This window comes from Salmo salar, chromosome ssa16, assembly GCF_905237065.1.
Source record: "Salmo salar chromosome ssa16, Ssal_v3.1, whole genome shotgun sequence".
Taxonomy (NCBI): Eukaryota; Metazoa; Chordata; class Actinopteri; order Salmoniformes; family Salmonidae; genus Salmo; species Salmo salar.
In genome coordinates this window covers 7,366,520-7,654,877 of record NC_059457.1, presented here as the reverse complement: position 1 = coordinate 7,654,877, position 288,358 = coordinate 7,366,520, and the positions used below count along the sequence as shown (strand labels likewise).

Sequence of the window (288,358 nt, the reverse complement as noted above, 5' to 3'; positions counted from 1 at the left end):
CTGGTCTAGAGAGCACCACATATCTGAGGAGACGAGAGAGAGAGACAAAGGGATGTCAGAACATTGCACTAAATCACACACAACGAAAGTGTGTGCAAAAAAACCCACAAGCATAACATACAGAGCGTGCGGACTCAAAGTAGACTCATATACACAAAACGTATATCCTGCACAACACCAGGGTCGCGTTAGCTTTCAAAAGTCTGCATTTTCAAAACGTAGACACTAAAAATCTGTTTTAATACACTGAACAAAAATATAAACGCAACATGTAAAGTGTTGGTCCCATGTTTCATGAGCTGAAATAAAAGATCACAGACATTTTCCATATGCTCAAAAAGCGAATTTCTCAAATGTTTTTGTGTTTACGTTACTGTTAGTGAGCGTTTTTTCTTTACCAAGCTAATCCATCCACCTTACAAGTGTGGCATATCAAGAAGCTGATTAAACAGCATGATCATTACACAAGTTCACCTTGTGTTGGGGACAATAAAAGGCCACTCTAAAATCTGCAGTTGGCATGCTGACTACAGGAATGTTCACCAGAGAATTGAATGTTCATTTCTCAACTGAATTTTTCAGTATGTACAACCGGCCTAACAACCACAGACCATGTGTATGGTTTGTGGGTGAGCGGTTTGCTGATGTCAACATTGTGAACAGAGTGCCCCATGGTGGCGGTGGGGTTGTTATAGGCAGGCATAAGCTATGAACAATGAACACAATTGCACTTTATCTATGGCAATTTCAATGCACAGAGATACCTGATAAGACAATTATCTGATAAAGGTAAATGAATCAATAATCCATTATGAATTAGTAGTTATGTAGCATGGATAATGAATAATCAATGTACTAAAGTCTCATAAAGTCTAGACATGTGTGTGTGAGATACCGGGAGTAGCCTTCAAGGTTCTCCTAATCTATGGGGGAAAGGAACAGGCAGTGCTGGAACAGTGATGGGAGGTCAAGGAAGAGATACTGTTCACCTACTGTCTGTGCGCATGTGTGTGCATAGGTTATCTACTGTTGGTGTGGAGGTGTGTGCGTAAGCGGAGAGAGAGGATTAAATGAACATCTTTGTGCATGTTGGGCAGAACGTTCTCTGAAGAAAGCCGAATGAACCTTTTGCAGAAAGCTGAGTCCTTGCCTAATTATTAACCCGGTGTCTTACAAAACCTGGGGATTAGTCAAGGCTTATTGATTGTTAATTATTATCATTAGGATATAAAATTCCTTTGACAATACCGGAATGAGATCCTGAGGCCTGTTGTCGTACCATTCATCCGCTGCATCACCTTATCTTTCCGAACGATAATGCACGACCCCATGTCACAAGGATCTGTACACAATTCCTGAAAGTTGAAAATGTCCCAGTTCTTCCATTTGCCTGCTTATTCACTAGACATGTCACCCATTGAGCATGTTTGGGATGCTCTGGATTGACATACGACAGCGTGGTCCAGTTCCCGCCAATATACAGCAATGCTGTAATATTAGCCAATGCACTCAAATAATAGCATGAAACCAGCTCATTTACAACCACACCTCAATACCAAGCATCTTTCCTGTGTGGGTAAGACAGCAGAGTTTTTCTATTGAAAGCTGTCAGAATTTAAGGGAAGTAATGAGAAATGAAAGAAAGTGACACAGTCAACCAAATCATTGGATGCTTCATATGCTGTGTTGCTACTTGCGGCTAAGTCAAAAAGCCATTCATAAAGAAGGTAAACCCCGTCATTGAATGGAATCCCTATCAATCATAGGGAGTTCCATGTTTTGAATGACGCAGTGAAAGTGATTAATTTTATGCTGTCCAGGCAGACCTCTGTAGCACTGACTGTTTGTAAGGCTCTGTGATGACAGTAGGACTGAGTATCAGCAACTACTGCTTCACACCGATGTCAGTTGGCTATCCAGAGGGAAAACACTTCAGAGGTGTTTTGAGCTGTGCGCTGAAGTAAGGGATTTTCTGTCTGAGCACTCACACGCCTTGTGGATGTGTTCGAGGACACAGACTGTGAATCCTGCCTTGCCTTTCTTGCTGATGTGTTCAGCAAACTGCACAACCAGAATCTAACTCTGCAAGGTAAAGACACACATTCTAAACATGTATGACAAAGTGTGTGGATTCATGAAGAAGATCAAACTCTGGGGGAGGAAATGTGAAGCTGAGGATATAAGTTATTTCCTGCAGCAGCACCTACCTTTCTACAGCTGATGCTGTAAGGGCTCCTATGGTGAAAATAGTAAGCTCACATTTATCCAAACTCAACAGTGAGTTACAGCTCCTACTTCCCTGGCATTGAAAACAAGTCTGCCAAACTTGACTAGGTGCATAATTTTTGTCATGATTGACAGTACCAACAACAACACACAGAAGTGTTAGTGCAAAAAGGGTCAATGCAGATAGTTAAATAGTTAACCAATAGCTACCCAGACTATTTAGCATTCTTGGAGGTAGAAGCTGTTCAGGGTCCTGTTGGTTGCAGACTTGGTGCATGGGTACCGCTTGCCATGCGGTAGCAGAGAGAGCAGTCTGACTTGGGTGGCTGGAGTCTTTAACAATTTTTAGGGCCTCTGATACCGCCTGGTATAGAGGTCCTAGATGGCAGAGAGCTTGGCCCCAGTGATGTACTGTCACAGTTCTGGTGTGATGTGGAGAAGGAATATCCTGATTTGGGGTTTACATGCACTGAATGAACTGCTGCCCATTGGATCTTCATACTTCATAACATTTTCATTCATGACCCTAATCAAGATCAAGCACAGTAACAGACTCGACATTGAGAAAAGCCTGATCACTGCTGTTGCCACACTTCCCCCAAGACTAACAGAGCTTATGAGTGAGAGACCGAGCCAAGTTTCTCATTGATTGGTGAGTTATAATGTTTCATAAATATTGATTACACGTATTGGGCAGTGGTGTAAAGTACTTAAGTAAAAATACTTTAAAGTACTACTTGAGTAGTTTTTTGGGGTATCTGTACTTTACTATTGATATTTTTGACAACTTTAACTTTTATTCCACTACATTCCTAAAGAAAATAATGTACTTTTTACTCCATTCATTTTCCCTGACACCCAAAAGTACAGGAAAATGGTCCAATTCACGCACTTATCAAGAGAACATCCCTGCCCATCCCTACTGCCTCTGATTTGGCAGACTCACTAAACACAAATGCTTCATTTGTAAATTGTCTGTGTTGGAGTGTGACCCTTACTATTCGTAAATCTAAAAAAAAATATAATATAAGGAATTTGAAATTATTTGATACTTAAGTATATATTTGAAATTACATTTACTTTTGATACTTAAGTATATTTAAAATGAAATACTTTTAGACTTTTGCTGAAGTATTTTACTGGGTGACATTCACTTTTACTTGTGTCATTTTCTGTTAATGTATCTTGACTTTTTATGACAATTGGGTACCGTATGTCTATAAAATGTGATCTTTGTTTTTGTATAATTTGTCTTGACACTTGAAGATGTGAACAAATCCTATAAAAAAAGATTCAACTGATGTTAAGAGTACACAAGTATTATTATAGTAGTACATTATAATTATTAACAGTTAAATGACAGGCATAAACAAATAATATTGATATTAAACCTAATTTTGTCCAATTTACACCTAATCTAGGAATCACATACTTCAGGCAGGCCAAAGTGTTTTAGAGGTACAGTACCCACTGGTATAGATGTCTGGCTATTGGGCCTATGTTATGAGGCCCTGTTGGTGGCTTGCTTGCTTCATTATGAATTTGTCCATCTGTCTTTGTCAAGACTAAACATACAAAAAAAAGTACATATTACTTTGGAAAACATCCATGAATTGTGACTATAGCATCATTCTTACTTTTGCACATCAAGCCACCTTATTCATCTTTTATTTTCACACATCTTTATAGAAAAACATGTTTGTGCTCTCGTGTGTTGAAAAAGGCTCCATAATTCATAGTTTCTTTCAATATTCTAAAAGCAAAAACCCCAGTGAGAGTGAAAAAGCAACAATGACCTTTAACGTTTACACTGTATGAAAAGAGCGGGTACTGAATGGTTAGCTAGCTACTGAATCCAGAGCAGCGTTATTCCCCTGGCCACCTTATGTGGTTGTTTACATGTGGATTATGTACACTTCAGAGTCACAAAGTAGCTATATGCTGGGTACTTAGTGGTGGCTACCACATTTAAATGGCCTCATCAAGTCCCTATAGAGTCAGTTATTATTAGTGGTTTACCGGTATATTCTTGGCTTGTAGTATGGTCTTAGCCTGTTTGTAGGTGGCTCTGCTCAAGACTCTCTGTCTCCCGCCCTTGTCATTCTGTGGGAAGCATAAAAGAGCTTTGCATTTCTCCTGTTGATGCCAGCAATTCATCATTGCTAAGCAGCTGTTCCCAGTAAAATGACTGCTATTAAAGCTATAATCAGCTGTTGAAACAGTAACAAAGCGTACTTACTGCCCCTGTTTTGTGTGTGGATTCTTTGTTTGTTTACATTTACTTTGTTTACAAACATTGGAGTAAAACAAGCTTTTATTTTGTGTTCTGATGGGATATGACAGTTGAACTGAGCTCATGAGGCATTTAGAAGTTATATTCTTCAAGAATCAATGGGTACATATCATTAATTTAAAGTCCAAAGATGGATGTAGCAACAGCAGATTACCACATTAAATTAATTATTATTTTATAATGCACATCATGTTGTTTTTTATGGTTGCTTTTACTGCTCTCTGAATGAGAATGGCAGTAAAATGTACTGTATATGCTTCAACATATGTCTACTAATTACCGCCTAACGTTAGTGGATTCATTGTTCCTTAGATGATTCATGTCTAAAAGAGATGTCTACTCTCTTTGTCTCTCTGACTGAATTCTGCAGGAGATAGTCTCCTTTTGTCACAGTCAGACACTAATATGATCATATTCCACATACAGTGCCTTCAGAAAGTATTCATACTCCATTACCTTTTCTACATTTTGTTGTCAAAGTAGGATTTAAATGGATGTAATTGTAATTTTATGTCAACAATCTACACTAAATACTCTAATGTAAATGTGGAAGAACATTTCTAACATTTGTCAAAAAAATATGAAAAATAAACACTAATATCTTGATTAGATAAGTATTCAACCCTGTGTCAATACATGTTAGAATATCCTTTGCAAGCGATTACAGCTGGGAGTCTTTCTGTGTACATCTCTAAGAGCTTTCCACACCTGGATTGTGTAACATTTGCCCATTTATTATTTTTAAAATTCTTCAATCTGTCAAATTGTTTGTTAATCATTTCTAGACTGCCATTTTCAGTTTTTGCCATGGATTTTCAATCAGATATAAGTCAAAACTGTAACTTCGCCACTCAGGAACATTCACTGTCTTCTTGGTAAGCAACTCCAGTTTAGATTTGGCCTTGTGTTTTAGGTTATTGTCCTGCTGAAAGGTGAATTCATCTCCCAGTGTCTTGTGGAAAGCAGACTGAATCAGATTTTCCTCTAGGAGTATGCCTGTGCCTACAGTTGAAGTCGAAAGTTTACATAAACTTAGGTTGAAGTCATTGAATCTCGTTTTTCAACCACTCCACACATTTCTTGTTTACAAACTATAGTTTTGGCAGGTCGGTTAGGACATCTACTTTGTGCATGACACAAGTAATTTTTCCAACAATTGTTTACAGACAGATTACTTCACTTATAATTCACTGTATCACAGTTCCAGTGGGTCAGAAGTTTACATACACTAAGTTGACTGTGGATTAGGACCTGCGCCGCTTCCTGTGTGAGGCAGGGTCGTACTCTGCGAATGTTGTGGAGCATGAACCTACAGGATCGGGTCACCGCCATGATGTTAGTGGAGAACGACAGGGTGTTGTCCAGGATCACGCCAAGGTTCTTAGCACTCTGGGAGGAGGACACAAGGGAGTTGTCAACCGTGATGGCGAGATCATGGAACGGGCAGTCCTTCCCCGGGAGGAAGAGCAGCTCCGTCTTGCCGAGGTTCAGCTTGAGCTGGTGATCCGTCATCCACACTGATATGTCTGACAGACATGCAGAGATGCGATTCGCCGCCTGGTTATCAGAAGGGGGAAAGGAGAAGATTAATTGTGTGTCGTCTGCATAGCAATGATAGGAGAGACCATGTGAGGATATGACAGAGCCAAGTGACTTGGTGTATAGCGAGAATAGGAGAGGGCCTAGAACAGAGCCCTGGGGGACACCAGTGGTGAGAGCGCATGGTGCGGAGACAGATTCTCGCCACGCCACCTGGTAGGAGCGACCTGTCAGGTAGGACGCGCCGGAGATGCCCAACTCGGAGAGGGTGGAGAGGAGGATCTGATGGTTCACAGTATCAAAGGCAGCAGATAGGTCTAGAAGTATGAGAGCAGAGGAGAGAGAGTTAGCTTTAGCAGTGCGGAGAGCCTCCGTGACACAGAGAAGAGCAGTCTCAGTTGAATGCCCAGTCTTGAAACCTGACTGATTAGGATCAAGAAGGTCATTCTGAGAGAGATAGCAGGAGAGCTGGCCAAGGACGGCACGTTCAAGAGTTTTGGAGAGAAAACGAAAGAAGGGATACTGGTCTGTAGTTGTTGACATCGGAGGGATCGAGTGTAGGTTTTTTCAGAAGGGGTGCAACTCTCGCTCTCTTGAAGACGGAAGGGACGTAGCCAGCGGTCAAGGATGAGTTGATGAGCGAGGTGAGGAAGGGGAGAAGGTCTCCGGAAATGGTCTGGAGAAGAGAGGAGGGGATAGGGTCAAGTGGGCAGGTTGTTGGGCGGCCGGCCGTCACAAGACGCGAGATTTCATCTGGAGAGAGAGGGGAGAAAGAGGTCAAAGCACAGGGTAGGGCAGTGTGAGCAGGACCAGCGGTGTCGTTTGACTTAGCAAACGAGGATCGGATATCGTCAACCTTCTTTTCAAAATGGTTGACGAAGTCATCCGCAGAGAGGGAGGAGGGGGGGAGGGGGAGGAGGATTCAGGAGGGAGGAGAAGGTAGCAAAGAGCTTCCTAGGGTTAGAGGCAGATGCTTGGAATTTAGAGTGGTAGAAAGTGGCTTTAGCAGCAGAGACAGAAGAGGAGAATGTAGAGAGGAGTGAGTGAAAGGATGCCAGGTCCGCAGGGGAGGCGAGTTTTCCTCCATTTCCGCTCGGCTGCCCGGAGCCCTGTTCTGTGAGCTCGTAGTGAGTCGTCGAGCCACGGAGCAGGAGGGGAGGACCGAGCCGGCCTGGAGGATAGGGGACAGAGAAAATCAAAGGATGCAGAAAGGGAGGAGAGGAGGGTTGAGGAGGCAGAATCAGGAGATAGGTTGGAGAAGGTTTGAGCAGAGGGAAGAGATGATAGGATGGAAGAGGAGAGAGTAGCGGGAGAGAGAGAGCGAAGGTTGGGACGGCGCAATACCATCCGAGTAGGGGCAGAGTGAGAAGTGTTGGATGAGAGCAAGAGGGAAAAGGATACAAGGTAGTGGTCGGAGATTTGGAGGGGAGTTGCAATGAGATTAGTGGAAGAACAGCATCTAGTAAAGATGAGGTCAAGCGTATTGCCTGCCTTGTGAGTAGGGGGGGAAGGTGAGAGGGTGAGGTCAAAAGAGGAGAGGAGTGGAAAGAAGGAGGCAGAGAGGAATGAGTCAAAGGTAGACTTATCCAGAGCGAATTAAATAATACAAATTGACAAGTCTCCAAATTGACAAATAAGACAATAAATTGACCAATACAAATATTTTTCTAATGAAGAGTAGACCTAGTAAAACTCACTTTTCTCTAACGAAGCCTTGCAGCCCCACTGTCCTGAATGATGGCTCTATAACCCAGGTTTTATCATGGCTTTGCCTGGTGAGCGCTCAACGCTGCAGCTCAGCCTCTGATACAAATTCGCCTCCTCTCAGCCATGTCACTGCCTTGGTCAGTGGTTTGTTTTGTGAGCATGCATATCATGATAAGCCTATAATGTACACAATCTTTCTACAGTCCACAAAATGCATTTTTATGCCTCTCAATATTGGAGCACCTCCAAATAAAATTACACAATAAACTAGGGCTGGGCGATATGGCCAAAATATTATATCACGGTATTTGAAAGTATTTTATGTTTTTTAATAATAAACGTTCAAAATTTGCTTCATGAGTAGTGCGTGACCCTAGGGTGGCAGCACATACATTCTAAGTGATTTCAATGTGTCTTTCTCCATTCTGATTGTTTTATACTGTTCAATTCAACTTCAACCCAAAAAGTCATAATTTTCATCAATTTCTGCATTTGTGATCATTTCTACACTGCCACGTACGGCTGCACGATATGGGCAAGTCATCTGGGCCTTATTTTTAACCAAATGTTGCAATTTGACTTGTGATTTAGAGCAAAACACTTGGGTTAACTGTTGGAATCATGGGAATAGAATGTCTATTCTAATTATATAGTTAGAATATAATAGTGGGCACTTTTAATACAGTGTTGTTTTGACATGACAACAAATGAAAATGCCAGGGAGGAGTTATTGTGACAGGGTAGGAACTAATGTGTTGATCGGTGTTTCCTAGGAGACCCTATAATTGGCTTCATTGAATGTTTTCTCTTAGCTACTTCATGTAGCTGACATATTCTTGCTTTGCGTTTACCTCTTTAATTTAGAAGACACTGTTGCACAAACAACATGCTGATTTAGGTCTACACAATCTCTGGTATTATCAGGCTTTATAGCGAATTACGCTTGCTCTTATTCGGTACATTTATTAGCTAGCTAGTGATTAGCATTAGCGGCTAACAAGATTTAGGAACAACTTGCTAAGAAAAGACAAACTAGCTGTTTGCAGATGTAAGAAACACAAGCTAATAGTGTAATTATAGAATGCTAGTATATTTATATTAAGAAGCAAAGTGACAACTGCATCGTTGTCATCAACAGTGTTGCATATGCTGCATTGACCATGCAGACTGAACGGAAGTGTCACGTGGTTGAGGACAGGGGGCGTGGCTAGGTCTGTGTGGAAAACGGCATAGAGAGAGTGGAGAGAGATGACTCAAGTAGGGAAGTAAACTAGAAAAATGGACGTTACACACTGCGTATCACATTCAAATACCGGTATAGAAGGTAAAGTAAAAACCCAAACCGGTTGGTGCATCAATACCGGTATATCGCAAAAAACGGTATTCCCGCCCAACCCTACAATCAACCACTTATATAGCTTATTCCTGGAGTTGGCCCAGATTGTTTGGCCGAGGGTAAGGCTCGATATGGAATGTATCGTGAGAATGCAGGAGCTGAGCAGAATGAATGGAAGGTAGTATGGGTGAGCTAGCTAACCGAGCACAGAGGTGGACCTGAGAGATTAGCTGGGAAGTTGACATTGACACATCTCATACATTAACAATAGAACTGCCATAGGCCAATGGCCACTTAAGTTTGATTTTGTAAATAAAAAAACTCAGCCCACAAAAAAAGCTATGTCCTGTTCATTCCCTGACTAAATGTTTGTATTTTACACTGCTCATTTGTCAAAATTTTGAAATCACAAACAGAAAAGTATTTAGAGCCTTTTACCTTTTCACACCTATTCCTAACTTAACCCGCCAAGACAATGTGCTGTAGGACGTTGGTACCCAGCCAGGCGCTAATGCGTCTCCCTGTCCTCACTGATTATTGTGCACCTTACTTCACAATTGAAGAGGTTGATATAATTTAGAAAGACAGTACTGTAATGATGAGTCTAGTCTGTATTTCGTGATGGTGCCGACAGAGATGGTTGCCTCGCTTCGCGTTCTTAGGAAACTATGCAGTTGTCGTGTCTTTGGGGTACCATTAAACTGAAGACATGTTTATCAATTAACTCCCTGTAATTATTATCATGCGATTAAACTGATTAATCGTTTAATTGTAATTAACTAGGAGATCGGGGCACCAAGGAAAATATTCAGATTACAAAGCTATAATTTTCCTAAAATAACTTTCCTATATTATAACATTATATATTATATTCTGTTATAGTATAGGCCGATTATCTTCTGGTTTAAATGGTGTATTTTACCTCGCGTCCAGTCTCATTCCAAACGTCGTAAATTGTTGTATCTGCACGAACCCAGTCTTTACTAAAATCATCCATACATCAATTGTCTTAAAATCATTTATTTACTAAACTAAGTAATTCACAGGAAGTATACAAACAGTAATTATCATCACAAAGAATTGGTAGAGTAATGTGCCCTAGTGGGCTAAAACAGGCATGGCTGGTGTCTTGTTGAACAATGGGTCATAAAGGGCAGCTGAGAAGGTACACAGAGTTCATTAATATTAACAATTGACAATTGAACGCTCACTCAATCGGGAACAATTGCAATCAATATATATTTACGCTCAGTGTGTCGTCGGGATCCTTGTTGGAGCGTCTTTCGGTTGGAGAGTTTTGTCCACGTTCTCTCTCTCTCTCTCTCTCTCTCGGTTAGAATGTATCTTTCAAAGCGACATTCATTAATGTCGTCATAGAATGGATGTTTCGTTGGTCTTCGCGTTCAATGATATAATTTACTTAGCTGCAGACTAATAATTAATATCAAAGACTTGTTCTTATTCTGTCAGTATCGATAGTCTAAAAGTTTCAGTAGATGGATTGGATGGTCAAACCTATTGGCCAACTTCTCGCAATGGAGTGGAGGCCTGGTCTGTTAGACTAGTAAGTCAGGGGGGGTTTTATAGTGAACATAGAACATGACGCCTGGTCCTGTCTGTGTCCCTGGGGGCGTGCCGATGACTGAGTTAAGCTTGGTACAGGAATACAACTCCATCACATTAACATCAGTACATAGCATCTCAATGTATTACAAAAGCTTTATCCTTATTAATACATTCTATACAACCATGTGGATGCAATTCTCATCACTGAGGCTATTATATAAACCGTTTTATGGTAATATGGCTATATTGTCTCTTCTGAGTATCACAAAATTGTACCAAGCGGACCAGTTCGTAGCTGGATTCTTCACCAATCTTCCATACCTTCTCCAGAACACAAAGGTCGCTTGGCTCCCCAATTCTGTGAGTTGGAAGAATTTCCTGTGTCTCTCTATGGGCCAAGTGGCAAGAGATTCTCCTCTTAGAGTTTTTACAACCCTTTCACACAGGGCCTGGGTGGGGGAAGGTAGGTTGGGGGATGGTGCGAGGGGGAGGGGGAGGGGGTCAACTGTCCTCCCTGTACTCAAAGAGGCCAACGTCATGACACAGTATTTTTATTTTTTTATGTATTATTTCTTACATTGTTACCCCAGGGAATCTTAAGTCTTATTACATACAGCCGGAAGGAAGTATTGGATATAAGAGCAACGTCAACTTACCAACATTATGACCAGGAATACGACTTTCCCGAAGCGGATCCTCTGTTTGGACCACCACCCAGGACAATGGATCAGATCCCAGTAGGCGACCCAAAACAAAGGCGCCGCAGAAGGGGTAGACTCTACATTTATTGTAGCTGGGGATTTTAACAAGGCTAATCTGAAAACCAGGCTCCCTAAATTGTATCAGCATATCGAATGCGTGACCTGGGCTGGCAAAATTCTGGATCATTGTTACTCCTACTTCCGCGGCGCATACAAAGCCCTCCCTCGCTCTCCTTTCGGCAAATCTGACCATGACTCCATTTTGTTTCTCCCAGCCTATAGACAGAAACTAAAACGGGAAAAGGCCGTGCTCAGGTCTGTTCAACGCTGGTCCAACCAATCTGATTTCATGCTTCAAGATTGCTTCGATCACGTGGACTGGGATATGTTCTGGATAACTTCCGACAACAACATTGATATATACGCTGATTCGGTGAACGAGTTTATTAGCAAGTGCATCGGTGATGTTATACCCACGGTGACTATTAAAACCTTCCCCAACCAGAAACCGTGGATTGATGGCAGCATTCGTGCAAAACTGAAAGCACGAACCACTGCTTTTAATCAAGGCGACCGGAAACATGACCGAATATGAACAGTGTAGCTATTCCCTCCGCAAGGCAATCAAACAAGCTAAGCGTCAGTATAGAGACAAAGTAAAGTCGCAATTCGACGGCTCAGACACGAGACGTATGTGGCAGGGTCTACAGTCAATCACGGATTACAAAAAGAAAACCAGCCCCGTTGCGGACACCGATGTCTTGCTTCCAGACAAACTGAAAAACTTCTTTGCTCGCTTTGAGGACAAAACAGTGCCACCAACACGGCCCTTTTAACCTCTTACATCTAGACGTTCCGCTAGCGGAACACCTGCTCCAATATCCAATGATGGGCGTGGCGCGAAATACAAACTCCTCTAAAATCCGAAAACTTCAATTTTTCAAACATATGACTATTTTACAGCATTTTAAAGACAAGACTCTCGTTAATCTAACCACACTGTCCGATTTCAAAAAGGCTTTACAGCGAAAGCAAAACATTCGATTATGTCAGCAGAGTACCCAGCCAGAAATAATCAGACACCCATTTTTCAAGCTAGCATATAATGTCACAAAAAACAAAACCACAGCTAAATGCAGCACTAACCTTTGATGATCTTCATCAGATGACAACCCTAGGACATTATGTTATACAATGCATGCATGTTTTGTTCAATCAAGTTCATATTTATATCAAAAAACAGCTTTTTTACATTAGCATATTGACGTTCAGAACTAGCATACCCCCGCAAACCTCCAGTGAATTTACTAAATTAGTCACGATAAACGTTCACAAAAAACATAACAATTATTTTAAGAATTATAGATACAGAACTCCTCTATGCACTCGATATGTCCGATTTTAAAATAGCTTTTCGGTGAAAGCACATTTTGCAATATTCTCAGTAGATAGCTCAGCCATCACGGCTAGCCATTTAGACACCGACCAAGTTTAGCCCTGACCAAACTCCGATTTACTATTACAGAAGTTTGATTACCTTTGGTGGTCTTCGTCAGAATGCACTCCCAGGACTGCTACTTCAATAACAAATGTTGGTTTGGTTCAAAATAATCCATCGTTGTATCCAAATAGCGGCGTTTTGTTCGTGCGTTCAAGACACTATCCGAAGGGTGACGAAGGGTGACGCGCCCGACGCGTTTCGTGACAAAACATTTCTAAATATTCCATTACCGTACTTCAAAGCATGTCAACCGCTGTTTAAAATAAAGTTTTATGCGATTTTTCTCGTAAAAAAGCGATAATATTCCGACCGGGAAACCCTGTTTTAGTTCAAAGACGAAAAAATAAAAACATGGTGTCGCCTTGTGCACGCGCCTCAGTCTCATTGTTCTCTGATCGACCATTATCCAAATGCGCTAGTGTTTTTCAGCCAGGGCATGCAAAGACATCATTCCGAGTTTTGCCGCCTTCTGAGAGCCTATGGGAGCCGTAGGAAGTGTCACGTTACAGCAGAGATCCTCAGTTTTCAATAAAGAGAGTGTAGAAGCCCAAGAAATGGTCAGACAGGCCACTTCCTGTAAGGAATCTTCTCAGGTTTTTGCCTGCCATATGAGTTCTGTTATACTCACAGACACCATTCAAACAGTTTTAGAAACTTTAGGGTGTTTTCTATCCAAAGCCAATAATTATATGCATATTCTAGTTTCTGGGCAGTAGTAATAACAAGATTAAATCGGGTACGTTTTTTATCCGGCCGTGCAAATACTGCCCCCTACCCTAGAGAGGTTAACCCTCGCAAGGCTGCCGGCCCAGACGGCATTCCTAGCCGCATCCTCAGAGCATACGCAGACCAGCTGTCTGGTGTGTTTACGGACATATTCAATCAATCCCTAACCCAGTCTGCGGTTTCCACATGCTTTAAGACGGCCACCATTGTTCCTGTTCCCAAGAAAGCTAAGGTAACTGAGATAAACGACTATCGTCCCGTAGCACTCACTTCCGTCATCATGAAGTGCTTTGAGAGACTAGTCAAGGATCATATCACCTCCACCCTACCTGACACCCTAGACCCACTCCAATTTTCTTACCGCCCCAATAGGTTCACAGACGACGCAATCGCAATCACACTGTACACTGCCCTAACTCATCTGGACAAGAGGAATACCTATGTAAGAATGCTGTTCATACTACAGCTCAGCATTTAACACCATAGTACCCTCCAAACTCGTCATTAAGCTTGAGACCCTGGGTCTCGACCCCAACCTGTGCAACTGGGTCCTGGACTTTCTGACGGGCCACCCCCAGGTGGTGAGTGTAGGAAACAACATCTCCACCCCGCTGATCCTCAACACTGGTGCCCCACAAGGGTGTGTTCTCAGCCCTCTCCTGTACTCCCTGTTCACCCATGACTGCCTCCAACTCAATCATCAAGTTTGCAGACGACAGTGGTAGGCTTGATTACCAACAATGACGAGTTGGCCTACGGTGAGAAGGTGTGGGCCCTCGGAGTGTGGTGTCAGGAAAATAACCTCACATTTAACGTCAACAAACAAAGGAGATGATTGTGGATTCCAGGAAACAGCAGAGGGAGCACCCCCCTATCCACATCGACGGGACAGTAGTGGAGAAGGTGGAAAGTTTTAAGTTCCTCGGCATACACATCACAGACAAACTGAAATGGTCCACCCACACAGACAGCGTGGTGAAGAAGGCGCAACAGCGCCTCGTCAACCTCAGGAGGCTGAAGAAATTTGGTTTGTCACCAAAAACACTCAAACTTTTACAGATGCACAGTCGAGAGCATCCTGTCGGGCTTGTACGGCAACTGCTCCGCCCACAACTGTAAGGCTCTCCAGAGGGTGGTGAGGTCTGCACAACACATCACCGGGTGCAAACTACCTGCCCTCCAGGACACCTACACCTCCCGATGTCACAGGAAGGCTAAAAAGATCATCAAAGGACAACAACCACCCGAGCCACTGCCTGTTCACCCCGCTATCATCCAGAAGGCGAGGTCAGTACAGGTGCATCAAAGCTGTGACCAACCGAGAGACTGAAAAACAGCTTCTATCTCAAGAGCATCAGACTGTTAAACAGCCATCACTAACATTGAGTGGCTGCTGCCAACTTTCTGACTCAAATCTATAGCCACTTTAATAATTAAAAATTGAATGTAGTAAATGTATCACTAGTCACTTTGAATAGTGCCACTTTATATAATGTTTACATACCCAACATTTCTCATCTCATATGTGTATACTGTGCTCTATACCATCTACTGCATCTTGCTTATGCTTTTCGGCCATCGCTCATCCATATATTTATATGTACATATCCTTATTCATTCCTTTACACTTGTGTGTACAAGGTAGTTGTTGTGAAATTGTTAGATTATTTGTTAGATTTTACTGCACGGTTGGAACTAGAAGCACAAGCATTTCGCTACACTCACATTAACATCTGCTAACCATGGGTATGTGACCAATAAAATTTGATTTGATTTATGCCTATTTATCAGCAGAAAATAATTTGACCTTGGCCTTTGGGGGTTGATACCATTCTCTTTTAGGTTTTATTTACTATAACTCTATTACTAATTGAATTTATTGCAAGGGAAATGATAACATGCTCCATGTTGCAGTATGCTTTTAGAATAATGCAAAACATATATTTTACTCTATCCAGCGAAGCAAATGATGCCAGCCCACTGAATGAATGACAAATGGATGGAATGGGCAATAATTATGCAAGTTAATTCCCATTTTAATTTAAATTAGGCCTAATGGAATGATGAGGGTGAATAGGTTCATTATGTTTAGAACAACAATAGTGTAAAGATGAGTTTGTGTTATTCCTATTTATCAGCGTTGGCGCTCATGTTAATACCACGTACCTTGCAGGTTGATACCATTCTCTATTCAGAAAGAGCATGTTCTGCAGTTTCTATTACACTTACCTTTGTAAAGTAACTTTCATAATTCAAGAGTGCATCTCTATTTCCAAAGGCACCATTGCTCTGGCTACTAAGCAAAACTAGTAACATAATAAACTTAAAATGTAAATATGCTGTTTATTTATACAATTCATCCTTAATCAATTGGCACTGCTGCTTTTCTTTAGGAATACAGGAAATTATTTCATCTGTGCACCTGGCAGGTTCTATTATTATTAATACACTGCTCAAAAAAATAAAGGGAACACTTAAACAACACAATGTAACTCCAAGTCAATCACACTTCTGTGAAATCAAACTGTCCACTTAGGAAGCAACATTGATTGACAATACATTTCACATGCTGTTGTGCAAATGGAATAGACAACAGGTGGAAATTATAGGCAATTAGCAAGACACCCCCAATAAAGGAGTGGTTCTGCAGGTGGGGACCACAGACCACTTCTCAGTTCCTATGCTTCCTGGCTGATGTTTTGGTCACTTTTGAATGCTGGCGGTGCTTTCACTCTAGTGGTAGCATGAGACGGAGTCTACAACCCACACAAGTGGCTCATCCAGGATGGCACATCAATGCGAGCTGTGGTAAGAAGTTTTGCTGTGTCTGTCAGCGTAGTGTCCAGAGCATGGAGGCGCTACCAGGAGACAGGCCAGTACATCAGGAGACGTGGAGGAGGCCGTAGGAGGGCAACAACCCAGCAGCAGGACCGCTACCTCCGCCTTTGTGCAAGGAGGAGCAGGAGAAGCACTGCCAGAGCCCTGCAAAATGACCTCCAGCAGGCCACAAATGTGCATGTGTCTGCTCAAACGGTCAGAAACAGACTCCATGAGGGTGGTATGAGGGCCCGACGTCCACAGGTGGGGGTTGTGCTTACAGCCCAACACCGTGCAGGGCGTTTGGCATTTGCCAGAGAACACCAAGATTGGCAAATTCGCCACTGGCGCCCTGTGCTCTTCACAGATGAAAGCAGGTTCACACTGAGCACGTGACAGACATGACAGAGTCTGGAGACGCCGTGGAGAACGTTCTGCTGCCTGCAACATCCTCCAGCATGACCGGTTTGGTGGTGGGTCAGTCATGGTGTGGGGTGGCATTTCTTTGGGGGGCCGCACAGCCCTCCATGTGCTCGCCAGAGGTAGCCTGACTGCCATTAGGTACCGAGATGAGATCCTCAGACCCCTTGTGAGACCATATGCTGGTGCGGTTGGCCCTGGGTTCCTCCTAATGCAAGACAATGCTAGACCTCGTGGCTGGAGTGTGTCGGCAGTTCCTGCAAGAGGAAGGCATTGATGCTATGGACTGGCCCGCCCGTTCCCCAGACCTGAATCCAATTGAGCACATCTGGGACATCATGTCTCGCTCCATCCACCAACGCCACGTTGCACCACAGACTGTCCAGGAGTTGGCGGATGCTTTAGTCCAGGTCTGGGAGGAGATCCCTCAGGAGACCATCCGCCACCTCATCAGGAGCATGCCCAGGCGTTGTAGGGAGGTCATACAGGCACGTGGAGGCCACACACACTACTGAGCCTCATTTTGACTTGTTTTAAGGACATTACATCAAAGTTGGATCAGCCTGTAGTGTGGTTTTCCACTTTAATGTTGAGTGTGACTCCAAATCCAGACCTCCATGGGTTGATAAATTGGATTTCCATTGATTATTTTTGTGTGATTTTGTTGTCAGCACATTCAACTATGTAAAGAAAAAAATATTTAATAAGATTATTTCTTTCATTCAGATGTAGGATGTGTTCCCTTTATTTTCTTGAGCAGTATATTTTTCTTCGTTTATACTTTGTCAAAAGAAGCTCTAACTGGAATTTATTAATCGCTATAACTCTATTACTAATCAAATCTACAAATAAAGTTGATCAAATCAATTAAACTGTAATGTTTTAATTGTAAAGTAAACTAAAACAGGCCTATGCTTTTTCTAAGACTTTGTAGAATTAAACGAAACATTTTCTTGACTCTATCTAAACAAATATCTATTGTTTTTTTGTTTTTTTATTGATATATTTCCACAAATATTTATTTATGCAAGTAATCATTTATAATAGTTTATGCACTATTTATCAAGCATTGGTGCTTATGTTGACTACACCTTGCGGGTTGACATGCATCTGATGCATATCCTAAATGGGACGCCTAGCAACGTCCTCTAGCGGGTACTTATAGTGCCTTCGGAAAGTATTCAGACTCCTTGACTTTTTCCACATTACATTACAGCCTTATTCTAAATTTGATTAAATATGTTTTTTTCCCCTCAGCAATCTACACATAATGACAAAGCGAAAACAGGTTTTTAGACATTTTTGCAAATTTATAAAAAATTTAAATACCTTATTTACATAAGTATTCAGACCCTTTGCTATGAGACTTGAAATTGAGCTCAGGTGCATCCTGTTTCCATTGATCATCCTTGAGATGTTTCTACAACTTGATTGGAGTCCACCTGACGTGGGGATAGGATTGTGTCGAGGGACAGATCTGGGGAAGGGTACCAAACCATTTCTGCAGCATTGAAGATCCCCAAGGACGCAATGGCCTCCATCATTCATAAATGGAAGAAGTTTGGAACCACCAAGACTCTTCCTAGAGCTGGCCGCTCGGCCAAACTGAGCAATCGGGGGAGAAGGGCCTTGGTCAGAGAGATAACCAAGAATTCGATGGTCACTCTGACAGAGCTCTAGAGTTCCTCTGTGGAGATGGGAGAACCTTCCAGAAGGACAACCTTCTCTGCAGCATTCCACCAATCAGGCCTTTATGGTACAGTTTTACTGAATAGCCATTATTCAGTAAAAGGCACATGACAGCCCGCTTGGAGTTTGCCAAAAGGCACCTAAAGACTCTCAGACCATGAGAAACATGGTCTGATGACACCAAGTTTGAACTCTTTGGCCTAAATAGTCCCGTGTGGCTCAGTTGGTAGAGCATGGTGTTTGCAATGCCAGGGTTGTGGGTTCGATTCCCACGGAACCAGTACGGGGGGAAAAATTTATGAAATGTATGCATTCACTACTGTAAGTTGCTCTGGATAAGAGCGTCTGCTAAATTACTAAAATGTAAATGAATGCCAAGCGTCACGTCTGGAGGAAACCTGGCACCATCCCTACGGTGAAGCATGGTGGCGTCAGCATCATGCTGTGGCGATTGAGGTGAAGATGAACAGAGCAAAGTACATAGAGATCTTTCATGAAAACCTGCTACAGAGCGCTCAGTACCTGACTGGGGCGAAGGTTTACCTTCCAACAGGACAACGACCCTAAGCACACATCCAAGACAACGCAGGAGTGGCTTCGAGACAAGTCTCAATGTCCTTTAGTGGCCCAGCCAGAGCCCGGACTTGAACCTGATCGAACATCTCTGGAGAGACCTGAAAATAGCTGTGCAGCAACGTTCCCCATCCAACCTGACAGAACTTGAGAGGATCTGCAGAGAAGAGTGGGAGAAACTCCCCAAATACAGGTGTGCCAATCTTGTAGCGTCATACCCAAGAAGACTCAATGCTGTAATCGCTGCCAAAGGTGCTTCAACAAAGTACTTAGTAAAGGGTCTGAATACTTCTGTAAATGTGTATTTTAATTTTTCTATCTTTAATAAATTTGCAAAAGTTTCGAAAAACCAATTTTATAATAAGGCTGTAACGTAACAAAATGTGGAAAAAGTCAAGGGGTCTGAATACTTTCCAAAGGCACTGTATAGGCTGAATGGCGGTTCTGGTGTTAAGGCTTCCTGGGCGGCCAGCAGCTATCACTAGAGGAGGCGAAGGAATAGGAGCAGGAGGGGGAGGAGGGGGAGGAAGGTAGCCTATTACTGCACCACATCCCATGAATGGCACTGTTTCTGTTTCTTTAATACTCTGCCAACCAGCAGGATATTAGAAAGCAAAGTGAAGAAAGGCACCACAGTGACAAGAAAGAAATGAAGTCAGGTTTGCTCAGAGACTCTTCATTTGACTAATGTGTTTATAGCCAGAGTAATGAATCAAGTTAAGGAAACAACAGAATAATTAATGTGAGCTGTTCATGCTAAATAACAAAGCAAATACAGGCAAAACTGTTTTATTTCCCGTTGGAGTGAGCTGGTAGAGTTTTTCTCCTCTCAACTAATTTAATTTGCTAAAACCAGACATCTTCGGTCAGGAGACCTACTTATTGTTCTGTTCTGCATTATGCTTATTTTTTGTTTGTTGTTGTTAAGTTTTCTGAGGGTGTTTGCTCTAAAATGTTGTTAATTATATTTTAACATAATCAAATAAGAGAGTGGAAGTACTGTAAAGTAAACAGGATTTGTAAACTAAACTTAATTCCCTAAATTTAATGACCCCCTCTCAGTATTAATGCTGCTACTCAAAGGGAGTTATTGGAAGAGAGCGTCAAGTTGCTTGCTTCTCATGAACTCAATACTAATGCAACATCCCTGAATAGATACCATTACACAATATATGAAAAATAGTTCCTAATAGACCTGGGGAATCATGATAGGCACTTTGGAGCAGTTGCATTGACACACATTTCTCCTGAAATAAAAGTCCCTTTCAACATAAACTATCTATTTTTCCACTTAACTTGCTTCTTAGTTCAGAAGTAGGCTTATAAACTTAATCTTGGTCTGTGTACAAATGCCCTTTTGGGTTGCGTCGTGTGATAGTGTTTTGGAAATGCTGTCGTCCTGTGCTGTGCCATTAGTTCACAAGGTTAGACTTGCATTTCGTTTTCAACAATGGAGGTATGTATAAACCTTGCTGTCTGTCTCTACGACATTTGAAACATTTTGTCAATATACAAATTCAATCTCCAGCTGTCCCATAGTAATGAATGTGTCGGGTGTCGGAACGAGGTAGTGTTTTATGGATATAAACAAAGAAATGTCAGTTGAAAAAAGGTAAAACGAAACAAAGTGCAGCTAGTTTGCAGTCTTTCCCGCTTCAGTTTGAAGTGATTGTGTTAGCTATGTTGTTAAATTATGGCCTTCCACGTCGTTCATTATTTTCCATAGAACGCATATCCACTTGTTGATTATCCCTTACTTATTTGTTTTGGACACTGAAGTTGTTTCCCTGAAAGAAACATGGTTGCCACGCTCACTGTTGCCAAGCAATGTAGGTTTGCTCCATGTAACTTGCCGATCCAAGATCCACATACCAGCTGCCTTGGAAAAATGTCCACCATACACATGTTTGTCTTAATAGAGAGTCCAATAGAGTTCAGGGCAATTGAAAAGCAATAAAGTCATGCACAAAAACACATTTGTTTTCTATCTGTGAATAAATTCATTACATGTGTTGGCATGTCTTTGTTTATGATGATGGTGGTGGTGATTGTGTGTGTGTGTGTGTGTGTGTGTGTGTGTGTGTGTGTGTGTGTTTAGTCAACGCTGTTTTGACTACATGGAGGAATTGGGATAAATCCACTGAAACATAAAGAATGCATTACACTTTTAAAAACATTTTTTACACACACCATTAAATTCATCAGATTTATTTTTGGTGGTTCATCAAGGAGCCGAGCTGTTGAATATTTATCATGGCTGCTGCCTAGCTCGTGTTCTTAAAATAAGGCTCATTAGCACTCCCAGCCTCTCTCTCTCATTCTCTCTCTCTCTCTCTCTCGCTCTCTCTCGCAAAAGTTCTTCTTCAGAGCTGTTGTCACACTCTGAAGAGAAACACAAACTTGTTATTCATTTGAATTCACTGTCTGTATATCAGGGAGCTTCTTCTGTTGTTGTATCTTTTCAACATAGTTATTGTTTGTTGTGCATAGGCTATTGCGTGTTGTGTACCTATTACCATATTTACATGAATAATGAAGATATTTAATTAATTAAAATATATACAGTACCAGTCAAAAGTTTGGACACGCCTACTCATTCAAGGGTTTTTCTTTATTTTTACTACTTTCTACATTGTAGAATTATAGTGACATCAAAACTGTGAAATAACACATATGGAATCATGTAGTAACCAAAAAAGTGTTAAACAACTTCTTCAAAGTAGCCACCCTTTGCCTTGATGACAGCTTTGCACACTTGCATTCTCTCAACCAGCTTCATGAGGTAGTTACCTGGAATGCATTTCCAACTACTTGAAGGAGTTCCCACATATGCTAAGCACTTGTTGGCTGCTTTTGCTTCACTCTGTGGTCCAACTCATCCCAAACCATCTCAATTGGGTTGAGGTCGGTTGATTGTGGAAGCCAGGTCGTTTGATGCAGCACTCCATCACTCTCCTTCTTGGTCAAATAGCCCTTACACAGCCTGGAGGTGTGTTTTGGGTCATAAAAAAACAAATGATAGTCCCACTAAGCGCAAACCAGATGGGATGGCGTATCGCTGCAGAATGCTGTGGTAGCCATGCTGGTTAAGTGTGCCTTGAATTCTAAATAAATCACAGACAGTGTCACCAGCAAAGCACCCCCATAGCATCACACCTCCTCTTCTGTGCTTCGCGGGGGGGAACCACACATGTGGAGATAATCCATTCACCTACTCTGCATCTCACAAAGACATGGCGGTTGGAACCAAAACCTCACATTTGGACTCATCAGAGCAATGGACAGATTTTGACCGGTCTAATGTCCATTGCTCATGTTTCTTGGCCCAAGTAAGTCTCTTCTTATTATTGGTGTCCTTTAGTAGTGGTTTCTTTGCAGCAACTCAACCACGAAGGCCTGATTTCACGCAGTCTCCTCTGAAAAGTTGATATTGAGATGTGTCTGTTAATTGAACTATGTGAAGCATTTATTTCGGCTGCAATCTGTAGTGCAGTTAATTGCCGGTTTCTGAGGCTGGTAACTGTAATGAACTTATCCTTTGCAGCAGCGGTAACTCTGTGTCTTCCTTTCCTGTGGCGGTCCTCATGAGAGCCAGTTTCATCATAGCGCTTGATGGTCTTTGCGACTGCACTTGGAGAAACTTTCAAAGTTCTTGACAATTTCCTAATTGAATTTCCTGACCTCCTGACCTTCATGTCTTAAAGTAATGATGGACTGTCATTTCTCTTTGATTATTTGAGCTGTTGTTGCCTTAATATATATACATATATATACAGTGCCTTGCGAAAGTATTCGGCCCCCTTGAACTTTTCGAACTTTTGCCACATTTCAGGCTTCAAACATAAAGATATAAAACTGTAATTTTTTGTGAAGAATCAACAACAAGTGGGACACAATTATGAAGTGGAACGAAATTTTTTGGATATTTCAAACTTTTTTAACAAATAAAAAACTGAAAAATTGGCCGTGCAAAATTATTCAGCCCCTTTACTTTCAGTGCAGCAAAGATCTCTGAATGATCCAATGTTGACCTAAATGACTAATGATGATAAATAGAATCCACCTGTGTGTAATCAAGTCTCCGTATAAATGCACCTGCTCTGTGATAGTCTCAGAGGTCCGTTTAAAGCGCAGAGAGCATCATGAAGAACAAGGAACACACCAGGCAGGTCCGAGATACTGTTGTGGAGAAGTTTAAAGCTGGATTTGGATACAAAAAGATTTACCAAGCTTTAAAGATCCCAAGGAGCACTGTGCAAGTGATAATATTGAAATGGAAGGAGTATCAGACCACTGCAAATCTACGAAGACCCGGCCGTTCTTCTAAACTTTCAGCTCATACAAGGAGAAGACTGATCAGAGATGCAGCCAAGAGGCCCATGATCACTCTGGATGAACTGCAGAGATCTACAGCTGAGGTGGGAGACTCTGTCCATAGGACAACAATCTGTCGTATACTGCACAAATCTGGCCTTTATGGAAGAGTGGCAAGAAGAAAGCCATTTCTTAAAGATATCCATAAAAAGTGTCGTTTAAAGTTTGCCACTAACCACCTGGGAGACACACCAAACATGTGGAAGAAGGTGCTCTGGTCAGATGAAACCAAAATCTAACTTTTTGGCAACAATGCAAAACGTTATGTTTGGCGTAAAAGCAACACAGCTCATCACCCTGAACACACTATCCCCACTGTCAAACATGGTGGTGGCAGCATCATGGTTTGGGCCTGCTTTTCTTCAGCAGGGGCAGGGAAGATGGTTAAAATTGATGGGAAGATGGATGGAGCCAAATACAGGACCATTCTGGAAGAAAACCTGATGGAGTCTGCAAAAGACCTGAGACTGGGATGGAGATTTGTCTTCCAACAAGACAATGATCCAAAACATAAAGCAAAATCTACAATGGAATGGTTCACAAATAAACATATACAGGTGTTATAATGGCCAAGTCAAAGTCCAGACCTGAATCCAATCGAGAATCTGTGGAAAGAACTGAAAACTGCTGTTCACAAACGCTCTCCATCCAACCTCACTGAGCTCGAGCTGTTTTGCAAGGAGGAATGGGCAAAAATGTCAGTCTCTCGATGTGCAAAACTGATAGAGACATACCCCAAGCGACTTACAGCTGTAATCGCAGCAAAAGGTGGCGCTACAAAGTATTAACTTAAGGGGGCTGAATAATTTTGCACGCCCAATTTCAGTTTTTTATTTGTTAAAAAAGTTTGAAATATCCAATAAATTCCGTTCCACTTCATGATTGTGTCCCACTTGTTGTTGATTCTTCACAAAAAATTACAGTTTTATATCTTTATGTTTGAAGCCTGAAATGTGGCAAAAGGTCGAAAAGTTCAAGGGGGCCGAATACTTTCGCAAGGCATTGTATTTGTGTGTGTATGTCTTACAATATATACATTGTGAGACATACTCTGTGGGATATAGATATGTTTTCAACAATTGTTATGTAGCCTACATTACATACAAAACAGATAAATATAAATAATTCATATCACTGTGAATAAATACATGTACATTTTAATATCAGTAACATTACATTTTAATGCAACGTACATACTTGAATTGTGTACATATTTATTTTGGGTATGAGGAGTTTTAATGTAGTACTCTGCTCTACTCACTCCATTCCCTCCATTCCCGAAATCTTGTGTTCAGCACAGCAGGTAGTTTCACCTCATCACAGCCTCTGCATGGTGGGGTCTACCCATGGGCAACCCATTAATGTCCACTTCATAACGGCCTCCATATTTTATGACCTACTTCATCAAAGTTTCATAGAAGACTTCACTTGGCACTTCAACATTTTTAGAGCAAAATCATGTCCAAATTGAAAGCTTTACCTGCATGTGACTCTTTGCTGTTGGTTGATGGTTGGACAGTCACAGGAAACTATCTTTACCACTGCCTTAGGCGGAGTTACTGGAGTAGTACTGTACTGTATGTGATTCATCATCATTGATTTGAAGAGAGGGATTTTTTAGTATATAAATGGTCTTTCCATATACTGTACATCAGTGGAGGCTGGTGACCTGAAACATGGAGGAGGATGGGAGACCCACGGTATAGGCGCGGAACACACGGAGATGACAAAGTGTGTTTCAAAAATCGTCAAAGACTGACTATTTTAACCTACAACATTTAATAAAGACATTTATAGTACAATATTATGTGGAATGAGAATGAGAGGGCTACTTACATAGTGTTGGGAAGGGATCACAGCAGTAATTGAATGAGGGTGTGAGGCGTGTTCAGGGCAGGACAGGATTTGACTGAGGAGAAAACAAACAATGACACAACACACTACACAGTTAGACAAAAGAGCTAAGAATTAGTTAGTCCAAGCAAGGAGTAAAATCATTGATGTGTAATAATGTGATTGCGTATGTAATTCACTCGACAATTGATAGGGGAACTCACAGTGATGGAGAGGAAACATTCATTGTGCCAGTGGATGTGCGGGTACATGAGACGTGGCTTCAGTTCATGTCAGGAGAGAGTTGACAATGGTAGTGGAGTGGAGTGGTCCTCACCTCTTAATCAGGGAACAGGAGGGGATTTAGCTGTAAACACAAATAGCAGATACATTCCATTACAGCTGTGCCATTGTAGGTTTGAACTACAAGTTTCTCCATGAAGTTAAACTCAAAATTCACAAAGTCAAACACAGACTGCGCATGTCACCCACTTGACACATCAAAGTAGCCCAATAAACGTTCCTGAATGAAGCCCTGATCATCCACATATCTGACCATAACTGAAAACTGCAAGCAGACTGGTGGTACCATAGGTCCCGGAGTGGTGGGGCTATTTTTTACCCCCTGTGGCCTGGAGTTTTATCTTATCTGTTAACCTAACCAGGACAACCCTGGACCCTATAAGGTACGACAGTGATTAATCAGTTGTAAAAAGGTTTTATAAGGGCTATGATGTGACCAGTTTTTCCTAATCGGGTCATATGGTTTAAAAAAACTCCTGAACAAAAACTCCTGGCCCTGGGGGGATGAAAACCCTGTCAAACTGCAACTGCCTGCATATACATATATTTAGACTAGATTAGGAGGGGGATTTCCTCTACCCAGACCTAGAGACAGCAACTGATAGACAGTAGAACTCACAGGGCTGAGCTTGCTTTATGCATGTTTACATCATGCAGGCCTGTGCAACTTTAGGTTTTATAAAAAATGTACTAACATCAGTCATCACTGTTATGTCGATTGATTAATTCCAGTTAATCATTTTGGATTGAAAACATATAGGCAGCCTAGCCAGCCCAATTTTGAATATAAACCAAATTTGATCCCATTCACATTTTCTCCTGACACACAAATGGACTATAAATACATAACGTTACCAATTAGTTTACCCTGACCAGACGGACAGGGTGCATAGGCCGTATGCAGCTGCTCTTATTAGTAGCCTACAGTTGATCAGAATGAGAAATAGTCTCGTTTTCATCCCATACAGTATGTCAGATCTCTCATGTTTAGGTGTAGCCTAGGCTGCTGCAACATGTATGTCATCGTCTTTGCTAAATAAATACAGGAGCAAAGTGGAAAGCCTACTTGAACGCGCACGAAAAAAATGTCCTGTGTCAACCTCTCTCTTTAATCTAACTTTCAACGGATGATGCGATGGAAGCTATCAAATCCTTCTGAATTGATTTCGACATCCCAGAAAAGACAGTCGAAAGTTCCATATGTTCAGCAAGTAAAGCATCGTAACATGCAACTACCGCTGCAAGCTCCTTGTAGTTGCCCATGTTAGCGGAACTTTCTCTCTTGGCATGTCCTCTTAAAGCCAATACTTGCATGCACCAAAACGCAGTGGTGGGGATAAGCTGCTTGAGAACATCACTGTTTCTTCTTACTTTCTCGTTGTGTTGCGCAGTTTGAATGCACAGATCTTCATCATGATCGATGCGTCTTTTACCCAGAAGCTTGAATCTGATGTGGGCATCTATATGCTCCCTGCTTTTGTTTTTTTTTCCTGAACAATTTTTGTTCTTCATGTCACTGTACCCCCCTTTCACCCAAGGCTCAGACTTTCCAAAAAGCAGGCAAGGCCAGAAATACAAGCGGCTTGATGAAAGATTCCCTGTTAACCAGCTATACTTTTGATACCAGTTGGTATTGAACTCTCTCACCTTTTCATCCTTCTTCATGAAACTGATCTCAGGCAGAGGTCGACCCTCGGTTTTAATTTGCACCTTTTCCATGTACCCCAGAGAATGAAATCTGTTCTTCAATAAAAAGTCAACAACATTTTCAGTAGTGTTGCAGCGAAAACTGCACATTTGAGCTGGTAGTTAGCTACTGCTACTGAAGTTAGCAAGGCAAATTAAAATAAATTGAGCTAATTGGACACAAAAATAAAGTTCTAAAACTAAAACTATTTATCTACCTCTTCCATCTCCTGTAATTTGAAGAAACTAATTTGAATTGAATAATATCCCAAAAATTCTCAACTATCACTTTTCAATCTCTATCCAATAATGACACCAACTCACCAAGCTTATCAACACATAGAACCCCCCCATAATGCTCTGCGTCACAACCCCAATACAACACATTAGGTTCATTCTCTGATTCTAATCCTATCATTGGATGGACAACATGTCAGTTCATACTGCAAAAGCTTTGATTGGAGGTCGTCCTCCAAAAGTGGTCATAATTACCATGTAGATCTATGGAAGGGGTTGAGGCCTACAAGCATCCTAGCTTTTGTATTGAACTCAATGTACCCAGATGAGGACAGAAGCTAGCTGTCCTCCGGCTACACCATGGTGCTTTCCCAGATAGTGCTGTTGAAGTTACTATAGACCTTCCTTGCAAAACTGTGTTTTAATCAATTATTTGGTGATCATTTATGAAAATATTTAGTATAGTTTTATCTAAAAAGCGATAACTTTTTTTCATGTTTCACTATTTTTATTTTCAGTAAATTTCACTGAGTAGGATGGTCCTCCCCTTCCTCTTCTGAGGAGCCTCCACTGCTCTTCATCCAGTTTTACAAGAACAAACAGAAATCATAACATGGCACATTTACAGTAGATGAAAGAAAATCATCAATGCCTTCAAAATCTTTTATGTATAGTTGAAATCAATCAATAAATCAATTAAATTATATTTGTCACATGCGGCGAGTACAACAGGTGTAGACTTTGCCGTGAAATGCCATACTTATGAGCCCTTTCCCAACAATGCAGAGTAAAAGAAAGAAATACAATTTTAAAAAGGAAATAGTAACACAATAAAATAACAATAACGAGGCTATACACAGTGACTATTTTGCTAGCTAGGGCTATCTACTTTAAGGGCTGCCTGTCTTCCCAGTAGCCTACATGGTGTGTGAACTGCAGACTGCTCATAACTTGCAGATGTTTGATGACACATCAACCAGGATCAAGAGGCAGGGCAATTTGTGACTTGTTTTGGTAATCAGTAGCTGTATTGGAGGGGGAGTGGTTTCTCCTGTCCTAAGCATTCAGCAATTAGTACAGGGAGGTGTGCTCTTCACCTCTGCTAGCATTTAACGTTAGTACTTCAGTCACCCCTGGCTTCTCAGTGGCAGCTGTAAGTGGAGGTTGTGCCAGTGGCGGTCTCGTCGGCAAAACTAATACCGTTGCCAAAACAAAGATGCTTCTCCTGAGTTGTTCTGCGAAATTGTTCGAGGAAGTAAGATAGGAAGGCTCCACACCACTCTCTCACTTGAGTATCTTACCCAGTTATTTTCTGATGATCTAATTTTGCTCTTTTGTAACTTTGGCATCTATATGTGTGTTTTCTATACCTGTTCACTCCTCTCCCTGTAGGCTTTACAGATGCTTCCCACCCCTTGGCTGCAACCCTTCTAATTTAATGTACCCTGCATACACAATTCATTTGGAATTCCGGGTCTCTGGTAGTGTTTGTAACTGCCGAACTGCAGTCAAGAATGCCAAGTTAATTTCAGCCTATGCTGCCCTTCAGTCCCTTGACATTTTGGCCCTGACAGAGACATGGATCACCCCAGAGAACACTGCTACTCCAGCTGCTCTCTCTTCATCTGACCACGTTTTCACTCATAGTCCGGAGCATCCGTTCGTCCCATTGGTGGCACAGCGCTACTCATTTGTCCTAACTGGAGATTTTCTCTTTTCTCTCTCTCTCACCTGTCAATCTGCTCATTTGAATTCCATGCTGTCCACTCAAGCTTAACATTGTTGTCATCTATCACCCACCAGGTGCCCTTGGAGAGTCCCTTAATGAGCTTGACACCTTGATAAGCTTATTTCCTGATAAGGGCTCACCGCTCTTCGTACTTGGCGACTTCAACCTCCCGACATCGGCCTTTGATTAATTTCTTTCCAACTTTCTCTTTCCCCTCCTTACCTCTTTTCCCCTCATCCTTTCCAAATCCCCTCCAACTCATTTTTTACATTTAAGTCAGTTAGCAGACGCTCTTATCCAGAGTTAGAAGGATTACTTTATCCTATCCTAGGTATTCCTTAAAAAGGTGGGGTTTCAGGTGTCTCCGGAAGGTGGTGATTGACTCCGCTGTCCTGGCGTCGTGAGGGAGCTTGTTCCACCATTGGGGTGCCAGAGCAGCGAACAGTTTTGACTGGGCTGAGCAGGAACTGCGCTTCCTCAGAGGTAGGGAGGCGAGCAGGCCAGAGGTGGATGAGCGCAGTGCCCTTGTTTGGGTGTAGGGCCTGATCAGAGCCTGAAGGTACGGAGGTGCCATTCCCCTCACAGCTCCGTAGGCAATCACCATGGTCTTGTAGTGGATGCGAGCTTCAACTGGAAGCCAGTGGAGAGAGCGGAGGAGCGGGGTGACGTGAGAGAACTTGGGAAGGTTGAACACCAGATGGGCTGCGGCGTTTTGGATGAGTTGTAGGGGTTTAATGGCACAGGCAGGGAGCCCAGCCAACTGTGAGTTGCAGTAATCCAGATGGGAGATGACAAGTGCCTGGATTAGGACCTGCGCCGCTTCCTGTGTGAGGCAGGGTCGTACTCTGCGAATGTTGTAGAGCATGAACCTACAGGATCGGGTCACCGCCTTGATGTTAGTGGAGAACGACAGGGTGTTGTCCAGGGTCACGCCAAGGTTCTTAGCACTCTGGGAGGAGGACACAATGGAGTTGTCAACGGTGATGGCAAGATCATGGAACGGGCAGTCCTTCCCCGGGAGGAAGAGCAGCTCCGTCTTGCCGAGGTTCAGCTTGAGGTGGTGATCCGTCATCCACACTGATATGTCTGCCAGACATGCAGAGATGCGATTCGCCACCTGGTTATCAGAAGGGGGAAAGGAGAAGATTAATTGTGTGTCGTCTGCATAGCAATGATAGGAGAGACCATGTGAGGATATGACAGAGCCAAGTGACTTGGTGTGTAGCGAGAATAGGAGAGGGCCTAGAACAGAGCCCTGGGGGACACCAGTGATGAGAGCACGTGGTGCGGAGACAGATTCTCGCCACGCCACCTGGTAGGAGCGACCTGTCAGGTAGGACGCAATCCAAGCGTGGGCCGCGCCGGAGATGCCCAACTCGGAGAGGGTGGAGAGGAGGATCTGATGGTTCACAGTATCAAAGGCAGCAGATAGGTCTAGAAGGATGAGAGCAGAGGAGAGAGAGTTAGCTTTAGCAGTGCGGAGAGCCTCCGTGACACAGAGAAGAGCAGTCTCAGTTGAACGACCAGTCTTGAAACCTGACTGATTTGGATCAAGAAGGTCATTCTGAGAGAGATAGCAGGAGAGCTGGCCAAGGACGGCACGTTCAAGAGTTTTGGAGAGAAAAGAAAGAAGGGATACGGAAGGGACGTAGCCAGCGGTCAGCGGTCAAGGATGAGTTGATGAGCGAGGTGAGGTAAGGGAGAAGGTCTCCGGAAATGGTCTGGAGAAGAGAGGAGGGGATAGGGTCAAGCGGGCAGGTTGTTGGGCGGCCGGCCGTCACAAGACGCAAGATTTCATCTGGAGAGAGAGGGGAGAAAGAGGTCAAAGCACAGGGTAGGGCAGTGTGAGCAGGACCAGCGGTGTCGTTTGACTTAGCAAACGAGGATCGGATGTCGTCGACCTTCTTTTCAAAATCGTTGACAAAGTCATCCGCAGAGAGGGAGAAGGGGGGGTGAGGGGGAGGAGGATTCAGGAGGGAGGAGAAGGTGGCGAAGAGCTTCCTAGGGTTTGAGGCAGATGCTTGGAATTTAGAGTGGTAGAAAGTGGCTTTAGCAGCAGAGACAGAAGAGGAAAATGTAGAGAGGAGGGAGTGAAAGGATGCCAGGTCCGCAGGGAGGCGAGTTTTCCTCCATTTCCGCTCGGCTGCCCGGAGCCCTGTTCTGTGAGCTCGCAATGAGTCGTTGAGCCACAGAGCACGAGGGGAGGACCGAGCCGGCCTGGAGGATAGGGGACATAGAGAGTCAAAGGATGCAGAAAGGGAGGAGATGAGGGTTGAGGAGGCAGAATCAGGAGATAGGTTGGAGAAGGTTTGAGCAGAGGGAAGAGATGATAGGATGGAAGAGGAGAGAGTAGCGTGAGAGAGAGAGCGAAGCTTGGGACGGCGCAATACCATCCGAGTAGGGGCAGAGTGAGAAGTGTTGGATGAGAGCGAGAGGGAAAAGGATACAAGGTAGTGGTCGGAGACTTGGAGGGGAGTTGCAATGAGATTAGTGGAAGAACAGCATCTAGTAAAGATGAGGTCAAGCGTATTGCCTGCTTTGTGAGTAGGGGGGGAAGGTGAGAGGGTGAGGTCAAAAGAGGAGAGGAGTGGAAAGGAGGCAGAGAGGAATGAGTCAAAGGTAGACGTGGGGAGGTTAAAGTCACCCAGAACTGTGAGAGGTGAGCCATCCTCAGGAAAGGAACTTATCAAGGCGTCAAGCTCAATGATGAACTCTCCAAGGGAACCTGGAGGGCGATAAATGATAAGGATGTTAAGCTTGAAAGGGCTGGTAACTGTGACAGCATGGAATTCAAAGGAGGCGATAGACAGATGGGTCAGGGGAGAAAGAGAGAATGTCCACTTGGGAGAGATGAGGATCCCAGTGCCACCACCCCGCTGACCAGAAGCTCTCGGGTTATGCGAGAACACGTGGGCAGACGAGGAGAGAGCAGTAGGAGTAGCAGTGTTATCTGTGGTAATCAATGTTTCCGTCAGCGCCAAGAAGTCGAGGGACTGGAGGGTAGCATAGGCTGAGATGAACTCTGCCTTGTTGGCCGCAGACCGGCAGTTCCAGAGGCTGCCGGAGACCTTCAAGACGTTCCTTTGTAATGTATTTAGTTTCTTCAATGCTGCTCGTCGGTAATAGTTGGCTAGGTTTGGAAATGGCGTCGCGGGGGACGAAAATAGCTTGCCAGATAACCCTCGATAATTACTCTAAACTACGACAAAGACAACTTATTGACTAAAATGACTAAAATGATACAGTACTGCTGGCTGGTAAAGTAGGCTAGCTAGCAGTGGCTGCGTTGTTGACTTTGTTTGAAAGTGTAGCTGGCTAGGTAACCTCGATAGTTTCAGTGCTACACCTTATCATGATACAAAGGCAACTATGTAGCTAGCTAACACTAGCTAACCTGGCTAGCTAACCTCGATAATTACTCTAAACTACACAATTATCTTAGATACAAAGACAGCTAAGTAGCTAGCTAAAAAATTGCTCAGATCAAACCGTTGTAATGTAATGAGATGTAATATTACCTGCGGAGCGGAGTGCAACACGACTACTCGCTCGCTACTCGCTCCAAGCTCACAATGCAGGCAATATGCTTTACCTCAACTTTACTAGAGGCTGTTCTCATTGCAATCCCCCTCCAGGCCTCTGATCACTACTTTGTTTCTTTCTGTCTCATTTTCCTCCAACCCTAGTCATTCAGCCCAGATGGCCATGCGCGTCACAATCTTCGCTCTCTCTCTCCCACTATTCTCTCCTCTTCTTATTATGCCTCTTCGACCCTACTCTCCTCGCTTGACTCGCACTGTCCCCTCTCAGCCCTCCTCTCCTGTTCCGTGGCTGAGTGACTTATCGCGAGCTTACAGAACAGGGCTGCGGACAGCTGAACGAAAATGGTGGAAAACTAAACTTCTGGAGGACCTATCATCCTTTCACTGTCTACCTTCTCTTCTTCTGTATCCACTGCTAAAGCCACTTTATATCACTCTAAATTTCAAGTTTCTGCCTCTAACCCTAGGAAACTCTTTTCCACCTTCTCCTCAACCCTCCACCCCCTCCCCCTCCCTCCTCTCTCTCTGTGGACGACTTTGTCAACCACTTTGAAAATTGTTCAGCCTATTGAGTCCACACATAACTACCAGACCTCTTTCTCCCCTTTCTTTCCAGATGAAATCCTGCAACCAGTGAGGTCTGGCTGCCCGAGAACCTGCCCATTCGACCCCATCCCTCCTCCCTTCTCCAGACCATCTCTGGAGACCTTCTCCCATATCTCATTTCCTTCATCAACTCATCCCTTACCACTGGTTGCGTCCCCTCTGACTTCAAAATGGCCCGTGTCGCTCCCCTCCTCAAGAAACCAACACTTGACTCATCTGACGTCAAAAACTATAGACCGGTACCTTTTTCTTTTCTTTCCAAAACACTTCAATGTGCTGTCTCTGATCAACTCTCTCGTTATCTATCTCAGACTGATCTTCTTGACCCTAACCAGTCAGGCTTCAAGACAGGTCAATCAACCGAGACTGCTCTTCTCTGTGTTATGGAGGTTCTCCACACTGCCAAAGCTGAGTCTCTCTCTGTTATCATCCTCCCTAGATCTATCTGCTGCCTTTGATACCGTGAACCATCAGATCCTCCTCTCCACCTTCTCAGGGCTGGGATCTCAGGCTCTGCACACTCTTATATTGCATCCTACCTGGCAGGCCGCTCCTACCAGGTGATGTGAAGAGGATCAATGTCTGCACCACATACTCTCACTACTGGTGTCCCCCAGGGCTCGGTTATAGGCCCTCTCCTCTCTATACACCAAATCACTCGGCTCCATCATATCCTCACATGGTCTCTCCTATCATTGCTATGCGGATGACACTCAACTTCTTTTTTCATTCTCCCCTTCTGACACCGAGGTGGCAACACACATCTCTGCGTGCCTGGCAGATATCTCAAATTGGATGTTGGCCCACCACCTCAAGCTCAAACTCGATAAGATGGAGCTGCTCTTCCTTCCGGTAAGGCCTGCCCACTCAAAGACCTATCCATCATGGTTGACCACTCCACAGTGTCATGCTCCCAGAATGCAAGTAACCTTGGCTTGACCCTGGACAACACACTGTCATTCTCTGCAAACATCACAGCAGTATCTCACTCCTGCAGGTTCATGCTCTACAACATCCGTATAATACGACCCTAACTAATACAGGAAAAGGTGCATGTCGTAATCCAGGGACTTGTCATCTCCCATATGGACTACTGCATCTCACTGTTGGCTGGGCTACCAGCTTGTGCCATCAAACCCCTGTAACTTATCCAGAATGCTGCAGCCTGCCTGGTTTTAAACCTTCCCAAGTCACCCCACTCCTCCACACACTCCTCCACACACCTTCAGGCTATGCTCAAACCCTACACCCCAACCCGAGCACTCTGTTCTGCCACCTCTGGTCTCTTGGCCACTCTGTCCTGGCACCCCAATGGTGGAACCAGCTTCCCCCAGAAGACAGGACAGCAGAGTCCCCGCCCATCTTCCGAAAGCACTTGGAACTCTACCTGTTTAAAGAGTATATTAAATAATCCCCCTCCACGAGCGTTGCAAAGGAGTGACGCGATCTGACGTAAGATCTGACCTAAGAACACTATTTGAACCCAAGTCATGGACTTGGCCTGCGAACTGCTGTTCTGTGAGGAGCTACAGATGGGCCCGTTGCCAGCCGTCTCTTTCTGTGGGCATGGCGGTCAGGTAGGCAGGCTGCAGTGTGTGCCAGACGACAGTATGTCTGGGGTAATGGGTCTGCTGGCCAGCCTCAGATTGCTGCTGGAGCCCGGTTGGGGCTCTGGGACAGGAGATTAGCCCGGTGCCCAGACCTGATATGCAGCTAACGGCTAGGGCCAAGCACTGATAGATAAATGGACAGAGAAGGAATGGAGGGATATTGAACCGGTAGAACTGCCTGGATATCCACATTATCTGAGAAGGAGGACACTGATATACAGTATGCATGAATCTTTTGGGAATTATTTATTGGAGGGAAAACTGGCGCAGCACTTGCCTTTTAGTCATCTTGGCATTCATCAGAATCAGTTTTCTTACATTTGGCAGAGGAAGCAACGTATACTGACTCAAGCAGTGACGTCACATTCAGATGAGGGGAAAGTAAATCTTGTTTACATCACAAGAGAGTGCTGGTAGAATTCTAAGAGTGAAACTCATGTTTTGTTGGTCTATATTGAAGCGGCTTTCAAAAGAAGGGGATTGGCGTGTGTTAAAATAATTTGGATTACTGCCCTACACTACTGTCTGTTGTTGTAAAAATTGTGCTGTGGTCCCCCATACAACAAATAATCTGTCTATCCTTTTCCCCAGCAATATATTCACTTAATGCCCTCCTGTATTTCTTACTGTCACTCTGTCCTTGTCAGAGTCCTGTGACTTGTGTGGCATGTTTGCGTTATCATCACAACATCCCCGAGTAGGGTCGCCCATAAATCATAATAACACTTCTGAAATAGAATGAGGCCTTATAGGTAACGCAGGGCACATAAAAAGAGAGTTCCCTCAGGGATCTCAGGGGAATGGCTGTTAAATGATGTGGCCTCCTCCAGGACATGCCTCTGCTCATTCACTCCAGACATAACAGCCTGGAGGGAAGAAGGAAATATGCAACGTTGTTGAGGAGAGAGAAAGAGAGAGAGAACATGAAGAAAGAGAGGTGGAAATACAGAACAAGGGGCTTGACAAACAAGGTTTTCCCCTCAGACCCGGGCTCAAATACTATTTTAAACGATGTTGTGCTTGATTGAGCTTGCATGGCTTGGTGGACCATTATAATCTTTCTGTAACCATAAACCCCACCAATCAGGTATTCTAGGCAGGCTAGAGCAAACACTCAAAAATGTCAAATAGTATTTGAACCCAGGTCGGATCCCACATTACCCCATTTGGTATGCTCCTATCCCTCCTATCCCCTGCTCATTAATTATCCATGTGAAGTCATAACATGCCTGATTACTGCCTTAAATGATCTGTACAGCTGAACGGCTATAGACAAAGGCTCTTTTTCATGGGGAAATGATGAACCCAATGAAAAGCCTGGCAATCATGATGATTGAATGTGTTTGTTTTATTAGTCTAGAGCTTCATCCCTAGTCGGTGTACTGGCAGCAAGGCCCTGAGAGAGTGGAGTGGCGATCAGTGTGATGGGTACAGTGCGCTGTGCACTGTACTCTCTTAACATGAGTCAGCCCAAAAGCACTCATTGAGAGTGTACTTGTGCAGTACAGATAATGACACAGTAATGATAGTTTGTTATGTAAGACTCTGACGTATCGCTCTCTGTGGTTTTTGCCTTTGACATAAAACCCATGCCTGATAATGCCTGGTTCTTCGTGTTTATTGTTTCTATTGAACCATTGATTAAACCCCTAACCTCTGAAGACTGCACCAAATAAACTCCAAAGAAACTCTGTCAATAAATGTTGAAACTCCTAGAAAAAGAATCAATAACTCTTATGCATCCCTTTGTTTCCCTTCTATTCACATACCAATCCTCTGTTCTCTTCTGCTTTACTCTAGTCTACTCTATTGCACTATTGTGATCTCCAGGCCTAGCCTAGCTCTGTTTGCTGCCACTGAGACAGACCAGACCTGAACTGCTGATGGGAGTGATTGGGTAGGCTTCTGCTCCCGCTGGTACCTCTCTGCCACCACCGTGCCCCCTCTTGGTGCTACTGCATGGCTCATTGACCTATCACACAGCAACTGGCTGGCCTGGCCCACTGTGAACACAGAGGCTGCGTGCCAAATGGCACCTTATGCTCTACATAGTGCACCAGGGACCTCTGGGCTTTGGTAAAAAGTAGTGCACTATATAGGGAATTTGGGACACATCCAGGGACTCTTCTGGGCCGCCACTTTTCTGCCTCCTGGTATCCAGCTGTGGGGTGATTGAAACAAGAGTGAGCTCTTGTCAGGGAGTCTCGCCACCATGTAATTGAATTCGGCCATGTTTCACAGGGTGCACCAAAGCATATCCCCATGGAAAGAGCTAGGGTACACTCAGCACTTTACTGACAAAGTCCTGGCCTCACACACATTGCACAACAAGCAAACAAACACATGGAAGCACACACACACATACAAACAAGCACAGGTAGTGGTGCTACTGAGTGTATCGCTAACAGATACAAACCCTGACTATAGTAGAATGGGCAATGACTCGATCAGTTTACGTTTGGAGTGCGTTGAAGAAATGTCCTATTAAAATGTTTCAAGCAGGTATGGTAGTACTTACTTTTAAATGTGCTAGTTTGGCAATTGTCCCAGGACCAATCAACCAGATACATATTTTCCAATTTGTGCTAAAAAGCTCATTTTTGTGTAAGCTTTGTAAATGTTAGCTAACAAATAGAGGCAAAATCATTTAAGAAGATATTGTTTAAGGAGCAGTATTGAGGTACGCTGCAATTAAAAACCGTAATGAGCCAAGATAGTAATATACTGCACTGTACTGTTTCTTTTTAAAAATAGATTTTATTTTTTTGGACTGCCTGCCTCTGAGTCACTATCCTAACACACCGTAGTGGTGCACTCAGTCCCTTTCCTAGCCCAGCGGTCGCACACCATGTGAATACTGGCACCCATTGTTTGGTGCCGCAGTTTGGCGGTGGCAGAGGCTCACCAAGCTACAGATGAGATGCTCCAAAAAGTAGCTGCCTGCCTGGCTGTGAGAAGTGTACTGAAGTGTAACTTTTACACTTTATTTATTTTTTACATTTACCTAATTTTAACATTCTGTCATGAATAACTTAATAAAAAACATGTTTTCTCATCTCAAGAGTTTAAATAAAAAAAGACTGTAGTATGTGCCTATTAAGTGCCAAATAAAGTAACAGGGTTGACCGTAACAGGGTTGATGATTTCATCGTAAATCAGCCATAAATCCCCGTGTGATAGGGGGAATGGGAGCTTGTTTTGTTCAACAGGGAGTGGCAATTGAATGCAAGACTCACAAAAAAAATGAAATTGTTAAAACATTTCTAACTCAGTTTTCCACCACAAAACACCAGAAAATTGCCAAAAGAGTGAAACCAGCTGCCTTTACACTATGATTTGACTCTTAGATGTTTTAAAAAAATATATATTTTATTGAACCTTTATTTAACTAGGCTAGTCAGTTAAGAACCAATTCTTATTTACAATGACGGCCTACTAAAAGGAAAAAGGAAAATGTTTTCTAATATTCCTTTCTGGTGGAGGAGCTTCAGCATGGAGCAGGTTCATGTGTCTGTGTGTGTGTCTGATATGTGGTGTGCTGTGATGGAGGGTTGGCTGTCTGATGAAGAACGGGCTGTCTTACCATGATGACATCATGGGCTGGAAAGAAGCAGTCTACCGTCTTCAGAACTGAATAATAACTTTATTTGCCTCATAAAATAATTTGAAAAAAATATTGTTTGATCAATCTACTGTATCTAGCATAAAACTGCGATTGAGAATAGCCTATGCCTAGGCTATAGACTTTCATTTTTGTTATTTTTGAAAGCTTGAACTTTAGGACAACACCTTCGTAGGCTAGAATATTTGGGAAATAAGCTACTCTTAATAACTTTAATTTGTCTTAAAGCTTTTATGATAGGCTAGTGGGAGGAATGAGGATAGGTTATTGGCCATTTGGTTTTCAACCTCACTTGAAGGGATTTTCTCGGCCCACATGGATCATTTATTTCTTAATAAGCTTAAACTTGTAATTCGATTGTTCAATAGGCTATTGATATTCTTCTCTCTCTCTCTCTCTCTCTCTCTCTCTCTCTTCAAAAAACGTTTTGATCAAATGATCATGGGAGAAGGCCATGCGAAAAAGGTTTGATGCCCACCTGTGATGGCATCAAAAGTCCAAATACAAAGTTACACCTCACTTTTCTGTTTTTCAAATTATTACATAAAACTGACTGATCAGAATTCAGAAGAATGCCGAAGTCATTGCGGGGTGTGACATAATATCGAGGACCCGGCAAACCAGCCTATTCCCTATAATGTTAACTCCAACAGAAATAACTTAAAATGTATAACTTCCAATTAAACCAAATTGTTTGCACTCATGACTACTGGTATTCAATAACATTTTCAACCAACTTACAATCAAATACTTTATGAATATATTGTTACAAATCAGCTTGCAAGGTTGTTAGCCAACTAGCCTGCAAACATTAGCCCTTCTAGCCTGCTAACGTTAGCCTACCAGCCTGCTGACGTTACATTAGCACTTCATGAGTCAGCCAGTTGCTATCAATGCCTAGCTTACAGCTATATAAAAGTAAAACAACGTTTTTGAAATACATCTAACCACTTATCGAAGAATGTTATATGCCGTCAACATTATCTTAGCCTGCTATCTAGCCAGCCAGTTGGGAAGGGGGCAGTATTTTCACGCCCGGATGAAAAGCGTGCCCAAAGTAAACTGCCTGTTACTCAGGCCCAGAAGCATGGATATGCATATAATTAGTAGATTTGGATAGAAAACACTCCAAAGTTTCTAAAACTGTTAGAATTATGTCTGTGAGTATAACAGAACTGATATGGCAGGCGAACCCCGAGGACAAAATGTTCAGCCTACCACTGTTTTCAATGGCTTTCATGTTTATTATGAGGCGAAGTCCTCCCAGATTGCAGTTCCTAGGGCTTCCACTAGATGTCAACAGTCTTTTGAAAGAGTTTCATGCTGGTTTTTGGAAAAATGAGCCAGAAATTGTAGTTTTTCTAGGTGGCTCCAATTTTGGCAGTAGTGTTTCCAAGCGCGTGGAAGAGAGCACTTTCTTTGGTATTTTTCTCCGGTAAAGACAATAATGATTCTCCGTCTTAAATGTGATTGTTTATTTACGTATTAGGGTACCTAAGGTTTGATTATAATTGGTGTTTGACTTGTTTGGAAAAGTTTATTAGTAACGTTTGGGATTCATTTTGTATGTATTTTGATGGAGGGAAACTGGGTGGATTATTGACTGAAGCGCGCCAGCTAAACTGAGTTTTTATGGATATAAAGAAGGACATTATCGAACAAAATGACCATTTGTGATGTCACTGGGACCCTTTGGAGTGCCAACAGAAGAAGATCATCAAAAGTAAGGTATTTATTATATCACTATTTCTGACTTTCGTGGTGATCCTGCCTGGTTGAAATATGTTTTTCATGCTTTTGTATGCGGGGGGCTGTCCCCAGATAATCGCATGGTGTGCTTTCGCCGTAAAGCCTTTTTGAAATCTGACACAGCGGCTGGATTAACAAGAAGTTAAGCTTTATTTTGATGTATTACACTTGTGATTTTATGAAAGTTACATATTTGTAATTCTGTAGTTTGAATTTCGCGCTCTGCAATTTCACCGGATGTTGGCCAGGTGGGATGCTAACGTCCCACCTGCACATAAGAAGTTAACAATAGCTATTTTAGCCAGCTATCTAGCCTCGCCAGCTAACGCTAGAAATCAAATCAAATGTTATTTGTCACATGTGCCGAATACAACAGTAGCGGGGATATATATGGGGGTACCGGTACAGAGTCAATGTGCGGGGCCACCGGTGTCGAGGTAATTATGTACATGTAGGTTGAGTTATTAAAGTGGCTATGCATAGATAATAACAGAGAGTAGCAGCAGTGTGGGGGGGGGGGGGCAATGCAAATAGTCTGGGTAGCCATTTCTTTAGCTGTTCAGGAGTTTTATGGCTTGGGGGTAGAAGCTGTTTAGAAGCTTCTTGGACCTAGACTTGTTTACATCCCTGTTAGTGACGGCAAGCACTCCGGTACTTGCCGTGCGGTAGCAGAGAGAACAGTCTATGACTAGGGTGGCTGGAGTCTTTGACAATTTTAATGGCCTTCCTCTGACACCGCCTGGTATAGACGTCCTGAATGGCAGGAAGCTTGGCCCCGGTGATGTACTGGGCTGTACACACTACCCTCTTTGGTGCTTTGCGGTCAGAGGCCGAGCAGTTGCCATACCAGGCAGTGATGCAACCCGTCAGGATGCTCTCGATGGTGCAGCTGTAAAATCTTTTAAGGATCTGAGGACCCAAGCCAATATTTTCTGTCTCCTGAGGGGGAATAGGTTTTGTTGTGCCCTATTCACCACTGTCTTGGTGTGCTTGGACCATGTTAGTTTGTTGGTGATGTGGAAGCCACGGAGTTTGAAGCTCTCAACCTGCTCCACTACAGCCCTGTCGATGAGAATGGGGGCGTGCTCGGTCCTCCTTTTCCTGTAGTCCACAATCATCTCCTTTGTCTTGATCACGTTGAGGGAGGGGTTGGTGACCTGGCACCACACGGTCAGGTCTCTGACCTCCTCCCTATAAGCTGTTGTCGGTGATCGTGCCTGGCATGAGTGAACAGGGGGTACAGGAGGGGACTGAGCACGCACCCCTGAAGGGCCCCCGTGTTGAGGATTAGCGTGGCGGATGTCTTGTTACCTACCCTTACCACCTGGGGGTGGCCCATGAGTAAGTCCAGGATCCAGTTGCAGAGGGAGGTGTTTAGTCCCAGGGTCCTTAGCTTATTGATGAGCTTTGAGGGCACTATGGTGTTGAACGCTGAGCTGTAGTCAATGAATAGCATTTTCACATAGGTGTTCCTTTTGTCCAGGTGTGAAAGGGCAGTGTGGAGTGCAATAGAGATTGCATCATCTGTGGCTCTGTTGGTGGGGAATGGGAGTGGGTCTGGGGTTTCTGGGATAATGATGTTGATGTGAGCCATGACCAGCCTTTCAAAGTATTTCATGGCTACCAACGTGAGTGCTACGGGTTGGTCATCATTTAGGCTGATTACCGTTGCTTTCTTGGGCACAGGGACTATGGTGGTTTCCTTGAAACATGTTGGTATTACAGACTCAGACAGGGAGAGGTTGAAAATGTCAGTGAAGACACTTGCCAGTTGGTCAGTGCATGCTCAGAGTACATGTCCTGGTAATCCGCCTGACCCAGCGGCTTTGTGAATGTTGACCTGTTTAAAGGACTTACTCACATCGGCTGCGAAGAGCGTGATCACACAGTTGTCTGGAACAGCTGATGCTCTCATGCATTTTTCAGTTTTACTTGCCTCGAAGCGAGAGTAGAAGTTATTTAGCTCGTCTGGTAGGCTCGTGTCACTGGGCAGCTCTCGGGTGTGCTTCCCTTTGTAGTCTGTAATAGTTTGCAAGCCCTGCCACATTCGACGAGCGTCAGAGCCCGTGTAGTACGATTCGATCTTAGTCCTGTATTGATGCTTTGCCTGTTTGATGGTTCGTCGGAGGGCATAGTGGGATTTCTTATAGGCTTCCGTTTTAGAGTCCCGCTCCTTGAAAGCGGCAGCTCTACCCTTTAGCACTGTGCGAATGTTGCCTGTAATCCGTGGCTTCTGGTTGTGGCATGTACGTACAGTCACTGTGGGGATAACGTCCTCAATGCACTTATTGATAAAGCCAGTGACTGTTGTGGTGTACTCCTCAATGCCATCGGAAGAATCCACGAACATATTCCCGTCTGTGCTAGCAAAACAATTCTGTAGTTTAGCATCTGCTTCATCTTTTTTATTGACTTGAGTCACTGGTGCTTCCTGCTTTAATTTTGGCTTGTAAGCAGGAATCAGGAGGATGGAGTTATGGTCAGATTTGCCAAATGGAGGACGAGGGAGAGCTTTGTATGCATATGTGTGTGGAGTAAATGTGGTCTAGATTTTCTTCCCCCTCTGGTTTCACATTTAACATGCTGATAGAATTTTGGTAAAACTGATTTAAGAGTCCCAGCATTAACTTCTTCGGGATCGGTATCTCATCCATGTCCCGTGTGGCTCAGTTGGTAGAGCATGGTGTTTGCAATGCCAGGGTTGTGGGTTCGATTCCCACGGGGGACCAGTATGGAGAAAAAATGTATGAAATGTATGCATTCACTACTGTAAGTCGCTCTGGATAAGAGCGTCTGCTAAATGACTAAAATGTAAATGTAATGGTTGAGCTAATGTGATTACCATGAGGTTGTAAGTAACAAGAACATTTCCCAGGACATAGACAAATCTGATATTGGCAGAAAGCGTACATTCTTGTTAATCTAACTGCACTGTACAATTTACAGTAGCTATTACAGTGAAATAATTCCATGCTATTGTTTGAGGAGAATGCACAGTTTTGAACACGAAAAATTATTAACAAACAAATTATGCACATTTGGCCAGTCTTGATACAACATTTTGAACAGAAATGCAATGGTTCATTGGATCAGTCTAAAACTTGGCACAGGCAGTGCTGCCATCTAGTGGCCAAAATCTAAATTGCAGCTGGGCTGGAATAATACATTATGGCTTTTCTCTTGCATTTCGAAGATGATGGTCCAAAAAAAATACAAAAGAACCGTTGTTTTTTTCTTTGACCAGATCTATTGTGTTATATTCTCCTTTCACATTTCCACAAACTTCAACGTGTTTCCTTTCAAATGGTACCAAGAATATGCATATCCTTGCTTCATGTCCTGAGTTACAGGCAGTTAGATTTGGGTATGACATTTTAGGCAAACATTTTTAAAAAGGCGTGCCGCCTCTGGATGAGCATTTTCCTGTTTGCTTATGGCGGAATACTGCTCATTGAGTGTGGTTTTAGTGCCAGCCTGAATGAAGACCAGTGAGCACAGGCAGTAACCCACAGAACATAATTAAAACAAAACTGCATTCCCCACGGTCTGCCTAGATGTCAATGTGCTGCTCACGGCCTACAATACCTACCGGTAGGACTACGAACAGGATGCTGACAGAGTCAAAGAGTTAGTTACTCTATACATAGAATCCTCACTAATCGAATGCAATAATGAAATCCAATAATGTTACCCTCCAGCAGATAAAAAAAAGCTAAGAAAGAGGAGTGACTTACATATTGACGGCTGGGGCACATCATGGTAAGGTCTGTAGGCTGAGTTAGCTACTAAGCAAAGCGAGAGCCAAGGCCTTTCCTTGTGATCAAATGTTTATTTCATTTCATTTACATTGACAGAGTAGTTCAAAGAAAACAATAAGGAGTCACATTAACCTTCTTTCCCCCCACCCTCCCCCCACCCACACTCAGTCATGAACGTAAACAAAAAATAAAAGAGTAGGGTGCTAGACCTTTACCCTCAGGTCCCCGCTCCCTCCTTTCCTTCTTCCCTCTCTCCTTCAGATCGAGCCCCCTGGCACACAAATTCAATGCAAGAGAAAAAGTGTAAAGCTCAGTAGATGCTCGTGCAGCAGGTGTATTCCCATGCCGACAGCCATGGAGTCTGTTTGCTGTCAGGAATACCAGCAGACAACGTCCACGATGACAGAGGAAGGAGTGAGTTGTACAGTACCAGTCAAAAGTTTGGACACACCTACTCATTCAAAGGTTTTTCTTTATTTTAACTATTTTCTACATTGTAGAATAATAGTGAAGACATCAAAACTATGAAGTAACCAAAAAAGTGTTAAACAGATCAAAATATATTTTATATTTGAGATTCTTAAAAGTAGCCACCCTTTGCCTTGATTTGACAGCTTTGCACACTCTTGGCATTCTCTCAACTAGCTTCATGAGGTAGTCACATGGAATGCATTTCAATTAACAGGTGTGCCTAGTTAAAAGTTCATTTGTGGAATTTCTTTCTACATGAGTACTGTCTCAAGCTGTTCCAGAGCAGGCCGGAGATGCTGAGGCACAAAGAGAGCCACCAGCATGTATTAAAGCCCATACATTCTTCAGGATCAAGGCCCCATGTAGCATCTTCTACAACCCCACTGATATACCAGTCTGGAATTAAATTGAAAAACACAATCAACCAATATATTCTAAGATTGGATGTTCTGTAAAAACAAATGTACTACATTTTACATTTACATTTTAGTCGTTTAGCAGACACTCTTATCCAGAGCGACTTACAGTAGTGAATGCATACATTTCATACATTTTTTTTTATTTCGTTCTGGTCCCCTGTGGGAATCGAACCCACAACCCTGGCGTTGCAAACACCATGCTCTACCAACTGAGCCAACTGAGCCACGTAGGGTATGGACACTTACTTGGTTCCAGCCACTCCTTTCTTTGTTTCTCTGCTTGCAGTTGCGTATGAGGACATGAAGGCATGGGTGGGATCGGTAGGTTGGTGTGTTGGTTCTGTATGTGGCACAGTGCAGCTTTCCATTTTTCCACAATCATTTCTCTGCTTTCCTCAGGAGTCCTTGCATATGACTGGTAGAAGTGGTTGATAATGGAGTTCCGCCACAGCCCAACATCAGCACACCCTCTCTTGGAGTTCCGCCACAGCCCAACACCAGCACAACCTCTTTTGATCGTGTCGATTTTCTTGCTTAAAGCTGATCACAGTAGAAAACAGCTAATACAAATGTACACATAGATAATTAGAATAATTATACACAGTTACATAATGACACAAAGTTAAATATTTCTTACATGTAGCCAAATGCCAAATATCAAAGTGATGCTGTTCTCCTGGATCCATTTAGCGATCTTCGGTCAGTGATGAGGGTTCCAATCACCAGCTCAGCACTGTCAACGAACAGCTTAGTCCTCTTCAACCCCTCCACACAATGTGTCGCTCTTCACTTCGTTGCTCTAAGATACAAACCAAAAAGAATACAAGTTAATGCAATTAAGCAAATCAGATTTGATACATCAATACAACAAATTGTTGAGTACTGAAAGTGAATAAAATACTGTATATGCCAGACATTATTATAACGTCAGACATTTTAGCAGACGCTGTAGGGCAAACCAAGTTGTGTTCACAATTCAAAATATGTACAACACTACTCACCCAAGGATCACGTCATTTTCCTCATCCTCAGCTGGGATGTAGTTCTCATCCTCCACATCTTCTCCATCACCATAGATTTCCTTTTTCTCCTTCTCCAAACCCAGGTCCATCTCTTCATCTTCACAAATGTATGTGCATTGCACAAATTTGGGTTGCACCATAGCGTTGATTGTTTGACTGGTCGAACTCAAGGTGTCATAAAAAAATTCACCCCCCCAACGTTTAAATTATTTTCACATGACCCTCCCCTTGTACTGTAAAATACATTTACGTTTATAAATGACGAGCTCAGAGACAGCAGGGGTTCAAACTGTAGAACCTAGTTCCTACATTTGAATATAAATGTATTTTATCAAACAAAACAATGCTACATTTTATCTCTGGGACCCTCAGGATGACTGAATGTAAGTACATTATTTACCTTCAGGGGTGAATGTATCAAACCAGTTGCTGTGATAAGTGTTTTGTTGTTTTGCACGCTCCTCAAACAATAGCATGATCTTTTTTCACTGTAATAGCTACTGTAAATTGGACAGTGCAGTTAGATGAACAATAATTGAAGCTTTCTGCCCATATAAGATGTGTCTATGTCCTGGAACGTTTGCTGTTACTTCAACATCATTCTAGTCACATTAGCAACAACCTTCCCGGTATAGTGACACCGATCCCGTAGATCCTTAACCTCTTAACACAAACTTGTGCGCCTGGCACCTACTACCATAACCCGTTTAAAGGCACTTCCATTTTTTGTCTTGCCCATTCACCCTCTGAATGGCACACATACAAAATCCATGTCTCAATTGTCTCAAGGCTTAAAAATTCTTATTTAACCTGTCTCCTACCCTTCATCTACACTGATTGAAGTGACATCAATAAAGGATTATAGCTTTCACCTGGATTCACCTGGTCAGTCTATGTCATAGAAAGAGCAGGTTTTTGTAATGTTTTGTACACTCAGTGTATAGGATCCTGAGCTAAACCATTGTCTGTCGTCAATCATCGTCAATAGACAATGCTATTCTAATATCGCCCAACCCTTATTGGCAGAGAGGTTTGGAACTCTCTTATTTGTCTATTAACTAATTTACCACCTGGTCACCAGGCAGGCCAAAACTCCATCCCACCAAAACCGACTGAAATTTCAGGCGGTCTTTTAAACAGCTCTTACACAAAAAGCATTTATAATTTCACAGTATTATTCCAACGTCATATTGTGGAAATATATATAAAACACAGGAAAATGTATTTTTTTTTACTGCACTGGGCCTTTAATATAGCAGACTTTTAAAAGTCAATATTGGTGAACAATTTCTACTTAAAATATCAAAGGCACTTATTTCGTGGAACGACCCCTGTAATTTATCGAAGGGATTTATTGCGCAGCATATTTTTTGTTGTTTGAGCAGCGAACCATTAAATTGGCGCTTTCATTGAGAGCGGGTTGTATGCAGGGGACATCAAAGCAGTAGCTCAAGCAGTTGTTGCGGGGAAGCTTGGTCTGTAATAAGTGTCGGCTGTAGCAGTCAGAACACCTTGAGTCGTCATGGGTTGTCTTTTGTCCCATAACATGTCATTTTCTGATATAAAGTATTATATTATATAAGCTAGTGGTTACACGCCATGTGAAAAACGGTGACACTGAAAAATGAGAGTGCACAAGAAAATGATTAAATTGGTATGTGAGAGAGAGAGAAGGAGAAAGAGAGATAGTGACAATGTAGTACAGGGCTGTGAAGTCCCATGTACAGTGAGGGAAAAAAGTATTTGATCCCCTGCTGATTTTGTACGTTTGCCCACTGACAAAGAAATGATCAGCCTATAATTTTAATGGTAGGTTTATTTGAACAGTGAGAGACAGAATAACAACCAAAAAATGCAGAAAAACGCATGTCAAAAATGTTATAAATTTATTTGCATTTTAATGAGTATTATGCGTTGTCAGACTTGTCTAGTTTCTCCACTTGCTGACTTAAGGAAGGCTCTGCTGCCACTTGGGCTTTCAGTGCTGTGCAGCCTCTCCCCGTACAGTGCCTTTTCTCTCATACTGTAGCCCGCAGACCTGGGTTCATTGGCCACTTTTATAAGTGAACCAATAATGCACAGTAATCTCTTTCCTCAGACAATAATCTTCTCCATTACTGCCTTGTGTATTACAAAGACATATGTGTGTGGGTGTGTTGGGTGAGTGAGTGTATGATCGACAAAAAAGTGGAGATTTAAAGTAATAATGTATTTATTGAAGGTTTGATTGAGTCATGGGCTAATGAAATGAAATTGTAGAACACCATTGGCACTCTGGCAGGCTGAGCAAAAAAATTCGGATTGGGCATAGACTCACTCAGGTCCCAAGACTGTAAAGCCACACATTAGGGCAGTGTGTCTTTTTCCAATATTTGACACAAGGCAGTACAGTACATGGAGAGAGATTTGTCTGAGGACTGCAAGAGATTAACTGTGCATTATTGGTTCAAATTATCCACAAGAGAGGACCAATGTACAGTACATCAGTGGGCACCTCTCTGGATCTGTCCCAAAACATGTTGATTTTAACAGTTTGGAGAATATCATAGAAGCTATTTAGGAAGAGGACTATATATTTTTCATTCCTAATCTGGATTGCAGTATTCTTACAGATAAAACTGAAGAAATGCAGAATAATACTAAAGTACATAGGAATACACCCATTTAATACCTAACACCTGATATTATTCACAATATATATTTTAGTTTTTATAATTAATTTTAATTATGTTTTAGCTAAGCTTAGCCAGGAGTAATTATGGGAAGGGATTTAAAACACTATACAGTATTTTGAGAGCATTACATTGTATTAACATGAGGTGCTCACATAAAGCATTTACACATCAAATTCACAAGTGATTTTCAAATGAAATGCAATCAGTAGATAATGGAGAGCTATTTTTTTTTTTCGATCATACACTCACTCACCCAACACACCCACACACATATGTCTTTGTAATACACAAGGCAGTAATGGAGAAGATAATTGTCTGAGGAAAGAGATTACTGTGCATTATTGGTTCACTTATAAAAGTGGCCAATGTACCCAGGTCTGCGGGCTACAGTATGGGAGAGAAAAGGCACCGTACGGGGAGAGGCTGCACAGCACGACCCAAGTGGCAGTAGAGCCTTAAGTCAGCAAGTGGAGAAACTAGATGTCTGACAACGCATAATATCATTAAAATGCAAATAAAATTTATACAATTTTGAATGCTTCTGCATTTTTGGTTGTATTTGTTTCACTGTTCAAATAAACCTACCATTAAAAATTATAGTAGCTGATCATTTCTTTGTCAGTGGGCAAACGTACAAAATCAGCAGGGGATCAAATATTTTTTTTCCTCATTATGCCACTGTACATGGGACTTTGCACAGCCCTGTACCATTGTCACTATCCCTCCTTCTCTCTCACATACCAATTTAATCATTTTCTTGTGACTCCATTTTTCAGTGTACTGTTTTTCACATGGCGTGTAACCACTAGCTTATATAATATAATACTTTATACTTTAGAAAATGACATGTTATGTGGACAAAAGACAACCTATGACGACACAAGGCGTTTGATCTGCTACAATGCATTAATTTCCCATTACAACTGCTTCCCCCGCAACAACTGCTTGAGCCACTGCTTTGATGTTCCCCTGCATACAAACCCGGCCTCAATGAAAGCGCCAATTTAATGGTTCGCCGCTCAAACAATGAAAATATGCTGCGCACAAATCCCTTCGATAAATTACAGGGGTGTTCACGAAATAAGTGGTTTGATACGCTTTAAGAGAATGGGTTCACCAATATTGACTTTTTAAAAAGTCTGCTATATTAAAGGCCCAATAGAAAAATAATTTTCAAATATATATATTTCCACAATATGACGTTGAAATAATACCGTAATGCAATGCTTTTGTGTAAGAGCTGGCTTAGTAAAGACCCGAAATTTCAGTTTGTGGATGGAGTTTTGGGCTGTTTGGTGACCAGGTGGGTAAATTAATTAATAGACAAATAAGAGAGATCCAAAACCCTCTGCCAATAAGGGTTGGGCGATATTTAGCATTGTCTATTGAGACGAAGATTGACGACAGACAATAATTGACAGATCCTATACACTGAGGGTACAAAACATTACAAAAACCTGCTCTTTCTATGAGTAGACTGACCAGGTGAATCTAGGTGAAAGCTATAGTCCTTTATTGATGTACTCAATCAGTGTAGATGAAGGGTAGAGACAGAAGAATAATTTTCCTTAAGCCTTGGAGACAATTGAGTATATGGAATTTTGTATAAAGTATTAGAGGGGTGAATGAAGACAAAAAAATGGAAGTGCCATAAACGGGTTATGGTAGTAGTGCCAGGCATAAGTTTGTGTTAAGAGGTTAAGATCTACATGGATCGTACATACCAAAGGTTGCTAATGTGACTAGAATGATGCTGAAGTAACAAATTATTCCAGAATAGACACATCTATATGGGTGTATTTCAAATTATTGTACTAACTGCACTTGTCCAATTTATGCAGAAGAGGTGAAAAAGATCATGCTAGTTGTTTGAGGAGAGTGCAAACAAAAATATTATCACAACTGTGGATAATTCACCCCTGAAGTTGCAATAATGTACTTACATTCAGTCATCCTGAGGGTCCCAGAGAGACAAACAGCATTGTTTTGGTTGATAAAATATATTAGCATTCAAATGTAGAATAAAATCAACAGTTTGAACTCCTCAAGGCCCTGAGATCATTAATTTATAAATAAATGCATTATATAATTGAGGGAAATAATTTGAATGGGGTGAATTTTATGACACCTTGAGTCTGACAAACAATCAACGCTATATAACCTAAATTTGTGTAATGCACATACATTTGTGAAGACAGATGGAGTGAAGGAGAAAGCGAAATCGAGATGGAGAAGATGGAGATGAGAACTACATCCCAGCTGAGGATGAGGAAAACACGGGATTTGCAAGAGAAAGGTAAGATAGTTTTGAATTGTGAACAATAATCATTACTCACACTACCACAAAATGTTCACGTTATAATAATGTTCATATGGGTAGTATTTTATTCACTTTCAGTACTAAACAATTTGTTGAAATAATGTATCAAATTCGATTTGCTTAATTGCATTAACTTGGCCTTTTTTGGTTTGTGTTTAGAGCAACTGGCAGAAGAGCGTATCAGTAGAGGGGTTGAAGAGACACAGTTGTTTTGCTGACAGTGCTGAGTTGGTGATTGGAACCCCATCACCAATCAAGATCGCCAAATTGATCCAGAGAACAGCATCACTTTGATATTTGGCATTTGATACATGTAAGAAAGACTTAATCTTAAATATTATAAATCAGCAATTATTCTAATTATCTATGTGTACATTTGTATTAGCAGTTTTACTGTGATCAGCTTTAAGCAAGAAACTGACACGACTGGTGGAGGTTGTGCTGGTGTTGGGCTGTATGAACTCCAAGAGAGGGGTGTGTTGATGTTGGGGGGAACTCCATTATCAACCACCTCTACCAATGCTGCAAGACTTGAGGAAAGCAGAGAAATGATTGTGGAAAAATGGAAGCTGCACTGTGCCACATAGAACCAACACAATTAACCTACCGATCCCACCCATGCCTTCATGTCCTCATACGCAACTGCAAGCAGAGAAACAAAGAAAGGAGTGGCTGGAACCAAGTAAGTGTCCATACCCTACGTGGGTCAGCGCTGGCTGTGTAGGCTAGAAAGAGGCTGCGTTTGCAACGCCAGGGTTGTGTCCGGCCACAGGGACAGAAACGAAATAGTAATGTATGAAATGTATGCATTGTTCACTGTAAGTCGATTGCAGTGTCTGCTAGTCTACTAAAGCTGTAAAATAAAGTAGTAAATTTGTTTTTAAGGTGAACATCCAAATCTTAGAATATATTGGTTAATTGTGTTTTTAATCTGAATTCAGACTGGTATATCAGTAATATAAGAAGAGCTAATGGGGCCTGATCCTGCGAATGTATGGGTTTTAACACATGCTGGTATTACATCTCCGCGTTTCAACAGCTTGAGACAGTATCACAGAAAGAAATTTCACAATGAACTTTTTAACTAGGCACACCTGTTAATTGAAATGCATTCCATGTGACTACTCCTCATGAAGCTAGTTGAGAATGCCAAGAGTGTGGCAGCTGTCAAACCAAGGCAAAGGGTGGCTACTTTTAAGAATCCAAATACAAAAATATTTTGATCTGTTTAACACGCTTTTGGCTACCGGTTTGATGTTTCACCATATTTACAATGAAAATAGCGTAAAATAAAGAAAAACCTTTCTGAATGAGTAGGTTGTGAACTTTTGATGGTATAAACCACTCCCTTCCTCTGTCATCGACGTTATTCACAGGCCTCCCGGCATAGCAAACAGACTCCATGGCTGTCGGCAATGGGAACACACCTGCTGCACGGCATTCACTGAGCTTTACACATTCTTCTCTTGCATTGAATTTAAACAGGCCTTGGATCTGTTGAGAGGGAAGAAGGGAAAGGAGGAGGGACTGAGTGGGTAAAGGTCTAGCACCCACTATTTTATTTGGTTTGAGCTCATGAGTGGGGGGGGAGGGGGAAAGAAGGTTAATGTGATCCTTATTGTTTGTTTGAAGACTCTGTCAATGTAATGAAATGAAGAACATTCGATCACAAGGCAGTGGTTAGGGAATTTATGATGTGTTGCGTGTTATTATCACGTAAGTACTCTTACATTTACATTTTAGTCGTTTAGCAGACACTCTTATCCAGAGCGACTTACAGTAGTGAATGCATACATTTCATACATTTTTTTTTATTTCGTTCTGGTCCCCTGTGGGAATCGAACCCACAACCCTGGCGTTGCAAACACCATGCTCTACCAACTGAGCCAACTGAGCCACGTAGGGTATGGACACTTACTTGGTTCCAGCCACTCCTTTCTTTGTTTCTCTGCTTGCAGTTGCGTATGAGGACATGAAGGCATGGGTGGGATCGGTAGGTTGGTGTGTTGGTTCTGTATGTGGCACAGTGCAGCTTTCCATTTTTCCACAATCATTTCTCTGCTTTCCTCAGGAGTCCTTGCATATGACTGGTAGAAGTGGTTGATAATGGAGTTCCGCCACAGCCCAACATCAGCACACCCTCTCTTGGAGTTCCGCCACAGCCCAACACCAGCACAACCTCTTTTGATCGTGTCGATTTTCTTGCTTAAAGCTGATCACAGTAGAAAACAGCTAATACAAATGTACACATAGATAATTAGAATAATTATACACAGTTACATAATGACACAAAGTTAAATATTTCTTACATGTAGCCAAATGCCAAATATCAAAGTGATGCTGTTCTCCTGGATCCATTTAGCGATCTTCGGTCAGTGATGAGGGTTCCAATCACCAGCTCAGCACTGTCAACGAACAGCTTAGTCCTCTTCAACCCCTCCACACAATGTGTCGCTCTTCACTTCGTTGCTCTAAGATACAAACCAAAAAAGAATACAAGTTAATGCAATTAAGCAAATCAGATTTGATACATCAATACAACAAATTGTTGAGTACTGAAAGTGAATAAAATACTGTATATGCCAGACATTATTATAACGTCAGACATTTTAGCAGACGCTGTAGGGCAAACCAAGTTGTGTTCACAATTCAAAATATGTACAACACTACTCACCCAAGGATCACGTCATTTTCCTCATCCTCAGCTGGGATGTAGTTCTCATCCTCCACATCTTCTCCATCACCATAGATTTCCTTTTTCTCCTTCTCCAAACCCAGGTCCATCTCTTCATCTTCACAAATGTATGTGCATTGCACAAATTTGGGTTGCACCATAGCGTTGATTGTTTGACTGGTCGAACTCAAGGTGTCATAAAAAAATTCACCCCCCCAACGTTTAAATTATTTTCACATGACCCTCCCCTTGTACTGTAAAATACATTTACGTTTATAAATGACGAGCTCAGAGACAGCAGGGGTTCAAACTGTAGAACCTAGTTCCTACATTTGAATATAAATGTATTTTATCAAACAAAACAATGCTACATTTTATCTCTGGGACCCTCAGGATGACTGAATGTAAGTACATTATTTACCTTCAGGGGTGAATGTATCAAACCAGTTGCTGTGATAAGTGTTTTGTTGTTTTGCACTCTCCTCAAACAATAGCATGATCTTTTTCACTGTAATAGCTACTGTAAATTGGACAGTGCAGTTAGATGAACAATAATTGAAGCTTTCTGCCCATATAAGATGTGTCTATGTCCTGGAACGTTTGCTGTTACTTCAACATCATTCTAGTCACATTAGCAACAACCTTCCCGGTATAGTGACACCGATCCCGTAGATCCTTAACCTCTTAACACAAACTTGTGCGCCTGGCACCTACTACCATAACCCGTTTAAAGGCACTTCCATTTTTTGTCTTGCCCATTCACCCTCTGAATGGCACACATACAAAATCCATGTCTCAATTGTCTCAAGGCTTAAAAATTCTTATTTAACCTGTCTCCTACCCTTCATCTACACTGATTGAAGTGACATCAATAAAGGATTATAGCTTTCACCTGGATTCACCTGGTCAGTCTATGTCATAGAAAGAGCAGGTTTTTGTAATGTTTTGTACACTCAGTGTATAGGATCCTGAGCTAAACCATTGTCTGTCGTCAATCATCGTCAATAGACAATGCTATTCTAATATCGCCCAACCCTTATTGGCAGAGAGGTTTGGAACTCTCTTATTTGTCTATTAACTAATTTACCACCTGGTCACCAGGCAGGCCAAAACTCCATCCCACCAAAACCGACTGAAATTTCAGGCGGTCTTTTAAACAGCTCTTACACAAAAAGCATTTATAATTTCACAGTATTATTCCAACGTCATATTGTGGAAATATATATAAAACACAGGAAAATGTATTTTTTTTTACTGCACTGGGCCTTTAATATAGCAGACTTTTAAAAGTCAATATTGGTGAACAATTTCTACTTAAAATATCAAAGGCACTTATTTCGTGGAACGACCCCTGTAATTTATCGAAGGGATTTATTGCGCAGCATATTTTTTGTTGTTTGAGCAGCGAACCATTAAATTGGCGCTTTCATTGAGAGCGGGTTGTATGCAGGGGACATCAAAGCAGTAGCTCAAGCAGTTGTTGCGGGGAAGCTTGGTCTGTAATAAGTGTCGGCTGTAGCAGTCAGAACACCTTGAGTCGTCATGGGTTGTCTTTTGTCCCATAACATGTCATTTTCTGATATAAAGTATTATATTATATAAGCTAGTGGTTACACGCCATGTGAAAAACGGTGACACTGAAAAATGAGAGTGCACAAGAAAATGATTAAATTGGTATGTGAGAGAGAGAGAAGGAGAAAGAGAGATAGTGACAATGTAGTACAGGGCTGTGAAGTCCCATGTACAGTGAGGGAAAAAAAGTATTTGATCCCCTGCTGATTTTGTACGTTTGCCCACTGACAAAGAAATGATCAGCCTATAATTTTAATGGTAGGTTTATTTGAACAGTGAGAGACAGAATAACAACCAAAAAATGCAGAAAAACGCATGTCAAAAATGTTATAAATTTATTTGCATTTTAATGAGTATTATGCGTTGTCAGACTTGTCTAGTTTCTCCACTTGCTGACTTAAGGAAGGCTCTGCTGCCACTTGGGCTTTCAGTGCTGTGCAGCCTCTCCCCGTACAGTGCCTTTTCTCTCATACTGTAGCCCGCAGACCTGGGTTCATTGGCCACTTTTATAAGTGAACCAATAATGCACAGTAATCTCTTTCCTCAGACAATAATCTTCTCCATTACTGCCTTGTGTATTACAAAGACATATGTGTGTGGGTGTGTTGGGTGAGTGAGTGTATGATCGACAAAAATAGTGGCCAATGTACTGTATTTATTTGAAATCATGTCAAATACTTTATCTGGGCTTGATTGAGCTTCCATGGGCTAATGGACCAATAGAATTGTCCCAAAACTGTAAAACCCACCCATTTGGCACTCTGGCAGGCTAGAGCAAAGATTTAAAATAATATTTGAACCCAGGTCTGGTATTGTGCATCTCCTACTGTACTGTATAGCACGTAGTGGTTTCACTGAGAGACTGCAACAGATTAGAGCAGTGTGTCTTACTTTCCAAATAGCTCTCCAAATTATCCATTGGGACAGAAGAGAGGAGCCCAGTACAGTACATCAGTGGGCACTGGAGAGCACTTTTTTGCTCTGTGGATAGTCTGACTCTAAAACATGTTTTATTTTCAAACAGTTTTGAAGAACATCAATAGACAGAAGATGTCGGTTATCGCTTTTCAATAAAAAAAAACAAGAGAGCGAAAGAGGACTATATATTTTTTTACAATTCCCTTTACTATGGTTTAGTTTTAGTTTATTCTTGCTCACAGATAAAACTGAAGAAATGCAGAATTTACATTACTAATAATAGGAAAACACTCATTTAAAATACATAATAAGTGACATAAAAAGAATACTCCTTATTCCTTACATCTGTCATTCCATTATTCACAATATATATTTTTAGTTTTTATAATTAATTTTAATTATGTTTTAGCTAAGCTTAGCAAAAAATCTATGACAGGGAAGGGATTTCAAAACACTCATACTGTATTGCAGTGGATGGATATGGAGCATTACATTGTATTACAAGAGGTGCTCACATAAAGCATTTATACATCACATTCACAAGTGCGTTTTCAAAATGAAGTGCAATCAAGGGGAGATGGGAGAGCATTTTTTTTTTTTTTTCGATCATACACTCACTCACCCAACACACCCACACACATATGTCTTTGTAATACACAAGGCAGTAATGGAGAAGATAATTGTCTGAGGAAAGAGATTACTGTGCATTATTGGTTCACTTATAAAAGTGGCCAATGTACTGTATTTATCAGTCTTGTAGCAGACAGCTCTCCCACACATGTCTTAATGGAGAGTTGTGACCTTCATAATGAGATGTGAGAGGGGCTGTGTGAAGTTGAAACACTGTTTGTCCTAAATGGAATTCTATTCACAATTTGTGGCATTACTTTTGCGCAGGGCCCATAGAACTCTAGTAAAAAGTGGTGCACTATATAGGGAATAGGATTTCATTTGGGACACAATCACTGTCAACCATTCAAATCAAGGCTTTTCTTTCATATTGTCATAAATGCTTTGAAACAGTTGTGTCAAATCGTTGTTGGATTTATGCATCCATCCATTGTAAAGTGAACTGCAATTTTAACTGCCATAACATATGAAAATTGGGGTTGGGATGCAATATCTAGATGGGTGAAGGTGGATTGACTGTGGTTTGTACCACGTTCACATTGGCAATGTAGATGGCATTTAGTGTTGTTTGAAGGAGAGGAAAATTGATGGTTGTGTGAATTGTGTCTTACAAATAAAACGCTGAAACTTGTTCTACATTTGTAGGTATGGGACTAGTTTATAGCCTGTTATAGCAATGTATTTCTCAGCTTGTGTAACATCGGACAATTCCTGAAAGCAACACTCTTAGAAGTGTCTAGAACCCTATTTTTTACTCAAGCCTTTTCTTTGGAAAGAGGCCTCTGAACTACCTACCTGGCCTCCCTCAGTTCTCCTTCTCACCACCACTGGAGTAGAATAGAATAGAACAGATAGTGGTTCTGTGTAGAATAGAATAGATACTAGTACCTTGTGGGTCCTGATCCTGAAGACATGATGAGACATGTTATTATTTGCCTCCTCCATTTTAATGAGTTATTGCCCTGTGTGAAACAAACAGATGGTGCATTAGCCGTAATAAACCTGAGCTGACTTCAGTCGTTTTGAGTCTGAATACTGAATTAATACAGAATTGAGCTGTTAAAGCCGTTGCTGTTTTACATTGAGATTTAGAGGTCGAAGATGTGTAATGTGCAACACAGTGCATTCGCTTGGCTGAGTTGGCTCATGCATACCAAAAAATAACAGATCCTTTTTATGACTTTGGTCAGGTTTTCATTGCCCCAGAGAAGCTGTGAATATCGATGCGGAGAAGTGAAATTTCTGTAAGCTCTGACCCCTTTGTTCGCGGCGCCAGCATTAAAGTTGCTGAGTGAGTGCTTCACATTGAGCTACTCTTTATTGTTACTCTCAGCAGAAGTGTTGTTCCAACACACACACACAACCACAAGCATAGTACACTCACACACAGTACACACACACACACATGTCCGTACACACACACACACACACACACACACACATGGGTGCACACATGCACACACAATCAGACACAATTTGCACAGTGCGGCTACTACCAGTGCTCAAAACATGACAGTTAATGGGGGGAAAAAATTGTCAAAAAATACATTCTAAACTGAAAGCACTCAAATCAAATAAAGCAATGTGCTCTTTGGTAACTAAGACAGAACGACGTTTGAACAACATTTCCAATAATACCCCAATCTGTTTATACACATTAATTCCCCAGATTTAGCAGCATTGCGTTAAGAAATTATTCAGATTTCTTACCCCTCAGCTGAGGGTTTGGCTGGGGGTTTGGGACAGAGGAGCGGAGTGTGTGGTGTGTCTGATGCTCCGTGTCCTACACCCAACCCTCTCTCTCTCTGGAGCCCCAGCAGAAGGTGGCAGCTGTTTGTGGCATGCCGTGTTTGCTGCATTGTGTAGTGGCTGCTCTGTGCTAGTTGTGTGTCAGTGGAGGCTGGTGACTTGAAAATGTAGTAGGTTGGGAGACCCACGGTATAGGCGCGGAACACACGGAGACGACAAAGTGTGTTTCAAAAATAGTACAATATTATGGGGAATGGGAACAAGAGGGATACTTACACAGTGTTGGAAAGGGATGAGGTATAAGTTGAGGTGTTCAGAGGCTTGACCAGTGTAGGACAGGATTTGACTTGGAAGACAAAAACAATAACACAACACACTACACAGTTAGACAAAAGAGCTAAGAATTAGTTAGTCCAAGCAAGGAGTAAAATTATTGATGTGTAATAATATGATTGTGTTTGTGTATGCGATTGACTCTACATATAGTAATGAGAAAAAATTGATAGGCGTACTCACAGTGCTTGGAAGGAAAACATTTGTGGCTTGAACGTGGCTTCAATTCATTTCAGGAGTAAATTGACAATGGTAGTGGAGTGGAGTAGTCCTCACCTCTTAATCAGGGAACAAGAGGGGACATACTGTAGCTGTAAATACAAATAGCAGATACATTCCATTAAAGCTGTGCCATCGTAGGTTTGGACAACAAGTTTATCTATGAAGTTAAACTCAGACATCTCAAAATTCATAAAGACAAACACAGACTGCGCATCTCGCCCACTTGACACATCAAAGTAGCCCAAGAAACGTTCCTGAATAAAGCCCTGATCATCCACATATCTGACCATAACTGACAACTGCAAGCAGACTGGTGGCACAGTAGGTCCCAAAGTGGTGGGGCAATTTGGAGTTTGCCTTATATGTTAACCTAACTAGGAAAATTCTGGATCCTATAAGGTATGACAGTGATTAATCAGTTGTAAAAAGGTTTTATAAGGGCTATGATGGAATCAGTTTTTCCTAATCAGGTCACATGGTTTTTAAGAAAACCTGAAAAAAAACTCCTGGCCCTGGGGGGGATTGAAACCCTGTCAAACTGCAGCTACCTTATACGTGTTCATATAAATTATATGTCAATTAGATTAGGAGGGGGATTTCCTCTACCCAGACACATAGACAAAAACTGATAGACAATAGAACTCACAGGGCTGAGCTTGCTTTAACCATGTTTACATCATGCAGGCCTACAGTGAGGGAAAAAAGTATTTTATCCCCTGTGGATTTTGTACGTTTGCCCACTGACAAAGAAATGATCAGTCTATAATTTTAATAGTAGGTTTATTTGAACAGTGAGAGACAGAATAACAACAAAAAAATCCAGAAAAACGCATGTAAAAAATGTTATAAAATGATTTGCATTTTAATGAGGAAAATAAGAATTTGACCCCTCTGCAAAACATGACTTAGTACTTGGTGGCAAAACCCTTGTTGGCAATCACAGTGGCCAGACGTTTCTTGTAGTTGGCCACCAGGTTTGCACACATCTCAGGAGGGATTTTGTCCCACTCCTCTTTGCAGATCTTCTCCAAGTCATTAAGGTTTTGAGACTGACGTTTGGCAACTCGAACCTTCAGCTCCATCCACAGATTTTCTATGGGATTAAGGTCTGGAGACTGGCTAGGCCACTCCAGGACCTTAATGTGTATCTTCTTGAGCCACTCCTTTGTTAACTTTACCGTGTGTTTTGGGTCATTGTCATGCTGGAATACCCATCCACAACCCATTTTCAATGCCCTGGCTGAGGGAAGGAGGTTCTCACCCACGATTTGACGGTACATGGCCCCGTCCATCGTCCTTTTGATGCGGTGAAGTTGTCCTACCCCCTTAGCAGAAAAACACCCCCAAAGCATAATGTTTCCACCTCCATGTTTGACGGTGGGAATGGTGTTCTTGGGGTCATAGGCAGCATTCCCCCTCCTCCAAACACGGCGAGTTGAGTTGATGCCAAAGAGCTCCATTTTGGTCTCATCTGACCACAACACTTTCACCCAGTTGTCCTCTGAATCATTCAGATGTTCATTGGCAAACTTCAGACGGGCATGTATATGTGCTTTCTTGAGCAGAGGAACCTTGCGGGCGCTGCAGGATTTCAGTCCTTCACGGCGTAGTGTGTTACCAATTGTTTTCTTGGTGACTATGGTTCCAGCTGCCTTGAGATCATTGGCAAGATTCTCCCGTGTAGTTCTGGGCTGATTCCTCACCGTTCTCATGATCATTGCAACTCCACGAGGTGAGATCTTGCATGGAGCCCCAGGCCGAGGGAGATTGACAGTTCTTTTGTGTTTCTTCCATTTGCGAATAATCGCACCAACTGTTGTCACCTTCTCACCAAGATGCTTGGCGATGGTCTTGTAGCCCATTCCAGTCTTGTGTAGGTCTACAATCTTGTCCCTGACATCCTTGGAGAACTCTTTGGTCTTGGCCATGGTGGAGAGTTTGGAATCTGATTGATTGATTGCTTCTGTGGACAGGTGTCTTTTTTACAGGTTACAAACTGAGATTAGGAACACTCCCTTTAAGAGTGTGCTCCTAATCTCAGCTCGTTACCTGTATAAAAGACACCTGGGAGCCAGAAATCTTTCTGATTGAGAGGGGGTCAAATACTTATTTCCCTCATCAAAATGCAAATCAATTTATAACATCTTTGACATGCGTTTTTCTGGATTTTTTTGTTGTTATTCTGTCTCTAACTGTTCAAATAAACCTACCATTAAAATTATAGACTGATCATTTCTTTGTCAGTGGGCAAACGTACAAAATCATCAGGGGATCAAATACATTTTTCCCCTCACTGTATGCAACTGAAGGCCTTATAAAACATTTACTCACATCTGTCATTACTATTATGTTGATTGATTAATGCCAGTTAATAATTTGGGATTGAAAACATATAGGCAGACTAGCCAGCCCAATTTTGAATATAAACTAAATTTGATCAAATTCACATTTTCTCCTGACACACAAATGGATTAAATGCATAATTAGTTACCAATTAGTTTACCCTGACCAGATGCACAGGGCGCAGAGGCCGTATGCAGCTGCTCTTATTAGCAGCCTACAGTTGATCAGACTGAAAAATAGTCTTGTTTTCATCTCGTACAGCATGTCAGATTTCTCATTTTCAGGTGTAGCCTAGGCTGATGCAACATTTATGTCATGAGTTTATGCTTGTGTCTGTCCGGAGCGATAATGTGTTATCATCTTTGCTAAATAAATACAGGAGGAAGGTGGAAGCCTACTTGAGCGTATGTGAAAAAATGCGCTGTGTCAACCTCTCTCTTTAATCTAACTTTTAATGGATCATGCGGTGGATACTATCAAATCATTCAGAATTGCTTTAGAAGAAAACTGTCTTTCCAGAAACGACAGTCGAAAGTTCCATATGTTCAGCAAGTAAAGCATCGTAATGTGCAATTACCTCTGCAAGCTCCTTGTAGTTGCCCTTGTTGGCGGAACTGTCCCTCTCGTCGTGATCTCTAAAAGCACATTCTTGCGTGCCCAAACAAGGCTCAGACTCTTCAAAAAGCAGGCAAGGCCAGCAATGCAGGCGGCTTGATGAAAGGCTCTCTGTTAACCAAATCAAATTGTATTTGTCACATACACATGGTTAGCAGATGTTAATGCGAGTGTAGCGAAATGCTTGTGCTTCTAGTTCTGACCATGCAGTAATATCTAACAATTTCACAACAACTACCTTATACACACAAGTGTAAAGGAATTAATAAGAATATGTACATAAAAATATATGGATGAGCGATGGCCGAACGGCATAGGCAAGATGCAGTAGATGGTATAGAGCACAGTATATACATATGAGATGAGTAATGTAGGGTATGTAAACATTATATAAAGTGGCATTGTTTAAAGTGGCTAGTGATACATTTATTACATCTCATTTTTAATTATTAAAGTGGCTAGAGATTTGAGTCAGTATGTTGGCAGCAGCCACTCAATGTTAGTGATGGCTGTTTAACAGTCTGATGGTCCTGAGATAGAAGCTGTTTTTCAGTCTCTCGGTCCCAGCTTTGATGCACCTCTTCTGACCTCGCCTTCTGGATGATAGCGGGGTGAACAGACAGTGGCTCGGGTGGTTGTTTTCCTTGATGATCTTTTTGGCCTTCCTGTGACATCGAGTGGTGTAGGTGTCCTGGAGGGCAGGTAGTTTTCCCCGGGTGATGCATTGTGCAGACCTCACTACTATCTGGAGAGCCTTACGGTTGTGGGCGGCTCCGTATCAGTTGCCGTATCAGGCGGTGATGCAGCCCGACAGAATGCTCTCGATTGTGCATCTGTAAAAGTTTGTGAGTGTTTTTGATGACAAGCCAAATTTCTTCAGCGCCCTGTGGTTGAAGACGCGCGGCTGCGCCTTCTTCACCACGCTGTCTGTGTGGGTGGACCATTTCAGTTTGTCCGTGATGTGTACGCCGAGGAACTTAAAACTTTTCACCTTCTCCACTACTGTCCCGTCGATGTGGATTTGGGGCTGCTCCCTCTGCTCTTTCCTGTCCACAATCATCTCCTTTGTTTTGTTGACATTGAATGTGAGGTTATTTTCCCGACACCACACTCCGAGGGCCCTCACCTCCTCCCTGTAGGCCGTCTTGATGATTGAGTTGGAGGCGTACATGGCCACGCAGTCATGGGTGAACAGGGAATACAGGAGAGGGCTGAGAATGCACCCTTGTGGGGCCCCAGTGTTGAGGACCAGCGGGGTGGAGATGTTGTTTCCTACCCTCACCACCTGGGGGCGGCCCGTCAGGAAGTCCAGGACCCAGTTACACAGGGTGGGGTCGAGACCCAGGGTCTGGGTCTAATAACAAGTTTGGAGGGTACTATGATGTTAAATGCTGAGCTGTAGTCTATGAACAGCATTCTTACATAGGTATTCCTCTTGTCCAGATGGGTTAGGGCAGTGTGCAGTGTGATTGTGATTGCGTTGTCTGTGGACCTATTGGGGCGGTAAGCAAATTGGAGTGGGTCTTGGGTGTCAGGTAGGGTGGAGGTGATATGGTCCTTGACTAGTCTCTCAAAGCACTTCATGATGACGGAAGTGAGTGCTACGGGGCGATAGTCATTTAGCTCAGTTACCTTAGCTTTCTTGGGAACAGGAACAATGGTGGCTCTCTTGAAGCATGTGGGAACAGCAGACTGGGATAAGGATTTATTGAATATGTCCGTAAACACACCAGCCAGCTGGTCTGCGCATGCTCTGAGGTCATGGCTAGGGATGCCGTCTGGGCCGGCAGCCTTGCGAGGGTTAACACGTTTAAATGTTTTACTCACGTTGGCTGCAGTGAAGGAGAGCCCACAGGTTTTCGTAGTGGGCCGTGTCGGTGGCACTGTATTGTCCTCAAAGCGAGCAAAGAAGTTGTTCAGTTTGTCTGGGAGCAAGACATTGGTGTCCGCGACGGGGCTGGTTTTCTTTTTGTAGTCCGTGATTGACTGTAGACCCTGCCACATACCTCTCGTGTCTGAGCCGTTGAATTGCGACACTACTTTGTCTCTATACTGACGCTTAGCTTGTTTGATTGCCTTGCAGAGGGAATAGCTACACTGTTTGTATTCGGTCATGTTTCCGGTCGCCTTGCCCTGATTAAAAGCAGTGGTTCGCGCTTTCAGTTTTGCGCAAATGCTGCCATCAATCCATGGTTTCTGGTTGGGGAAGGTTTTAATAGTCGCTGTGGGAACAACATCACCGATGCACTTGCTAATAAACTCGCTCACCGAATCTGGGTATTCATCAATGTTATTGTCCGACCCTATGCGGAACATATCCTAGTCCACGTGATCAAAGCAATATTGAAGCGCTGATTCCGATTTGTCAGACTAGCTTTGAACAGACCTGAGCACGGGCGTTTCCTGTTTTAGTTTCTGTCTATAGGCAACAAAATGGAGTCGTGGTCAGATTTTCCGAAAGAAGGGCAGGGGAGGGCTTTGTATGCATCTCGGAAGTTAGAGTAACAATGATCCAGGGTTTTGCCAGCCCGGGTGAAGCATTCGATATGCTGATAAAATTTAGTGAGCTTTGTTTTCAGGTTAGCTTTGTTAAAATCCCCAGCTACAATAAATGCAGCCTCAGGATATGTGGTTTCCAGTTTACATAGAGTCCAATGAAGTTCTTTCAGGGCCGTCGATGTGTCTGCTTGGGGGGGATATACACGACTGATTATAATCGAAGAGAATTCTCTTGGTAGATAATGCAGTCGGCATTTGATTGTATGTTGTTATGATCACACCATGTCTCGTTAATCATAAGGTATACACCCATGCCCTTCTTACCAGAGAGATGTTTGTTTCTGTCGGCGTGATGCGTGAAGAAAGCAGATGGCTGTACTGAATCTGATAATATATCCCGAGTGAGCCATGTTTCCGTGAAACAGAGAACGTTACAATCTCTGATGTCTCTCTACCTTGTTGTCAAGAGACTGGACATTGGCGAGTAGTATACTCGGGAGCGGTGCTTAATGTGCCCGTCTACGGAGCCTGACCAGAAGACCGCTCCGTCTGCCCCTTTTGCGGCGCCGTTGTTTTGGGTCGCCGGCTGGGATCCGATCCATTGTCCTGGGTGGTGGACCAAACAGAGGATCCACTTCGGGAAAGTTGTTTTGCTGGTCGTAATGTTGGTAAGTTGACGTTGCCTTTATATCCAATAGTTCCTCCCGGCTGAATGTAATAAGACTTAAGATTTCCTGGAGTAACAATGTAAGAAATAATACATTAAAAAAACAAAGTACTTCATAGTTTCCTAGGAACGCGAAGCGAGGCAGCCATCTCTGTGGGCGCTATACTTTTGATTCCAGTTGGTATTGAATGCCCTTACCTTTTCATCCTTCTGGAATGAAACTGATCTCAGGCAGAGGTCGACACTCGCTTTTAATTCGCTCTTTTTCCGTGTATCCAGAGAATGAAAGGGGTTCTTCGACAAAAAGTCCACTACATTTTCGGCAGCGTTGGCCATTCTACCATTCTGGCGGAGAAAACTGCACACTCATGCTGGGAGATATCTACCTACTGAAGTTAGCAAGAAAAATGTAAATACATTGCACTAACTGGACACAAAACAATTTATATTATACCTTCTCCGTACCCTGTAATTTGAAAAAAAACTATTTTGAATTGAATAATTTTATAAGTGCACAAAGTGAGACCCAAATGCAGACACAGGATGGTTGAGCTCTGATATTTGTTATAACATAGGGAGTAGGCAAAGGCAGGTCGGGACAGGCGTGAGTTCATAAACCAGGTCAGTCCAAACAGTACCAGGCGATAGGCAGTCTTGAGATCAGGCCAGGCAGGGGTCAGAAACCAGATCCGAGTCCAAAACAGTACAAGGGGTTAGGCAGGCTGGTAGTCCGAACAGTCAGAGTGGTCAGGCAGGCGGGTTCGAAGTCAGGACAGGCAAGGGTCAAAACCAGGAGGACTAGAAACAAACAGAGACTGGGAAAAATAGGAGCAAGGAAAAACGCTGGTTGACTTTGCAAACAAGACGAACTTGCACAGAGAGACAGTAAACACAGGGATAATCACACCGGGGATAATAAGCGACACCTGGAGGGGGTGGAGACAATCACATGGACAGGTGAACCAGATCAGGGTGTGACAAATATCCAAAAAATGCTTATCTATCACACTTCACTGTTAATCTCTATCCAACAATGTCACCAAGCTTCTCAACACATAGACCCCCATAATTGTCTGTGGCTCAATCCCAATACAACACTCTAGGTTCATTCTCTGATCCTCATTCTTTGATTGGATGGACAATATGTCAGTTCATACTTCAAAAGCTTTGATTGGTTGGAGGACGTCCTCCGGAAGTGGTCATAATTACCATGTATGTCTATGGAAGCGGGTGAGGCCTAGGAGATTTTGTATTGAAGTCAATGTAGCCAGAGGAGGACGGATGCTAGCTGTCCTCTGGCTACACCATGGCGCTACTGTAGACCTTCATTGCAAAACAGTTTATTTTAATCAATTACATATTATATTTAGTATAGTTTTATCTAAAAATTATAACTTTTTTAATTTTTCACTATTTTTATTTTTATGAAATTTCACTGAGGAGAATGGTCCTCCCCTTCCTCCTCTGAAGAGTGTCCACTGGTGTGTGTGTCAGTGTGAGGGCACAGTGATTGTGCTATGTGTGTGGATATGTGAGTGCAAAACACAGTGGATGGAGCGCAGCTGAGTTCCAGGGGACCGATGTGATAAAACAGCAGCAGGGGATGACATGGAAATAATTGTTCTCATTTCGACTGTGCATTATTTGTTTACATAGTTAATGTAACAGTTACACTGCCCTTGTACATTTACCTAGCTCTAGAAGTTAACCTCTCTAGGGTATGTGGGACGAAATCGTCCCACCTACTCAACAGCCAGTGGAATCCCGTGGCGCGTTATTCAAATACCTTAGAAATGCTATTACTTCAATTTCTCAAACATATGACTATTTTACACCATTTTAAAGACAAGACTCTCATTAATCTAACCACACTGTCCGATTTCAAAAAGGCTTTACAACGAAAGCAAAACATTAGATTATGTCAGCAGAGTACCCAGCCAGAAATAATCAGACACCCATTTTTCAAGCTAGCATATAATGTCACATAAAACCAAACCACAGCTAAATGCAGCACTAACCTTTGATGATCTTCATCAGATGACACTTCTAGGACATTATGTTATACAATACATGCATGTTTTGTTCAATCAAGTTCATATTTATATCAAAAAACAGCTTTTTACATTAGCATGTGACGTTCAGAACTAGCATACCCACCGCAAACTTCCGGTGTATTTACTAAATTACTCACGATAAACGTTCACAAAAAACATAACAATTATTTTAAGAATTATAGATACAGAACTCCTTTATGCAATCGCTATGTCCGATTTTAAAATAGCTTTTCGGCAAAAGCACATTTTGCAATATTCTGAGTAGATAGCTCGCCATCACGGGCTAGCTAATTTGACACCCACCAAGTTTGGCCCTCACCAAACTCCGATTTACTATTAGAAAAATTTGATAACCTTTGCTGTTCTTCATCAGAATGCACTCCCAGGACTTCTACTTCAATAACAAATGTTGGTTTGGTTCAAAATAATCCATAGTTATGTTCAAATATCCTCTGTTTGTTCGTGCGTTCAAGACACTATCCGAAGGGTGACGAAGGGTGACGCGCCCGACGCGTTTCGTGACAAATAATTTCTAAATATTGCATTACCGTACTTCGAAGCATGTCAACCGCTGTTTAAAATCCATTTTTATGCGATTTTTCTCATAAAAAAGCGATAATATTCAGACCGGGAAACCCTGTTTACGTTCAAAGACGAAAAAATAAAAACATGGTGTCGCCTCGTGCACGCGCCTCAGTCTCATTGTTCTCTGATCGACCATTATCCAAATGTGCTACTGTTTTTCAGCCAGGGCCTGCAAAGACATCATTCAGTGTTTTGCCGCCTTCTGAGAGCCTATGGGAGCCGTAGGAAGTGTCACGTTACAGCAGAGATCCTCAGTTTTCAATAAAGAGAGTGTAGAAGGCCAAGAAATGGTCAGAGAGGGCACTTCCTGTAAGGAATCTTCTCAAGTTTTTGCCTGCCATATGAGTTCAGTTATACTCACAGACACCATTCAAACAGTTTTAGAAACTTTAGGGTGTTTTCTATCCAAAGCCAATAATTATATGCATATTCTAGTTTCTGGGCAGTAGTAATAACCAGATTAAATCGGGTACGTTTTTTATCCGGCCGTGCAGATACTGCCCCCTACCCTAGAGAGGTTAAACTACACGTAATGATGATGCAATGACCTGTTCAGATATCAGCATGCTTCCAGACCTCTGCTCTGTCCACCAGTGGAAGTTCCTCAGAAGAGGAAGTGGAGGACCATCATCAGTGAATTTCATAAAAATAAAAATTGTGAAACATTAACAAAGTATATTCACGTCACCAAATAATTGATTCAAAACACACTGTTTTGCAATGACGGTCTACAGTAGCCTCTACATAACTCTCCGGAGTAGCACCATGGTGTAGCTGGAGGACAGCTAGTTTCCGTCCTCCTCTGGGTACATTGTCTAGGAGGTGCATGGTACTCACCCCCTTCCATAGATTTACACAGTAATTTTGACAACTACCGGAGGACGTCCTCCAACCTATCAGAGCTCTTGCAGCATGAACTGACATGTTGTTCAACTAATCAAAGGATCAGAGATTGAATCAAGTACTGAAAGCATTAGCTACAGCTTGCTAGCAATGCAGTGCACAACATTTGGTGAGTAGCTGACTCAAAGAGAGAGAAAGACAATAGTTAAACAGTAAAAAAAAAAAGGAAGGAAAGCGACAGAGAGAGAGAGCTATTTCATTGTATTTTTTTCACTTTCACTTATCTAGCTACAGTACCAGTCAAACGTTTGGACACACCTACTCATTCCAGAGTTTTTCATTTTTTTACTATTTTCTACATTGTAGAATAATAGTAAAGATATCAAACTAAATCGCTGTGAATCAGCGATTTCGTTTCTGAAGGAGTGGGGCGCAGCACATCCCCAAAGCTCCTTATCTGCAGGGATGGAAACAGCAGAGAATGAAAACGGAGATGCTAATCTCCATAGATAACCAGAGAAATGGAGTAGGGCACACTGTTGTTGCTTGTGTGCTATTCTCATGAAAAGCAAGAGGCCAACATAACTTTTTTAGGGACTGAACTTGCAGTGGGTATCAGGACATTTTACATTCTAATGGGCTGGATGGTGGGTAAACTAACACATTAGTTATAGTAGCTTTGCTGACTATGACGATAGCTAATATGGTGACAACAATGTAGGCTGTGTGTAGCGGTTTTGGGTTGAAGGTTTGGCTTGAAATGTTTTTTTTTTCACCTGGTCACAGACAACTGTACACTGAAGTCCACAAGTGAAGGGAATTCCACCGATTCTGTTGAAAATCGTTCTTAAACGGAACGAAACGGGGATAAACGTACCTGAATTTGTCCAATAGAACACTTTAGATCAGCTAGATGTAGTTAAGTGTGCAAGGTGGTTTGAAATTTCTCACGTTCTGTAACCTCGATTACTTAAATTTTTCTCTCGACCTGTCCACCTATGTTGTAAACTTTAATCTGTTGACTAGGTTGTAGCAAACTCATGATGGGTATTGGGAACATTTGAGTATCATGTAGTAGCCTAAACCTATCGATGTTACATTGAGCTGTGTGAATGGAATATTGATGACAGTCATCCAATATGGTATAATAGAAATAAAGCCATGCTCATAAAAACAAAACAAAAAATCGTCCTCCATAATCTTAAACAACACCGACCGTCACTGCTGTTCACTTGTTTCCAGGCACAAGTCGAGCTCCTAGGTTAGAGAGATCTTAACTAAGGTCGATGTCCACACCCCGCTGAAATCCAATTAGCATAATACAAACATCCCCATTACAAATCTGTCAGTTTAAGCTAGAGATATCAATCCACCGCATCTGCCTATATCACACTTCTGCATCTACGGTGAAAGGTGACAGAGCTAGAGAGGTGTTTGTCAACCATGAGACACAAAATCGTCTGTAGTGTCCGAACGGTTTGACTTACAAAAATAGGGCCAACAATTATTTTTCATCAAATACATTTTTAAAATATATTTTTATACTTTAAGGGGTCTTAAAATTCCAAATGAAATAGCTAAATGATCCTTGGTATGACCTTCTTATAACAATTCCATATAGCTTTGTAGAATCCCCTTCCCCCCGTCCCCCATCTTAGACAGGGCTTAGACTGTTTGTGTCAAAATAAGAAGTTAAAATCAAATAATAAAGTAAGTATTATACTTCAAGGGGTATTAAAAATCAAATAGTTAATTGATCCTTTGTATGACCTTAAAGCAACTCCATATAGCTTAGTAGAACCCCCCCATCCCCCAGTTTATACTGGGCTTAGACTCTGATGGGTTAACAAGCTAAAGAGACTCCTGAGAGGTAGACAGAGAAAGAGAGAGTAAACAGTAGATCACTGCAGTGTTTTAATTTGGGAATGAATTAATAAATTGGAGGTGATATCGATGCTGGTGAATCTCACAGCACTGAGAGATTATTGAGTAATAAAGAGAAAACATTCTTTATGTGCCCCAGGAGCTTCTCTCTCTCTATCTATCCATCTTTCTCTCTCTGTTTCTCCCTCTCTTCCTTTCTCTTCATCCCGCTCTCTCCCTCTCTCTAAGGCAGCTGGAAAAGAGGCAGAAGAACAGAGGTTAAACCTGAACTGCAACAAATGCCTAGACTAGCCCTGCTCAGCACAGCAGCAGTGCCGGTGGTCTAGCGGGGGCCAGTCAACAACACTGGTTGGGGAGTCAAAGGCATGTGTCCACCATCTGCTTCTTTTGACAGAAAGCTGTGAATCAGCGATTTAGTTTCTGAAGGAGTGGGGCGCAGCACATCCCCAAAGCTCCTTATCTACAGGCATGGAAACAGCAGAGAATCAAAACGGAGATGCTAATCTCCATAGATAACCTGAGAAATGGAGTGGGGCACACTGTCGTTGCTTGTGTGCTATTCTCATTAACAGGCCAACATAACTTTTTTGAGGACTGAACTTGCATCAGGACATTTTACATTCTAATTGGCTGGGTGCAATATTTTGCAAGGTTGGACAAGGTTTTATTAATCTAAATTCTTAGCACCATCTGTAAAATATTTACCTGCAATATTGAATGCAGTAATGTAGTCAGTGTGTGTGTGTGTTTCCTTGTTCGCGTGGGCGTGTTTGTGTGCTTGTGTGTGAGTGCAAGTGTGTGAATTAAGGTGAAGCTGCCGACTTGGAAGAGTTTGTGTGAGTATGTGTCGCCTGCCACGGTGCTGAGTGATGGCGCTGAAAAATTATCAGCTCTTCATTTCTGGGCTGACACTGTGGGTGAAAGATTTGGAGGTGAGGTGGGGAGCTCTGGATTAAAGATCATATCAAAGCCAGGAATAGGAATAAAGATTCAGAAGGAATGATGGGGAAGATAGGGGGTGAAGCTGCAGTTCCTGGAGATGGGGGGAGAGAGAGTACCAAGTTGCCTAGTTGATCAGAGAGTTGCAGGATGGCAGAGATTGTGATCAACATCGTTGCAACGTGTGTGGTACTGTATGTGCATCAGAGAAGTTGAATGAATGACTTTTACATCCAAGGACATTGAGAAACACTGCTTTACTTTACTGAGGTGAGTTGCTGTTGTTGGGGGTATATAACAACAAAACAGCAAAATCTCGTCTTCTAAAAAATGTGAGGGAGTTTTTGGAGGGAGTGCATTGTATTGCATCTTTGGTGCCACAGAAGAAATCCCTTTCATGTTTTAGAGCTTTACAGGGTTTAGAGAAGGAAGAAATGTGTTGAATAGTCATATCCAAGAATTGCTTAGCAATGAAAAGATTAAGTGCACACATTAATCCAGGAGTCAGAGCAATCATGTAATCCACTCAGTATGCTAATTGCCTGTTATTTTCCAGCAAAGGGGTTTACAGGCCATTAAATGGCACTGAGCAGTTGACAAAGGATAGCCAACAGGTTTCACCACCCACACCCTCTCTCTCTCTCTCTCAATTCAATTCAATTCAAGGGGCTGTATTGGCATGGGACACATTATGTTAACATTGCCAAAGCAAGTGAAGTAGATAATAAACAAAAGTGAAATAAACAATAAAAATAAACAGTTAACATTACACTCACAAAAGTTCCAAAAGAATAAAGACATTTCAAATGTCATATTATGTAATTATACAGTGTTGTAACAATGTGCAAATGATTAAAGTACAAAAGGGAAAAGAAATAAACATACATATGGGTTGTATTTACAATGGTGTTTGTTCTTCACTGGTTGCCCTTTTCTGATGTGATGGCACACTGTGGTATTTCACCAAGTAGATATGGGAGTTTATCAAAATTGGGTTTGGTTTCAAATTCTTTGTGGATCTGTGTAATCTGATGGAAATATGTGTCTCTAATATGGTTATACATTTGGCAGGAAGTTAGGAAGTGCAGCTCAGTTTCCACCTAATTTTGTTGGCAGTGTGCCCATAGCCTGTCTTCTCCTGAGAGCCAGGTCTGCCTATGGCGGACTTTCTCAATAGCAAGGCTATGCTCACTGAGTCTGTACATAGTGAAAGCTTTCCTTAAGTTTGGGTCAGTCACATTGGTCAGGTATTCTGCCACTGTGTATTCTCAGTTTAGGGCCAAATAGCATTCTAGTTTGCTCTGTTTCTTTGTGAATTCTTTCAAATGTGTCAAGTAATTATCTTTTTGTTTTCTCATGATTTGGTTGGGTCTAATTATGTTGCTGTCCTGGGGCTCTGTGGGGTTTGTTTGTGTTTGTGAACAGAGCCCCAGGACCAGCTTGCTTAGGGGACCTTCTCCAGGTTCATCTCTCTGTAGGTGATGGCTTTGTTATGGAAGGTTTGGGAATTGCTTTCTTTTAGGTGGTTGTACGGCCCTTTTCTGGATTTTGATAATTAGCGGTATTGGCCTAATTCTGCTCTGAATGCATTATTTGGTGTTTTACGTTGTACATAGAGGATATTTTTCCATAATTCTGCATGCAGTCTCAATTTGGTATTTGTCCCATTTTGTGAATTATTGGTTGGTGAACGGACCCCAGACCTCACAACCATAAAGGGCAATGGGTTCTATAACGGATTCAAGTATTTTTAGCCAGATCCTAGTTGGTATGTCAGATTTTATGTTCCTTTTGATGGCATAGAAGGCCCTTCTTGCCTTGTCTCTCAGATCGTTCACAGCTTTGTGGAAGTTACCTGTGGCGCTGATGTTTAGGCCAAGGCATGTATTGTTTATTGTGTGCTCTAGGGCAATGGTGTCTAGATGGAATTTGTATTTGTGGTCCTGGCGACTGGACCTTTTTTGGAACACCATTGTTTTGGTCTTACTGAGATTTACTGTCAGGGCCCAGGTCTGGCAGAATCTGTGCAGAAAATCTAGGTGCTGCTGTAGGCCCTCCTTGGTTGTTGACAGAAGCACCAGATCATCAGCAAACAGTTGACATTTGACTTCAGATTTTAGTAGGGTGAGGCCGGGTGCTGCAGACTGTTCTAGTGCCCTCGCCAATTCGTTGATATATATGTTGAAGAGGGTGGGGCTTAAGCTGCATCCCTGTCTCACCCCACGGCCCTGTGGAAAGAAATGCGTTTTTTGCCAATTTTAACCGCAGACTTGTTTGTGTACATGGATTTTATAATGACGTATGTTTTTCCCCCAACACCACTTTCCATCAATTTGTATAGCAGACCCTCATGCCAAATTGAGTCAAAGGCTTTATTGAAATCAACAAAGCATTAGAAGACTTTGCCTTTGTTTTGGTTTGTTTGTTTGTCATTTAGGGTGTGCAGGGTGAATATGTGGTCTGTCGTATGATAATTTGGTAAAAAGCCAATTTGACATTTTCTCAGTACATTGTTTTCACTGAGGAAAAGCCTGCTGTTAATGATAATGCAGAGGATTTTCCCAAGGTTGCTGTTGACGCGTATCCTACGGTAGTTATTGGGGTCAAATTTGTCTCCACTTTTGTGGCTTGGGGTGATCAGTCCTTGGTTCCAAATATTGGGTAAGATGCCAGAGCTAAGGATGATGCTAAAGAGTTTAAGCCAATTGGAATTTATTGTCTGTATATTTGATCATTTCATTGAGGATACCATCAACACCACAGGCCTTTTTTGGGTTGGAGGGTTTTTATTTTGTGCTGTAGTTCATTCAAGGTAATTGGAGAATCCAGTGGGTTCTGGTAGTCTTTAATAGTTGATTCTAAGATTTGTATTTGATCATGTATACATTTTTGCTGTTTGTTCGTTGTTATAGAGCCAAAAAGATTGGAGAAGTGGTTTACCCATACATCTCCATTATGGATAGATAACTCTTCAGGTTGTTGTTTGTTTAGTGTTTTCCAATTTTCTCAGAAGTGGTTAGAGTCTATGGATTCTTCAATTACATTGAGCTGATTTCTGACGTGCCATTCCTTCTTTTTCCGTAGTGTATTTCTGTATTGTTTTAGTGATTCACCTTAGTGAAAGCGTAGACTCAGGTTTTCTGGGTCTCTATGTTTTTGGTTGGACAGGCACACACTTGCTCTCTCTATCTCTTATTCAGATGGAAGCTGCACTATTCTAAGGCAATTACAGAATTGGTTTTAAGTAAGTCAGAATCATATAGTTTTGTATCCTATTTCTGGCTCTAATAGCATGGTAGCACTTATGGTTGACATTTCTCTTTAGAAAGCACTTTAAGGCTTTAAGTACTCGGTAGGTTTCTGTGGAGTGTGGACAGTATTTCCTTCAGTTCTGATATTGTAACATTGGTCCATATCTGACAGCAGCACAAGTAAATAATGAAAGAGAAAGAGAGCTGAGTGCTATTGTGTCTCACACCATCCCCCTTTAACTTTCTTCCACTATCCCACTCTTTCTCTCATTCTATGTCTTGCTCTCTCTTAATACTACATGTTTATGCCAAAGTAAATAATGAAAGGGAAAGAGAGCCCACTGTCCAGTGGGGCTATTGTCTCAGACTATCCTACTCCACCCCCCCACTATCCCAGTCTCTCTCAGTCCTTCTCTCTTCTACTCTCCTACTTTTCTCTCCAACTCTCTCCATACACTAGAGGTTTACAAAGTAAAGTGCACCATTCTTAGCACTGCACCACTGCCTGCCTACTAGTATGTGGTCCTCAAGTGGCCTCCCTCAGCAGCAACGTCGACATGATGGATGTAATTTCAAACCAGGTTTCTTGCTACGCTGATAAATCAGCCATGTCAAAACAAGCGGGCTGGCATTGTAAGCTGATAACAATAGTAACAGATAATTAGAAGATTTGGGCTTTTGCGTCATTTATGGTGCCAACTGCCAAGGAACAGGCCTGTGACAGATGACTCAAAATGATAATGCCGGCATGAAGCCTAGACTGCAAATGTGCCCATTAATGACCAGAGTGTGTTTTGGAAATGCAGCTAATGAGTGTGGCCATTAAGTACAAATTACAGGTATGGCTGTTAGGGCTGGGAGAAGTGGCAGAGGTTGGAATGCTGAAGGCAACAAAATGGTAGCCACAATTTGGACCCTGGGTTTTACACTTCTTCATTGACATCCATGGTCATAAACTAGTTGTCTCTCAAATTCATCAGAAACTTGCATTTTCAATACAGGCCTAGATAGAGAGAGATACTGAAGCTAGCAGCAGCCAATGATTGTATTTGTTGGGTTCTCCTGTGCAAGGAGCTTCCTTCCCTTTGTGATCTCCATACTGTAATCTAAGAATCAGAATCACCTTTATTCGCCAAATACATTTACACATACCCAGAATTTGCCTTAGTGAGAAGGTGCTGCCAGCAATAGAAAATAAAACCAACTCCATACTCTGTGACAACCAACCCTGTGATGGGGCTGATTGTCACAACCAACCCTGTGATGGGGCTGATTGTCACAAGTGGACAGAGTGTGTTTAGTGGCTTATAACTCAATGTTGGAATAAGATACACTACATGCTTGGCATTGCGCATGGTGATCTTAGGTTTGTGTGAGGCTGCTCGGCCATGGAAAGCCATTTCATGAAGCTTTCAACCAACAGTTATTATCCTGAAGTTACTTCCAGGCAGTTTTAAACTCAGTAGTGAGTGTTGATTTTTACGCGCTACGTGCTTCAGCACTTGGCGGTCCCGTTCTGTGAGCTTGTGTGGCCTACCACTTCACAGCCTAGACGTTGTTTCTCCTAGACATTTCCACTTCACAATAACAGGACTTACAGTTGACCGGGGCAGCTCTAGCAGGGCAAAAATTTGACGCACTGATTTGTTGGAAAGGTGAAAAGTGGCTGAGCTCTTCATGTACGGGCTATTCTACTACCAATGCTTGTCTATGGAGATTACATGGCTGCGTGCTCGATTTTATACACCTGTCAGCAACAAGTGCCAAATCCACTAATTTGAAGGGATGTCTACATACTTTTGGCTGTGTAGTGTAAGTCCACATAGACATCATACAGAATATACAACATCGGAACAGTAAACATATAACAATGGGGTATAGGCTGATTAAAGTGGCATTATAAACTGGGTGGTTTGAACCCTGAATGCTGATTGGCTGACAGCCATGGTATATCAGACAGTATACCACATGTATGACAAAACATTTTTTTTTTCTGCTCTAATTACGTTAGTGACCAGTTTAAAATAGCAATAAGGCACCTCAAGGGTTTGTGATATATGGCCAATATACCACGGCTAAGGAATGTGTCCAGGCACTCCACGTTGCTTCGTGCGTAAGAACAGCCCTTAGCCGTGGTATATTGGCCATATACCACACCCCCTCTGGCCTTATTGCTTAAATATATAGATGTACATACATTCTTTGGTTGTGCAAACCCACAGTTTCATCAGCTGTCCATCTCAGATGATCCCGCAGGTGAAGAAGCCGGATATGGAGGTCCTGGTCTGGCATGGCTACATGTGGTCTGCAGTTGTGAGGCTGAATGGACGTACTGCCAAATTCTCTAAAACGACGTCTGAGGCTGATTATAGTAGAGAAATGAACATTGCATTCTCTGGCAACAGCTCTGGTTGACATTCATGCAGTCAGCATGCCAATTGTACACAATTGCACACAAAACTTGAGACATATGGGACATTGCATTGTGTGACAAAACTGCACATTTTGGAGTGGTCTTTTATTGTCCCAAGCACAAGTTGCACCTGTGTAATGATAATGCCATTTAATCAGCTCCTTGATATGCCACACCTGTTAGGTAGATGGATTATAGTGGCATAGAAGAAATGCTCACAAAGAAGAATGTAAAGAAATTTGGGGGCAAAATCTGAACTAAATAAGCTTTTTGTGCGTATGGAAATTTTTGGGTATCTTTTATTTCAGCTCAGGACCAACACTTTGCATGTTGCGTTTGTATTTATGTTCAGTGTATTTTGTAACAACAATATCATGGAATAAAAGTGAATAAATGATAGTTACCCCAAATGTTATTTTTACACGTGCATATAGGCCTACCTGATGATATGTGGCTGCTGTGTTAAACAAGGAATAGCTTTGTTACTGGGATTTACCTTCTTAAAACCACTCCCTTTTCCCAGGATAAATAACCAGTAAATTATAATACATTATTTATATGTTCAGCATGGCGTGAAATGTAACTGTTAAATTATATGCGATGTCTGGCTTCTCTACGGCCTCTGCATGATTAATCAATGCTCAGGATAGGGACAGACCATCTCAGTATGGCGCGCAGTTGACAATGTATGTAGACCTATCATCTCATCATGGTAACTTTTGTTCTTGTGACAGGTAGGCCTACATTTGCTGCAGTATGGCCTATGCTAGAGTAATATAAAAACAGAATGTGCATCTAATTTACCCATCTCCATCTGGCTTTCGTGGGGGTTACCTTGTTTTTTAATTGTAAAGATTATAATATTTTTAATTGCAGCTGCAGAGTTTTTACACAGCCTGTCACTCGAATCTCGTTGCTTGAAATCAGTGCACGCACGAGCACTCTCTCGCAGTCTTTCTTTCTCTCCATCAAATCCATTCAAATTGCATCCAAAATAGATAATCCTGTTGACGTTGACACCAGTCTCAACGTCAACAGTGAAGAGGCGACTCCGGGATGCTGGCCTTCTGTGCAGAGTTGCAAAGAAAAATACATATCTCAGACTGGCCAATAAAAAGAAAAGATTAAGATGGGCGAAAGAACACAGAGGAACTCTGCCTAAAAGGCTAGCATCCCGGAGTCGCCTCTTCACTGTTGACGTTGAGACTGTCTTAACCGACTTGCCAAAACTGGAGTTTGTTTAACAAGAAATTTGGGCAGTGGTTGAAAAGCGAGTTTTAATGACTCCAAACTGAGTGTATGTAAACTTCCGACTTCAACTGTATATGCTTTATAATGCTTTTAAATGACACTTCCGGTTTTGACAGGAAATATCAGGTTACCCGGGAGAAAACTGATTTATTCTCGGGGATGGAACATTTGTAAAATACCGTGGAAATATTCAACCCTAGTATACACTCCAGGGTCCAAAAGGAGAACCCTTTCTTGGATCCAGGTAGAAGCCATTTTATTAACAGGCAGATCCATCTGTGGAAAGGGTTCTGCATGGAACCAAAAAGGCTTCTTCAAAGGGTTCTCCTATGGGGTTCTAGATATCACCTTTTATTCCAAGAGTGTAGGCATGCACTTACAGTTGTATTTCGCAAAGAGGATCATCATTTTCTTCAGCATGTATAGTCTGACTCATTCTGCCTGTGTTATAACCAGCGGTTAAGTTTCTCACTGAGCAAAAACACAGAGAGATCTATCATGGCGACCAGCTTTGAGCCCCCAAAATTACAAACAAACTAAAGGCAAGGGATTGATAGTTAGTGTTTCTGTGTCCACGTTTCTTACTACACTGATTTAACAGCCTGTTTTTTTTTCAATTTTCCAGCCCGGCCCTGACCAGCCCTGCCACTTTGATCTGTGAGAGCGAGGAGAGAGCCCTCAGATAATGGCCCATAGGATAAGCAGTAGAAGTAAGTTCATTAGAATGGATTCATTATCTTCTTGACCCCCTCCCATGTCTCCATACTGTGGTTCATTAAATGTAGGTTTTCAACTATATATGTTGATCAATACTGCATTAACATCTCTAAATCACCTAATTTAACAGACAAGATACATATAAAAGGAAACAGAATTTCCTGTAATGTAAAGAAATTGCTGACTGGGAGACAGGAACATATACTGTATTATCTTGTAGGATCTCCCTTGCTACTATGATCACATTATGATCAGCCATGTGTAGTGGCTGATGGTAGAGGAAACAGCTAGTAGTTCCATGAGTATTTGTGTTTCCAGTAAGATATGTAACACTTTATCCTTGACACCTGTCAGAAGGCACATCCCAGTTAGCACATTTGGTTACTTGGAAGATGTGGGAACGAAGCCATACGTTTCCTAACCGGTAAAACTGAATGTTTTTTAAACGTTCTGAGAATGGAATTTAATGTTTAGGTTGCTGGGAGGTTCTGAGATCCTTTTATCATGGTTCCCTGAGTTATCCTGGGAGGTTTTATTGACATTCAGAGAATGGAAATTATAGGTTATTTGAAGGTAATTAAAGAATATTCTGAGAACATTCAGTAAATGTTGTGAACAAACTCTAAAGATTATTTGGATGTTTTTGAATAACTTCCTTAAAAACGTTCACTGAATGTTTCAATAAGACTTTAATAACACTGCTAGCTTAGTTTGGGTTAAGAACATGCAGTTGAAGTTGTAAGTTTTCATACACTTAGGTTGGAGTCATTAAAACTCGTTTTTCAACCACTCCAGAAATGTCTTATTAACAAACTATAGTTTTGGAAAGTTGGTTAGGATATATACTTTGTGCATGACACAAGTAATTTTTCCAACAATTGTTTACAGACAGATTATTTCACTTATAATGCACTGTATCACAATTCCAGTAGGTCAGAAGTTTACATACACTAAGTTGACTGTGCCTTTAAACAGCTTGGAAAATTCCAGAAAATGATGTCATGGCTTTAGAACCTTCTGATAGGCTAATTGACATAATTAGAGTCAATTGGAGGTGTACCTGTGGATGTATTTCAAGCCCTACCTTCAAACTCAGTGCCTCTTTGCTTGACATCATGGGAAAATCCAAAGAAATCATCCAAGACCTCAGAAAAAATGGAAGACCTCCACAAGTCTGGTTCATCCTTGGGAGTAATTTCCAAACGGCTGAAGGTACCACGTTCATCTGTACAAACAATAGAACGCAAGTATAAACACCATGGGACCACGCAGCTGTCATACCTCTCAGGAAGGAGACACATTCTGTCTCCTAGAGATGAACGTACTTTGGTGCGAAAAGTGCAAATCAATCCCAGAACAACAGCAAAGGACCTTGTGAAGATGCTGGAGGAAACAGGTACAAAAGTATCTATATCCACAGTAAAACGAGTCATATATCGACATAACCTGAAAGACCGCTCAGCAAGGAAGAAGCCACTGCTCCAAAACCACCATAAAAAAGCCAGACTACGGTTTGCAACTGCACATGGGGACAAAGATCGTACTTTTTGGTGAAATGTCCTCTGGTCTGATGAAACAAAAATAGAACTGTTTGGCCATAATGACCATTGTTATGTTTGGAGGAAAAAGGGGGAGGTTTGCAAGCCGAAGAACACCATCCCAACCGTGAAGCACGGGGGTGGCAGCATCATGTTGTGGGGGTGCTTTGCTGCAGGAGGACTGGTGCACTTCACAAAATAGATGGCATCATGAGGAAGAAAAATGAAATGGATATATTGAAGCAACATCTCAAGACATCAGTCAGGAAGTTAAAGCTTGGTCGCAAATTGGTCTTCCAAATGGACAATGACCCCAAGCATACTTCCAAACTTGTGGCAAAATGGCTTAATAAGGACAACAAAGTCAAGGTATTAGTGGCCATCACAAAGCCCTGATCCACCAAGAAAGTGGTTTAACATTCTCTGAATTATTTGAGAACATTTCCAATGTCAAACTAGTTGGAGAACGTTCATAGAACATTACCAACATTTTTATGAAATGTTACCATTTTTGAACTTTTAGGAAACGTGCTGTTAAAGTAATGAAATACCAAGAAAATAATGTTTTTTTTGTTAAGTTCATTAAATGTGCTGAGAATGTTCCAAGCCAAGCAACTATCCTGCATTATTCCCAGAAAGTTATGGTGGGGTTGTATGCAAAATAACCATAGGACAACGACGCTCTCACCAAGCTCTAAGAAACATATTGTTCTCAGAACATTATGTGCTAGCTGGGATTATACAAGAAGCTACTCCCCTCTGTTGTGTGTGTGTGTGTGTGTGTTGTTATTTCTGTTTGTTGGATGTTTGTGTGTGGAATGTGTGCTGCTCTGTATTTGTGTGGTATTTATGTGTGCTTGGTGCTTGTGTGCCTGTACGTGCGTGGTACTCTGTGTTTGTGTTGTATATTTGTGTGCCTACTGTATGTAAGCTGGGTCTTTGTGTGCATGTACTCATATGTGTGTGTATTTGTCATGTGCGTAGCCTGGTGCCTGGCAGCAGTATGATGTGGGAGGCTGTGTGACAGCTCCAGTTCCCCCGTAAGGCAGCGCTGTCAGCAGCGGAGAGCACCTCCTGTCATCCTTGCCATCTGAAAATCGGGCTGTAAGATGAAGCAGGAGACAGGTATATGTCATGGGGCCTCTCTCTTCTCTGAGCCAAGGGGAACAAGGGAAGGAGGGGTGGAGTGTGTGTGTGGGTATTTCTGTGTGTATGTGTGTGATGCTAGTAAAATATTAATACATGAGTGGGGTTTGAAGAGGTCCACTTGACACTTCTGTACTCTAGGGTCATCTCTTACTGTTCATTACAACACTCGAATGTAGCTTACTGTACTCTTGACATGTATAGTAGCTGTTGGTTGCCTAATTGTTACGTCAAGTGTATCTGTAATCTTGACAGTTTAACGTCGGTTCGGTTGCCTACAGTTTGTTGCATGTCGTTACAGTACGTTGTCATAACTATAATCATAGCTGTGATGTGTGAAGTAAGAGATGGTAAGTTGTACCACCTTCATGATCACAATGCTTCTGTCCCCCCCCCCCCAGAAAAAAACTGACGCCTAAAATATCATGACAAAGGCAAATTGCACCATTAAATCCAAATTAGATTCCACTCTCCAAATGGGGCTGAAGGTCTCAGAACACTTAATCAATTTATATCAGATTAGCTGTGGAATATTCTCAAATGTCAATAACAGAAATGCTGCTATTCTGACAGCAGGGCTCTTTAAATCCGAGCTACTTGCAGTGAAACAGCATTGATTTCTGCCACGCTCTGCATAATTCAGCCAGGCTGTTCAGCCTCATAGAGCAATAAAAATATTAGCCTCAGTGGAAAAAGTAAACAGGAGAGAGTACTCTTTTTAAAAATCATCACTTCATCCCCTTCTTTCTGCAGTAGCGTCTCTGTAGCTGATCATGAGGACAAGGCCCTATCTCCGCATTCTGCAGAAATATCAATATGGATTTAGAAGTCTCCCTCAAGCAAGGTCCTCAGCTAATTAAATCTGTAATCACAGTGGGGGGTAGTCTGCATGTTGAAATGACGGCCAGTGGAGTTTTATTTAACAAAGAAAAGATAATTGGGTTCATGGCCTTTTGTTCTCCTCATAAAACACGTAGGTTCCTGCTTCCCATCAGGCTGCTGATATCACTGCTCTGTCTGTGCTGCTCAGGTAGAGCACTACTTCCCTTGAAGAACAAGACACCAGTGCCAAGGGTACAGAGAATCACTCATTTTGTCTTTAGGGTTTTAAGTCAGTAGTTGGATGGAGAAGGTACTGGTCTTCAGGTGAGCGCCAGACAGAACTGGAATTCTAAAGGAGGATGGAGGGAGATACTCTCTCTAGGACTGCATGTACTCCTTTTAGGGCTGCACGATCAAATTCAGATCAAAATTGCGATATTGACATGTGTAATATCCATATTGCAAGAGGCTGCAATTTTCTCCTTTCTTTAATACAAGAAAAACTAGACTACGGTACCTCCTCCAATGAGATGCGCTAGACTCTGTTCATTCACTCCCTGCATGCATAAGAGGGTGCTGACCAATCACAAGCGGGCTCTCTCACTCTGTGTGGCATGCACATGCTGGCCAATCACAATTGTCCTGGTGAGAAAAAAAAGGCTTCACAGTGTTGGGAACATGAGTGTTGCTAGTGCTAATGGGAATGTTGATTTGGTGCTAAAGAAGGGTGCACCTTCCGTCGTATGGCAATATTTCAGCTACAGGCAAACTGATGTCAAAAAAAAAAAAAAAAAGTACCTCGGAGTTGTGGCGACAACAAGAGGCAACACGACACATTTATTCAATCATTTGAAGAAGTACCATCCCCTACTTTACGATGATTGCATGGTGAAACAAGTGCCAAACAGCAGCAAAGACACTCAGCCATAGCCAGCCAGTGTCACGTCCTGACCAGTAAAGGGGTTATTTGTTATTGTAGTTTGGTCAGGACGTGGCAGGGGGTGTTTGTTTTATGTGGTTCGGGGTTTGTTGGGATATGTTCTTTTGTAAGAGGGGTGTTTGTTTTAGGGTATTGTTCTGGTTTTGTATTTCTATGATTTTCTAGGTTGTGTATGTCTTTGTTGGCCTGGTATGGCTCTCAATCAGGAACAGCTGTACATCGTTGTTGCTGATTGGGAGTCATACTTAGGTAGCCCTTTTTTCACCTGTGGTTTGTGGGAAGTTGTTTTTGCACTGCTGTGTTTAGCCTGCAAGACTGTCAAGCTGTCGTTCGTTTTCTTGTTTTGTTATTTAAGTGTTCAATAAAAGTTTAATATGAGCACTCAACCCGCTGTGCCTTGGTCTACTACATACGACGACCGTTACAGCCAGCTACGTTAAGCAGGTATTGATTGCCGATGCGTTTTCAAGTGTAACGCCCTACTAAAAAACATCCCGCAGAAACAGAGAAATCACTGAGGCTATCGCCTATCTATCGCATAGCCAAAGACATGATTCATATATACACTGTCAGCAAAGGCGGCTTCAAGAAGATAATAAACAATCTGGACAGGAGATAAAAGATTCACCCATATTTTTCCCAAGTCACCATCCCAACACAGTATAACAAAATTAAGGGAAGAAGTTGGAAACAGAGCTTACACATGTTGATTTGTGACTACAACGTACCTTTTGTCTAGCAGAACAACCAACAGTCAAACATTCGTTTGACAGTACACTTTATTGATGAGGAGTTTCAATTGAATGGTCGGTGCTTGCAGACATAGGCTACATCCCGGAGATCACAGGGGTTGAGAGAAGCTTTAGCCGCCTAAATGAGGAGCAGCAAGTGTGCGTAACGATAACGGCGCAAAAGTGCTAAAGGCCATCACATTGAATTACCGGACCAGACTCCAATGTTTTGGAAACAGGCTACACTTTGCAATCTATAGCTTACGTGTCACATGTTAAGGCACTTTGAATTATAATAATCATTGAGCCTCCTTATACATAATTAAACCTACAGTATGGCTGGCGAAATAAATAAAACTTAAATAAATAAAATGTATATTACATAGGAATTCATAATGTAATTAATTAATTAGTGCTGCGTTTATAGCACACTGTATTTTGATGATCATGTGAAAAATGAATGTTTGTTAATATGTAGGTGTAATAATATTATCATATTTATAAATGTGGGAAAATATTGGTTTAATTTGGTTTTGTATCCAGTTAGCACAGTATGTATTCATTACTACGATTTCATTTTAGAAGTGATGTTCTCTACCCATGTCTGATGGAATTACCAAGTTTTCACCCAAGTGTTTGAAAAATCACAATTCATATTCGCAAAATCATCCCCAAAAAAATCACATTTAGACATTTTTTGCAAGTCGTGTAGCCCTAGCCCCTTTCATCTTTGATATCTCGAGTCTTGCTCAGTCTAACAAGGTGCTCCACATTATAGTTCTGCCAGCCACTCTCATATGACCCAAGACATGCTCACACGTCCCACTTTGCCTTTCACATACACACTGCCTTGGACACACCCAAACTCTAGAATTAAAATGGGTATATTCCCATTTTAAGCATTCATGCATGCTAGGTGGACTGGCAGCCATATTGGGTGAGCCATTCGGAATGTTTGATTGGTGACACCATAAAGATGTGTACAAAGGGGTACTATCTCATGGTCCTTCGAGCCATAAAGGAACAGTACAAACTATCTCAAGACGTCATCAAGATAAGGTCATTATTTGTTATTTTTCATTGGGGTCACATGACAAGAAGAAAGCCTTAATTCTGAAAATGCTATGTTCATCTGTGAGCTGATCTCTAAGGTTGTGCCATCCTCCTCTTTTTCCATCCATGTCATTATCTGTCTTACGTTTGTGCCTGTTCCCAGGGCACAACATTTAAAGGGTTCTGACTGGGAGGGAGAGAGGAAAGGCAGGCCAATCACAGTATGTCGGGGTTATCCATGCCCTGTAGCAATCGCCATAGTGACCTGATTTTTTTCCTGTTATGTTCCACATTTCCTATGCCATTCACTCCGATTCTCCAATCCACCTGATCCTGACCACTGCCATTTTTGTTAGGAAAAATAATTATATTACAGAAATCTGGAACTCTCATGAGAAATCTAAGAATGAAATCCAACTCCCTGATCTTATTTTGTATTATACTCATAATCCATTTTACATTTAATTATAATTATCAGGTCATTTGAGATATGATTTTTTGAATTACATTGATAATGATATTGCTTGTTGTTTCCAACATCAGCAGAGTGTTTTTGGAGAGCCGTTCTCCTCGGTCACATTTATTACTCAGATTTGAGTTATGGTCTTTTGATTCATTGTCCAGTCACGTTTGTCCGTGTCTTTCATTTCAGCATCTGGGTTTAATTGGTGCGATGTTGTAAAGCCACAGCTGCGCTGCCTGTTAGGACAATAAATTACCCCAATTAGGAGAAAACCAAAAGGCTCAGCTGTCTGACCGATGCTGTAGCCACTCTCCTCTCACACCCATAGATAGGGCCTTAGTCCATATGCGCCCTGGTCAAAAGTAGTGCACTATGAAGGGAATATGGTGCCATTTGGTACACAGACAGGGAAGGACGTGCTAGAATGAGGCTCCATCGACACGGAGCTTATCCCAAACACCTGTGTCCCACTTTGGCCTGGATTTCAACCGCCACCTGCATCGTCGGCATCATCTGCATAATCTGCGTCACAAGTTATCTGACCTAAATAACTTGTATGTATGTGTATACTGATATGTAAACTCAGCAAAAAAAGAAATGTCCTCACTGTCAACTGCGTTTATTTTCAGCAAACCTAACATGTGTAAATATTTGTATGAACATAACAAGATTCAACAACAGACATAAACTGAACAAGTTCCACAGACATGTGACTAACAGAAATGGAATAATGTGTCCCTGAACATAGGGGGGTTCAAAATCAAAAGTAACAGTCAGTATCTGGTGTGGCCACCAGCTGCATTAAGTACTGCAGTGCATCTCCTCCTCATGGACTGCACCAGATTTGCCAGTTCTTGCTGTGAGATGTTACCCCACTCTTCCACCAAGGCACCTGCAATTCCCGGACATTTCTTGGGGAATGGCCCTAGCCGTCACCCTCCGATCCAACAGGTCTCAGACATGCTCAATGAGATTGAGATTCGGCTCTTCCCTGGCCATGGCAGAACACTGACATTCCTGTCTTGCAGGAAATCACGCACAGAACGAGCAGTATGGCTGGTGGCATTGTCATGCTGGAGGATCATGTCAGGATGAACCTGCAGGAAGGGTACCACATGAGGGAGGAGGATGTATTCCCTGTAACGCACAGCATTGAGATTGCCTGCAATGACAACAACCTCCGTCCTAAGTTCCACCTCCAAAACGATCCCGCTCCAGAGTACAGGCCTTGGCTCATTCCTTCGACGATAAACGCGAATCCGACCGTCACTGCTGGTGAGACAAAACCGCGTCTTGTCAGTGAAGAGCACTTTTTGCCAGTGAATGAAAAAGAGTCCAGCGAGAATATGGATGGGAAAAGGGTTGCCCATATTTTCAGGACCTGAGCTATTTAATTTATTTGTTTTATTTATGAAATTGCCTATTTTATTTAGGCAATTACATTTATTTGTTTGGGCTTGGCCTATTTAGTAGGCTGTTTTGCAGCATAAAGCTATATTTGTCAGCATAAAGCTGAGTTACTCACTCATTTTTGGCTTTGGATCAAAATAAAAAAGTACCAACATCCGTTCAGATAGTCTTTAATAAAGAAATGTTTTGACCAAGTTAATCTGCTCATGTCGCATGTGTGTGTGTGTTCAATTATTTGTGCCATTGTGGTTACAATGAAGCATGTAAACAAAATAAATAAAAAACACCTTATTCATAATGAATAATCAGATTTGCGTTGCAAGCTGTCATTTTTCCTTTAATTTTGTTTTAAACATGTCAAAACATACAAATGAAAACATCACACAAACATCAACTACATCACACCTGCTCAGACCCATATGCTCACACCCCCATCTCCAGGTCCTGCATCTCTCTCCACCAACTTCACCATTTTGTTTCTCTCTGTCACCCACACACTTTAAACATTTAGACAATAAAGAATTTTACCTGTCCATTATGTTAACGACGGAGGATTGGTTGAGTTCCAGTTTAAGTATTTGTTTTTTCAAGATGATTGACGAGGAAAGTATCGTCCAACCCATTGGGTATCTCACAGCACCCTTGTATGCCATGTCTTGAAATATGCAGAGAGACGGATTAAAAGTACATTTCCATTGTAAATCTTCTGACAGCCAATTTTCTAACTGCCCATAACTTTTGGACTTTATAACATTCCCAGAATGCATGGATTATTATAACAATGAAAAATGAACCTGGTAATCTAATTTAATTTACTGTGGGGCTGCAGGAAGCCTAGTGGTTAGAGCGTTGGGCCAGTAACCGAGAGGTTGCTAGATCGAATCCCCGAGCTGACAAGGTTAAAAGCTGTCGTTTTGCCTCTGATCAAGGCAGTTAACCCACTATTCCTAAACTGTCATTGTAAATAAAAAATTGTTCTTAGCTGACTTGCCTAGTTAAATAAATGTTCAATAAAAAAAAAGACCAATGGGTTTAATCTTCTGAATGGTTATATTGAAGAAAGAAGCCGGCTCTTATGAGCCGTGAGCCGATCCATTACCCAACAAAATGACAAATGTATTTAGCCTAATTGTTTTATGATTACAGACAGTTGGTTATTATTGCTTTTTACCTGCATGTCTATTCAACATTTGGCTAAAAATAATCCATGCCAGGAATTAAAAACAATATACAGTGGGGGGGAAAAGTATTTGATCCCCTGCTGATTTTGTACGTTTGCCCACTGACAAAGAAAGGATCAGTCTATCATTTTAATGGTAGGTTTATTTGAACAGTGAGAGACAGAATAACAACAAAAATATCCAGAAAAACGCATGTCAAAAATGTTATAAATTGATTTGCATTTTAATGAGGGAAATAAGTATTTGACCCCCTCTCAATCAGAAAGATTTCTGGCTCCCAGGTGTCTTTTATACAGGTAACGAGCACACTCTTAAGGGGAGTGTTCCTAACCGCAGCTTGTTACCTGTAAAAAAGACACCTGTCCACAGAAGCAATCAATCAATCAGATTCCAAACTCTCCACCTTGGCCAAGACCAAAGAGCTCTCCAAGGATGTCAGGGACAAGATTGTAGACTTACACAAGGCTGGAATGGGCTACAAGACCATCGCCAAGCAGCTTGGTGAGAAGGTGACAACATTTGGTGCGATTATTCGCAAATGGAAGAAACGCAAAAGAACTGTCAATATTCCTCAGCCTGGGGCTCCATGCAAGATCTCACCTCGTGGAGTTGCAATGATCATGAGAACGGTGAGGAATCAGCCCAGAACTACACGGGAGGATCTTGCCAATGATCTCAAGGCAGCTGGGACCATAGTCAACAAGAAAACAATTGGTAACACACTACGCCGTGAAGGACTGAAATCCTGCAGCGCCCGCAAGGTCCCCCTGCTCAAGAAAGCACATATACATGCCCGTCTGAAGTTTGCCAATGAACATCTGAATGACTCAGAGGACAACTGGTGAAAGTGTTGTGGTCAGATGAGACCAAAATGGAGCTCTTTGACTTCAACTCGCTGTGTTTGGAGGAGGAGGAATGCTGCCTATGACCCCAAGAACACCATCAAACATGAAGGTGGAAACATTAAGCTTTGGGGGTGTTTTTCTGCTAAGGGGACAGGACAACTTCACTGCATCAAAGGGACGATGGATGGGGCCATGTACCATCAAATCTTGGGTGAGAACCTCCTTCCCTCAGCCAGGGCATTGAAAATGGGTTGTGGATGGGTATTCCAGTATGACAATGACCCAAAACACACGGCCAAGACAACAAAGGAGTGGCTCCAAGAAGAAGCACATTAAGGTCCTGGAGTGGCCTAGCCAGTCTCCAGACCTTAATCCCATAGAAAATCTGTGGAGGGAGTTGAAGGTTCGAGTTGCAAAACGTCAGCCTCGAAACCTTAACGACTTGGAGAAGATCTGCAAAGAGGAGTGGGACAAAATCCCTCCTGAGATGTGTGCAAACCTGGTGGCCAACTACAAGAAACATCTGACCTCTGTGATTGCCAACAAGGGTTTTGCCATCAAGTACTACGTCATGTTTTGCAGAGGGGTCAAATACTTATTTCCCTCATTAAAATGCAAATAATTTTATAGCGTTTTTTTTGTTGTTATTCTGTCTCTCACTGTTCAAATAAACCTACTATTAAAATTATAGACTGATCATTTCTTTGTAAGTGGGCAAACGTACAAATCAGCAGGGGATCAAATATTTTTCTCCCCCACTGTATATATTCTGCTCAAAAAATTAAAGTGAACACAAACAACACATCCTAGATCTGAATGAAAGAAGTAATCTTATTAAAGACTTTTTTCTTTACATAGTTGAATGTGCTGACAACAAAATCACACAAAAATAATAAATGGAAATCCAATTTATCAACCCATGGAGGTCTGGATTTGGAGTCACACTCAAAATTTAAGTGGAAAACCACACTACAGGCTGATCCAACTTTGATGTAATGTCCTTAAAACAAGTCAAAATGAGGCTCAGTAGTGTGTGTGGCCTCCACGTGCCTGTATGACCTCCCTACAACGCCTGGGCATGCTCCTGATGAGGTGGCGGATGGTCTCCTGAGGGATCTCCTCCCAGACCTGGACTAAAGCATCCGCCAACCCCTGGACAGTCTGTGGTGCAACGTGGCGTTGGTGGATGGAGCGAGACATGATGTCCCAGATGTTCTCAATTGGATTCAGGTCTGGGGAACGGGCGGGCCAGTCCATAGCATCAATGCCTTCCTCTTGCAGGAACTGCTGACACACTCCAGCCACATGAGGTCTAGCATTGTCTTGCATTAGGAGGAACCCAGGGCCAACCGCACCAGCATATGGTCTCACAAGGGGTCTGAGGATCTCATCTCGGTACCTAATGGCAGTCAGGCTACCTTTGGCGAGCACATGGAGGTCTGTGCGGCCCCCCAAAGAAATGCCACCCCACACCATGACTGACCCAACGCCAAACCGGTCATGCTGGAGGATGTTGCAGGCAGCAGAACGTTCTCCACGGCGTCTCCAGACTCTGTCACGTCTGTCACGTGCTCAGTGTGAACCTGCTTTCATCTGTGAAGAGCACAGGGCGCCAGTGGCGAATTTGCCAATCTTGGTGTTCTCTGGCAAATGACAAACATCCTGCACGGTGTTGGGCTGTAAGCACAACCCCCACCTGTGGACGTCGGGCCCTCATACCACCCTCATGGAGTCTGTTTCTGACCATTTGAGCAGACACATGCACATTTGTGGCCTGCTGGAGGTCATTTTGCATGGCTCTGGCAGTGCTTCTCCTGCTCCTGCTAGCACAAAGGCGGAGGTAGCGGTCCTGCTGCTGGGTTGTTGCCCTCCTACGGCCTCCTCCACGTCTCCTGATGTACTGGCCTGTCTCCTGGTAGCGCCTCCATGCTCTGGACACTACGCTGACAGACACAGCAAACCTTCTTGCCACAGCTCGCATTGATGTGCCATCCTGGATGAGCTGCACTACCTGAGCCACTTGTGTGGGTTGTAGACTCCGTCTCATGCTACCACTAGAGTGAAAGCACCGCCAGCATTCAAAAGTGACCAAAACATCAGCCAGGAAGCATAAGAACTGAGAAGTGGTCTGTGGTTACCACCTGCAGAACCACTCCTTTATTGGGGGTGTCTTGCTAATTGCCTATAATTTCCACCTGTTGTCTATTCCATTTGCACAACAGCATGTGAAATTTATTGTCAATCAGTGTTGCTTCCTAAGTGGACAGTTTGATTTCACAGAAGTGTGATTGACTTGGAGTTACATTGTGTTGTTTAAGTGTTCCCTTTATTTTTTTGAGCAGTGTATTTTTTTTACAATGCAAAGCTGCACATTGACAACTCAAATCACTTTGAAAGAGTCTTCTAATATTAGCCAACCAGTAAAACTACTAAAACAGTCCATTTATCAATCAGATTTCCTCAAATTGCTGTGCAGGAAAAGGATGTCATCCACCATACCTTGTCGCAGGCCCGCAGCTGGCTTCTCTCTGACACCACAAATCCATCTGAAGGTGACAATTTATCCTTTGGAACCACACAATTACCAGGTGAAGAGTAGGCTGTTTACTTGCCTCCAAGGCGAGTGTGGCCTCTTTGAAGCAATAGAGGAAATCAACAAGATCCAGAAGTATTTTTTCACAATAGCTAGCCTTATGTTATCTGCAGGTTTGAGCTGGGAACAATCCCACTCTGTGGTGGATAGCGCCCTCTCCATGAGCACCCACTCTTTGTTTATGTAATGGGCTATAAGGCACAAGTATCCTATTTAAAAACAAATGTCAGTCCACATGTGAAGTGTAATTGTGCCATTGTATTTACCAAAGTTTTCTCTCAACTCCGGGACCACCTGTCAGCTGATTTTGCCCGATGCAGTACTCCAGTGTGAGAGGAGACTCTGGGACAGAAACATTCACACCTCCATTAATTTACAGAAAGATAGTCTAATAGCTCGGCTAGGTGTGGAAAATCCCCCAGTTTGTGCCACATTTTAGACTACTGATGGATGCTGCAGTCAGAGTTGAGTCCTATTGTAAAGTATTGCCTTATGGCCAAAAAGTGCAAACTTGCAATGCATTCGAGGCTTAAGTCCTCTAAAGTTTTCCATTTTTAACTCAATATCACAGACCTGATTTACCTATACAAAAAATGCATCAACCTCTACAAATATGTGAATTTATTATAATCCATGTAATAATTCTAACAAAATGAGCTGCGTATGCTAAAGACGATCAGAAAGAATGTCTTTAACCCTTCATTATAGTATAACCTATTTTGAACAAACGCCATGAAGGAGTGAGTCACTCAACCCTATGCTAAAAAAAATTTCTGAGGTTCTGAAACATAATCATCAGGGCACCGTTGAATTGGTGCATAGCTGTCATCAAGGCAAAGGGTGGCTACTTTAAAATATAAAAAACACTTTTTTGGTTACTACATGATTCCATGTATTATTTAATAGTTTTGATGTCTTCGCTATTATTCTACATTCCAATGCTGAGGCTTTGGAGTAATTTGATCTCGGCCACATATATCCGATTCAACCTCCCCAGGCAACGGCATTAACTACGCAGGATTCAAAGCACCAATCTTATGGAATTGTAGATTTTCCCCATTTAACTTTAACTCCCACTTTGTCCATCTCACACTCGTGACATGTTGTGGTGTTAACTATTGTTGGTACTGCGTGTGGAACATACAGATACACTTTTTCACTCATTGTAATCGAAGCTGTGTTATACGACACCATTTCTGTCGCTTGTACCGCCCTCAGGCACGGGGGCATTCCTTTCACCACCGAGTCAAACGATTTACATTACTGGTCTCTCAAATCAAATCACATTTTAAGCAGATGTTAATGCGAGTGTAGCGAAATGCTTGCACTTCTAGTTCTGACCATGCAGTAATATCTAACAAGTAATCTAACAATTTTTCACAACTACTACCATTTACACACAAGTGTAAAGGAATGAATAAGAATATGTACATATAAATATATGGATGAGCGAAGACCGAATGGCATAGGCAAGATGCAGTAGATGTATAGAGTACAGTATATACATATGAGATGAGTAATGTAGGGTATGTAAACATTATATAAAGTGACATTGTTTAAAGTGGTTAGTGATACATTTATTACATCACATTTTTTATTATTAAAGTGGCTAGAGATTTGAGTCAGTATGTTGGCAGCAGCCACTCAGTGTTAGTGATGGCTGTTTAATAGTCTGATGGCCTTGAAATAGAAGCTGTTTTTCAGTCTCTCGGTCCCAGCTTTGATGCAACTGTACTGACCTCGCCTTCTGGATGATAGCGGGGTGAACAGGCAGTGGCTCGGGTGGTTGTTGTCCTTTGATGATCTTTTTGGCCTTCCTGTGACATCGGGTGGTGTAGATGTCCTGGAGGGTAGGTAGTTTGCCGCCGGTGATGCGTTGTGCAGACCTCACAAACCCTTACGGTTGTGGGCGGAGCAGTTGCTGTACCAGGCAGTGATGCAGCCCGACAGAATGCCCTCAATTGTGCATCTGTAAAGGTTTGTGAGTGTTTTTGGTGACAAGCCAAATTTCTTCAGCCTCCTGTGGTTGAAGAGACTCTGCTGCGCCTTCTTCACCACGCTGTCTGTGTGGGAGGACCATTTCAGTCTGTCCGTGATGTGTACGCAAAGGAACTTAAACCGTTCCAACTTCTACACTACTGTCCCGTCGATGTGGATAGGGGGCTGCTCCCTCTGCTGTTTCCTGAAGTCCACAATCATCTCCTTTGTTTTGTTAACGTTGAGTGTGAGGTTATATTCCTGACACCACACTCTGAGGGCCCTCACCTCCTCCCTGTAGGCCGTCTCGTCATTGTTGGTATTCAAGCCTACCACTGTAGTGTCGTCTGCAAACTTGATGATTGAGTTGAAGGCGTGCATGGCCACGCAGTCATGGGTGAACAGGGAGTACAGGAGAGGGCTGAGAACGCGCCCTTGTGGGGCCCCAATGTTGAGGATCAGTGGGGTGGAGATGTTGTTTCCTACCCTCACCACCTGGGGACGTCCCGTCAAAGTCCAGGACCCAGTTGCACAGGGCGGGGTTGAAACCCAGGGTCTCGAGTTTATTGACGAGTTTGGAGGGTACTATGGTGTTAAATGCTGAGCTGTAGTCGATGAACAGCATTCTTACCTAGGTACAGTGCCTTGCGAAAGTATTCGGCCCCCTTGAACTTTTCGACCTTTTGCCACATTTCAGGCTTCAAACAAAGATATAAAACTGTATTTTTTTGTGAAGAATCAACAAGTGGGACACAATCATGAAGTGGAACGAAATTTATTGGATATTTCAAACTTTTTTAACAAATAAAAAACTGAAAAATTGGGCGTGCAAAATTATTCAGCCCCCTTAAGTTAATACTTTGTAGCGCCACCTTTTGCTGCGATTACAGCTGTAAGTCACTTGGGGTATGTCTCTATCAGTTTTGCACATCGAGAGACTGACATTTTTGCCCATTCCTCCTTGCAAAACAGCTCGAGCTCAGTGAGGTTGGATGGAGAGCGTTTGTGAACAGCAGTTTTCAGTTCTTTCCACAGATTCTCGATTGGATTCAGGTCTGGACTTTGACTTGGCCATTCTAACACCTGGATATGTTTATTTGTGAACCATTCCATTGTAGATTTTGCTTTATGTTTTGGATCATTGTCTTGTTGGAAGACAAATCTCCATCCCAGTCTCAGGTCTTTTGCAGACTCCATCAGGTTTTCTTCCAGAATGGTCCTGTATTATGCTCCATCCATCTTCCCATCAATTTTAACCATCTTCCCTGCCCCTGCTGAAGAATAGCAGGCCCAAACCATGATGCTGCCACCACCATGTTTGACAGTGGGGATGGTGTGTTCAGGGTGATGAGCTGTGTTGCTTTTACGCCAAACATAACGTTTTGCATTGTTGCCAAAAAGTTCGATTTTGGTTTCATCTGACCAGAGCACCTTCTTCCACATGTTTGGTGTGTCTCCCAGGTGGCTAGTGGCAAACTTTAAACAACACTTTTTATGGATATCTTTAAGAAATGGCTTTCTTCTTGCCACTCTTCCATAAAGGCCAGATTTGTGCAGTATACGACTGGTTGTTGTCCTATGGACAGAGTCTCCCACCTCAGCTGTAGATCTCTGCAGTTCATCCAGAGTGATCATGGGCCTCTTGGCTGCATCTCTGATCAGTCTTCTCCTTGTATGAGCTGAAAGTTTAGAGGGACGGCCGGGTCTTCGTAGATTTGCAGTGGTCTGATACTCCTTCCAGTTCAATATTATCGCTTGCACAGTGCTCCTTGGGATGTTTAAAGCTTGGGAAATCTTTTTGTATCCAAATCCGGCTTTAAACTTCTCCACAACAGTATCTCGGACCTGCCTGGTGTGTTCCTTGTTCTTCATGATGCTCTCTGCGCTTTAAACGGACCTCTGAGACTATCACAGAGCAGGTGCATTTATACGGAGACTTGATTACACACAGGTGGATTCTATTTATCATCATTAGTCATTTAGGTCAACATTGGATCATTCAGAGATCCTCACTGAACTTCTGGAGAGAGTTTGCTGCACTGAAAGTAAAGGGGCTGAATAATTTTGCACGGCCAATTTTTCAGTTTTTTATTTGTTTGAAATATCCAATACATTTCGTTCCACTTCATAATTGTGTCCCACTTGTTGTTGATTCTTCACAAAAAAATACAGTTTTATATCTTTATGCTTGAAGCCTGAAATGTGGCAAAAGGTCGAAAAGTTCAAGGGGGCCGAATACTTTCGCAAGGCACTGTATTCCTCTTGTCCAGATGGGTTAGGGCAGTGTGCAGTGTTATTGCGATTGCGTCGCCTGTGGACCTATTGGGGCGGTAAGCAAATTGGAGTGGGTCTAGGGTCTCTTTCCCCCCTTGATTTTGCATAACCACTGCATTACAATGTCCATCATGTTCATGAACAAAAATTTGAATAAGTCATTTTAAATTTGGCATCCCCAATGCTGGCGCTTGACACAATTGCTTCTTTAGCTCGACAAACGCTTCCTCACACTCTTGACTCCATTTTGTTTGTTCATCTGGACCCTTCCCACCTTTTGTCAAGTGGCTCAGCAATTTCAGAAAACAACAGAATAAAATGTCTCAGAAATTTTAAAACACCTAGGATTTTCCTGTGTGCGCGAGGAGTGTTTGGTCTTGCCAAAGAACGCATTTTTTCTACTCGATCACGTGCTTCGTGCCTTTTGAAATCAAAACCCCCAAATATGTTACCTCTTGTTTCGCTAGTTGTGCTTTCTCATATGATGCTTTGTGACCCTGCTCTGCCAAATAGTTTACTAATGTGGTGATGTCTCGCATCTGAGTTTCTTCGTCTTTTGACACCAATTACAAATCATCTACATACTGTACCAACACAGAACCCTCAAATGTACACCCTTTTAGCGATTGTTTCAATGTGGCGTGATACAAAGTTGGAATATTTGTAAATCCCATTGGTGCCGTCGCCCACGTTTACTGCTCCCCCTGGCAACAAAACTCAAACCAGTGTCGTGACTCCTCAGCCACCGGCACTGACCAAAATCCATTTTTCATGTCTAGCACAGTGTACCATTCTGAGTCTGAGGGAATAGATGCCAATAGGTCTGCCAAATCCGCTACCACTGGTGTGATTTTCACTGCATGTTTGTTTATGCCGAGAAAATCCATAGTCATATGCCATTTTAGTCTCTTTTTCACTGGGAATAAAGGGCTATTGCATCGAGCTGGTCCGAGTACCACTATGCTGCAATCAAGTAGTATTGCAAGATCCTCTGCCACCGATTTCTCAGCCTCCGGTTTAATAGGGTATTGCTTCATTGGTGGCGGCGGCTTTCCCTCCACCACAACAGGCTTGCAGCCTTTGATTAGACCACAATGGTCCTGAAACAACAATTGCTTGGCTTTCGTTATTCCTACTGCCAATTTGAATTTGTTACCTTTTAGAATCCACTCTCCTGGCATCTCGCAAAGATTATCCAACCCCAAAATCGGTTCTACTCCCGTCGCCATGTAAAATGATCTAGGTATTGTTCCTGAACCTATGTTCAAAGACATAGGTAGAAGCTGTATCGCCTTAGATTCTGCCCCTCTTACCCTGCTAAATGTGATTATTTTTCCTGGGCCATTGTAACTGTTAGTGACTTTCACTGTGGCTAACCACTCGTATGGCTGTGGAGTAAGCGGAATTAGATTCCTCTCTCAATGCCGCCTGTACTATTTCATCCCAGTGAGAATGTTGGTCCACTACACACACAATAGCCATTTTGATAACAGGTTTCCATCCTGCTATCAAAGCAGACGTACAAATTCCTGCATTTCCTACTAATTTTACTCAATTTCAAAATTTGCTGTCGCTGGATCACACGCATCGCATCCCGAGGACCAAGCCGATGTTCAATATCCCTGTGTGAGTGTTGGCAACATGGCCCTTGGCAAAGGCGAGCGTACAATATGATCGTAATCACCAGCATGGAACCCAAAAATTATACCCTGTTTCCTCAGGAAACTGATAAATTCCTGTCCCTCCCTTAAGGGATCTGTGCCTTTTTCATAATACTACACATTTCGCTCACACTCAGTGACTGATGGTGATGCTGAATTTGGATCCGTACTTGGGGATGCCCGTCATCAGGAATAGGGTTGTCTTCTCCTGGTACTATTTGTCCCGGATAATATGTAACCGGGGTCACGTGTGTTCGTACTGGTCGCACATCTCTATGATTACCTGGATCATGCTGATCCACTATCCAGTACGGGACTACTATATACGGACTCGTAATGTCCTTGTCTCGCAACCCATATCTTTTTCCTTTGTAAGAGACGGGTATAATGGTGGCCCACCAGTTGTGAAGTGTTTCACCTTATAGCATTGGGCGAACGGCAGAGTGGCAATTGCATGTACTCCTCCACACATGTTTTGATACTGTTGTTTAATTTGTTTTTGTCTATCCGCAAGGGCTCCCTCTAATTCCTGGTTTAGGTTTTTACTCTTTGGTAGCGCAATAGCCAATTCCTGCTTCTGTTGATCTAATCTATGTGCGTGCCCTTCGGATATGCCTAGTTTTTTATGCGTTGCCTCGTTCTTATCTACTGCCTGCTCCATTTTAACTTGCAGGTGTCTGTTTTTCTCTTTTTCAAGTTTTATCCGCTACTGATAAAATGCCGTGGTTAGGATGCCTGCGTATTGTGGTCTCGACCATTATCTGATTTCAGTGTTCCACACTACGATTGCATCCATACCCTCTTGGCTGGTTTTAAACTTTCCATCTACGGGATAATGTGTACCAATTTTGTCAAATTTGGCTAATTTCCCCCACCATTTATTTTGTTCTTGGTGCTGGTTATATGCCTTTTTTAGTGCCTCTAAGGCTTTAGTAGCATTGTCCCTTTCTACACCTCCCTCTCCCGGAGTAACCTGGCATCTAGAAGCCATCTTAGTTATAATTGACTCAGCATCACCCCCCAACGGCATTAAGTAGTAACAGCTTAGTCTATCAATAATTTGGTCACTACTCCATACACCATTTGGTGCTGGACGATACTGTTGTGTCTGCCAATTCAGCTAATATGTCACGTTTCCCCCGCCCCAATAGGGTATTAACCAATCTATCTTTATTGCTACTGCTACTATACTCAAATCATTTTTAAACATTCATACACACGCACACGGCCTCACGGCCATCGCGGCTATGGTTTCACCCTCCTTACGGGTCTGGCCGATAAACCACTACACTAGGGATTTACCCTTCACAGGACCACCCTGTTCGGGATTTACCCTCCACAGGGACTACCCTGCTAAGGACTTACCCTTATCTACGACCAGTCATAATGCAATGGGACTTCTGAATAAGCTCAGGCTTTCTAGGTCCGTATTCTATTATTGTTCAGCCTACGATTCTCATCTACCCCAAGATGTCAAAATGAGTGGTAACAGGTGCCTAGCTTGTTTTTTTGTGCCGGCTCCTGCTCCACTGATTCAGACTCTCCGGTTCGACTATATATCGTGGTGAATCCTGTCGACAACGCCAACTGTTCGTTTTTACTCTGTTTATTTAGAAACTTACAGACAACTAGGAAAACCTCAAACCAAGTTTATTCACCCAATTGGTCAGACAGCTGAAAAGAAAAAGACATGTTCCCACCAGCACAAGTATTTATACCCCACTTTAGGTGGTCTCCTCCTTTTCTCTAAACATTACATCTTTGCTGCTAGGCAGGAAGTTAAGTGATGTGTGTAATAAACTGTTCCTTCTCCCTTCATGTGACCTGACCTGACCTTGGCCACCATTCCTCACAAATCCACATCTATTCACCCTTATCAGTGATCGCAACCACATGATTGCCTTTTGCCTCACTTAGTAACTCTCCAAGCCCATGGCTCATATCCACCCTTAATTGACCCCACCATATACATTCCTCCTAAATATAAACATTAACTTCTGATGTATTAAGTATTTCAAATTACAACCCAACTCACTGTACACTGTAGGTCCATGCATCATCTAGGCCAATATTATGAATGGAAGACCTTAACATTTTTAAATATTTGCCATTTCACACTTCATATTGTCAGACATAAACTGCTAAGACCACTAATGACAGGAACATCTGTTTATTATACCTTAGGGCGTGATCAAACTGTAAAGGTAATTTCCTATTGAGTTGACATATGCAGCGTTTACCGTGAATGCAGTCTCCGCTAATGCAGGAACATTGCCTTTAAATTTCAATCACGCTATAAAGCTGAACTTTAGCGATACAGATTGAATCCAGCCCTAAGTCACCTCAGTCAACATCCTCCTCCACACTGGGACCACGTTCTGCGACATGAGGGATGATATTAAACATTGCAGTGGCATGGCTTTCCCTTGGTATGTAACTTTACTGCTCACATCCGCCCCAGCAGTGATATTCCAGAACAGAGAAGCTAGAGAAGTTGGTACCCGTCTCTCTCTGCTACCATTTTAATGCCATTTTTAAACTAATCCTTGTTATGTTGATGACAGTGGATGCATGTAGCCGTTATGACCAAGCGTCCAAGTACAGTGTTACTGTATAACTTTATGTTTGTATGACAACATTGCTCTCTACCACAGGAGCATGCAACCACGGGGCCCAGGGCTTGTTGCCCATATGTATTCTGTGTTTATCATTGGGCTTGCCCTACCTCCAGCTGGTCTCTTGCTGAAGGGGATTCCCAGTGTGGTGGATCTCTATGAGAACTGGACATCCCTCCAGGCTCTCACACAGGTTCTGCAGCTCTACAACACACAGACAGGCAGAGCAACACAGGCCTGAGCTTCAGGTTTTACAACACACAGACGTAGTGTAGCGTCCTGGGCTTTAAGCAGAGCAGTGCCCTACACTTATGGTTTTCACTGCCTATATCTCACTATCAGGGGTGTCTGATCTTGTTGTGGAGACTGTATCTGTATCTACTGCCTGGATCCCCTGACATTTACTGGATGAAGGTAGAGTAGAGTACCAGATACCGGCTAGTGACAGTGTCTAGTGATGACTGTTTAGCATTCTGATGGCCTGGAGATATAAGCTGTTTAACAGTCTCTCAGACCCAGCTTTGAAGCACCTGTACAGTTGCCATACCAGGCGGTGATACATTCCGACAGAATGCTCTTGATGGTGCATCTGAGGGTTTTAGTGGCCGTCACAAATATATTCAGCCTCCTGAGGTTGAAAAGAGCGCTTCACCACGCTGTCAGTGTGGAGGGACCATTTCATGTCCTCAGTGATGTGCACGTCGAGGAACTTGAAGCTTTTGACCCTCTTCACTGCGGCCCCATCTATGTGGATGGGGGTGTGCTCGTAGTCCATGATCATCTTGTCCAGGTGGGATAGGGCAATATTCAGCGCAATGGTGATTGTGTTGTCTGTGAATCTGTCATATCACCTCCAGGTAAAGTGGAGATGATATGATCTTTAACTAGCCTGTCAAAGGACTTCACAATGACAGGAGTGCTACATGGCGATATGTTTAGTTTTAACCGGGAACAAGGCATCGGTGTCCAGATCATGGCTGACTTTCCCTTTATTATCCATTCTTGTCTGGAGTCTCTGCCACACGTCTCATATCTGAGCCGTTGAACTGTGACTCAACTTTGTCCCTCTATTGTCATTTTGCATCTCTGGTTTCCTTACAGAGGTCATAGCTGGTCTGTTTGTACACGTTCATGTTCCCAGTCACCTTGCCATGGTTAAATGTGTTTGTTCGTGTTTCAGTTTTGCACAAATGCTGCCATCTATCCATATTTTTGTGGTTGGGATCTATTTCTAATCGTCACAGTGGGAACAACATCCTCTATGCACTTCCCGATGAACCTAGTCGCCGAGTCAGTGTATACGTCGATAACATTTTCAGAGGCGACCTGTCTGCGTGATGGACAGAGAACCCCGCTGGCTGAATGGACGGGCACAATATATCCGGAGAGAGACATGATTCCGTAAAACAGTATGTTACCGTCCCTGATGTCTCTCTGGAAGGAGGTCCTCGCCCTGAGCTCATCTACTTTATTATCCAGGGACTGAACGTTAGCGAGTAATATACTCAGAAGCGGTGGAATGGTACGCACGCCGCTTCAGTCTGACTAGGACCCCACTTCTTCTTCCTCTTCTTCATTTTGCTGCAGACCCTGGGATGAATGGAGCTCCCTCAGTAAGTACAAACAAAGGATCCAGTTCAGGGAAGTCAAATATATGGTCGAAACGCTGGCGAGTGACCGCCAATCTAATATCCAAAAGTTATTTTCGGCTGTAGGTACTAATATGAGACATTCTAAGCAAATAATGTAAGAAATGATTAAATAAATGATAAATACTGCAAAGTTGGCTAAAAGTTAGAAACAGGGTGACCCTGTATGTCGGTGCCATATTGTGTGTATATGGGTATGTTTGTGTGCACGTACATTCAAGTGTGTGTGTGCATGTGTGTATCATTGGGGTGTGTGTGTGTATATGTGTCTCTTTGTGTGTAAGAAGCAGAGAGAGCGAGAAGCGTAGTTAGCTGTCTGCTTGGCACTCCACTGCCCTTGTGATGTATGTTTATGACCTATCATGGTGAGCCAATTACAGTGCTTCTGTGTGGGAGAACCACAACATCCCATCTCGACCATCAGTGTCTCTGCACAGCCTCAGAGAGAGACAGTCAGTGACAGTTAGACTAGATAGAGAGCATGAGAGAGAGACAAGTGACAGTTAGACTAGAGCGAGAACGAGTTCCTGGACACTGTAGCCAGCTTTTTTTTCTCTCCTAGGGGAAACTGGAAAGGAGAGTAATCTTCAAATGTAAGGCAGAGTACTAGGCAGGAGGCACAGGAGTTGGAAGCCGGGGGAGTTGGGGCCTTATTGTTCGCTGTACTGTACATTACAGTAATTTGTATGCAGAAAATGAGGGACTCTCTCACATGCACACTCATATGCACACACACTGTACAATACATTTTGTGTGCACCACACACGCACTCACACACGCGTTACATACAGCACATTGATGTGCACCTCACATACACAAGGCTACATAGCGGAACAATGGCACACTGATGTGTATAATGAATTACGTTCCCGGGGTTGGGCTGACTGTCTCTCTCTTTGTCTTTGTTTTGACAGAAACTACTGAGGAGCATCTGTTTGTGGATCCAGTCCATGTCAACCTTCAGAGCAACCAGAACTCCTCTCAAAAAGACATCTGACTTCTGCTGAAAGGTACTATAACATTTCATACAACACTCTCATGAGCTTGACTCTGTTAGACCTGGATAGTTATTTGTTTAATTGAATGGCAATACTCTGTAGAACCAAGTGAGCAGCAAAACAGTAAGCAAACGTCTTTTATTCTATATAGTTGTTCCCTTTATTTTTCTGCATACTGTACTTCTCCTTACTTCAGAGAAGCTACAATACTATAACATTCAGTGTGACAGAGCAAATTATGCCTGTCGTTGTGATCTGACATTATAAAAGGTGAACACACTGAGAAAGTTCTGTCTCACAGCCGCTCGTTTATATATCCCAATTAGCATTTGCAAATGAGTCATCTCCTTTCCTCCTGACTGGCAGCGGTACAGACACAGAATGTGCTTACCCACTTGGTCATTTTATAAATATATATTATTTTCTGTAACTACTATATGTACCCATCTCATTGTTATTAAATGATTAGAGATACACACATTGTTTTTTCACCCACCATACGTCATGTCCGCAATGGTCATGTCAGGTGAAATGTGTATATTTTGGTATATGAGCACTCAGTTTGTTTGACACGACAAAGATCTGTTTCGGATCGTAACGTTGTGAATTGGGAGCTTTAACAGTGTGTGGGACTTCTTGTTCTATACTAGTATTCTTTATTAGCCCAGCACCTATGTTTTTAAGGATGTGCGTATAACCACAAACTTTTCTATAGACACAGAATGTGACATTATCTCTGTGTCTCGATCTGTCTGGTAATTCGTTCCATCAGTTCCTCGCATGAATCTGGGAGGTGAGGCTGAGGACAATGTATTTTTTATTTTTAAGGACGGCAGTTTCATCCTCCATAAATGTTTTATTGTTGTTTTTTACATAGAGCGATAGACTGTGTCAGAGATTAATAATCGGATGCAGATTTTAGAAGAGGTGGCTTGTGGGATCTAAACCTGGTCTCCAGGGGCAGTATGTGTGACCGCTAGAGTGCTAGACCAACCTCAGACATAGACTGAAGACATTGAGCCTTGGAGTAGAGGGTCTATATTTTCAGCCTATCCATACTCTGTTGACAGGATCAAACAACGACAAAGCTTTGTTTTTGTTGGCTGGCTGAAGAAGGGCACTTGCCCATAGGGTTTATCAAGAGGGAAAATATTGACATCAAAGCCACTGTTATTGCTTTTCACACTTCTGTGATAAAGACGGTAGAGTCGCCATGTAGAGCAATTTAAACCAACAGCCAGAGTAGATGTTTTGCCATTGACAGTGGCACAGCCTAGTCTGTTCTCAGTGCCGTGTGCAACTTTTTAGTGCTGTATGTGCACAAACAGTAAAGAAGCTTAAGTGTTCTCATAGATTGTAATTTTTAAGTTGATTCTATATCTTTAAACTTAACAGGCTGCTTACTATACAGTTTGAATAGCTTCTGGTTTTGGTTGGTGTCCAGATCTTCTCATTCTCCAGTAAAAAGCCAATGTAGTTGATTTTCAGACTGGTGGTGGGCTTCATTTATTGACAGAAGCAAATGTGATATGTTGATTGCTGTCGACTCCTGATATATGCAATAGCTTAGGAAGCTTGTGAATGTGGCGAGATTCATATTTATTTCCACAATCCGGCTGTGAGCTAACTGCCCCATGGTGCATTTCAAACTGTGTTCGCTACTTTCCTATAGGAAGCGAGACACTTGAATGAATGAGATTTAACATTCTCTAAGTGAAGGCGACTTGAAACAGTTTAAAGTGAGAGGATCCAGATCTACATCTGCCAGAATGAAGCAACAATGATGTGGCCGATGTGCATTAAAGATTCATGCGAACAGCTGTTCTTCCTACAGGACAGACAGCATAAACCAAAGCCTGTGTGCTTGATAAAACATCACAGGCCTGTGTGCGTTGCCTTGGAGCTAGAGATCCTATCCCAGCTGCCCAAACTGTGCATATAGCGATGAGAGCGTCCGTCAAAGACAGCTCACGCTAACCAGCCCTGTCACAATCGTTTTAGTTCACATGGACCTCAACTCAACTCCACAAGCAGTTTACGTGATGGAGTGAGTGGTTGTTTTAGTGGTCGTTAGTTTTGAGCATCTGGAATATGGTGGTCACTGGACGGTAAAGTCGTTGTCTTAGACTAGGCTATGTGCAATCATTCATCTATACAAACGTTAAAATGCAGGTCTAGTAAAAGGTTTAAACTGAGAGACAAAAGGCGATTTTCAGATTCAAAATCCAGAGTAAGACTAGAACACACTACCTTCGCTCTCTTTCTCTCTCTCACTATACAACTCGCTCTCTCCCCCCTCTCTCATCCCGACACTCATGCATTGCGGTTGGGCTATATCCAGATTTTCATACCATACCGGGGTATACAGTATTACCGAATGTGCCCACGAGGAGTGATTCAAAAAACACATTCAGGAAAACATGGATCTTGATAAGGTTTGAATTACGGGAACCCAGTTACCGAGATTTACCGCTCAAAACCACTCCCGGTGTAACGAAGGTCATCTAATGGGGACCAAGATGCGGCGTGTAAAGTGCTCATGTTTATTTTAAACTTAAACACACAAAACAACAAAACGACCAAAAACAGTCCCGTCAGGTGCAACATACACAAAACAGGAAACCACAAAACACAGGAAAAAACACCCCTACTAAATAGGACCTTCAATTAGAGGCAATGAGGAACAGCTGCCTCCAATTGAAGGTCAACCCAAGAAACTTAAACATAGAAATATACTAACATAAACCAAAAACCCCAAAACACATGAAACAAACACCCCCTGACCAAACAACCCCCTTTACTGGTCAGGACGTGACACCCGGGATAAATGGCGGCGAGAAACCGGCAAATGATAATAAATGATTTATATGAACAGCATGACGTGAAATAGAACTGTTAAACTATATGCAATGTCTAAATCTGGCTTCTCTACACGCTCAGGGTGGGGACACACAGCCCATCTCAGTATGGAGGGCAGTTCACAATGCATGTAGACCTATCATGTCATCATGGCAACTTTTTTTCTTGTGACGGGTAGGCCCTACATTTGCTGGGGGGGTCAATGTAAATAGTCTGGGTGGGCATTTGATTAATTGTTCAGCAGTCTTATGGCTTGGGGGTAGAAGTTGTTAAGGAGACTTTTGCTCCTAGACTTGGTCCTAGACTAATCAAATCCAGACATAGGCCTATTCATGTGCTTTATATGCTGGGATCACCTTCTTTTTAACAAAGTCCATTAAAACTGCTGTTTCTCCACAATTGCAAGAATTGTTGTGCATTGACTGCTTGTCAGAATGCTGGTTTCCCTCCCAATGTCACTCGTAACTTGAATGTGTCTCGGTAAATTCTATTCTACTATGGGATTGTCGGATTTTTCTATTCATTACTCATTTTGTTTGCAGAGAAAAAGTAAATATGGACTTTTCTAGCATCTTCAAAGTGCACCTTGACAGAAATATTTGTTCATGTTTCATACAGTATTATTTGGGTGTGGTGGGAATGATTTTGCGGTGGGTGGTGCAGCGCCACAGTTAAATGACTGCAGCGGAAACACTGACACACAAAATAACCACAAACAATATGGTCACTCATAAACCAACTGCCACTTTGCATTTAAATTCAATCCAATCCAAATGAGTACTTCCAATTATAATGGTGAAATTATGAAATGGATAATTGCTCCTTCCTAAGTAGAGCAGGTCTGGAGATAGAAGAAAAGACAATGGGTGCCTCTGCAATAGCAGTCTATTGACTATATAATGCACTATAAAGAGAATAGGGTGCTATTTGGGATCCAACCACTGTTCTGTCATCAACACAACAAAGTCACACCTCGCATGACGCATGCACCCACACATCTGCCTGTCATGCTGAATAACGCCCGCCACTGCTAAGCAGCAGTCGCTGAGGCACTGAGCTGAGTTATTCCTGCTGGAAATCACGGTAATAAGCAGATGATCCCCTTTAGAAATAACATCTGGTTGTGTTTTTCTAATGGAGGAGCCCCATCACATGCCGTCAGTCCTCGTTCATCAGCAGCTGTTAGCCAAGATACCATACGGTGGAATATGTCTTTCTTTGCTTTTGTGGTGGACTAGCTAGATTTCACCAGTTTATACAGTACATTCTATTTTAGAGACTCTAAAATACCTTTACATTGTATAGGTTAAGTGTGTACTAGTGTATAAGTGTTTGTCTGTATATTTGTAAGAATGATGACCCGTAAACCATGGTAGTCGCCCTCACATTTGATCTTGCAATTATTTTGCAGAAAATAATAGGTTAAATTGCTACTGACCCAACTTACTTTCTAAGTGTCACTATTAATCTGTGTTGGAGAGTGTTTCTGTGGTTTGTAGTGATTAGCTACTAAAGAGGATCTCTACTTCTATAAAAGTGGATTTTTATTTTCGGAAACTCAATTACAGTGTTTGTGAAGCCTTTCACCTTCCAATTAATCCTAACAGTACCAGTGGGATCTGTCTGAATCCAATTACCAGAGCAGCAAAATACAAAATACAGCATCTCCTCAGCTCTAATCAGCAGGTTGAAGTTTATTGTCATGCATATTGCCCTGGTGGCAGAACTGACAACCTAGATGGGCCAGCTGCAAAGTCCAAATTGGCTATATCATAAAAATGTTATGCATTTTGGACTTAATGTTAGGGTTAGGCATTTGGGTGTGATTAGGGTTAGGTTTAAAATCATATTTTATGACTTTGTGGCTGTGCCAGGTAGTGACCACTCTGCAGAGCTGCCTCCAGGGCAAGATTCATGACAATAAATGCCAACCTGCCTCTAATCATGGAAAGCCCAAACCACTTCCAGCTCCACAATAGTGCAGCTTCTTCCATAGGGACTTATGTGCTTTTTAATGCCTAGCTGTGGCAGGTTCAGAGTGCAGGACAAAGATCAAAGTGAGAGAGTATACTTAGTGTATCTCTCATCTGTGCTTATATTGTGTGCTTTCAACCTAATGTCAGCCTAACACGCACAGACATATACACACACACACACGTTGTGCATTTTCCTATTCCTAGGTTGTTATATTATAGAGGGAGTTGTTTCTACTTGCTATTTGTCATTGCAGTATGGGATGTTTGTTCTTGTGTCAGGAGGCTTGTGCCTGGCTGGAGCTTCAGCTATACTGACCCTTCTATTCAGAGTCAGTGGGCTGCAACGGGCCAGAGTGGCTTATCGTAACCGATGGCCTCTGGCAGTTGGCTGCTGGCTTTACCTCCATGGAGCAGGCCAATTGGGCCGAGAGCCTGAAAGGAGTGAACCTATCTGTGGCTCAGAGTGTCCTCAGCCCCCATGCTGAGACAGAGGGCCCGAGGGCCAGATTATCCACCCCACTCCAGAAACATGAGGTCAATGTGGGATAGAGGTACTTAGTTTTGGTCAATGCCATTTCAATTCAGTCAATTCAGGAAGTAAACTGCAATTCCAATTTCATTTACCTCAATGACAAAAATGGAATCTAATCTCCAAAGGGCTCAAACTCCTCTAAGTACAGTGCCTTCAGAAAGTATTCACACACCTTGACTTTTTCCACATTTTGTTGTGTTACAAAGTGGGATTGAAATGGGTTTAATTGTCCTTTTTTGTCAATGATCTACAAAAATACTCTAATGTCAAAGCGGAAGAAAAATTCAAAATATTCTAACATTTGGAAAACAGAGGCGGCAGGTAGCCTAGTGGTTAGAGCGTTGGACTAGTAACTGGAAGGTTGCAAGATCGAATCCCTGAGCTGACAAGGGAAAAATATGTCTGCCCCTGAACAAGGCCACTGTTCCTAGGCCGTCATTGAAAATAAGAATTTGTTCTTAATTAACTGACTTGCCTAGTAAAATAAAGATACAAAAATAAAAGTGCTAATCAGTATCAAAAATATCAAACACTAATCAAAACCTTGATAAAATAAGTATTCAACCCCCTTAGTCAATACATGATAACCTTTGGCAGTGATTACAGCTGTGAGTCTTTGTGTACTGTAAGTCTCTAAGAGCTTTCCACACCTGGATTGTGCAACATTTGCCCATTATTCTTTTCAAAATTATTCAAGCTCTGTCAAAATGGTTGTTGATCATTGCTAGAGAAGTATTTTCAAGTCTTGCCATATATTTTCAAGCAGATTTAAGTCAAAACTGAAACTCGGCCACTCAGGGACACTGTCTTCTTGGTAAGCAACTCCAGTGTAGATTTGGCTTTGTGTTTTAGGTTATTGTCCTGCTGAAAGGTGAATTAATCTCCAAGTGTCTGGTGGAAAACAGACTGAACCAAGTTTTCCTCTAGGATTTTGTCTGTGCTTAGCTCCATTTTATTTATTTTTTATTCGGAAAAACTCCCCAGTCCTTAATGATTACAAGCATACCCATAACATGATGCAGCCACCACTATGCTTGAAAATATGGAGAGTGGTACTCAGTATTGTGTTATGTTTGGGGAAAATCCTATACAACACTTTGTAGTCAGGACGAAAAGTGAATTGCTTAGCCACATTTTTTACCGTATTACTTTAGTGTCTTGTTGCAAACAGGATGCATGCTTTTGAATATTTTTATTATTCACAGGTTTCCTTCTTTCCACTCTGTCAATTAGGTTTTTATGGTAGAAGTTAGGAACGACGCCTTTATCTTTGTAGTGACTGGGTGTATTGATACACCATCCAAAGTGTAATTAATAACTTCACCATGCTCAAAGGGATATTCCATGTCTACTTTTTCAAAAAAAATACACATCTACCAATAAGTGAGCTTCTTTGCGAGGCATTGGAAAACCTCAGTTTTTTTTGTGGTTGAAACTGTATATGAAATTCACTACTTGACTGTGGGGTACAGAGATGAGGTAGTCATTCAAAAATAATGTATAACATTATTGCACATAGAGTGAGTCCATGCAACTTATTATGTGACTTGTTAAGCACATTTTTACCACTGAACTTATTTAGGTTTGCCAAAACAAAGGGATTGAATACTTATTGACCTAAGATATTTCAGCTTTTCATTTTTTATTAGTTCGTAAACATTTCGAACAACAGAATTTCACTTCAACATTATTGGGTATTGTGTGTAAGGCCACTGACAACATTTTTATACATTTTAACTGTAGGCTGTATCACAACAAGGGGTGTCAATACTTTCTGAAGGCTCTGCAAGTGTACCTCCCAAGGAATAAATACAACTCTTGTAACACAACCGCATTGTGAGTAGTCACAAGGAAAGGATTTTTTTTAGCAAGAAGTTTGTAAAAAAACAATATAGCTTGCATCATTCAAATAGAGAGTAAAAATGAAGATGAGCAATTAACTACTGCAGAGAGAGGAATGACAAAAAACACATTCATTATGGTGAAATATGGCCACCATCAGGAGATGAAGCCTCTTGAGTTCTAATGAAATAGGCCCCCTGATATCCATGAAGTCAGCAATATGGGTCTCATAACATTTAAAGTATGTGCTTTTTCATCACTGGTTTATATTGCAAAAATAATTTTCCTGATGGTTTCAAGGTACCTTCCTAATTGTACAGCTCATTCGGAAAGTATTCAGAGCGCTTGACTTTTTTCACATTTTGTTACGTTACAGCCTTATTGTAAAATTATTTAAATAGTTTTTCCCCTCATCAATCTACATACAATACCCAATAATACCCAAACATTTTGCTAATTTATTTAAAATAAAAACTGAAATATAATATTTACATAAGTATTCAGACCTTTACTCAGTACTTTGTTGAATCACCTTTGACAGCGATTACAGCCTTGAGTCTTTTTGGGTATGATGCTACAAGCTTGGCAAACCTGTATTTGATGAGTTTCTACCCCCCTCTCAAGCTCTGTCAGGTTGGATGGGGATCGTTGCTGCACAGATATTTTCTGGTCTCTCCAGAGACCTTCGATCAGGTTTAAGTCCGGGCTCTGGCTGGGCCACTCAAGAACATACACAGGCTTGTCCCTAAGACAGTCCTGCGTTGTCTTGGCTGTGTAGTTAGGGTTGTTGTCCTATTGGAAGGTGAACCTTCCCCAGTCTGAGGTCCTGAGCGCTCTGGAGCAGGTTTTTATCAATGATCTCTATGTACTTTTCTCTGTTCATCTTTCCCTCGATCCTGACTAGTCTCCCAGTCTCATGTGCATTTAACTGAGGAGTGGCTTCCGTCTGGCCACTCTACCATTAAGGACTAGTTGTTGGAGTGCTACAAAGATGGTTGTCCTTCTGGAAGTTTCCCCCATCTCCGCAGAGGAACTCTGAAGCTCTGTCAGAGTGACCATCGGGTTCTTAGTTACCTCCCTGACTAAGGCCCTTCTCCCCCGATTGCTCAGTTTGGCAGGGTGGCCAGCTCTAGGAAGAGTCTTGGTGGTTCAAGACTTCTTCCATTTAAGAATGATGGAGGCCACTGTGTTCTTGGGGACCTTCAATGCTGCAGAATCTTTTTGGTACCCTTCCCCAGATCTGTGCCTCGACACATTCCTGTTTTGGAGCACTACGGACAATTCCTTCGACCTCATGGCTTGGTTTTTGCTCTGATGTGCACTGTCAACTGTGGGATTTTAAATAGACAGGTTTGTGCCTTTCCAAAGCATGTCCAATCAATTGAATTGACCACAGGTGGACCTCAATCAAGTTGTTGAAACAGCTCAAGGATGATCACTGGAAATAGGATGCATCTGAGCTCAATTTCGAGTCTTATAGCAAAGGGTCTGAATACTTATGTAAATGTTTAATTATTGGCGGCAAGTAGCCTAGTGGTTAGAGCATTGGGCCGGTAACCGAAAGGTTGCTAGATTTAATCCCCGCGCAGACAAGGTAAAGATCTGTTGTTCTGCCCCTGAACAAGGCAGTTAACCCACTGTTCCTAGGCCGTCATTGTAAATAAGAATTTGTTCTTAACTAACTTGCCTGGTTAAATAAAAAATGTTTAATACATTTGCCAAAATATCGAAAAATGTGTTTTCGCTTTGTCATCATAGGGTAGATTGATGTGAAAAAAATGAAGGGGTCTGAATACTTTCCGAATGCACTGTACATGCAATGGTAATTACGATAATTAAGGCTTTGATGTTCCCCATAAAATCTAATTCTTGGCAATGGAATAATGTATGCAGAAAGAAAGGCCCTGTCCTTGTCTCATATTGCATTAAAAATGTAGTTATGTTAGCTCCGTTTTTGAAAGGTGCCACTTATGTTTTTGTGAAACAGTACCTCACGCTCCAGGTCCTCACACTCCAGATCTTATGAGCTTGTAGACTTTTCACAATATCAAACTGAGCCAAGCCAAACTGTATCATGTTTGCCTAGTAACCAGTGGTGTAGTGGAGGGTTAACACAGTTTACCAAACCTGTGCTGAAAAATGCATTTAAAAAATTGGGAGTGTTACTTTTTTCACCGGGACTGGCGATCATAGTTTACCCCAGGGGTTGGAACCTAAATAATTTTCCCATCGTTTTGTTCTGAACAGAACCATCATTTTTTTCCTTCCGTTCCACTGATCTGACCAGCAAAATACATTTAAATTAAAATACATTTGTATTTGTCACATGCGCTGAATACAACAGGTGTAGACTTTACCGTGAAATGCCTACCTATGAGCCCTTTCCCAACAATTCAGAGTTAAAAAGTTGGAAACATTTTCTAAAAATAAAAAAGGAAATATACTGAACTAAAATATAAACACAACATGTAAAGTGTTGGTCCCATGTTTCATGTGCTGAAAAAAGATCCCAGAAATGTTCTACATGCACAAAAAGCTTATTTCTCAAAAATTGTGTTCACAAATTTGTTTACATCCCTGTTGATTAGCAATTTTCCTTTGCCAAGATAATCGATCCATCTGACAGCTGTAGCATGTCAATATGCTTATTAAACAGCATGATCATTACACAGGTGCAACTTGTGCTGAGGATAATCAAAGGCTACTCTAAAATGTGCAGTTTTATCACACAACACAATGCCACAGATGTCTCAAGTTTTGAAAGAGCATGTTGACTGCGGGAATGTCCACCATAGCGGTTGGCAGAGAATTGAATATTTATTTCTCTACTATTAGCCGCCTACAACGTCATTTTAGGAAATGTATCAGTACATCCAAACAGCCTCACAACAGCAGACCACGTGGAACAACGCCAGCCCAGGACAGCCACATCCGGCTTCTTCACCTGCGGGATCGTCTGAGACCAGCCACCCGGACAGCTGATGAAACCGTGGGTTTACACAACCGAAGAAGTTTGCAAAAAGAAAAACGGCGTGCACGTCGTCCTCACCAGGGTCTTGACCTGACTGCAGTTCGGTGTCGTAAACAACTTCAGTGGGCAAATGCTCACCTTCAGTGGCCAGTGGCACGCTGGAGAAGTGTGATCTTCACAGATTAATCCCGGGTTTCAACTGTTATGGGCAGATGACAGACAGCGTGTATGGCGTTGTGTGGTCGAGCGGTTTGCTGATGTCAACGTTGTGAACAGAGTGTCCCATGGTGGTGGTGGGGTTATGCTATGGAGAGGCCTAAGCTACGGACAACAAACACTTTGATTGCACAGAGGTACCGTGACAAGATCCTGAGGCCCATTGTCGTACCATTCATCCACCATCATCTTATGTTTCAGCATGATAATGCACAATTCCTGGAAGCTGAAAATACTCACCAGACACCAGGCAATTTTGGATGCTCTGGATCGACGTACGACAGCGTGTTCCAGTTCCTACCAATATCCAGCAACTTCGCATAGAGGAGTGGGACAACATTCCACAGGCCACAATCAACAGCCTGATCAACTCTTTGCGAAGGAGATGTTTCACGCTGCATGAGGCAAATGGTGGTTACACAAGATACTGACTGATATTCTGATCAACGCCCCAACCTTTTCTTTAAGGTATGTGACCAACAGATGCATATCTGTATTCCCAGTCATGTGAAATCCAGATTATGGCCTAATTAATTTATTTCAATTGACTGATTTCCTTATTTGAACTGTAACTCAGTAAAATCACAGAGAGACAAAATATAAATTATTGAATATGTTTTTTTCTTGGTGAAATTTGGGGGGAAGCCTGGCTTCCCTTGGCATCCATAAATACACGCCACTGATACCAAGTGGTGATGCAGCCAGTCAAGATGCTCTCAATGGTGCAGCTGTAGAACTTTTTGAGGATCTGAGGGCCCGTGCCAAATATTTTCAGCCTCCTGAGGGGGAAGAGGCATTGTCGTGTGACTGTGTTGGTATGTTTGGACTAGGGGTGCGCCAACATGGCCACACTCGTATTTGTAAACTTATCTGTAAATTGACAGTTGATAGTCGAATTGGATTGGATGATACTCGTGATCGGAAAACAGTTAAGTGTTTTAATATGCCTAAATAGATTTTGGCAAAATACCTCACTGTACGTTCTCACTGCTAAAAAGCTGCAGATTTGGAGCAGCTTGCAGAGGTTTGGGTCTAAGTGTCCTCAGCAGGCTGCCAAGTTTGCTGTCACTCAGTCAGAATGCGCATCAGCGTTTGATCTTTTTCCCCTACCATTGCCCCGCTTGTTAAATATTATGCACATTGATAGCTTCATAGAAAATGTCCTCGCCATGTGATTTATCATAGTAGCAAGCAACAGCAATCTAAAGGATCAGACTGAAAACATGCCAGGAAAAGTGATCGTGAAATTATGAATCGAGTGGACGGAGAAATACAATTTCACTCTATCCAAGCAGAACAGCAGGATCAACATACATCCCGCCCTTCTCTTTACAGACAGGCAAACTTGTTGAGGTATTTTGACCACTTAGAGCCTCGCACATGAAGACAGTACAGTATGGTCTTCATTTTTTTCCCAATCACGGATAATTACCAAAAATACTCGGATCCTAATTGTATCCAGAAAATTGCCCATATCCGTTACGATACTCGTTTTGTCCGGCTACTCGGCACACCCCTAGTTTGCACCATGATTGTTCCTTTGGAACTTGAAGCTCTCGACCCGCTCCACTACAGCCCCATTGATGTGAATAGGGGCATGCTTGGCCCTCTGTTTCCTGTATTCCACAATCAGCTTCTTTGCCTTTCTGACATTGAGTGAGAGGTTGTTATCCTGGGATCACACTGCCAGGTCTCTGACCTTCTCTCTATAGACATCATCGTCAATCATCAGGCCTACCACCGTCGTGTCATCAGCAAACTTAATGAGGGTTTTGGAGTCGTGTGCTGCTATGCAGTCGTGGGTGAACAGGGAGTACAGGACGGGACTAAGCACGCATCCGTGTTGAGGTTCTGTGTGGCGGATGTGTTGTTGCCTACCCTCACCACCTGGGGGTGGCCTGTCACAACCTGGGGGTGGCCTGTCGGATTCAGTTGCAGAGTGAGGTTTTAGCTTAGTGATGAGCTTGAAAGGGCACTATGCTGTTGAGGACTGAGCTGTAGTCAATGAACAGCATTCTCATGTAGGTATTCCTATTGTCCTGGTGGGAAAGGGCAGTGTGGATTGCAATAGCGATTGTGTCATCTGTGCCTCTATTGGGGCGGTATGCGAATTGGAGTGGGTCCAGGGTGTCTGGGATGATGGTGTTGATGAGAGCCATGATCAGCATTTCATGGCTACAGATGTGGGGGCTACAGGGTGATAACCTGTCTAAATGATTATCTTGGCATTCTTGGGCGTAGGGACCTTGGTGGTCTGCTTGAAACATGTAGGTTTTACAGACGGTCAGGGAGAGATTGAAAATGTAATTGAAGACACTTGCCAGCTGGTCAGCATATGCTCTGAGTACACGTCCTGGTTATCCGTCTGCCTTGTGAATGTTATTAACTTGTTTAAAGGTCTTACTAAATCAGCTACGGAGAGCCTGATCAAACAGTAGTCCCGAACAGCTCTCATGTATGGTTCGGTGTTGCTTGCCTCGAAGCGAGCATACTAGGCATTTAGCTCATCTGGTAGGCTTGCGTCACAGGGCAGCTCGCGACTGGGTTTCCTTTTGTAATATTTGATAGTTTGCGAGCCCTGCCACACCCGACGAGCTTTAGAGCCGGTGTAGTAGGATTTTGTCTTAGCCCTATATTGATGCTTTCTTGTTTGACGGTTCATCAGAGGGCATAGCAGGATTTCTTATAAGTGCCCAGATTAGTGTCCCGCCCCTTGAAAGCTGCAGCTCTAGCGTGGATGTTGCTTGTAATCCATGGCTTCTGGTTGGGATATGTATGGTCACCAACAAAAATGTGCTTGTTATCGCATTGTCACTATGGGGTATTGTGTGTAGATTGCTGATGTTTTTATTTATGTTTAATCCATTTTAGAATACGGGTGTAACATACTTTCTCGAAGGCACTGTATATATGGTCACTGATGTCGTCGATGCACTTATTATTGAAGCTGATGTGGTAAACTCCTCAATGCCATCGGATGAATTCCGGAGCATATTCCTGTTGCTTAGCATCCACTTCATCGGATCACTTCCGTATTGAGCGCATCACTGGTATTTCCTCTGAGTTTTTGCTTGTAAGCAGGAATCAGGAGGATAGAGTTATAGACAGATTTGCCAAATGGAGGGCGAATGAGAGCTTTGCATGGGTATCTGTGTGTGGAGTAAAGGTGATCTATAGTTTTTTCACCTCTAGTTGCACAGGTGACATGCTGGTAGAACTGAGGTAAGAAGTATTTCAGTTTTCCTAAAATCAACGGCTACTAGGAATGCGGTCTTAGTGCCAGCATCGGTGGTAAGTAGACAACTACAAAAAATATAGATGAAAACTCTCTTGGTAAATAGGTCTACAGCAGTAGCCACCAAACTTTTCTGAGTCAAGATCACTTCCTGAGTCAAAATACAAGCTGAGATCTACCACTCAGATAAAAAGAACATGACTTAAAAAACGTATTAAGCCTATGCAACATTTACCAATTAAAAACTGTTCTGTAGAAATTAGGTTTGTTTAGTAGTGTCACGTCCTGACCAGTAATGGGGGTTATTTGTTAATGTAGTTTGGTCAGGACGTGGCAGAGGGTATTTGTTTTATGTGGTTCGGGGTGGTGGTTTGTTTAGTAGGGTATTTGATTTATGTATTCCGGGGGTTTTGGGCACTGTTCTATGTTAGTGTATTTCTATGTTCTGTCTAGTCTTTTGTATTTCTATGTTTTGTTAATTGGGGTTGGACTCTCAATTGGAGGCAGGTGTTTTCTAGTTGCCTCTGATTGAGAGTCCTATATATAGGTGTGTGTTTGTTGAGTACTTTGTGGGAGATTGTTCTGTGTATAGCCTTGTGCCTTACCAGCATGTGATTAGTCGTTGTGGTTTCCTTTGTGTTTGTTTTGGTTCTCCTTCTTGTCCGTTTATAATAAAGAAGATGAGTGCACATTTCCCCGCTGCATTTTGGTCTATATCCGACGACAACCGTTACAAGTAGGCTATAGGCCTAATACATTCTCACTGCATATCGGCTATGCTTGAATACACCGCCAATGTTGTTGTTCTCAGACCATTTAGAAATTATATACACTGCTCAAAAAAATAAAGGGAACACTAAAATAACACATCCTAGATCTGAATGAATGAAATAATCTTATTAAATACTTTTTTCTTTGCATAGTTGAATGTTTTGACATCAAAATCACATAACAATAATCAATGGAAATCCAATTTATCAACCCATGGAGGTCTGGATTTGGAGTCACACTCAAAATTAAAGTGGAAAACCACACTACAGGCTGATCCAACTTTGATGAAATGTCCTTAAAACAAGTCAAAATGAGGCTCAGTAGTGTGTGTGGCCTCCACGTGCCTGTATGACCTCCCTACAATGCCTGGGCATGCTCCTGATGAGGTGACGGATGGTCTCCTGAGGGATCTGCTCCCAGACCTGGACTAAAGCATCCGCCAACTCCTGGACAGTCTGTGGTGCAACGTGACGTTGGTGGATGGAGCGAGACATGAGGTCCCAGATGTGCTCAATTGGATTCAGGTCTGGGGAACGGGTGGGCCAGTCCATAGCATCAATGCCTTCCTCTTGCAGGAACTGCTGACACACTCCAGCCACATGAGGTCTAGCATTGTCTTGCATTAGGAGGAACCCAGGGCCAACCGCACCAGCATATGGTCTCACAAGGGGTCTGAGGATCTCATCTCGGTACCTAATGGCAGTCAGGCTACCTCTGGCGAGCACATGGAGGGCTGTGCGGTCCCCAAAGAAATGCCACCCCACACCATGACTGACCCACCGCCAAACCGGTCATGCTGGAGGATGTTGCAGGCAGCAGAACGTTCTCCACGGCATCTCCAGACTGTCACGTCTGTCACATGTGCTCAGTGTGAACCTGCTTTCATCTGTGAAGAGCACAGGGCGCCAGTGGTGAATTTGCCAATCTTGGTGTTCTCTGGCAAATGCCGAACGTCCTGCACGGTGTTGGGCTGTAAGCACAACCCCCACCTGTGGACGTCGGGCCCTCATACCACCCTCATGGAGTCTGTTTCTGACCGTTTGAGCAGACACATGCACATTTGTGGCCTGCTGGAGGTCATTTTGCAGGGCTCTGGCAGTGCTCCTCCTGCTCCTCCTTGCACAAAGGGGAGGTAGCGGTCCTGCTGCTGGGTTGCTGCCCTCCTACGGCCTCCTCCACATCTGATGTACTGGCCTGTCTCCTGGTAGCACCTCCATATGCTCTGGACACTACGCTGACAGACACAGCAATCCTTCTTGCCACAGCTCGCATTGATGTGCCATCCTGGATGAGCTGCACTACCTGAGCCACTTGTGTGGGTTGTAGACTCCGTCTCATGCTACCACTAGAGTGAAAGCACCGCCAGCATTCAAAAGTGACCAAAACATCAGCCAGGAAGCATAGGAACTGAGAAGTGGTCTGTGGTCACCACCTGCACAACCACTCCTTTATTGGGGGTGTCTTGCTAATTGCCTATAATTTCCACCTGTTGTCTATTCCATTTGCACAACAGCATGTGAAATTTATTGTCAATCAGTGTTGCTTCCTAAGTGGACAGTTTGATTTCACAGAAGTGTGATTGACTTGGAGTTACATTGTGTTGTTTAAGTGTTCCCTTTATTTTTTTGAGCAGTATATTTTAAATTAGGTAAATGATCTCACTTGTAATAGACCATTTGTTGTTTTACTTGTGAGGCACCTCTGAGAGGGCATAATAATTCGCTTTTTTTACAAGACTGGCCTGCATCTGATTATCAGTCTGAGTGGAGGGAGCAGCGGTGAGGTAGCCTCTCACCCGACTTACTGTCCCTCTGCTCTCCCTCCCTCCGCTGAGAAAAGGGGACACAGTTTTCCAGATGGCGAAACCCATGTTGCACTGCATTATGTCTGCCTTATGCACCAATTCATGTTGTTAGTCCTATGAGCAGAGAAAGTTAAATATTTATGAATATTAAAAAAATCCACTAAGAACACACAAGAACACTTTGCTATACTCATTCGTTGTAGCATAAGTGGAAGTAGGGAGAACGCACATTTATGGCTTAACAAAGTGTTGACAGTGCTGAATAACAACTTACATTCTTTGCTGTATTCGTTCTCTCTCTCTAGGCACGATTTTAAAAGTTTTTAAATCTCACAGCATCAACTTTGCTGTGCATTCAAGGTTTCTTTTTACATTCTATGACTCGAGGAAACTGATTGGCCAGCAGTAGGCCTATAGGTGCACTTGATTCTCTCTCTGGACCTTCCGGGTAGGTTGAGTTCTACCTTCAGACACATGAAATGTTACAAAATGGGAACACTTTGCCTTCCCGGCGCTATGGCTGCTGAATCAATGTTATCTACCACCAACAGCTTGAAAACAAATAAAATAGGAACGCAAGGCTTTATCGTTGGGTTTTTTACAGAAATGTTTGGTGATCGACTTGGAATGCCTTGGAGATCGACGAGGCTCCCTTAATATTAGAGATTGAGCACTAGCTGTTGTTAACAAAGAGACACACACCATCCCCCCTGAGTTTGCCCGACGCTGTATAGAAAAACCAGCTAGATTCATATTTTCCATGTCCTTGTTCAGCCACGACTCGGAGAAACATGTGTGTCAGGGATTTGGGCCTGGTCCAGGATGAGCTGTATACAAATCGCCTCTGGCTCATTTAAGTAGAAATCTTCTTCCAAATCGAGGTTAGTGATCACTGTTTATGTCCAGAAGCTCTTTTCGGTCATAAGACATGATGACGGAAACATTATGTACCAAAAACGTTAAAATCAGCGAAGAAAAAAACACAAAGTAGCACAATTGGTCAGGGGCCCATAAAACGGCTGCTATTCCCTCCAGCTCCATTATTATTCTGAACCGGTTCGAACCCCTAAAAAGTTAATGTTTATTGTTCCTCTTTAAACCTCTGATATCAATACCTTTTTTTACATTTAGCTCGATAGTAAATTGCTTCGCCAATCAGTGCGGATAGAGCAGCTTGCTATAGAGCGGGCAAGCTATTTACGTGCATTGGACAGACGTGTAGGGCACAAGATGCAACTGAAATTCTGCGGATGGGGAGAGACGAGAGATGGTGGTGGAGGAGGAGGCTTGACTTGAAGTGCTGGGCATCATGTTGTTATGACATGCATTATCTGAACTGTGCCACAGAATTATACTTACGAAGGAGCTTCTTCTATGAAGGAACTTTGAATGTCTTTGATCTTCAGAGAGTTGGCTTAACGTTGGACCAGCTAGCTAGCTAACAAGTTTGTGTGCAGAGCAACATCAGAATTGAAATAAAAACACATTTTACCTTTGTGTAGTTAATAAATCCAATGTGAAACGTGATAACTATAGCATCCTTAACTAGCACTGAAAAGGTTAATCCATTCTTCTTTAATTACAAATCTCTCTCCCTAATTGCTTATAATGTCAGTACCTGCCCCTCCCACTATGTTTATTACCCGATCCCAAGCTTTTACAATTATGGTTCTGTTTCCGTAACAGTATAGATCACTTTCGTTCTCAGTTCTGATTCTGCCCCTCAAAAAATTACGTTATTTTCCGGTACTTTCTGTTCTCTGAACCGGTTCCAATCCCTGGTTTACCCACCTATTTTTAGACCACTACATTACTGCCAGTAGCATACTTTAACACTACTCTTTCCAGCATGGTTCAGTTCACTAAAATTGGACAATTTTTGATCTACTATTGCCCATTCATAAGCAGCCCAATGGGCAGAGATGATGAAGCCAAAAATATGGACCACCCGTTTGTCACCTCACTCATCAACATCGGTCAGCTTTGAATTTAAAAGACCAACCACATTTTCCTGCATTGGAATTACAATCCCACATTCGCCCTGTTGTAACATCACATTTTCTGACAGCGCAACAATGTTCTATAAAAACAGGTAACGTAGTTAGACCTAGTATTCAAACTATAGGGGTGCTTCTTCTCATACATTTGTTCAGAAAATGTTCTCATTTCCATTTATACTCTCCATTAAACACTTCGGGGAAAAGGAAGCTATGTGACTTTAAGAATGAATAAACCTGCCTCATTTGGATGTGTCTAGTATCACAGGCAGCCTCTGGAAGCCCCAGTTTCACATTTTCTTGACAGTGTCTTTGATGATCACTGATTTATGTTGCGAATCATCCAACAATGCAGAGAGGGTCAGTGGAGACCAGCTCTACTGATCCTGACTGAGCTTTATTGTCTGGCCCCTCCCCAGCATCGTGGGCCCATCAATGCCTTGGCTTAGCTCTCTCATAACCTCTCTGGGCTAGGTGGGACGTTTGCGTCCCACACTAGTCAACAGCCAGTGGAATCCCGTGGCGCGAAATACAAATACCTCAAATGCTATAACTTCAATTTCTCAAACATATGACTATTTTACACCATTTTAAAGACAAGACTCTCCTTTATCTAACCACACTGTCCGATTTCAAAAAGGCTTTACAACGAAAGCAAAACATTAGATTATGTCAGCAGAGTATCCAGCCAGAAATAATCAGACACCCATTTTTCAAGCTAGCATATAATGTCACAAAAACCAAAACCACAGCTAAATGCAGCATTAACCTTTGATGATCTTCATCAGATGACACTCCTAGGACATTATGTTATACAATACATGCATGTTTTGTTCAATCAAGTTCATATTTATCAAAAACCAGCTTTTTACATTAGCATGTGACGTTCAGAACTAGCATTCCCACCGAACACTTCCGGTGAATTTACTAAATTACTCACGATAAACGTTCACAAAAAACATAACAATTATTTTAAGAATTATAGATACAGAACTCCTTTATGCAATCGCGGTGTCCGATTTTAAAATAGCTTTTCGGTGAAAGCACATTTTGCAATATTCTGAGTAGATAGCCCGGCCATCACAGGCTAGCTATTTTGACACTCACCAAACTCAGATTTACTATAAGAAAAATTGGATTACCTTTGCTGTTCTTCGTCAGAATGCACTCCCAGAACAAATGTTGGTTTGGTTCCAAATAATCCATAGTTATATCCAAATAGCAGCGTTTTGTTTGTGCGTTCAAGACACTATCCGAAGGGTGACGCGCCGGCACATATCGTGAAAACATTTTTCAAAATATTCCATTACCGTACTTCGAAGCATGTCAAACGCTGTTTAAAATAACTTTTTATGCGATTTTTCTCGTAAAATAGCGATAATATTCCAACCGGGAGAAGTTGTTTTCGTTCAAAGAAGAAAATGGACTCTTCACGTGCATGCGCGCGCACCCGTCTCATTGTTCTCAGATCGACCACTTACCAAATGCGCTACTGTTTTTCAGCCAGTAACTGCAGAGTCATCATTCAACGTTCTGGCGCCTTTTGAGAGCCTATGGGAGCCTTAGAAAGTGTCACGTTACAGCAGAGATCCTCTGTTTTGGATAGAGATGACAAAGAAGGCCAAGAAATGGTCAGAGAGGGTGCTTCCTGTTTGGAATCTTCTCAGGTTTTGGCCTGCCATATGAGTTCTGTTATACTCACAGACACCATTCAAACAGTTTTAGAAACTTTAGGGTGTTTTCTATCCAAATCAAACAATTGTATGCATATTCTAGTTACTGGGCAGGAGTAGTAACCAGATTAAATCGGGTACATTTTTTATCCGGCCGTGCAAATACTGCCCCCTATCCCCAAGACATTCCATTCTCACAACATCAGTAGCAGTGAGTACACGTATGGCATGTTTCTCTTTTCTGCTTACATGGAAAATTGGTTAGGCTATTTGATGAAGGTCAGTGGCTTTTCTGAGCATGCAGGCATTGTAACAGAAACTCAACAGGGTCATTTTTTACCTATCTTTGCTCAGTTACCAAAAATGCCCATTGCGGTTAACACATTTCTCACAGTGCTCCAAGTGCAAATACTCTGAACTGCACTTAGATCTTTGTTGGAGTTCTAGGCGAAGGATAGCGTTCTCAATTACATTTCTGTTTTAAAGGTATTCTGAAATGTCTCCACATTGCACACATTCTATTTAAATACATTGTCACGTACAGTAGGGCAGCGATCATCAACTAGATTCAGCTGCGGGTCTGTTTTTTTCTTGAGTGGATGGTCAAGGGGCTGGAACATAATTACAAATCATTTGTAGACTATAAATTGATTGTAAGAAGCCCAAACAGATATAACATGTGACTAAAACAAACATTTCAAACCTTGCTTACATTTGTATACGATCATATACCTGTATATCTCTCTCCTAATATTTCTTAATTTCATTATTTTACTTTTAGATGTGTGTATTGTTGTGAATAGATACTACTGCTCTGTTGGAGCTAGGAACACAAGCATTTCGCTACACTCGCAATAACATCTGCTAAATATGTGTATGGGACCAATAACATTTGATTTGATATTATGCGTGAGAATACTTTGGAACAGATTTCCAAATAAAATCACCCGAGGGCCTCCAGTGCGGGAAACAACCTGCCCTTGTTTGTTGAAAATTACGGTAATGAATTTATTGAAGAAATTAGATTTCCTCCAAGTAATATCATAATACAATGCAGGTTGTCTCTATTCTGGCTCCTAAATCAATGCACAGGATGCTACCTGGACCACACTTGTCATATCAATATGAAATGTTGACAGGGAGAACTGTAGAGAGCTAGCCTGTGACCCTGTTTTAATGTGTTGCCTCAGGGCCTTTCCTGGGCTGCAATAACATCACTACTTACTCACTGGCATTGGGACCTTAATGATAGGGTAGATACTGAGACAAAAAAAGATACAGAGACAGACGATAGAGGCAGAAAAGATACAGAGGTAGAAAGGTTGGCAGAACACCAGGGGAATGCAATGAGGCTTCCACATAAGCAAGTTATTCCACACTGTTTATACATACTCCAATTGCACGAAATTTAGCAACCCGCGAAACTCACTGTCATTTAGCCTTGTGTCACATAAGTCATTACAGATGATGATAAAGCTCTACTGTTGCTACATGTAGCAATTCAGGTGTCACGTTCACTGTCCTCAAACTCTCTGTCATAAATCAGCCAAGGTGCAGCGTGCTGATAATTCCACATTCTTTATTGAAGATAACCGAACAAAAACAAGAAACAGGTAAACAGACATAAACGTGACACAACTGTGGCGCACACAAAACACTCACAGAAATAATAATTACCCACAAACACAGGTGGGGAAAAGGCTGCCTAAGTATGATTCCCAATCAGAGACAACGATAGACAGCTGCCTCTGATTAGGAACCATACTCGGCTAAACACAAAGAAATAGAAAACATAGGAGGCCCACCCCGACCTAACCAAACAGTGAAAAACGGCTCTCTCAGGTCAGGACGTGACATCAGGTCTAAATTATCTAAATGTGATTGGACTACCTAATTTAGTCTAGATGGAAATGCAGAACGAAGAATCTGTGTGTAGGCTCGTCACGTAGTTGTCCAGTACTGCATGAGCTTTTTTTTAATGGTTTGTTGTTTGTGGAAATGAGTCTGATTTTTTTAGCTGATTTTAATGATGTTGTGCCAACAGACAGGGCAGTGATGGTAAATGAATAACCATGTAACTGACGTTTACGGATGATGACCTTCATGAAAATACAAAAACTGTCAAAACCGTTTCAGTAGGCCTACATTAATTATTTGAAAAACATATGGTTTTATTAACTTTATTTTCATGTAGATTTTACCTCATAGCGGGAGTATTCACTAATGATTATAAGCAATTGTTTTTCTAATTTAGTCTGCCTATTAAACTGTCTACATTTCCTCTTTCCAACTGTTGTTTGATGCTCCAGCAGCTAAACCGCTAGAAGTGCGGGGGTGTATGGGCTATGGCACGTTATGTGTGGACTTTCTTTTATACAATGCATGTTTTCATTACTTGCTAGTAAATAAATAAATCGGTCTTCTTTTTAAAAGGTTGGATGTGTCTGACTATTCATTAATTATTCAACAGCAGTCGACAAGGTTGTTCTGTCTCTGAGGCCTATAATGCGCTAATGTTGTGTCAAATGGACAATGTGCCAATCCTCTCCAACCTGGCATGGTATAATTTGATACGGAATCTTTTCTTAATTTATAGACTAATCAACTCTGATAAATAGGCTATGGACATGTTGAGTGTATTTTCTTACTATTTTAATAATTGTCAATTTCATACTGTCACATAGCTGTCTCTCCCCTTCATACTTTCCTCATCAATTCATTATCTTATAGCCTACTTCCAGAAAGCCTAATGTAGGCCTAGGTTTTTTAATACATTTTAATTAAATATTTGCTCGTGTCTGACAAGCTGGTGGATTTGATTGGTGTGTGTGTGAGTTCACTGATTATATCTATTGTCCTACAGTGCCTCCATTCACTTATTCCACATTTTGTTGTGTTACAGCCTGGATTAAAATATGTTTTTCTCACCCATCTACACCAATGGGGGCTCCTCAGAGGAGGACCATCCTCAGTGAATTTCATAACAATAGAAATTGTAAAACATTTTAAAAGTTATCCTTTTTAGATAAAATTATACTAAATATAATCATGTCACCAAATAATTGATTAGAACACACTGTTATGCAATTAAGGTCTACAGTAGCGTCAACAGCACTCTGTAGGGTAGCACCATGGTGTAGCCGAAGGACAGCTAGCTTCCATCCTCAATACAAAACCTAGGAGGCTCATGGTTCTCATCCCCTTCCATAGACTTACACAGTAATTATGACCACTTCCAGGGGACGTCCTCCAATCTGTCAGAGCTCTTGCAGCATGAACTGATATATTGTCCACCCAATCTGTCACACCCTGATCTGTTTCACCTGTATTTGTGATTGTCCCCACCCCCCTCCAGGTGTCGCCCAACTTCCCCATTATCCCCTGTGTATGTATTTTTACCTGTGTTCTCTGTTTGTCTTGTTTGTCATATGCATGCAACACCCTTCCCTGCTCTGCCACGGGCCTATCGCCCTTTGAGTGTTCCATGGGGTATTAGCCCCCGCTCTTCCCCGAGCAGATGTTTATCTGCCGTTGTCATTGTACCTGGACGAGAGCCCGGTCGGCCCTCCTCAAGACCACCTCCAGGTATCGACGACAAGCGGATCAACATCGGACCCCGGCTCCACTGTATCGTCTCGGGCAGAAGGTATGGCTATCCACCCAGGATCTGCCTCTCTGGGTGGAATCCAGAAAACTCTCCCCCAGGTTTATTGGCCAGTTTTCCATCTTTAAAATTATTAGTTCCTCTGCTGTTCGTCTTCTGTTGCCCCACACCCTGATCTGTTTCACCTGTCTTTGATTGTCTCCACCGCCCATTATCCCCTGTGTATTTATACATGTGTTCTCTGTGGCCAGTTCGTCTTGTTGGTCAGGTCAACCAGCATTTTTTGCTACAGCTCCTGCTTTTCCCCAGTCTCTTTTGTCATCCTCCTGGTTTTGACCCTTGCCTGTCCTGACCCTGAGCCTGCCCGCCTAACCACTCTGCCTGACCTGACCCTGAGCCTGCCTGCCGTTCTGTACCTTTGCTCCTGTTGCTGTAATTAACATTATTACTTCGACACGGTCTGCATCTGGGTCTTACTTTTATTGTGATACAATCAAAGGATCAGAGAATGAATCTTGTACTGAAAGCATAAGCTACAGCTAGGTAGTACTGCAGTGCATAAAATGTGGTGAGTTGTTTACATTTACATTTTAGTCATTTAGCAGACGCTCTTATCCAGAGCGACTTACAGTAGTGACTGTATACATTTCATTTCATGCATTTTTTTTGTTGACTCAAAGATAGTGAAAGACAGTAGTTGAACACTTTTGAACAATTACATTTCTTCCAAAATGAAAAAAGCAAGAGAAAAATAGAGGATGTCATTTTTTTTCTCTTTCAGTTTCACTCCCTTAGCTAGCAAATTCAGCTAGCTAGTTTAGCCTATTGAAACACCCTCCTCAAACAGAGGGATGCTATGTTAGCTAGCTGGCTATGACATTCCAACACAACACTGGAACTCTTTCAAGTCAAGGTAAGCTTTGGTTTTACAAATGTATTGCCACCGGGGCCCGCCTGTGTAACTGCTTACTGACTGTACACTGTAACATTACTGCATGATTGTAGCGGGTTTACTAACGTGCTAGTTCTATTAGCTATGCTGATTATGATGGTGACAACGATGTAGCCTGTGTGTAGCGGTTTGGCTTGGAAAGGTTTTTTCACCTGGGCACATACAGCTGATGTGTTGTACAATGAAGTCCACAAGCAAAGGGAAGAGGTGAGAGCAGAGTGTATAGAGAATGAATACACTGTGGTTGCTATGAAAGTGAACTGTTTACGCATGATCAGGGGTGTATTCATCTGTTGAAAAATGTTTCTTAAATGGAAGCAAACGGGGATAAACATACCTGAATTTGTCCAATAGAAATGCTTGTTTGCAACTGTTGAACTAATTATTACACACTATATCAGCTAGATGCAGGCAAGAGTGTGCAAGGCTGCACTCTCTCTCCATGTGTCACTGTCACCTCAAATGTGTCTCTCGACCTGTGTGCACCTATGTTGTAAACTTTCATTCATAGGCTAGGTTGTAGCAACCTCATGATGGGTATAGGGAAAATTTGAGTATCATGTAGTAGCCTAAACCTATCACTGTTACATTAAACTGGGTGAGGTGACTGGAATATGAATGACAATCATCCAATATGCTGTAATAGAAGTAGAAGGCCAGGATCATGAAGGAAAAAAAAATGTCCATCATCTTAAACGGAACTGACTGCCACTGATCTACACACAGTACCACATAATGACAAAGCAAACATTTATCATAAATATCTCATTTACATAAGTATTCACACCCCTACATTGATTACAGTTGTGAGTCTTTCTGATTTAAGTCTCTAAGAGCTTTGCACACCTGGATTGTACAATATTTGCACATTCTTAAAAAAAAGATTCAAGCTCTGTCAAGTTGGTTGTTGATCATTGCCAGTCAGCCATTTTCAAATCTTGACGCTGATTTAAGTCAAAATTGTAACTAGGTCACTCAGGAATATTCATTGTCCTCTTGGTAAGCAACTTCAGTGTAGTTTTGGCCTTGTGTTTTTTGGTTATTGCAGGGATGCAAACTGGTGAGGGTCCAAAAAGGTGACACTTTTTTTGCACTGAAACATGCAAAAAAATCCTGCTAGGGGGAAATTCAGGTTAACTAAATAAACAACAAAGAATATGATGTACATAAAGTAAAAAGTGGTTTATGTAAACTTAACTCAGCTAAAAATGTAAAGAAAGCAATCCAATGTTATTTCTTGCGTAGACTTTACTGCAAATGACACTCAAGTCTTGAGAAAAACAATACACTAATATTGCAGTTAGCTATGACAGCCTTTATGATCGAACGCTTGTGACCACACATCTAAATATTGCACTTGGGGAAAAAAACATCTCAAAGTAGAAATAGAATGAAACAAACAGGCATTCTATTGTAGTGGCCACTATAGTAGACATTGATTAAGTGCACAAGGCTATATGTGTGCAAAAATAACGTTCACTAAGTAAAAAATTGAATAATCCCCCCTCACTCACACACAAGTGTTACTGTCAAGTTCAACACAACAAAAGCAATATCTTTGGGCTACACTGCACATTATTACATTGTACACTTTCTGCCTGTGGACATCTGTTCTACAATGTGCCAGCAGAGTATGATACCCTTTGTAGGCATAATTGGTCTCTTTCGGGCAGAGAGTACACCTGGTATACCCCTTTTTATCCACTGTATTGAAAAAGTGAGAAAGAGGGATGTGTGTGGTGATCCTTTCACCTCTATAGTGGCATCCAGCTTAAGCCAGGCCCAGCTACACTTGATCCCTGAATCCAGTTGTTTAACAAGCAATGCTTAATTTTCTCTCATTCTGAAAATTAACCACATACTGTAGTGGTAAAACATTAGTTCACAGATAGTAGTTAGTTCGTTAGCTATTAAACTAGTTAACATTTCACACAGATTGCCAGGGTCCAGTAAGCAACTAATGCATTATAACTTGAGGAACAGCAAAGAGTTAGCTCATCTGATGTTGTAATGTTAGCTGTCTGACTTAATTAGCAAGCTAAGTTTCACACCATAAACTCAATTATTTGATCAGTTGAGTTGGCTAATGTTGCTCAACATTTCTCTGGCTAGCTAACAGATAATTTGATCCAGCTAGCAAGAAACTTAACAATGCTATACTTGTTCCACCACACTTTCTCCCTCACCTCAAACTTTCCAAATGCCAGTTGTTTTTCAGGTACAGCTTCATCACCTTCTCAACCCCGTCTCCGTGGTCAGGCTTCTCTCCTACCTTTTCGTAATCGTTCAGGGGACGCGCTGCTGTAACTGGCTAACTGCTTTTCCATTCTCTACGGTCTTTCCAGAGCGCGCACTGATGCTGTAACTGGCAAATTGGTTGTGCATTCTGTTGTTATGTGAACGATTGGCTGAGCCTTGGATACAGCCAGTATTGCTCCAAACACGCATCACTCGTTCGCTTACAGCCAGTAGTGATCCAAAACCCCCCTCCCAAACTTTTGTCATCAGATCTACACGAATCACGTAGGTCACCTATTTTGTATTCAAAACGGCGAATTTTGCCGAAAATGGGACTAGTTTTCATCGATGTTTATTGTCATGCTGAAAGATGAATTTATCTCCCAGTGTATGTTGGAAAGCAGACAACCAGGTTTTCCTCTAGGATTTTGCCTGTGCTTAGCTCTATTCCCTTTACTTTTATCCCCCAAAAAACTCCCTAGTCCTTGCCGATGAAAAGCATATACCCATAACATGATGCAGCCACCACCATGCTTGAAAATATGAAGAGTGGTACTCAGTGACGTGTTGGATTTGCCCCAGGCATAACACTTTGTATTCAGGATATAAAGTTAATTTCTTTGCCACATTTTTTGCAATTTTACTGTAGTGCCTTATTGCAGAGAGGGTGCATGTAATATAATAAAATACCAAAATATCTTCACCATGCTCAAATCGTTTTTCAATGTCTGCTCTTTTTTGTATTTTTCACATCTACCAATATGTGTTCATCTTTGCGAGGCATTGGAAAACCTCCCTGGTCTTTGATTGAATCTGTGTTGGAAATTCACTGCTCGACTGAAGGACCTTACAGATAATTGTATGTGTGGGGTACAGAGGTTAGGTAATCAAAACATCTAAACTCATGTTAAACACTATTATTGCACGCAGAGTGCAACTTTTAGCTTTTCATTTGTAATGTATTTGTAAGAACATTTTAAAAATGTTATTCAGTTCGGTGCAGCTAGCGACTGGAACGACCTGCCAAAAACGTTTTATCTCCATCTCTTCATTCAAAGACTCAGTCATGGACACACTTACTGACAGTTGTGGCTGCTTCGCGTGATGTATTGTTGTCTCTCCCTTCTTTCCCTTTGTGCTGTAGTCTGTGCCCAACAATGTTTGTACCATGTTTTGCGCTGCTGCCATGTTGTGTTGCTACCATGTTGTGTTTCTACCATGCTGTGTTTTCATGTGTTGCTGCCATGCTATGTGGTTGTCTTAGGTCTCTCATGTAGTGTTGTGGTGTCTCTTTTGTCGTGATGTGTGTTTTGTCGTATACTTTTATTTTATTTTTAATCCCAGCCCCCGTTCCCGCAGGAGGCCTTTTGCCTTTTGGTAGGCCATCATTGTAAATAAGAATTTGTTCTTAACTGACTTGCCTAGTTAAATAAAGGTTCAAATAAAGTTATTAACTTTTGGCTATGTTTAGTTCCAGAAAAAAGCCTGTTCACTCACCAATACCCTTTTTGGATTCCTGCTGAGGTTACCTGCCTATTAGCAAGTTTAACCACACAACAGGGCTGAAGAATTGGATGAAAGGGGCTTGCAAATAAGCTTGAATGAAACAGAGCCATGAGCAGTTTATCGACTGAAAGAACAAAATTAGAATTGATTTGCTGGGAAAAAGAGGTTAGCTGCCTTCCTTGTGAGCCAGTGACTGCTGCAGTGAATTTGTAATCCAGCAGCCTTTGAGGAAATCTCTGTGGCAGAACTGGCCTCTCATTTATCTTTCAGACAGACCTGCAAAGGAGCAGATTGGAAACTAGACAGACATCAGGCTGTATTAAGATTCAGCCTCTCCTCAATGCCCCCAACAGACAGCTGGGTTGAAGAGAGAGGGATTCTTGTACAAAGCCCTGTCTTTGTGTCCTCCAGGGAATCAAAGGCATATGACCATTACAGGTAAAGAAAATCAAACCACTGTGTGCCATCGAGATAATCTGTTTTATTCTCAATAATTTGTTTTGGCTTTTCCTCCAAGATGGCGTGGCAGTCAGACGTCTTTGTCCTGTCGTGTCCCTTGTATATATCTTTTTCTTCGCATATCTTTTTTAAATATTTTCCTAAACCTCAACTTCTAAATACTCTCCTGCAACCCGCCTCACCCAATGTGGCGTGGATCTGTTATTTTTTTCAAAAGTATTTCTATTTACAGATCTGGAATCCCTTAATTGAAGCTAGCCAGCTAACAGTCAGCTAACCTTTAGCTCGGAAAGCTCTCGCCAGTTCGAACAACGTGACTCAAACCAGAGCATAACGGACAAATTATTATTATTATTTTTTTTCCCCCATATCCACGGATTCTTACCGCAAACTCTGAACATTTTCATCTGGATCTTCGCAACTAGCTAACCGCAATCCCGGGTGACTACTCCTGGCTAGCGTTTCCATCCCGGAGCAAGCACCAATTAGCCTGAAGCTAGCCCAGCCAGGGCTCCTGTGCTACCACCGAAGCCCACTCCTGGGCTACATTATCCGGACCCCTTCTACTGCCGGTACGGGGCACGGAACCCCACCGATCCTCTACGACTGGAATATACAGGCAGTCAGAGCCAAGGCTAGCTTTTTCAAACAGAAATTTGCATCCTGTAGTACTAACTCAAAGTTCTGGGACACTGTAAAGTCCATGGAGAATAAGAGCACCTCCTCCCAGCTACCCACCGCTCTGAGGCTAGGAAACACTGTTACCACTGATAAATCCACTATAATTGAGAATTTCAATAAGCATTTCTCTACGGCTTTCCACCTGGCTATCCCTTGCCCAGCACCCTCCACAGCAACGCGCCAATGCCCCCACCATTTCTCCTTCACCCAAATCCAGATAGCTGATGTTCTGTAAGAGCTGCAAAATGTGGACCCATAAAAATTAGCCGGGCTAGACAATCTGGAACCTCTCTTTCTAAAATGATCTGCCGAAATTCTTGCAACCCCTATTACTAGCCTGTTCAACCTCTCTTTCGTATCGTCTGAGATTCCCAAAGATTGGAAAGCTGCCGGGGGGTGACACTCTAGACCCAAACTGCTACAGACCTATATCTATCCTACCCTGTCTTTCTAAGGTCTTCGAAAGCCAAGTTAACAAACAGATTACTGACCATTTCGAATCCCACCGTACCTCTCCGCTATGCAATCTGGTTTCAGAGCTGGTCATGGGTGCACCTCAACGACATCATAACCGCCATCGATAAGAAACATTACTGTGCAGCCGTATTCATCGACCTGGCCAAGGTTTTCGACTCTGTCAATCACTACATTCTTATTTACCAACTACTTCTCTGATAGAGTTCAGTGTGTCAAACCGGAGGGCCTGTTGTCCGGACCTCTGGCAGTCTCTATGGGTGTGCCACAGGGTTCAATTCTCGGGCCGACTCTCTTCTCTTTATACATTTACATTTTAGTCATTTAGCAGACGCTCTTATCCAGAGCGACTTACAAATTGGTGCATTCACCTATAATATCCAGTGGAACAACCACTTTACAATAGTGCATCTAAATCTTTTAAGGGGGGGGGGTTAGAAGGATTACCTTATCCTATCCCAGGTATTCCTTGAAGAGGTGGGGTTTCAGGTGTCTCCGGAAGGTGGTGATTGACTCCGCTGTCCTGGCGTCGTGAGGGAGCTTGTTCCACCATTGGGGTGCCAGAGCAGCGAACAGTTTTGACTGGGCTGAGCGGGAACTGTGCTTCCTCAGAGGTAGGGAGGCGAGCAGGCCAGAGGTGGATGAACGCAGTGCCCTTGTTTGGGTGTAGGGCCTGATCAGAGCCTGAAGGTACAGAGGTGCCGTTCCCCTCACAGCTCCGTAGGCAAGCACCATGGTCTTGTAGCGGATGCGAGCTTCGACTGGAAGCCAGTGGAGAGAGCGGAGGAGCGGGGTGACGTGAGAGAACTTGGGAAGGTTGAACACCAGACGGGCTGCGGCGTTCTGGATGAGTTGTAGGGGTTTAATGGCACAGGCAGGGAGCCCAGCCAACAGCGAGTTGCAGTAATCCAGACGGGAGATGACAAGTGCCTGGATTAGGACCTGCGCCGCTTCCTGTGTGAGGCAGGGTCGTACTCTGCGAATGTTGTAGAGCATGAACCTACAGGATCGGGTCACCGCCTTGATGTTGGTGGAGAACGACAGGGTGTTGTCCAGGGTCACGCCAAGGCTCTTAGCACTCTGGGAGGAGGACACAAGGGAGTTGTCAACCGTGATGGCGAGATCATGGAACGGGCAGTCCTTCCCCGGGAGGAAGAGCAGCTCCGTCTTGCCGAGGTTCAGCTTGAGGTGGTGATCCGTCATCCACACTGATATGTCTGCCAGACATGCAGAGATGCGATTCGCCACCTGGTTGTCAGAAGGGGGAAAGGAGAAGATTAATTGTGTGTCATCTGCATAGCAATGATATGAGAGACCATGTGAGGATATGACAGAGCCAAGTGACTTGGTGTATAGCGAGAATAGGAGTGGGCCAAGAACAGAGCCCTGGGGGACACCAGTGGTGAGAGCACGTGGTGCGGAGACAGATTCTCGCCACGCCACCTGGTAGGAGCGACCTGTCAGGTAGGACGCAATCCAAGCGTGCGCGGTGCCAGAGATGCCCAGCTCGGAGAGGGTGGAGAGGAGGATCTGATGGTTCACGGTATCAAAGGCAGCAGATAGGTCTAGAAGGATGAGAGCAGAGGAGAGAGAGTTAGCTTTAGCAGTGCGGAGAGCCTCCGTGACACAGAGAAGAGCAGTCTCAGTTGAATGCCCAGTCTTGAAACCTGACTGATTAGGATCAAGAAGGTCATTCTGAGAGAGATAGCAAGAGAGCTGGCCAAGCACGGCGCGTTCAAGAGTTTTGGAGAGAAAGGAAAGAAGGGATACTGGCCTGTAGTTGTTGACATCGGAGGGATCGAGTGTAGGTTTTTTTCAGAAGGGGTGCAACTCTCGCTCTCTTGAAGACGGAAGGGACGTAGCCAGCGGTCAAGGATGCGTTGATGAGCGAGGTGAGGTAGGGGAGAAGGTCTCCGGAAATGGTCTGGAGAAGAGAGGAGGGGATAGGGTCAAGTGGGCAGGTTGTTGGGCGGCCGGCCGTCACAAGACGCGAGATTTCATCTGGAGAGAGAGGGGAGAAAGAGGTCAAAGCACAGGGTAGGGCAGTGTGAGCAGGACCAGCAGTGTCGTTTGACTTAGCAAACGAGGATCGGATGTCGTCAACGTTCTTTTCAAAATGGTTGACGAAGTCATCCGCAGAGAGGGAGGAGGGGGGGAGGGGGAGGAGGATTCAGGAGGGAGGAGAAGGTAGCAAAGAGCTTCCTAGGGTTAGAGGCAGATGCTTGGAGTTTAGAGTGGTAGAAAGTGGCTTTAGCAGCAGAGACAGAAGAGGAAAATGTAGAGAGGAGGGAGTGAAAGGATGCCAGGTCCGCAGGGGAGGCGAGTTTTCCTCCATTTCCGCTCGGCTGCCCGGAGCCCTGTTCTGTGAGCTCGCAGTGAGTCGTCGAGCCACGGAGCAGGAGGGGAGGACCGAGCCGGCCTGGAGGATAGGGGACAGAGGAGATCAAAGGATGCAGAGAGGGAGGAGAGGAGGGTTGAGGAGGCAGAATCAGGAGATAGGTTGGAGAAGGTTCGAGCAGAGGGAAGAGATGATAGGATGGAAGAGGAGAGAGTAGCGGGAGAGAGAGAGCGAAGGTTGGGACGGCGCAATACCATCCGAGTAGGGGGAGAGTGAGAAGTGTTGGATGAGAGCGAGAGGGAAAAGGATACAAGGTAGTGGTCGGAGACTTGGAGGGGAGTTGCAATGAGATTAGTGGAAGAACAGTAAAGATGAGGTCAAGCGTATTGCCTGCCTTGTGAGTAGGGGGGGAAGGTGAGAGGGTGAGGTCGAAAGAGGAGAGGAGTGGAAAGAAGGAGGCAGAGAGGAATGAGTCGAAGGTAGACGTGGGGAGGTTGAAGTCACCCAGAACTGTGAGAGGTGAGCCATCCTCAGGAAAGGAACTTATCAAGGCGTCAAGCTCATTGATGAACTCTCCAAGGGAACCTGGAGGGCGATAAATGATAAGGATGTTAAGCTTGAAAGGGCTGGTAACTGTGACAGCATGGAATTCAAATGAGGAGATAGACAGATGGGTCAGGGGAGAAAGAGAGAATGTCCACTTGGGAGAGATGAGGATTCCAGTGCCACCACCCCGCTGGCTCGATGCTCTAGGGGTATGCGAGAACACGTAGTCAGACGAGGAGAGAGCAGTAGGAGTAGCAGTGTTATCTGTGGTGATCCATGTTTCCGTCAGCGCCAGGAAGTCTAGGGACTGGAGGGTAGCATAGGCTGAGATGAACTCAGCCTTGTTGGCCGCAGACCGGCAGTTCCAGAGGCTGCCGGAGACCTGGAACTCCACGTGGGTCGTGCGCGCTGGGACCACCAGGTTAGAGTGGCAGCGGCCACGCGGTGTGGAGCGTTTGTATGGCCTGTGCAGAGGAGAGAGAACAGGGATAGGCAGACACATAGTAGACAAGCTACAGAAGAGGCTACGCTAATGCAAATGAGATTGGAGTGACAAGTGGACTACACGTCTCGAATGTTCAGGAAGTTAAGCTTACGTTGCAAAAATGTTATTGACTAAAATGATACAGTACTGCTGGCTGGTGGAGTAGGCTAGCTAGCAGTGGCTGCGTTGTTGACTTTGAACGTGTAGCTGGCTAGGTAACCTCGGTAGTTTCAGTACTACACCTTGTCATGATACAAAGCAACTTTGTAGCTAGCTAGCTAACATAACACTAATCAAGACGTTCCTTGTAGTGTATTTAGTTTCAACAATGCTGCTCGTCGGTAATAGTTGGCTAGGTTAGGAAAAATGGCGTCGCGGGGGACGGAAATAGCTGGCTAGCTAACCTCGATGGCTGGCTAGCTAACAATTATCAATTAACAATTATCAAGTTATGACAAAGACAACTAGGTAGCTAGCTAGGTAACACTGCACTAGTCAAATCGTTTCGTTGTTTAGTATTAGTAACTACAGCGCTGCTAGTCGGTAACGGATGGCTAGCTGGCAGTGGGTTAATGATGACTAGGTGTGTTGAGTAAGTCTGGCGCCGCGTCGCGGCTGGCTAGCACACCTCGATAATACTCAAACTCAAACTACACAATTATCTTAGATACAGAGACAGCACAGACAACTATGTAGCTGGCTAACTAACACTAACACCACACTAATCAAGTCGTTGCGTTGTAATGTAATAGTTTCTGCGGTGCTGCTAGTCGGTAGAAGTTGGCTAGCTAACGGTGATGACTAGCTAGCTAGCAGCTAGCAGTGTTGACTACGTTAGGAGGACGAAGATAGCTAGCCTCGATAATTACTCAGTTACTCTAAACTACACAATTATCTTTGATACAAAGACGGCTATGTAGCTAGCTAAGAAGAATTGCTCAGATCAAACAAATCAAGCCGTTGTAATGTAGCGAAGTGGAATATTACCTGTGGAGCGAAGCGTGGTGCGACTGCTCGCTCCAAACCGGAAGTGCTTGCAAGCGGTTGGAACCAAAAATCTCAGTCTATACATCAATGATGTTGCTCTTGCTGCTGGTGATTCTCTGATCCACCTCTATGCAACGACACCATTCTGTATACTTCTGGCCCCTCTTTGGACACTGTGTTAACTAACCTCCAGACGAGCTTCAATGCCATACAACTCTCCTTCCGTGGCCTCCAACTGCTCTTAAATGCAGTAAAACTAAATGCATGCTATTCAATCGATCACTGCCCGCACCTGCATCACTACTCTGGACGGCTCTGACTTAGAATACTTGGACAACTACAAATACTTGGGTGTCTGGTTAGACTGTAAACTCTCCTTCCAGACTCGCATTAAGCATCTCCAATCCTATATCGCAACAAAGCATCCTTCACTCATGCTGCCAAACATACCCTCGTAAAACTGACCATCCTACCGATCCTCGACTTCGGTGATGTCATCTATAAAATACCATCCAGCACTCTACTCAACAAACTGGATGCAGTCGATCACAGTGCCATCCGTTTTGTCAACAAAGCCCCATACACTACCCACCATTGCGACCTGTACGCTCTCGTTGGTTGGCCCTCGCTTCATACTCGTCACCAAACCCACTGGCTACAGGTTATCTACAAGTCTCTGCTCGGTAAAGCCCCGCCTTATCTCAGCTCACTGGTCACCATAGCAGCACGCGCTCCAGCAGGTATATCTCACTGGTCACCCCCAAAGCCAATTCCTCCTTTGGTCATTTTTCCTTCCAGTTCTCTGCTGCCAATGACTGGAACGGGACTGCAAAAATCTCTGAAGCTGGAGACTCATATCTCCCTCACTAGCTTTAAGCACCAGCTGTCAGAGCAGCTCACAGATCACTGCACCTGTACATAGCCCATCTACCTACCTCATCCCCATACTGTATTTATCTTGCTCCTTTGCACCCCAGTATCTCTACTTGCACATTCATCTTCCTCACATCTACCATTCCAGTGTCTAATTGCTATATTGTAATTACTTCGCCACCATGGCCTATTTATTGCCTTAACTTACCTCATTTGCACTCACTGTATATAGACTTTTTGTTTTATGTTGTTCTACTGTATTATTGACTGTATGTTTTGTTTATTCCATGTGTAACTCTGTGTTGTATGTGTCGAATTGCTATGCTTTATCTTGGCCAGGTCACAGTTGCAAATGAGAACTTGTTCTCAACTAGCCTACCTGGTTAAATAAAGGTAAAATAAATAAAATACATTTGTAGAACCCTTTGACATCTCGACTGGGCACATTATGTTTAATGTTCACACTGAAACACCTCTTCACCACACCATAATGTCACAGCATGGAGTTTGGTCTCACACCACCACCCATTTAGACAAATCTGATATGTAGGTATATTCAATATAATGCTGGGTTGTTTTGAATGAAAGCCTGGACGCCCCTACAATGTTAACAGGACAGCCTAAGTCCTTCAGTAAATTTAAGGGATATGACCACTCCACAGAATAAATTATTTGTTGGTTTTCTAACGGTATGGTAGATACTGAGGCAGAAGGATACCGAGGCAAAAATTGACAGACTAAATCCCTCTATGGAATCGCTGTAGTGTAAGGCAGCAGGGTGGAGGTAAAACCTAAACTGAAGTGACACTTAGTGACTGGGCCGACGGTGAGGCAAAATTAGCTTTGAATAGGCAGATTGACAGGTTGAGGAGGAGATGGAAAACACTTGTAATTCTTTATGTAACGTTGAGAGGTCAGAAGCGGAGGGTGGCAGCTCTGCCGGGCGAGCTCTGCCGGCGGTTTGTCGTTGTGACACCCTGTCAAGCATTTTGTGATGGGGTCTCCACGCAAGCAGAGCCAACACAGCAGGGTCCTTGTGGTTGGGCAAATTTTCAAGGAACCCAATCATGTTCTCCTCTGGGGGTTATTGTGTCTCGACAACATGTTTTGCCTAAAATGGTGATGTACAAACAAGCTTGGTGTTAATCACTTGACAGACTGGAGATTTCACCTGTGCTACTTCTTGGTATTTCTGGAGGTAACACTTTCACTTTTCGGGAGTGTGAATTGCACATTTTAGGATTGGAGGTAGTTAGTGCTTAGATACACAAGTTGACAGAAATGATTTTAAACTTCTGTGGTGATTTAGTATTTTTGTTTAACTTCACTGCTTTCTTTCAACACAGTCTGAAAGTAAACCGCTTCCTAATACTGGGATGCTGTTTCTATTCTCTGAAATAACCTGTAATTTTTATTGACATTTGAAGGAATTAAGCCTGCCTCTGCTTGAGCAGGATATATTGTCACTTCCCACCAACAATAAAAGGTAATTCAGCTGACCCTCGAAGCCTGGACACAGTCGGAACATAAACAAGATAATTGTGCTTTAGTTAATCGGCACTGCGTGTTGTTGAAATCCGGTAAACCCTTAAACAGGATGTGTGTGTTGTGTTTATCTGATATACTTCTTGCGCACCTGCCTAGCTGCCTTCACTTTGAAACGAGATGATAACAGGCAGGATGTTGTCCTCATTATTTATAAAGCCTTCCATTAAGGTTCTGCTCTTGACAGGCAGGATGTGCCTTTAAATTATTCCATTTTATATTGCTCAGTAAACACTTCATGTATTTTTTGTATATTTTCGGCTGTACACAGTCAGTGTAAGGTGGTTGGTTTATATTCTCTATCTGTCGAGGGAGTGTCAACTCCCTATGCTGTAGATATTGCTGACTTGTATACATGTACAAACTCAGAGCTCATAGATGAACAGGAGGAGGAGGACGCAATCAGAGGTTGCATAATTAGAAAGTGAATGAAGGTTTGCAAAATGTCTTAGCTAAGTTCTCCCATCTTTGTGAAATACAGGTTAGCTTATCATGGTCTCGTAGAGAACTCATCAGTGAATTGACACATTAATTTCTCTGTGTCTTAATTCAGCATGTATAGAAAGTGAATGAAGGTTTGCAAAGTGTGTGTGGGCTGCTTTCTCCCAAAACAGGTTAGCTTATCATGGTTTCGTACAGAACCCATCAGTGAATTGGGACATTAATTCTCCTCTGACTTATTTCTACTTGGCTCTTGTCTTATACAAATTGATTGCAACTTTTAATGGCTGTTTGGAAACTAAATAGGCGTTTCCATTTGCGTGAAATCGAAGGAGCCATTACAGAAAAGGGCCATGGCTGAGGCATTTAACAGCACAATTAAATTCCAATGGTCTGGTATCTATTGAGCAATTAACCTTTGGTAAACCAATTATTATTTAGCACTTGATGACAAAAGTGAGGTCCTGGAGGAGCCATGTTCTGGTTTAATAGATGGTTCTTATGCAGCAATAAAGGGTGGAAATGTGAGGCTGTTTCAGTCAGCTGGTCTATTAGCTCAGCCTCACTGAAACTGGATCTCTGCCAACCAATGTGCTAGTCTCCCCACATGTCACTCACTAGTATTGATTCATTGGAGCTGAACCGCCCATAACACTGCCTGGGATGAAGAAGGAAGAGAAAAATAGAGAAAATTATCAATGGATCTGATGATGAAATAGGAGAAAAGAGAAGTGGTGGTGTCCAGTGCAGTGCTGAGAGCTAGGTAATAAATGGGAGAGAGGCAATATGGGCACTAGGTCCTCAGACGGTGCACCAGCTAGATGATGGACGGTGCTTACGGAAAGACCTTGAGACCCCAGATGCCAGTGATGTCTGTGAACCAGATGTTCTATTGTTGGGAATCTGGAACCTGGTGTGACATCCTGTTGCTTAGCGCTCATTCTTCTCAACCACCGTCAAATTCCGAGAACCCTCTCCATGGTGCATCGTATTTCTTGCTCAGTCATCTGGAATATTGACATGATCTCTGGCCTCAAATAAATGTAAGCTTAATTGATGGCATTGTGGTATTAAATGTATAATGCATTTAACATCATCAGAACACACTTTGTCATCGAAACAACATTGTTAATGCCATTGTTGACTTGTCTTGCGGAGTGCCGTTTGTCGTTGGAGATGTGACTCAAAACTAGCTGAATGATGCCTCCATTCGGTACATGGAAGACTTCAGCCATACATTTACCTCAGGCTAGTCTCGAGCACTACCATTTCCCTCTAGCAACGGGAGCAATGGATGGGAATCCAATAATATAATAGATTTGATCCTACATAGAACACAGAATGCAGACAGTTCCCTGTGATTTATTTCCTCCTCTAGTCTCTGTGATACAAAAGAAGGGCTGTGTTAAAGGGTTGCCGTAATGAAAGGATCCATATAAATAGATCTCTATACACCTAGAAGTGCTCAGGGCAAGTCTGGATGTCAGGTTCTGGAGTTATAATCAAGAGCCAACCCAAACACTAACTTTTACTCATTCTTAACTGAGGGAAAGAAAGCAGAGAATCCCACCAAATGCAATGTTCTGTTTCTCTGTATAGTCTAAAAGTATTGTGTTTTGGTCCATAAAGGCATGCCCAGAACAAGGAGGGAAGACAAAGTTATTATTGTGTGAACAGCCAAAACGCTATACATCCATTTTCAGAAATGTTGGTAAATTAGATTTTATTGTTTAACACTAGAACTGCTAAAGCAGTCATCTTGACTGCTCATGATTGAAAAAAAAATATTACTCATGCCCCCCTCTGTCTTTGACTTTTCCTAAATTAGTCTAATAACACACTGTCGGTGTTAGATTCTTAAATTAGTTATAACCAGTTTTATGCATGTCATTTTTGTTATGGTTTTCCCCCGTTGACCCTTCTTCCAACAGTTGAAAGTGCAGTGCCCAGCTGATAATCACTAATAATTGCCTCAACTGTACCTAAACTATACCGAAAACCCAATTTCACACATTTAACAACAGATTAAATAAATTAAGTAAAATATGATGTGGAGACTGGGGAATGGTGAGTGAGGGGACGCGAACGATTAATAGTTACGGGACGGGCCATTCTATTGTATTGATCCATTCTAAGTATAATCTTAAAATGGTATGTACCCTATATTAGTCAACAGAATCAAAGCAGTCTTATCAGTCTACTCTGGCCTATTTCAAGTAGGCTACACAGTGAGAGCATGCGTAATTGTACATGCTGAACATATTTCAATTTCCGGGAAAATATCCACATCGGGCAGCAGGTGAGCTAGTGTCGGAGAATGTGGTGATGAGGCTTGTGGAACCATGCGTTGACAAGGAGAGAAATGTCACCACGGACAATTTCCTCACTTCACTGTCATTGGCGAACAAGTTGCTTTCAAAGAAAACAAGTCTGGCCGGCACCATGAACAAAGTGAGACGAGAACTCCTAACCTTTGTGCAAAATAAGGTACCTGCACAGCCTTTGTTACAATGGTGCTGAAGAATGACAAGATGACGGGACACAATAAAGAGACTATTATGCAAGACAACCAAACAAAGGTACACTACATGACCAAACGGCTCGTGATCATTCCAAAATCATGGGATATAACAACATCCACTGTTATAGCTATAACAGCCTCCACTGTTCTGGGAAGGCTTTCCACTAGTGAGGTGAAGCACTAATGTTGGGTGATTAGGCCTGGCTCGCAGTCGGCGTTCCAATTCATCCCAAAGGTGTTTGATGGGGTTGAGGTCAGGGCTCTGTGCAGGCCAGTCAAGTTCTTCCATACTGATCTCTTCAAACCATTTCTGTATGGACCTCGCTTTGTGCACGGGGGCATTGTCATTCTGAAACAGGAAAGGGCCTTCCCCAAACTGTTGCCACAAAGTTGGAAGCACAGAATTGTCTAGAATATCATTCTATGCTATAGCGTTAAGATTTCCCTTCACTGGAACTAAGGGACCTAGCCCGAACTATGAAAAACAGCCGCAGACCATTATTTCTCCTTCACCAAACTTTACAGTTAGCACTATGCATTGGGGCAGGTAGCGTTCTGCTGGCATTTGCCAAACCCAGATTTGTCCGTCGGACTGCCAGATGGTGAAGCGTGAATAAGTACTCCAGAGAACGCGTTTCCACTGCTCCAGAGTCCAATTGCGGCAAGCTTTACACCACTCCAGCCGACACCACTCGGTCATGGAAACCCTTTTCATGAAGCTCCCAACGAAGTTATTGTGCTACATTGCTTCCAGAGGCAGTTTGAAACTTGCAACCGAGGACAGACAATTTTTATGCGATACACACTTCAGCACTCAACGGCCCCGTTCTGTGAGCGTGTGTGGCCTACCCCTGAGCCATTGTTGCTCCTAGATGTTTCCACTTCACAATAAGAACACTTAGAGTTGAACGGGGCAGCTCTAGCAGGGAAGAAATTTGACGACCTGACTTGTTGGTTAAGGTGGCATGCTATGACGGTGCCATGTTGAAATTCACTGAGCTCTTCAGTAAGGCCACTCTACTGCCGATCTTTGTCTATGGTGATTTCATACACTTGTCAGCAACGGTGTGGCTGAAATAGCCGAATGTGTCACACCCTATATATACAAAAGTATATGTCAAAGTGTGACAAGCAAGTGAAAGTTACGAAAATTGTGTCAACTGTTAGGACAAGGGATAAGAGAAGAAGACAAGCACAAGCTGACAATAATTCTAATATTCATTAGAATGCCATTATTGCTTTTGTGCTGAGTTTCACAATTTCTAAAAGCCACTTGGAGCTTATAATGTTGTTTAGGCTACTGAAGTTTTCATTATTTGACCGCTCATCTTGACAATGCGTCTTGATGTTTGGGGTATTTTGTCATTATAAAAAGAAGCTGTTACTGTGTTCCAACACATATGCTTTCTGTTTCATAGTTGTAACAAAGCCACTCCCACGATTACAATTGATTGAATATTTTCATATGTGTTTATTTTTTTTGCCTAAAGTAACATGTGTTATTAGATTAATATTTTGGGTTTCAAATGTTACCCAAGGCCTTCATAAACACAAGCATATGATTATTTTTGCAATAGCATAAATTAAATGTATTAATTACACTGTTAGAATGTTGCAGTCAGAATGACTGCTCATTAGCTTGAAGGGGGGTCTGTCAATGTCACGCCCTGACCATAGAGATCCTTATTATTCTCTTTTTGGTTAGGTCAGGGCGTGACTCGGCTGGGAAAATCTATGTTTTCTGTTTCTTTGTTTTTGGGCCGAGTGTGGTTCCCAATCAGAGGCAGCTGTCTATTGTTGTCTCTGATTGGGAATCATACTTAGGCAGCCTGTTTTCTTCCTGTCTTTGTGGGAGGTTATTTTCTGTTTAGCATTCTGTCGCCTGACAGAACTGTGCTTTTTCGTTTTTTCGCCTTTTGTTTGAGTGTGTTGTGAAAATAAAGAATCATGAACACTTACCACGCTGCGCTTTGGTCCACTTTTCCTTCAGACGACCGTTACAGTCAAGGCCCAACAGTTCTAGTGTTAAGGATACATTTGTGACATCAATATTTTTTTAAGAAAAAAAACTTTAAAAATGAATCAATATAGTAATATGAGATCTGTATGTATAATATTTACATTTAGAAATGTATGTCATTTAGCAGATGTTCTTATCCAGAGCGACTTATTTAGTCCATTCATCTTAACATAGCCACATACATTGCCTTCAGAAAGTATGAATCAATCAATCACATTTATTTATAAAGACCTTTTTACAAAGTGCTATACAGAAACCCAGCCTAAAACCTTAAACGGCAAGAAAGTACTCACACCCCTTGACTTTTTCCACTACTTCACAGGAGAGGCACTTCAACAGAATTAATTATATATTTTCAAAATGTGTTTTTTCTTTCAGATATTATTGTGTCTTGGCTATCATTAATGTGATGACGATTGTTTTATCAAATCAATGAACTATGTTTAATTATTACAATGATTAAATTAATCCTGTAACAATGAACTATTTAGCCATCTTGGGGCATCACGGAAAAAGTTTATTTATTGTTTTCCGAATTAACTCTTAAAGATATCTTACATTTCAGTCATTACCTTCTATCAGTCTCATTCTGAATGTCGCAAAATCCTTGGATATCTGCACAAACCCTAGCATAAATGATGAATCAGCGATATACAAATTGGCTTAATTATTTATTTACTAACTAACTAAATAATTACACAGAATTACATAAACACACAGTTGGTTATTGGTTACTAACACAATGCAATGAAAGGTCCCTAGTGAACTAAACCGATATGACGGCTTGTTAGACAATGGAAAGGGGTGGGGACAGATAAAGAGTGGGAAAGACAGAATAGAACCGACTACACACATTTGATAACTAGGCTCATTGAAATGCTAATACTTGGCACATGAACAGCCGCTCATTCGAAAGGGATTGCAATTTATATATTTACGCCTGTGTGTCCTGTTATCTCTGTTGAAAGCGCCGGTCCATCTGCTGGAGAGTCAGTCGACAGAAAGTCTCTGGTTTGTCCACCAGAGATCAAAGTATTTCGTAGTTGTAGCTCTGTTATAATGGCTCATCAGGCGTACCCAATGGTCGCTGGATAGAGAAATGTTCTTTAGAATGGATCTTTTCAAAGTACCACCCGGTGGTTCTCGGGCTCGGACTATTTTACATATACAGCTGCACAACTGTCAATGTGTAGTCTTGTAGTTTTCTTAACCATTTCAACTTGTAAAGCTGGTGCTGCACGTAGCTGTTCTGGTGGAGTCTAACCGTTCGTGACATCCGGTTCAACACTGTCCGGTCTAATGCACATTTTGTCAGAAGTGGGTTTTATCCACGCTGGGAAAGGGGCGTTCCATGGGTGTGGCCACTGACTTGGTTAAGACTTCATATGAAAACAATTCTCTCATTTAGAAGGCTAACATCACATTACATCTTCAATCATATCAGTTCCCCAACATTTGGGTGTGATCATGATCACTGGGAAATATACACATTCAGATACAGTTATGTTGTTATACCGTCCTTCATGGGATAACACAACTAATCTGACATAATTGTTCTTTAAGTGCCCACGGACCACTCCAACCACTTGGTTTTACAGATATTGTTTAATTCCCCACTTTTGGATGATGGAGTTTTGGCTGGAAGAATGCCATTGTTCTTCATAGATTTCTTTCCCCTCAATCCCGCCAAATCCAAAGTTTCTACACAGTAAATCTGGTGGGGGGGGATCTAGCGTCTATGATCCTCACCCAACAGGGCAAGTCATGATAATACGTTCCAATGTTTGTCAGAAAGTCGTTTTTATTGCAAGTTAAAGTGTACTGTTAGCTGGCTTGCCAGCTAGCTAACATTACGTGTATGATCTGTGAAGTAATATTATTAGTATCTCAGAAAACCATTTGCATTGCTAGTTATAGACTAATGTTAGCTAGCTAACATTGAACCTAGTTGGTTAGCTTTAGCTAACTGTAGATTCATACTACAGCATTTCATGCATGGTGATAAGCTATGACAATATGTTTGTACTGTAGATATGAGTTGAGATTATGGTTTGTTTAGCTAGCTAGTCATAACAAAAGACTCAACTTTTCCAGAATCATCAAGTTAGCCGGGTGTGTCTGGGGGTGATTATGGCCATCTATTGTATTTCATGAACATGTTTACATATCTAGACAATAGTGACCCATCCACTTAGCTACATGTGGCTGTGGAGTGGTTATAGTGTGTCTGGGTAAGCATAATTTCATATTTATATTTATGTATTAAATATACAGTGCATTTTCCCACATTTTGTGACGTTACAGCCTTATTCTAAAATAAACAGCTTTTTACATTAGCATGTGACGTTCAGAACTAGCAAACTTCCGGGGAATTTGCTAACAATTTACTAAATTACTCACGATAAACGTTCACAAAAAGCATAACAATTATTTTAAGAATTATAGATACAGAACTCCTCTATGCACTCGATATGTCCGATTTTAAAATAGCTTTTTGGTGAAAGCACATTTTGCAATATTCTAAGTACATAGCCCAGCCATCACGGGCTAGCTATTTAGACACCCGGCAAGTTTAGCACTCACCAATATCAGATTTACTATTATAAAAGTTTGATTACCTTTTGTTGTCTTCGTCAGAATGCACTCCCAGGACTGCTACTTCAATAACAAATGTTGGTTTGGTCCAAAATAATCCATCGTTATATCCGAATAGCGGCGTTTTGTTCGTGCGTCCCAGACACTATCCAAAATGGTAAATCAGGGTCACGCGCATGGCGCAATTCGTGACAAAAAAAATCTAAATATTCCATTACCGTACTTCGAAGCATGTCAACCGCTGTTTAAAATCCATTTTTATGCCATTTTTCTAGTAAAAAAGCGATAATATTCCGACCGGGAATGTCCATTTAGCTAAACAGAGGAAAGAAAACAAAGCTTTCGGTCGACGCGGGCACGAGCCTGAGTCTCACAGTACTGTAACCAGCCACTACCCAAACGCGCTACTTTTTTTCAGCCAGAGCCTGCAAAGCCACGATTCAGCGTTTTGCCGCCTTCTGAGAGCCTATGGCAGCCGTAGGAAGTGTCACGGGACAGCTAAGATCCTCACTCTTCAATAAACAGAGACAAGAAGAACGACACCTTGTCAGACAGGCCACTTCCTGCATGAAATCTTCTCAGTTTTTGCCTGCCATATGAGTTCTGTTATACTCACAGACACCATTCAAACAGTTTTAGAAACTTTAGGGTGTTTTCTATCCAAAGCCAATAATTATATGCATATTCTAGTTACTGGGCAGGAGTAGTAACCAGATTAAATCGGGTACGTTTTTTTATCCAGCCGTGAAAATACTGCCCCCTAGCCATAACAGGTTAAAATGGTGTGAAAAATTGAAGTTTTTGCATTTTTGAGGTTTTTGAATAACGCGCCACAGGATTACACTGGCTGTTACGTAGGTGGGACGATTTGGTGCCACCTACCCTAGAGAGGTTAATTGAGTCGCCGCCTTCTTACAGAAGGTGAGAGCCAAATCAGCATATTCTGAGGGGATGCACACGGTGGAGACCTGGTCTGGACTTTCCACCGTAGTCGCACCGATGAAAACTCCCACACACCTCCCTGAGCACTCTCGTGACCACCCCTTGAGAGCCCTCTGTTGCCACGAAATAGTGGGGTCATGACAGGCCAACCAGGGTAGGCCCAGCACCACGGGAAACACAGGAGAATCAATAAGGAAGAGACTGATTCTCTCCTTGTGACCCTCCTGCGTAACCATGCTAGTGGAGCGGTGGCCTCCCTAATCAGCCCTGACCCTAATGGTCGACTATCTAGGGCGTGCACAGGGAAGGAGTTATCTACAGGAACAAGGGGGATCCCTAACTATGAGCAAATGAATGGTCAAAACTCCTAGCTGCGCCTGAGTCTACGAGCACCTTATACTGGGAATGCGGGGAAAACTCAGGAAATGTAATAAACACATACATGTGAGCAACAGGGGGCTCTGGGTGAGCCTGGTGCCGACTCACCTGGGGTGATACGATAGTGCCCTGCCTGCTACCTTGACTCCCTGAGGAACCTCCCCAGCACCGACCAGCAGTGTGCCCTCTGCGGCCACAGATGTGCAGGGAATGGCCCCTCCTTCGGTCGCCCTAAGCGCAGCACTTCCCAGCTCCATGGGTGTCGGAGCGGAGGTGCTGGGGGAAAGAACTGACGGGCCCCGATCCGGACGTCCGCGGGTGGCCAGCAGGTTGTCCAGCCGGATGGACAGGTCCACGAGCTGGTCCAACGTGAGGGTGGTGTCTCGGCAGGCCACCTCCCAACGGATGTCCTCGCGCAGACTGCACCGGTAGTGATCGATCAGGGCCCTGCCATTCCATCCCGCGCTGGCGGCCAGGGTCTGGAAGTCCAAAGCAAAATCCGTCGCGCTCCTCGTCCCCTGCCTCAGGTGGAACAGGTGTTCACCCGCAGCTCGACCCTCAGGCGGGTGGTCGAACACTGCCCGAAAGCGCGGGTGAACTTTGCGTAATGATCCACCGCGTCTCCCTCACTCCATACGGCGTTGGCCCACTCAAGGGCTTTGGCTGAGAGGCAGGAGACGAGGGTGGACGGTCGCCAGGTAGAGCTCCAGCTGGAGTTGGAACCCCTGGCATCCGGCAGCCGTCCCATCATACTCCCTCGGGAGTGCGAGCCAAATCTCGCTGGGACCAGGTGAAGGAGGGGTGGACCGTGGAGCCTGCTGTAGTGAGGCTGGTGGAGGCGTTGGAAAACCTCCTCTCCCTTCTATCCATCGTCTGCAGCACGCAATCCATGGAGGTGCCCAGACGTTGTAACAAGGTCGCGTGCTGCTGGACGCGCTCTTCGACCGAGAAAGGGGGGCCGTCTGCTCCTGCTGACTCCATTTCTGGTGAGTAATTCTTTAATGAGTCCTGTGTGTAGCTGGTGTAGAGAGTCAGGCGTAGGACAGCAGATATGAGTAATCAATGTACTTTACTCAAAAATACACAAATACAAAGCAATAATGCAAGCCCACAATAACGGATCGATATACAATGAACAATTACTCACAAACAAACATGGGGGAACAGAGGGTTAACCTCTATGGGCTAGGTGGGACGCTTGCAGCCTGTGGCGCGATTTTCAAAACCTTAAAAATCCTATTACTTAAATTTCTCAAACATATGACTATTTTACAGCTATTTAAAGACAAGACTCTCGTTAATCTAACCACACTGTCCGATTTCAAAAAGGCTTTACAACGAAAGCAAAACATTAGATTGTCAGCAGAGTACCAAGCCAGAAATAATCAGACACCCATTTTTCAAGCCAGCATATAATGTCACCAAAACGTAGAAGACAGCTAAATGCAGCACTCACCTTTGATGATCTTCATCAGATGACAACCCTAGGACATTATGTTATACAATACATGCATGTTTTGTTCAATCAAGTTCATATTTATATCAAAAACCAGCTTTTTACATTAGCATGTGACGTTCAGAACTAGCATACCCCCGCAAACTTCCGGGAATTCGCTAACATTTTACTAAATTACTCACGATAAACGTTCACAAAAAGCATAACAATTATTTTAAGAATTATAGATACAGACCTCCTCTATGCACTCGATATGTCCGATTTTAAAATAGCTTTTTGGTGAAAGCACATTTTGCAATATTCTAAGTACATAGCCCAGGCATCACGGGCTCGCTATTTAGACACCCGGCAAGTTTAGCACTCACCATAATCATATTTACTATTATAAAAGTTTGATTACCTTTTGTTGTCTTCGTCAGAATGCACACCCAGGACTGCTACTTCAATAACAAATGTTGGTTTGGTCCAAAATAATCCATCGTTATATCCGAATAGCGGCGTTTTGTTCGTATGCGTTCCAGACACTATCCGAAATGGTAAAGAAGTGTCGTGCGCATGGCGCAATTCGTGACAATAAAATTCTAAATATTCCATTACCGTACTTGAAGCATGTCAACCGCTGTTTAAAATCAATTTTTACGCCATTTTTCTCGTGAAAAGCGATAATATTCCGACAGGGAATCTCCTTTTCGGCAAACAGAGGAAAAAAATCACAAAGGCGGGGGCGGTCGGGTCACGCGCATAAGCCCAGAGTCCCTTGATCGGCCACTTGAGAAAGGCGATAATGTGTTTCAGCCTGGGGCTGGAATGACGACATTCTGTTTTTTCCCGGGCTCTGAGCGCCTATGGAAGACGTGGGAAGTGTCACGTTAGAGCAGAGATCCTTAGTAAAAGATAGAGATGGAAAAGAAGTTCAAGAAATGGTCAGACAGGCCACTTCCTGTAAAGGAATCTCTCAGGTTTTGACCTGCCATTTGAGTTCTGTTATACTCACAGACACCATTCAAACAGTTTTAGAAACTTTAGGGTGTTTTCTATCCATATGTAATAAGTATATGCATATTCTAGTTACTGGGTAGGAGTGGTAACCAGATTAAATCGGGTATGTTTTTTATCCAGCCGTGTCAATACTGCCCCCTAGCCCTAACAGGTTAAATAATGAACAAGTAATTGGGGGATTGAAACCAGGTGTGTAAGACAAAACAAATGGAAAATGAAAAGTGGATCGGCGATGGCTAGAAGGCCGGTGACGTCGACCGCCAAACGCCGCCCGAACAAGGAGAGGGACCGAACTGTGTAACCGCTAAAACCAGCCTGGTTGGTCTCAAATATCCCTATCAGCGCGAATTTTAAGGACACACCTAAAATAATTCCACCCTGCCCATCTGAGCATAAGCGAGCTGATATAAAACAGGTAAACTGCCGAACCTGGCGTTAGTGCTGGAAAATGCCAGTGCAACAGTTTTTGCATTACAAAATTGCTAGCAAACGTGCATTTGACACTAGCGCCGCCTTAACGCCAGCACAGCGTGTACGATACAGCAGACGCTGGGACTCCGAACAAACGCACCTCAGTGCCAGTGGCGGATTTAGGTATAGGCGACATAGGCAGCCACCCTGGGCGACATCTTGCCGGGGACGGCACTAGGCGCCCGCACAGAAAAATCAGAATGGTGACATTTGCACGTCATGTCAATGATATCATGTCACTGTGTGGGACTGTGGGTCAATTAACCTTGTCGGAGCCTGATTCTAGTTTGTGAGCTAGGCAGGCTACTGCCTGGGAAGGTCTCCCACTCAGAAGTACGAGATGGGGCAGGGGTAGGTTGACCTCAGGCCTCCCCACTGGAAGCCCGAGGTAGGGGGAGCGGGGGAATCTATCATATAGTGCACCTCTAACTTTGTACGGTACTAATGCAATTATTACAAGCAGTCACACTACGAAATTAACCACAATTCATTCATAATAATGTGAATATGTAGTTTCACAGACATATTGTTGCATTTTTTTCTGGTTTGTGCGAAATCGTTAAGAATAATATAAAACCAGTCTGAACACCACCATGGTGAATTGGTTTAGTCTTGACCCTTGGTTGACAGTGTTGGGGGATGGGTAATGTATTGATGCTCGAGTGCCAAATCAACGCAAATTTGTCACGGATTAGTCTTATTTTTGTATATAATTGTATATTTATATAGTTTTAAATGTTATGATTATTTATGTGTTGTTCCTAATGTTTGAATAAAACATTACAGTTAGTGCAGAAGGGTGCTATTTTTTTGTTTGGGGGGGGGGGGGGATGGTGAAGGGGGTGTTCGCCCAGGGAGCCATACAAGCTAGAACCCCCACTGCTCAGCGCCATGTCGCAAAGCTGCGACCCCACTTTCATGTTTGTCTATTCTTTCCCCGCGTTCTCTCTCCCAATTATCTGGTGAACAAATAGTCAGCAAACGCCAGCATGCTTTTCTCTGCTCCTGCCCAGGAGCTCCTGCCCATGCTTTTCTCTGCTCCTGCCCTTCTCTGCCCAGCCGCTCGACCGCCAGAACGAAAAGAGTTACACTCCCCCTGTCACATTTCTGGGAACTTTAGCGTAAGCTCATTTCTACCTTATTAGTTATGCATTAATGTCAGCGTTTATGCTGCCTGTAATGGTGGCAAGGTCAAGGCGTCGGTTTACAGATTTCAGAGACAATAGGAAGAAGAATTTCAGAGGAACACCTAGGAGAATCAAGATGAAATTCAAATTATCCCCACACTTTGCAATTCTAAGAAAAGGTAACACTACTCTTTTTCATACCTCTGACTCCCTTGTACACACACACCACAGACATTATCTTTTTTTTGTCTCCGGTCTTGTGCTTTTGCTCTAAGCTCCATGCAGTCTCAGAGCAGTGGGATTTCTCTCAGCTCTGAACCTCCAGACCATCATTATCGACCACCATCTGCCCGACCTGAGCTTCACATCGGCCCTCTCCTCTCCCCTCCACTCAGCAGGTCCACATAGGCCCCCTCTCTCCCACCCTGCTGCCAGATCTTGGCTCGCACATCTCCAACTACTGCCATGTGTTATTGACTGTACCCTTGTTTATTCCATGTGTAACTCTGTGTTGTTGTTTCTGTCGCACTGCTTTGCTTTATCTTGGCCAAGTCGCAGTTGTAAATGAGAACTTGTTCTCAACTAGCTTACCTGGTTAAATAAAGGTGAAATAAAACATTTTAAATAAAAAAATCTTGGCTCTCCACTGAGTGTCGCATTTGGCCATCCCAGGCTACTCTTTATGCCCCATCATCCCTCCGTGTGAGTTTTTGCTACATAGACATGTAAGCCACTCTACCAGAAACACTGGTCACTGACCCGTTCAAAGGAGCTTTGTGAACACTGCCCGGTTTTTCGCTGGGAACTGACAGACAGTGTGGATGTTTCCCATCAGTACAAAAAAAATCACCAGAGGCAAAATATACAGTGCCTTCAGAAAGTATGTATTTTTCTCAACCATCTACACACAATACCCCATAATGATGAAGTGAAAACATGTTTTTAGAAGTTTTAGCAAATTTATTGAAAATTAAATATTTAATGTAGGTAAGTATTCACACCCCTGAGTCAATACATGTTAGAATAACCATTACTAGCAATTAGAGCTGTGAGTCTTTCTGGGTAAGTCTCTGAGCTTTGCACACCTGGATTGTACAATATTTACACATTATATTTGTTTTAATTCTCCAAGCTCTGTCAAATGGTTTGTTGATCATTGCAAGACAAACATTTTCAGGTTTAGCCATAGATTTTCAAGCCGGTTTAGGGTAAAACTGTAACTAGGCCACTCAGGAAAAAACATTCTTAAACTTTTTATGGGTCGCCTTGACAAATAAACAGGACTTTGGTTCTGGCAAGTTGAAAATTGTCAGGTCCAATCTCTAAGAAATTACAACTAGCAGTCAATGCCATTCTGTGTGGGGATGAATGTTGGGGCCGAGCCCTGACTCTCCATCACGATAGCACGGCACTGATTCATCAGGGCGGACGTCTTTGACTGTCAAGAAGCCAAATTGTCTGATCTGTAGAGAAATGACCAAATCGTGAAAGATTGACTAAATTAAGCCATCTAAAAACTTACTCATCCAGTTCAGAGGTGAATTTTCAGAAGGGGGGAATTAGTGTAATGCAGGGGTTCCCAAGCTCGGTCCTGGGGCGTTTTTGTTTTTGCCCTAGCACTACACAGCTGATTCAAATAATCAAGCTTTGATTATTTTAATCAGCTATGTAGTGCTAGGGTAGGGGGGGGCAGGACAGAGTTTGGGAAACCCTAGTGTAATTGGTACTACGTATCTGATTGATTGGTCTCATTAATGTACCCTACTATTTCACCTTTTCAACCGTCAACAACAGTGTTATTATTTACTTGTTTGTGCTTCAAGCTTAAGCATTAGCCAGGGGAGCTAACACAAGCCTTCACTGAACTCTATTACTGTCACGACTTCCGCCGAAGTCAGTCCCTCTCCTTGTTCGTTTGGTGGTCGACGTCACCGACCTTCTAGCCATCGCCGATTCACTTTTCATTGGTTTTGTCTTGTCTTCCATCACACCTGGTTCCAATTCCATGTTGTGTATTTAACCCTCTGTTCCCCCCCCATGTCCTTGTCCGTAATTGCTTGTTGTCAGTGCTTGTGCATGTTATGTTCTGGTGTGCGTCGGGTTATGTACCCATTTATTTTCAGTGTTCTGTATCCGGTGGGTTTTGATGATTAAACTGAGCCGTTGGAAACACAGTTTTGCTCTCCTGCGTCTGACTTCTCTGCCGCCAGTACGCACCCCTGACAATTACACTCAACTATCTTCAGCGGAACATGTAGCAAACATGTAATTTCTTATGAGACTAGGGCTCCTTTTGCTTAGTCTCATGATATAACCAAAGTCTGGCAGTATATGGAATGTAGACATTTATCTGTGTTGTTTTCAGCTAACATTTCATGTTAAATCAATTGGGTTCTAGTTTTCAACTGTAATTTTTGCCTGAATGTGTTTAATGATGTGTGACAACGTGTGCAATGATGTGCCCAATCTGTGATTTAGTGCATTATTATTGGGTAAACATAATAAGCCACCTCAATACCCTATTTGCAGCCATACAGTGTATTCGGGAAGTGTTCAGATCCCCTGACTTTATCAACATTTTGTTATGCTACAGCCTTATTCTAAAATGTATTTTTCCCTCAATCTACACAAAATACCCCATGATGACAAAGTGAAAACAGGCTTTTACAAATGTTTGCAAATGTATTAAAAAAGTCCAACTGGCAGCTGTATTAAATAGTACCCACAAAATACCAATCTTAACGTCAACAGTGAAGCGGCGACTCCGGGATGCTGGCCTTCTAGGCGGAGTTCCTCTGTCCAGTGTCTGTTCTTTTTCCATCTTAATCTTTTCTTTTAATTGGCCAGTCTGAGCTTTTTCTTTGCAATTCTGCCTAGAAGGCCAGCATCCCGGAGTCGCCTCTTCACTGTTGATGTTGAGACTGGTGTTTTGCAGGTATAATGGAACTCTGTACGCCTATGTAGATATTCCATTAAAAAAAATCATCTGTTTCCAGGTACAATGGTCATTTACAACTAACAATGTCTACACTGTATTTCTGATAAATGTTGTTGTTTTATTTAAAAAACAAGGACATTTTTAAATGACCCCAAACTTTTGAATGGTAGTGTAGGTATTCAGACCCTTTACTTTCACTTGTTGAAGAATCTTTGGCAGTGATTACTGTTTTTGCTTTGTCATTATGCGGTATTTAATCAATTTTAAAATAAGTCTGTAACGTAACAAAATGTGAAAAGGTTTAGGGGTCTGAATACTTTCCCGAATGCACTGTAGGTGGTAATATCTCTCTAGGAGCAGATCCGTCGTCAGTATTGTGGAATAATTCTCATGTTAAGGTAAGATTTGAATGAAGAAAGCTGATCAGAGAGCAGCGCTGCTTTTCTTTTGATCTTATCAGTATCGATACATGGTCGAATGACGCACTTAGCGAACATTCTCTCTACGTGCTTGTTTGGAAAACACTGTTAAAAATTTGGCTCGTAAAATAACGATGCATCTGGTATGATCATCATAATGCTTAAGTTACATCGCAACTGGGAAACGAGACCCAGGTTGGTTGATGCTCTTTAAAATCAATTTAAACAATTTGGCTGGTTTTGAGACCCTTTCACATTGAGCGGCATTACCCTTGCTGTGTCTAAAATTGCACCCTATTCCCAACATAATACACTATATAGGGTGCCATTTGAGACACATCCCTTGAAACCCAGCAGTTTATATGTGATGAGCTGCATTAACTGCATTCAGGTCTCAGGATGGTGGGATTGTGAGTGAATGTTCGTTGGCCTGCAGCAGCCAAGAGCCCACAAACTCTAATTAAATGCTTTCGGTAGGGTTTGAAAGTCTATAATTCCACCACGAAAACCATATCACCATGAATCACCCATCACCACTGGTATGTTCTGTGTCAAGGCATCGATAAAACATAATTCCTTTCCCACACAGTGAGACAATCTTCTATCTATCAGAGAGGCTTTGTGAAAGAATGCATTGGGGGAAAAAATGGATCAATGTCCATTTCTCTCAGCCAGCCTAAAGCCCAAAGCCAAGATTTAAATCTAATTTTATGTCTGGGGGGGATGTACGCAAAAGAAGAGAATGAATTACAAGAGATGTCAAGGGGAACGTAGCTAAATAATTTAATTACCTAAATGTAGACTGGCATTTATCTGATTGTGCTAATTAATGGCATAGAGGTCAAGCCAAAAGAAAGTGGGGCTAGTTAATAGCAATGGCCTGTACAGGTAACTGCCAAAATAATGGAAACACTGTGAACGAGGGATACAAAGTGTATGAAAGCAGGTGCTTCCACACAGGTGTGGTTCCTGAGTTAATTAAGCAATTAACATCCCATCATGCTTAGGGTCATGTATAAAAATGCTGGGCAGGCCATTATTTTGGCTATTATTTTGGATAACATGGCTGTCATCCTATGGAGGCATAATGTCCCCATCCACTGGGCAAGAGTGGTCACTGAATGGTTTGATGAGCATGAAAACGATGTAAACCAAATGCAGAAGCTGTCTCAGTCACCAGATCTTCACCCAATTGAACACTTATGGGATATTCTGGAGTGGTGCCCGAGACAGTGTTTTCCACCACCATCAACAAAACACCAAATCATGGAATTTCTGATGGGAGAGTGGTGTCACATTCCTCCAATAGAGTTGCAGATACTTGTAGAATCTATGCCAAGGTGCATTGAAGCTGTTTTGATTCGTGGTGACCCAACGCCCTATGTTGGTGTTTCCTTTATTTTGGTAGTTTTCTGTAAATCTTGAATGTCTGTGAGAAAGAGGGAGAGAAACAGAGAGAAAGAGCGAGAGAGAGAGAGGAAAATACTTTGATTAATTTGAGGAATGAAAGCTGATAACAGAATAATCTGTGTTTTTTGTTGAACCAACCTGCATTACCTTTGAGACATCAGTGAAGGATATTTCAAATAAGTTTTGCTGAGGAGAATAAACACTTCAGGAATATTAAAACATAAAAGAGTAATAACCCATGTAATAACCCCTTTTAGGTTGCAGGTAGAACCCTTTTGGGTTCTACACAGGGTTCTACATGCAACCAAAAAGGGTTCTCCTATTGGGACAGCCGAAGAACTCTTTTGGAAACCTTTTTTTCTAAGAGTTTTGAAACCTTGCCAGCATGTACAGTATGGCTATTTCACTATTATGCAGTCATAGTTAACTTCACATATTGCCATTTTACAGTCCGTTGCTGTAATTCATATTAAGCATTTAATTAACCCAATTTACTTAACATCAAAACGCCATCTCTTGCAACCCAAAAGTGACAAACTGAGACAGAAAAGTAAAGTTGTGATATATTTGTGCCGCCTCCTCTCCCATATGGTGTATTCCATTCCCTCCTTGAAGAACCTGCCCATGAGTGTTATTGTCTTCTATTTTAAGAGACTCCCTACTGTGTGACGTGTGGAGTGAAATGGAGGGAGTTAACCAATGCCAGTCCCCAGCAGAGACTGCCCAAATAGAGACTTTGACTGATACAAGGGATTTGTTCGTTCTCACAACCAGACCTGGGTTCAAATACTATCTGAAATCGTTCAAATACCTTTTGCATTTGCTCTATTCTGCCTAGAGTGCCAGATGGGTGGGGTTAGAACTATTTTATTTGTTTGATTGTGCCAGGTAAGCTCAATCAAACACAGATAAAGTATTAGAAATGATTTCAAATAGTATTTTGACCCAGATCTGCTTACTTGTCCTCACAACACAAAAACCCTCTCTTCTCATTTTGTCTCCCAACCCACGATTCCCTTCCTGCCCCTAAGGCAAGAGCATCCAACTTCTAAATGCCAACTGCAGTCTGGATTTATCGCAGCTACTTCCCCAGTGAGAAATGTCAGATGGATCATGATTTCACAGATTTCACAGAGGGAGAGAAGATAAACTATTATCTTAGTTTGATAAGTGGGACATAGTTGTCGGGAAATAGTTGTCGGTAATATAAGGTTTTTATAGTTATTGTTTTTACCGTAAACTGTAACTGAAATTGACAAGTTTTCAACTGTAATTGTAATTTGTTAACACTAATGACCTTGACATTATTATTGTTATTCAGTTAGAGTACTGCAGAGCCCTTTATAGTTTACAGACTATTCTCCTCTGATGTAAATCCAATCATTGAGGATTGAAGTGTGAATGGTAACAATAACTGTCCCCATATCCACTGTATTAGTTTCCTGAGTTTCATAGTTCGAGTCACACAAACGAGAGGAGCGAAAGAGTAGGCCGGGCTAGACTCAGTGCCATCTTCACTCATCCTGAACACAAGGAAATAATCGCCCATGAATTTCCAATCTGAGACAGAAATAAAATGGTGACAAAATGGACGCTGCCACAGTCACAACCCAGCAGCATAGAGCTAGGGGGAGAAATGTGAGAGGACACTCAATGACACTGTATCCACTTTCAGCATCCCTGCTGCCATATCAAAAGACATCGAGGCTGAGGTGTCTTGAGTTGATGGACATCCATGGCTAAGCAAATCGAAGAGATAGCACTGTGGAGAACAACAATATAATCACTTTGGAGGGCTGTGGAAACTCAAGTTGTCTCTGTGTCAAGAGATCATGGTAGTGAGTGGATTGATAGAACAGAGTGGTGACACATGATGGCATTGTGTATGTCTCTTATAGCTTGTTACACAGAGATTTGTGCCATGTGTCATATTTTCTTTTGAGTTAAAGCATAAAGCAGGGGCTGATAATGGATATTTTTAGACTCCCTTTGATGGATTATTAGCCGGACTGCAACGCCTTGGCTCTCATAGAACCCAAATATAAATGTATCACAAAGATGACAGAGAACCAAGAATAAACCAACATTTCTATGAATAGCAATCGTAACATTGAAATAATAAACTCAGCAAAAAAGAAACGTCCCTTTTTCAGGACCCTGTCTTTCAAAGATAATTCGTAAAAATCCAAATAACTTCACAGATCTTCATTGTAAAGGGCTTAAACACTGTTTCCCATGCTTGTTCAATGAACCATAAACAATTAATGAACATGCACCTGTGGAACGGTCATTAAGAGTTTACGGACGGTAGGCAATTAAGGTCACAGTTATGAAAACTTAGGACACTAAAGAGGCCTTTCTACTGACTCTGAAAAACACCAAAAGAAAGCTGCCTAGGGTCCCTGCCCATCTGCGTGAACGTGCCTTATGCATGCTGCAAGCAGGCATGAGGACTGCAGATGTGGCCAGGGCAATTAATTGCAATGTCCGTACTGTGAGACGCCTAAGACAGCGCTACAGGGAGACAATATGGACAGCTGATCGTCCTTGCAGTGGCAGACCACGTGTAACAACACCTGCACAGGATCGGTACATCCAAACATCACACCTGCGGGACAGGTACAGGATGGCAACAACAACTGCTCGAGTTACACCAGGAACGCACAGTCCCTCCATCAGTGCTCAGACTGTCCACAATAGGCTGAGAGAGGCTGGACTGAGTGCTTGTAGGCCTGTTGTAAGGCAGGACATCACCGGCAACAACGTCGCCTATGGCCACAAACCCACCGTCGCTGGACCAGACAGGACTGGCAAAAAGTGCTCTTCACTGACGAGTCGCGGTTTTGTCTCACCAGGGGTGATGGTTGGATTCGCTTTTATTGTCGAAGGAATGAGCGTTACACCAAGGCCTGTACTCCGGAGTGGGATTGATTTGGAGGTGGAGGGTACGTCATGGTCTGGGGCGGTGTGTCACAGCATTATCAGACGGAGCTTGTTGTCATTGCAGGCAATCTCAACGCTATGCGTTACAGGGAAGACATCCTCCTCCCTCATGTGGTACCCTTCCTGCAGGCTCATCCTGACATGATCCTCCAGCATGACAATGCCACCAGCCATACTGCTCGTTCTGTGCATGATTTCCTGCAAGACAGGTCTGTCAGTGTTCTGCCATGGCCAGCGAAGAGCCCAGATCTTAATCCCATTGAGCACTTCTGGGACCTGTTGGATCGGCAGGTGAGGGCTAGGGCCATTCCCCCCAGAAATGTCCGGGAACTTGCAGGTGCCTTGGTGGAAGAGTGGGGTAACATCTGACATCAAGAACTGGCAAATATGGTGCAGTCCATGAGGAAGACATGCACAGCAGTACTTAATGCAGCTGGTGGCCACACCAGATACTGACTGTCACTTTTGATTTTGACCCCCCCTTTGTTCAGGGACACATTATTCCATTTCTGTTAGTCACATGTCTGTGGAACTTGTTCAGTTTATGTCTCAGTTGTTCAATCTTGTTATGTTCATACAAAGATTTACACGTTAAGTTTTCTGAAAAAAAAGGCGGTTGACAATGAGAGGACGTTTCTTTTTTTATATATTTGAATGATCATTCTTGGAATATGAAATTCCTCAAATGTATTCTATGTCTCTTCAATTTACTTTATAATGACATGCATATTTATTTTATTACTTCTTACAGACAATTTTGACGGTGCAGTCTGATTTGTACTATACTTCTTCAATTTTTTCTCAATCTTAAACCTCCCTGGAGAAAAGTTGAATGGAGCCTGAACTGGAGAACTGGCATTGTCTCCTCCTTCTGATTCCATCCATTATGACTTGCACCTGATCAAATGGGCTCAATACCACCTTATCATATCTCCTCTCAGTCCCCTAGTCTCCCCAGGAATAGCAAACCAGCTAGAAGTCCAGGTAGGTTTTGAACAAGTTAATAAAAGTGAGTCATACCTCTTTCATTAGCATTGTTTCCACTCCCATGCTCTCTCTGCTAGCACCAGAGATGTTTGAAACCAAAAGACTCAAAATGTGATTACTTCCTGCAAATACCTTGTGGAGAGATGGGCGGTTAGGGGGGGTGGGATGATAGAAATATTCTGCATTTACAAAATGTTATGTTGTTTTCAAATGAAGTGTGTCCCTCTCTGCCACTGAACCCAATACTGCCCACCTATTCTCAATTGCAGTGCTTCCGTCACCTCTACATCAGGGCACGAATATTTGAAGAGGCCGGTATAAAGCTTGGAGAACTTTAAACTCAACTCACTGGTCCCCATGCATCTTTAATGAGGTCTGCCCTTCTTGTCCAGATGCAGGATAGGGTTATAATTGCTGGGACCCAGTGTCCGAGAACTAGCAGCCTTCTTCCTTTATTAATACTTTAAGTAAACACAGTCAACCAGGCAGAGATGCAGTCTTTAAACTTCCAGTAAATAACAAGCAGATTTGTTTTCTTCTGAAAGTTTGCTGTTTATCGCGTTTCAGGTAAGACCCAAATGCAGACTGTGTTGAAGTAACAAAGTTTATTACAGAAACAGGAGCAGGAAAACGACAGGTCAGGTCAGGCAGGTCAGGCAGAGCTTGGTAATCGAGAGTAGGGGCAAAGGACGGCAGGCAGGCTCAGGCAGAGTGGTCAGGCAGGCAAGGGTCAAAAGCAGGAGGGTGAGAAAAAGAGCGACTGGGGAAAAGCAGGCGCTGAGACAAGCCACTGCTGGTTGACTTGACAAACAAGACAAACTGGCACAGACAAACAAAGAACACAGGTATAAGTACCCAGGGGATAATGGGGAAGATGGGTGACACCTGGAGGGGGGTGGAGACAAGCACAAGGACAGGTGAAACATATCAGGGCTTGACAACCGATTACTCCTCAAAATGTCATCCATCTTGCTACAATTTCCACTGAGGCCTGACATGTTCAGTAGCTCTAGGTTTGACCACATACTTTTCCTTCTCTGCTTCTAAAGGAATGTACCTTTTGGGAATGTACTGCACCATAAGCACGCCCATAGGATTCATAACACAATACCCACTTGACACAAACTGGTTGAATCAACGTTATTTCAATAACGTATTGTGACGTGGAATCTGTGGAAAATACATTGGATTTGAAAAAAGTAATCACCTGTTGTTTTGAGGATGTAATTTCAACCACAGGATTATGTCATCATGGTAACCACATTTGTACATAATAAACCTTGTATAAAATATGTTGAATTTGTACCTTTTAACAAAGTCAGATCTTCAACATTATATCCACTATCAGAAAAGAAACTATGGGCAGTACCTGCTACTGGAGAATGTATTTATCTATAGCTACCCTCTGGTCTTCAATCCAAGTTTTTAACCAAGCCCAGCTACGATATTTGTCACTGACTGTTACCAATGTGCTATTGTGAAAATGATTGTTCAGAGAGTTCTACTAAAAACTAAATAGATTCACTCTGGCTATCGAAGTCATTCCAAAGGGTAGGTTTAACAGAGCAAATGAAATGTGACCATACTTTATCACTAATATACTGCTCAAAAAAATAAAGGGAACACTTAAACAACACAATGTAACTCCAAGTCAATCACACTTCTGTGAAATCAAACTGTCCACTTAGGAAGCAACACTGATTGACAATAAATTATACATGCTGTTGTGCAAATGGAATAGACAACAGGTGGAAATTATAGGCAATTAGCAAGACACCCCCAATAAAGGAGTGGTTCTGCAGATGGTGACCACAGACCACTTCTCAGTTCCTAGGCTTCCTGGCTGATGTTTTGGTCACTATTGAATGCTGGCGGTGCTTTCACTCTAGTGGTAGCATGAGACGGACTCTACAACCCACACAAGTTGCTCAGGTAGTGCAGGTCTCCAGGATGGCACATCAATGCGAGCTGTGGCAAGAAGGTTTGCTGTGTCTGTCAGCGTAGTGTCCAGAGCATGGTGGCGCTACCAGGAGACAGGCCAGTACATCAGGAGACGTGGAGGAGGCCGTAGGAGGGCAACAACCCAGCAGCAGGACCGCTACCTCCGCTTTTGTGCAAGGAGGAGCACTGCCAGAGCCCTGCAAAATGACCTCCAGCAGGCCACAAATGTGCATGTGTCTGCTCAAATGGTCAGAAACAGATTCCATGAGGGTGGTATGAGGGTCCGACGTCCACAGGTGGGGGTTGTGCTTACAGCCCAACACCATGCAGGATGTTTGGCATTTGCCAGAGAACACCAAGATTGGCAAATTCGCCACTGGCGCCCTGTGCTCTTCACAGATGAAAGCAGGTTCACACTGAGCACACGTGACAGATTCTGGAGACGCCGTGGAGAACGTTCTGCTGCCTGCAACATCCTCCAGCATGACCGGTTTGGCGGTGGGTCAGTCATGGTGTGGGGTGGCATTTCACTTGGGGGGGCCGCACAGCCCTCCATGTGCTCGCCAGAGGTAGCCTGACTGCCATTAGGTACCGAGATGAGATCCTCAGACCCCTTGTGAAACCATATGCTGGTGCGGTTGGCCCTGGGTTCCTCCTAATGCAAGACAATGCTAGAACTCATGTGGCTGGAGTGTGTCAGCAGTTCCTGCAAGAGGAAGGCATTGATGCTATGGACTGGCCCGCCCGTTCCCCAGACCCGAATCCAATTGAGCACATCTGGGACATCATGTCTCGCTCCATCCACCAACGCCACGTTGCACCAGAGACTGTCCAGGAGTTGGCGGATGCTTTAGTCCAGGTCTGGGAGGAGATCCCTCAAGAGACCATCCGCCACCTCATCAGGAGCATGCCCAGGCGTTGTAGGGAGGTCATACAGGCACGTGGAGGCCACACACACACTACTGAGCCTCTTTTTGACTTGTTTTAAGGACATTACATCAAAGTTGGATCAGCCTGTAGTGTGGTTTTCCACTTTAATTTTGAGTGTGACTCCAAATCCAGACCTCCATGGGTTGATAAATTGGATTTCCATTGATTATTTTTGTGTAATTTTGTTGTCAGCACATTCAACTATGTAAAGAAAAAAGTATTTAATAAGATTATTTCATTCATTCAGATCTAGGATATGTTATTTTAGTGTTCCCTTTATTTTTTTGAGCAGTGTATATCATCAGTGATACTATTTAGGCCTATATAGCATTTGCAAAGTCATCAAAAGCTATTGTTTCAATTCAACACATAATTCAACAAAAAATAGCTAATACAATAGGCCTAGCCAAATGTTATGGTATTTAGGGCTCGATTCAATCTGTATCGCTGAAGAGTTGCAAATTTCGAGATTGAAATGTAAAGCTAATTTCCGATTGAGCCGACATATGCAGTCTCCGCTAACGCAGGAATATGGCCGTTAAATTTCAATCACGCTGTAACGCTGAACTTCAGCGATACAGATTGAATTGAGCCCTTATATGATATTGAAATGTGTTTGGTTGTCAACACAACCAAATATCAACATTTGAAGGAGATGTAAGTTCTGCTTGGATAGTAACATCTGTACCACAGACTTACACTACATGATTAAAAGTATGTGGACACCTGCTCGTCGAACATCTCATTCCAAAATCATTCATATGGAGTTGGTCCCCCCTTTGCTGCTATTACAGCCTCCACTCTTCTAGGCTTTCCGCAAGATGTTGGAACATTGCTGCGGGGACTAGCTTCCATTCAGCCACAAGAACATTAGTGAGGTCGAGCACTGATGTTGGGCGATTATGCCTGGCTCGCGGTCGGCATTCCAATTCATCCCAAAGGTGTTCGATGGGGTTGAAGTCAGGGCTCTCTGCATGCCAGTAAAGTTCTTCCACACCGATCTCGACAAACCATATCTGCATTGACCTTGCTTTGTGCATCGGGGCATTGTCATGCTGAAACAGGAAAGGGCCTTCCCCAAACTGTTGCCACAAAGTTGGAAGCACAGAATAGTTTAGAATGTCATTGAATGCTGTAGAGTTAAGATTTGCCTGGACTATGAAAAACAGCCCCAGACCATTATTCCTCCTACACTAAACTTTACAGTTGGCGCTATGCATTGGGATAGGTAATGTTCTACTGGCATCCCCCAAACCTACATTCGTCCGTCGGACTGCCAGATGGTGAAACGTGATTCATCACTCCAGAGAATGCGTTTCCACTGCTCCAGAGTCCAATGGCGGCAAGCTTTACACCACTCCAACCGACGCTTGGCATTGCGCATGGTTATGCTCGGCAATTGTGCTGACGTTGCTTCCAGAGGAAGTTTGGAACTCGGTAGTGAGTGTTGCAACCGAGGACAGACGATTTTTACGCGCATCGCGCTTCAGTGCTTGGCGGTCCCGTTCTGTGAGATTGTGTGGGCTACCACTTTGCGGCTGAGCCGTTGTTGCTCCTATATGTTTCCACATCACAATAACAGCTCTAGCAGGGCAGAAATTTGACGAACTGACTTGTTAGAAAGGTAGCATCTTATGACAGTGCTATGTTGAAAGTCACTGAGCTCTTCAGTATGGCCATTCTACTGCCAATGTCTGTGTCCTCGATTTTATACACCTGTCAGCAAAGGGTGTGACTGAAATAGCCGAATCCACAAATTTTAATTGGTGTCCACGTACTTTTGTGTATATATAGTGTAGTCTGGAGCAGGTTTTCATCAAGGATCTCTCTGTACTTTGCTCTGTTCATCTTTCCCTCAATCCTGAGTCCCTGTCCCTACTGCTGAAAAACATTCTCACAGCATGATGCCGCCACCACCATACTTCACCATAGGGATGGTGCCAGGTTTCCTCCAGACATGACGCTTGGCAAGAGTTCAATCTTGGTTTCGTCAGACCAGAGAATCTTGTTCCTCATGGTCTGAGAGTCCTTTAGGTGCCTTTTGGCAAACTATAAGCAGGCTGTCATGTGCCTTTTACCATTAAGGCCTGATTGGTGGAGTGCTGGATAGATGGTTGCCCTTCTGGATGGTTCTCCCATCTCCACAGAGGAACTCTGGAGCTCTGTCAGAGTGACCATCGGGTTCTTGGTCACCTCGTTGACCAACGCCCTTCTCCACCGATTACTCAGTTTGGTCGGGAATCTTGGTGGTTCCTAACGTCTTCCATTTAAGATTGATGCAGGCTATTGTGTTCTTGGGGACTGTCAATGCTACAGACGTTTTTTGGTACCGTTCCCCAGATCTGTGCCTCGACACAATCCTGTCTCTGAGTTACAAAAATGTCTAAAGACTATATCTATAGCCACAGTAAAATGAGTCCTATATCGACATAACCTGAAATGCTGCTCAGTCAGGAAGAATCCACTGCTCCAAAACCGCCATAAAAAAGCCAGACTACGGTTTACAACTGCACATGGGGAAAAAGATCGTTGTGTTTGGAGGATAAAAGGGGACTCTTGCAAGCCGAAGAACACTATCCGAACCGTGAAGCACAGGGGTGGCAGCATCATGTTGTGGGGGTGCTTTGCTGCAGGTGGGACTGGTGCTCTTCACAAAATAGATGGCCTGATGAGGAAGGAAATATATGTGGATATATTGAAGCAACATCTCAAGACATCAGTCAGGAAGTTAAAGCTTGGTCTTCGAAATGGACAATGACCCCAAGCATACTTCCAAAGTTGTGTCAAAATGGCTTAAGGACAACAAAGTCAAGGTATTGGAGTGGCCATCACAAAGCCCTGACCTCAATCCTATAGAAGATTTGTGGGAAGAACTGAAAAAGCGTGTGCGAGCAAGGAGGCCTACAAACCTGACTCAGTTACACCAGCTCTGTCAGGAGGAATGGACCAAAATTCACCCAACCTTCCAAAGTTGTGGCAAAATGGCTTAAGGACAACAAAGTCAAGGTATTGGAGTGGCCATCACAAAGCCTTGACCTCAATCCTATAGAAGATTTGTGGGAAGAACTGAAAAAGCGTGTGCGAGCAAGGAGGCCTACAAACCTGACTCAGTTACACCAGCTCTGTCAGGAGGAATGGTCCAAAATTCACCCAACTTATTGTGGGAAGCTTGTGGAAGGCTACCTGAAACGTTTGACCCAAGTTAAACAATTTAAAGGCAATGCTACCAAATACTAATTGAGTGTATGTAAACTTCTGACCCACTGGGAATGTGATGAAAGAAATAAAAGCTGAAATAAATCATTCTCTCTACTATTATTCTGACATTTCACATTCTAAAAATAAAGTGGTGATCCTAACTGACCTAAAACAGGGATTTTTAACTAGGATTAAATGTCAGGAATTGTGAAATACTGAGTTGAAATGTATTTGGCTAAGGTGTGTGTAACCTTCCAACTTCAACTGTATATCCAAAACTTTGGTGTTGATAGCCACAGGCTGACTCATGGAGTGCTAATGTAACGTTAGCAGGCTGGTAGGGCTAACGTTAGCAGGCTAGTTGGCTTGATTTGTAACAAAACATTTATAAAATATTCACTTGTAAGCTGGCAAAAAAAATATTATTGCATCCAGCTGTCATGATTGCAAACAATTTAGTTTAATTTGAAGTTATACATTTGAAGTTATTTCTGTTTTACATTATAGGGAATAGGCTGGCTTGTCGGGTCCTCCATATTACATCAGACCCCGGAAAAACATTTTCCGACATGACTTTTGCATTCTTCAGAATTCTGATTGGTTGTATGTAATAACTCAAAAATAGTAAAGTGAGGTGTAACTTTGCATTGGGACTTTTGATGCATATACTAATGCAAATCCATATGTTACATATGGTTATGTTATGCTACCTACCCTTTAAATGTTGATATTTGGTTGTGTTGACAACCAAACACAATATTACTTTTGTAATATGGTAAATAGCCTAAAGTTAAGGCTTTCTTGCAAATGAATGAGTTATAATATAAGTTACTCCAAAATTACGACAAAATACATTCATTTCTATTAGGCACAAAATCATCTGAAACACAACCAAAATGAACGGCAAATCCATCCAACAAATTTGTGGAGTCACAAGCTTGATTTTGTATTCATCCCTTGGCGTTTTTCCTATTTTGTTGCATTACAACCTGTAATTTAAATTGATTTTTATTTGGATTTTATGTAATGGACATACACAAAATAGTCCAAATTGGTGACGTGAAATGAAAAAATAAAAATAAAAACAGACAAGTGGTGCGTGCATATGTATTCACCCCCTTTGCTATGAAGCCCCTAAATAAGATCTGGTGCAACCAATTACCTTCAGAAGTCACATAATTAGTGAAATAAAGTCCACCTGTGTGCAATCGAAGTGTCACATGACCTGTCACATGATCTCAGTATATATACACACACCTGTTCTGAAAGGCCCCAGAGTCTGCAACACCACTAAGCAAGGGGCACCACCAAGCAAGTGGCAATATGAAGACCAAGGATCTCTCCAAACAGGTCAGGGACAAAGTTGTGGAGAAGTACAGATCAGGGTTGGGTTATAAAAAAATATCCGAAACTTTGGACATCCCACGGAGCACCATTAAATCCATTATTAAAAAATGGAAAGAATATGGCACCATAACAAACCTGCTAAGAGAGGGCCACCCACCAAAACTCACAGACCAGGCAAGGAGGGCATTAATCAGATAGGCAACAAAGAGACCAAAGATAACCCTGCAGGAGCTGCAAAGCTCCACATCAGAGATTGGAGTATCTGTCCATAGGATCACTTTAAGCCGTACACTCCACAGAGCTTGGCTTTACAGAAGAGTGGCCAGAAAAAAGCCATTGCTTAAAGAAAGAAATAGGCAAACATGTTTGGTGTTCGCCAAAATGCATGTGGGAGACTCCCCAAACATATGGAAGAAGGTACTCTGGTCAGATGAGACTAAAATTAAGCTTTTTGGCCATCAAGGAAAACAGTGTCTGGCGCAAACCCAACTCCGAAAACACCATGTTTTTCATCGGCAGGGACTGGAAAACTGCTCTGAATTGAAGGAATGATGGATGGCTCTAAATACAGGGAAATTATTGAGGGTAACCTGTTTCAGTCTTCCAGAGATTTGAGACTGGGACAGATGTTCTCCTTCCAACAGGATAATTTTATTTATTTTATTTTGTTTCACCTTTATTTAACCAGGTAGGCTAGTTGAGAACAAGTTCTCATTTGCAACTGCGACCTGGCCAAGATAAAGAATAGCAATTCGACACATACAACAACACAGAGTTACACATGGAATAAACACAACATACAATCAATAATACAGTAGAAAAAAAGAAAACAAAACGTCTATATACAGTGAGTGCAAATGGGGTAAGTTAAGGCAATAAATAGGCCATGGTGGCGAAGTAATTACAATATAGCAATTAAACACTGGAATGGTAGATGTGCAGAAGATGAATGTGCAAGTAGAGATACTGGGGTGCAAAGGAGCAAGATAAATAGATAGACTCTAGGCATACTGCTAAAGCAATACTCGAGTGGTTTAAGGGGAAACCGTTAAATGTCTTGGAATGGCCTAGTCAAAGCCCAGACCTCAATCCAATTGAGAATCTGTGGTATGACTTAAAGATTGCTGTACACCAGAGACATCCAAGCTGGAGCAGTTTTGCCTTGAAGAATGGGCAAAAATCCCAGTGGCTAGATGTGCCAAGCTTATAGAGACATACCCCAAGAGACTTGCAGCTGTAATTGCTGCAAAAGGTGGCTCTACAAAGTATTGACTTTGGGGGGGTGAATAGTTATGCACGCTCAAGTTTTTCACAATAATCAAAATCAAATGATACAAACCCTCCAAAAAATCAAGGGGGTGAATACTTTCGCTGTATATATTTATGTTTTTATGTACAGTACATTGATGTCACAAACATATCATTTGTACAGTTCTTTATCATATTTAACTGTAAAACCCACTGCAACTTTTTTCTCTGAGAGTGAGGCGGATATACTGTATCTCGTTTTGCAACAATATGTGATTAATTGTCTCGCTGAAATTAAACTATTTAGTGATAGCTTCAAACAAATGCCTGTCATTTAACAGCCATGATTAGATGGGAACAAAACACACCAATCTCTTTCATAAGTTCTTTAAACTAACAAAACATTTCTGAAAATGGATATATAGCGCTTTGAAATTAAACTCTTCATACAGTGAGGGAAAAAAAGTATTTGATCCCTTGCTGACTTTGTCAGTGGGCAAACGTACAAAATCAGCAGGGGATCAAATACTTTTTTCCCTCACTGTATGTAGATACCTCCCTGTAGATGAGGGATAGTTTTTCTCCCTCACATAAAACATTGATTGGTATTTTTTTTAGAAACCAGAATCTGTTCCGTTGCCAGCATGTCATCAAACAAATGAACAATAGTGTTTACCTAATGGCTTTGTTGTAGAACATAACCGCTTATTAAAATGGCATCTCATTAGCTGTATTGAGCAGCCATTTTACATAAGATTAATTGGCTTTTTTGATTCTGTCTTGCAAATGTATTCACTGCAACAGCGATGCATGTTCATTTTACAGGAAGCTTGGAAATTGTTTGGAAATGAGGTTCAGCACCTGAGGCAAAAGAGACCAGTGTGCATGGAATATATTTTTAGACCTTTTAAAATGCCTTTGTTGTGGATTGAATCATTTGTATTATTTTCTAGTTAATCTTACTTTGGGGGTTTTTGTATTCTATTCCCTCTATTGTATTGAGAATCAACATACATATGGGCAAGACAAAAATGCAAGAAGACAAGAGTGCATGTAGACTACATTCTATTTGGAGTGTGTAGTGGCTGTGTATATGTACAGTGCCTTCGGAAAGTATTGCAGCATGGATAGTGCTCATTTTCAAACTTTTAATGAAGACACTTGACAAAAACGACCAACACAGTCCCGTCAGGCATTTAGACTAGAACGGAAAACAACTACCCACAACCCCAAAGGAAAAACAGGCTGCTTAAGTATGGCTTCCAATCAGAGACAACGAAAGACACCAGCCTCTGATTGGAAACCATACCAGGCCGAACATGAAAACCAACACATAGAAATAGACCACTAGAACAAACCCACATAGAAACAGAAAACCCAAAATACATACAAAACAAACCCCCCCTGCCACGCCCTGACCATTCTACTATGGCAAATGACCTCTTACCCTGGTCAGGACGTAACATAACAAAATGTGGAAAAGGTTAAGGGGTCTGAATACTTTCCAAATGCAATGTATGTTTCTGTATAGGACTCACCAGTATGACTTTGATTTCATGTAAGAATATTTTCAGCCTCTTTCCGGACATCAATAATATAATCAGGAAAGCTTTTATTAGCCTCTGATATTCCACCAGGTTCAGGGATTGTTTGGAGCACTTATTGGGATGGCTATCATAGAAAATATAAGAAAAAAACCCTCATAAAATAGGTAGTGATGGATATTTTTAGATCCTATGCTCTAGAATGTATTATATGTGTATATTTCATCATACTTTTGACCAGAGCCCTATGCACTATATAGGGAATGGGATTTCATTTGGGAGAGACACATCCCAGGTTCACAGCCTGCCTGAGGCTGGAACAAAACAAAAAAGTTGTATTTTATGTGAAGTAAAAAATTTAAAGAGTTGAAAACTGTTTTACCTGAGGCTTGCTGAAATACTTAAAAGGTAAAGGGATTGTCAGCAGCAGAGACTGACAGTATTTTTTTATATATATATATATATGACAACATATTAACATTTCTTAGAGAGAATAGTTGCATATCATACATTTACCATTTGAAAATAAAGAAAACGGCACCCTTAGAGTATGTGGTTGTATTTTCATGCGCAACAACATTACATGTCATTAATTACATACGTACTAACTGAAAACATATACCACTTGAAAGTAAAACCACACCCTTGGCTACTGTATGTCGTCATGTTTTTGCATTTGTTTATTTTTCATATTTTGTGACTGAGTCATATTTTCATGTGCAATGGCATGACATATCATTACATTCTCTGATTATTGGTGACATGTGGCGTCACCAAACATTTAATCAATTCTCTATGGGGTGAGAAAGGGAATCAGACATGGAAAATTAGCCAATGTCATCTGAGCAGAAATGTAGTTAGTCTTTGCTCTGAGCATAAATGTCAATGTAAATCACTCTTTAATTAAAGTGTAATTGCTTGACATGCCGGTTAGTGCCTCATTTGATTTTGGCTGATTATAAGACTAAACATCCATTACTGATTGGATTTTTTTTTTCTTCATAAAACATCTCATGAAATTAACATCATACTTATTTTTTGGTGGTATATCATTTACAGTTGTGTCATTTATATATTTGCAGACCTTTTTATCCGGAGTGACTTTCAATATCAAATAAAGAAGAAATATACTAGTAAATATTTAGCATGTTTTTGACAAGTCAGTCAAGTGACTCATGATGGCCACTAATGTCTGGTTGATGACTCAGACTATACTAAACACAGGAGTGTTAGAACGGCACTACCTGAATTGTTGTGTGAGTAAGACTGGAGACATTATATTTGAAAATAGCCAATTAATAAACACAACACATCTCATAGTACACAGGGACATTTTGTTACGTTACAGCAATCTACACACAATACCCCATAATGACAAAGTGAAAACAGGTTTTTAGAAATGTTTGTAAATGTATAACATTTAAACGGAAATACCTGATTTACATAAGTATTCAGACCATTTGCAATGAGACTCGAAATTGAGCTCAGTTTCATCCTGTTTCCATTGATCATCCCTGATGTTTCTACAACTTGATTGGAGTCCGCCTGTGGTAATTCAATTCATTGGACATGATTTGGAAAGGCACACACCTGTCTATATAAGGTCCCGCAGTTGACAGTGCATGCCAGAGCAAAAACCAAGCCATGAGGTTGAAGGAATTGTCCGTAGAGCTCGAGACAGGATTGTATCGACCAAGAACCCGATGGTCACTGTGACAGAGCTCTAATCAGGTCTTTATGGTAGAGTGGCCAGACGGAGAAACAAGATTCTCTGGTCTGATGAAAACCAAGATTGAACTCTTTGGCCTGAATGCCAAGTGTCAGGTCTGGAGGAAATCTGGCACCATCCCTACGGTGAAGCATGGTGGTGGCAGCATCATGCTGTGGGGATGTTTTTCAGTGGCATATTTGCTCCAGAGTACTCAGGAACTCAGACTGGGGCGAAGGTTCACCTTCCAACAGGCTAACGACCTTAAGCACACAGCCAAGACAACACAGGAGTGGCTTTGGGACAAGTCTCTGAATGTCCTTGAGTGGCCCAGACAGAGGCCAGACTTGAACCCAGTCTAACATCTCTGGAGAGACCTGAAAATAGCTGTGCTGTGACGCTCCCCATACAACCTTACAAATCTTGAGAGGATCTGCAGAGAAGAATGGGAGACACTCCCTAAATACAGATGTGCCAAACTTGTAGCATCATACCCAAGAAGACTCGAGGCTGGGATCGCTGCCAAAGGTTCTTCAACAAAGTACTGAGTAAATGGTCTGAATACTTAAAAAAAACTGTCACGTCCTGACCAGTAAAAGGGGTTGTTTGTTATTGTAGTTTGGTCAGGGCGTGGCAGGGTGTATTTGTTTCGGGGCTTTTGGTTTATGTTTTCTATTTCTATGTGGTTTTTCTAGGTCTATGTTAGTTTTGTCAATGACCTCCTATCAGAGGCAGCTGTTTCTTGTTATCTCTGATTGGAGGCCATATTTAGTTGTGTGTGTTTTCACTTGTGTTTGTGGGTGGTTGTTTCCGGTTTAGTCTGTGCACCTTACTGGACTGTTATCGTCGTTATTTTTGTTTAAGTTTGTCACCTTCAATAAATACGAAGATGAGCAATATACCCGCTGCATATTGGTCAGATGATTTCTCCTCAGACGACGAAGTTTGTGACAAAAAACGTTTTAAAAAAACATGACATTTACATGTAAAAACCTGTTGGTTTTTCATTATGGGGTATTGTGTGTAGATTGAGGATTTTTTAAAATCCATTTTAGAATAAGGTTGTAATGTAACAAAATGTGGAAGAAGTGGAGGGGTCTGAATACTTTCTGAATGGACTGTATATACACTGCTCCAAAAATAAAGGGAAAACTAAAATAACACATCCTAGATCTGAATGAATGAAATAATCTTATTAAATACTTTTTTCTTTACATAGTTGAATGTGCTGTCAACAAAATCACACAAAAATAATCTATGGAAATCCAATTTATCAACCCATGGAGGTCTGGATTTGGAGTCACACTCAAAATTAAAGTGGAAAACCACACTACAGGCTGATCCAACTTTAATGTAATGTCCTTAAAACAAGTCAAAATGAGGCTCAGTAGTGTGTGTGGCCTCCACGTGCCTGTATGACCTCCCTACAACGCCTGGGCATGCACCTGATGAGGTGGCGGAGGGTCTCCTGAGGGATCTCCTCCCAGACCTGGACTAAAGCAACTCCTGGACAGTCTGTGGTGCAACGTGGCGTTGGTGGATGGAGCGAGACATGATGTCCCAGATGTGCTCAATTGGATTCAGGTCTGGGAAACGGGCGGGCCAGTCCATAGCATCAATGCCTTCCTCTTGCAGGAACTGCTGACACACTCCAGCCACATGAGGTCTAGCATTGTCTTGCATTAGGAGGAACCCAGGGCCAACCGCACCAGCATATGGTCTCACAAGGGGTCTGAGGATCTCATCTCGGTACCTAATGGCAGTCAGGCTACCTCTGGCGAGCACATGGAGGGCTGTGCGGCCCCCCCAAAGAAATGCCACCCCACACCATGACTGACCCACCGCCAAACCGGTCATGCTGGAGGATGTTGCAGGCAGCAGAATGTTCTCCACGGCGTCTCCAGACTGTCACGTGTGCTCAGTGTGAACCTGCTTTCACCTGTGAAGAGCACAGGGCGCCAGTGGCGAATTTGCCAATCGTCCTGCACGGTGTTGGGCTGTAAGCACAACCCCCACCTGTGGACGTCGGGCCCTCATGGAGTCTGTTTCTGACCGTTTGAGCAGACACATGCACATTTGTGGCCTGCTGGAGGTCATTTTGCAGGGCTCTGGCAGTGCTCCTCCTGCTCCTCCTTGCACAAAGGCGGAGGTAGCGGTACTGCTGCTGGGTTGTTGCCCTCCTACGGCCTCCTCCACGTCTTCTGATGTACTGGCCTGTCTCCTGGTAGCGCCTCCATGCTCTGGACACTACGCTGACAGACACAGCAAACCTTCTTGCCACAGCTCGCATTGATGTGCCATCCTGGATGAGCTGCACTACCTGAGCCACTTGTGTGGGTTGTAGACTCCGTCTCATGCTACCACTAGAGTGAAAGCACCGCCAGCATTCAATAGTGACCAAAACATCAGCCAGGAAGCATAGGAACTGAGAAGTGGTCTGTGGTCACCACCTGCTCAACCACTCCTTTTTTGGGGGTGTCTTGCTAATTGCCTATAATTTCCACCTGTTGTCTATTCAATTTGCACAACAGCATGTGACATTTATTGTCAGTGTTGCTTCCTAAGTGGACAGTTTGATTTCACAGAAGTGTGATTGACTTGGAGTTACATTGTATTGTTTAAGTGTTCCCTTTATTTTTTTGAGCAGTATATATTTTTTTTCCAAGATGGCTAAGCAGTCAGACGTCCGTTGTCCTCCTCATGTCGTGTCCCGTGTGTGTGTATATATATATTTACATCTTTTCTTCGCATATCTTATATATTTTTTTCTAAAAACTCAACCTCAAACCACCTCACCAATTAAAAAAAAAAAGTATTATTTACCTCAAATCTGAATTCCACAACAGAAGCTAGCCAGAGGCTGGCCAGTTCACTGGCTAACGTTGGAGTTCAGCTAGCCACGGTTGGCGGTCATCAGCTAGCTCGAAAGCTATCACCAGTTTTGTACAGCGCGACTCAGACCAGAGCAGACCGGACCTATTTTTCTCTCAATATCCCCGGATTTCTACCGCAGGCTCTGGGCATTTACACCTCGATCTTGCTGCTAGCTAGCTGCTACCCGAGTGACTATTGGCTAACGTCGGTCCCGGAGCTAACATCAATTATTCCAGAGCTAGCTGTTCAAGCTAGCCAGCTGAAGAGTTCCATCAGCCACCTCTGGGCTACAATCACCTATCCGGACCCGTTTTACTGCCTTCTACCATCTTGTTCAAATATTTTTTATTGAACACATACACAAGAATGGTCTATAGGTATAAAAGACACGTTTACAGTTCTTATCTAAACATAAGAGAACAGACATTAACCAAAAGACCCAGAGTTCTGGGCACAAAACAAATATTACAAAACAAGACATACAAAACAAGGACAGGTAGAAAGAAAAAGGGTCGATGTAACCCCCTTTACCCCCCTTATTCTACCCTATTCCCCTCCCAACTGCTCGGGTGGCGGGGCCAGCACACGCTGCCCAAAGGTAGATTACCATATGACAATTGAGAGTGCGTTAAAAAGTGCAAATTCACAGCGCCGCCTGGTCCAAGTAAGAGAGGAAAGGCTGCCAGATTTGATCAAATGTTGATAATTTATTGTTCAGAATATATCTAATTCTTTCTAAGTGTACAGTGTTTGCCAATTCGCTGAGCCATAATTTGGTAGAGGGCGCTTCCCTCTTTTTCCAAAACAACAACATTCATTTTTTTTGCCGAAATGAGACTGTAAGAGATGAGTTGTTTTTGAGAGTTGGTTAATCCGTTTAAGGTATCGGACACTCCCAGGATTATCAGAAGCGGGTCTGGGTCTATTGAAGTCTCCAGAACTTCAGAGAGGACCCCAAAAATTCCACACCAATACCCATACAAGTTAGAGCATAGGGCAAAGCAGTGGAGTAGTGTACCCTGCTCAGCCTGACATTTATCACACATAGGGGATGTATCAGGAAATATCCTATGCAGTTTGGTTTTGGAATAGTGTAATACCTTGAATTGTATGAGACGATGTCTGGAGTTAATGGAGCAGGTGTGGATATACTCCAAGCTGTCCTCCCAGTCTGCCACCGAAATATCAGTCCCTAGTTCTTCCTCCCATTTTGCCTTAATGGCATCAGTAGAGGGTGCGCTAACAGATTGAAAAGCTTCATATATATATATACGAGATATCAGTTTGTCTGAGGTGGGGCATATTTTTCTGCATCTGTCAAACATGGAAGGTTTAGCATTCCCAAATGTTGGGAGGTGTTTTCTAACATAGTCTCTAATCTGTAGGTATCTGAAAAAGTTACTTCTGGGAAGATTATAAGTTTCCCTCAGCGATTCAAAGGAAGCAAAGGTCCCCCCTATATATAAATCCCCTATGGTGCTTATCCCCAACTCTCCCCATCGCTCAAAGGTGTTATCAAGGTTAGAGGGGGCAAAGGAGGGATTCCTGGCAACAGGAAGCATGAATGATATTGGTCTAAGCTCAAAGTGGACTTTAATTTGCTTCCAGATTCGGACTGTGCTATGTATAATAGGATTGTTACGGTAAAGTGGCATCTCCAGATTGACAGGTGACAAAATCACAGCACCAATAGAGAAGGGGCGGCACTCCTCTCGCTCCATACTAAGCCAGCTGGGTGGCGGGTGTGCGTCATCCAGCAAAAACGTAACAGCGCGGAGGTTGGCGGCCCAGTAGTAAAATAAAAAGTTTGGGAGAGACAATCCTCCTTCCATCTTGGATTTACAGAGGTGTTTTTTACCTATCCTGTTTTATAATCCCAGATGAAAGGATTGATAATAGAGTCCAGTTGTTTATGAAAGGATTTAGGTATGAATATTGGGATGTTCTGGTATAGGTAGAGCAGTTGTGGGAGGAAGACCATTTTAATGGCATTAATTCTTCCGAGCAGAGAAATTGGGAGAGTTCTCCAAAATTGTATGTTTGCCTTAAGTTTTTGCATCAGAGAGGGGAAATTCTCTTTAAATAGTAAGGAGTATTGTTTGGTAACTACAATTCCAAGGTAGGTAAATTTTTCTAAAGATAGCTTAACTGGAAGTTATTCTAGCCAGGAGGTGTTTTGCAACCGTATGGGCATTAATTCACTCTTGTTCCAATTTATTCTGCATCCCGAGAAGGTACCAAACAAATTAATCACCTCCAGAATAGCTGGAATACTATCTTGGAGTTCTGTTACATAGAGGAGAATGTCATCTGCGTATAGGGTAATCTTATTTAGAGTATCTTTAGTATTATAGCCGTGTATTGCTGCATGGGATCTGATCGCTTGAGCGAGAGGTTCAATAATTAGGGCGAAGAGCATAGGCGACAGCGCACAACCCTGCCTTGTTCCTCTGTAAAGTTTAAATCGGGGCGACAATGATTGGTTAGTGAGTATTCTCGCACAGGGGTTCCTATATAAAAGCTGGATCCACTTTATGAACCCATCTCCAATATAACATTTCTGTAGGACCTTGAATAGATAGGGCCACTCAACTTGGTCAAAGGCCTTTTCGGCGTCAAGAGATATAACGGCAAGGTCCACGTTAGGTAACCTCTGAGAATACATAATGTTGAATAGGCGCCTGAGATTGAAGAATGAGTTTCTGTTAGGGATAAAGCCGGTCTGGTCCGAATGGACCAATTTGCCAATTAAAGTGCTAAGCCTGTTAGCCAAAGTTTTTGCTAAAATCTTTTGGTCTGTATTAAGGAGGGATATTGGTCTGTATGACCCTACCTCTTCCGGATCCTTACCCTTCTTATGTATAACTGTAATAAACGCCTCATCCAAAGTGGATGGGAGCGCTCCATCCTCGTTGGCCTGAACCAACATTTTGTGTCGGTAGGGAGAGAGCATGTTGCTGAATGTTTTGTAGAATTCACCAGGGTATCCATCTGGGCCCGGGGTCTTGCCACTCTTTGGAGATTTTATTGTTTCTCTAATTACTTCAAGAGATTTCCTGGTTCAGGGCAGGAAGATTACAGTCCTCCAAAAAGTTTTGCATAATTAAGGGGTTAGGATCCGCTTTAGATGTATATAAAGTCTCATAAAACTGACGGAATCTGTCATTTATGTCTTTGGGGGAAGAGAGTAATTCCCCAGATGCAGATTTAACTTTGTGAATCATTCGGTCACTCACATTCTTACGAAGTCGTCTGGCGAGTAGTTTGTGTGGTTTGTCACCAAACTCAAAATATTTTTGCTTGGCATAGAGAAAAGATTTAGCAATTTTAGCAGAGAGGATCTGATTGTATTTAAATTTTAAAGACATAATTTTTTTATGTTTCTCCCTAGATGGGTGTCTAGCATTCTCCCTATCCAGTAAGTGAATTTGTCCCTCCAGTTCTACCAATTCTCTTCTGTTTTGCCTACTCCTGGCAGTCTGAAAGGAGATGATACAGACTCTCAAATAAGCCTTCAGTGTTTCCCACAGTAATGCTGGGGAAGTCTCTGTGTTGTCGTTGGTATCAAAGAAAAATGTAATTTGGTCTTTAAGATGTTCACAGAATGTTGGCTCTGTGAGGAGCTGAGGATTCAACCTCCAGACCCTCTCGTTTGGTACGATGTCACCCAATCTCAGGGAGAAGGTGAGTGGACTGTGGTCAGAGATTATAATATCATGATATCTCACATTACAGGTATAAGGGAGTAGTTTAGCATCAACCAAAAAGTAGTCAATTCGTGTATAAACATTGTGAACATGAGAGTAAAAGGAGTATTCCCTACCCGTAGGGTTAGAGATCCTCCATATATCAAATAAGTTCAAATTTTTTATGTAGGTATTCAAGAATTCGCTTGAATAGGAGGTAGGGGTTCGCCGGGTAGAGGATCTATCCAAATATTGGTCAAGTACACAGTTGAGGTCCCCTCCAATGACCAGGTTAGTATGGGAGATATCTGGAATCAGGGCAAGGACTCTTTTGAAAAAAGAGGGGTTATCAATGTTTGGCCCATAGATATTTAGTAGAGTTACAGAAGTAGAGTGGATCTCTCCTATTACGATCACATAACGACCCTCTTTGTCCACAATGGTGGTTTTATGTAGAAAGGGAATTCCTTTCCGTACCAGAATCGCTGTCCCTCTCGTTTTGGCAGAGAAGTTAGAGTGATACACTTGCCCCACCCACTTACATTTAAGTCTGTTATGAGTATTGTTTTTCAGATGGGTTTCTTGCAAAAATATAATATCAGACGAGAGTGCTTTCAAGTGGGCTAGGACCTTGCCTCTCTTAATTGGTTCGTTTAAACCCTTGACATTCCAGGAAGTTAATGTAAGCCCCGCCCTCCTCTCATTTGTAGTTCCTATGGTGGCCTGCATGACATGTAAGTTACTAAAAAGGTAAGAAAGCGCACCAAACCATCACGATCAGCATCTGTAGTACCTACACCCGAGCAGTATCCAACCCACCCCTCCCCCCCGCAAGCACCTTTACTCTCCACCCTGTTCCCCTACTTTCCCCAACATTTACCCCTCCTATCAACCCACATTTAACAGGCATACACAAAAAGGAGAGAAAAAAACATGAAAATAAAAATAACACATTGTCTGGCCGATGCCAAAAAAGCACGGCGCGACCTCGAACAAGAGGTAAAACAAAAATAAAATCCCAACTATACGTTCACCTCTCACTGTCCTAGAACTTCTACTAACATATGAACTAAGGAGGCTCCCGCGATTAAAGTGTTCAGTTAGCATCTATTAAACCTAAACAGAATAAGTTGCAACTTAAACATATTGTGCACTTAAGCTTCATCTTGGGTCAATCCCTGAGATAAGCAAGATATAGCATCACAAGATTACATTGCTAAGCAATGCCGGTCTAAACATAAACCATCAGCAACCGACATAGACAGCAGTACAAATACATATTGTGGGTTAGGAGATGGGAACAAGGATTTTGATAAATTGAACAATCAAAAAATAAAAATAAAATATATTTTTTAATTTAAAAATATATTTTTTAAATTATTAAAAAAACAATAGTGAATATATATATATATATATATATATATACACACACAGACACATACATACACACGTACACACATCCACATATATGCATACCTACATACACACACTCACACACACGCGCGTATACATACACATGCACAAGTATATACACGGATACCCACACACACACACATACACACATACATTTACGCACATACACATCTACATACACATGTATACACACACATCCCAAAAAATATACTTATAAAAATAAATATTTTTAAATATATACAGATACATACACACACATACATCACACACACATACATACATACATACATACATACATACATACATACATACATACATACACATATACATACACACCCTAGAATAGTAATCTACACTAGTTTAAAATATACACATACCTAATACTAAAATGCTAAGAGAAAATAATAATAAAGTACAAATAGTAATTATATGTACGCACACCTACACAGACACAAGCACCACGGAGGTCTGGTGGGAATCTAATCGTGAGAGCGGGCCCGGCTATGACAAAGGCAGAACAGCACAAAACATGAACTTGCTATCCAGGTGTCTGCCCCTTCCCAGCCATCACCCCCAGACCCCCGCAAGCAATAAATAAATGGTATGGTAATAGGAATAATGTAAGAATTGAAAAATAAATAACGAAACAAAACAAAAATGGGAGAATATAAGTATATCCATCCGAAAGTGTCAATGAACAGACCTGGAAGGCCTCGCAAACAGGCATCGCCCTGAACCCAGTCGGAATTAAAGTGAAATTAACGTTAAATGAGAGCTCTGAACGCCCTCCATTGGTCAGCTCAGCGTGTTACATGTTCGTGCCAATGGCATCGAAGGTGAGCATTTGCCCACTGAAGTCGATTACGACGTCAAACTGCTGTCAGCTCAAGACCCTGGTGAGGACGACGAGCATGCAGATGAGTTTCCCTGAGATGGTTTCTGACAATTTTTGCAGAAATCCTTTGGTTGTGCAAACCCACAGTTTCATCAGCTGTCCGGATGACTGGTCTCAGATGATCCCGCAGGTGAAGAAGTCCAATGTGGAGGTCCTGGGCTGGTGTGGTTACACGTGGTCTGCAGTAGTGAGGCCGGTTGGTCGTACTGACAAATTCTTTAAAACGATGGTTGAGGCAGCTAATGGTAGACAAATTAACATTACATTCTCTGGCAACAGCTCTGGTGGACATTCCTGCAGTCAACATGCCAATTGCAGGCTCCCTCAAAATTTGAGACATCTGTGGCATTGTTCAACAAAACCGAAAATGTTATAGTAGCCTTTGATTGGCACAAGGGGCACCTGTATAATGATCATGCTGTTTAATCAGCTTCTTGATATGCCACACCTGTCAGGTGGATGGATTGTCTTGGCAAACTCAGTGGATTCTTTGGGGTATGTAAACGTTCCTCAATTGGTATCAAGGGACCTAATGTGTGCCAGGAAAACATTCCCCACACCATTGCACCACTGCCACCAGCCTTTACCGTTGACCCCAGCCAAATCCTGACTCTGCCATCAGCATGTCACAACAGGATCCGGGATTCGTTGGACCAGGCAATTTCTTTCCACTCCTCAATTGTCCAGTTTTGGTGGTCTCGTGTCCAATGGAGTTGCTTATTCTTGTTTTTAGCCAATAGGAGTGGAACCTGGAATGGTCGCTTGTTGCAATAGCCCATCCGTGACAAGGATAGACTAGTTGTGATTTGTTTAACAATTTTTGGTTACTACATGATACCATATGTGTTATTTCATAGTTTGTCTTCACTATTATTATACAATCTAGAAAATAGTAAAAAATGAAGAAAAACCCTTGAATGAGTAGGTGTGTCCAAACTATTGACTGGTACATATATATATATATATATATATATATATATACTGCTCAAAAAAATAAAGGGAACACTTAAACAACACATCCTAGATCTGAATGAAAGAAATAATCGTATTAAATACTTTTTTCTTTACATAGTTGAATGTGCTGACAACAAAATCACACAAAAATAATCAATGGAAATCCAATTTATCAACCCATGGAGGTTTGGATTTGGAGTCACACTCAAAACTAAAGTGGAAAACCACACTACAGGCTGATCCAACTTTGATGTAATGTCCTTAAAACAAGTCAAAATGAGGCTCAGTAGTGTGTGTGGCCTCCACGTGCCTGTATGACCTCCCTACAACGCCTGGGCATGCTCCTGATGAGGTGGCGGATGGTCTCCTGAGGGATCTTCTCCCAGACCTGGACTAAAGCATCCGCCAACTCCTGGTCAGTCTGTGGTGCAACGTGGCATTGGTGGATGGAGCGAGACATGATGTCCCAGATGTGCTCAATTGGATTCAGGTCTGGGGAACGGGCGGGCCAGTCCATAGCATCAATGCCTTCCTCTTGCAGGAACTGCTGACACACTCCAGCCACATGAGGTCTAGCATTGTCTTGCATTAGGAGGAACCCAGGGCCAACCGCACCAGCATATGGTCTCACAAGGGGTCTGAGGATCTCATCTCGGTACCTAATGGCAGTCAGGCTACCTCTGGCAAGCACATGGAGGGCTGTGCGGCCCCCCAAAGAAATGCCACCCCACACCATGACTGACCCACCGCCAAACCGGTCATGCTGGAGGATGTTGCAGGCAGCAGAACGTTCTCCACGGCGTCTCCAGACTCTGTCACGTCTGTCACGTGCTCAGTGTGAACCTGCTTTCATCTGTGAAGTTGACAGGGCGCCAGTGGCGAATTTGCCAATCTTGGTGTTCTCTGGCAAATGCCAAACGTCCTGCACGGTGTTGGGCTGTAAGCACAACCCCCACCTATGGACGTCGGGCCCTCATACCACCCTCATGGAGTCTGTTTCTGACCGTTTGAGCAGACACATGCACATTTGTGGCCTGCTGGAGGTCATTTTGCAGGGCTCTGGCAGTGCTTCTCCTGCTCCTCCTTGCACAAAGGCAGAGGTAGAGGTCCTGCTGCTGGGTTGTTGCCCTCCTACGGCCTCCTCCACGTCTCCTGATGTACTGGCCTGTCTCGTGGTAGCGCCTCCATGCTCTGGACACTACGCTGACAGACACAGCAAACCTTCTTGCCACAGCTCGCATTGATGTGCCATCCTGGATGAGCTGCACTACCTGAGCCACTTGTGTGGGTTGTAGACTCCGTCTCATGCTACCACTAGAGTGAAAGCACCGACAGCATTCAAAAGTGACCAAAACATCAACCAGGAAGCATAGGAACTGAGAAGTGGTCTGTGGTTACCACCTGCAGAACCACTCCTTTATTGGGGGTGTCTTGCTTATTGCCTATAATTTCCACCTGTTGTCTATTCCATTTGCACAACAGCATGTGAAATTTATTGTCAATCAGTGTTGCTTCCTAAGTGGACAGTTTGATTTCACAGAAGTGTGATTGACTTGGAGTTACATTGTGTTGTTTAAGTGTTCTCTTTATTTTTTTGAGCAGTGTACTACCGTTCAAAAGTTTGAGGTCAATTAGTAATATTTTTGTCCATTAAAATAACATCAAATTGATCAGAAATACAGTGTAGATGTTGTAAATGACTGTTGCTGGAAACAGGTGATTTTTAATTGAATATCTACATAGTGAGTGCGCTGAGAGTCGGGAAGCAAGTACAGGGAGTGAGTGTTTTAATAAATAAATAAAACAATAAACACAAACAACGCACTGACATGAAACGGTCAATAATACCTGAGGAAAGAACCAAGGGGAGTGACAGATATAGGGAAGATAATCAAGGAGATGATGGAGTCCAGGTGAGTGTCATGAGGCACTGGTGCGCTTGACGATGGTGACAGGTGTGCCGGATAATCAGCAGCATGATGACCTAGACGTCGGAGAGAGAGTATACGTGACATAGGTGTACAGAGGCCCATTATCAGCAATTTTCACTTCTGTGTTCCAATGGCATGTTGTGTTAGCTAATCCAAGTTTATCATTTTTAAAGGCTAATTGATAATTAGAAAACCAATTTGCAATTATGTTAGCACAGCTAAGCAATAAAACAGGCCTTCTTTAGACTAGCTGAAGCATCAGCATTTGTGGGTTCGATTACAGGCTCAAATTGCCAGAACCAAAACATTTTCTTCTGAAGCTTGTCAGTCTATTCTTGTTCTGAGAAATGAAGGTTATTCCATGTGTGAAATTACCAAGAAACTGAAGATCTCGTTCAACACTGTGTACTACTCTCTTCACAGAACAGCGCAAACTGGCTCTAACCAGAATAGAAAGAGGAGTGGGATGCCCCAGTGCACAACTGAGCAGGAGGACAGAGAGAGAGAGAGACTCATCATAGCTGAAGGAATAGTAATATTCCACATGTATCATATATTACTAATTAACAAAAAAATCCTTAACAGAACGTTATCCTCAATGAAATACATTTTTTATTTACTTATTTTAAAACAATAAAAAAAATTGTGGCTCAACTACAATAGTGTTGGATTGCCTGGTCAGGGATATTGGCGAGAAATTACTTTTAGTGATCCAGCCTCATCAATTATTAATGCTGAAGGAAGATTGGGTGGATGCTGGATGCAGGTTTATAGGATACTCTCCACAAGTCAGCCTAGCTATGGAAGAGATGTACAGTATACAGTCTTTCCGAGACGGCTGTCAGAAGATACTGCTGTTTAGGATGCTTTAGTCTACCAGGAAGAATGGACATTTTTCACTAAGGTAGTCTACTGTTTCTTACTTATGTCCACAGTAGTTGTGTAAAGTTGTTTGATACCATGGTTTGTCAGAAATTCTTTACAGAAAGAACTGTATTATACTGTATCTTCATTTGTGTTGTGTCTACTTATGTAAAGTTTGATATTATGGCTTGTGAGGACTCAATAGTTTGATGCTTGGGCTTTATGTTTAGTGAGGTGTTTTAGGGTTGTGCTAATAAAACATAACATTTACTTTTTTGCATTATGTACACAAATTAAAATATACAGTTTAATGAAATGGCACAGTTATTCAGTATCTGTCTGCTCCTCACTTGTACAGTCCTGTCAATTTGTTACAGTACTTTTCCTTCATGTACTAAACCCTATTCATTTCTGTGGTTGTCTACTTTCCTCATCCCAGAGGCTCATTTCCTAAGAGCACTTCTTCTCTGTGTGTGTTCTGTTCTCTGTTCTCAGACTGGTGGGAAACTGGGCCATCTTATTGTCTCTCCCTGGTCTCTCATTTCAACACCACGGAGAGACGGAGCCCTTTGAATAGCCTGCCAGTGCCCTGTCCTCCCTGCACTCAATGTGTGGGGAGGAGATAGTGCATTCTCATGTTATCTTCCACAGGACCCTTGCCCCTTCAGCCATTTTCTCATTTCACAGATTTGACCAGGAGGTGAAGTTGGCTTTTTAAGAGCTTTCAAGGCAAGTCCCCTGTCCATCTCCCGACTCCCTTCTCCCAAACTGACGAAGAGAGAGAGAATTCTCTCTTTTTTTCGATCATCTCCTTATGGCTTTTTTTCTCTCGCCCAGAGCAGAAAGATAGAGTGGGCTTGCTGACAGTTGTCTGAGGAGAGGAGAGAATGCACATGGGGCCTCTGGTTTATTGCTCCAGGGTAGCCGCGGCATATGTTGATGACACGTGACGTCATACACAAAGGGCAAGGAGGGAGAATCAGTGTGCAGCAGCGGGGTTGCTCAACATGCAGGTTAGCAATGGGCTGAATGTACTGTAGCCCACCAACGGCGATGGATTAACAGAGTATTTTGACACTAGATAATTACTTCAGAATATGTTAATTTAACCATGTGGTACTCTAATGTTACGGCATAATTTGTGTCACAGTCTGTTTCTAACAGTATCAAATTGTTCTGACGCCAAAGATAGTGTTGTAACAGAAACTGTGTGTGTGCATGTGTGTGAGTCCATTTGTGCGTGTGTATGTCTGTGTGTCTAGTACAACATGTCCGGTGTGTTATCTAGTGGAAATGAGCCAGACAAATCGCGGCCCTCCATCTCCAGCTCTCTCCAGTGGGCCTCTGGTGGAGAGCTAATCTGGGTCAGAATGCTAACTGCTGAGAACGGCCTGAGAGAGGCTGGCTCACACATGAATCATTTCTCACGCCTCCCGTCTTCATTATGCTCGCCACTGATGGAACCGCAAAGCCTTTCATGTTTCTCTCTGACCCTAAAGGTAAATACAGAGAACATTCTGGAAGCAGCTTGGTTCCCAATTCACAGTAGCATTCGTCGCCCATCGCCCACATCACAGAGACACGTTGGCGTTGCTTCTTTGTTTGGTCAGACCCTGCCCGTACAGTGTAACTCATATATCCACTTTCAACTGGCCACTGTGATGTGACAAATGTATGTTGACAGATCACTGTTCTCTCTCTCATCATAGTTATCTCTTTAATTTATATCAATGCAGTCAAAATGAGAAAGGCAATCTCCTTTTCAAATCCAACATCACAGTGATACAGGCAGTTAATTATCAGTTGTTCAGTTGTCCAGGCTTGGCATGCCTCCATTTGGTGGCCTTGAAAATATGTGATACAACCTTTAGCTCTGTCACCGGCCAAATAGAAAGAAATGTAAAAAAATAAGGAAAATACAGACCAATCCAATGTTGAACAACCCTCCTTACGATCGCATTTCAATCATGGCTCGCACCGAGCTATGAGGAGCGCTTGTACTGCAGCCAGAGGACTGCCATTTGTTCTTAGTGTTTGAAGCCTGATTGCTCTGAAGCTAGCATCAATGAGCTACACATGTTCAATATTTTATGAGGAACCTATTCTAGAAGCTAGAACATCTGTGTCACCTGCACTGGTCCTTGCATGAAAAAGCCTTGGTGGTAATGAATGGAAATTAATTTTAGGGCTTTGTACGCGGATCCAAATTACGCTGGACTTAGATTAAACAAAGTGTCCTTCCTTAAAAATCATCAAAAATAGGTAGCAGCACTGTTGAGTTGTAGCATCCAAAACACTATGGACTTCTGGCAGACGTAGGGAGGCTTAGGGATATGCAGGAGGCAGCGGTTTAAGGATGTTTGTTATTTCCTGTTCCAAGGGGTTGCTGCTCGCGAGGCACACCACCAGGCAATTATGGGAGAACACCTGGAGCTGCACCACCGCCTCATTGGCTCCCATGAGGCGGTGGTGGCGGCGAGGGCCAGCTTGGACAGCGAGTCAGGGGGGAAAACACACACAGTGCGCAAACACACACACAAACAGTGTGTCCAGGGGGAAACACACTCAGGCTGCTGACAGCAGTGATAGGCCTGGAGCAGGAGGGGAGTGTGTGTACATATCTATTTAAACCTTGGCACCGCTGTCCAACCTCTGGAGCTCCACACAGCCAGCCAGCCTGTCGTTACCGGCTACCGGTAGAACACAGCATCTGGGTCCGGTGACGATGACCAGATCTGATAAGGTGTTGGTAGCTAAGTGAGCACACAGCCATGTGCAGACGGACTGAGCAGCAAACAAGAGGGGTGCAGAATTATTGGAGCTGTGCCTGTAGTTTTAGTATAAGTTAGAATACGAGTTAGTGGAATACAAGTTAGTAGAACAGGAGTTGTGTCCTCGCCTTGACAATTGTAACCTTGTTGGGGTGTATGGGAATTTTTATGGATTGCATGATGAAATTGCTTTAAACTTTTTCATTTACTGCTCCAAAGAGTGATAAGGCACCAATAGTAATCCCCTTCGGTATGCTGCCTATGTTGATAATTCAGCATCTTTACAAAAGAGGTCTATATCTGACAGTCCATTAAGTCTTTGTAGATGATAGATTCTCATTGTGTGACAAATTACATAAGAATGCAGTAATTGGTAAACAGTTTTACCAATTTGAATTCGTAAAAAAAAAAATAACTTCATAATGAAGGGAGTTATTATTCCTCGCTACATTACAATTTTGTTATCAACAGCAGCCTCCGGTGTTTCCCTCTTGAAAGAAAGTGGCTGAAGACCTGACACAAAGCAACTGCTGAATCCCTGCAAATCTGCAGGCTTAATTGATTATTTGTGCAGAGCTGTATGTCTGTGAGGTGCAGGATACCCAGGGGAAATAATGTAAAACAGATAACAAGATCAAATGTGAGAGAACTGCTTTATGCTGCCCATTTTATTAAAATGTATGTTCCCCTTTCTCATTCACAATGAGTTTTCCATTCAGATTTTCCCATTACACGAGGTTCGCCTCATTTTTTAAATGAAGTGTCGCTAAATTGGAGAGTTTAAAGTGATTTAGACCCGAAAGAAAAGTGTTTGTTAAGGGTTTATTTTTTACTTATGAACAACACATCGACAGACTCCAAGGTTGTTTCCATACTCCCAGAGGACAACATTTCATTTTCAAATATAAACTTCGTTATTCCATCTTCCTCTGCTGCCAGTACCCTGTCTACTAAAGGAATTAATGAATTATGTTGATAGTACTGTACACAAACACTTTGAAAAGGTCGCTATTCTTGATTATTTTATTGCCAGAGCTTGTCAAATGCAGGTTTCAGAGATATTTCACTTTTGCTTTGACAGCTTACCCATCTGTGTAGTGGTATCTTGAATATATAATTGTATTCCAGTAGGGTAAGTTCAGAGGAGGCATTTAACAGCACCCACTGAAGAAGTCTGATGTGTCCTGCTGGAATGTTACAGCAGGGAGATAGGAAGACTGAGGGAGTGACTGTCTGCCAGTAGCCCATTAAAACACACTTACCCTTACTATCTACATAATTCATTAATTCCTTTAGTAAGTAGGCAATAATGTCTGTGTTATTTTTTGGAAAAATAAAACACAAATATATATATATATATATATATATATATATATATATATTGATTAGATAAGTATTCAACCCCCTGAGGTTAGAATCACCTTTGGCAATGGTTACAACTGTGAGTCTTTCTGGGTAAGTCTTTCCACACCTGGATTGTGCAACATTTGCCCAATTTTCTTTTCAAAATTCTTCAAGCTCTGTTGTTGACCATTGCTAGAAAACCATTTTCAAGTCTTGCCATAGATTTTCAAGCAGATTTAAGTTTAACTGTAACTTGGCTACATTCACTTGGAAAGGAACGCCAGTGTAGATTTGGCCTCATCCTTAATGATTGCAAGCAAACCCATAACATGATGCAGTCACCACTATGCTTGAAAATATGGAGAGTGGTACAGTACTCAGTAATGTGTTGTATTGGATTTGCCCCAAACATAACACTTTGTATTGTATTGCAGTATTATTTTAGTGCCTTGTTGCAAACAAAATACATGTTTTCTGGGGCAGTTAACTACAATAACCATAATACATTGAGTCTGTTTTTTCTGGCTTGGACAGAGATGGGTACACTTATGCCTGCTACGCTAGGTTAGATACACACAGACTGCTCAGGCAGTAGCAAGCAGCCAGCCAGCCAGACCATCCAACGTCATTTCTGTGCTCCCCATATTGTACTGTCTTTAGTCATCCTATTTAGCTAGGCTAGCCTGGCTAAGTATGCTGCAGAGCTGTCTGACAAAATAATTTAGCTAGTTCTTCAAAGTACATAAGGCATACATACTGTACTTTCACAAACTGTCTCTAACCCTCTATCTCATTGTTTTGTTTAGTGCATTCCTCTCTCATTCGGTCTATACGGTCTGTGTGTATCTAACCTAACTGTTTGGTGTATCCGAGCCGGAAATAAGATGCGCAATGGATTATGATCTATATTTTTCGTAGCTGTCTATTTACTTCCACATACAGTTGCTGGCAGTAAGACCGCATGCAACGAGCTGTAAAGGGCCATAAGCAAACAAGAAAATGCTCTTCCAGAGGTGGCGCTCCTAGTGGCCGGTGAATGCAGGAAAATGTCTACCTAATTTCTACCAGCATGTCTCGTGTGCAACTACAGATGAAAAAAACTCTAGTTTACCTTTACTGTACATACAGAAACGCAAAATGGCTCTCCCTCGCCTTCCATTTGGCTAATCTGACCATAACTTTATCCACCTGATTCCTGCTTACAAGCAAAACTCAAACTAGAAGTACCAGTGACAAGCTCAATACAGAAATGGTCTGAAGAAGCGGATGCTAAGCTACATGACGGTTTCGCTAACGCAGACTAGAATATTTTCCGGGATTCATCCGATGGCATTGAGGAGTTCACCACATCAGTTACCAGCTTCATAAAATAAGTGCATCAACGACGTCGTCCCCACAGAGACCGTACATACATATTCCAACCAGAAGCCATGGATTACAGGCAACATCTGCACTGAGCTAAAGGCTAGAGCTGCCACTTTCAAGGAGCGGGTCAATAATCCAGACGTTAATCTGCTACACCCAACTGGCAAGTGTCTTCACTGACATTTTCAACATCTCCCTGGTTGTCATGACTTCCGCCGAAGTCAGCTCCTCTCCTTGTTCGGGCGGCATTCAGCGATTGACGTCACCGGCTTTCTAGCCATCGCCGCTCCATTTTTCATATTTCCATTTGTTTGGTCTTGTTCCATACACACCTGGTTTTCATTCCCTAATCACACTGCATGTATTTAGTCCTCTGTTCTCCATGTCTTTGTGTGAAATTGTATTTATGTTACGTGGGTATTGTTATGCGTCATACTTTTGTCTATTTTTCCATGTTTGGGCACATTTATGTACTTCTGTGCTTTCGTTGGACCGGAATAAAAAGTGCACCTGTTCTCTACACTCTGCTCTCCTGCACCTGACTTCGCCTCCAGTACACACCCTTAACACTGGTCCAGTCTGTAATACCTACTGTACATGTTTCAAGCAGACCACTATAGTTCCTTTGTCCAAGAACGCCAAGGTAACCTGTCTAAATGGCTATCGCCCCGTAGCACTTAGATCTGTAGCCATGAAATGCTTTGAAAGGCTGGTCATGGCTCACATCAACACCATCATCCCAAACACCCAGGACACACTCAAATTCGCATCTGCCCCAACAGATGATGCAATCTACATTGCACTCCACACTGCCATTTCCCACCTGGACTAGAGGAACACCTTTGTGAGAATGCTGTTCATTGACTACAGCTCAGCGTTCAACACCATAGTGCCCTCCAAACTCATCACTAAGCTGAGGACTCTGAGTCTGAACACCTCCCTCTGCAACTGGATCATGGATTTTCTGACGTGCCGACCCCAGGGGGTGAGGCCAGGCAACAACACATCCACCCCGCTGACCTTCAACATGGGGGCCCCTCAGTTATATGTGCTTAGTCTCTTCCTGTACTCCCCTTTCACCCACAACTGCGTGGCTGCACACAACATCAGCAAGACAAAGGAGCTGAACGTGGACTACAGGAAACGGGGTCGAACCCGCCATTCATATCGACGCGGCTGTAGTGGAGCGGGTCGAGAGCATCAAGTTCCTTGGTGTCCACATTACTAAGGATCTGTCATGGTCCACACACACCAACACAGTTGTGAAGAAGGTATGACAACACCCCTCAGGAGGTTGAAAATATTTGTCATGGGCCCTCAGCTCCTCAAGCATTTCTACAGCTGCACCATTGAGACCATCTTGACTGGCTGCCTCACCGCTTGGTATGGCAATTGCTTGGTATCCGACCACAAGGTGCTACAGAGGGTAGTGCGTACAACCCAGTACATAACTGGGGCCGAGCTCCCAGCCATCCAGGACCTGTATACCAGGCCATTAAACCTGTCAGACTCCAGCCACTCAAGTCATAGACTGTTCTCTCTGCCACCGCACAGCAAGTGATACCGATACACGAAGTCTGGAACCAACAGGACCCTGAACAGCTTCTACCCCCAAGCCATAAGACTGCTAAATTGTTATTCCGAGTAGCTATTTGGTTAACTATCTGCATTGACCCTTTTTGCACTAACTTTTTTAAATCGTCACATACTGTATGCTGCTGCTACTGTTTAATATTTGTCACTTTATTCCTAGTTATATATACCCCAATTATCTCATACCCCTGCATATCGACTCAGTACTGGTATATAAGTTAACATTACTCATTGTGTAGTTATTATTGCGTGTTTTACTTTTTACTTTTGGGAAGGGCCCATGAGTAAGCATTTCCCTGTTAGTCTACACCTGATGTTTACGAAACATCTGACAAATAACATTTTATTTAATTTAATGGGTTCATTGTAGTTAATTACCACATTTCTGAGCTGAACAAAGTTGAATATTTGCTTAATGAAAACTGCAACTCCCTTCAGCCCAGCGTCCCACATAGTTATTGACTTGATTTCTCTCTAGAGGGTTCGATTCCCACGGGGGGCCAGCACAGAAAAAAAAAAATGTATGAAATGTATGCATTCACTACTGTAAGTCGCTCTGGATAAGAGCGTCTGCTAAATGACTAAAATGTAAATGTAAAATGAGAAACAGTGCGTTGGGCTCACACAAAAAAAAGAACCCCTAAAAATTCAAATAAAATCTGTTAATTACTCATCACTAAAGCACAGTGATAACACATGAATCTGTTGTATAAATAAACAACATATCTGACATTGTATTCCCATTTGAACTTTTCTGTGCTTTTAAAAGGTTGACAGCGCAGTGATAGATATTAGGGTGGCAAAAATTTGACAGTTTTTTCATTGGAATTTGGTTTGTTAGATGGTTGAAAGCATATTGATAAAACATTGGAAATTCAACTCACATTTGGCTGTCTTTTTCAGTGTGAATATACAGTAGGTTGTAATGTCATTGATCAAAGTTTCAACCAAACATTACCCAATCATCCATGTTGAAATGCCGTGGTGTGCCCAGTGGGAAGCACCCATAAGTACTGCACTATATAGGGAATAGGGTGCTATTTGGGAGGCAGTTAAACAGCCAGGATTCCAACTACAGCACTCATGTGTGAGAGAGAATACTTTACCACCTAGCCAGCATGAAGCAGAGAAAATAAAATTGCCCAGTTGTGTAATTGTAGTATTCTGTCCACAGTGGTCCAGGGAACACATATATTTTTCTCTCCCCACTGTCATTTGCTTACTTTCCCTTAATAACATAGAAAAGACTGAAAGAGGCTTCACAATGTTTGCCAGTGTCACATTTAGCTGTAGTTGACTATTTAATTACATTTTTTACCTCCTTTTTCTCCCCAATTTCGATCTTGTCTCATCGCTGCGACTCCCCAATGGGCTCGGGAGGGAGAGGCAAAAGTCGGGTCATGCGTCCTCCGAAACATGACCCACCAAACCGCGCTTCTTAACACCCACCCGCTTAACCTGGAAGCCAGCTGCACTGTGTCAAAGAAAACAACGTAGCCCGAGTCAGCCTGCAGACACCCGACCCGGCCACAAGGAGTCGCTAGAGCGTCATGAGCGAAGTAAAGCCCCCCCGGCCAAACCCTCCTCTAACCCGGACGACGCTGGGCCAATTATGCGCTGCCCTTATAGGACTCCCGGTCAGTACCTTAGACCACTGCGCCACTCGGGATGCCCCCGTGGCTGTTGGTTTTTGATAGGAAGAAATGAGCGAGATGAGATTATAAAGGAGCTGGGTTATCAGGTTGTTGTGTGGAGTCCACTGTGTTGCAGAGTTGTGGAAGTCTCAGTCAGCACTGCAGCTTTTCGGCTTATGTCAGTCATCTACACTACAGAGGTACCTGTATTGAGAGATAGGGAGGGATGGATTTGAAAGTGACAAACTTAAAGTCTAGTTTAAGAGAGCTATTTGTTTGGCTCAAGATTATATTTTTTTATATTAATAGAGCTCTTGGCTACTAACTAATTGATTACTTAGTAATTAGTTAACTAACTGGATGGCAGGTAGTCTAGCGGTTAAGAGTGTTGGGCCAGTAACCAAAAGTTCTCAACCGAGAGTTTCACCAAGCCGACTAGGTGAAAAATCTGTTGATGTGCCCCTGAGCAAGGCACTTTACGCTAGTTGCTTTGGATAAGAGCATCTGGTAAATGATTCATTTACTGTTGGCAGGTGTTTCTTGAGGCTACCTTCATAATTCATATGACTAGGATGAAGGTCCCATTAAGTTCCTATTATTTTATATTATTTGTACAATACCTTTCCTATTTTCTATTTCCCTTTTTATATACCTTCACAGTTGGCTTTTACCGGACATGTGGACATATACCAATGTTGCAATGAAAGTAACCCATAATTATGCAAAAGTGCAAAAGCATCAACAGCATCTAATTACGCATAACCAATACCACTGATGATTGAATAAATAGCCTACAAAGAGACAGGATGTGTGTGTCGATCCAGAACAGAGCGGTATTGACCAGCCCTTTTCCCAGGTGAGGCAGGCTCCCGGTGCTCGATGTGTGTGTGACTATTGAACTAAGCTTAGAGCTAGTTTGTATTCCATTAAGCATCTCTGGGGCTTTGTGGCAGAAAAGAGTTAGCTGATGCCCAATTGCAGTCTATAAATTATAATTGTATATTTCTTTGTGTGTTAATCTTTGTATTCTCTGATCTATCTCTGGTGGTATTCATTGTATTCCACTATAATACATTTTTTGCCAGTATTTTGAAAATAGCATTTTCCTACTATGCACTATGATCAGGAAGAGTGGAACTAATCTGATTGCAGTACAAGGTGATGCTTGAAAGAAAAAGAAAATGATTCATAACCCCTCCATCTGATGGCAGTCTATAGGCCAAGCCCGTCTCATGAAATGTATGTTCCATTTCAACGTGTTGCTACACAGCTTGCTAATGTACCTTTCCACATGTGTTTCCCTGCAGATCCCAGTGAGAGTGTCTCCATCATGAGGCTGGTGTGGAAGTCCTTGGACAAGATGAGGTGTTTCCGTAAACGCTCCACCATCCCCTTCCTGGGGGTCCTGGTCACCTGTCTACTCTTCCTCAATCTGTACATTGAGGATGGGTATGTGCTGGTGAGTCTTTATCTACGGCATCCAGATTAGGACGTTTTGTCTGATAACTGACAAATTCCTAATACGGATGCCATATCATTCACTTAAAGGGGCAATACACAATTGAAACAGTAACAAAGTATAAACCCCGTCCCTGTAAACCCTGTCCCTGACAGAGCTATGGATGCAAGGACTAACCATCCAGAAGTATAGTTTTAACCATGTTCTGAGGGTTTATAGTGTTTGTTAACATATACTTGTTTACAAAAATTGGAGTAAAAGAGGCTTATATTTTTGGTTCTGATGGGGTACAACAGTTAACCTAAGTTAATGATGAGCCATTAATTAATAGGTTATATTCTTTAATAATCAATGTGTACATATCATTAATTTATAAGTCCAAAATGTATGTAGCAACTGCCAAATGCGCCTTTAAGTCATCCAATCTCAAATATATGGAGAACACAGGCACCATCTAAAAACTTGGAATTAGATGGTACCTATCTTTCACATACATTTGGAATTGAGAAATGCAGATTTCCACTACTAATGGCATAGAATAGTTTCCACATTAGTCCACTTTTTAGTTAGTACAACATCTGACTGAATTGTATTTTGGGGTATACTAGCCTGTTGTACCACCCCCTTCCTCTTAAATCAAACAGCATCATTTTCATCCAAGAGTTTACTCTTGTATTTAACCATGTTGTCCCTTTTATAGTTTCTTGTTTTCAAAAGGCAACATATTACAGCTTTCAGAGCCAAAGGATTTATTTCTTATTCATGATTCCATCAAATCTTGGTGATCATAACACATTATCTGTATTTGTTATTTAAATTATGGGGGGGTGCACATTTTCAACGATCTGGTGCTCTCACGAAGTACATATCCATGGCAATGTCAATATCAATGGTCTTAGAAATTTGAGAAATGTTCCAAGGAGATGACTTGACTTTGCTGTGTTTGTTTGTACATTAGCTGAGATCAAATCAAGTTTATTTGTAGACCTTACAGTGAAACGCTGACTTACAGACCCTAACCAACAGAGATGAGATGAGACTTTGGTTTGTTTGGCATTCACAATGTGAAGTCGTCTCATCTCATCTGATCTGTTGTCTTTGTTCTGTGTTGTAGGAGGAGGATAAAAGACAACTGAGAGAAACATCAGTGCATCCTTCAAACTCAGAGAGATATGTTCACACCTTTAAAGATCTCACAAATTTCTCTGGAACCATAAACGTCACATATCGTTACCTTGCTGGAACCCCTTTGCCTCGAAAGAGTGAGTGTATCATAGGATGTAGCCTAGTATGTAGTGTGCAATTCATTGGCTGTCATTGCAAATTGTTGTATTAACAATGTCAAATTAGACACGAGAAATACATTGTAAAAACTTGTTTAAATAAATTATTAATAATACATTTTCCGGCAGTTGTTTCGACAATATGTAGCAACATTTTATGTCAGAGATTAGATTTTATTCGGTCATCATGCAAGTGATAAATTTTTTAAGTCGTCTTTTAATGTACAGTGAAATAATATTTATGTTTTTGTTTACAGAATATCTAACCATTGGGCTGTCGTCCGTCAAAAGAAAAAGAGGGAATTACCTCATGGAGACAATCAAATCAATTTTTGACCAGTCCAGTTATGAGGAGCTAAAAGAGATTGTGGTGGTGGTTCACCTGGCGGACTTTGACCTGGCCTGGTGTGAAAACCTGGTGCAGGACATCTCCAGGAAGTTTGCCCACCACATCATCGCCGGGCATCTCCTGGTGATCCATGCCCCTGAGGTGTACTACCCATCACTGGATGGGCTGAAAAGGAACTACAACGACCCAGAGGACAGAGTACGCTTCCGCTCCAAGCAGAACGTGGACTACGCCTTCCTCCTCAACTTCTGCACCAATCTCTCAGATTTTTACATGATGCTGGAGGACGATGTGCTCTGCTCACGGAACTTCTTAACATCCCTGAAAAAGGTGGTCACCTCCAGGGAAGGCTCGTACTGGGTGATGTTGGAGTTCTCCAAGCTTGGCTACATAGGGAAGCTCTACCACTCAAGAGACCTTCCGCGCCTGGCCCACTTCCTGCTCATGTTCTACCAGGAGATGCCTTGTGACTGGCTCCTTATTCACTTCCGGGGCTTGTTGGCCCAGAAAGATGTGATCCGCTTCAAGCCCTCTCTGTTCCAGCACATGGGCTACTACTCTTCATATAAGGGAGCAGAGAACAAGTTGAAGGATGATGACTTTGAAGAGGACTCTATTGATATCCCTGACAACCCTCCTGCCAGCCTGTACACAAACATTAATGTATTTGAAAACTATGACGCCACCAAGGCTTATAGCAGTGTGGACGAGTACTTTTGGGGGAAACCTCCCTCTACCGGAGACTTCTTTGTCATAGTATTTAACAAATCAACTAAAATAAGCAAAATCAAAATCTTGACAGGAACGGATGATCGTCAGAATGATATCCTGCACCATGGAGCTCTGGAAGTAGGAGAGAAGCTGGTGGGGACAAAGAGAGGAAGGCAGTGTTCTTCCTACATCACGTTAGGGGAGTTTAAAAATGGCCACATTGAGGTCAAAGATGTGGACCACAAGATTGCCTTTGCCATTGAGTGTGTTCGTATTGTGGTGACTGCCAGTCAGAAAGAATGGCTGATTATTAGGAGTATAAGCTTGTGGACTACACAACCCCCCAGTCAATGAGGACAATACAAAAACTATCATCATACCATGTGGGTAACAGTTGGTTTACTAATTCATTTGACAATGTATTCATTTATTTACATATTCATGTATTTATTTATTGTTGCATGTGTTTATTTATTTAATTATGTATTTACCCATTTATTTATTTGATTTTATAGTATATGTATTTATATTTTTATCTACAAATCAATCTAGAGTTTTTATATTTGAAAGTATACTTTATTGCTTTTTACAATTATGGAAAAATGTTTAATGATTGTCTGACTAAACACATTTATGGATGTTGACCCGTTTTTATGGATGTGAGATCATGGGAAATATTTGTTGGCCATTATACTCATGTTGTACATCTTATTATTATTTATGTTTCTCAGTGTCTTTCCACATCAAAAGTAGCCTCTGGGTCCTCTGGACTTGAACGGTGTTGATTAAGAAATAACACACCTACAGACAAGTATAGACTTAGGAACATAGCATTGCTCCAAATGTTCTTACTATCAGCAAATAGCCCCATTCACCCTTTTCCAAAGTTATCGTCATCCTTTACATCTTACCCTACAAGCATTATGATGGTCATTATGTCTGTGAATATCCAGTGTGTCCATTCAATCCCTCCTATTAAGGCTGGCGTGGTGTTGGAGCGAGCTCTGCAAAAGTATTTCTCTGGCACTGTATGTTCCGTCAGAGCCGCTGACAGGAGAACAATGTTTGTTTTCACCCTTCTTCTCTAACATCTCAGATTGGAGCGCACAGTAAGGAATGGGGTGGAACTGATATTTGAATTTTTTTTTTGTCACCACACCACATTTTTACCGGAGTAAATTGGTCTGTGTTAGGAGCGCTCTGCTCTCTATACCAGCAAACAACAACACCCCTGGAGCTAGGGTCTCAAGTAAATTCACTCTCTTTCCCCAATGATGTGCTCTCAGGCACTAAAGGATCTTCTCTTAGAATGTTTCTGTAATATAGAAACAAATAAACTTTATTTACTCTGTGTTGTACCCGTGGGCCATGGTATACTAAAATCAAATTGTATTTGTCACACGCTTCGTAGACAACAGGTGTAGACTAACAATGAAACGCTTACTTTATGGGTCCATTTCCTACAATGCAGAGTTAAAGATTTTTTTTTTTTTAAATAAAATAGAAATAGTGACATGAGGAGTAAATACATAGTAAAAATAACATGGCTATATATAGGAAGTAGAAGATATCATGGCTATATACAGGGAGTACCAGTACCGAGACGATGTTTAGGGATACAAGGTAATTGAGGTAGCTTCAGTATGTACTGTACTGTACATATACAGTGCCTTCAGAAAGTATTCAGACCCCTTGACTTTTTCCGCCTTATTCTAAAATTGAATCAATTGGGGGTATTTTTCTCAATCTACACACAGTACCCCATAATGACAAAGCAAAAATAGGTTTGTAGAAATGTTGGCAAATTTATAAAAATAAAATAATTTGAAATACGACATTTACATAAGTACCCTTTACTCAGTACTTTAGGTGCTTTTTGGCAAACTCCAAGCGGGCTGTCATGTTCTTTTTAATGAGGAGTGGCTTCCGTCTGGCCACTCTACCATAAAGGCCTGATTGGTGGAGTGCTGAAGAGATGGCTGTCCTTCTGGAAGTTTCTCCCATCTCCACAGAGGAACTTTAGTGCTCTGTCAGAGTGACTTCCCTGACCAAATCAATAAAAATGTTATTGTTCACATACATATATTTAGCAGATGTTATATTGCGGGAATCCCTTCTCCCCCGATTGCTCAGTTTGGCCAGGTGGCCAGCTCTAGGAAGAGTCTTTGTGTTTCGGAGCTCTACAATTTCTTTGACATCATGGCTTGGTTTTTGCTCTGACATGCACTGTCATCTGTGGGATCTTATATAGACAGGTGTGTGCCTTTCCAAATCATGTCCAGTCAATTGAATTTATCACAGGTGGACTCCAATCAAGTTGTAGAAACATCTCAAGGATGATCAATGGAAATGGAATGCACCTGAGCTCAATTTCGAGTCTTATTGCGAATGATCTGAATACTTATGTAAATAAGGTATTTCTGTTTAATACATTTGCTAACATTTCCAAGAACCTGTTTTGTCATAATGGGGTATTGTGTGTAGATTGATGAGGATTTTTTTTTCATTTAATACATTTTGGAATAAGTGTAAGAAAATGTGGAAAAGGTCAAGGGTGCTGAATACTTTCCGAAGGCACTGTAAGTAGGGGTAAAGTGACTAGGCACAGGTAGATAATAGACAGTAGCATGTGTGTGTGCGTGCGTGCGCGTGCGTGCGTGCATGGCGTCAGTATGCTGCATGTGTGTGCATGTTATGTGTGTGTGGGAGTACAGTGCCTTCAGAAAGTATTCATACCCATTCACACATTTTGTTGTGTTACAGCCTGAATTCTAAATTGATTTATTTACCTCACCCATCTACACACACTACCCCATATTAACAAAGTGAAAGCATGTTTTTATAAATTGTAGCAAATGTATTGAAAATGAAATTTACATAAGTATTCACACCCTTGAGTCAATACTTTTTGTAGAAGCACCTTTGGCAGCGTCTCTAAGAACTTTCCACACCTGGATTGTGCAACATTTGTCCATTATCCTTTTCAAAATTCTTCAAGCTTGGTCAAATTGGTTGTTCCCTCCTGTCCTCTTTCTGATATTCTGCATAACAACAGGGACATGTGATAGACCAGTGGTTCCCAAACTTTTCATAGTCCCGTACCCCTTCAAACATTCAACCTCCAGCTGCGTACCTCCTCTAGCACCAGGGTCAGCACACTCTCAAATGTTGTTTTTTGCCATCATTGTAAGCCTGCCACACACACACACACACACACACTATACGATACATTTATTAAACATAAGAATGAGTGTTTGTTTTTGTCCTAACCCGGCTCGTGGGAAGTGACAAAGAGCTCTTATAGGACCAGGGCACAAATAATTAATATAATAATAATCAACCATTTTGGTCTTTATTTAGCAATCTTACATATAAAACCTTATTTCTTCATCAAGCATTGTGAATAACTCACCACAGGTTAATGAGAAGGGTGTGCTTGAAAGGATGCACATAACTCTGCAATGTTGGGTTGTATTGGAGAGAGTCTCAGTCTTAAATCATTTTCCACACACAGTCTGTGCCTGTATTTAGTTTTCATACTAGTAAAGGCCGAGAATCCACTCTCACATAGGTACGTGATTGCAAAGGGCATCAGTGTCTTAACAGCGTGATTTGCCAAGGCAGGGAACTCTGAGCGCAGCCCTATCCAGAAATCTGGCAGTGGCTTCTGATTTTAAATAAAATGTTCACAGAACTTCTTGTTGCAATTTCGATGAGGCTCTCTTGTTCAGATATCGGTAAGTGGACTGGAGTTAGGGCATGAAAGGGATAACGAATCCAGTTGTTTGTGTTATCCGTTTCGGGAAAGTACCTGCGTAATTGTGCACCCAACTTACTCAGGTGCTTCGCTATATTACATTTGACGTTGTTCGTAAGCTTGAGTGCATTTGCACTCAATAAATATTACAATGAGGGAAAGACCTGTGTGTTGTCCTTGTTAATGCAAACAGAAAAGCGCTCCAACTTCTTAATCATAGCCTAAACTTTGTCCCGTACATTGAATAGAGTTGTGGAGAGTCCCTGTAATCCTAGATTCAGATCATTCAGGTGAGAAAAAGCATCACCCAGATAGTCCAGTCGTTTGAGAAACTCATCGTCATGCAAGCTTTCAGACAAGTGAAAATGATGGTCAGTAAAGAACACTTTAAGCTTGTCTCTCAATTTAAAAAAAACATGTCAATACTTTGCCCCTTGATAACCAGCGCACTTCTGTATGTTGTAAAAGCTTTACATGGTCGTTGCCCATATCATTGCATAATGCAGAAAATACACGATAGTTCAGTGGCCTTGCTTTAACAAAGTTAACATTTTTCACTGTAGTGGCCAAAACATCTTTCAAGCTGTCAGGTATTCCCTTGGCAGCAAGAGCCTCTCGGTGGATGTTGCAGTGTACGCAAGTGGCATCGGGAGCAACTGCTTGTACGCCCGTTACCACTCTACTATGTCTCCCTGTCATGGCTTTTGCGCAGTACAGATACCAAAACATCTTGACCATCAAAGTCCATTTGATGTCACAAAGCACGTCCAGTACTTTAAAAATATCCTCTCATGTTGTCCTGGTTTCCAGTCGTTTGCAGAAGAGGACGTCTTCCTTAATTGACCCCCATAAACGTAACAGACATACCAGGAGCTGTGCCAGGCCCGCCACATCTGTTGACTCATCCAGCTGTAACGCATATAATTCACTAGCTGGTTTGCGAAGCAGTAATTGTTTCAAAACATCTCCTGCCATGTCACTGATGTATTGTGCAACAGTGTTGTTTGATGGAGTCATTGTCTGTATAGTTTTTTGGGCCTTTACCCCAGCATTGCCCCAGCCATATCTCCGGCAGCAGGAAGAATTAAGTCCTTCACAATAGTATAGTATTTGACATCGTGTTGTTATTTCGCTGAAATCTAGATGGTTTAATTTTATTTTTGGCAGTGAAACGAGGCTACTCAGAGGCGAGAAAAAAACCTCACCCAAATGTATAGCCCCATACATTTGGGTGAGGGTGTTGTGGGCATACTCAACCCAGGGTAGTTGAGCGCTCCAGGAGGAAGGGTTAGCAGAAGTCACACAGTGTAGGGCAGTCTCCATCTCTTGGTTGGCCCGTTCGGTCTGGAGGTGGAGGATTACCACCTGGGGACCAGGATGTCGGAGGACCTGCTTTTCCGCACCATGTGGTTCCACGTAGGCCCTATCAGTGTCTACCAGCCCATCAATCGGTCCTCCTGTATCGTTGGCCCTTGGTTTTGGGACGTAGATGTGGACATCCGCCAGGCTCTGGAGAGGGAAACTGCTCCTTCGACCTGCCTTCCGGACTGCATCTACGTCCCCTCGGGGGTCAGAGATCGGTTGCTGACCTGGGCACACACATCCCTCGCCGCTGGACCCTCATGTATCACCCGCACCACTCAATCCCTTTCTGAGAAATACTGATGACCCCCTTTGGCGCAGGACGTTGCACACTGTCAACTCAAGTTAAGTATGTACTCAATCTAAATCTCCCCGGCATGCTCCAGCAGGTAAACTTCTTCCCATGCCTCAGCGTCCCTGGTCTCATCTGCCCATTGATTTCAACACGGATCTCCCCTCTGATGGTTTCACCACCATTTTGGTGGTTGTGGACAGATTCCCAAAATCAGGCCGCTTCATCCCTCTCTGGTCTCCCTACCGCTCTCCAGGTCGCTGAGGCACTGTTCCAGCAGGTCTTTCATCACTATGGCCTTCCGGCGGATATCGTCTCCGATCGTGGCCCCCAATTCACATCACATGTATGGAAGGCTTTCATGGTGAAGCTGGGGGCCTCAATCTAACTGGCAGATGCAGAGGATGAACCAGGAGCTGGGAGGTTCATGAGGAGTCACTGCCAGAACCAGTAGGAGTGGGCCCGATTCCTTCCTTGGACTGAATACGTCCAGAATTCCTTGTGACACTCTTCCACTGGGCTGACTTCCAGTGTGTTCTGGGTTATCAGCTGGCCCTGGCTCCGTGGACTCCAAGCCAGACTGAAGCTGCTGTGGAGGACGAGTGGTTCGGGCGCGCAGAAGAGGTATGGAACGATGCCCACGTGAGAGTCCAGTGCCCTGCCTGCTGTCAGAAAGAGCAGGTGGATTGTCACCGCTGTGAAGCTCCCGTGTTCCATCCTGGTGATCACGTCTGGCTCTCCACCAGGAACATCCCACTCCGCCTGCCCTGTAAGAAGCTGAGGCCCCGGTTTGTGGGGCCGTTCAAGGTATCTAAAGGGACAATGAGGTAACTTACAGGTTACAACTCACCACTAACTACCGGATCTCACCATCTTTTCATATTTCCCTCCTCATGCCAGTGGTTCCTGGTCCCCAAGTCAATAAACGTTGAGTAGTTAGTTAGATAGAATAAAGTAAATATACTGGCAAGTTCAATATACTAGTAGCCAACTGACGTTACAGTAGGTAGCTAACATACCCGGTACATACTGCTGTAATATGCTATGCAGTTCGTAAGGATAGCGTAGCTAACAAATTGTCAGCCAAAATTACGTAACTTATTTGAAAAGTCATTACTTTATTACATTGCTTAACATTTGTCATAATTAGTTAAAGCAAATAATTACTATCCACTCTCATCGGTCTTCCGCTGTATATTTTCCACCATTTTCTTCAAATCTGAGCCTTATGAAGCCATGCCCATTTTTGGGAGAATTGCATTATGGGCTCTAAAAGCAAGGAAATAGTGTCCACATCGTATTTTGATGAATTTATTATGACATCCGGGAACTTTTGGTATACAAACTATATTCATACTATGACCACTAAGAATACTATATACTAAATTTACATCACAAATAGTACGGTTAGTGCAGTTAGTATGTGTACTCGAACACAGCTGTGGACTCCATCACTACCTTGATTACTCCCCCTTCATCTAGCACTCCCTAGCATCACTCTTCAGGCAGTATTGGTTATGTTTCCTTGTCAGACGGTTCTCTTTTTTTGTATTGGTCTACGTTCATTATTATTAAACTCACTAACTACACTTGCTTCCTGACTCCCTGTGTCAACTTTGAATCTGTTTTTGAAATTTACTGCTCGACTGAGGGACCTTACAATTATTTGTATGTGGGGTTCAGAGATGAGGTAGTCATTCAAAATCATGTTGAACACTTGCACACGGTGAGTCCATGCAGGTCATTTGAATTGTTAAGCAAATTTTTACTCCTGAACTTATTTAGGCTTGCCGTAACTGTCACATCTGCTCCTGCAACGCCCTCTACTGCTCATCCTGTGTCTCCTTGACCTGCCCCCACTCCCCCAGTACTCTCTCCCTCTCTGTGTGTGTGATTGTGTGGGCAGAGACAGGTGTGCTGGAGTCAGAGCAGATCCCCACCAGCTGCAACCTATTCCGTAATCAAGACCTCTACAAATACTCAGTCCTGCCACTTCCACGCTGCCAGCTCGTAATCTCTGCTCAGTCAGTCTTCGGATCTAGCTGTTTGTTACTATTCAGATCCTGTTTTCCTTGCTTGACGCTGATTTTGTCTCTGCTACAGTTCTGCCTGCTCTGACTCTGGTCCCTGTCTCCAATCCCATGTCTCGATCATCCTACTACTCCCTACTCCCTACTAATCCCCCTACGGACCTGCTTACACTGTCTCAACCCCTCTCGCTCCAGCCTCAGCCTCCACACCTGGTTTCCAGCAACCTGCCCGTGCTTCCCCTGACCTGCACTCCATCTCCCCCCTGTGTTTCAATAATTACCTTGGTTTCTTCATCCCAGTCTCCTCGTCTGAGTCTGCTCTTGGGTTCCCCGCTTTTGGTGGCCCACGATGGAGAGAGATGTCCGGGAGTTTCTCAGCCTGTTTTGTTTGTGCCCGGAACAAAACCTCCACTAAACCCACTTCCGGTCTGCTCCACCCTCTTCCCATACTCAGTCGCCCCTGGTCACACAGCTCTGGACTTTGTCACTGGCCTTTCCCCATCTAACAACTCCGTCATCCTCACCATTTATTGGCAGGTTTTCCAAAATGGCTCACTTCATTCCCCTCTCCAAGCTCCTGTCCTCCAGGGAGACTGCAGACCTGTTAGTATCCCATGTGTTTCGTCTGCATGGCATCCCCTCTGACATTGTTTCCTGACAGAGGACCCCAGTTTACCTCCCAGGTATGGAGATGCTTCTGTTCAACTCTTGGTATCAATGTCAGTCTTTCTTCTGGATATCACCTCCAGACCGAACGGGCCAACCAAGAGATGGAGACTGCCCTTCACTGCGTGACTTCTGCTAACCCTTCCTCCTAGAGCACTCAACTACCCTGGGTTGAGTATGCCCACAACACCCTCACCAACGCCGCATCAGGTCTGTCACCCTTCGAGTGTGCTCTGGGTTACCAACCCCCCTTGTTCCCTGCCCAAGAATTTGAGGTTCCCTCTGTCCAGGACCATCTGCGGCGTTGCCCCCGTACCTGGAGGAAGGCCCGGGCTGCCCTTCTTCGTGCCTCCGACAGGACCCAGTCCCAAGCCAACTGTCACTGGGCCTCAGCTCCAGTCTACACCCCGGGTCAAAAGGTATGGCTCTCATCGAAGGACCGGCCAATGAAGGTGGCATCGAAGAATCTTTATCCCCAATTCATTGGTCCCTTTGAAATTGACCTTGTCGTTTACCCCTCTGCGGTGCGCCTGAAACTCCCAGCCTCTCCCAGGATCCATCCTACCTTCCATGTATCCCTGATTAAACCTGTCTGCTCCAGTCCCCTGTCTCCTCCTGCAGCTCCTCCACCCCCTTGGCTCATCGATGACCATCCTGCCAATACCGTCCGGCGGCTTCTGAATGTGGCTGGGAGTACCTGGTGGACTGGGAGGGATACGGGCCTGAGCGCTGCTAGGTGCACCGCCGTCACATTCTGGTCCCCTCCCTCTTACAGGATTTCTGTACCTCACACCAGGTGACACCCGTAGGGAGAGGGGGGGGTGTACTGCCACATCTGCTCCTGCAACGCCCTCTACTGCTCATCCTGTGTCTCCTTGACCTGCTGCCACTCCCCCAGTACCCTCTCCCTCTCTCTGTGTGTGTGGGTGGAGACAGGTGTGCTGGAGTCAGAGTAGATCCCCACCAGCTGCAACCTGTTCCATAATCAAGACCTCTACAAATACTCAGTCCTGCCACTTCCATGCTCTCAACCCCTCTCGCCTCAGTCTCCGCACCTGGTTTCCAGCAACCCAACCGAGCTTCCCCTGACCTGCACTCCATCTCCCCCCTGTGTTTCAATAAATACCTTGGTTACTTCATCCCAGTCTCCTCATCTGAGTTTGCAATTGGGTTCCTCAGTTCCACTACGCGTAACAACAATGAAGGGGTTGAATACTTTTCAGCTTTTCATTTTTTATTAATTTGTCATTTCAAAACAATTGCACTTTCACATGCGGTATTGTGTGTAGGTCATTGACAAATAATTTTACATTTCAGGCTGTAACAACAAAATGTTTAAAGAATCAGGGGGTGTGAATACTTTCTGAATGCACTGAATGTAGTGTGTGTTGGGGTCACTGTATGTGTGAGTAGAGTCCAGTGTGTGTGTGTGCAAAAAAAGGGTCAATGCAGGTAGTCATTTGATTAACTATTTAGCAGTGTTTAGATTTCTTCTGGCTTGGGGGTATAAGCTGTTCAGGGTCCTGTTGGTTCCAGACTTGGTGCATTGGTACCGCTTGCCATGTGGTTGCAGAGACCACTGTCTGTGGCTTGGTTGGCTGGAGTCTTCAACATTTTTTAGGCCTTCCTCTGATACCACCTGGTAGTGGTCCTGGATGCCAAGGAGTTCGGCCCCAGTGATGTACTGGGATGTACGCACTACCCTCTATAGTGCTTTGCGGTCAGATACCAAGCAGTTGCCATAGCAAGCGTTCATGTAGACCAGGGGTGGGAAACTCCAGTCCTTGGGGGCCTGATTGGTGTCACACTTTTTCTCTGTCCCTAGCAAACACAGCTGATTAATCAAATTGCATTCTAAATTGAAGATCATGATTAGGTGATTATTGGAGTCAGTTGTGTTATCTGAAGCAAAACTGTGACACCAATCAGGCCCTCTAGGACTGGAATTGCCGACCGTCAAGATGCTCTCGATAGCGCAGCTGTATACATTTTTGAGGATCTGAGGGCCCATGCCCAATTTTTTTCAGCCTCCTGAGGGGGAAGAGGCGTTGTCGTGCCCTCTTCACAACTGTTGTGTTTAGATCCTTAGTGATGTGGACAACTAGGAACTTGTAGCTCTGCACTACAGCCCTGTCGATGTGAATGAGGGCATGCTCAGCCCTCCGTTTCCTGTAGTACATAATCAGCTCCTTTGTCTTACTGACATTGAGGGAGAGGTTGTCTCTGACCTCCTGCCTATAGGCTGTCTCGTCATCGGTGATCAGGTCTACCACCGTCGTGTTGTCGGAAAACATAGTGATGGTGTTTGAGTCGCACGCAGCCACAAAGTCATGGATGAACAGGGAGTACAGGAGGGGACGGATGTGTTGTTGCCTACCCTCAACACAGCAGCGTGTCAGGAAGTCCAGGATCCAGTTGTGGAGGGAGGTGTTCAGTCCCAGGGAATTTAGCTTAGTGATTAGCTTTGAGTATACTGTGGTGTTGAACTCTGAGCTTTAGTCAATGAACAGCATTCTCACGCAGGTGTTCCTTCTGTGGAATGCAAAAGAGGTTGTGTCATCTGTGGACCTGTTGGTGTGGTGTGCGAATTGGAGTGTGGTGTCTGGGATGATGGTGTCTGGGATGATGGTGTTGATGTGATGCATTTCATGGCTACAGATGTGTGTGCTTTGGGGCGATAGTCATTCAGAAAGCTTACCTTGGTGTTCTTGGGCACAAGGACTATGGTGGCCTGCTTGAAACATGTTGGCATTACAGACTGGCTCAGGGAGAGGTTGAAAATGTCAGTGAAAGCACTTGCCAGCTGGTCAACGCATGCTCTGAGTATGGCCTTGTGAATGTTAAACTTTTTAAAGATCTTACTCACATCGGCTATAGAGAGTGTGATCACGTATTAGTCCGGAACAGATGGTGCTCTCACTCAGGGTTCAGCATTCTGCAGCGATATGCCATCCCATCTGGTTTGCGCTTAGTGGGACTATCATTTGTTTTTCAACTGGACAATGACCCAGAACACACCTCCAGGTTGTGTAAAGGCTATTTGACCAAGAAGGAGAGTGATGGAGTGCTGCATCAGATGACCTGGCCTCCACAATCACCGACCTCAACCCAATTGAGATGGTTTGGGATGAGTTGGAACTCAGAGTGAAGGAAAAGCAGCCAACAAGTACTCAGGATATGTGGGAACTCCATCAAGACTGTTGGAAAATCATTCCAGGTGAAGCTTGTTGAGAGAATGCCAAGTGTGTGCGAAGCTGTCATCATCGCAAAGGGTGGCTACTTTCAAGAATCTCAAATATATTTTGATTTGTTTAACACTTCTTTGGTTACTACATGATTCCATATGTGTGATATCATAGTTTTCATGTCTTCACTATTATTCTACAATGTAGAAAATAGTAAAAATAAAGAAAACCCTTAAATGAGTAAGTGTGTCCAAACTTTTGACTGGTATTGTATGTACAGTCACTGTGGGGACAACGTTGTCAATGCACTTATTAATGAAGCCGGATAGTAAACTAGTAGTAAACTCCTCCATGCCATCCCATGAATCCTGGAACATACTTCCAGTCTGTGCTAGCAAAACAGTCCTCTAGCTTACTATGTACTGTGTTTTGGTACAGTACATACAATGTACTGTATCATAATACCTTTGGCAAGAACTTAAAGCCACAGGCTGTAAGATTTTCAGTATTGTCAATGAATAATATATACCTTGTCATTTTCAAGAAAATTACATGTACAAAAAATTCTCAAATAAGATACGGACAACAACTTAGCTTAGTAGAGCTGAAGAATCACTTTGTCCTCTTCCTTTCCACACGCCTCTGTTATGTTAGAAATCAAAGCTCTGTGAAAAAAATATTTTCATCATCGAGCATAAACAAATCAGTCAAATCTTAAAACAATGCAATAACGTGATGAATGTTTACATTGACCAATGTTCTGTTGAAATACTCAAGGCAGGGGCACGGGTTGACAGCATATTTATGAAATGCCTTGTTATGTTATACCCACTGTTCCATGTTGTTCTCCCATTGGGTCTTGTTCAGAGTCACAGATTGAGTTTCTCCATTACAGATAGTACACTAGTGCAGATTGTTTTGGGAAAGCCTTTCGTCTATGACATTGATCTATTCATAACAAGCTTCTGTGTGCCAAATCACCTTGAAGAACAACATAACATCACCTCTTGAACATTAATTCGTTCTTGTCAAACATTTTATGACATGAGGCCCCAACCTCTTACAATATGTGCACTTTCTCATTTTTTTGTGCATATGAAGTCCCCCTGAGACTTTTCTTGATTAAAAGAAAGTCACTATATAAGGTAACTTGTTTGTGACATTCACTGTTGATAGATTCTCCTTTGAACAGAGCCAACGAATCGGGTAAATGTCCTACCTGTAATAAAAAAGCTTTAGATTGGGACCTATGTCATCCTAAAGCAGTAGAATCCCTTGTTTTCCTGTAATCCCTGGGTATATTCCTGGGATTCTAAAATTCCCTGATATAAATCCCAGGAGGTCATTGTACATGGCTATTACTAGAGGGGAAATTGCTCTCCATGCTGAAGAAAGACTTGAGTAAAAAACAGCCGTACACTGCAGATTTATTTGTACATTTACATCTTGGGGGAAAACAAAGAAATCCAAATCAATTCGCTCAGCTCAGTGTCAACAAACTACTGTATACAGTTGCTTACTTGTCTTCAAACAGCAATATCTTCTAACATATACATTATGTGGTAGCAAATGTACCCCATTAAATCATTTGAGGGTGTTTTTTTATATAATTTACAGCAGATTAGTAGCCATGCTACCCAAGATCATTCTGTCACTGTTCCCATAACTTGGAAATAACAAGCATAAGCAGTGTATTGATGGAAATTCTAGGTTGTTGGGAAGTTTTGCTGTCTTCCAATGGTGAGTGTACAAAGATGCATGCATCTGAACACCAAGGTTTAAGTGGGTAATCAAATAATTTGACATTCCAGCATCTATAAACTTGTTGTCCAGCATCTGCAATTAAACTCAACTAAAAATGTACTTGGATTGTGACTAGATGCTTACCAATACTACCTTACTAAAAAAACAGGTTCAATCTCACTTGTGCTATTTTGTTCAGTGGAGAGAATGTGTTGAAGTGTCGTTTTGGTGTTGTATTTTTTCCAACATTGTTCGTCAAACAGTACTGTATGTATATTATTGTAAAATGACATATATTTTTTTACATGTATCATTTCAAATGTTTTATTGTGTATATATATTGTATTTAAAATATATTTAAATTAAACAAAATGAATGCCAATAACTTTGAGGGAATGGCATTGACTTTGGAAAAGTCTACCACTACTTCCCCGGGTATCAAAATGGGAAACATTCTGTGAGAAATTGCACTGCACAAAATGATGAATAATGACATCTTTGTCTGTATCAGTATAGGGTATGCATATGGTACTTGGTAAAAGAGAGATTGAGAGCAAGTAAACCTTGGATCAATACAGTATGTATTTTAATAATGTCTTTGCCTGAACATGTTACCGTATGTTTTAATATAGAAATGTTTACAAATAAATGTCGATCACACAATCTGGCTACCCTCGTCAGAGTGCAAATCAAAAAGATAACTGTTGTGACATTTGCCTATCCTTGAAAAGGCCAGCAAGAGCAGGAATGCAACATGTTTGACTCAGATCTCAGAGTAGGCGAGAGCAAAATCCATACTTTATTAATTTCAATATTCTTGTGCTTTCTGCCTTTTTATTGCCTTTTTACTGCATACTCAATGTCTGAACTGTTTAAAACAGTGCTTTAACATGGTCTTCATTATATGGTCTTTGTATGCCGCACAAGGGAGATGATATGCATTACACCGTGCTTAAGAGAGAAGTCATAGACAACAGACATCAAGTAAAAGGATGATTCTGAAAGTGCAGTGTGAACTCAAAGCAGTGTCAGTTATGGCCGATATATGAAGTGTAGGAATGTGCATATACATAGATTCAAGTTCCTGTTGATGCTGGTGAGCCTTCTGATTCCTCACACTGGGCTGGTTGGCTGGGAACATACTTTTACAGGTCTTTAACTTTCCCTTCCAGACACAGACTAGATTCAGGCATTAGTCCCACCCTGCCAATCTCTTTAAAGTGAACTGGATCCAAGCGGGAGGTGAGTCTACACAGAAGCCAGTATTTCGCTGAAACCATACCTAATGCACATTATAGAGACCTGCCGGAGCATCATGCCAAAATCAATACCCCATGCAGCTGTAGCTGACACCATCCAAATTGATTCCTGGTTGCCATCATACCACCGGCAGTGTATAAAAAGAAGCACAACACCGCAACATCAGGTGATATGGATTGTGTGGATTTCCTCGTTTGCCTTTCAATGTGTTACACTTCCGGCTCTCGCATCTTTTACAAACTCACCTCTGTAACCATCACAGTGGATGCTAATTCCCCTCACATACAGTACTGAATGTGGTGGAGAAGCCCGAGTACAATGCCAATCAAAATGCCATTTCATTCCATTCCAAGATGCAGCAAATTCCAAGAATAAACCATTTCCTGGTTAGATTAGATACCGGCGGAGTATATTTTGAGTATATGTTGTACTGATGCATGTCATATGCAATTGAATGTGCACATGTAACACAGTGAAGGGTTACATATACCTGAGTAGCATGGTAAAGGTGAAGTCGTGCCAGTATGGAAGAGATGAAAGGACGAAGAAAAGTAGAGTGCAATGAACAGATAAATGGGTAAATAAGGGCCTTTAAAAGCATGTGCCTCAGGGAGAGGACGAGAGAGGGAGAGGCAGAAGAGGAGAAAACAGGGAACAGACAGGGGTGATGAATGGCTTATAATAAGCTAGCAAGGAGCCTGTGATTGTGTGTCTGCTGGTGATGGAGGATCCCGAGCTGGGTGTTCGGAATGTTCGGACGACCACATGCTTATGAAGAGGTGATAATGAGAGCATTGCGGCTTCTGCATCTGCAAGCAGCAACACAGAGAATTGGACCTGGCCTATAACATGGACCAGAGCAGCCTCTAGTCAAGTGTATTTTAAAAAACACTGATCAGGGATCTAAAAGGGGGATGGAGAGGAAGGTATTGTAAAGCAGTGTTTAGGCAACACCCACATCTGGTTGACCCCAAGTCAAAACAATATCCTTCCCATGCCAGATACCAATTTAAAAGGTTTAAATAAAAATAAGGGGTAAGGGCCAAGATCTAGATAGTTGGGTTTAAATAAATTAACACTATACAGTTGCTGGGTAAATTCAGAATCAACCACTTATCAAAATATTGAATTAACACCCAAACTATCAAACGGTAAATCCTACCAGCAAAAAGAAAACTGCCTCACTCTAGCTTCTCTCTTCTCTGTCATGGCAATTCCTGGGTCTTCGGGAGGAGTGCAGATAAAAGAATGGCCCTTGGGGCGTTGTTGGAGCCTGCTGGTGCCTCGAATTATGTAGTCCCTACGGCAAGAGGACTTAATCGCTCCCAATTGCTTTGCCTCACAAAGGTGCAAACCTCCCATCTGTCTCAGTGTTACGGCACACAAATCTTGCCTAGGTTGAAGGCTTGGTTTGCATCCCAAATGCTACCATATTCCCTACATAGTGCACTTCTTAAAAGTGCACTGTATAGGGAATAGCTTGCCATTTGGGATGCAGCCTTGGTGCTTGGTTCTACCTTTCCTTATTATGCAACACGGTTCCTCACCTGGGAAAAGGACTGATTAATCAAAACTATTACTCCCCATGCCTTTCTTCTCGCTAGAGTTGCTTTACTTGTTTCCAATGCAAAGCTCTCATTTCATCCAACAGGTTCTAGTTGTGTCTTGAGGCCTTTTTGTGGAATTTCTTTGAGAGGAACATCAACAAGAGGGAGCAGCTGTCATGGAACCACCAGCTGTCATGGAACCATTGCCTGTATAGCAATGCTTTTCAACAACATCCTGACAGTCAATTACCTATGGGTTACGGTATGTGACCCCGGTTCTCTGAAGGAGATGAGGGAGACATCTCACTTTGGGACATGTCCTCGTGCACGTCATGCACTGAAGCCCTATTCAATCACACCTGAAAGGCCAATCAGAGCTTTGTGGGTATACTCTATATAGCACCCATACTGCTCTGGTTTCCTCATTCTAAGAACTGCCTCTTATACAAGTCATGCAAGAGGGGCAATCTGGTGAAATGTCTCCCTCATCTCCTTCATAGAACCGGAGTTACATAGCGTAACCCATAGCTCTCCTTCAGTCGACTCGGTTCAACATCTCCCTTTGGGACTAGCGAAACGCCCCCATTGCCAAGAGCCCATTTCCTAAGAAGGTTTTGTTGTGTTACATGGTAGTGTACCTGATCCATCTTACTCAGCTCCAGCCGCGAGGACTGTGTGTGCCAGGGAGGGAGCAGTAACGTCCAGACGATAGAACCTCAGAAAGGTGTGAGGGGAAGTGGAACTAGATGTCTTTAAAATCTGAGACAGAGATGCCCCTGAACAGTGCCTGTCTTCCCTGTGGCTCAGTTGGTAGAGCATGGTGTTTGCAACGCCAGCATGGTGTGTGCAACACCAGGGTTGTGGGTTCGATTCCCACGGGGGGACAGTACAAAAAAAAATGCATGAATTCATTTCTGTAAGTCGCTCTGGATAAGAGCGTCTGCTAAATGACTAAAATGTAAAAATGTATAACGTAGCAATCCCTCTAGTGGAATGCGCCCAGACACCTAGGGGAGACTGCATTCCCCAACAACTGTACGACTTGGTAATATCCTCCACTAGCCAGTGGGAAAGGTGTTCTTTGGACAAAGCCATACCCCGAGCAGGGTTGGCAAAGAAAACAAACAGTTGGCCTCCTCCTGTCCATGAAGATGCACAGGGCGCGCACTTGACAAAGTGTTTTCAGGTGCCGCTCCTCTGAGGAAGAGACTGGTGGAGGGTGGCTTGACTACTATAAGTCATAGTAATGACCTTAGGAACAAACAAGGCATTAGCAAGTATCATAAGCCTGGGGTAGTCAGGGAAAACTGAGTGCATGAAGGATGAACTGAGAGTGAATGAAGGTCGCTAACGTGCTTGGCCGAGGTTAAGGCAAGCAACAGGGCCGTCTTATAAGACAGAGTCTTATGGTCCACCGTCTCCAGAGGATCAAAGTGATCACCTGTGAGTGGATCCAGAACCAGTGCAAAGTCCCATGATGGGGAAAGTGGCTTGGAGACCAGACAGAGACACACTCCCTTCATAAAACAACAGACCATAGGGTGAGCCCGTTGTCTCTCCTAGTCCTACATGGCAGGCTGAGATCGCCACCAAGTAGACCTTGCCAGTAAAAAAGGCCTTGCCCTCGTCGAGCAAGTCCTGCAGGAAGGAGAGAACAGCTAGCCTCATATGAACCATCCTGATCTCGAGAGCTTACGTTCTGTTTCACTACACGGATACAGTCTGGCCACGACCAGATTCAAACTGTTTGAGCCCTTCCCTTCCGTCCACCATATGGCTGGACCAATCAGCGTCCTCTGGTTTATCTGGGTGGTTTAGTTGATGACAACAACGAGAAGCGCCTGTAGTCGAAGTCAATGTTTGTAACAAAAAATATATATAATCACATTTACATAATTATTCACACCCCTTTACTCATTACTTTGACAGACACCCTCGAGTTGTCATGGATATGACACTACAAGCTTGGCACACGTGTATTTAGTGTTTCTCACATTCTTCTCTGCAGATCCTCTCAAGCTCTGTCAGGTTGGATTGGGAGTGTCCCTACACAGCTATTTTCAGGTCTCTCCAGAGATGTTCGATTGGGTTCTTGTCCGGGCACTGGCTGGGCCACTCAAGCAAATTCAGAGACTTGTCCACTACTGCGTTGTCTCGGCTGTGTGCTTAGGGTCATTGTCCTGTTGGAAGGTGACCCTTCACCCAAGTCTGGAGTCATGAGTGCTCTGGAGAGGGTTTTTATCAAGGATCTCTCTGTACTTTGCTCCATTTATCTTTCCCTTGATCCTGACTAGTCTCCCAGTCCCTCTTGTTGAAAAACATCCCCGCAGCATGATACTGCCACCAACATGCTTCACCGTAGGGATGGTGCCAGGTTTACTCCAGACGTGACACTTGGAATTCAACAAAAGTATTCAATCTTGGTTTCATCAGACTAGAGAATCATGTTTCTCATGGTCTGAGTGCTTTAGGTGACTCCAAGCAGGCTATGTGCCTTTTACTGAGGAGTGGCTTACGTCTGGCCACTCTACCATAAAGCCTGATTGGTGGAGTGTTGCAGAGATGGTTATCCTTCTGGAAGGTTCGCCGATGTCCACAGAGGAACTCTGGAGCTCTATCAGAGGGACTATCGGGTTCTTGGTCACCTCTCTGACCAAGGCCCTTCTCCCCCGATTGCTCAGCTATTGGAAGAGTCTTGGTGGTTCCAAACTTCTTCCATTTAAGAATTATGAAGGTCACTGTGTTCTTGGGGTCCTTCAATGCTGCATAAATGTTTTGGTACCCTTCCCCATATCTGTGCCTTGACACAATCCTGTCTCCGAGCTCTACGGACAACTCCTTCGATCTCATGGCTTGGTTTTTGCTCTGACATGGACTGTCAACTGTGGGACCTGATATAAACAGGTGTGTGCCTTTCCAAATCATGTCCAATTAATTGAATTTACCACAGGTGGACTCCAATCAAGCTGTAGAAACATCTCAATGATGATCAATGGAAACAGGATGCACCTGAGTTCAATTTCAAGTCTCATAGCAAACGGTCTGAATTCTTGAGGATTGATTGACGAGGGAAACATGTTAAGTAACAAAATGTGGAAAAAGTAGTGGTCTGAATACATTCCCAAATGCACTGTATGTTCCTCCATAGCCAGATATCTCTCACCAGAGTGAAGTTCCTCCTTGCAGTTGATATACGCCACAGAGACATATTATCCAACCTGACCATGACATGCTGGCCCTGTAGGAAATGACGGAAGTGCCTGAGGGCTAGTGACACAGTTGAGAGCTCAAGAACATTGATATGGGCTGTTCTCTGAGAGTATAACCATATGCTGTTCACCGTACACCCTTCATGAACTGCCCCCATCCCTGTAGTGAAGCGTCCGCCATCACTACTTTGCACGTGAGGACTCTCCCAGTAAGAACGCCCTGCATCAAGAGGGATGGGTCTCTCCAGCATTAAAGTACCAATAGACACTTTGCAGAGAGATGCTCTTAAGCCTCTCCCCCATAGGGGGGCTCGGGCCAGGGACAGACCGAATGGTAAGATGAGATATTTTTAGGCCATGCCCTTCTGTGTGCATGATAAACTCTGATGTGGAAATAAGCATCCTTGAGGACTACTGTTGTGAACCACTTGTTCGGCCGAATCTAGTCTAACAGCATGCAATATGTTAGCATTTGAAATCTGTAGACCCTCCGATGCCTGTTGAGGTGCCGTAAATCCAGGAAATAGCGGCTAAAGAAGGACTGGTGAGCTTCCACCCTTGGCACCACACGTACGGCTCTCCTGCCAGGCCTGGTGGCCGGACGAGGTCACCCTTGAGAGGTAGTTTGTTTTGCATGGGAACATCCTGAACCATCACCCTTGGCCCGTGGGCCTGGTTGAGATGGGAACAGCGGTGTTGATCCACCCCAACAAGGGCTTATGGGTCTTGAGGTGAGGAGGTCGTGTGCTAAACATGTTTGTGCGACCTGACACAGGACCCCGAGTAGACTCTGGTCATTGAGCGCTAGGAATGCTGCTTCTTATTCCCTTTCCCTCTGGATGGAGCAGAATAGGCCTGTTCGGTGGTTGGGGTGACGCCTGTGCCTAAAGGCATTGCGTTGTTGGTGAGCGGACTCGTTTTTCCCTGGGTTGGAGCTCCCCGGAAAGGGTACTGAGGCTTCTTGGAAACCTTCCAGATTGAAGGAGGCCTCATTTTAATGACCTGGGCAAATGTAGGGTTTCTGGGCCTGTTTTAATGACAACAGAGGACACAGCGCCTCAGTCTGCTTTTTCTTAGACTTGAACCTGGCCTGTAACTCCGAAATGGATGGTCCAAACAGTCTGGTGGGATCGATCTGTCCATTCAGGATCTTTCCCTTCTCCCTTTCAGAGAGCCTTGTGTTGTTCAGCCAGAGGGCTCTCTGGCCAACAGTTGCATGTGCCATGCACAGGAGGATGCTGAGGGGAGAATGGCTCATAATAATGGCCGGAACATTGTTAATGGAATGGCATCAAACACCTGGAAACCATGTGTTTGATGTATTTGATACCATTCCACTGATTCCACTCCAGTCATTACCACATGCCCGTTCTCCCCAATTAAGGTGCCACCAACATCTTGTTGTGCCATGACCCGGAAGCCAAACTTTAACAATTCGTGAATGATTTGAGCTAAATACCTCAGGTTATGCTCTTTTTGAAAGAAAAAGGTTTACAACATTGCACAGGTCTTATTTTCGACCCGAGTTTCATAATCACATGGCAACTGTGTAGGAAGCCTAGTGAACCGTCAATGCAACTACACTGAAAATAAATATAAATGCAAAATGTAAAGTGTTGGGCTCATGTTTCATGAGTTGAAATAAAACATACCAGAAATGTTGTATACGCACAAAAATCTTTTTTCTCTCAAATTGTGTGGACACTTTTTTTTTTACATCCCTATCAGTGAGCATTTCTCCTTTGCCAAGATAATCAATCCACCTGACAGGTGTGGCATATCAAGAAGCTGATTAAACAGCATGATCATTACACAGGTGCACCTTGTGCTGGGGACAATAAAAACCCACTCTAAAATGTGCAGTCTTGTCACACAACACAATGCCACAGATGTCTCAAGTTTTGAGGGAGCGTGCAATTGGCATGCTGACTGCAAGAATGTCGAATAGAGCTGTTGCCAGAGAATTGAATGTTAATTTCTCTACCATGAGACACCTCCAACGTGGTCTTACAGGATTTGGCAGTACGTCCAACTGGCCTCACAACCGCAGATCACGTGTATGGCATTGTGTGGGCGAGCGGATTGCTGATATCAACGTTGTGAACAGAGTTCCCGATGATAGCAGTGGGGTTATGGCATGGGCAGGCATATGCTACGATCAACAAATACAATTGCATTTTATCAATGGCAATTTGAATGCACTAAAATCCCATAATGAGATCCTGAGGCCCATTGTGAGGCCCATTTTTGTCCCAGTATCTGTGACCAACAGATGCATATCTGTATTCCCAGTCATGTGAAATCCTTAGATTAGGGCCTAATGAATTTATTTCTATTGACTGATTTCCTTATATGAACTGTAATTGTTGCATGTTGCGTTTATATTATTGTTTAGTATAGTTAGGGACCTTCAACAAAGTGCATGATCACAATATTACATTTCAATAGCTCTTACACCACGTGACTTAATAACAAACTCATTTCAACTGTCCATTATTCCTTGTATACAGAGGCAAAAATATACAGTACCAGTCAAAGGTTTGAACACATTTTAAACAAAAGATATATATATATATATATTTATGAAAAAGCACTTAAAAATCAATAGCTCCATGACCATGTGACCTAGACACCTCAAACCAACTTTGGTTATTTCAGAGTGTAGGGACACATATTTCACACCCTTTGGTTATACCTTAATTAATAATTACAGGTTTTACTTAGAATCACAATAGCTACTTAATCACATAACCATAAACCAACTTTGCATTGTTCACAAGATAGGGAAACACATTGCACACCCTTAGTATTTTTCCCCATAAAGTGCCTACATAATATTATATCAGTATTTGAACATGTACAATTTCAATGGCTCTTCAACCACTTGGCTTAGCATACCTCATTTCAACTTTCAATTATTCCTTATATAGAGAGGCATGTTGCACATATTTTAGTTTTCTCATAAAATGATTCCTACATTACAAATATATGCACTACCAGTCAAAAGTTTGTACACGCCTACTCATTTAAGAGTTTTTCTTTATTTTACTATTTTCTACATTGTAGAATAATAGTGAAGACATCAACAGTATAAAATGACATTGAATCATGTAGTAACCAAAAAAGTGTTAAACAAATCCAAATATATTTTATATTTGAGTTTCTTGAAAGTAGCCACCCTTTGCCTTGATGACAGCTTTGCACACACTCTCTCAACCAGCTTCACTTGTTGGCTGCTTTTCCTTCACTCTGTGGTCCAACTCATCCCAAACCATCTCAATCAGGTTGAGGTCGGGTGATTGTGGAGGCCAGGTCATCAGATGCAGCACTCCATTACTCTCCTTCTTCGTCAAATAGCCCTTACACAGCCTGGAGGTGTTTTGGGTCATTGTCTGTTGAAAAACAAATGATAGTCCCACTAAGTGCAAACCAGATGGGATGGCGTGTAGCTGCATAATGCTCTGGAAGCCATGCTGGTTAAGTGTGCCTTGAATTCTAAATAAATCACAGACAGTGTCACCAGCAAACAACCCCACACCATCACACCTTCTCTCCCACGCCTAACAGTGGGAACCACACATGCGGAGATCATCCGTTCACCTACTTTGTCTCACAAAGACACAGCGGTTGGAACCAAAAATATCAAAATTGGACTCATCAGACCAAAGGACAGATTTCCACCGGTCTACTGTCCATTGGTCGTGTTTCTTGGCCCAAGCAAGGATCTTATTATTATTGGTGTCCTTTAGTAGTGGTTTCTTTGCAGCAATTTGACCACGCAGTCTCCTCTGAACAGTTGATGTTGAGATGTGTCTGTTACTTGAACTCTGTGAAGAATTTATTTGGGCTGCAATTTCTGAGGCTGGTACCTCTAAAACTTATCCTCTGCAGCAGAGGTAACTCTGGGTCTTCCTTTCCTGTGGCGGTCCTCATGAGAGACAGTTTCATCATTGCACTTGATGGTTTTTGCGACTGCACTTAAAAGAAACGTTCAAAGTTCTTAAAATTTTCCGGATTCACTGACCTTTATGTCTTAATGTAATGGTGGACTGTTGTTTCTAATTGCATATTTGAGCTGTTCTTGCCATACTATGGACTTGGTGTTTTAGCAAATAGGGCTATCTTCTGTATACCACCCCTACATTGTCACAACACAACTAATTCAAAAAACCCTTGAATGAGTAGGTGTGTCCAAACTTTTGACTGGTTCTATATATACACTGCTCAAAAAAATAAAGGGAACACTTAAACAACACATCCTAGATCTGAATGAAAGAAATAATCTTATTAAATACTTTTTTCTTTACATAGTTGAATGTGCTGACAACAAAATCACACAAAAATAATCAATGGAAATCCAATTTATCAACCCATGGAGGTCTGGATTTGGAGTCACACTCAAAATTAAAGTGGAAAACCACACTACAGGCTGATCCAACTTTGATGTAATGTCCTTAAAACAAGTCAAAATGAGGCTCAGTAGTGTGTGTGGCCTCCACGTGCCTGTATGACCTCCTTACAACACCTGGGCATGCTCCTGATGAGGTGGCGGATGGTCTCCTGAGGGATCTCCTCCCAGACCTGGACTAAAGCATCCGCCAACTCCTGGACAGTCTGTGGTGCAACGTGGCGTTGGTGGATGGAGCGAGACATGATGTCCCAGATGTCATCAATAGGATTCAGGTCTGGGGAACGGGCGGGCCAGTCCATAGCCTCAATGCCTTCCTCTTGCAGGAACCGCTGACACACTCCAGCCACATGAGGTCTAGCATTGTCTTGCATTAGGAGGAACCCAGGGCCAACCGCACCAGCATATGGTCTCACAAGGGGTCTGTGAGGATCTCATCTCGGTACCTAATGGCAGTCAGGCTACCTCTGGCGAGCACATGGAGGGCTGTGCGGCCCCCCCAAAGAAATGCCACCCCACACCATGACTGACCCACCGCCAAACCGGTCATGCTGGAGGATGTTGCAGGCAGCAGAACGTTCTCCACGGCGTCTCCAGACTCTCACGTCTGTCACGTGCTCAATGTGAACCTGCTTTCATCTGTGAAGAGCACAGGGCGCCAGTGGCGAATTTGCCAATCTTGGTGTTCTCTGGCAAATGCCAAACGTCCTGCACGGTGTTGGGCTGTAAGCACAACCCCCACCTGTGGACGTCGGGCCCTCATACCACCCTCATGGAGTCTGTTTCTGACCGTTTGAGCAGACACATGCACATTTGTGGCCTGCTGGAGGTCATTTTGCAGGGCTCTGGCAGTGCTCCTCCTGCTCCTCCTTGTACAAAGGCGGAGGTAGCGGTCCTGCTGCTGGGTTGTTGCCCTCCTACGGCCTCCTCCACGTCTCCTGATGTACTGGCCTGTCTCCTGGTAACGCCTCCATGCTCTGGACACTACGCTGACAGACACAGCAAACCTTCTTGCCACAGCTCGCATTGATGTGCCATCCTGGATGAGCTGCACTACCTGAGCCACTTGTGTGGGTTGTAGACTCCGTCTCATGCTACCACTAGAGTGAAAGCACCGCCAGCATTCAATAGTGACCAAAACATCAGCCAGGAAGCATAGGAACTGAGAAGTGGTCTGTGGTCTCCACCTGCAGAACCACTCCTTTATTGGGGGTGTCTTGCTTATTGCCTATAATTTCCACCTGTTGTCTATACCATTTGCACAACAGCATGTGAAATTTATTGTCAATCAGTGTTGCTTCCAAAGTGGACAGTTTGATTTCACAGAAGTGTGATTGACTTGGAGTTACATTGTGTTGTTTAAGTGTTCCCTTTATTTTTTTGAGCAGTATATATTTAAAGTGCCTTTGGAAAGTATTCAGACCCCTTGACTTTTTCTACATTTTGTTACAGCCTTATTCTAAAATAGATTTTAAAGTCTTCAGCCATCGACACACAATACCCCATAACGACAAAAAGAAAACATGATTTTAGACATTTTTGCATATTTATACAAAATAAAAAACTGAGATATATTACTTATATATGTATTCAGACCGTTTGCTATGAGACTTGAAATTGAGCTCAGGTGCATCCTGTTTCCATTGATCATCCTTGAGATGTTGCTACAAATTTATTGGAGTCCACCTGTGGTCAGTTCAATTGATGGGACATGATTTGGAAAGGCACACACCTGTCTATATAAGGTCCCACAATTGACAGTGCATGTCAGAGCTAAAAACCAAGCCATGAGGTTGAAGGAATTGTGATTGTGTCGAGGTACAGATCTGTGGAAGGGTTAGAAAAACATTTGTTCAGCATTGAAGGTCCCCAAGAACACAGTGGCCTCCATCATTCTTAAATGGAAGTAGTTTGGAACCACCAAGACTCTTCCTTGAGCAGGTCGCCCGGCCAAACTGAGCAATCGAGGGAGAAGGGCCTTGGTCAGGGAGGTGACCAAGAACCGATGGTCACTGACAGAGCTCTGGAGATCCTCTGTGGAGATGGGAGCTTACAAAAGGACATCTATCTCTACAGCACTCCACCAATCAGGCCTTTATGGTAGAAGGGCCAGACGGAAGCCACTCCTCAGTAAAAAGCACATGACAGCCCGTTTGGAGTTTGCCAAAAGGCACAAAAAGACTCTCAGACGATGAGAAACAATATTCTCTGGTCTGATGAAACCAAGATTGAACTCTTTGGCCTGAATGCCAAGCGTCCCCATCCAACCTGGCAGAGCTTGAGAGGATCTGCAGAAAAGAATGGGAGAAACTCCCCAAATACAGGTGTGCCAAGCTTGTAGTGTCATATCCAAGAAGACTCAAGGCTGTAATTGCTGCCAAAGGTGCTTCAACAAAGTACTGAGTAAAGGGTCTGAATACTTATATATTTTTATAATACTAAAAACCTGTTTTTGCGTTGTCATTATGGGGTATTTTGTGTAGATTGATGAGGGGAAACAACTATTTAATACATTTTAGAATAAGTCTGTAACCTAACAAAATGTGAAAAAAGTCAAGGGGTCTGAATACTTCCGAAGGCACTGTAAAATTCAATAGTTCAGAGGGTATGGACACTTAGCACAACCTTTGGTTTTCTGAAAAAGTGTTTAATTTTAGCTTAATTTGTTAGTTATTAGTTTTTACTTAAGAGTTTCATTAGATTGTCGGCTTCCTATTTCGCAACAAAGCCTCCTTCACTCGTGCTGCCAAACATACCCTCGTAAAACTGACTATCCTACAGATCCTTGACTTTGGTGATGTCATTTACAAAATAGCCTCCAACACTCTACTCAGAAAATTGGATGCAGTCTATCACAGTGCCATCCGTTTTGTCACCAAAGCCCCATATACTACCCACCACTGCGTCCTGTATGCTCTTGTTGGCTGGTCCTCGCTACATATTCGTCGCCAAATCCACTGGCTCCAGGTCATCTATAAGTCTTTGCTTGGTAAAGCTCCGCCTTATCGCAGCTCACTGGTCACCATAGCAACACCCACTCATAGCAAGTGCTCCAGCAGGTATATTTCACTGGTCATCCCCAAAGCCAACACCTCCTTTGGCCGCTTTTCCTTCCAGTTATCTGCCAATGACTGGAACTGTCACGTCCTGACCAGTAAAGGGGTTATTTGTTCTTATAGTTTGGTCAGGACGTGGCAGGGGGTATTTGTTTTATGTGGTTTAGGGTGTGTTTGTGTATGTGTTCATGTAGAGGGGGTATTTGGTTTATATGGTTTGAGGTGGTTGTGTATGTAGAGGGGTATTTGATTTATTAGTCCAGGGTTCTGGTTATTGTTCTATGTTAGTTTATTTCTATGTTCAGTCTAGTTGTTTGTATTTCTATGTTTAGCTTTTGGTGTTGGGGCCTTCAGTTGGAGGCAGCTGTCTATCGTTGCCTCTGATTGAAGGTCCTATAAATAGGAATGTGTTTGGCTTGGGATTTTGTGGGAGATTGTTTCGCTGTATGCCTGACGAGACTGTCTACTTCGTTTGTTTTTTGTATACGTTGTTTGTGTTTTTCCTTCTTCACTAATAAAAAGAAGATGAGTATACATTTTCCCGCTGCGTTTTGGTCTACACCCTACAACACCCGTGACAGGAACGAATTGCAAAAATCACTGGAGTTGGAGACTTATATCTCCCTCACTAACTTTAAGCATCAGCTGTCAGAGCAGCTTACCGATTGCTGCAGCTGTACATAGCTCATCCAACTACCTACCTCATCCCCACATTTGTTTTTGTGTTTCTGCTCTTTTTGCACACCAGTATTTCTACTTGCACATCCTCATCTGCACATCTATCACTCAAGTGTTAATTGCTAAATCGTAATTACTTGCAGCTCTGGCCTATTTATTGCCTTCCCTCCTTCCTTCATTTGCACACACTGTACACATATTTTTCTATTGTGTTATTGACTGTACATTTGTTTATCCCATGTGTAACTCTGTGTTGTTGTTTTTGTCGCACTGCTTTGCTTTATCTTGGCCAGGTCGCAGTCGTAAATGAGAACTTGTTCTCAACTGGCCTACCTGGTTAAATAAAGGTGAAATAAAAAAATAAGAAAATTAGCTCCTTGATCTAATTGAGCAGCCAGATTGAAGTGGTAATGAATCTGCTCTTGCGTAAGGGGTGCGTAACTGGTGGCAGCGAAGTCAGACACAGGAGAGCAGAACTGCGTAATAACCGGAGCAGTTTAATATATAATTATATATAACCACCGGCATCCAGAATAATAACGAATGGGTACAAAACCCGTCGCGCACCAGACAACGATGTGCACAAGCACTTACAACAAACAATACCACACAAAGACATGGGGGGAACAGAGGGTTAAACACACAACACGTAATGAGGAAATGTGGGAAAACAAGACAAAACAAATGGAAAATGAAAAATGGATCGGCGATGGCTAGAAGACCGGTGACAAACACTGCCCGAACAAGGAGAGAAACCGACTTCGGCAGAAGTCGTGACATCTTGCCTCAGTTGGTCATGCATTTTGGTGTACGTCATGTATCTCAGACCAGAGGGCAGGCTCTGGAATAAGCCACACATATTGTCAATTGAGTCCCCTGCTATTTGTGTTGCCTTCTTCCTTGCCTGTGTGTGATACAGCCTCGAAAGGCCTGAGCGCTGCTGCCCTCAAACAGCAGAGCCCATACTGACTACCTTCCTCAGCTTCATGCAACCGGTGGTACTATAGGTGTATGTGGCAATGTGGTAGGCGTAATACCTTTGCAGGATTGTGGGAACTACGTCGAGGTGCCTCAGTTTCCATAGCAGGCAAGTGTAAAATGTACTGTGTTTTAAGTGAAGTTGATGCTTCTGTCTGTAATAGTCCATAAGTAATTGAAATGGCTGAACCTCTCTACCTGTTCTCAATTGAGGGTCAGCTGAGGTAACGAAATCACCCCTCTTTCTGAAGTCAAAGAGGACCACCTTTGCTTTCGCCACACGGTGATTTGCAAGGTTCCCCACCCCTTGGTAGCAACACTTCTAACAGAACAGGTCTGTGGGAGCTGAGTGAAAATGGAGGAAAACTACACTTTCTAGGAGGACCTTTCATCCTTTCACTCCTTCCTCTCTACCATCTCTTCCTCTGTATCTGCTGATATGCCACTTTCTATCACTCTTAATTTCAAGCTACTGCCTCCCACCCTAGGAAACTATTTTCCACCTTCTCCTCCCTCCAGCCACTCAAGCATAGACTGTTCATTGTCAACAACTTTGAAAAGAAGGTTGATGACTTCTGCTCCTCTTTCACTCAGCATACTGAATCCACTGGTCCCACTCACACAGAACTACCCTACGCTTTGACCTCTTTCTCCCTTCTCTCCCCAGATGAAATCTTGAGACTCATGAGGTCCCGCTGCCCGACAACCTGCCCTCTCAACCCCATCCCCTCCTCCCTTCTTCAGACCATCTCTAAAGACCTCAGCTTGGATGTTGGCCCACCACCTCAAGCTCAACCTTGACCAGACCAAGCTGCTCTTCCTCGAGGTCTTGAGGTAAGGCCTGACAACTCCACGGTGTCCCCCTCCCAGAGTGCATAGAACCTTGGCGTGACCCTGGACAACACCCTGGCATTCTCTGCGAACATCAAAGCAGTGACTCACTCTTGCAGGTTCATGCTCTACAACATACGTAGAGTACGACCCTACCTCACACAGGAAGCGGTGCAGGTCCTAATCATCTCCCATCTGGACTACTACAACTCACTGTTGGTTGGGCTCCCTGCTTGTGCTATTAAACCCCTGCAACTTATCCAGCACGCAGCAGCCCGCCTGGTATTCAACCTTTCCAAGTTCTCCCATGTCAACCTGCTCCTCTGCACACTCCACTGGCTTCCAATCGAAGCGTGCATCCACTACAAGACCATGGTGCTTGCCTACGGAACAGCAAGAGGAACTGCCCCTCCCTATCTTCAGGCTATACTCAAACCCTACACCCCAACCCGAGTACTCTGTTCCGCCATCTCTGGTCTTTTGGCCCTCCCACTCCTATGGGAGGGCAGTACTTGCTCAGCCCAGTAAAAGCTCTTGTCTGTCCTGGCACCCCAATGGTGGAACCAGCTTCCCCCTGAAGTTAGGCCAGCAGAGTACCTGCCCATCTTCCGAAAACATCTGAAACCCTACCTTTTCAAAAATGTATCTTAAATAATCCCACAGCACCCCCCCCGCACCAACACTCACTCTTAAGTTCCCCCCCTAATGGCACTGAATTTGTTGATAGCTACTTTAATTCGGAAAAATGTACTTACTATGACGGAGATATGTGGTTGTCCCACCTAGATATCTTAAGACGAATGCACTACCTGCAAGTCACTTTGGATAAGAGCGTCTGCTACATAACTAAAATGTTAAATAAACAATGTTAAACTGGAAACCTGACTCAGTCATCTCCCCCTCTGTCCTAACTTACACCTCAAGTCCAGTGGAGGCTGGTGGGGGGAGCTGTACGAGGACGGGCTCATTGTAATGGCTAGAATGGGATAAATGGAAGGTTAAACATGTGGTTTCTATATGTTTGATAATGTTCCATTTATTCCATTCCAGCCATTACAATGAGCCTGCCCTCCTATAGCTCTTCCCACCAGCCTCCACTGCTCAAGTCTGTAGCTTGCCAGCGCTATTACCTTTTTCTGTCATCCTTCAATAACTGTTTGGATAAATCTGGATGTTTTTTTGGCATCAAATACAATTTCTTTGGATCACTAGAAAGAAATAATATGAATCTATTCCCACCGGTGAAATCATGACACATTTATCATCACAACATTACAAACTTCTGGAGTCTTTGGAGTCAGACTAATAGAAGAGATGAAACACAATGCCTTTCATATTCAAATTACAGAAGGACTTAAAAGACAAATATACCACTAGAAATGTAAAATATTCAATTTAACAAAACATTTGACAAACTATGACAAATGACATAATTCCAGCAACACATCACAGAAACTGAATGGCAACACATCACAGGAACTGAATGGTAATGGTTTATTGTTGAACACTCTTTGGAAAAAATGTGCTATTACTTCTGCTTGTCCCCATAGAGGAACCACATTAGGTGCTAGGTATAAACCTTTGCAAAGGGAACGAGAAATGTGTTACAATATAAAACAAATAGATCAAACAAATACTGTGTACTGTGTGTGTGTGTGTGTGTGTGTGCATGTGTAAGGAGAAACAGAGAGATAAAGGAGGATCAGAGGGTGCATGCCTAAGATCACACAGTACACCAGAAAGGACAGACTGACCCGAGCCCCCCGGCACATAGGCTATTGCAGAATAGATACTTGGGACTGATTGGGCAACACTGTGGCCCCGTCCAAAATTACTCATGGACAGGGCCGATCAGATAGGATAAACACCACCCCCTTTGCCAAAGCTCAGCCCCCACACCATTCAAGGGAAATCAACAGACCACTAACTTAACCTGTTAGGGCTAGGGGGCAGCATTTGCACGTCTGGATAAAAAAAATGTACCCGATTTAATCTGGTTACTAATCCTACCCAGTAACTAGAATATGCATATACTTATTATATATGGATAGAAAACACTCTAAAGTTTCTAAAACTGTTTGAATGGTGTCTGTGAGTATAACAGAACTCATTTGGCAGGCAAAACCCTGAGACATTTTCTGACAGGAAGTGGATACCTGATGTGTTGTATTGACTTTAAACCTCTCCCATTGAAAAACACAGGGGTTTAGGAATATTTTGGCACTTCCTATTGCTTCCACTAGATGTCACCAGCCTTTACAAAGTGTTTTGAGTCTTCTGGAGGGAGATCTGACCGAACAAGAGCCATGGAACGATGATGTCCCATTAGACACCTGGCGACGCGAGTTCATGTTGGGTACCCTCGTTCCAATACGTTATAAAAGAGTATGCATTCGTCCACCTTGAATATTATTCATGTTCTGGTTAAAAAAGGCCCTAATGATTTATGCTATACAACGTTTGACATGTTTGAACGAACGGAAATATATTTTTCCCCTCGTTCATGACGAGAAGTCCGGCTGGCTTAGATCATGTGCTAACAAGACGGAGATTTTTGGACATAAATGATGAGCTTTTTTGAACAAAACTACATTCGTTATGGACCTGTGATACCTGGAAGTGACATCTGAAGAAGAGAATCAAAGGTAATGGATTATTTACATAGTATTTTCGATTTTAGATCTCCCCAACATGACGTCTAGTCTGTATCGCAACGCGTATTTTTCTGGGCGCAGTGCTCAGATTATTGCAAAGTGTGATTTCCCAGTAAGGTTATTTTTAAATCTGGCAAGTTGATTGCGTTCAAGAGATGTAAATCTATAATTCTTTAAATGACAATATAATATTTTACCAATGTTTTCTAATTTTAATTATTTAATTTGTGACGCTGACTTGACTGCCGGTTATTGGAGGGAAACGATTTCCTCAACATCAATGCCATAGTAAAACGCTGTTTTTGGATATAAATATGAACTTGATAGAACTAAAAATGCATGCATTGTCTAACATAATGTCCTAGGAGTGTCATCTGATGGAGATTGTAAAAGGTTAGTGCATCATTTTAGCTGGTTTTATGGTTTTGGTGACCCTGTCTTTGAATTGACAAAACATTACACACAACTCTTGTAAATGTACTGTCCTAACATACTCTAAATTTATGCTTTCGCCGTAAAACCTTTTTGAAATCGTAAAACGTGGTTAGATTAAGGAGATGTTTATCTTTCAAAGGGTGTAAAATAGTTGTATTTTTGAAAAATTTGAATTTTGACATTTATTTGGATTCAAATTTGCCGCTCTTGAAATGCACCTGCTGTTGATGGAGTGCACCACGGGTGGCACGCTAGCGTCCCACCTAGCCCATAGAGGTTAATGCCATGAGAAATGGTTGAGTATAGCCAATGGAGATCTCCTACACTAGCCCTAGAGGGCACAAAACCGGACAGGAAGATTATGTCAGTGACTCAACCCACCCAAGGGAGTTGAGTACAGTGAACAAAGCCTGGCATGATGTGATGGTCCCGTGTGGCTCAGTTGGTAGAGCATGGTGTTTGCAATGCCAGGGTTGTGGGTTTGATTCCCATGGGGGACCAGTACAGAAGAAAATGAAATGTATGCATTCACTACTGTAAGTCGCTCTGGATAAGAGCTTCTGCTAAATGACTAAAATGTGATGCGCCCTCATATGGACAGCATGGAAGAGAGCCGGCCAAGCAGAGTTAGCAAGGGTGGTTCCTCTTGCCAGTGTCTTGCCGTTCACCTTCACACCCCTAAGCCACGCTACACTCAATCATAGGACCTCCTGAAGAGATGAGTCTTCAGTAAAAACTTAAAGGTTGAGACCCAGTCTGCTTCTCTCACATGGATTGGCAGACCATTCCATAAAAGAGGAGCTCTATAGTAGAAAGCCCTGCCTCCAGCTGTTTCCTTTGAAATATAGGGACAATAAGGAGGCCTTCTTCTTGTGACCGTAGCGTATGTGTATGTATATTATGTATGGCAGCAGCAAGTACATGCAATGCTTTGTAGGTTACCAGTAAAACCTTGAAATCAGCCCTAGCCTTAACAGCAAGACAGTGTAGAGAGGTTGGCACTGGAGGCCTTCTTCTTGTGACCGTAGCGTAGTGTATGTTTTGGTTCTTGTAAACAAATCTAGAAAGAAATGGAAGAATGGGGGCTGAGTGGAGGGTAACAGGTGTTGCCAGAAAATATGGTTTGTAATTCTGGTTTTAAATATGCAAATGGGGTGATGGATGATCCAGGAGTTTCAGAGGAGTGCAGCTGAGCTGAAGGCACTGAAGACAAGGTCTCCAGTGGTGAGGAGTCTGGTGTTGGTGGTGATAAGGAAGCCAGAGTAAAATGAGTAGACTCAGTTACAGGGGATTTAGGATTGCAGCATTTCAGAAAGGTAAAAAAGAGCTAGGACATGGAGAGACTTGTAGGTGAGCAGTGGAGTTGGTGGAAAGTAGATGTGATGGATTCTCAGATTTTGATGCGGATGTAGGAAAGTTTCGGTTTCCAGTGGTGTGAAATGAAGGATAGAGCGAACAACGATGCTCTTTTAAAAGTTTAACAGCCTTCAGTCAATGTGCACCATGGTGAGAAGTAGCATACAGCCTGCTTGCAAAGTTCTCCAATGGTCCTCAGTCTTACTTTATGCCATAACATCAGATAAGGACCCACAAGGTGAACACTGTCTTTTCCCCTCCCCCTGCCAGTCCATCAGAATGCCTGCAAACAGATTGAGCCATAATGCTAACACCAAAATGGTTTACCCTTCAGGGTGATCACTGAAGCAACAGAATTCGGAACACATTGAAGAGGGTTGACAGAGAGACTATAGAGATGAGCATTATATAGAAGAGGGTTGACAGAGAGGCTTTGGAGATGAGGGTTGACAGAGAGGCTATGGAGATGAGCATTGCAATAGTCCAGGTAAGAGGTGACATTCTGACAAACTGTTCAACACAATACTATTCAGAATGCCCAAAACCTGGTAGTCCAACTTTGAAGGAAGTGCTATTCTTGTGTGAAACTAAGAAAGTTTTGGGAATTTTATTAGGATCACCATTAACAAAAATATAAATGTAACATGTAAAGTGTTGGTCCCACGTTTCATGAGCTGAAACAAAAGATCCCAGAAATGTTCCATTCGCACAAAAAGCTTATTTCACTCCTATTTTGTGCAGAAATGTGTTTATATCCTTGTTAGTGAGCATTTTTCCTTTGCCAAGATAATCCATCCACCTGACAGGTGTGGTATATCAAGAAGCTGATTAAACATGATCATTACACAGGTGCACCTTGTGCTAGGGACAATAAAAGACCACAGTTATGTCACACAACACAATGTCACAGATGTCTCAAGTTTTGAGGGAGCGTGCAATTGGCATGCTGACTACAGGAATGTCCACCAGAGCTGTTGCCATATAATTAAATGTTAATTTCTCTACCATAAGCCACCTCCAATGTCTTTTTTGAGATTTTGGCAGTACGTTCAACCAGCCTCAGAAACCGCAGACAATGTGTAAATATGCCAGCACAGGATCACATCCAGCTTCTTCACCTGCGGAATCGTCTGAGACCAGCCACCCAGACAGCTGATGAAACTGGAGTATTTCTGTCTATAATAAAGCCCTTTTGTGGGGAAAAATCATTCTTAATGGCTGGGCCTGGCTCCCTAGTGGGTGGGCCTGGCTCCTAAGTGGGTGGCTGCGCCCCTTCCCAGTCATGTGAAATCCATAGATTAGTGCCTAATGAACTGTAACTCAGTAACATTTTAGAAATTGTTGCATGATACGTTTATGTGGCAGGTCATTGGTAAAAATAGAAAATAGAAGAGGGCCAAGAGAGATGCTCTGCGGTACAACACACTTGACTTATTTAACATTAAAGAACCGTCCATTAAAGAAAACACTCTGTGTTGTATTATATAGATAGCTCTGAATCCACTATATGGCAGAGGTTGAATAGCCATAACACATATGTTTTTTCAACAAGAGGTCAATAATATCAAAGGCTGCATTGAAATCTAACAGTACAGCTCCCACAACCTTTTTATTGTCAATTTTTTTCAACCTATCATCAGTCATTTGTGTCAGTTTAGTACATGCTGAGTGCCCTTCTCTATAAACATTCTGAAAGTCTGTTGCTAATTTGTTTACATATAAATAGAATTGTATTTTTTCCAAGAGTTTGCTAAGAGCTGGCCGCAAGTTGATAGGTCAAGGATGGAGGTGGGCATGACTTAAAAAATGGCAGAGTAATACAAAAAAAGAATGATCAGTCAAAATGACTGCTTTAATGATTCTAGTGTTAAATGCTCAGTCAGGCCTAGAACCAGTAAAGCCCGCTTTACCATTCTTGGGTAGCTGAATGACTTTGGATTCCCTCCAGGCCTGATGACAAACAATTTCCTCTAGGCTCAGATGAATATACAGTATATAACAGAAAGGAGAGGCTATAGAGGCTACCATTCTCAGTAGCTTTCCATCTAAGTTGTCAATGCCAGGAGGTTTGTCATTATTGATTGTTAACAACAATTTTCCCACCTTTCCAAAAATAACTTTTCAAAATGTAAACATATAAAGATTTTCTTTCATTTTGTTTTTTTTATGCATGAATACGATTGCTCACTGTTAGTTGTTGGCATTTCCTGACTAAGTTTGCCAATGAAGTAATCATAAACTTTATTGGTAACATCAAATGGTTTTGTGATAAATAAGCCATCTGATGTTGGGAAAGAGCTCTCAAGGTAAGAATTTCACTGTCCTCTTTTTCACCTGTTGTATACTGTGCACGTGGCAAATAAACTTTGAAACTTGAAGTGTAGTTTGTGTGTGCGTTCGTTTGTGTGTGTTTGTGAGAGAGAGCATTTTATAAACGGTATGTCAGATGAGCTCCCAGCATGACAGGTGCTACAGCAACACTCCCGTCCAATGACGATGACACGAGAAAAACAATGTCTTGGTGCTTGTAACAACGTGCCTCTTCGACTGATCCCTTTAAATGCACTGGCAATTTCCAGATATCTGTCACGAAGAATCCCATTGGTTTCTCACTCAAAGATGTAGGTTATTTTTTAGGGTTAGGGTTGTGGTTGAGGGTTAGGGTTGAAACGGGATATGGACATGAAGCTAGGGTTAGGGTAAGGGCTAGGGTTGTATGAGGCTAGGGTTAGGTTTGAAACGGGATGTGGACATGAAGCTAGGATTAGGGTTGAACTGGGATGTGGACATGAAGCTAGAGTTAGGGTTGTGGTTGAGGCTAGGGTTAAGGTTGAACCGGGAGGAGGACATGATGCTAGGGTTAGGGTTAGAAAAAGCAGTATTATGGGGTATCCAAAGGTCAAAAATGTAAATCAAGGTTTGATCTCTGCTGAGTAGAGGTGGTTCTCCTCTTTCTTCAAACTAGGGCCATTGTTGTAGAGATTGTTATAATTAGAAAAACTGTATTGTCCACACAATGTGCATATCTTTTCATTGACAGGCAGCAGTGGGTGACAATAAGTAGCTCAGACACGGCCCGTCCCCTTGTCCCTTTTGTGGTGAGTTTAGTAATGGCGCCCATATGAGGGCCTAATTACCGGCTTGGCGGGCCCCGCAACAAAATCGCTCTTGTTATGCCATCATTCAATTCACACAATCAGATTTAGCAAAAAGGGAACTAATCTCATTCCTTCACATGCCATTACCTTGATCTGAGAACCTTGTGCCTGTTCTACAGACAGACAGGATTTGCTGTGTCCCCATCCAGATGAGAGAATGATTTTCATTTAGCGAGAGAGAGCGAGAGTAAGAGAGAGAGAGAGAGAGACTCACTAACTAAAGAGGCTCCAGCAGGCAGGCAGCGCCCAGGCTCACACAGACAAGTCTTTAACTGTCAGTCTGCATTCCGACTCTAAATTTGACCAGATTTGAAGAGGCGTACTTCGGGGCTGGACTTTGGCCAAAACAAAAAGCTAAATCTAAACATTACTGATGTATCCAGCAGATGCAGCAGGCTTTACTGATGTTGAATTTATTCACATAGCGTAGTGTGTCATCTGTTGTGTGGTAGAGTGGTAAGGGCTGTTGATGGTAAGGACACATTTTTAGAGTAAATCAAACCTTACTGGTTTTGATACTGTAAATTCTTTCACACAAATGTACTGGAAGGGAACACAACTTCTGTGATGGTAGGAATAATACCTTAAGAATTGAAAACAATTTGTTTTCTAAAATCCATTCTATTAATACTTTTTACTTACTCATTCGGTTTTTCCCCCTCATTCACTGGCTCAACAGCCAAGGTTCACAGTTGTTGTGTAATACTGCCATCTGTTGGCATGTGTGCATCCATACTATACAATTTGATTAACAGACATGAACACTGTATGTAATCTATGTATCTAATGTATTGACATTTATGTGCAATCATCAACATTTGAGATACTTGTTGCTCCATATTGTGTTTCTGTAATTAGATAGCCACTACGGCTGTGCTTTTTTAATTTATCTAGGCAAGTCAGTTAAGAACAAATTCTTATTTTAAATGATGGCAGAATGACATATTACCTGCCACTTTAGTAATAAGAGAAAGAGAAAAGGGGAATATGGAGCAGAACAGGATGGGGAACATTTGACAGTATCGCTCTTATTTCCTTAGAATTGAAAATTAAATTAATATATTTCTGTTAGTTCGCTGCATGTGAATGGATTTTCAAAGATCGTGTGGCAATACAATTGTTTTATTTGAGACAAAAAAATATTGAGCTTTTATTTGAAAGTCGATTGAATTAATACATTTCTCTCTCTCCCCTGGAAGCAAGGCCATCCTCATGTAGGGATCATACTCTGGAGCTATTTCTTAGCCTATAGTTTTGTGAAATTAAGTTTTTATTGTTTACATTTTTTCTCCTTTTTATGACAGAGAGGACTGTTGCTATCACCAACATGCATTACATTCAAAATAAACCAATCTACTGTGTGTCCCTCTGCTGTCTGGTTTTTGTACAAACCTGTATGACCCACTCCACAGCAGTTATACTTGCTGGAAGGGCAACATAGACCCTCATTCACTGCCCAGAGAATAATAAAATACAAAACATTTCTATTTGTAATACTCATTTCGTGTGTCACTTATGGGATACGCCTAGGGGGGTTCTAAGCTTTAAGTATCCAATCACACAGCATCATTTGGAGACAGACCGGTTGACTGGCAGCTTCATTAAATAGTACCCGCTAAAAACACCAGTCTCAACGTCAACAGTGACGAGGCGACTCTGGGATGCTGGCCTCCTAGGCAGAGTTGCAATGAAAAAGCCATATCTCAGACTGGCCTATAAAAATAAAAGATTAAGATGGGCAAAAGAACACAGACACTGGACAGAGGAACTCTGCCTAGAAGGCCAGAATCCCAGAGTTGCCTCTTCACTGTTGATGTTGAGACTGGTGTTTTGAAGGGTACTATTTAAGGACGCTTCCAGTTGAGGACTTGTGAGGCGTCTGTTTCTCAAACTAGACACTCTCATGTACTTGCCCTCTTGCTCAGTTGTGCACTGGGGCCTCCCACTCCTCTTTCTATTCTGGTTAGAGACAGTTTGTGCTGTTCTGTGAAGGGAGTAGCACTCAGCTTTGTACGAGATCTTCAGTTTCTTGGCAATTTCTCGCATGGAATAGCCTTCATTCCTCAGAACAAGAATAGACTAATGAGTTTCAGAATAAAGTTCTTTGTTTCTGGCCATTTTGAGCCTGTAATCGAACCCACAAATGCCTATGCTTCAGATACTCAACTAGTCTAAGGGCCAGTTTTATTGCTTCTTTAATCAGAACAACAGTTTTCAGCTGTGCTAACATAATTGCAAAAGGGTTTTCTAATGATCAATTAGCCTTTTAAAACGATAAACTTGGATTAGCTAACACAATGTGCCATTGGAACACAGGAGTGACAGTTGCTGATAATGAACCTATGTAGATATTCCGTTAAAAATCTTCCATTTCCAGCTACAATAGTAATTTACAACATTAACAATGTCTACATTGTATTTCTGATAAATTTGGTGTTATTTTAATGGACAAACAATTTGCTTTTATTTAAAAAACAAGGACATTTGTAAGTGACCCCGAACTTTTGAACGGTAGTATATGTATATTGACGCAACACACTTTCACACTCTTCACATAAGCTGCTGCCACTCTGTTTATTATCTATCCTGATTGACCTGTACATTTTACCCCATAGCCCTGCAAATTGATTCTGTACCGGTATTCCTTGTATAGTCTTGTTATTGTTATTTTATTGTGTTACTATTTGTTTTTTTATTTGCATATATTGTTCTTACTTTTTATCTCTGCATTGTTGGGAAAGGGCTGGTAAGTAGGCATTTCACGGTTGTATTCGGCGCATGTGACAAATAACATTTATTTTATTTGATTCCCCCCACTCTGGACAGAGTAAGGGTACAAGGATAATCTCTTATCTTGGTAGCCCCTCGATGACCATGGAGGCCCTGGTTAGCAGAGATTATTCTCCTGCTTATGCTGTCCAGTGGGACCTGTCTATTGTGCTCTGTCTATTGTGCTTGAAGCAAATTTCTCAGCAATTTTGAGCCGCTGGAAAGCGTTGAAATATCTCTCCTTCAAGATGGGTTTGCTGATCGCCCTTACACGCACTGTCAGTCCACCATTTGTGCCTACAGTTTCCTCCGGGGTTATCCAATGTACTGTTGCTACCCAACCCCACCTTTATACCTCAGGTCAGTGGCAATTACAATTGTCTTGCCCTAGAGCTTTCAGCTTTCCACCCGCCACCATTTACTTCTATAGAAGAAGGGTGTCTCCACCATTTATGTTCAGTACGTGCTTTGTACATATACTTCGATGGAATGAGAGCATGGCGCAAGAGTGACCAACTCTTCCTGGGTGCCCCCCTGCCAGGGTAGGCCCCTCTCTAATCTACGGCTGTCCCATTGAATAGTGGAGGCTATTATATTGACTTATAATAGCAAGGGTTTACAGCCCCCTGAGGGCTCATTTCAACAGAGGTATGGCTATCTCTTGGGCACTGTTCAAAGGCATCTCTTTACAAGAGATTTGCAAGGTGGTATTTGGGCCACCCCTCATACTTTAATGAGGTTTTACCGACTGGACGTCACTGCACCTTCATTGGTGCATACTGTCCTCAGCGTTGGATCCTCTGAGGGCTGATGCTGTTGGAACTACTCTGGTTTCGGAAAGCATGTCTGCGTTACGGGAGTTGGCCATATCCCATAAGTGACACATCGAAACGAATATTAGAAATAGAACTTTGAGTTACTTGCTTAACCCCCCTTACTCTATTAGAATACGAGTGAGATGCGTCACCGCTTTTCCCTGCTCGCAAGAGCGCAAGGATGCTTGAGAATGACCAGTTGGCTGGTGAGTGGCTCCCTTTATGGAGGAGAGGGGCTCACCTCATTCACCACTCGACCAGTCTGTCTCCAACAGACTCTGTGTGATTGGATACTTCACGCTTGTGACACGCCTCTAGGAGTATCCCATAAGTGACATATCGCACTCTTATTCTCATAGAACCGGGGTTACGCAAGTAACCCAAATGTATTCTTATTCCAGTATGTCATTGCTATCAAAATGTGAAAGGGGATCTCAAGAGCCAATTTACCTAGCCTTACCGTTGATGCACTGATTGTAGGTATTATATTGCTTTTAACATTAATTAAAGAGGCTATACAAAACATTTGCCTCACGTATTTCACACAGAAGCTATCATCCTGACATTTAATGAAATTGAAAAAATTCACCACCACTTGGAAATATCTAGATCAGTGTTTCTCAAGCACTGGCTCGTGGGACGTTGCTGACTGGTCCCTGAGAAGGTTTAAAGGTGACTAGAAAGGGAACCAGTGATGTAATGCTTGCTCTCATTTTGATGTGTGTTATCATAAACAGCTAGTTTTGAAAAAAGACTTGTCACATCTCAGTGGTTTTGAAATATGTATTGTTTTAATCACATTGGAAATAAAATAAATGTATTGTGCAGTGAACAAAAATAAGAAATATAAAGCCTCTCAAAAGATACACATTTGCTTACTGCTTTTGTTTGCTTTTATTTACATTGGTCCTCGCTTTATGGAGTAGGGGTAGGCCTAGTATGTTAGTAGAGAGCTATAGTGATGGACACAGGATTGAGATATCATCTGTATCGGCAGGACACCGAGGAAACAAATAATAATGCGACAACAGAGAGCACATATGGTCACATATCCACAGAATGTATAGTGTCTTTCTTTCTCTTCCTGGGGGTGGGTCAGTAAAATGTACTCCGCTTCAATATGTACGGCCTCCGAGCTTTGTTGTTTTTCACCTGCCTCTTAAAAATATACGGTGATTTCCTTTTGAGCGGGTTGTCACTGTTTTGATCGGCGTCTAAGTTCTCTCGTGAGTTGTCAAGCACCTGTAAAGAAAGACAGAATAAGCCACTCCTGAGACTCTTCTGTGGTGCTTAATGTCATGAAAACAAATGTATTCCTTAAACATTGACCTAAAAAACAAACACAATATATGAAGTGAGCTGATATAAAAGATACCAGAAATGTTCCATACACACAAAAAGCTTATTTCTCTCAAATTTTGTGCATAAATTTGTTTAGATCCCTGTCAGTGAGCATTTCTCCTTTGACAAGATAATCCATCCACCTGACAGGTGTGGAATATCAATAATCTGATTAAACAGCATGATCATTACACAGGTGCACCTTGTGCTGGGGACAATGAAAGGCCACTCTTAAATGTGCAGTTTTGTCACACAACACAATGCCACAGATGTCTCAAGTTTTGAGGGAGAGTGTAATTGGCATGATGACTGCAGGAATGTCCACCAGAGCTGTTGCCAGATAATGTTATGTTAATTTCTCTACCATAAACCACCTCCAATGTCATGGAAGTGTATTTATGCATTAGGTATAATGACAGGGACCGCTTGTGGATTTGACAACTCTAACGCAGTTCCACCTCCGACACTGTGAAAAACAACTGCTATGATGATGTGGCTAAAGCATATCTGTTTAAATAGATAAATAGAGGTGCATTTAATGAGGTGTGTTTACCGTTGTAAGGAGCCTGGGATGGACTCTCACCAAGGGTGAGCGTGAGTGAGGGATATGTGTGTGTGGCCCTGTTTTTGTGTGGGTATGAGATGCTTGGAGTCAGCTAACACACCTGACTCCAACAATCAACTAATCATGATCTTCAGTTTAGAATGCAATTCGTTTAATCAGCTGTACTTGCTAGGGACGGGGAAAAGGTTTGACACCACTCCGCCTCTGAGGAGGTGCCCATACCTGCTGTAGACTAAGGGCTTGATACAATCAGATTCGCTTCAGCCAACATCCGCATAGCGGTTGTTTTGACGGTGTAGGAGGTGGAACTGCGTTAGAGTTGTCAAATCCACAAGTGGCTCCTGGCATTATAGCTAAAGCAGACATTGCCATTGGTTGCACTGAGTCGCATTAATAGAAATCCCATGCAGCCTTGTTTACAAGTTCAAACACTGGAATGTGAGATGTAATCTACACCTCGATTCGGAAGACAGAAATCCTCATTATTTAGTTGAATGATTTTTTGATTTCAGCGTCATTATTTCTATATAGCCTACACTTTCTCATTCTGAACGTTAACACTTCATGAAAATGATAGCAAGAGCAGCTGCTCACCAATTTGACGGTGCCAACGCATTTCCAACTCCGCCAAAACATCTGCAATGCAGGTGTCTGCTATCGCCGGTTAACGCTTGATCTGATTGAATCTAGGCCCTAGAGTGCTTATCCCTGTGCGTGTTTACTGTGTTTGTGTTTGTGTGACTCACTTGAAATGTATATGTCTGCATGACAGATTTTCTATTCAAATGTGAGAATTGCACTCCGTGCATCAGCATCTGTTTTTGTAGGTGTCGGTGTGTGCATCCTTTTCTGTGTGTCCCAGTGTATGTATGTATGTATGCATGCATCCAAATATTGGTGTGCCTCACCTCTCGGGGCTGCAGCACTCTGCAGATCTGCTGTAGGTCTAGAAGCTTGTCCAGGGGCTCAGGAAGGGAGGCCAGTCTCTCCCACAGCTCCTCCTCAGGGTTATACTCCTCCTGTTCTCTCCACGACAGGCTGTTCATCAGGCTGTTCACCATCCTGCACACATTCACCAGGGACACATGCCAGTAGGGGGCGCCCTGCTTGCTCTGTTTCATCTAGGAGGAGCATATAAATAAATACTAGGACTACGACATACATAAAGACTTACATGTGTGTGTGCATAGGTGTGCTTTGCCTTGGATCAGTCAGATCTAACTAGCTTCAATCCTGCTGTATCATAATCTAGTTTGAGTGTGTGGTTTTGGATGGTGTGAGGCCCCTATCGGTGCCCGTTGGGGCCTCTGTGCGTGGGCCGACTCGTTAACACAGCACAGCCCAGACTCCCTCCCGGGTGTCACTGAGTCGTAAGGAACAGAAGATTGGTGCTTCTAAATCACTTTAAATCCCATCTCACCTATCATCTTTCCTTTATGGATGGCAAAGGACAACACTTTTATTTTCTGCATCTCCATTGTTGAGAGTTGTTACATATGGATTTGGAGGCCATGGGGGAGAAATGTCACAGAGTGGATTATTTTGTACTGAGCAGACTGAGGTAAACCACAGAAAGGACGTCTTAGTTTGTTGGATACTCCTGTGAGTTCCTTCCAATATTGACATTTAGAAAACCCTACCGCCCTCAAATACAAATGAGCTCTTGTTTACTTCCAAATGAACAGTTTGTTAAGACACTGAGTGTTGAGACGAGAGGTAGGTACACTTTTAATTGTGCAGAAAGGTCACATTACATTTTGATGTAGCCCCTTCTTTCCCCAGTGTGTTCTCTCTCATTGTCAGTTAATTATTGAGGGACTGAGGGACGGAAAATAGTTTTTATGGAGCAGTCCAACAATGCCAGCATCCAGAGTAGAGGGACTAACTGCCATTTCAAGTAGCCCCTGTCCCCACTTCTATTGAATTGTCTGTCACTGGCTTGTCTCTCATGACAGCTCTGGGTGGCGAGATTAGTTACTGGCTAGATTTCTACATCAGACATTTTTAAGACTGTGACTACTGGTATATCCAGAATTTGGAAAAATGTAATTGATCTCACCTTACCAACTGATTTAGTCATCATTCTATGTTCTAATTCCATTATTTTCGATTAAGAAAATCAAGTGTTGGCATATGCATGCAGCAGTTATAAATTGACCTGACAGATACTTCATGAAGTAACAAAACTGTTGTTTCACAGCCTGCAAACAAGTGTCATTGAAACAACAGTCAACCTATTCCAGCATTAGGAAATGGATCCCCCACCTAACCATGTATGTTTATAATCTGTGTGTAAAATAAAAAAGGAAAAGACAAAGCCACAAGTGTCTACTTCAACACTGCCTCTCCAGTGTCTTCTAATCTAGAGCACTCCATCAGTCATCTGGTGATTTACGATTACAATCAGCCCCCCCAAGGAACCCTTGGAACATCATACGCGATAAATCACAGAGCTTATTTGTCACAGTCGTGTCTCAGTGTGTCCCTCTCATCTCCATTCATTTATCAGACAGAGTGGGGAGGAGGGAGTAGGGATTGAGAGAGAGTATGTGTTTGTGTGCGTGTCACGCATGCGTGTGCTCATGTGCAAACGTGTGTGTGTGTGTGCATGCACGAGAACGTGTGTGCGTGTGTGTGTTTTGGCCGCGCGGCGCTATGTTGCTGTCAGGACCATCTGAATGGTATTAGCTCAGGTAATCAGTCTCCAGGCTCCACTAGTTCCAGTTCTATCTTCTTCATTTCCTCTTGCCTGTGTACGGAGTATCTCGCACGATAAATGGTCATATAAAAAAAAGCAATTATGTTATACCTAAATTATTTCATTTTGAACCCTTTATAATTCCTGTGCATGAGTGTGAGTTGAAAAGTGATGAAGTGATTAGAAAAAGTGATTTTGAAAGCTTTATTGATTATTGATTGTTCTAGATGGAACATTATGTTCATCTCAAAGACCGTATATCTTAACACTAACCCAGAAACCTGTGAAACTATGAACAAATAGAATCCATAATGAGCCAATTCAATTGAAACAAAAACAGAGAGAGAAAGAGGACATATCCAGGCTCCATAAAAGAGCACCTGCACTACGGGGGCACTAATTGCGCACGTGCACACACACACACACACACACACACACACACACACACACACACACACACACACACACACACACACACACACACACACACACACACACACACACCTCAGATCTGACAGGTGCACAGAGGAAGCAGCGCAGTACCTTTGAAGTGAAGAGACTGTTCAACAGCTGCTCCTCTATTGCCCGCTGTTCCTGATCAACATCTATCAGATAGACACAAAACAAGAGTTATAATACAGGTTTATTGTAGTACAGGTATAAAGGTATTAGACAGGTAGGTATATAATAACAAAAAATACAGCTCCAATTCTGAAGTAACCATTTCAGTAAAAACGTGGTTTCTATCACCTGGGTTTTTCTAGCATAGTCTACAACAGATTTATCCAACTTAATTTATCCGTTTGGTGGCAATTTAGCCCTCATAGACTATTCATTACGAGCTGCTTTAAAGACTATTAACGTTCTGTTAGAGCCTGATTCATTGTGACCCATCAAACCTCGGCAAAAGGTATAGTAAAGCTCAAGCAAAAACAGCTCAAAGCCTTGCTAGACTTAACAAATGTTTTTACATTCCATTTTGGAGCGTGTCACAGAGTTCAGATAGCCAAATCTTGCTTAGATGTTTAACTTAATGTTGATTAGATGTTAAAATTGATGTTGAACTTGATTCAACTTGATGTTGAGTCAATTCACTTTTGCTCCTTAAGCCAGGAAGTCAAGGCTTTTTGGGGCGCAGCTAGATTGATTGATTCACCCCTTTCCATCACCCACATCCCACAGCAACATCTATATAACAGTTTGTTTCTCTGACGGACATATGTGCTTAATAAGCTCAACCGAACAGTGTGATGTCCTGGAGCGCTTCATTTGGCTGCCCCAGCACTAAAACACCGAGTCACCTAGGCTAGGGCATTGATTAAACAATTAGACCGATACATTGTGCTGTGCTAGAACAGAGGTATGCACTCACCCCGTAGCTCTGCCCTACTAGAGCTTTGCACAAGAGATATCTCAGAGCAGTTATGCCTTCTTGATAGCAATATGTGGGTAGTCAATGGATGTGAATAGATAAGATAAATATCTGGGTAATCAATGGATGTGAATAGATAAGATAACTAAAGTGTGTGTGTGATGAAATCCACCTGTTGCAAAAGTATGTTTCAGATGAGAGTAATTCAGTTAGTCCCTCATCTCTGAGACCATTTCCTGTTCTTTCAAGGTAAAATCCAACTTAATCAGTTGACAATGCAACCAAAATAATACCCTGTAAGGTTGCAAATGAATTAACATCAAAAGGAAAGTATGTGAAAGGATGCCTATGCTTACCTGAACATAATACGTCACACGTCAAACAGAGGAGAAGCACACACGCCAGCTGTACCTGCATCTTCGTACAAATCCCACTTTCTGAATCCACCTAGCTAAGCAGGACCCAAGTCCATAGGGTTAGGGGTCAAATGCAGAAAGAGAGAGAGACAGAGAAGTCGGAGGTGGAGAAGGAATGTACTCAGTCTGTTTGTCCTTGTCTTCTCTTCTTCCTGTCAGTGACAGTGTCTGCCTGTGTCCTCTTGGCTTTAGATAGAGTGAATGAAGTGAAGAGCAGTGGGCTTTATTCCCTCAGTATATAAGAGGTAGAATGATGTCACAGGGCCACTCTCTCACCCCCCCTCTCTCATCCCTTCTCACCCTCTACCCACAAACCCCTGTGCTGTGTCATCATGACATCAGACATCACCCCCCATCACACATCAAGGTTTTGCGTCATACAACTTTTAGATGTGGTTATTTACATGTATTTATTTATATTGATTACTTTAGAGTGGGTAGCTTGATTGTTTTGCTGATTTGTTTGTGGGGGCGAGTTGTGTGTATGAAGCTGAAGACCCCTGTCTCACTGGGATTCAGGGAACACACTCAGGGCTCTACAAATACTCTATGAACAAATGTATTTCTTGGTGTTTTAAGTCTAAGTGGTATCTCATCAAGCCTATAGATCTATGTGGTAAAATGAAAGTTGCATCACTCTTTTACCTTAGACCAAATGCTTTGAAGTAAGTATGGTTAGGGATAAGAACGGGTGTGATATGTCAACCTCAACTCAGTTAAGAAGCACATACATTAATAAATATGTAATGATTCATTAGATTTTTTTTTTTTAATTAACAGTTTTCTTGTAATAACTATTTTGTATAGATTAACAACTGCTATCGAAACCCATAGGCTACTGGTAATCCCAAACACTGATTTATAGTCTAATTGTGCCATAGGCCATACCATCGTGCTGAAAGTGCACTCCAGCTAGACAACACTCACAAGCAAATGATGGCCACATGCGCTCCCATTGCGCTTTCATATGCAGCCTACCCAAGCGGGAAAAAAATCTAATTAGACATGCTTAAATCATACTTCATTAATATATTTAAGTATATCTGTGATAAATATACTTAAGTATATTTAAAATGATCTAAATAGGAACAATTTTAAATACATTTAATATAATTAGCATTTAAGTATATTAAATACATTTCAAATCACATAAATTGGGACACTTTTTTGTACTTAAGTATGTTTTTAGTAGAACATTAAATATACAGTGCATTTGGAAAGTATTCAGACCCCTTGACTTTATCCACATTTTGTTACGTTACAGCCTTATTCTCCAATGGATTATATTGTTTTTTTGTAGAATTTTTTGGAAATGTATTTAAAAAAATATAAATGGAAATATTACATTTATATAAGTATTCAAAACCCTTTACGGAGGACTTTGTTGAAGCACCTTTTGTAGCGATTACAACCTTGAGTCTTCTTGTGTATGACGATACAAGCATGGTACACATGTATTAGGGTAGTTTCTCTCAATCTTCTCTGCAGATCCTCTCAAGCTCTATCAGGTTGGATGTGGAGCGTCGCTGCACAGCTATTTTCAGGTCTCTCCAGAGATGTTCGATCGGGATCAAGTAAGGGGTTTCATCAGACCAGAGAATCTTGTTTCTCATGGTCTCAGAGTCCTTTAGGTGCCTTTTGGCAAACTGCAAGGGGTCTGTCATGTGCATTTAACTGAGGAGTGGCTTCCATCTGGCCACGCTACCACAAAGGCCTAATTAGCCTACCTGGCATGATGACTCCTTGCTGTCCCCAGTCCACCTGGCCATGCTGCTGCTCCAGTTTCAACTGTTCTGCCTGCGGCTATGGAACACTGACCTGTTCATTGGACGTGCTACCTGTCCCAGACCTGCTGTTTTCAACTCTCTAGAGACAGCAGGAGCGGTAGAGATACTCTCAATGATCGGCTATGAAAAGCCAACTGACATTTACTCCTGTGCTGACCTGTTGCACCCTCGACAACTACTGTGATTATTATTATTTGACCATGCTCGTCATTTATGAACATTTTAACATCTTGGCCATGTTCTGTTATAATCTCCACCCGGCACAGCCAGAAGGGGACTGGCCACCCCTCACAGCCTGGTTCCTCTCTAGGTTTCTTCCTAGGTTTTGGCCTTTCTAGGGAGTTTTTCCTAGCCACTGTGCTTCTACACCTGCATTGCTTGCTGTTTGGGGTTTTAGGCTGGGTTTCTGTACAGCACTTTGAGATATCAGCTGATCTAAGGGCTATATAAATACATTTGATTTGGTGGAGTGCTGCAGAGATGGTTGTCCTTCTGGAAGGTGCTCCCATCTCCACAGAGGAACTCTGGAGCTCTGTTAGTGACCATCATGTAGTTGGTCACCTCCCTGATAACGGCCAGCTTTAGGAAGAGTCTTGGTGTTTCCAAACTTCTTACATGTAATAATCATGGTGGCCACTGTGTTCTTGGGAACCTTGAATGCTGCAGAAATGTTTTGGGACCCTTTCACTTTATTTTTCTTGAATTTATTTTAAGAATGTGAAATGTCAGAATAATAGTAGAGAGAATGATTTATTTCAGCTTTTATTTCTTTCATCACATTCCCAGTGGGTCAGAAGTTTACATACACTCAACTTGTATTTGGTAGCATTGCCTTTAAATTACTTAACTTGGGTCAAACATTTCGGGTAGCCTTCCACAAGCTTCCCACGATAAGTTGGGTGAATTTTGGCCCATTCCTCCTGATAGAGCTGTTGTAACTGAGTCAGGTTTGTAGGCCTCCTTGCTCTCACACACGCTTTTTCAGTTCTGCCCACAAATATTCTATAGGATTGAGGTCAGGGCTTTGTGATGGCCACTCCAATACATTGACTTTGTTGTCCTTTAGCTATTTTGCCACAACTTTGGAAGTATGCTTGGGGTCATTGTCCATTTGGAAGACCCATTTGCAACCAAGCTTTCACTTGCACCAGTCCCTCCTGCAGCAAAGCACCCCCACAACATGATGCTGCCACCCCCGTGCCCCACACATAACGATGGTCATTATGGCCAAGCAGTTCTATTTTTGTTTCATCAGACCAGAGGACATTTCTCCAAAAAGTACAATCTTTGTCTCCATGTGCAGTTGCAAACCGTAGTCTGGCTTTTTTATGGCGGTTTTGGAGCAGTGGCTTCTTCCTTGCTGAGCGGCTTTTCAGGTTATGTCAATATAGGACTCGTTTTACTGTGGATATAGATACTTTTGTACCTGTTTCCTCCAGCATCTTCACAAGGTCCTTTGCTGTTGTTCTGGGATTGATTTGTACTTTTCGCACCAAAGTACATTCATCTCTAGGAGACAGAACGCATCTCCTTCCTGAGCGGTATGACGGCTGTGTGGTCCCATAGTGCTTATACTTGCGTACTATTGTTTGTACAGATGAACGTGGTACCTTCAGACATTTGGGAATTGCTCCCAAGGATGAACCAGACTTGTGGAGTTCTACACATATTTTTCTGAGGTCTTGGCTGATTTCTTTTGATTTTCCCGTGATGTCAAGCAAAGAGGCACTGAGTTTGAAGGTAGTCCTTGAAATACATCCACAGGTACACCTTCAATTGACTCAAATTATGTCAATTAGCCTTTCAGAAGCTTCTGAAGCCATGACGTCATTTTCTGGAATTTTCCAAGCTGTTTAAATGCACAGTCAACTTAGAGTATGTAAACTTCTGACCCACTGGAATTGTGATACAGTGAATTATAAGTGAAATAATCTGTCTGTAAACAATTTTTGGAAAAATGACTTGTGTCATGCACGAAGTAGATGTCCTAACCGACTTGCCAAAAATATTGTTTGTTAACAAGAACTTTGAGAAGTGGTTGAAAAACTAGTTTTAATGACTCCAACCTAAGTTCATGTAAACTTCCGACTTCAACTGTATATATACTTCAACTTAAAAACAACTCCAAGTATATTTTGAATGAATATACTAAATTGCAGTTAAAGCGTATGAAATCGAAGTACACTTTTAATGAGTGTGTTTAAGTGTAATGATAGTGAACAGAAACACTGAACAAAAATATAAACGCAGCATGTACACTGTTGGTCCCTTGTTTCATAAGCTGAAATAAAAGATCCCAGAAATGTTTCATACCCACAAAAATATTATTTCTCTCAAATTTTGTGCACATATTTTTCTACATCCCTATTAGTGAGCATGTCTCCATTGTAAGCTATCCACCTGACAGCTGTAGCATATCAAGAAGCTGATTAAACAGCATGATAATTACACAGGTGCACCTTGTGCTGGGGACAATAAAAGACAACTTTAACATGTGCAATTTTGTCACACAATACGATGCCACAGATGTCTCAAGTTTTGAGGGAGCTGAAATTGGCAAACTGACTGCAGGAATGTCCACCAGATGTGTTGCCAGAGTATTGAATGTTAATTTCTCTATCATACGCCACCTACAATGGAGTTTTAGAGAAGTTGGCAATATGTCCAACTAAGCTAACAACCGCAGACCACGTGTATGGCGTTGTGTATGTTGTGTTGTGGGTCGAGCGGTTTGCTGATGTCAACTTTGTGAACAAAGTGCCCCATGGTGGCGATGTGGTTATGGTATGGCAGGCATAAGCTACGGACAACAAAAACAATTGCATTTTATCTGCAATTTGAATGCTGAAATACCGTGATGAGGTCCTGAGGCCCATTGTGAGGCCCATTTTTGACTGATTTCCATATATGAACTGTAACTCAGTAACAATCTTTGAAATTGTTGCATGTTGCGTTTGTTTTTTTACATCATGGTATACTTAAAAATTTAAAACATTGAATTTAAAACACACTATTAATAAGTGTATTAAAAGTTGGTGATAGTATATTTGAGGTATATGTAAAGACTGAAAAAACAATTAATTCAAAGTACACATTTAATCAGTGTCTTGAAGTGTAATTATACTATATGTATAGTATATTTAACCTCTATGGGACCGGCGGGACGAATTCGTCCCACCTACGTAACAGCCAGTTGAATCCTGTGGCGCGATTTTCAAAACCTTTGAAATGCTATTACTTCAATTTCTCAAACATATGACTATTTTACAGCTATTTAAAGACAAGACTCTCTTTAATCTAACCACACTGTCCGATTTCAAAAAGGCTTTACAACGAAAGCAAAACATTAGATTATGTCAGCAGAGTACCAAGCCAGAAATAATCAGACACCCATTTTTCAAGCTAGCATATAATGTCACAAAAACCCAGAAGACAGCTAAATGCAGCACTAACCTTTGATGATCTTCATCAGATGACAACCCTAGGACATTATGTTATACAATACATGCATGTTTTGTTCAATCAAGTTCATATTTATATCAAAAAACAGCTTTTTACATTAGCATGTGACGTTCAGAACTAGCAAATTCCCGGGGAATTCGCTAACAATTTACTAAATTACTCACGATAAACGTTCACAAAAAGCATAACAATTATTTTAAGAATTATAGATACAGAACTCCTCTATGCACTCGATATGTCCGATTTTAAAATAGCTTTTTGGTGAAAGCACATTTTGCAATATTCTAAGTACATAGCCCAGGCATCACGGGCTAGCTATTTAGACACCCGGCAAGTTTAGCACTCACCAATATCAGATTTACTATTATAAAACTTTGATTACCTTTTGTTGTCTTCGTCAGAATGCACTCCCAGGACTGCTACTTCAATAACAAATGTTGGTTTGGTCCAAAATAATCCATCGTTATATCCGAATAGCGGCGCTTTGTTCGTGCGTCCCAGAAATGGTAAATCAGGGTCGCATGGCGCAATTCGTGACAAAAAAAATCTAAATATTCCATTACCATACTTCGAAGCATGTCAACCGCTGTTTAAAATCAATTTTTATGCCATTTTTCTCGTAAAAAAGTGATAATATTCCGACCGGGAATGTCCATTTAGCTAAACAGAGGAAAGTAAACAAAGCTTTCGGTCGACGCGGGCACGAGCCTGAGTCTCACAGTACTGTAACCAGCCACTACCCAAACGCGCTACTTTTTTTCAGCCAGAGCCTGCAAAGCCACGATTCAGCTTTTTACCGCCTTCTGAGACCCTATGGCAGCCGTAGGAAGTGTCACGGGACAGCTAAGATCCTCACTCTTCAATAAACAGAGACAAGAAGAACGACACCTTGTCAGACAGGCCACTTCCTGCATAAAACCTTCTCAGTTTTTTGCCTGACAAATGAGTTCTGTTATAGTCACAGACACCATTCAAACAGTTTTAGAAACTTTAGGGTGTTTTCTATCCATATGCAATAAGTATATGCATATTCTAGTTACTGGGTAGGAGTGGTAACCAGATTAAATCGGGTATGTTTTTTATCCGGCGGTGTAAATACTGCCCCCTAGCCCTAACAGGTTTTAAGATCTTAAATTTGAAGTATATTATTTGAATTGATAATATATTTTAGTATACTTTATTATACTTTTAATACACTTTCATTTGGCAAATGTATTTAAATGTATCTGCAGCACTTCCAGCACCCCTTCCTGCAGCGTGATGTTTTCTTCCATGCAATGTGCTCTCCTCAAGTATCACGACTCAGGATATGACCCAGATGCAGACAAGGGAGGCAGATACTACAGTTCTCAGATTATTTATTAGAAACACGGGGCAGGCAAAGGGCAAGCAGAGGTTCGTTATCAGGTCAGAGTCAGGCAGGTACAGGACGGAAGGCAGGCTCGGGGTCAGAGCAGGCAGAGGTTTGTAATGAGGTCAGAGTCAGGCAGGTACAGGACGGAAGGCAGGCTCGGTGTCAGAGCAGGCAGAGGTTTGTAATGAGGTCAGAGTCAGGCAGGTAGAGGATGGCAGGCATGCTCGGGGTCAGGGCAAGCAGAATGGTCAGAACCGGGAAAAACTAGGAAACAAAGCTAGAGCAACAGGAAGCCAGGAAAGAACGCTGGTAAGACCAAACAAGACAATACGAACTGGCAACAGACAAACACAGGTATAAATACACAGGGGATAATGGGGAGATGGGCAACACCTGGAGGGGGGTGGAGACAAGCACAAAGACAGGTGAAACATCAAGGCCAAATAATCAACACTTCTTATTATTAATTAAATCTATTGTGGTCAGTAACCCAGTATGAGGTTATTTTTAATGGTAGTCCTACTGTTAAAATAATATGAAATTTGGTGTCTCTATCACAAAGTCCCCCATTTTGGTCAAATTACCTCAATACGACCTATGTTAAGGTCTTAAGAGTATTGTAATCATAATGATTGTCTGTATTATCTGTGGGGTTAATTTGGTCGGTAAATAACCTTATAAATCCATTGTTATATTGTTTTTAATGATTTTACCCTATTTTCTTCCGGATTTTAATAAAAATGGCTGCTATCCGGAATTCCTTTTAGAAGAAAATAGGGTAAAGTCATTGAAAACAATATAAAAATGGATTTATAAGGTTATCTACCCACTAAATAAACCCCATAGATAATATAGACAATCATTATGATTACAAAATATTATTAAGACCTTAACAAGGGTCATTTTGACCATAGTCCAGCGGCTATGTGAAGAAATGTTGGTCTTTGTGATAGAGACACCAAATTTCACACACAGCTAGGGCATGTCTAAATAACTATTTTTGGCTATTGTGCCATAGCAGATTTTGTCCATTACCCCCCTAGTGGTCATTTCCAATATAGCCATTGAAAAATAGGCTAAGAAACCCAAGATACGTAACTGGTTGGATAGATGTCACCAGGGGTACTCTGCTCCAATCATAGCGCAAGCAGATGACAGAGACAGTGCCAAAGTTGACTTATTGTGGTTGAACATGGTAAAGTTGGATTTGCGTGTGGTTCTGCAATGAAAGAGAGACATTATAAGCAGGTTGCATAAAATAAAGGTAAGGATGAATCTATTAAACCAAAATATTTCAAATAATGAAAATAAGGAAATTGCATGACATCTTAATGTTATAACAATTAAAATATACATTGGAAATAGGAAACAAAAGTACTCTTAACTTAACAACTGGAAAGAAACTGAGGAATGGCTTGACAGGATTTAAATACAAACTAAAGCCTATTAGGGCAGACCTGATAATTAGTGACAAGTGTGTGGCATTGAGAGAGACTCAATAAGATCATCTCTGTAATATTATACTCCACTCTGAGGGCTTTTGTACAGCTGCCAACCAGCTGCATGGGGCCATACTGGACACGATTCACATTGCCATATCTCCATAAATAATTGGAACATACAGCCCAATGATGTCTTAAAATGTTTGAGAGGGTCTGGAAGACACAATAAAATGGCCCAAAGATGCCATATGTACGTATCCTTTAAAATGTTTATAGAGAAGTGGTGAAAACGTGTGCCAACGTACTATTTTTTGTAAATGTTTTCATGGCTAGCTCCAACTCTAAAAAGTATATGGGTGTTCCCTAAAGTCTACTGATTGTAATGATATATAATATGGATTTCACATGACTGGGAATACAGATATGCATCTGTTGGTCACATATACCTTTAAAAAGGGAGGGGCATGGATCAGAAAACCAGTCAGTATCTGGTGTGATCATTTTCTTCATGCAGCCCAACACATCTCCTTCACATAGAATTGACCAGGCTGTTGATTGTGGCCTGTGGAATGTTGTCCCACTACTCTTCCATGGTTGTGCCCCATTTCTGGATATTGGAGGGAACTGGAACACACTGTCGTACAAGTCAATCCAGAGCATCCCAAACATGCTCAATGAGTGACATGTCTGGTGAGTATGCTGGTCATGGAAGAACTGGGACATTTTCAGCTTCAAGGAATTGGGTCATTGCAACATTGGGCTGGAGTGGTTAAACGTGGTCTGCGGGTTGCTTCTTGTGCTTATGGAACATTTCTGGGATCTTTTATTTTTTTAATGTAACCTTTATTTAACTAGGGAAGTCAGTTTAGAACAAATTCTTATTTACAATGATAGCCTACTCCTAACCCGGACAAGGCTGGGCCAATTGTGCGCCACCCTATGGGACTCCCAGTCACGGCTGGTTGTGATAAAGCCTGGAATTGAACCAGGGTCTGTAGTGACGCCTCTAGCACTGAGATGCAGTGCTTTAAACCGCTGCGCCACTCAGCTCATGAAACATGCGTAAACAAATGTGTTCAGTGTATATACGTTCACGCTTACCATAAAGACTTAACAAGATCACCTGGAGGAAGTTCTGTGTTTGTCCACTAGATTACACTGTCATAGAAAACTCAGAATAGAAAACATATGTTTTACAGGCATAAATCTCTCAGATAAGGTTGTGGTACTATTCTTAAAATTCTACGAGCAGAAACACAGAACAGATAAGGGGAAAGTGCAAGAATAGAACTATGAACAACATTATCAACATTTGGACTGTGGATAAGACTAAAATCAAGAGTATTTTCTAACACTCCCTCTTTGGGATTTCCTCCAACATGTAATTTACAACAGAAAGGTGTAACTTTGACATTATGTTGTTAAAGGTTGGTGTTAAAGTTACTGCAACACCCACCGTCAGACACAATGTCAGTGCAACAGGAAACAAAGGATTTAGCCTATCCTAAAAATTGGACCAAATCAGCTGTCATTTCAACTACATTTATTTTGACACATTTTCAGGGTGACTTATAGAATATTATGTTGAGTGCTATGCAAGTTACCGGATAGAGTTGCAGAGTCATTGTGCTACAATGGTCAGAGCCACTTTGAGAATAGCCTCAGTGGTTTTCTAGAAGTGTCTCTACTTCCAATTTGATGTTATTCTGGTAGTGATGCAGTCCAAACACTCCAATGTGAATGGTCTCACTCTCTGGCACGTGTGTCTTCTTGGCCTGTCATAGAGGGGGAGGAAGACTCCCGAGCTCTACTTTTCAATTGGCAATGATGGAATCACTCCTGTGCCATTTTGATGACTTATTTATTCAAAATAGCCATATGAAGCCATAGCATCTCAGAGAGACTTCCCCTCTTTAGCATAGATAATATAATACGTTGCAGACCTTTCACATGCACGCACACGCACGCGCAGGCGTGCACACACACCACACACACACACACACACACACACACACACACTTCCGTGCCCCCAAGATCTTTGGAAAGGCATCATAATTAGCATGTTCTATGAGAGCCCCAGGCCTACTCTATTTTCCTAGTCTTGGTTAATAAAGTCTCTGTCATCGTTGGAGAATACAGGAAGACCAGGGTTGCAAACCAAATGGCACTCTATTCCCTAAGTATGTACCACGTTTGACCAGCGCCCATGGTCAAAAGTAGTGCATACCTAGGGAATAGGGGGCCATTTTGTACCAGCCCATATTGCTACAGAGCGGCAGGTGGAGAGCCCAGTCTCTGACGAACTCCTTTTACGGGATCTATCTCTTCAGAAATCAACTAATCAGGATTCGGAAAACAGCACTATAATCCCTGGACCTTGCATCGCATCCAATAATGTCAATACTTAAGTGGCTATTAGCAATGCAGAGTTGTTTGCAGCTGACAAATACATGAATTAATGGCAATATAGCCATTCATCTCTTTATTTAATTCATGTAAGTCATGAAGATAATGATGATGATGATGATTTGGCGGTCATTTTACATCCATCACAAGCCTTTATAGCTGTTAGTTTAAAACCAGAGCGGTAACTGGTTTGAGTACTGAGCAATCTAGAACATACATTTTGACTTCAAGGATCACCACTCAAGGGTCGGTACAATATAAATAATGGCAACTAAACTGAACAAGACAGTGTTTTCTAAGGATGTCCACACAATAAATAAAGTTTTAATTGATGCTCTGTCAAATGACAGACTGTGCTGCAGTACATTGTAAACATGTCAACAGTGAGGCATTACAGCTTCTTTCCTTCACCTTTCAACACATTTTATTAGTTACCTGTGCCACACCCATAGCGTGGGAATTGGCAGCTTTGTCACCTAATTCTCGAAACATTTAAGGTCTCTATCTCTCTCTGATAGGTCACTCATCTCGTCCTGTAAATACTACATATGACCTTTGAACCCTGACAGTAATCCAATCAGATGAGAGAGACAGAGAGAGTCTGTGTAGAGAGGACACACCTCTGGATTCTGACAAAGAGAGAGACTATGGCGAGGGAAGACCTATGGACTCTGACTCATCTGAGACCCAGAGAATGGAAGACATGGGCAAACAGCGAATAGGGCATTGCAGGCAGTGAACACAGGGGACTCGCCCAACCCGACCACAGCCCCATGCAGCCATAGCTCCAGCCCCATTCCCAGGCCGGCTAAAGAAAGCCAGTCAATAGTCTATTATTTCTCTCTAAGATAAGGTTGAGGTTATTTCTCTCTAAGATAAGAGTGCAGGAGGCAGGCCTTACTAAAGCTCAACAGTATTTAACATCTCCTCTAATATTCGGCCTGTGACCTTTGACCACTGGCCGAGCCTGTGCCTATGACCACAGGCCGAGCCTGTGCTGAAGCTTTGCCTGCATCTCCGTTTGTGTAATCTTTTAAAATAGAGATTTATCCTTGCCACTGGAGACCCCTCGTCACAGAGGATGTGGGGATAGAAACACTTGAACGACACACACTGCAGCTGGAGCCCCTTACCTTTTCGCTTGTACACTTCAGTTGACAAAAGATACTGCAAGAGTGCTATTTTGGTCTGATTGCAGGATTTCTATACAACAACAAAAAAATACCAAAATGGTATTGAAATATTCATGGTGTGGTGATAGTTATGTGAAAATATGGTAACACTTTATAATAACTCCAGATAAAATAAAGCATTTATAATTGATTTGTAAATATATATTTTTTGAAATACATAAATAACACAACAAGAAATCAAGAAATGTCGGAACAATCTAATTAACAACCCAAATAGCACTGTAGCAGTAATCCAAATGCAATCCATACCAGTGAAGGCTCCTCAGAGGAAGAAGGGGAGGACCATCCTGCTCAGTGAATTTCATACAAATAAAAATTGTGAAACATTAAAAAAGGGATCCTTTTTACATACAACTATATTAAATGTAGACACATCCTCAAATAACTGATTAAAAAACATTGTTTTGCAATGAAAGCAGTAGTAGTGCATGGGTAAAATCACTGGGGAAGCCAAGCCAGGAAAAAAAGCCAAATTACAACCTATGTGCTGTGATAATTGTGTTGTTTGCTCTATAACGTGTTTGCTCATATGTCTTGCCACTGTGATATATAGGCGTAAGTCCGAGACAATAAGAAGACACAGTGACAGAATCAATTCAACCACATCTTTGTTCATCACAAAACCAGAGAGCAACATCAGTCTGGTGAAGTCCACAAAGCACAAAACATGACCTACAGCATGGTCAAGGAAGTTAATGTTTCCGACATATTCAGACTACTAAACAACCAGTGTGCTTGCGTGCAAGTAGAAAAAACTTTGACTTACCGTACTTGTAGAGAATGACATCCTCCTCTCTTTCATGTTGCCGACAGTACACACTTAGTTTTTGTTATCCTAGGTTACCTGGCTAAAATGTTTGCTAGCTAGCCTATCTTCCTTTCATGGGCAACGATGTACCAGGTCAGCTAGTTAACATTAGCCTACTACATCTAGCTAGCTACATTAAACTTCCATCCTCTTAGGCCAGGGGCACAACGTCTATGAATTTATGGTTGGACAGTTATATGCTTTTGTAAATTACGTTTTGCTTTTCATGTGGGGTGATTGGCTTGAAGCCAAATCCAAATTGGCTTCCCTTGACACTTTTTTGGTGTGCCAAGACCATTCACAGTTGAGCTCACTCAGTTTAGCTCAACAATGATTGGCTATTATTTTATTTTTTTAAATATCAAGCGAGGCCAAATTCTCATTGGCTTCCCTTGCATTCAATGCTACGTGCGGCAACAATGTCATACTCTTGACCAGGCAGCATCAGATCGATGGGTTACACATACAGAGAAAGAGGGGCACTGTTTCGTTCGCTCCAATGTTTTAGCTGCTGAGATACACTCAGCTTCTTGCGAATTAAAGAAAGATTTGGAAACACAGAGACAAAACATAAATTATTTTATTATTTGTCAATTTTTTAGTGAGGCCTGGATTCTACAGTAGCCTCAACAGCACTCTGTAGGGTAGCAGCCATGGTGTAGCCGGAGGACAGCTATATTCTGTCTTCCTCTGGGTACATTGACTTCAATACAAAACCTAGGAGGTTCTCACCCCCTTCCATAGACTTACACAGTAATTATGAAGACTTCTGGAGGATGTCCTCCAACCCATCAGAGCTCTTGCAGCATTAGCTGACATGTTGTTCATCCAATCAAAGGATCAGATAATGAATCTAGTAATGAAAGCATTAGCTACAGTTAGCTAGCTAGCACTGCAGTGCATATAATGTGGTGAGTAGTTGACTCAAAGAGAGAGTCTATAATTGAACAGCTTTGAACAAATTAATTTATTTTAAAAATTAAGAAGCATCAGAGCATGTGCAATAGAGATTTTTCTGTATCTTTAAAAAAATGTTTACTTACACAAGCTAATGCAGCTAAGCCTACTGAACAACCTGACTCAAAGAGAGAGGAATGATATTTACACTACATTACCAAAAGTATGTTGACACCTACTCGTCGAACATCTCATTCCAAAGTCATTGGCATTAATATGGAGTTGATCCCCCTTTGCTACTATAACAGCCTCCACTCTTCTGAGAAGTTTTTCCACTAGATGTTGGAACATTGCTGCAGGGACTTGTTTCCATTCAGCCACAAAAGCATTACTGAGGTCGGGCGCTGATGTTGGGCGATTAAGCTTGGCTCGCAGTCAGCATTCCAATTCATCCCAAAGATGTTCGATGGGGTTGTGGTCATGGCTCTGTGCATGCAAGTCAAATTTTTCACAGTGATCTCGACAAACCATTTTTGTATGGACCTCGCTTTGTGCATGGGGAATTGTCATGCTGAAATAGGAAAGGGCCTTCCCCAAACTGTTGCCACAAAGTTGGAAGCACAGAATCATCTAGAATTTCATTGTATGATGTAGCGTTAAGATTTCCCCTCACTGGAACTAAGGGGCCTTGTCCAAACCATGAAAAACAGCCCCAGACCATTATTCCTCCTCCCCCAAACTTTACAGTTGGCACTATGCATTCGGGCAAGGAGCGTTCTCCTGACATCCGCCAAACCCAGATTCAACTGTTGGACTGCCAGATGGTGAAGCGTGATTCATCAGTCCAGAGAACACGTTTCCACTGCTCCAGAGTCCAATGGCGGCGAGCGTTTACACCACTCCAGCCGACGCTTGGCAATGTGATCTTAGGCTTGTGTGTGGCTGCTTGGCCATGAAACCAATTTCATGAAGCTCCCAACGAACAGTTCTTGTGCTAACTAGGCAGTTTGGAACTCGGGAGTGAGTGTTGCAACCGAGGACAGACGATTTTTACACACTACACATTGTTCCTCCTAGACGTTTCCACTTCACAATACAGTTGACCGAAGCAGCTCTAGCAGTGCAGCAATTTAACGAACTGACTTGTTAGAAAGGTGGCATCCTATGATGGTGCCACGTTTAAAGTCACTGACCTCTTCAGTAAGGCCATTCTACTGCCAATGTTTGTCTATGGAGAGTGCATGACTGTGTGCTCGATTTAATACACCTGTCAGCAACATGTGTGGCTGAAATAGCCAAATCCACTCATTTGAAGGGTTGTCCACATACTTTTGTTTATATAATGTATGTTAGCTAGTTGGCTAAGGCCTTCTATCACTCCAACTGTACCAATTCAAGGTAAACCTTCATTTTTTATATATTTTTATTGCCACCGAGGCCCGCAGGTGTAACTGCTAAACTGCTTTTTGTACACTACTGTGTGATTGTATACATGGATTAGATTGTGGGTTTACTATAGTGTTAGTTCTAGTAGCTATGTTGACTATGACGTTAGCTTTTATGGTGGTAACAATTTAGGCTGTGTGTAGCGGTTATTGTATGAAGGTTTGGCTTGGAGAGGTTTGTTCATCTGGTTACAGACAGCTGTTATGTTGTGCACTGAAGTCCACAAGTGAAAGGAAAATGTGAGAGGAGGAGAGCACGTAAACGTGATGATGCTGTTTGTATGGCTGCTATGAAAGTGAACTCTGTGTGCAGGTGTATTCATTCCACCAATTATGTTGCAAAACGTTTCTTAAATGGAATGAAATGGGGATGAACCTACTTGAATTTGTCCAATAGAGACTCTTGTTTAAGTTGCAAAATGTAACCTTTTTCAACCTTTTGGACTAGCCTATATGCAGGCAAGATTATTCAAGGTGGTATTGAATGTGTCACTGTCTGTCACCTTGATTACTCCAGTTTGTGTTTCAACCTTATAAACTTTCATTTGTAGGCTAGGTTGTAGCAACCTCATAATGGGTATGTAGTAGCCTAAACCTGTCAATGTTACATTGAGCCCTGTGAATGGAATATGAATGACAGACCAATACGCTCCAATAGAAATAAGGCCATGTTCATGAAAAATAAGAAATTGTCCTCCCTAATCTTAAATGGCACCGACTGTCACTGATCTATACGTACAGTATACACAGCTGATTAATTTACACAAGATATGTTAACCTCTTACAGCTACCTTAACCTCTTAAATGTATAGTCCCCATATTTGGGGACCCTATTTGACTTGTTTAATTCAAATCAGTCTGGTATGAGAACGGTAGCCTCTATCTGCAAAAGCAGGGTGTGTGTGGAAAGCTGAGTATCTTGGCTGTTGATCGGTGACTTACAATCTATGGTATGACCTACTACCATATATGGACATACGGAACTTATTAGCAGTGTTGCGAGCTTAGCGACTTTGTTGCTATATTTAGCGAGTATTCAGACCCCTCTAGCGACACATCCAGTCCCTCCTCGGTGCCAGGACTCCACAGATCATGAGGATGTCTTGTTTGTCTGCTTGTCACCTACCGTTATTGATCACCAGCCCACCCCGAGAGTCATTTTTAAATTTTACACAACGTTTTTACCAAACAGCAAACATCTTACAAGGTAACTTAATTAAGCTTTCGATTTGGTCTGTGTTTGAACTATAGCTACATGAGGGGTATCAAATGAATCGTAAGGTTGGTAGGAACAAATCTAACATATTGCCAATGAGTAGGTGTGTGCAAACGTTTGACTGGTACAGTATATCTGCTGCTTTTATATTGTTTTTGTAAACAGTTCAATTGTATGTGGGACCAATACATTGGATATCTCTAGGCTAAACGTTCAGGCACTTTGGAGAGGTTGAAAAAAACACTTGGATATCCCTTGTATGACCCCCGACACCAGCACAAATGTTTGAGAGAGGTTGGTGTTGTAGAAATGTAGTTTGTATAGTGAACAATAACTTTTTGGCACATCCAGTGTGTAAAAACAGTGCAATTACCACATTTGGACTCATTGAAGAGGTTGAAAGGACACTTGAATTTACCCTGGATTCTCTTCCCCATAACACCCCCCACAATGTTTGAGTGAGGTTGATATGGTATAAATTGTGTTTTTAAACTGAACAAATAGCATTTAAGGATTGCATATATGTAATAGCACTGGAATAATCTAATTTACAGACATATGCCACTTTGGAGAGGTTTAGAGACGCTTAGAAACGCCCCGTGACCACACCTGACACCACTTACTAAAACATCTGCTCATTTCTAGTTGTTAGGTCTATCAATCCCATTTTTTTCTGATATTGTTCACATGTTGTGGAAGCCATCTGATGTGTTTCCAGCTCTGGTCAATGAAAGGTGACTTTCAAAATAAAATAAACAAATATTTTAAAAACGTTTGTGTTTGTGCTCGTGTATTCTGAACTATATAACTCCTATCTATCGTCTGATCATTTCCCCCTCCCCAAATCTCCCAGATGTCTTCTTTCCAAATAATTCTATCTACGTTTTTGCATGTCAGAATCATGTAATTACACATGAATAGCAGTTATTTTGGGGTCTATTTTAGGCAGAAATCTACATTTTGCCATTACATTTAAGAAGATAAACAGTTTAACTAAAAAGCAATGTACAGTAGTATACATATTAGAAAGAGCTACTACTGTATATACACAGTACAAAACCCATGGCAAAATGGATTGAATTGGCTTCTGGACCAGACCAGGGGTCTCAAAATAGCCTAGAACGTTACAGCCTTATTCTAAAATTGATCAAATCGTTCTTTTCCCCCATTAATCTACACACAATACCCCATAATGACAAAGCAAAAACAGGTTTTTATAAATCTTTGCTAATTTATAAAGAAAATGAAAAACTCATATCACATTTACATAAGGATCCAGACCCTTTACTTAGTAATTTGTTAAATACCTTTGGCAGTGATTACAGGATCAAGTCTTCTTGGGTATGACACTACAAGCTTGGCACACCTGTATTTGGGGAGTTAATCCCATTCTTCTCTGCAGATCCTCTCAAGCTATGTCAGGTTGGATGGGAAGTGTTGCTGCACAGCTATTTTCAGGGCTTTTCTGGACTCTGGCTGGACCACTCAAGGACATTCCGAGACTTGTCCCGAAGCCACGCCTGCGTTGTCTTGGCTGTGTGCTTAGGGTTGTTGTCCTGTTGGAAGGTGAACCTTCCAGTCTGAGGTCCTGAGCACTCTGGAGCAGGTTTTCAACAAGGATCTCTCTGTTTCCTCCAGACGTGACACTTGGCATTCAGGCCAAAGAGTTCAATCTTGGTTTCATCAGACCAGAGAATCTTGTTTCTCATGGTCTGAGAGTCTTTAACTCCAAGCGGGCTGCCTTTTACTGAGGAGTGGCTTCTGTCTGGCCACTCTACCGTAAAGGCCTGATTGGTGGAGTTCTGCAGAGATGGTTGTCGAAGGTTCTCCCATCTCCACAGAGGAACTCTGGACCTATGTCAGAGTGACCATTGGGTGCTTGGTCACCTCCCTGACCAAGGCCCTTGTTCAGCTTGTCTGGGCGGCCAGCTCTAGGAGGAGTCTTGGTGATTCCAAACTTCTTCCATTTAAGAATGATGGAGGCACTGTGTTCTTGGGGACCTTCAATGCTGCAGCATTTTTGTTGGTACCCTTCCCCATATCTGTGCCTCGACATAATCCTGTCTTGGAGCTCTACGGACAATTCCTTTGACCTCACGGCTTAGTTTTTGCTCTGACATAAAACGGTCAACTGTGGCACCTTTATATGAACAGTTATGTGCCTTTCCAAATCATGTCCAATCAATTGAATTTACCACAGGTTGACTCCAATCAAGTTGTAGAAACTCAAGGATGATCAATGGAAACAGAATGCAACTGAGATCCATTTCAAGTTGTGTGTAGATTGCTGAGGGAAATGTTTTATTTAATCCAATTTAGAATAAGGCTGAAAACGTAACAAAATGTGAAAAAAGTCCAAGGGGTCTGAATACTTTCCGAAGGCACTGTAGGCATTGTGCAAAGTTAGGCTTTAGCTTCGTTTATTGTATCAGACCATCTTTGAAGGATTTTCTTGCAATTTATCATTGACCGTGCAGATAGACATCTGAGATCCAATCCACACAGGCCCAATAGGCAGAAAATTGCCCTTGTGGAAGAAAATCTTGCATTAAACCAATGAAAGTATCCAGCAATTACCTTGGCTGTGCTTTCTTTGTAAATCCTCATTCTGCATGGCTTTGTAGTTGCCACTTAAAAAAACGAAAAACATACTCTACCTAGCAGTGTTTGCTTGCTTTACCTGGAAATGGTTGCCGTTTCAAAGTGATTAATGAATTGTAAAGGCAAGACAAGTGTAGGGACTACAGTTTCATATCTGAGATGATTGACAGGTGCAATAGTGGCATGTGTCATAGCTTTGTTTTAAAGGTCAAAGTGTAGATTATGGCAGGCAGCTTTGAGCTTTGCTGGAGGGCAAATGTCATTGTAGATATTGCTGGGGCCTCAGGATGATTAAATGTCAAAAATCAGAGAGATGTGTTTATTTCTCTGTTGCTCTGTCTTGCCAATTGACAAAACACAGCATACTAGATTGTTTTGGATACTGTTGGAAAAGGCCTCTTGACTGAGCTGTGTTGCAATATGAGTTATTGGAAAGCCGTTGTGTGTCAGGCTTAAAGTCAATGCCCAGTGTCGTCCGATTCAGGGTTTGGCCTTGGTAGGCCGTCATTGTAAATAATACTTTTTTCTTAACTGACTTGCTTAGTTATATAGAAAAGGAGCTCAGTGACTTTCAACGTGGCACCGTCATAGGATGCCAGTTTTCCAAGTCAGTTTATCAAATTTCTGCCCTGCTAGAGCTGTCCCGGTCAACTGTAAGTGCTGATATTGTGAAGTGGAAAGGTCTAGGAGCGACAACAGCTCACCAGTGAAGTGGTAGGCCACAAAAGCTCACAAAACGGGAAATCTGAGTGCTGAAGTGCGAAATGCGTAAAAATCGTCTGGCCTCGGTTTCAACACTCACTACAAAGTTCCAAACTGCCTCTGGAAGCAAGGTCAGCACAAGAACTGCTCATCATGAAATGGGTTTCCATGGCCGATCAACTGCAACCTAAGATCACCATGCGCAATGCCAAGTGTCGGCCGGAGTGGTTTAAAGCTCTCTGCCATTGGACTCTGGAGCAGTGGGAGAAGGTTATTTCCTGTTTTAGCATGACAATGCCCCTGTGCACAAAGTCAGGTCCATACAGAAATGGTTTGTCGAGATTGGTGTGGAAGAACTTGACTGGCCTGCACAGATCCCCAACCTCAACTCAATCAAACACCTTTGGGATGAACTGGAACCAGTGGGGGCTGGTGACTTGAACAATTGAGGAGGATGGGAGACCCACGGTATAGGTGCGGAACCCACGGAGATGACAAAGTGTGTTTCTAAAATCGTCAAAGACTAATTGTTTTAACCTAAAGCATTTAATAAAGACAATTATAGTATTATAATATAATAATATTATGGGGAATGTATTTGACTGGGAAGACAAAAAACAATAATACTACACAGTTAGACAAAAGAGCTAAGAATGAATTAGTCCAAGCAAGGAGTAAAATCATTGTGTAATAATGTGTATGTATAGAGAAAATTGATAGGGGTACTCACAGTGCTTGGAGGGGAAACATTCAATGTCAGTGTATGAGCGGGCATATGAGACGGCACATGAGACGTGGCTTCAGTTCATGTCAGGAGAAAGTTGACAATGGTAGTGGAGTGGAGTAGTCATCACCTGTTAATCAGGGAACATGAGGGGACTTAGCTGTAAAATACAAATAGCAGATACATTCCATTACAGCTGCACCATCGTAAGTTTGGACAAGTTTCTCTATGAATTTAAACTCAGACATCTCAAAATTCATAAAGTCAAACACAGACAGCGCATCTTGCCCACTTTACACATTAAAGTACTGTATCCCAAGAAACGTTAATGAATAAATCCCTGATCACCCACATACCTGACGATAACTGACAACTGCTAGCAGACTGGTGGCACCATAGGTCTCAGAGTGGTGGGGCAGTGGCGGTTCTAGACCATTTCAACTGGGGGGGCCAAGCTGGGGCCAGTTGTACTGTTAGAGGGGCCAGTTACATTAGACGTTATTGCTGTCATATCGTTTTCTTCACTGCATTGCAGGCATTAGCAGGCAAAAGACCATGTTCATAATCATTAGTGTTCCGCGTTGCCACTGTCTAATAACGGATGTAAAAAAAGAACGATAGCAAAAATTAGTTATGTAAAAATGATTTCATATTCCACATTTAGGGGGGCCACAAGGGGATCCAAAATTGTTGTCACAGGGGCACTGTCCTCCGGGTACACCGTGGTGCTACCCCAGACAGAAGGTGTCCACATACTTTTGGTCATGTAGTGTATATATATATAGTGCATTCGGAAAGTATTCACACCCTTTTTCCACATTCTGTTACGTTGCAGCGTTATTCAGAAAGAAATGTTCTTCATCAAAGCATTGTCATTGTAAATAAGAATTTGTTCTTAAATGACTTGCCTAGTTAAATAAAAGGTTAAATAAAAAAATACTAAAAATAATCTTGACACAATACCCCATAATGACAAAGTGAAAACAGGTTTTTAGACATTTTAGCAAATGTATTAAAAATAAAAAACATATGTAAATAAGGTATAAGTATTCAGACCCTTTGCTATGAGACTCGAAATTGAGCTTAGGTTCCTGTTTCCATTGATCATCCTTGAGATGTTTCTACAACTTGATTGGAGTCCACCTGTGGTAAATTCAATTGATAGGACATGATTTAGAAAGGCACACACCTGTCTATATAAGGTCCCAAAGTTGAAAGTGCATGTCAGAGCAAAAACCAAACCATGAGGTCGAAGGAATTTTTCGTAGAGCTCAGAGACAGGATTGTGTCGATGCACAGATCTGTGGAAGGGTACCAAAAAATGTCTGCAGCATTGAAGGTCCCCAACAACTCAGTGGTCACCATCATTCTCAAATGGAAGAAGTTTGGAATCACCAAGACTCTTCCTAGAGCTGGCCACCCAGCCAAACTGAGCAATTGGGGAGAAGGTCCTTGGTCAGGGAGGTTACCAAGAACCCTATGGTCACTCTGACAGAGTTCCTCTGTGGAGATGGGAGAACCTTCCAGAAGGACAACCACCTCTGCAGCACTCCATCAATCAGGCCTTTATTGTAGTGGCCAGATGCAAGCCACTCCTCAGTAAAAAGCACATGACAACCTGCTTGGAGTTTGCCAAAAGGCACCTAAAGGACTCTCAGACCATGAGAATCAAGATTATCTGGTCTGATGAAACCAAGTTTTATCTCTTTGGCCTGAATGCCAAGGGTCACATCTGGAGGAAACCTGGCACCATCCCTACAGGGAAGCATGGTGATGGCAGCATCATGTCGTGGGGATGTTTTTCAGCCTAGTGGTTAGAGCATTGGGCCAGTAACCGAAAGGTTGTTAGATAGAATCCCCAAGCTGACAAGTTCTGTCGTTCTGCCCCTGAACAAAGCAGTTAACCCACTGTTCCTAGGCCGTCATTGTAAATAAGAATTTGTTCTTAACTGACTTGCCTAGTTAAATAAAGGTTAGATAAAAATAAATTAAAAAAGGGACTGGGAGACTAATCATGATAAAGGGAAAGATGAACGGAGCAAAGTACAAAGAGATCCTTGATGAAAACCTGCTCCATAGCGCTTAGGACTTCAGACTGTTCACCTTCCAATAGGACAATGACCCTAAGCACGCAGCCAAGACAACGTAGGAGTGGCTTCGGGACAAGTCTCTGAAGGTGCTTAAGTGGTCCAGCCAGAGCCCGGAATTGAACTTGATCAAACATCTCTGGAGAGACGTGAAAATAGCTTTGCAACGACCCTCCCCATTCAACCTGACAGAGCTTGAGAGGATCTGCTGAGAAGAATGTGAGAAACTCCCTAAATAAAGGTATGCCAAGCTTATGTAGCGTCCTGCTCAAGAAGACTCAAGGATGTAATCGCTGCCAAAGTTTCTTCAAAATAGTACTGAGTAAAGGGTCTGAATCCTTATGTAAATGTATTATATAGCCGTTTTTTTATTTGCATAAATTTGTACAAATTTCGAAAAACCTGTTTTTGCTTTGTCATTATTTGGGTATTGTGTGTAGACTGAAGAGAGGAAAAAAATATTTTATCAATTTTAGAATAAGGCTGTATGACTTTCCGAATTAACTGTATATATAGTAAAAACATACACACGAACAGCATAATCCCTGCCAAAGGTGCACCAACAAAGTACTGAGTAAAGGGTCTGAATACTTTCCGAATGCACTGTGTATACAGTTGAAGTCGGAAGTTTACATACACTTAGGTTGGAGTCATTAAAACTCGCTTTTCAACCACTCCACAAATGTCTTGTTAACAAACTCTAGTTTTGGCAAGTCGGTTAGGACATCTACATTGTGCATGACACAAGTAATTTTAAAGACAGATTATTTCACGTATAATTCACTGTATCACAATTCCAGTGGGTCAGAAGTTTACATACACTAAGTTGACTGTGCCTTTAAACAGCTTGGACAATTCCAGAAAAGGATGTCATGGCTTTAGAAGCTTCTGATAGGCTAATTGACATCATTTGAGTCAATTGGATGATGAAAGAAATTAAAGCTGAAGTAAATAATTCTCTCTACATTTCACATTCTTAAAATAAAGTGGTGATCCTAACTGACCTAAAACAGGGAATTTTTACTTGTATTAAATGTCAGGAATTGTGAAAACTGAGTTTTAAATGTATTTGGCTAAGGTGTATGTAAACTTCCGACTTCAAATGTGTGTATATATATATAAACACTTTAGATGAAGTTGTTTACGTGACCCACACCAACTGGAGTCATGGAGAGAAATATATGACCACACACCTGTAAACATTACAGTACTTTCAGCCTATATGTTATTGTTGCTCCAGTATAACCACTGCATTTCGGCAGAGGCTGGATGTGTTAACTTCATCTCACTCGGTGAGAAAAGATTTATGGAGATATTTTATGAGCCACTTTGAAATCATTCAGGTGATTTTCCAAGTGTGAAGGCAAAGGAAAGAAAATGTATAAAGTAGAAGCCTATTCATTCTGACACTTTGGCTGACCTTCACATCACAAAATGTTATATTCATCTCAGAGGGTCATAAATGTTCATTGAAGCCTGAAGAAGTATTTATCCAGATCAGAATTGTCTATATGCTATTAGCTAATGCTAATGAATATTCTGTCTCTACGAGACACTGAGACCGCCACTGCCTGAGGAATTATGACTTGCTTGGCCTACACATTGGTATATTTGTAGGCACAAAAAATATAGTATTTTTTAAAACTGCAATGCTGTTTTTTTGACCAACTGTTGCTATTATACACTTGAGTGCCGTGTTGCACAAGCATTGTGGTAATTGTTAGTTTTTTTGTGCAAAATTGTACATTTGCTCAAGGCAGCCAAACATATATTATGTAAAGTAGAACTTAGAATCAAATGTCAAAAGGTGAGGAAATGGAGGACATGTTACATGGATGCACAGACAAATGTGTAATATGGAAAGGCCTAACTGAGGTAGTGAGAGTCTGCACACACTGAACATTTGGGTATAATCATGTTTTCTTCCCTGCATTTACTACTATGCAAATAATTATATGAATTACTGAAAACGTTTTGCTTAACCCACAGCCTAATATCTCTAGCCACACACAGTCCTAATTTTTATTGCTATCTAACCTTGTCTCTCCCTGTTCGAAATGGACGTCGTCTCAGAAGCAAAATACATAATTTATGGGGCCTTGTGTTTTTAGTGTCAACGCTAAAACTAAGTAGGAAATTAGTGTTTGATTTTTGTGGCTTCCCCTTCCAGTGTTTTGGTAGTAGTTCCAACTTCAACCCTGGGATTCATGGCTGTTGTTTCCAAACTCCCCGAGGGTGTCACGGCTGTCTGAAGAATGGGACCAAAGTGTAGCGTGTGAATCGTTCTACATATTTTATTGAACTGTGAAACTATGCGAGATACACAAATAAACTAAAGAACAAAAACAACAAACCGTGACGAAGAGGTGCAACATACACCAACTCAAAAACAATCTCCCACAAACCCAGGTGGGAAAAACAACTACTTAAGTATGATCTCCAATTAGAGACAACGATGACCAGCTGCCTCTAATTGGAGATCATCCCAAAAAACAACAACATAGAAATACAAAAACTAGAACATAACAACATAGAAAATCTAAACTAGAAAAAAAAACCTGTCACGCCCTGACCTACTCTACCATAGAAAATAACAGCTTTCTATGGTCAGGACGTGACAGAGGGACCTTGCCAAACCTCACTGGCACCACAATGAATGGAGCCATTTCCAGGCAGCTTGATTCCCTATTTTAGATTTTGTCAAAGTCATAAGAATTAGCCCTATTGGAAATAATGGACATTTGATTTGGCATTTGGCTTATGGTAGCCTGTTTGCAAGTAATGATAATGGGTTTCATACGATGGCTAGTTTCTCATAGTTTGTCATATTGTGATTTTACTAAATATTTGGTCCTGCTTTATTTAAAGTGCATCTTATGAAGGCTTCATAAAGCACTACATAAATGGGTAAACTAGTATTAGCGATTCCTAAATATAGGTCAAGTGTCAGACGTCTCTAATCTTTACCAATATGAGGTCAATACCCTGATAAAGTTAAATAGGATAGACATTGATTATGACAGGTTCCATCCGATCAAGCATCTGATTGAACAGTTTAAACCTAACAAGGTGGTCAATATGATAACACTGTTAATTCATAGACCTTTGCCTATAACATACACATGGAGACCAAATTAGACTTATGCATAACCTACAAAGGCCTTAACAAAATGTCTTCCTACAACCAGTATACAACCTAACCACATAATAAAATGTATATACTTTTTTTTATCTCAGACCCGTCCCCGCAGGAGGCCTTCTGGTAGGCCGTCATTGTAAATAAGAATGAGTTCAATAAAGGTAAAATAACATTTTTAGAAATGTAATTGAAACCAGTTTTGCCCACTGAGACAGTCTTTGGGATTACTCTAACACAGGCCTCAATTTAGCTCACTAAATCATAAATCTACATCCATGTGTGTGTAAGGAAGCCTCTTCATTGCAAGATCTTTGGGTTAGCTTTCCAAGGTTCTTGAAACCACTGCGCTCAGAACTGGTGTGTTGAACTGGGTAACAGGTTTTAGAAATTATAATGAATAATATTAGCAGGCTAGTAATATTAGGTGGCTCAATGTAATACGTTACTAACGACTTTCACTAATGAGCAGCTGTTGGCTGAGAATTCAATATTGTCAGCTTGATGAATTAAATAAGACACGCCCTGCTGTCGCCAGATGTGGGCAACATACATACTTTTCCACCACCATGCTAGGATGGCTAATGTTACTTTCTGATGTTGGGCAACAATGTTCAGGCTGCAAATTTGCAGCCTGATGTTCGGGCTGCAAATGGTGCTGGGAAAATTGTGTTTTATTAAGAAAGTATGCATATTTGACCCTTTTTCCCCCCCAAAAAATTCTCCAATGATGCCCTGTTAAATCGAGTTAAGGAGGAAACTGAATCATTTGCAGCCTGAATTGAGGATGTTTTATGTACGAGCCGGTCGCCAGGGACCTTCTGGGCACATTATGTCCAGACGGATAGTGGAGAATAGAGCCCACTAGTGGCTGTCCAGGCTAAAATCAGACGTAGATATGTATCTGCTTGTGCATAACCTTTCCGGTCCATCTGTATCTAGAACTTAATCCCACAGTTTTATTAGTCGCATTGGTTCAATCACATGTCACAATGAGGACCTGTTGTTTTCATAAATAAAATGACCTGCGTAGAGTAGATCAATTGATTGAATAAAAGAGATTATCTCTGTTCCTCTTTCATTTCCTACTGTGTATGATGGTTTGTCTGGGAAAGGAAAAGGTTGGGGTTGTTTATTCCCTGGCTTGATATCAGATTTATTCAACATGTAATAATGCTGAATCACCAATAGACTAAATTAAGCTCTATCTTTAACGGCTCTTTCTCTGTAGACTCTATTCATGGCAAGGTGGAGGTAGTGCAAAGGGAGAACAAACAACTTAAAGAAACCTTGCTTGATTTACAGTGTCGATCAATGCGGGACAATCTCATCTTCTCCGGGATACCGAGAGAGACTGCGAGGACAGTGTCCTAGACTGAAACTGTCCACAGATGTCGTGCATTCTGTCACTTTCTCCAGAGTCCAGAGAAATGGTAAGGCCTCTGCGAATAGGCCACGGCTAGGAATGGTGGAGCGCTGTATATTCAGAATTGTATACCTTTCAAGAGGAGGGATGACCTTAATGTATGTTAAGTAGAGGCACTATGGGTTCAAGTACATCTGCCTCATCGGGCACCCATATTGGTAGGATGTGTATACAGACCTCTAGTTCTAAGGTGTCTTATCTGGATGACTTATGCACTGGGTTTGACCAGGCCACAGATAGTAACAGAGATGTATTTATCTTAGGTGATTTTTATATAAATTGGAAGGAACATAATCATTCAAATAGAACACAATGATTGAGATATGCTGAGAGCTGTGGTTTGAACTAGCTACATGTCTAAACAAAAGACTCCACTATGCAAGTAACCATTTCACTGTACCGTTTACACCTTTTGTATCCTGTGCATGTGACAAATAAACATTGATTTTATTTGATATAGTGTGGGTTTACCAGAGATGGTAATGTGAAGAACCACATGACCTGCACCAAAGTCAAATTAGCATATAACGTTAGGCCAATGAGACAGTGTCGAAGTTGTAAAATTTGTCGGTAGAATGCCCTGCTTTTATTTCGTCACACTCACAACCGCAAGCTATTTTTCTGTAATTAGTTTGCCATTAACTTGTAAATAATGATATTGCTGCGAGTTTATTTTCCTGTAATAATGAATAAAATTATCTAAAGTTAAGACGTCAGCAATGTGATATGTTCAATATTTGAACTGGCTAGCCAGCTAACTGAAAGTTAGCTAACAAGCTAGAAACGAACCAAAACATTGTTTAGAAAGTAGCTTTTAGTTGTCTGGTTTGCTAGTTTGACATATACTAAATACATTTTTAAACGGTTGGGTTTATGGGTGTTAAAATACACCAGTTATGCTGTTTTGGACCACCAGGCTGCCGTTTTTGTGTTAACACTTTTTCATAACGACAAGTTTGATGTCGGACGACAATAGAATGTTCATTATGTCACTGCGACAACTGTCTACAGACATGTCAATAGAAGTAGTATAAACTAGCCTTTAGTCTTAAAATCTTTGGTTGTTTAGTACACTACCATACTCGCTCTGTTAAGCACATGGCCACACGTGAATCCTTAAAGAGATGGGTGCGGCTACGGTTTAAGAGGGTGGGAACAATTCTATATGAATTGAAAAAAACATGCTTATTTCATTTCACAATGTACAGCATTTAAAACGTCCAAACTCCATTCGCAACTGTATTCAGTTGATAAGAGACAGACATTCAGTCAATACTAGGAATAGATTGTCCACAGTCTACAGTAAATCTTATCCTGGCAGAAGAGAGAAATAGGCAAAATAACATTTCGATTCAGAGCAATAAAGAAATTGAATAATTTATCTGAGCAAACCAGAAAACTTTCTATATATACATTCAAACAATTCTTTAGTACCACTTAAATATAATAAATTCGAAGGTTGTGCAGGACTATGGTAGATGAAGGAACTAATCTATCTGTTCAGAGAGTATTTATCTGGTCAATATGTCAGTGCGTAATTTCTGTTGTTTGTAACAGTGTGTTGTTTGTGGGAATGTGATTGTATTATACATAGTATTATAAATAGTATTTTCATGTTTAAGGACTCTTGGAAGATTAGTCCGAATGAGGACTACGCGTGGTCCCGTGTGGCTCAGTTGGTAGAGCATGGTGTTTGCAACACCAGGGTTGTGGGTTTGATTCCCATGGGGGACCAGTATGGGGAGAAAAAAAAAAAAGAAATGTATGCATTCACTACTGTAAGTTGCTCTGGATAAGTGTCTGCTAAATGACTAAAATGTAAAATGACTAAAGAGATCCTAAAAAAATATAATCTGGTTCAACAAGCAGCCCTCCACTGCATGTTTTGGTTTTACCACCCTCACCCGAGTAAGAGGTTGTCTATCTGAGCTATACACTCTTAGAAAAAAAGCTGAAGAACCTAAAAGGTGAACCCTTTAAATAACCTTTTTTTGGTTCCAGGTAGTATCCTTTTGGTTCCAAGTAGAACAGTTTTGGAACTGTTTTTATACAGAGGGTTCTATGTACATGGAACCCAAAAAGGGTTTTACCTGGAACAGCCAAAGAACCCTTTATTCTAAGAGTATAGTTGATTGTACATGAGTCAATCAGCCTTGCTAGAGTGACAGCCAGGTAATCTATCTGAGCTAGGTGATAGTGCTGTGTGGCCCTCAGGAACTCTGCGGTGGACAAATGTGACGGACCGGCTCAATTCGTTCTTAAGTTACTAATTTTGAAATTGTGTTTTTTACATTAGATGTTTTTTTTAAGTATATCATACACTGCAGTTGAGGAACAATGAGAATGTAATTCTGCTTTGCAAGTTGATTAACTTGTAACCCCACTTTTGAGAAAATGACTTGTGAATGTTTTGGTACACCTACTGGAGAGCTCTTTGTCTACACCCATTTAGCATTGTTCACACCATCTTCATCCTTAGCCCCAACCTTCACTTTAAGGATTAACAATGTAGTGAACAACCAAAAATGTCAAGACTAAAAGTGGTGAAAGTACAGTACCAGTCAAAAGTTTGGACACACCTACTCATTCAAGGGTTTTTCATGATTAAAAGTATAAAGTATCAATAAAAGTAGTGCCAATCATCTTGGAGGTCAATTAAATCATCTAAATGTGTTGTTTATGCTTTACATACCAAGTGTTGTCAGAGATTCCACACTGCTGCTATTGTTATGTTGGATGGCAGCAGCTTTCCACCAAAGTGTTTGTGTCCTGGGTGGCGTCCTGGTAATACTATTGCATTATCCTCTGCGAAGTTGTTGATGAGCAAGTCCTCATGCTTCAGGTGTAACCTGTGCTTGATTGGGAAGGCTCTCTTTTTGATGGGAGGCATTAGACCATTCTCCTTGTATGACTGGTGGAGGAGAGTCAGGTGTGTTCTACTGATGCTGAAAGACAAATTCCATATACAAATATTTTGGCATTATTATACAATTTTATTTAACCAGGCAAGCTAGTTGAGAACAAGTTCTCATTTACAACTGCGACCTGGCCAAGATAAAGCAAAGCAGTGTGACACAAACAACAACACAGAGTTACACATGGAATAAACAAGCGTACAGTCAATAACACAATAGAAAAAAAGAAAGTCTATATACGGTGTGTGCAAATGGCGTGAGGAGGTAGTCAATAAATAGGCCATATTAGTGAAGTAACTACAATTTAGCAGATTAACACTGGAGAGAAAAATGAGCAGATGATAATGTGCAAGTAGAGATACTGGTGTGCAAAAGAGCAGAAGAGTAAATAAAAACAATATGGGGATGAGGTAGGTAGATTGGGTGGGCTATTGACAGATGGACTATGTACAGCTGCAGCACAATAGATAGCCGTAATCACCTTCAGACACACCTGGCTAACTTGATGGGTCATGTAATCACCTGGCGAAGTGCAGTCTTTAGTTAAGACATGCTAGCTAAACAATGACCCATAATTCTAATCCATAGAGTACAAGCAATACAAACCGATTGTCATTGTCACGCCCTGATCTGTTGCACCTGTCCTTATGATTGTCTCCACCCCCTACAGGTGTCGCTTATTTTCCCTGGTGTATTTATCCCTGTGTTTCCTGTCTCTCTGTGTCAGTTCGTCTTGTATGTTCAAGTCAACCAGTGTGTTTTTCCCGTGCGCCTGCTTTTCTATTCTCTTTTACTAGTTCTCCCGGTTTTGACCTTTGCCTGTTTTTCTGGACTCCATTCCCACCTGCCTGGCCATTCTGCCTGCCCTGACCTCGAAGCCTGCCTGCCATTCTGTACCTCTGGAACTCTGAACTGGTTTTGACCTTTGCCTGCCCATGACCATTCTCTTGCCTACCCCTTTAGGATTGTTAATAAACATCTTGGACTCTAAACATCTGCCTCCTGTGTCTGCCAGCCATCTAACGTCAGCTAGCTAGCTAACAGTAAGCTTTAACTTGCACAATTATAAACGTATAATATCTGAAACTGTAGCTAGACTCTTACCCATATACATGGATGAATGCTTCATGGCAGACTGCAACCCCTTTCATTAAATAAGACATCCTGTGTCGTTTCTGTTTTGTTTGTACAGCTTGCTTGGATCATTGTTGTGTCAAGTCACTGGTTCACACTAACCATGTGCAATGCCATAAGAATCATCTTAAGCTTTAGCCCCCACCCAAACTCAGACCATTTTACTCGCCCTAGCAGAGCTGGTTAGGCTGTTTTCTTGTCATCCAGAGCGTTGTTGACTGTGCTCTTGGCAACAATTTAAATATGCTTTTTGCCGAAGTTTACTGACACCGGCCATATTGAATCAGTGTTGAGCGTTAGTAAATTCATCAGTTATTCTGCACTCTGGCAGACTCAGACGAAAATGCTCTGAAACAGTTGTTGCAGTGACGTTCTATAGACCTTTTGCACAACGTAGCAACGCCCAGTTCCGCTCAACTTCCTACCCGATACATAGCTTCCTCTCCCGATTGCATCCTGTCAGCCTGATTGTTTTTTATTTTATTTTATGTCACCAGGTAGGCCAGTTGAGAACAAGTTCTCATTTACAACTGCGACCTGACCAAGATAAAGCAAAGCAGTGCAATAAAAACAGCAACACAGTGTTACACATGGGGTAAACAAACGTACAGTCAATAACACAATATAAAAGTCTATATACAGTGTGTGCAAATGAGGTAAGATTAGGGAGGTAATGTCACGGTTGTCGTAGGATGAAGCGGACCAAAGTGCAGCGGGATTATCATTCCACATATTTTATTGAACTGTGAAACTATGCAATACATACAAAATAAATTGAATGAACAAAAACAACAAACCGTGACGAAGAGTTAACATATACGTACTCAAAATCAATCTCCCACAAACCCAGGTGGGAAAAACACCTACTTAAGTATGATCTCTAATTAGAGACAACGATGACCAGCTGCCTCTAATTAGAGATCATCCCAAACAAAACCCAACATAGAAATACAAAACTAGAACATAACATAGAAAATCTAAACTAGAAACCCCCCCTCCCCCCCGTCATGCCCTGACCTACTCTACCATAGAAAATAACAGCTTTCTATGGTCAGGACGTGACAGGTAAGGCAATAAATAGGATGTAGTGGCGAAGTAATTACAATTTAGCAATTAACACTAGAGTGATAGATGTGCAGAAGATGAATGTGCAAGTAGAGATACTGTGGGGCAAAGGAGAAAAAAAATAACAATATGGGGATGAGGTAGTTGGATGGGCTATTTACATGTGGCCTATATACAGGCGTGTGCTATGGGTGGGTGCTGCTATGGTGACCTGTGAGCTGAGATAAGGCGGGGCTTTACCTAGCAAAGACTTATAGATGACCTGTAGCCAGTGGGTTTGACGACGAATATGAAGCGAGGGAGAGCCAACGAGAGCATACAGGTCGCAGTGGATGGTAGTATATGGGGCTTTGGTGACAAAACAGATGGCACTGTGATAAACTGCATCCATTTTGCTGAGTAGAGTGTTGGAGGCTATTTTGTAAATGGCATCGCCGAAGTCAAGGATCGGTAGGATAGTCAGTTTTACGAGGGTATGTTTGGCAGCATGAGTGAAGGATGCTTTGTTGCGAAATAGGAAACCGATTCTAGATTTAATTTTGGATTGGAGATGCTTAATGTCAGTCTGGAAGGAGAGTTTACAGTCTAACCAGACACCTAGGTATTTGTAGTTGTCAACATATTCTATGTCAGAACTGTCCAGAGTAGTGATGCTAGACGGGCGGGCAGGTGCGGGCAGCGATCGGTTGAAGAGCGTGCATTTAGTTTTACTTGCAAGGGCCAGAAGGATACAGAATGGTGTCGTCTGTGTAGAAGTGGATCAGAGAATAACCATCATTGTAACAACATCATTGTATACAGAGAAAAGAGTCGGCCCGACAATTGAACCCTGTGGCACCCCCATAGACTGCCAGAGGTCCGGACAACAGGCCCTCTGATTTGACACACTGAACTCTATCAGAGAAGTAGTCAGAACCAGACGAGGCAGTAATTTTAGAAACCAAGGCTGTTGAGTCTGCCGAATAGAATGTGGTGATGGACAGAGTCGAAAGCCTTGGCCAGCTCGATGAATACGGCTGCACAGTATTGTCTTTTATCGATGGCGGTTATGATATCGTTTAGTGGCTGAGGTGCACCCATGACCAGCTCGGAAACCAGATTGCATAGCGGAGAAGGTACGGTGGGATTCGAAATGGTCGATGATCTGTTTGTTAACTTGGCATTCGAAGACCTTAGAAAGGCAGGGTAGGATGGATATAGGTCTGTAACAGTTTGGGTCTAGAGTGTCTCCCCTTTGAAGAGGGGGATGACCGCGGCAGTTTTCCAGTCTTTGGGGATCTCAGACGATACGAAAGAGAGGTTGAACAGGCTAGTTATAGGGGTTACAACAATTGCGGCGGATCATTTTAGAAAGAGAGGGTCCAGATTGTCTAGCCCAGCTGATTTTGTGCTGGTCAAGGGCAGTCAGGTCTGGAGTGAGCCAAGGGCTATATCTGTTCCTGGTTCAAAAAAAATTTTTTATGGGGCATGCTTATTTAAGATGGTGAGGAAAGCACTTTTAAAGAATAACCAGGCATCCTCTACTGATGGAAGGAGGTCAATATCCTTCCAGGATACCCGGGCCAGGTCGATTAGAAAGGCCTGCTGTTTTCGGGAGTGTTTGACAGTGATGAGGGGTGGTCATTTGACCGCAGACCCATTACGGACGCAGGCAATGAGGCAGTGATCGCTGAGATCCTGGTTGAAGACAGCAGAGGTGTATTTAGAGGGCAGGTTGGTCAGGATGATATCTATGAGGGTGCCCATGTTTACAGATTTGGGGTTGTACCTTGTAGGTTCATTGATCATTTGTGTGAGATTGAGGGTGTCTAGCTTAGATTGTAGGATGGCCAGGGTGTTAAGCATGTCCCAGTTTAGGTCACCTAACAGTACGAGTTCTGAAGATAGATGGGGGGGCAATCAATTCACATGTGGTGTCCAGGGCACAGCTGGGGGCTGAAGGTGGTCTATAACAAGCGGCAACAGTGAGAGACTTTTTTCTGGAAAGGGGGATTTTTAAAAGTAGAAGCTCGAATTGTTTGGGCAGAGACCTGGATAGTATGACAGAACTCTGCAGGCTATCTCTGCAGTAGATTGCAACTCTGCCCCCTTTGGCAGTTCTATCTTGTTGGAAAATGTTGTAGTTAGGGATGGACATTTCTGGATTTTTGGTGGCCTTCCTAAGCCAGGATTCAGACACGGCTAAGAGATCCGGGTTGGCAAAGTGTGCTAAAACAGTGAATAAATCAAACTTAGGGAGGAGGCTTCTAATGTTAACATGCATGAACCAAGGCTTTTACGGTTACAGAAGTCAACGAATGAGAGCACCTGGGGAATGGGAGTGGAGCTAGGCACTGTAGGGCCTGGATTAACCTCTAGAGGAACAGAGGAGGAGGAGGATTAGGGTACGGCTAACGGCTATGAGAACTGGTCGTCTAGTGCATTCAGAACAGAGAGTAAAAGGATCAGGTTTCTGGGTGCGGAAGAATAGATTCAAGGCGTAATGTATAAACAAGAGAATGGTAGGATGTGAGTACAGTGGAGGTAAACCTAGGCATTGAGTGACGATGAGAGAGGTTTTGTCTTTAGAGACATGATTTAAACCAGGTGAGGTCACCGCATGTGTGGGAGGTGGAACAAAAGTGCTAGCTGAGGCATATTGAGCCGGGCTGGAGGCTCTACAGTGAAATATGACAATAATCACTAACCAAAACAGCAATAGACAAGGCATATTGACATCAGGGAGAGGCATGTGTAGCCGAGTGATCATAGGGTCCAGTGAGTAGCTAGGTGAGCTGGAGACACGGCGATTCAGACAGCTAGTGGGCCGGGGTTAGCAGAAGGGCCTTAGGGGACGTCGCAACAGAAGAATCTGTTGAAGCCGGCAGACCAGTCGTGATGGATCGGCAGGGCTCAGTGTAGGGAGTAAAATTGCCAATTGACAAAATAGGTATTGTAGCCCAAGAAATTGGCTGATGGACCTCTTCAGCTAGCCGGGAGGTGGGCCTAGCTCGGGGCTAGCTCCAGGCTAACTGGTGCTTGCTTCGGGACAGAGACGTTAGCCAGGAGTAGCCACTCGGATGGCAGCTAGCTAGCTGTGATGATCCGTTGTAAAGGTTCAAAGCTTGCGGTAGGAATCTGGAGATGTGGTTAGAGAATTTTTTTTTTAAGTATAAAAAAGTGTAGCATACTATCTTCGAAGTCGCTCATTTTATCATTACCACAGTATATTAATATAATCATATTTCTATAGTGTTTTTTTATCATTCTTGTTAAATTGTGTTTATCCGTACAGTTAGTGATTTTTGTAATTCGATTATTGTGTTCTGTGTCTTTTTTGGGGGTCTCTTTAGCTAGAAAAGTTAGCTACCAGTACCTAGCTAACGTTATTAGTTGGTGCGGCATCTTTATTGAAAGTTAGGAAATGAAGAAGAGCAACAGAGTTTGAGGCGAGAGGTCAGCTCCACAGAATATTGCTCTGTTCCGTTGTGTACCTCCTCAGCGAAATACTCCTTGTTGAGTTTTCACTCATTTCCCAGTGATACTGAGCTAAGAGCAAAATGGGTCATCAATATTCGCAGGGAAAACATCACCATCATAAGTCACTCTAAGGTGTGTGGTAGACACTTTTTACCACATGATTTCATTGAACCTTCTAGTGGGCTTCAACGTCTGATGAAGGGAGCAGTACCTTTGCTATTCCAGTGGAATTAACTACCACGTCCAAGCAAGAGCAAGTGTTTGGGAAAGAAGGGAGAGACCGAGGACTGGATGTGTAGAGGACAACCATGTTGAAGATGGAGAGGATGAAAAGATGGATCGCTACCATGACCACGACTACTGTGCAGTGCCTGGGCCCACTGCAGTTGACCTGGTTTTGATGAAGAGAGAGATTGAGGACCTATGGAACAAAGTAAAGGAGTTGACTGTGAGAAGTCGTTTTGCGCTGCAGCGATTTGTGGGACCAGATGCACAGATCCTAGCCCTGCTTAGTATTGTTACATTATAAACTTTACACTGTTTGTTTCTGGCAATCTTAGAGTCCACAGTGAGAGATTAATTGGCAGAATTAAACTGAACAAGCTGTTTCAGTCAGAGATCCCATGTCAATGATGGGAAGCATCAACTGCATCTGGACATGAGCTACTATTGCAATGCATCTTTACTTTTTTGCTTTGACCATCCACATTGTCTAACACCCTGTAGTCCATTTATTGATAATAAACACCACTGCTTAAACTCCAAACACAAAATATTGTAAAGGAGTTTTTATTTACAGTGACAAGAGAACAGAAAAAGTATGAATTAATTGCACAAACAGATTTGTTGGTTTGTTTCTCTTTCATTAATTGAAAGATAAAGGAGCCTGTCCCTTGCTATTTAGTCATGCCTAAGAACTTTTGCATGTACACATATGTAGTACCAGTCACCCTTCTCTCTAATTAGTGAGAACACCACTGGGTCTCTATGTATTCTCTCGACCAGAATGTCCTCATGCGCACAGACAACAAAGTCACACCACTCCAACCCAGTGATGTAGAGCTGACCTTGAACTTGCCAGTAGTAGGCATGCTGCCTCTTCAGGGAAGGTTCACCGTTATGCATGTGAACGTACTTGCAATCTACAAAACCCTTTTACATTCGGGTTCTTCATCTCAACTAGGCCAAAAGGTGGATGCTCGAGAGTGTCGTATTCCAGGCCATCAGGAGAAGAGGCAATCCAAGGGACGTCAGGATGTATGATGAGGCCACAGGGTGAGAAGTTGACATTCTGCATCTTGCAGTAGTCACTGGCTGCTTCCATCTCCAACTCCATTCCCCTCTTCATGTCAGCTGTTGGTGCTGTGCCTTTGACGATCCTTTCAGCTAGATTGCCTGCGGATGTCAGCCCTCTCACATGGCAAGCCACCCATCTGGGAATAGTGTGCAGACTGGAATAGTAATGCAACTGTGTGGTTGCATAATGCAGTGCCAGCAACACATGAACAGTGATGTGTCATTGTTACTGGCTCAGAGGGCTTCAGTACAACCTACGTGGGGATATAAAAACAAAATGATTAGACTATAAAATCATTCAACATGTGTCATGACCAGCAAACAGAAGTGACTGGCGCAACATGCAACAACCATTAAATTCATTACAGCAATACGGGTTTAAACTTTTCTATTAAGGCTGTATGCCCTTGTTTAAATTTAATCTGTGTCCAACATAACAGAGTTTACAGAAACAGCAAGGAATACGACTGAACAGTAACTACACTATGACAGGTTTCATAGACATGGGTTAAGCCTAGTCCTAGACTAAGCAATGCCTCTTAATGCAGATCTCCATTTGCAGCACCTTCTAGACTAGGCTTCATTTCTGACTGTGTAACCAGCAAACAACTGACTTTTCACCCTACACTCAAACTGTGTGTTTTCAAATTTTTCCTCATGGACCTGTAGCAGCAAGCTCTTATGCTGACCTCTCCTGTCACTTTGTTTCTGTTCGAAACTGTTTTGAATAAAAAGAATGAGCAATCATATTTTTTAGCTAGCTACTGTAAAATAAATGTCTTAAACTACGTTACAGCTTTGAGTAAATGTCTGGTCTGATAGGCAACTTGGCTACACTTACCTTCATAGTTGAAAAGGTAGCTGGAGACAAAGTTTGAAATCTTTTTCCAACTTGGAGGTTGGTGCTTTGCTACTTGTCTTGGCCAGACGATGTACATCCGTCACTGTTATCTTTGGCAGCTCTTGCAAGCACCTTGTGTAAAACAATGCCATGGTGGGTAAGGGAGGGGGCGATGGATAATTTATAGCCACTTTACTAGTTAGCGCGTTAATAGCTAGCTAGCTAAGAGACAACATTTTTTTTTTACAAAATTCACTAACTGAACAGAAACACAATTTTTAACAAGAATGATAAAAAAACGTAATAGAAACATGATTATATTAATGATAAAACAAGCAACTTCGAGGCTAGTATGGCTACAATCAGGCTGACAGGACACGATTGGGAGAGGAAGCTATGTATCGGGTAGGAAGTTGAGCGGAAGTGGGCGTTGCTACGTTGTGCAAAAGGACTATTGAAATGAATACTTGCATACTGGAGTCTTAAGTTTTAAAACACAATAAAAAAATTAAAGCCACGTTAGACAGGAATACTCTACACATACGGACCAGCTCAAATAGACAGACGCGTGCTATATGGCAGACCAATTCAAACTCATCTCTCGGCATGTCCAGCCCACTCAATATCTCAGCCAATCATGGCTAGCGGGAAGGTTGCTGACTTTTTCAACTTAACCAACTAGGCTCCTAATTTAACAATTGTATTTGTATTTACAGATGGCATACAAGTTTGTTATTGAGGCAGATGAAAGTTCACATGTTCGAGAAGGCAATTCTGCCCCCCCAGAACAAGTTTAGATTATTATTTTTTTCTCAAAACGGCTGTCCTGTGAAGTAGTGACCACCACATATATCCAGTTTCCTGAAAAGGGTCACATATACAGTATATCCATTGATTCTTGAAGAATATAACTTATAAATCCCTCATGAGCTTAGTTCAACTGTCACACTCCATGAGAACCCAAAATATAAGCTTGTTTTTCTCCAATGTTCGTAAACATTGTAAATGTAAACAAACATGGTATAGCCTCATAACATGGTTAAAACAATACTTTTGATATCATGGATGGCCAGTCCTTGCATCCATAGCGCTGTCTATTAATCTGAGTGGTTACATTTCTTATCCAGGCCCATCCATCAGCTTTTTACCAAAACAGAGCCGGGGCGACCTTTTTGTTGTTGTTTCATCTGTGGATTTGCCCTTTAAACAGCTGCATAATATCAAGATATCAGTGTCACCAACAAAAAGGTAAACAATAGGCCTATAGCAAATGCAGCATATGGCATTCATTTTTCACATGTAAATAGTACTTTTCAGCAGTGCTCAAAGCATGCCCTTCCATGAGCGCAGGATTTATTTTCAACTCGAATCAATGAGCCCAATCAGTCCTCCATGACAACAAAATCATAAACAACAGAGTAGGGCTGCCTAATAAATCCTTGGTTTTGGGTTCATTCTCAGGTAAAACAATTTCGCTAACCTGTACTTCCGTAATTCAAAGTTCTATTCTTGAAGATCAAGGGTATAACATTTATTGAAATGACTGGAATTCTGATAGACTTTGGTTTTTTAATGTAAAGATATAATTTCAGCGTATTATTATAGTTAGTAGAAAGCGATGGGTTAGAAGAAGCCTACATAGCCAACCCATAAAGTAAAATGTAACATCCATATATGGCCGGCTATGTAAACTTTAACATTGATTTATCCTGCAATAGATGTCGTTCAATTTGTAACATGTAATCAGATTACGTTACTGAGTTTAGTACATTTAGAAAGTAACCTACCTAACCCTGCAGATGGCATACAAGTCTGTTATTAAGTCACATGAAAGTTCACATGTTCCAGAAGGCGTTTCTGCCCAAAAACGAATTTTGATTAAAAAAATTTAAATAAATGTTCAAATGCCTCTCCTGTGAAGTAGTGACGCGCGACATACGCCAAGTGTCTTGAAATGGGTCACAAATGGATTCCACAACTGAATTCCCGTGAGAGGTAGTCATGGACACCATTCTTTCCGTGGAGAGGTCACACACAGGGGGATTAGAGACAGTTCAACTACTGGTGGTGATGACACAGCATCCACAAGTTTAATGTTAGTCCTGTGTCTTCATGTTACATGTCAGTTGTTCCCTACACTTTCTATTCCTATAATAATCTTTTTGCGCCTTCAAAGTATATTGTGATAAAAAAAAGAGCCACTATAATGAACGTTACAATGAAGCAAGGCAATGTAAGGCACTGGTGAGGAATTCAGTGAACCTTACATAAGCTAAATATGTAAAAAGGGAATCTCTTTTATCACAATGCATTAATGTTGGACAAAAGACTACTTTGCAAAACATAAAACTAAAATATGGAATCATATACAACCACTTCTGCTATAATTGCGTTATTTGTTTTTCCAAGTAACCCATTTGTTCAGCCTGGCCTCAGTCATACGAAACATATTATATGTATTTCTGAGCACCTCCAAGACATATAATATGGACTAATGGTGTAGTTACTTTAGACAGAAACGAAACTAGGGTGGTTGGTTGGGGAGGATGGGTGGCGTATACCGCGGCCGTCTAGCAATCCAGAGGTTGTGTTTTCGAGTCGCGTCTGTGACAACTGTAGCATTATAGCTAACCCTTCCTCTAACCCACATTTTTACCTTAACCCAATTCACCTAACCTGATACAGAAATTCTCTTTGTCGTATTAGTTGTCCTAATCTTTTGCATAAATTATCCTAACCTTTGTTGTTAGTTCTCCTAAGCAACCTTGTCTCAGAGAAAGACGTATAATACTATACGTCCTGCTAGTTGTAGGATCAGTAATGTCATCCAATCCGTATGCTATTGTACGACCCAGGTAAGGCGTATGATACTATACAACTCCAGAGTGGTGCAGTGGTCTAAGGCACTGCATCTCAGTGCAAGAGGCTTCATTACAGTCCCTGGTTCGATTCCAGGCTGTATCACATTCGGTTGTGATTGGGAGTCCCATAGGGCGGTGCAGAATTGGCCCAGCGTCGTCTTGGGTATGCCGTCATTGTAAATAACAATTTGTTCTTAACTGACTTACCAAGTTAAATTTAAAATATATATATAATACTTTTAATTCGTATGGTATTGTATGACCGCTACTCCATTCGTAATCTAACCAATATAATGTAATATATCATATAAAATGGAAACTTACATACCAAATCCTACCAATTGCCCTGAGACCAGGTTGATTTATTTTATACCCCCAACACCCTTCGAAACCTTGCTCTCCACATCTCCACGTTTTATCAGCTCACTTCTGCTTATTGCATACCACAACAAAAGGGATTCACCACCTTGGATTTCCTGCATGGCTTGCCATTCTAATTCATAGAGGTGTGCAATCATGCATAGCCATTATCTGTCACTGAACTCAAACAAATGGTTGCATTACCAGTCAAATGTTGATTAGTGTTATCGCTCACAGGTGACAGTGCTTATTGATTGGCAAGTAGTAGGGTAGTATTGCTGGTAGTCACTCAGATTTAGTGCTCATTAATATCAAAGAGGAACTGGTAGCATCAAGATGACCGCATTCAAATAAACTAATAAAATCATAGAGACACCATCTGCTCACTCCTCCAAACCATTTACTCATATGAGACATGTATAGACAGCTGTTGTCCAATAAGGATGGGCAATTTACCATTTGCATACACTGATTGCTGCTCATTGCTATGACTTTTACAGTAACTTGAATCTGCAAATGAAAAAGTATTATAAAATGACAAGGTTAGAACGTCTATTATTGTTAGTACCTTACCTTGCACGTATGTGTCACGCCCTGACCATAGAGAGCCCTTGGTTCTCTATGGTGTTTAGGTCAGAGCGTGACCTAAACACCATAGAGCGGGTGTTCTAGTCATTCTATTTCTATGTTGGTGAGTTGTATGGTTCCCAATTAGAGGCAGCTGGTAATCGTTGCCTCTAATTGGGGATCATATTTAGAAAGCCCTTTCTCCTACCTGCTTTGTGGGATATTGTTTCAGTTAGTGCCTATGTGCGCGCTGTACTTCACGTTCGTAGGATGTTTTGTTGTTTTTGTTGTTTCACTGTGAATTAAAATTATGTGGAACTCAACTCAGGCTGCGCCTTGGTCCACTCTGTACAACTATCGTGACAGAATATCCTACCTCACAAGGACCAAGCAGCGTGTGACGGAGGTAAAGGAGTTTTGGACGTGGGAAGAAATCATGGGAGGACACGAGACCCTTCCTTGGTGGGAGTCGCAGAGGACTCAGGTAGGACAGCGATGACGCCGGGGACTGCGGCCACAGAAACCCCAAGGGGTTTTGGGGGGGGGGCACGAGGGGTGGTCGGCAGAGCCAAGGAGAGAGCCAGAGCCTGCCTGGGAGTCGATGGAGCAGTGTGAGGGATATCGGAGAATGATGTTGGCTAGGAGTATGCTGCAGTGCAGGTGTGCTGAAGAGCGTGACACGAGTCCGGTGCCATCTGCGCCGGCTCCACGCACCAGGCCTCCAGTGAGCCTTCTCAGCCCGGTACATTCTGTGCCAGCTCCCCGCACTCGCCCTGAAGTGCGTGTCATCAGTCCGGTGCCACCTGTGCCGGCTCCATGCACCAGGCCTCCAGTGTGCCTCCCCAGTCCGGTACGTCCTGTGCCAGCTCCCCGCACTCGCCCTGAAGTGCGTGTCACCAGTCCGGTGCCACCTGTGCCGGCTCCACGCACCAGGCCTCCCCAGTCTGGTACGTCCTGTGCCAGCTCCCCGCACTCGCCCTGAAGAGCGTGTCATCTGTTCGGTGCCACCTGTGCCAGCTCCCCGCACCCTCCAGTCCTGCTCCATGGCCGGAGCCTTCCTCTGCGCCGGTGCCCAGTCCAGACACAGCGGCCAATCCAGCTCCATGGCCGGAGCCCTCCTCTGCGCCGGTGCCCAGTCCAGGCACGGCATCCAGTACCACTCCAAGGCCGGAGCCTTCCTCTGCGCCAATGCCCAGTCCAGGCACGGCATTCAGCCCGGCGCAATGGCCGGATCCGGGGTTTGGGCGGGGGCTACGACCCGCCACCGACACTAGTCACCCCCCTACCCTCCCCATCTGGTTTCAGGTTTTGCGGCTGGAGTCCGCACCTTTGTGGGGGGGGGTACTGTCACGCCCTGACCATAGAGAGCCCTTGGTTCTCTATGGTGTTTAGGTCAGAGCGTGACTAGGGGGGTGTTCTAGTCATTCAATTTCTATGTTGGTGAGTTGTATGGTTCCCAATTAGAGGCAGCTGGTAATCGTTGCCTCTAATTGGGGATCATATTTAGGAAACCCTTTGTCCCACCTGCTTTGTGGGATATTGTTCCAGTTAGTGCCTATGTGCGCGCTGTACTTCACGTTCGTAGGATGTTTTGTTGTTTTTGTTGTTTCACTGTGAATTACAATTATGTGGAACTCAACTCACGCTGCGCCTTGGTCCGCTCTGTATGACGATCGTGACAGTATGTCAAGAAAGCACAGCAAAAAAGTATTATGCCTGATAACTAGGCTAGTATTTTCAAATGTGCATTTTTCTTCTGTTTTTTTTCTTCTGAATCAGACATCTTCAGCCACAATGATCTCTATTTCTGGCTCATTTGTGCACCAATCCATAAATCAGGCACTGTGTGCCCAGAATAGTGGCAATTAAGGAGAGTGGGCACTGGCGATATGTTAGTTTGTTTATGGATAAAATGCTGTGTTGGTTTTTGTATGGATGGATAATAAGCTTTTACATTGAACTGAATGTAACTTTGATGTGTATGTGTGATTTGGGTATAGTCTGGAAACCTGATCAAACAGCTGTATCTAGACTGGGGGGAAACAATGTGCAAGAAACACAATGCTTTTCAAAGAGAGCAACTGGATTGCAGATGGCCCAGGGTTGTTTTTCACTGTCCATCAGAACACGTGGGTAGGTTTAAACTTTTGAGGCATTAAGAAGCACAAATGATCAGGAGAATCTCTTAAACAACCCTCAAACCAACTTTAAGAAGTTGTAGAATGTAAATATCAAT

At 42.4% G+C, this 288,358-nt stretch overlaps 2 protein-coding genes across 2 annotated transcripts; one reads left to right on the top strand and one right to left on the bottom strand.

Moving 5' to 3' along the window:
* Positions 1-79,115: 79,115 nt before the first annotated feature.
* On the top strand, positions 79,116-199,852 carry LOC106573111 (alpha-1,3-mannosyl-glycoprotein 4-beta-N-acetylglucosaminyltransferase C). The gene is made up of 5 exons (XM_014147822.2): positions 79,116-79,202; positions 103,022-103,117; positions 195,863-196,014; positions 197,129-197,276; positions 197,555-199,852. Exons 3-5 carry the CDS (start codon positions 195,886-195,888, stop codon positions 198,709-198,711), a joined length of 1,434 nt encoding a protein of 477 aa, XP_014003297.1. The 5' UTR covers positions 79,116-79,202; positions 103,022-103,117; positions 195,863-195,885; the 3' UTR covers positions 198,712-199,852.
* A 39,569-nt stretch (positions 199,853-239,421) lies between these two features.
* LOC106573156 (neurotensin/neuromedin N) lies at positions 239,422-245,159 on the bottom strand. Its single transcript, XM_014147869.2, has 4 exons — positions 244,879-245,159; positions 243,694-243,755; positions 241,361-241,573; positions 239,422-239,788 (listed from the first exon to the last, which is right to left on the bottom strand). Exons 1-4 carry the CDS (start codon positions 244,937-244,939, stop codon positions 239,642-239,644), a joined length of 483 nt encoding a protein of 160 aa, XP_014003344.1. The 5' UTR covers positions 244,940-245,159; the 3' UTR covers positions 239,422-239,641.
* Between the last annotated feature and the right edge of the window lie 43,199 nt (positions 245,160-288,358).

Coding starts and splice junctions, on each gene's coding strand:
- LOC106573156 (XM_014147869.2), bottom strand. CDS start 244,939: ATGCAGGTACAGCTGGCGTGTGTGCTTCTCCTCTGTTTGACGTGTGAC. Junction 241,574..243,693: donor ACAGTCTCTTCACTTCAAAG/GTACTGCGCTGC, acceptor TGCTCCTCCTAG/ATGAAACAGAGCAAGCAGGG. Junction 239,789..241,360: donor GAGTGCTGCAGCCCCGAGAG/GTGAGGCACACC, acceptor CTTTCTTTACAG/GTGCTTGACAACTCACGAGA.
- LOC106573111 (XM_014147822.2), top strand. CDS start 195,886: ATGAGGCTGGTGTGGAAGTCCTTGGACAAGATGAGGTGTTTCCGTAAA. Junction 196,015..197,128: donor TTGAGGATGGGTATGTGCTG/GTGAGTCTTTAT, acceptor TCTGTGTTGTAG/GAGGAGGATAAAAGACAACT. Junction 197,277..197,554: donor AACCCCTTTGCCTCGAAAGA/GTGAGTGTATCA, acceptor TTTTGTTTACAG/AATATCTAACCATTGGGCTG.